Source organism: Hypanus sabinus, chromosome 13 (genome assembly GCF_030144855.1).
Source record: "Hypanus sabinus isolate sHypSab1 chromosome 13, sHypSab1.hap1, whole genome shotgun sequence".
Classification (NCBI taxonomy): domain Eukaryota; kingdom Metazoa; phylum Chordata; class Chondrichthyes; order Myliobatiformes; family Dasyatidae; genus Hypanus; species Hypanus sabinus.
In genome coordinates, this window is record NC_082718.1 from 56021037 (window position 1) to 56297496 (window position 276460).

The 276460-nt window shown below is 41.1% G+C and overlaps 1 protein-coding gene across 1 annotated transcript; it reads right to left on the bottom strand.

The window, feature by feature from the left end:
• Window positions 1–31629: 31629 nt before the first annotated feature.
• Window positions 31630–222611, bottom strand: LOC132403882 (ATP-binding cassette sub-family C member 9-like). The gene is made up of 41 exons (XM_059987658.1): window positions 222392–222611; window positions 191335–191476; window positions 171269–171390; window positions 166446–166612; window positions 156815–157057; window positions 154529–154714; window positions 152859–152918; window positions 150315–150476; window positions 146475–146630; window positions 142470–142604; window positions 139430–139592; window positions 137907–137947; window positions 135203–135345; window positions 128832–128940; window positions 122490–122600; window positions 121676–121748; window positions 119203–119308; window positions 117927–117965; window positions 117088–117126; window positions 115157–115255; window positions 113094–113178; window positions 112562–112642; window positions 103447–103584; window positions 100938–101063; window positions 97716–97815; window positions 94584–94825; window positions 91274–91431; window positions 81311–81380; window positions 78959–79116; window positions 76276–76368; window positions 75857–75959; window positions 75088–75201; window positions 74348–74468; window positions 65170–65300; window positions 59946–60024; window positions 59484–59592; window positions 56159–56262; window positions 46690–46823; window positions 45108–45170; window positions 42534–42653; window positions 31630–39447 (listed from the first exon to the last, which is right to left on the bottom strand). The coding sequence occupies exons 1-41, from the start codon at window positions 222534–222536 to the stop codon at window positions 39310–39312; spliced, it is 4908 nt and encodes a 1635-aa protein (XP_059843641.1). The 5' UTR covers window positions 222537–222611; the 3' UTR covers window positions 31630–39309.
• Between the last annotated feature and the right edge of the window lie 53849 nt (window positions 222612–276460).

Genomic DNA, 276460 nt, shown 5'->3' on the forward strand with positions numbered 1-276460 from the left:
TTAATCTATTCAATATACATATACTGTAATTTATTTATGATTATTATTATTTTCTTTTCTTTTTCCTCTTCTTCTATATTATGTATTGCATTGAACTGCTGCTGCTAAGTTAACAAGTTTCCCAACAAATGCCGGTGATAATAAACCTGATTCTGATTCTGATTCTGAAATCACACAACTCACTAACTCTAACTGTAGATTATTTGGAATGAGGGAGGAAACTGGAGCATCTGAAGGAAGCCCATGTAGTGATGGGAACTTACAGACTCCTTACAGACAGCAATGGGAATTGAGGTTGGGTCGCTGTTGCTGTAAATTGCCATCCCTGTCCTAACACATTGAGTAGTGAATGGTGCTGGACAACAAAGTTGGCAACAGGAGGAAGATCTTTCTTCTTAGTGATGATGGTGGCCAGTATACAAGAGTGTTAAAGAAAAGACAGAGACCTGTGGTTTTCCTTAACTAGATGTGTTGAATAGATGCCCCATCTTCTCTTTTTCCTGAAATCCTTACCAGTGTAGAAGCCATTATCTAGCTAGTTAGATTCACTCTTCAAAACAGTAGGGTCTAATCAGTTTTTCTTCGGACATTATGGTGTTACCATTATTGAGTTCTGCCACATTAATATCTGGAGTCAACATTAACAAGAAGTCCAACAAGAGCAGCCATATAAATACCATATCTCTTATAGCTGGTCAAAGCAAGTATCCTAATGCAAATGACATATCTTCTGACAATCAAAAGTCTTTGACAAGGCAAAAATCTGGAGCTCAATGGATGACTCTTCACAAATCCTGATGTGTGGAGTTCCAACAACTCTCCAGAAACTGAACAACACCAAGGACTGAGTTACCTACTTGATTTACACTGAATCTGACACACTGGAGTGGTGAATCTGTGGAATTCCCTACCACAGAAAGCAGTGGAAGGCAAATTGTTGAATATGTTCTTCAAAGAGGTGACACAATAAATTGATATGGGTAGAGCAGTGGATGTGTTGCATATGGATATGCAAGGCCTTTGACAACTTTCCAATGACTTGACCTCTGTGGCCGTCTATTGAAATAAATTTCACAGATTAACTGCTATTTGGCTAAATAAATTCCTCTTCATTTCTGTTCTAAAGGGACATCCTTGTATTCTGCGACTATGCTGTCTGGTGCTAGACTCCCCTACAAATGGGAATATCCTCTCCACATCCACTCTATTTAGGCCTTTCTCATTCTTACTCACTTTTCAGTATGAACATGCTTGATCTACTTGAAGGCCTTAAACCTTAACTCCTTCTCTATGCCAGATCTCCATAGATTCCAATTCCCTAATCTTTCAGTGATCTTGAGATAATAGTGTCTGGATGGTTCTTCAGAAGTCAAGGATGAGGCACGAATCTTACAGTTATGGCCATTTTATTCAATGTTCATAACAAAGAAATAAGAGTAACTCAATAACCTACTCACTCTTCTGTAAGTATAAAGAACAAATAAAGACAAAGAATCTTGCCTTCTGGTTGATCTATATACTGAAAACTAGCTCAAATTGGACAGATGAGTTTTTTTTAATATAACAACGGCTTATAAGTCTGTTTAATTTAAGTTGGCGCAAAACAGGCTTACCAGAACCAGCTATATCGTAAATGACTGAAAATCTACTGAAAATTTACAGACACGTTGACTATGGAGGAATTAAAATATGGAAAGAAATGCCAAACTTGAATGGTTCATAGTAACTGGAAGCAGACAAACTAATTGTCTTTGTTCTTGCCATGTGTCTGAAGGAGATGGGGGCTGCCATTTTGTGAAGTTGCCCTGTAATCTCCATCTTGCAAACTCTTTGAACTGGTTCTTGCTCTGGGATAATCTAATCAAAGCAATTGAATGTGTGGACTAAGAAGCTTTGCTATGGATCTGCAAAACCTGAGATAATTCTCAGATAAGCTGTCTGTTGTGTTCAATGGTAGCTTGCAAAAGTAATATTGTTATGTTGGCCAGTATCTGAATGATCTGTTTTTATATGTTTGAACCAAAATCAAAAGGGACAAAAAAAGTCACCCAAGATATGAAGTTGTGTAGCCCTTGGGCTACATCCAATGAGAAGATGTTAAAGGTCAGTCAGATAGCTCATAGCCAAAAAAAACTGAAACGTTACGTTTGAACTGGTAAGGAATGAATAGAGAAGTAGAGGTTTTCAAATACAAAATAGTAATAACTCTAAAGATCCACCATTGTGAGGAAGAACCCCCCACATCAGAGGCTGGGAGAAGAAAGGATTGATCATCTGGCCAATGGAGATCCCCTATTTCAGTGTTATAAGTTGGAAAAGTGGTCTCAGTGAGTATTGGTACAAAGGGAACTGTAGAATTCATGTTCTAAGTTGTTGGCCCAGAGTCCGTATAATTATGTTGTTGTTTGTGTAGAGAGAATAAAGTGCAAACTTCGATTAATTAAGAGTCGTGTATTAAGTTTCCTAACCTAGTTGATTTGATGAATGGTCAACATATTTTGGCATTCCAAGGTTTGCTCAAAAACAAAGAATGGAGGGCTGGTACCCTAGTTTCTAGTTGAAATGCCCACAAGGTTAGGGTATTGGAATGGGAAAAAGAGAGGACAAGAAGAGTCCAGGGGGTTTGGGAGATTGGAGAGATTACTTTCTTAAATATATATTAAGAAAATGGCCCAACTATGAGGCGTGGATAGGAAAGATTGAGAGTGGAGAATCAGGGATCCTGGGGGATGCATTGTGAAAAAAAGTCAAAGAAATGATAAGAGATTTAAAATCTGCTATAGTGGGGTGTATATGGGAAGAACTAATTGAATTTGGGAGAGAAAAAACAGAAGTTGGCAGAGGAATTGAGTCCATGTAAGAGAAAGCTGGAGAACGAAAGAGAAAGAAGGGCAGGAAAATGAAATTCTACAGGAACCTGATCTGGTGATCCATGAGTCAGTTTCCAATTCCTGTGAATGTGTAATAAGAGAAAAGGAGAAAACTGAAAAGGAGTGTAAAAAGGTGGATCTAGAATTAGAGAAATGGAAAAATCTGTGTCAGGATTTATGGACTGCTAAGAAAGTGCAGAAGTTGGCGGCTGAGAAGAAAGGCAGTGCCGATCTCACAAACAGTTTAAAACAGGTCGAAAAGCTGCGAAGTCAGCTCAGTTCAAAGTTGAGTGATGAGGGCTGACAATGACGGTGATGTAGATTTAGCATATGAGACGACACTCTATAATAGTGAGGATGACTGGGGAAGTGGCTCATGGCCCTCATGGATTTTTACAAAAGGGAAGTAGAACCTTCAACAACAACTGCACCAAATGACACCTGTGGTAACCAAAAGAGTTTAGGAGACACCAGAGTCAAAGGGACTGGTTGTGACACGGTATTCTATCCTTTTCGATGTGGCCCAATTGAGTGCAAGAGCAGCAAATATACCAAAATGTGGGCTGGGGGACAGTCCTTGGGAACGTTTCCAGTGAATTCAGCAGCATAGAATAATTCAAGGTTTAGATGAAGCAGAGGAATGGAAGTTAATCCTTCTGTGTCTAACTTCAGGATTATTCTCAGCCCTGCCAGAGGAACAGGCACAAGGCCAGATGACACTGGGTGATTTACAGGAGGCTATTTTAGAAGCTTCAGAGGCTAACCGAGGTGACCCTGTGGAGGCTTTGCATAGTGCTGGCAGTAGAAAGGGGAGCACCTCTCTGGATTTGTGATGAGGTTGTGGTTGGTTTTCTCGAGTGTTTGTGGTCCTACTTTGGACATACAAAACTTGACTCAATGACAAAGTAGTAAATGGCTGAGGACCCTGGTATTGCACAGTACAGAGGAGAGCAGAAAAATGTATGAACTGTTTGATCCCTACGAATACTGAGGCATGGGTACGTAGGAAAATAATTATGCTTGGGAGAAGGAAGTGCAGGAGTTAGATTTTAACTTTAGGAATAAGTCAGAGGCAACTAAAGTGTTGTCCCCCTAAGGTATCATGTGGGATAATGCAGGATGGGATAGAAGCCAGCTGAGAGTTTTTAGAAGAGAAGTAACACAGTGATAGAATGCACCTTTACCCAATCAGGGAAGCTGTTGGCAGGGGCATCCATTCCTGTACAGTGCCCAAATCCCTTGTTTCATCTGTGGTAAAGTGGGTCATTATGTCTGGAACTGTACAGCAAACACTTCATATAATCTGTCCTAACAAAAATCAGAGAATGGGGTTACAGAAAAATCTGAATATGTTAATGTGGCGATGTCATGCCTTAAACTTATTGACTGTTGTTTACTTGTGAATGATGAATAACATAGAGCATTTTTGATTCCAAGTCTTAGAAAAACACATTTCCTCAGTTTTGTCAAATTGTAACTGAATGTTTTGATAACAATTTAAACTTCAGGAACAAGAGATTTTCTGAAATGATTTAAAGTGTGAATGATGTAATTGTGTGAAGTGTGGCCAAATGTGAAAGAATCTGCCTGCCTATGTGAGAGAGAGGTCAAAGGCTGTTCTGTGTGTGCTCAATCAATATTGAGGGGAAGTTTCTGACCAAAAGATAATTAATAGGAATATTTTCCTACCCTAGATGGAATTTGCTCTTGTCTGAAGAGGCTGTGCCTTTAAGAGGTTGCATCAATGTGATAGTGTGCTGTGAGCCCCTACCCAGCATTTTTTCCCTCCTTTCCTTGGTTCTTTGAAAAATGTGTGAAAGCTTTTCACGGGGAGAATTACTGTTATGGTGGTAATTGCAGTTACTAGCAAAGATTCTGAAGTACAAACGTGGATTTTTGTTTTGTTTTGTCTGTGTTTTTGGTTTGTACTTCTTTGTCTGTTTCCATGGAATTAATTTTAGAGAAACCCAGCTTCCACACTGGCCATCAGTAACCTAGGTTGAGATGGTTGAGATGTGCATATCTATTCCAGATATGAGATGCCCACATTTCAGAGTGAAGTGAGGACTTGGGAGAAATTGCTCATTGGTAAACAGTTAAATTAGGAATATGAAATTAATTTGGGACGATTGGAATGCTTGTGAAGCAATACAGAATATAAAAGATGTTATTCAAGACTTTTGACATAGATTTTGAGTTTGAGATTGCTTGGAAAATAGTTTTGAAGCAATCAGTATTTTGTGATGTAAATTGCAAATTGACATTCAATTTAAATATTTGGACTGGTCCAAATAGCATTTCAGTATTTTAAAACACACATTTATCTAGCCACTGCTGGATGTTTAAATTAAAATGTCTTGGTCAGTCATCCTTGGCACTGCAGGGTTAAAGAAGATATTAAAGTTTCTACCTTCCTTGCAGATCATCTTCATTATACTGGAATGTCATAATATGATAATAAATTATCCCAAGGAACCATTTGTATCAAAATAATAAGGGGGGGGGAGTGGAAGGAGGTCAGAATACCCAAGAAACAAAGACACAAACAAAGCAAGAAGTTTTATTTTGTTGTAGATGGTTCCTCATATGCACAGGATGGTGAGAGGAGTGCCAATTTTGGGATATATGTGAAGGTAAAAAAAATTATAAATGTGAAAACTCACATCAGCTATTCCTGAGGGAATAATAGTCAATCTTCAGGTCTGGTTACTGAGCAGCCTCTAGCTAACGATGGCTGTGGTAAGATTACAGCTCTGTTGGATCACATGCATGTGAATGTAAGTGGGGATGTGATTCACTTGAGATGTATCTGTTGGGGTGGTTACAGCCAAGTATTTTCCAAAGGATGCTTTGATCATTATTAATGATACACAGGAGAACATTGTACATGGGGCAAGTAGAGCGAAAACGTTCACAGTTTGGGCAAATGTCATGAGACTCCTTGGATATCCTTAAGTTACACACCAGTGCATGCTATTGTTATGAATGGTACTCGGTACAGGATGGATTTATCAAGGTGACATTAAAAGGAAGACCACTGGGCTTGCCCAGAAGGAATGAAAAAACAGAAGGTTGTAAATTATGGTATCAGTACTTATGAAAATTCTTCATTGCCTATGAATAATCAGTTTTTCTTACAGTTTGCATTGCAGGGGCAGACATATTATATAGCAACAGCAACAATGATTTATACCAAGGGATGGAAACAATGCCCTTTGAAAAGTCACAATTTTGCAATTGGAAATGTGATTTTTAGATCTGGGTGTTGGAGGACAGACGTTGTCTCAGCTAGCAGTAAATGCAGTAATGAAGGAAAATCTCACAATCCATTGCAGTGAAACAGCTCAATATTTTTGGGGCTATGTTGTTATTGAGTTGCCACTGATTCCTCACTGCACTGCAGACTGGACATGTGTTGTGAAGGAAGCAAGGGAGATAAGCTATCACTGGACTAAAGACTCTGAAGGAATTAAAACATTGGTGTTTGGAAATGCTTGGTGTAGAAATGCTGCTGATGAGTGGCCTCAAAATGGTCAAAGGTTACATGTATGATGAAAGAAGTTATAAAGAACTGAGATGAAATTCTGTAAAGGAGTATATTGGGTTTGTCTAGAGGATTTAGTTAAGAATGGGTTAATAGATTGTGTGTGTGTTTTTCTTCTGAAAATTATTCACTAATAACAGGACATTCCTGAAATTTGTTTGGCAGATGATACTTATTACATTGTTACTTCAAGAACATTACAAGAAGGGAACTTTAAGCTGAAATTTGCAATTTTCAATGTTTTGAGGGACTTAGTTTTAGCTTGGCCAGTATTACCCAAACCAGTTGCAAACACCACCCATTAAATTGGACATATACACTGCATACTGAGGGCTTACTTAGATATGTACCCACTGCTCATCCACCTGTCATTTATTTTACAGCACATAATGAACTATCATTAGACATGAGTCGAGAGTTAAGGGGCAAAAGTTTAGGGGTAACACGAGGGGGAACTTCTTTACTCAGAGAGTGGTAGCTGTGTGGAACGAGCTTCCAGTAGAAGTGGTAGAGGCAGGTTTGATTTTATCATTTAAAAAAAAATTGGATAAGTACATGGACAGGAAAGGAATGGAGGGTTTTGGGCTGAGTGCAGGTAGGTGGAACTAGGTGAGAGTAAGCGTTCAGCATGGACTAGAAGGGCCGAGATGGCCTGTTTCTGTGCTGTAATTGTTATATGGTTATATGGTAGACAATGGGATAAATTATCCAAGACAATCATGCAGATTTAGCTAATGATGTTTTGCAGAATTCATCCCTTTTGGAGTAAGGTTTGAAAGTGGTATTCAAATGTTAATGTACACTCTTGTATTATTTTACACATTATTATTGTTCTGCTCTTTGTTCCAAAGTAGTTTTGATGGCAAATTAAATAAATTAAGTGTGTGCATGAATACCATTCCAAATCTCTTTTTGTTTTTTTTTTGTTTGATTTCATAGTATGAAATTGTGCTCAAGTGTTAATAATAGCTGTTAACTGCCTTGATATTAGTGCCTTTATAAGTGCCTTGTATGAAATTAGGTACATTTTTATCATGTTTCATTATTCCCTTGTACTGATAATATTATTTTTAAATATGCCAGTATTTTGATATTGTTTTATCTATGTTTACAGTCAATGGTGTTTAGTTAGTATTTTATCAGTATTATTTGTTGAAGTTATGAATGCTGGTGTTCCTTTTGTTCTGTATTCTCACAGACATATAAACAGTAGTGTGATCCCCAGAATTTTCTGTAGATCAGAAGGGGGAGATGTTGATCATGTTGTAATTAGAATATGGAAGAAAACACCAAACTCGAATGGTTCAAGTCCAGTGGAAGCAGTCAAACTAGTTATCTTTGTTCTTGCTATGTGCCTGAAGAAGGAGGATGCCATTTTGTGAAACTGCTCTGTAACTTCCATCTTGCAAACTGTTTGAACTGATTCTTGCTCTGGGATAATCTAGTCAGAGCAACTGAATGTGGTGCCAATGAGTTTTTGCTATGGATCTGCCAAACCTAGATCATTCTCAGATAAACTGTGTATTGTGCACAATGGTGGTTCGCAGAAGAACTATCATTATGTTGGCCAGCGTCTGGGTGACCTGTTTGTCTGGTGTGAACCAAAATCAAAAGGAACACAAGAAGACACCTAGGCAAGAAGTTGTGTCGCCCTTGGACTGCATCCAATGAGAAGGTGTTATAGGTCAGTCGGATGACTCATAGCCATTAATGCTAAATGCAACATTTGAACTGGTAGGAAATGAATATAAAAGCAGAGGTTTTTGAATACAGCAAGTATAACTCCAGAGATTCACCATCACAAGGAAGAACTCCCATGCAAGGGGCTGGGAGAAGAATGAACTGATTGTCTAGCCAACAGAGATCCCTATTTCAGCATTATAAATTGAAAAAGTGGTCTGAATAAGTATTGGCACAAAGGGAACAGTAGGATTCATGTTCTAAGTTGTTGGCCCAGGGTCAACATAATAACGTTATTGTTCGTACAGAGACAATAAAGTGCGAGCTTCAATTACTTAAGAGTTTTGTAGTAAATTTCTTAACCTAATTCTGTTGATGAGTGGTCAATAGACAATAAGGTGATTATACAAACAGATAAACAAACATTACAAACTACAAGAAAATGACAATTTAGTCTCGAATCCAGCAGATGCATCTTCCTACATTTTAAGTACTTCCAACATCCTCTGACAGAAAAAGACTTCTACGTACCTCAGTTTTAAATGACTGATCCCTTACCCTGAACCTATGTCCCCTCATTTGAGGCTCTCTCACTAGTGAAAACATCACAATATATATTCTGCAGTATCCCTGTGGCAACTTATATGTTTCAAAATCAATATCAAATTTATTGTCATGCAAAAATACATGTATGAACTTGAGCAAAGAAAAACTTACTTGTGGCAACATCATAGGCATATACGATTATGTAAGCAGGGTTCACTCAAAAATGCATAAATTAAACATAAGTTATCCACAAAGTCTATTTTAGTGCAAATTAAAAGAAACTGGTCACAACATTGCTATACTGATGTGATGTTTAGGGTTGTGCTGGGTGGTTCAAGAATTGAATGGCTGAAGGGAAGTAACTGTTATTGAACCCAGTGTTGTGGGACGTTAGGTTTCTGGTCTGCTTGCCTGATGGTAGCTGTGACTTCTTTTGTTCCCTTTGTTTTTGGTTCAAACCAGTCAGCCCAGTCACCCAGACACTGGCTGACATAACGAGATTACTTGTGCGAACCTGCCAATGTACACAATACACAGCTTGGCTCAGGGGAGACGTAATAGAGGGGCCAGACACTGAGTGAATTTAGGTGGACAGGATTAGGAAGGGTGCAATCACACTGGTGGGATTGAACTGCAAACCCTCTAATAACCACCAGGACATTGAGGAACAGATATGTAATCAGGTTAAGGAAATGTGTAAAAACAATAGCTTGTTGTCATGAGGAATTTCAAAATCCCTAATAGAAACTGGGACCTTCTTAGTGTAAGGGGTTTAGATGGGACAGAATTTGTGAAGTGTTTCAAAGAAGGTTTCTTAAAGTAATATGTGGACAGTCCAATGAGAAGAGGGTCAGTACTGGACCTGGTGTTAAGTAAGGTGATTGACCTTACAGTGTGTTGACAGTTACCACATCTCATTAATTTTCAATGTAGTCATTGATAAGGATAGCTATGGTCCTTGTGGGAGAGTTTTAAATTGGAGTGAGGCAAATTATGAGGGCATTAGGCAGGAACTAATTAGGAACACCTTTTTTTTCTGGTGAATCCACATCAGACATGTGGAGGGTGTTTAAAGATCAATTGCACAGAGTGCAGGAAGGGTATGTTCCAGTTAGAAGGAAGGATGGGGATGGAGAGATAAGAAAGCTTTAGATGTCCAGAGAGCTGATGAATTTAGTCAAAAAGAAAAAGGGAAAATATGTAAATTTTTGGAAGTCAGGATCAACCGAAGCACATGAGCAGTATAAAGAAGACAGAAAGGAACTAAAGAAAGGAATTAGGGAAGCCAGGTGGGGCCATGAAAAGTCCTTGGCAAGTGGGATCAAGGTGAATCACAGGGCATTCTATACATACCTCAGAAACAAGAGGATAACTAGGGAATGGGTAGGACCACTCACAAATAAAGGGTAGAATATTTGCTTGAATGCAGAGAATGTGAACAAGGTATTTAATGAGTAAATTGCTTCAGTATTTACCAAGGAAAAGCATATGAAAGACCAGGAGATCAGTGTTGAGTGTATAAATATGTTTAGAGGTGAAGGAGGAGGAAGTGTTGGGCCTCCTAATGAGTATTATTGTGGATGTCCCTAGGGCCTGATGGGACTTACCCCAGGTTATTGAAGGAGGCAAGAGATGAGATTGATGGGCCCTTGACCAGTATCTTTGTGTATTCTCTAGCCACAGGCAAGGTCCTGGAGGACTGGTGAATGGCTAATATTTTACCTTTATTTAAGAAGGGAACAAGGGAAAAGCCTGGGAACGATAGTCTGGTCAATCTCATGTCAGTTGTAGGAAAATGGCTGGAGAAAATTCTTAGAGATAACATATATGACCATTTGGAAACCCATGGCCTAATTAGGGAGACCCAGCATGGCTTTGTTCGGGATAAGTCATGTCTTACCAACTTGATTGAGTTTATTGACAAGTTGATGAGAGAGATTGATGAGGTTTAGGGCAGTGAATGTTATCTACATGGATTTTAGTAAGGTGTTTGACAGTCCCTCATGGAAGACTAATCCAGAAGGTTAAGATGTATGAGGTCAGCAGTGAATTGGATGTCTGAATTCAGAACTGGCTTGTGCTCAGAAGATGGGGGGTAGTGATTGAAGGGACTTATTCAAGCTAGAGATCTGCAATTAGTGGTGTTCCACAGGAATCTGTGCTGGGACCTCTGCTGTTCATGATGTATATAAATGACCTGGATGAAAATGTAGATGGCTGAGTTAGTATGTTTGAAGATTGGTGAATTTGTGGGTAGTGTAGAAGACTGACAAAGAATACAATGTGATATAGATCAGTTGTAGATGTCGGCAGAGAAATGGCGGATGGAGTTTAACCAAGATAAATGTGAGGTGTTGCACTTTGGTAAGGCAAATGCAAGGAAATAGTACACTGTTAAGCATTGTTAAGATCCATAGAAGCATTGCTGAGCAGATAGATCATAGCTTTATTTAGGTGCTTGAGAAGGCTTATGGAATGCTTGATTTACTAAGCCAGGCATTGAATTCGAAAGTCAAGACGTTATGTTGCAACTTTATAAAACTTTGGAGTATTGCATACAGTTCTGGTTGCCCTACTATAGGAAGGATGTTGAGGCTTCAGAGAGTGATGAAGAGATTTACCAGGATGCTTCCTTGTTTAGAGGGCATGAGCTATTACAACAGGCTGGATAAACTTGGGCTGTTTTCTCTGTAGTGCTAGAGGGTGAGTGGAAAATTGATAGAGTTTACAAGACAATGAGAGGCATAGACAGAATGGACAGGGAGTATCTGTTTCCCAGGTTTGAAATGTCTAATACCAGGGGGCATGCATCAAAGGTGAAAGGGGTAGGTTTGAGGGGGATGTGAGGAATTTGTTTGGATAGGCATTTAGACATAAGGAAGATGGAGGGATACGGACATTGTGTAGGTTGGAGGCATTAGTGTTTGTGTGTTTTAATTTGCTTTTTAACTGGTTTGGCATAATATTGTGGGCCGAATGGCCTGTTCCCGTGCTGTTCTGTTCTATGTTCTATGTTCCAAGATGCCATGGGTGAGATGATGGAGATATTTGATGCTGGATATTGCAGCACCTCCTATAGATATCACAAGTGGTGGGGAGGGATATACCCATGATGTATTAGGTGAGTCCATTTGAAGTTCTGTACCAGACCAGGACACCAGCAGTCAGGATGCTTTCAACCATACATGTATGAGGGGTGATTGATAAGTTTGTGGCCTAAGGTAGAAGGAGTCCGTTTTAGAAAAACTAGTACATTTTTTTTCAACATTGTTCCTCTCCTACATTTCGGTCGTGGAGCATACAGATCCCTTTGTAGAAGTTGGCGTTTTGGACATCCAGAAGTGGTTGACAGCAGGGGTGATTGATAAGTTCTTGGCCTATGGTAGAAGGAGAAGAATTATGAACTTCAAACTTTCTGCATAATCACTCAAAGAGTTGAACTGCACGTGCATGTAACAGGAGCTGTATAACTCCTACCTTGGGCCAGGAACATACAAATCACCCCTGCTGTCGACCACTTCTGGAGGTCCAAGTCACTGACTTCTACAAAGAAGGGATCCGTATGCTCCACGACCGCTGGACTAAGTGTGTAAATATAGGAGGGGACTATGTTGAAAAATAAATGTGCTAGGTTTTCTAAAATTGACTCCTTCTACCTTAGGCCACTAACTTATCAATCTCCCCTCATATTTATATGCATAACAGTGCATATATGTTTGTTAGAGAAAACAAGCTGAACCTTCTCAGTCTCCCAAGAAAGTAAAGATGCTGCTTATCTTCCTTGTGAGTGCATCTATGTGCTGGGACACGACATCGATACATTAACACCCATGAATTAAAAGCTGCTGACTCTCCCAGATGACTATTTCCACAGTATCACCCCTCATTCGTCTAAATTCCCAAGAAAACAAACCCAGACATACTTAGCCTTTTATGATAGGACAATCTTCTATCCCAGCAATTAGCCTTGTGAATCCCCTTTGGTAAGGAGTACGAAACTGTGCACAGTACTGTGGTGAACTCTGTGCCTGTCTGGACACGCCCCCTGCTGACTGCTCCTGTGGCTCTTCCCACAGACCCCTGTATAAAGGCGAACAAGGCCTGGGCCCGGCCTCTCAGTCTCCAGGATGTAGTATGGTGGTCACTCACTGCTGGTTCCTTCTTCCAGTCAATAAAAGCCGATATCTCGCCTTTACGTCTCAGAGTGAGTTATTGATGGTGCATCAAGTACTCTAGGTACGAACTCTCCAGTACTTGATACTTTTGCAACAAAACTTCGCTATTTCTAAACTCCTGCAATAAAAAAGGCATGGAATAAACAAACACACTGTTCACATGAGTCTTGCCCATACCTCTGTGCTAATTTTCCTTTGATTACACTTTTGTGAAGTCCCGGGGGATGTCTTGCTGCAAGTAAACAATGAGTAGCCAATGCGATTGTTTGCTATTATTTGAAGTGATTACAGATGATATTTCACTGCTTTAACCAATCAGTGCTGAATTTCAGCAAGGTTTCTCGGATTTTACGTTCTGTCATTTGAGTTTTCAAGCAGGAGCCTAATTGGTCAGTTCTATTTCCAGTAAATTTGGAATGTGCAGTGGGAAAGTGACACAGTAAGCCAGACTCTCATTATGGAGACAATTAAAGCTAATTTTCTGCCTGAATTGAAACTCCTAGGAAATCATCAATGCATTAACCCTTTGATTTAATGTAAAATCACCCTTAAGTTAAATGAATCGAACTCAAAATGTTTCAAATTTTAGCATTGTAGAATTTTTAGGATATTGTTTGTAAGCAATAATTGTTACTCTCAGACTGCCCATGAGTAACTGCTCTCTTGGCTGCAGTGATATTTTCCAGGGCAGTCTCTGAAGTTCCCTTAAATAAGTTCACATTTTCCCGTAGTGTTGCTTTTGTTAGTACATTTCCTTTTTAAGAATTTGGTGCCTAATTCCTTTTTAATGCTCTGTATGACTCTAAGCATGTCCAATATCTTGTATGTGGTAATAAAGCAAGGAACTATTAAAGCAGATTGTTTGGCGATGAGCTAGCTTAATTAATTATATACGTCAAAGACTTACTGGTCGCAGTTGATAGTAGCAGTGTGGGTGAGGTAACTAGTTCATTTTGCTCAATTAGTTTGTGCAATCCAGTGTTTGCTGTGCTGTCTGTAACTGAGTGAAGAGCTAGTTAACCCATTGTGAGAAGCTGGTGAATTCTAACACCTGATCCAAATAATTAGAGTCTGTGTAAGACAATCAATATTGAAAATACATCTTTAAATAAACAGCATGTTTAAATGGTGAGGGAAGGCCCTGCTACACCAGTCTTCGTGCATTCTGAGTCCAATGGAGCTTCTCAGGTTTGAAGGAACAATGAAGAATTGTGTGCAGAAGATGCTCTTCTATTATATAATAGTGAAGCACCTAAATCTGCTAACTCAGTGTGATAAAAGACTGGGAGGCTGAGGATGATTATTTTAATAAACATGGGGAGAAAGTGGTGCTGTTATTATGTTTAGAGTCATGGTGCTCCACAGCACAGAAATAGGCCCTTCAGCCCATCTTGTCCATGCTGAACTATTATTCTGCTTAGTCCTGTCGACATGTACCTGGACCATAGCCCTCCTTGCCCCTCCCATTCATTTACTTATCCAATTTTCTCTTATACATTGAAATTAAACCCACATCCACTACTTCTGCTAGCACCTTCTTCCACACTCACCACCCTCCAAGTGAAGAAGTTTCCCTCATATTCCTCTTAAACATTTCACTCTTAATCATGACCTCTAGTTCTCATCTCTCTCAACCTCAGGAGAAAAGTCCTGCTTGCATTTAACCTATGGATGCCCTTCATAATGTTATACACCTCTGTCAAATCTCCCCTCACTCTCCTATGCTCCAGGGAATAAAGTCCTAACCTATTCAGCCCTTCCCTATAACTCAGGTCCTCAAGTCCTGGCAACATTGTAAATTTTCTCTGTGCTCTTTACAATGTTATTGATAACTTCTCAGAAGGATGATGACCAGAATTGCACACAATGCTACTAATTAGGCTTCAGCAATATCTTATACAATTTCAACATAACATCATAAAATACCTGTACTTGATGCTTAGATTCATGAAGGACAATGTGCCAAAATCTCTCTTTACCACCTTAACTACCTGTGATGCCACTTTCAAGGTATTATGGATCTGTAGAACAATCATGGTCATGGATAGAGAAAAGAATAAAAATGACAGATGAAGGACAGATGGAAGACCATGATCACCCATGTCATATGACAAGTCACATTATGATGATGGTGATGATGATTCCCAGATCCCTCTGCTCTACCAGACCCCTCAGTGCCCTACCATTTACCAATGGTAGGGCACCAATGTCCTACCCTTCTTTTTTGTCCCAAAGTGCAACATCTCACACTTGCCTGCATTAAATTCAATCTGTCATTTTTCAGCCCATTTCTTCAGTTGGTCTAGAACTTGCTGCTAGTTTTAAAAGCTTTCCACACTATTCAATATGCCCCCAAATTTGGCAGCATTTGCAAATTTGCTAATCCATTTTACTACATTATCATCATATTATCATTATAGAGCCACAGCACAGATCCTTGCATCACACCACCTCCATTCGGGGAACAACTACCTGCTACCAACCTCTGGCTTCACCCATGAATTCAATGTTGAATCCAATTTACTACCTCAACTTGAATGCCAGGTGATTGAATCTTCTTGACCAACCTATCTGGGGGACCTTGTCAAAAGTCTTGCTAAAGTTCATGTAAACTAAATTCACTGCTGTTTCTTCATCGATTGTCCTGATAACCTCCTTGAAAATCACTGCAAGAGTGGTTAGACATAACCTAGCATGCAGAGAGTTACATAGACTATCCCTAACCAATCCCTGTCTATCCAAATACTTATACATTTTGTAGTATAAGTATTTATTAGGTACACCTGTTCATTATTGCAGGTAGCTAATCAACCAATCATGTGACGGCAACTCAGTCCTAACTTCCCACATGCCTGTCCATTTTTCAATCATTCATGTGGCTATGTAAGAGTTTGTTAAATGCCCCTAATTCATTTGCTTCTACCACCATCCCAGAAAGGGCATTCCATGCACCCACCACTCTCTGTGGTCACCCTAAGTCATTGCCCAATATTTTGGATCTAGTAATAAAGAAGACAGCCATTGTTGTGTGATTTGCTGTAGTGAGTTTGTCTAATTAACCACACAGATTTTGGAGCTCTCAGTCACAGATTACAATATCTGGTTTGGCTCCTTGAGGCTCAGATATACCAGACTTTGCAAAGGGCAATGGATTTTGCTAAAAGTTAAGGAGATAGCACAAACCCTTTGGTACATTTCTTGTGCAAAGGGAATGGATGTGAGCTCTTTCCCAGCCAATAGGAAGGGTGGTTTAGGATTCAAATGATCTGCTTTATCAAGGGTTAGTAAACCCATGTATATGCCAAGTGTGAACTTTTGGGAGGACTCGTGTGTGGTGTATTGTAGGTAAGTACCCTTGCCCCATCTCTTCTTGCAGAAAATTGGTGGTAGATTGTTGTAAGGCAAGTGTGGCATGATAAGGTGCACAGCTACTGTATGTCAATTGGCTATCAATAGGCCTCATTTTTACTGAAGGCAGTGGGACCATGTAAAAACACGTCAGGATGTGAATAAAAACTTGGACTTCAGGAAGCTTTAAAGTCTGTGTGATGCCCAGTCTTTAAGCTACAATTAAGTGATGAAGAAAGTGCTAACTGAGCTTTTGCTTCGGTTAATGTAATTTTAGACACCTCATAATGGGAGAAGGGACAGGTAATTCAGCTGAAAGCAGGAAGGAGCTGATGGCAAAAATGTAAACACAGCAGCGATCTTGACTGAAGCTGGCAGCATGTGGTAGCTGTAAGGTCTTTCAGCAGGTCTACTATAAGAGATGACAGGGGTTAAGTCTCATAACCCTTGCAAATGCATGGAGTGAATGTGATGTGCAATTAACCCATATCCAATGTTTGTGATGTAGATAGTACACCATGTACCAATTGACTACAAGAAGCACACATCATACCTAGAAAGGTCATAAAAGTCCAAGGAACTTGCGTATAAGCAGTTTATGATCCTTTTACACTTAGTGGCCACTTTATTAGGAATAGGAGAGGAATCTGGTGTGGTCTTTTGCTGCTGTAGCCCATCCACTTCAAGGTTTGACATGTTGTGCATTCAGAGATGCAATTCTGCACAGCACTGTTGTAATGGGTGGTTACTTGTGTTACTGTCACCTTCCTGACAGCTTGAACCAGTCTGGCCATTCTCCTCTGATCTCTCTCATTAACAAGACCTTTCACCCACAGAACTGCTGCTCACTGGATGTTTTTTGCACCATTCTCTGTAAACTCTAGAGACTGTTGTGCCTGAAAATCCCAGGGGATCAGCAGGTTCTGAAATACTCAATTCGCCCCATCTAGCACCAATGATGATTCCACGATCAAAGTCACTTGGGTCATTTTTCTTCCCCATTCCAACGTTTGGTCTGAACGATATCTGAACTTCTTGATTATGTCCGCATGCTTTTATGCATTGAGTTGCTGCCACACCATTGGCTGATTAGATATTTACATTAATCAGCAGGTGTACAGGTGTACCTAATAAAGTGGCTTCTGAATGTATAAGTACTTAGGTAGACGGGGACTGATTAGGGATAGTCAACATGGCTCTATGCATACTAGGTCATGTCTAACCATCACCTATCTAGGAAATGCCCTCATTGTGTTCTATCATCAGGGAAGAGGTACAGGGGCCTGAAGACACACACTCAATGTTTTAGGAACAACTTCTTCCCATCAGCTGTTGGATTTCTGAATGGTCCATGAACCCATGGTCACTATCTTACTCACTTGTTTGTACTTACTTTTTAAAACTTATAGTAATTGGTTATGTTTTGCACTGCAATGCTGCCACAAAACAACAAATTTAATGGCATGCATCAGTGAGAATAAACCTGATTCTGATTCTACTTCTGATTCTGACATATTACTGGGTTTAGTTGTGTGGAACAAGGCATAGCATAGAAGGAGATATTTCTTAATGCAGGCAAGTGGGATATGCAAGGATGGGCAGAAAGGTTGGTCTCAACATGGTTGGCCAAAGGAGCATTTCTGTGCTTTACAACAATGTTTGACTCTAAACTGGGCCTAGCCTCCCTGTGAGAAGAACACTTGGCAAATAGTGATTGAGGCTCGGATTGGTAATGGGCCAGTGCTCTCTGAAAGAGAATTTGTTAATTGTACATGGGCTGAATTCAATAGGGTATGAAGTGATTCGACCAAGATTACATGAAACCGAAGCTCAGCAACTAGAGCTATTGTGAAACAAGTAAACAGCAGAAGCCTTAGATACAAGTTTGTTCCACTTGCATGAGGGGGACAAGTATACTGTCAGTGTTCAAATTCAAAATTAAAACAAAACTTTGTGTTTTTACAATAAATTAGTGGTAGCTGGTATTGTGAGACTGTATATGAAAGTGATCAATTATACTGCAGTTGGTCAATGTTCTTTTTTTCAAGATTCAAGATAGTTTACTGTCATTCTTCAGCACACAAGTGTAAAGGAGAATGAAATGATTGTTACATTGGATCGGATGCAGCATAAAAATACACAATAAGCAAAAATAACACAGTAAAACACAATAAATATAAATACATAAACAGTTTATACACATGGACTGATTGTAAGTACAGGAAAGTAAGGTACTCACATCTGTAAGTGAGGAGACTACAGGAAATGATAAAGTAGTGATAGTGAGGAGTGTGGTGACTGCTTTTGAGTCAGGTGGTCATGGCATGGTTGCTACACAGCTTCTTCCCTGATTGGAGGTGAGGCAAGTAGTCCATAAGCAGTGTGGGTTGAAGCCTTCACATTATTGTTGGTGTTTTTCATGCACCATTCTGTGTGCATGTCCTTAACGTCAGCCAGCTTGGAGCTGGTGATACGTTGGGCAGTCTACTGTGGAACCTTCCTGTCTGCCACAGAGCAGTTACCATACTACACAGTGGTGCAGTGTGTTAGGATGCTCTCAATCTCTCTTCAGCCTACTCAGAAATTAAAGGCTTTGGTGAGGTTTCTTGGCTCTGGAGGCCGTGTTCTGGGATGATGAGAGGTTGTGCGAGATATGCATTCCCAGGAGTTTGAAACTCCTTGCAGAATCCACTGCTGTATAGAGGAGTGAGACCGGTGTGAGCTCTCCAGAAGTCAGTAACCACTCCCAAATTGATATTCACATTGAGGAAGTGCTTATTTGCCTGGAACCAGCTCTTGAGCTCTGTCACCTCCTCTCTGTAGGTCATCTCATCATTGTTGGTGTTGCACCCTACCACTGCCGTCATCAACTAACTTGACAATGTGATTGCTCAGGGTGTTTGGCTAAACAGTTAATTGTGAGCATAGTGTACAGCAAAGGGCTCAGCACACTGCCCCAGGGGGCTCCCATATTGTGGATAACGGAGAAGGAGGAGCAGTTGACTGTTTGATGTCTGTTGTTTCAGAAATCCAACAACCAGTTGCACAGTTGAATATTCAGACCAAGGAGTAGGAGATTTTATAATCCAATGTCTGTGGGACAATAGTGTTGAATGCCGAACTGAAATCCAGCAACAGCGTTCTGATATGAGTGTCCTTGTTTTTTAGGTGTGTCATGGCCAGGTGAATGACAGGTGCAGTTTTGTTGGTAAGCATATTGATGAGTGTCCAGTTATGGCAGTAATAGACTTTTAGATAAGTACCATCACCAGCCATTCAAAGCACTTCATGACCAATGTTGTCAGCATCTCTGGACAGTAGTCATTTTTTTCTGAAGGTGTAAAGTTCTCAGGCATAGGGATGGTGGTGGCCGATTTGAAGCAAATGGTGACAGCGGCCTTAATGAATGAATTTAATTATATGCACTAAATATTAATGAAGTTGTGGTTTAAAAAACATTGCATTTTGTCCTGTTCTACTAATTCAACTGTGAAACCAGTCTTTCCAAAATGATGTCAGCTAAGTTGTTTTTCCTTTACACTGAATGGTTCACTAACATAACTTTTGCGGAGCCAAGTTCTCATTTGATTTAATCAAAGCATTTACCGGTGTCAGGAATCAGAGCAGGCTTGACCCAGATGTACAGCAGTGGTGCCAATTTAGTGGTGAGTGATCACTTTAATAATAAACTACAAAATAACAAGCTACGAGGGACCACGAAACAGAAGAGAATGGATACTTAACCCCGACAGGGCAACAAGGCAACTGGTTGAGGCTGGCTGGTGCAATGGATGAAGAAGGACTGAGGATGAGAGCTGGCTGCAGGTGATGAGAGGCAGGTGATGCCTGTTAGCTGGGTGGAGACTGGGATATGCCTGGGAATTAGCACCAGGGTGATCCGGATGAGACCAGTGGAACTTCTCAATGAGCAATGAATCCAAAATGAAACTGGATGGCACCCTGTTTCATCTCTCCTCTACGCCGTACTCTTCCCTTTTGACCAGGTACTGTACACCACCGGTCACGATGACATGAGTCCGTCAACTGGCAAACCGTGGACATGGGACCATCTTCCACCATCCTAGGTTCTGAAGGTGCAGGCCAGGTGAATTGAGTGGTCAACAGGCATGAGGCAGGACACAAGGAAGGCTAGTGTGATCCTGAGGGGCAGTGGCAGCTGGAGATAGTAAGTGATGCGACAGGTGATCTTGAAGGGACTGGTGAATCAGGGCAAGAGCTTGGAGGAGTCGGTACACAGGGGCAGATCTCAGGTCTAGACTCCTTCAGGGTGGAGTATTCTGGCTGAGAGCCATCTGTGGTTGGCCAGGTGATAGTGGACGTGGGTTGGTAGCGAGCATGGCCTTCCTTGCCCTTTTCCAAGCATTCCAGCAGTGGCGGACAAATGCCTGGAGTTTTAGACCTCCATCGTTGGCTCATCCTCAGGGAACAACATGGGCTGGTAGCCATGAAGCATTTCAAAAGGTGACATACCTGTGGCAGAGGAGGTGCGTAGATTGTGAGATAGTTTGGTCCAGAGCAGATTCTTCTTCCATATGGAAAGGTTAGAGGTGGTGAAGCATCATAGAAACTTCTCCACTTGATGACTGAGCCCTTCTAACTGACCACTGGTCTGCTGATGATAGCCAGTGGAAGAGGGAGCAGAAGGCTTGCTAGAGGCATGAAATGAATTGTGTGCCTCTATCTAACACAACATCCTGAGGGAAAGCGTAGAGGCGAACTATATTTTGGAGAACGAAATCCACTGTCTCAGTAGCTGATGGAAGTATGGAAAGGGCAATGAAGAGGGCTGCCCTTGAAAAACTGGCCCACCTCTGTTATGGCCCCACCAGAAGGTGGCAAACCATGATGAAATCCATGGTGATGTGGGAACATAGATGGTGGGGCCACAGGAGCCTAGAGAGCTGCTGGTTGGGGGAATTAGACTCTGCACATTGAGTGCAGGCAGTGATGAACTGATGTACATCTGTGATCATGGTGTGCTGCCAGAACTGGAGTTGTAGAAGATCCAGGTCCGTCTTGCAGCTAGTTGGCCGGAGAGGAGTAAGAAGTGCTTCCACTGGAGTACCTCAGAGTGCACAGGCAGCAGCACATACATACAGTTGTTGGGTGTGTCAGCCACGAAAGGCTCATACTGTAGGGCCTGGTGAAACAGGTTCTCAAGATCCCAGACGACTGGGGCAAGGATCTGTAATGATGAAGTGATGGGCTGAGGGTCAATCTCCATTTCATCTGGTCAAACTGGTGGGATAGGGAATTCACCTTAGTGTTCTTGGAACCAAGCCAGTTGGAGATCAAGTTGAAATGCACTAAGAAGAGGGCCCAGTGAGCCTGGTGTGGGTTAAATTGATGGATTTGCGTTTAACTTGTGTGAGTAAAAGGCAGAAGGTTGTGTCTTCCCATTCAGTCCTCAGTGGGAGAAGATGGCCATGGCACCCACATCCAATGCATTCACCTCTATCAAAAAATGGTCTGAAGGGGTTTGAATGGCAGAGAATTAGAGTCGTGGTAAAGTGTGATCCATGGTAGCAGACCAGGCTATCTGTGAGGTAGGTGATATGGTGAGGGAGGTGCGAGGATGAAACAGCAATGGTTGGAGAAACCCAAGAAGTGCTATATCTGTTTGAGGGGCCATGCAACGATGGCGTACATTTTCACTGGGTCCATGGTTACACCTTTGGTTGAAAGGACATAACTCTGGAAGGAAATAACTGGGCTGTGGAAATGGCATTTCTCTAATTTGGAATACCATTGGTTTTTGAAGAGATGCTGAATGAATGTGACAGACATGGTCTGGGGCTCCAAGGAAGGAGATGACTGGTGCAGGGTTGCTGTAATGAGATGGAGAGTTGGTTGAGCGTGGTCAGCAAACTCTGCTGGCTCAGATGGTGGTTCACCCATCTTGTCAGGAGATATGGAGGAGGTTTAAACCAAACAAAGCAGCAGAGACAATTTAGCAGGAAGAATCACTTTAATAATAAAAGCAAAATAACCAAGCCATGAGGAGCCTCGAAACAAGAGAGAATAGATAGATAACATGACAAGGTAACCGAAGGCCATCTAGCTGGCCTCCAACCTGATGGCATGAACGTTGATTTCTTGAACTTCAGGTAATGCCCCCCCTCTCTATTCCACATCTCTTTTTCCCTCTCGCACCTTATCTCCTTGCCTGCCCATCTGCCCTCTGTTTGATGCTCCTCCCCTTTTTCTTTCTTCCATGCTTTTCTGTCCTCTTCTATCACATTCCCCTTTTCCCAGCCCTGTATCTCTTTCACCAATCAACTTCCCAGCACCCCCGCTCCTGTTTTCACCAATCACCTTGTGTTTCTTCCTCCCCTTGCCCCTCCTTCTAACTCTGACTCCTCATCTTTTTTTTTTCCTGTCCTGCTGAAAGGTCTCAGCCTGAAGCATCAACTGTACCCTTTTCTATAGATGCTGTCTGGCCTCCTGAGCTCTGTGTGTTGCTTGCATTTCCAGCAGCTGCAGATTTTCTCTTGTTTGTGGTAGGAACACTCAGCAGGTCAGGCAACATCAGTGTTAATATTTTAAGTTAGAACATTAACTCTATTTCTCTCTCCATAGATGTTGTCTGCCCTCCTTAGTGTTTCTCCGATTTCCTGTTTTTATTTCTGATTTTATCAAAGAACATAGGACACAGCACGGGTCCTTCAGCCCATGATATTGTGCCAATCTATATAAACCTACTCCATAATCCATCAAACCCTTCCCTCCAATTTGATGCATTACAGCTTGGGAAGTTGGTGCTTGGAGTTCAATTCTGGCATCCTCTGTTAGAAGGTAGTACGTCCTTCCTGTGAGCATGAGGGTTTCCTCTGGTGCTCTAGTTTCCTCCAACAGTCCAAAGATGTACCAGTTATTAAGTTTGCAGACACAAAGAAATCTGCAGATGCTGGAAATTCAAGCAACACACACAAAATGCCAGTGGAACGCAACAGGCCAGGCAACATCTATAGGAAGAAGTACAGTCGACGTTACGGCCTGAGACCCATCATCAGGACTAACTGAAAGAAAAGACATTAAGAGATTTGAAAGTAGGAGGGGAAGGGGAGGGGGAAATCTGAAATGATAGGTGAAGACAGGAGGGGGAGGGATAAAGCTAAGAGCTGGAAAGGTGATTGGCAAAAGGGTTACACAGCCGGAGAAGGGAGAGGATCATGGGACAGGAGGCCTAGGGAGAAAGAAAGGGGGAGGGGAGCACCAGAGGGAGATGGAGAGCAGGCAAGGAGTGATTGTGAGAGGGATAGAAAGAGAAAAAAAAGGGGAGAAAAAAAAGGGGGGGAATAATAAATAAATAAGGGATAGGGTAAGAAGTGGAGGAGGGGCATTAACAGAAGTTAGAGAAATCAATGTTCATGCCATCACGTTGGAGGCTACCCAGACGGTATATAAGGTGTTGTTCCCACAACCTGAGTGTGGCTTCATCTTGACAATAGAGGAGGCCATGGATAGACATATCAGAATGGGAATGGGATGTGGAATTAAAATGTGTGGCCACTGGGAGATCCTGCTTTCTCTGGCGGACCGAACGTAGGTGTTCAGCAAAACGGTCTCCCAGTCTACGTCGGGTCTCACCAATATATAAAAGGCCACACCGGGAGCATCGGATGCAGTATACCACACCAGCCAACTCACAGGTGAAGTGTTGCCTCACCTGGAAGGACCGTCTGGGGCCCTGAATGGTGGTGAGGGAGGAAGTGTAAGGGCAGGTGTAGCACTTGTTCCACTTACAAGGGTAAGTGCCAGGAGGGAGTTCGGTGGGAAGGGATGGCACGGGGGTGGATGAATGGACAAGGGAGTCGTGTTGGGAGTGATCCCTACAGAAAGGGGAGGGGTGGAGGGAAAGAAGTACTTGGTAGTGGGATCCTGTTGGAGGTGGTGGAAGTTACAGAGAATTATATGTTGGACCCAGAGGCTGGTGGGGTGTTAAGTGAGGACAAGGGGAACCCTATCCCTAGTGGGGTGGCGGGTGGATGGGATGAGAGCAGATGTGCGTGAAATGGGAGAGATGTGTTTGAGAGCAGAGTTGCTGGTGGAGGAAGGGAAGCCCCTTTCATTAACTTTGCCTCCAACTTTCACCCTGCCCTCAAATTTACCTGATCCATTTCCGACACCTCCCTCCCCTTTCTTGATCTTTCTGTTTCCATCTCTGGAGACAGCCTATCTACTGATATCTACTATAAACCTACAGACTCTCACAGCTACCTGGACTATTCCTCTTCCCACTATATCTCTTGCAAAAATGCTATCCCCTTCTCACAATTCCTCCGTCTCGACTGCATCTGCTCTCAGGATGAGGCTTTCCATTCCAGGATGAAGGAGATGTCTTCCTTTTTTAAAGGGGCTTCCCTTCCTTCACCATCAACTCTGCTCTCAAACGCATCTCCCGCACATCTGATCTCACCCCATCCTCCCGCCACCCCACTTGGGATAGGGTTCCCCTTGCCCTCTCAGCCCGAAACATTGACTATACTTCTCCCTAAAGATGCTGCCTGGCCTGCTGCGTTCCACCAGCATTTCGTGTGTGTTGCACTTATTTAGTTAATTGGTCATTGTAATTGTCCGGTGATTGGGCTGGGGGGGTGGGGGTGTTGCTGGGCAGTGTGGCTCATTGGGACGGAAGGGGCAGCTCTGCACTGTATCTCTACATAAAATAAAAATAAGTATTTCTCTTAAATCCATGTGCCTATCCAAGAGACTCTTAAATGTTCCTTTTGTATCTGGCTCTACCATCAACCCTGGCTGTGTGTTCCAGGCACCCACCACTTCCTGTGTATAATAAAAACCTACCTTTGATATCTGCCCTGAGCTTTCCTCCACTCACCTGAAGGGGATATGCTCTGATATTGGCCATTGGTGCCTTGTTGCCCCTGCCCATTCTGAGTCTCAGCTTCACAGTTACTGAGATGCTACAGGGATAATAAGAGTATTCAAATCATTTGAATTGATCAGCCTCAGAATATTTACGTCTGCATTATGGACTGCAAGTTCTAATTCATTTATTCATGGTGAAAAGTTAACTTCTAAAAATTGTTGTAGTTCATTTGTCTATTATTTGTTATTCAGTGAACTCGTGGTCTTATCTGTGCCTTAGTCCTGTTTGCCTGTCTCATCTGAAGAGTCAAAAGTCTTCGATGCCCTTAAACCGAAGTGCATTGATAGTCTGAATAAATGTGTCCGCAAGTTAAAGAGGACAACATTGCTCAGGGTTTTTTATTTCACAATGTTCACGCATTTCTAACAGCTGTATTAAATACATCAGAACAAGCCTGCAGAAAAGCTAAAAGCTGCAACAATGGAGCTATGCATTCCCATCTCTCCACTAGGGCTTCACCTTCTGACTTTTCTACGAATTTAACCTTCATGACTGTATGCTCCCACTGGAACTCAGAAGCTGGAATGGAAATATGCTTTCCAGCATTTCATGTGACCAGAAGACCATAAGGCCTAGGGGCAGAATTAGGCCATTTGGCCCATTGAGTCTGCTCTGCATTTGGTACAGATAGATAAAACTATAATTCAGCAGCATGAAGTCATTTAACTTAATTCTCCCAACTAATCCCATTCTCCTCAATCCTGGATCTCCACAGAACACTATTCCCCTCAGATCTAGGTCTCTCCTCGGTCCCGGATGCCTCTACCAATCCTGCTCTCCACGTTCTTTTAAATCCTAGCAACTCCAAAATGCTAAAACTTCCAGAATCATTATTAAAGTAGTAGCAACAGGGCACTTAGGAAAAATGATGGGTAGTGTCATGATAAAAATGAACTTTTGAAAGACTATTTGTGGTTGAAAAATCTATTGGAGGCTTTTGACTATGTAACTATCAGACTAGAAAATTGATGTGGTGGAATTTCAGAAGCCACGAAACAGGATTATTAAAGAAAACCACAGCACATAGGGTTGTGTCATCACAGTTTGTTGAACGGTAAATGGAATAAAAACTGAAAGCTGAAATAACTGGCCCATTTTGTTTTTAGAAGGCTGTGAGTGGGGTATCAGAGAGGAAAGAGTTGTAGGGGAATAGAGAGAGATGGCATTGAAACTGGCCTTTCGGCCCACTAAGTCCATGCCAGCCATCAACCACCCATCTACACCAAGGCCACATTTTATTCTCCCTACATACTCCCCAGATTCTACCACTCACGCACACAGGTAGAGAGGATGGTGAAAAAGATATTTACTATGTTGACCTTTGTGGGTCAGGGTCTTTGAGTTGGGACAATATGTTGCAGTTGTATAAGTCATTAGTCAGGCCTCACTTGGAGTATTGGTCACCCTCTTGTAGGAAAGACATTGCCAAGCTGAAGAGTGTATAGAAGAGAGTTACAAGACACCGCTTGGCCTGAGTTATAGGCAGAGAATGGCTATGCTGGATCTTTGGAATACAGATGAATGAGGGATGACTCATAGAATTTTATAAAATCACGAGAGGTATGGATCAGGTGGACGGCCACAGTCTTTACCCTGTGGTTGGGCAATCCGAAACGAGATACAATATTAAAGGAGAGAGATTTAAAAGAGAACAGTGAGGTAACTTCTTTACACAGAGAGCAGTGATTACCTGGAATGAGCAGCCTGAGGAAGTACTCAAGGCGAGTACAATTGCAAAATTTAAGAAGCATTTGGATAGGTACATATAATGGGTTCTGGCCAAACGCAGGCAACTGGATCTAGCAGAGAGGATGCTGTGTCAGCATGTACCATTTGGGCTGAAGGGCCTGCTATATTAATCAATGACTATGACACGGCCCTTGCCATTTATTTCTCAAGAGGCACTGCACTTTCTCAGTAACATCAACACTACTCTCAGTGGCCACATTATTAGATACACCTTACACCTGCTCATTAATGTGAATATCTAATCAGCCAATCATGTGGCTGAAAACTCAATGTGTAAAAGCATGCAGACATGGTCATAAGGTTTTGCTGTTGTCAGACCGAAGATCAGAAAGTGATCTAAGTGACTTCGACTGTGGAAAGATTGGTGGTGCCAGACAGGATGGTTTGAGTATCTCAGAAACTGCTGATCTCCTGGGATTTTCACACACAACAGTCTCTAGAGTTTACAGGGAATGGAGCAAAAAAGCAAAGAAAAACATCCAGTGCATGGCAGTTCTGTGGTTGAAAAGGCCTTGTTAATCAGATGTCAGGGTAGAATGGCCAGACTGGTTCAAGCTGACAGGAAAGTGATAGCATCTCAAAAATCCATGCGTTACAACAGAGGTGTGCAGAAGAGCATCTCTGCACACACATGTTGTACCTTGAAGTGGGTGGGTTACAGCAGTAGAAGACTACAAACATTTAATTAGTGGTCACTTCATTAGGTAGAGGAGATATTGAATAAAGTGGCCATTAAGAGTATATTCTCATTCTGTTATTGCTTTGACCTCATATTACCTTAAAACGCTGTTGTGAAATGATCCGTATAGATGGCATGCAAAATAAATTTTTTTCACTGAACGTTGGCACATGTGACAATAATTACCCGATTACCAAACTGGCAGTGAATCATTAAGGAAAGTTATTCCATTTTTAGTTTATTTCATTTCCAGATCCAGTAAGATGGTGGCATGCTCAGGTGCAGTGACCTCTCTAGGGCCAATGAATGATGTTTCTGTCTTTTTTTAAATGTCTTTTTTATGATCGCAAGGCAATGTTGGACATTAAGAACTTGAAATGATACAGGTCTATCCCATCCGTGAGTTTCTCATTGCTGGAGGAGCTGGGCTTGCTCCGGACTGTTTTGCTGCCTGCTACAGAAAGGCATCAGAATTGCTGTGTGAAGGCAGTATGGACTCTAACAACAAGTGATTGTCTTGGATGTTTTTCTTGCGATCGCAGGACTCTCTTGGACGTTGGTACTGCAAGTCTGGATCACTGGTTTACTGGCACGGGAGCTGTGTGGCCTCGACTGCAGTGAAAGCTATGCCTTATGCCACAGGCTTGCCTGTTGCAGCAATGCAGGAAGGGAGTCCAGAAGTGATGTCCATACTGGATTAGGGCTGGCCCCATCCATTGGTGCTGCCCTCCAGTGTTCAACTGGTGAAGGATAACTGCATTCCACATGTGTGTGTGTGTACATTTGTCTGCGGACTGCTGAGAACTGCTTATTCTTGCTGACAACATCCATGTCATCCTTGTACCATCAATTTATAGGACATACCAGTTGGGACTTGGTATACAAACACACACACACACACACACACACACACACACACACACACACATCTGTGTGACTGTATGTTTATTGTTATCTTAAATGAGCTATATGTGCCTTGTGCTATGTATGACTGATGGTACTGTGTTTAGCACCACGGCCCTGCAGGAACACTGTTTAGTTTGGCTGTGTTCACAGGTATTTATGCATGGTTAAACGATAATTAAACTAGAACTTGATTACTTGGGAGAATTCAAATGCCTCATCAAGGAGACCATGAGTATGAAGTAAATGCTGCCCAGCAGCATGGAGAGATCTGCAATTGTGGGAAAGTTGTACGCTTCCTCCAATTGCTTTAATCAATTGCAAGAGAGAATGCAATATAGTTCGCTTTAATTGAACAGGGAGCATCATTGCCCTTCATTACCATCAGATGGTAAATTTTAATATGTTGCAAAAACTATCCACTCTGGCCAGTAAATCTAGATACATAAAAGGTCAGCACCATTGTCAGATTCATAGGAACTGGTAATAAGGTCCTTGCCCTGCTCCAGATGTTGGTTTCACCAAACTTGGAGTATCCTTTTGTGCATTGCACTGTACTGCTGCAGCAAAACATCAAATTTCATGACATTTGTCAGTGATGATAAAAATTATTCTGATGCTGAATCTGTGCAGTTGCGGTTTTCCATTTACAGCAGGGGTTCCCAACCTTGTTTATGCCTTGGACCCTTACCAAGGACACCAGGTTGGGTAGTCCTAATCTAGGGGAAGGATTTCATTGAACTAGAAAGGGGGGCAGAAATGATTTGTAAGGCTGTTATTAGGACTGGTGGGTTTGAGTTAAAAGATGAAACTGGATAGGCTAGGATTATTTTCCATGGAGCTTAGAAGCTAAGAGGTGACCTTATATTGTAGAGTTTTATAAAATCATGAGAGACGTAGGTGGGTAGTCACAGTCTTTTCTTCAGGATAATTGAGCTCAAAACTAGGGCGCATAGTTTTAAAGAGAGAGGGAAGATTAAAAAGGAATCCGAGGGGCAACTTTTTCACACAGAGGGTGTTGGACATATGGAACAAGCTCCCAGTGGAAGTCACCAAGTTGGGTACAGTTATGACATTTAAGTGGCAGTTTGAGAGAAAAGGGGGAGGAAAGGTTTAGAAGGCTATGGGCCAAACAGAGGCTCCTTTCCACGGAACGCACTAGACGGTAGCGCGATATTAATACGCAGCAGCCTCTCCGGACTCTGGATTGGGGATTGCCAAACGTTATGTGGATTTTCTGGTGTAGTCTGTTTTGTCATATGCTTTTGTGATATCATTCTGGAGGAACGTTGTCTCATTTTTTAACCGCATTGCATTTGTGGTTTCTAAATGACAATAAACTGAATCTGAAATGAGACTAGCCCAGTTAGGCAACTTGATTAGCATGAAATATTAAGCCAAAGTGCTCTTTCCATGTTGTATAACTCAATGGCTCTAAGAGTAGAAAGTATGTTTCAGGAAGAATGTCCTAATTGGAGCATATTTACCTCACACACAAATAATTCATCCATATGTTTAATATAATCATGTCATCTAAACTCATCATCAAACTTCAAGACCTGAGCCTCTGGATTTCCCTCTGCAACTGGATACTTGGTCTCCTTATAAGCACACTGTAATCCACGGGGACCTGCTCCTTGCTGGCCATCTACGCTGGTGCACCTCAAGGCTGTGTACTTAGCCCTATGCCCTGCTCTCTATGTACACGTGACAGTGTGGCTAAGCACAGCTCTAATGCCAAAGGCAAAATCGCTGATGACACTATTATTGTTGGACGAGTTACAGGTGGCAATGAGTCAGGATGCCAGAGCAAGATGGTTGGATGTTTCCACAACAACAACTGGAGGTGTTTTGCTCTGGGGTTGTCTGTGTGAGGGGGTGCATGGGTGGTATGAGTGGGAAAGGTGTGTTCTGTTGTTCTTGTCTTGTTTTATTCCATTGCTGATGATGCTGCTGCTTATGTTGTCCTGCTGAACATTGTGGACGTGCTATTTTGGTGTCAACACTTGGAACTGTCCAAGAACATCCTTATGTGTGTAGGTTATTAATGCAAATAATACATTTCACAGTATGTTTAAATGTACATGTGATGAATAAGTTGGAACCTGAACCTGAAAAACCTCTCACTCAACATCAGCAAAACTAAAGATCTGATTTTAGACTTCAGAAAGGGGAAGGAACACCAGTTTGCATGGGGGGGGAGAGAGTCTGTAGCTTTAATTGCTGGATGTTAATATATTGGGGGACCAGTCCTGGGCCCAGTTCTTCGACTCAATTAGAAGAAAAGTACACCAGTGTTTTTAACTGTTTTAGGAGGTTTGGTTTGTCACTGAGATTTGTCACTTCTCATTGTATATCAAACTTCTGCAGGTGTACTGTTGAAAGTATTCTGGCTAGTTGCATCATGGTCTGGTACGGCAACCTGACAGTACAGGAATAGAAGTAGTTGTAGAGGCTAGTGGAATCTGCCCGGTACATCACAAGCATATTCTTCCCCACCATTGGTAGCATCTACAGGAGGCATTGCCACTAAAAGGCAAGATACATAATCAAAGATCTCCATCATCTGGGCCATGCCATCTTCTTGCAGCCACCATTGGGCAGCAGGTGCAGAAGCCTGAAGACCCACAACTCCATGTTCAGCAAAGTACATCTTTTCAACCAGTCAGGTTTGAATCAACTCACAAAACCAAAATTACTACTGCTTATCTGAACTAAAATAGATGTTTTTTTTTCTATTTGTGTATCTTTCTTGTAAAAATTGTATATACTTTGGTTTCACTTATGTTTTGTGAATGCTGCTTGTCTGACGCTCTGTGCCTGTGATGCTTCTGCAGGCGAGTTTTTCACAGCGCTTGTGCACACATGTACTTATGCATATGACAATAACCTCAACTTTGATTTAATCCTATTCTATCAGTGTGTCCTACTTTGTATGCTCATCTTCTCAGTCTGATTGAATTTTGGGGCAATATATATTAATGCACCCATGACTGAAAACAACAGCAAAGCCCTTTCACACCTGCTGCATCATATCCTGCATCTTAGTTGCTGGGTGCCCCTGAATATGTATTTCAATTGAACTAGGCACACCTGATATATGAAATGAGATGATACTTTAGTGCCTGTTTAGTGTTAACACCTAATTTGTCCCATTTTCCCTTTCAACTCTAAAGCATATTCATTTGTAATGCGGTTACTGCTCATGTCAATAGACCACACTGTTTGAACGTGTAAAATCTCCATTTTATTGATAAGGAAGTGTAAAGCAAACATTCGAGGAAACTTGAATTACGTATTTACAATAGTGCAATAGTGGCTGGTGTAGAGCCTTAAAGAAACCAATACCAATCTGAATGCATTCATTCATCCCAAGTCTGCCATGGAGGCCTATTCACTATTTTCATCTTGTACCATTTCAACAAGTGAAACAAGTCTTTCCAAACTAATTTCAGTTACTTTGTATTTTCTACCATTCTTAAAATTCCTTTTGTCATACCTAGACACCTGCTTCTCATTTGATTTTACTTTAAGATACAGTACTCATTAATTTCCAAAGTAACAATATCCAAACATTAAATACAAGTCTCTCAACATTTTACAATCACCAAAGGGGTAAAGAAAAGGCAGATTGATCAGTAATAACTGACAAATATAAGGAGTGTATGTATAGCATAATTATTACAGGTGTTTTTCCATTGTGTTTTGCACTGCAGAACAAGAACACGTTTGATATTTCAAGGCAATTTGTTCTTTCTTAATTGTTAGCAATGATAATATTAAGATCTTTCTTAAATCAGTATTTATACCAATAAGCACAAATTGTGGAAAATTATCTTCCAACTACTATGCTAGAAAGGGATTAAAAGAAAGAGGTCAGTAAAAAAGCAAGTTTTCAAACTCTCCATTACATCCTCCAAGTATTTTACAGCCCATGAATTATTTGTGAGGGCTGTCACTCTTATCGAATATGTTATAGGTTAATTCTAGATTAACAATGTCCATGTCTTATTTCAATATTGTTGGCCTCTGTGACAACATGCAAATGATGAGGTTTACTTCAAAGTCAACCAATCTGAAACCTCAGTTGCAGATATGTACCTCAGTGCAACCAGTCTGCTGCTTAAGTATTTATTGCAGCATTCAGTAATAATTCTATAGGCTTTTACAAACATACACATTTTTCTACCCCACAGGGAAGTTTTATGTTTGTGAGATGCATTAACAACTTGGATACAAATGGAAAAATGATCATTAAGTTTGCAAATGATATGAAGATTGGTGGCACAGTTGATAACAAGGATAGCTGTCCAAGTCCACAGCACAATATAGCTCAGCTGGAAGCTGGTAAATGGATTTTAATCCTGACAAGTGAGAGGTGGTGCTTTCTGGGAGGACAAACAAGAGTTGCATATACACAGTTATTGGGTAGAGCCCTAGCGAGTGTTCATGAACAGAGGGACTTTGGGCTACATCTCCACAAACCCCTGAAATGGCAGCACAGTAGATAAAGTGGTAAAGAAGGCATACGGAATAGTTGCCTTCAACGATAGTGCATAGAGTATAACAGCTGCGACGTCATTTATAAAACATTGGTTGGCTACATCAGGAATATTGTGTGCAGTTCTAGTTGCTACTGAATAGGATAGATATGATTACACTGGAAAGGTTGAGAGGGATCCACCTGCAAATTGTCTGGATGGGACCATTTTGTTATGAGGAGTCTGTGCTGTGGCTCAAGAGAGGGGAGCCATGGTGTCATAAGTAGCTAGCCATCTGGACACAAGCTGGGGTCTGATCAGCCCCGGCTGGATCACCTGGAGAAGGGTGGATGATGTTGAAAGATCCGAAACACCTGATGATTCCAGGAACATCACTGATGGTGTGTCCAGAAGCATCAGTAGATGTATGCACACAGCTATGGTTTGGGTTTGCTTCTGCTGGAATAGGGGAGCCTGAAGGGTGTCCTGATAGAGGTGTATACAATGATGAGGAAAAAGTAGAGTGCAGAGTGAATATCTTTTCCTCATGGTGGGGGGAGTCTAAGACTAGAGGGCATAGATCCAGGCTGAGGTGCAGAAGGTTTGGAATGGATCTGAGAGGGAGTTCTTTTTTAATCCAGAGGGGGCTGAAATCTGGAACATATCCTCTGAGAGGATGCAGAAGGGTGATGCTCTCACAACATTTAAAATGCATCTAAACAAGTACATAAATGATCAAGGCATAGAATAGTGTATACTTAATGCAGGTAAATAGGATCAGCATGCTGAAGTACAATGGTCAGCAAGGGCATGATATGCCAATTACTGCACTCAACAATATTATAACTCCATGAAAAATGTCTCAAATATTTTTCATAAGCAAAATAGAGAGGCATACTTGGGTGACAATGAGTGGTTGGGATCTATGAGTATGGAGAATGAGGAGAGAAGATATCCCTGAGATCCACAAGCAACCCTTTCCAATTGCTTATCCTTTCAATTTTGTTTCCCATTCCCAACCTGACGTCCACCTCCAGCCTCTGATTACTTCATTAGAATTCGAGGCTGGTTCAACAACCTTTTGTCACAAAGCTTCCCCGACATCCTCACCACCCAATAAACCCCCCCCCCCACACACACCCCACTGTGACATAAAGCTGATCTTCAGCTTTTACCACTTATGACCGCACTTGCAGTATCATCTCTCATTTATTTTTGGGGAAAAAAAATAATTAAAAAAATCACTTGCCTCATTTCAAAGGTGCCTTGGAGATTTGCCAGAATGCTGTCTGGATTAGAGAACAGGAGGTTAGGAACAGGAAGGGGTCAATAATTTTACTGGGTGTTTTTTATAGGCTGTCTAATAGTAACAGGGATATTGAGGATATTAGATATTGTGTTCAGGAAGGTTTCTTGACACAGTATGTAGATAAGCCAACAAGAGGAGAGGCTGTACTTGATCTGGTATTGGGAAATGAACCTGGTCAGGTGTCAGATCTCTCAGTGGGAGAGCATTTTGGAGATAGTGATCATAATTCTATCTCCTTTACAATAGCATTGGAGAGAGATAAGAAGAGACAAGTTAGAAATGTGTTTAATTGGAGTAAGGGGAATTATGAGGCTTTCAGGCAGGAAATTGGAGACTTAAATTGAAACCAGATGTTCTCAGGGAAAAGTATGGAAGAAATGTGGCAGATATTCAGGGGATATTTGTGTAAAGCTCTGTATAGGTATTTTCCAATGAGACAGGGAAGTTATGGTAGGGTACAGACACCGTGGTGTACAAAGGTTGTAATAAATCTAGTCAAGAAGAAAAGCTTACAAAAGGTTCAGAGAGCTAGGTAATGTTAGAGATCTAGAAGATTATAAGTCTACTAGGAAGGAGCTTGAGAAGGAAACTGGAGAGCCAGAAGGGGCCATGAGAAAGCCTTGGCCGGCAGAATTAAGGAAAACCCCAAGGCATTCTACAAGTATGTCAAGAGCAAGAGGATAAGATGTGAAAGAATAGGATCTATCAAATGTGACAGTGGGAAAGTGTGTATGGAACTGGAGGAGATAACAGAGGTACTTAATGAATACTTTGCTTCAGTATTCACTATGGAAAAGGATCTTGGTGATTGTGGTGATCACTTGCAGCAGACTGAAAAGCTTGAGCATGTAGATATTAAGAAAGAGGATGTGCTGGAGCTTTTGGAAAGCATCAAGTTGGGTAAGTCGCTGGGACTGTATGAGATGTACCCCAGGCTACTGTGGGAGGTGAGGGAGGAGATTGCTGAGCCTCTGGCGATGATCTTTGCATCATCAATGGGGATGGGAGAGGTTCCCAAGGATTGGAGGGTTGCGGATGTTGTTCCTTTATTCAAGAAAGGGAGTAGAGATAGCCCAGGAATTATAGACCAGTGAGTCTTACCTCTGTGGCTGGTAAGTTGATGCAGAAGACCCTGAGAGGCAGGATTTATGAGCATTTGGAGAGGTATAATATGATTAGGAGTATTCAGCCTGGCTTTGTAAAGGGCAGATCGTGCCTTTTGAGCTTAATTAAATTTTTTGAGGATGTGACTAAACACAGTGATGAAGGAAGAGCAGTAGATTTCAGCAAGGCATTTGATAAGGGACCCCTTTCAAGGCTTATTGAGAAAGTAAGGAGACATAGGATCCAAGGGGACATTGCATTGTGAATCCAGAACTGGCTTCCCTAGTTCCCTAGTGGTTGTAGACAGGGTCATATTCTGCATGGAGGTCAGTCACCAGTGGTGTGCCTCAGGGATCTGTTCTGGGACTCTTACTCATTGTGATTTTTATAAATGACCTGGATGAGGAAGTGGAGGGATGGGTTAGTATGTTTGCTAATGACACAATGGTTGGAGGTGTTGTAGATAGTGTGGAGGGCTGTCAGAGGTTACAGCTGGACATTGATAGGATGCAAAACTGGGCTGAGAAGTGGCAGATGGAGTTCAACCCAGGTAAGTGTGAAGTGGTTCATTTTGGTAGGCCAAATGTGATGGCAGAATATAGTATTAATGGTAAGACTCTTGGCAGTGTGGAGGATCAGAGGGATCTTGGGGTCCGAGTCCATAGGCTGCTCAAAGCAGTTGCGTAGGTTGACTTTGTGGTTAAGAAGGCGTATGGTGTATTGGCCTTCATCTATCGTAGAATTGAATTTAGGAGCTGAGAGGTAATGTTGGAGCTATATAGGACCCTGGTCAGTCTCCACTTGGAGTACTGTGCTCAGTTCTGGTCGCCTCACTACAGGAAGGATGTGGAAGCCATAGAAAGGGTGTAGAGGAGATTTACAAGAATGTTGCCTGGACTGGGGAGCATGCCTTATGAGAATAGGTTGAGTGAAGTCAGCCCTTTCTCCTTGGAGTGAAGGAGGATGAGAGATGACCTGATAGAGGTGTATAAGATGATGAGAGGCATTGATCATGCAGATAGTCAGAGGTTTTTTCCCAAGGCTGAAATGGTTGCCACAAGAGGACACAGGTTTAAGGGGCTGGGGAGTAGGTACAGAGGAGATGTCAGGGGTAAGTTTTTACTCAGAGAGTGGTGAGTGCATGGAATGGGCTGCCGGCAACAGTGGTGGAGGTGGATATGATAGGGTCTTTTAAGAGGCTTTTAGATAGGTAGATGGAACTTAGTAAAATAGAGGGCTATTAGTAAGCCTGGCAATTTCTAAGGTAATGACGTGTTTGGCACAACTTTCTGTGCCGAAGGGCCTGTATTGTGCTGTAGGCTTTCTATGTTTCTATGTTTTAACAAGCCTTACGGAAAAGTTTCAGTGAGCTAGGGCTTTAGAGTGACAAAGGACGGGAGGCAACTTGATAGACATACATAAAGTTATACGATTGAGAGAGTGGACAGACTTTCTCCCCAGGCAGCAATGTTCAGTAGCAGAACACATCCTTTTCAAGCAGGGGTTCCCAACCATTTTATGCCCCTCCCTTTAATAGAGGGGCCTGAGGACCATAGATTATGAGCCCCTGTTTTAAAGTGAGTAGAGGAAAGTTTGAGGGAGATGTCAAAATAGCTTTTTTTTACATAGAGAATGGCAAGCTCCTGGAAATTCCTGCCGGCTATGGTGGTAGAGGCTGGTACATTGGGGATAGTTAAGAGACTCTTAGATGGGAACATGGATGAAAGAAAAGTGGAGGGGTGTGAGCTATATGGGAGGGGAGGGTTAGTTTGATTGTGAAGTAGGTTAAAAGGTCACCACAATATCCAGGGGGGGGGGGGGCATTGCTGTGTAGTTCTGTGATGCTCTCAATTCTGATGCTACCTGTCTAGTTATTTTCTTCCAGCATTTTGTGCATATGGGGCATTGTTATTGTTTGGATATCAGCTGGAAGAGCTCTTCCACCATGAGGTTTAAAGCCCACAAAGTCTGGGTACAGTCAAGGGCAAGGAAAGGAAGTGTGATATGACAGAGACAGAAGGCTGTGAATCTCAAGAAGGTCACTATCAGGGACGGCTGACATCACACCTGAGAGCCATGTATCTTGAGCTGGTACGCAACAATCATTTGTCCTCTCCACTGCTGTTCTCCCTCTACACCAATGACTGCACCTCCTCCAACCCTTATGTGAAGCTTTTGAAGTTTTCAGATGACACCACCATCATCGGACTCATCCAGAACAGTGATGAGTCTGCATATCAACAGCAGGTGGACCAACTGGCGCTCTGGTGCAGTCGGAACAATCTGGAGCGGAACACGCTCAAGACAAAGGAGATGATAGTGGATTTCAGGAGACATCCCCCTGTTATGTCCCCCCTCACAGTCCTCGGCAGCCCTGTGTCCACCGTGGAGAACTTCAGGTTCCTGGGAACCACCATCTCTCAGGATCTGAAGTGGGAGCTCCATCCTGAAGAAGGCCCAGCAGCGGATGTACTTCCTGTTGCTCTTGAGGAAATATGGTCTGCCTCAGGAATTGCTGCCGCAGTTCTACACTGCAGTCATTGAGTCTGTCCTGTGCACCCCCATCACTGTGTGGTTTGGAGCCGCCACCAAGCAGGATAGAACCAGACTACAGCGCACAGTGAGGACTGCCGAGCGCATCATTGGAGCCTCCCTGCCCTCTATTGTGGACCTGTGCTCTTCCAGGTTGAAGAAGAGGGTGGGGAACATCATAAAGGACTCCTTCCATCCTGCACATGGACTGTTTGAACTGCTTCCGTCTGGTAGGCGCTTCAGATCCCTCCAGACTAAGATTAATAGGCACTGGAGAAGTTTTTTTCCTACTGCAGTCACTTTGCTGAACAGTTAACTGCCGGTTAACAGTCGGCTAACTATTACTTGGATTGCACTACCTGTATGGATAATCTATATTTTCATTTATATTTATCATTATTACTGTTATGAGCAGAGAGACAACATCTGCCGGAAGTAAATTCCTTGTATGTGCACAGGTACTTGGCGATTAAAGTCTGATTCTGATTCTGATTTGCTTGGACTGTAGTAAATCTGTTTGCCTCTTCTGCATGGATATCCTGGTAGCTGAAAGTGGAACTGTTGGATGTGAATACCTCCAAATACAACAATGGAGATGAAGAAATGCATACATCAGCCAAAGCATTTCCTCTATCCTACTTCTGATCATCACCTTTTGCTAAGTACAATGGCTTTGTCTGCTGGGTTACTTTATTTACTTGACCTGAGGCTAGAGTGGCTCCATTGCGTAATGGTTGTAGTTACTGACTGGTCTAAACCCAACATTCTCCAACGAGTATACCTATATAAATACAAACATCTTACCCTTCTATATATATAGATATATATATATATATATATATCTCTGTAGCCAACGTGCATCTCCAAACACGAGCAATTCATCTTTCGCAACATACACAAAATACTGAGGAACTCAGCAGGTCAGACTGCATCTGTGGAAATGAATAGATAATCGACTTCTGCCTGACCTGCTGAGATACTCCAGCATTTTATGGGTGTTGCTCTGGGTTTCCAGCATCTGTCGACTTCCTCATGTTAATAATTTATCTATAAGTTGAATAACTAAATATTTGAAACAATGCAAACCGTAATAAGTAAGGGGATGTATTGGTATTAATCCCAGTTGAATTGCAACACTTTTACCACAAAAAAACTTACTTATGATTACAATTCAACACGTAATTCTGAGAAGTTAGAATAAATCCATTCAGTCTCGTACAATGACATTTCTCTAGCACTGCGGTGCATTCTGTGGTTCATTAAGGTGAAAAATCAATCATTTTAAGGCTAATGCTTGCATAGTCTAGTTGGATGTGACATGTTATACTGACAGACATTGATTAAAGCAAAGACGGTCTTGGAGAGAAGGTATGAAAGTATGTTTTTTGACTTAAAGAAGATTGCATAACTTTAGATAATAAAAAGCAAAAAAAAACATTGTTGTTGAGTGAAAGAAGATTAACATGGAATACCAGGATTCACATATCAGCCTTTACAAAGGATGCAAAGATGCCTCCCTCATGTGCCAGGAGACTTTCAGGTTTATCATATTCAAGGATGTTGCCTCGTTTCATCACAATAACCAGGTCTGCAGTAAGGATGGTATGCACTCGGTGCTGTGGGGAGAGGAGGAACAATTAGAACGCAGCCCGCATCCACTGAAATGGTCGAACTTAAATACTTATTTGTGGATCACAAGTTTTAAGTCTCTTACACATTCTGAGGAGGAAGAGATCCAGGCCATTTAGCTCATCAAGTCTATTCTAGTATTAACCAATCCTGTTTACCCTTCTCAGTTGTTGAGACTTAAACCATTGATACACTATAATGACATTATGAAAAATGCTTGGATGATCCAACTAACACTAGATGCAGTTTAAAGGAAGAGAACACAGAAATATTTGTTTTACAACAATCAGAGATTTAAAACACTTGTGTGAAGATTAGACAAAAGATGCACAGCAAGCTCACACCAGCACTCACAGATGCAGAGAAGCTGAACTCAAGTCAGACAGATAATTGCCTTTGTGACAATGTAAAGGCTACTTTCTTCAACATGCTCTCTTGGCAAGTAGTCTCATCCAGCAGCAACTCATATTGGGAAAACTGTGAGCGAGTTCTCCACCCACTATGAAAAGGGAAGTCCCACCTGAAATTTATTGACATGAGTCCTTGTGTAGTGAGGCTGGGAGCCAAGAGGAACAGAGGGAAAGCTGATGCTTCAATGCAGTTATCCTGCATTTTGTTAGTTTCATACCAAGTGAATGCACAAATATCTTCACCCCTATCTACAACAGCAAGAAAAAATTACCAACTGCTAAATGCTCAAATTTCATCACATTAGCAGGTGGAACCAGGTGACTGAAGTTCTTCTCGTTTTCACAAGTTTATTTGCATTAGGTAGAAATCGAGAGGCAGTGCACCTGTGATTCCCTGATAAACCTTCCAATAGGTAATTGGAGAATTAGCTCTTACTGAAATTTAGAGTTTATTGGTTATACTTTCTTCATCGGCCTTAAGGGAAGTTAACTCACTTTCTTTCATGGAATGCCTGACAATCAGTCGAGTAGGGGTCCTGAAATTAATTTAGATAATCGGAGGTGATCCAACCCAGACAAAACAAAGCGATGGCATTTATCACTGAGACAACAAAGACCCAATCACAGAGTGTGAGACTATTGTCATGTGCAGGTAAATGGGGTGAGATCCCTCTTCCATTTTTAATTACAAATATGTTTGTGCGGCTTTATAATGATCTGGTTACAAACTGCAAGATTTGTTCAATTCAATGTTTTGGTCTGCTACAGTGGAACTATTATATCGGCTGCTAGCCCAGCAACGAAGCCAGCAACATTGAACCATTTACTCAGTTTCTCTCCCCATTAAATACTGTATGTCTTCAGTATCTTCTAATTTTATTCCAGATTTTCAGCAACTGCAGGTCTTTAAAAAAATTTTAACTGAAGCCTCTCAGTTAGTCTGCTCGCTGTGGTTCTGAAATAACACTTCTGATTTTTCAGTCATGTCTGGTAGCAGAGCTACAGAGCTCATCTGAATTAGGCCATGAGAAGTGTTTTTAAAGTATGATGGATTTTCCTGGTTGGCTTTGCAATCTGCTATCTCCATGTGAATATTCCTTTGTACTCTTGATTACCCAGCTGTCTTTGTGTTCACTTAAAGCTCTGTTGCCCAAACCATAACTTACTCTCAATACTGTTCACTCATCGTATCAGTGTCTTCTGGATAATTTAAAAATCCTCACACGTATTTTCAAAGCCCGTCATGATCTTGCCCCCTCACTTTCTTTTCCAGCCTTACTGGCCTTTGCACTGTTGAAATGCAGACATCTTGCACATTCCAGATTAATAATCATTCCATCCTTAGCAGCTTTGATTCTAATTGCCTTGGCTCTCGACTTCAAAATTCCCTCCTCAAATCTCCCTGCCACTCCCTTTGCTTTCTTAAGATGGTTACTTAATCAGCTTCTTTAGCCAAGCTTTCTCCTTCTAACCCTCTGTCAAGAATGTTTTTATTGATATCTCTTGTAAAATGACTCGGGCCATTTGTAGTGTTAAAGACATTTTATACATTCAAGTTATAGATATTCACTGAGTTGTGTGCTTATCTTTAAGTTATATATCTTAAACAAATACCTTCATTATTTATCAAAAAATTGCTGTTGAAAAAAGCTGATTTTCAGCTGTAGGCTCATTTAGTTGAGCTGGGTGAGAGAAATTAATCAGGGTTGTTACTGTGAGTAGAATTGGGTCGAGGGTTTAGAACCTAGATCCCACTTGAAGCTCTCGAAGATTATTTCTTCACCTACTTCAGAACAACAAATTGAGAATTCAGGATTCATTCCCTTAGGCAGTTGCACAATAGTCTGTTTCAGATTGGCCTCTTTTGTAAGTTTCACAATATTTGATGAATGTTTTTAAATTGGCAGTACAATATAGACAGTGCCATATCTAAGAGTTTTGGCCCATATCCATCCAGTACTTGTCTTGATTACTCATTAAAACACATATGGCATGATTTGGGGGAAGAAATCAGTTATGAGGTTGATACTGTCATTGTGAATACATAAAAATTTTAGTACTGTTTGTTAGCAGAAATTAGTTTGCAATCAGCAAGCACAGTTCATCAATTTGTCATGTTCCAACTACCCATCAAGTTCACAATTCGATTAAGAAATCAAAAAAAAAACTGCCAATCTCCTCAAGGATTTTTTTTGTCATTACACAGTCAATATTTACTTTCAGTACAGCTTTTAAGGCAAAGATGAATAACAAGCTAATCTATTACACTTGACAGCTGCTTGAGAGCCAAATACAATATCCAAATGCTTTCTCTGAATGTCAGAGAAATGCCAAATTAATCTGAATTTGAGGATTTGTAGAATTAGGGGTTAGCAAATCACATCTTCAGGATAAAATTATGTGAAAGTCAAAGGACATTTTGTTTTTTTATAAACCTACAGTATGTCTTGAATACAAAAGTTCCAGAACAGTCACACTATAAAAAATGTGCAACAGCAGTACAGAAACTATGGTAAAGTGCAGTAAGCTAGTGTGTTAACACAAAGATTCTAGCAAAACAACAAGACCGTCAAAGCTGCCATTGCCAGTGCCAATATCCATCAAATCTACAAACCCAGGAGCTAGACTCTGTGCAATGGATTCCTCTACTTGCTGGAGTTCACCAGAGAGGTAAAGGGGCTTTCCTCTTGAGAGAGCAATTGTGAGGAATTGCCACACTCCACTAAAATACCTTTGCAAAAGACTAACACTAGGTCTGTATCCAGAATGGAAGTCACGCGATGCTGGAAGGAAAAAACAGCAGAGAGAAAAAAAAACACGAAAATGAATGGCCAAGATGGTGAAAGAGAGAGATGAATAACAACATGAACTGAACAGAAAATTGTTAAAACTTGGGAGAAGCATGAAGATGCTGAACACAAATCATAGAATCTGCGCCAACCATTAAACACCCATATACTGTACATAAATTCTAGTTGCTTTTCCCCACATTCTCATTAACTCCCCCTCAAAACTCTACCCCTTCCTTAACACCAGGGGCAAATTACCAGAGTCAATCGACCTAACAACCTGCATAAATTTGGAATGTGGGAGGAAAGCAGAGCTCCCAGAGGAAACCTGTGTGATCAAAGGGTGAAGGTGCAAACGCCACGGCGACAACGCTTACAGCGGCCGCACCACTGAGCTTCCCAAGTAATGAGGTACCGTAAGAACCCACCTGTTTCAGAGGGACATTACTTGAGAGCCATTGGCTAATAAACTGAGCTGACACAACTAGCTTATTAATGAACATATCTTCCCGAGGAAAATACTGCTTCCCAACTTGGTCCTTGTTTAAATTACTTGTTTAAACTCTTTGATCATGTGTTATTAACTGCCACATTTATTCAAAGCATTTACTTCATTAACCATACTTCTTTTTCCTCTTTCAACCTTGGCAGAAGTTAACAGTTAAAACAGTGAACTGGGTGCCTGCTTTATATCTTGCCTAATTGCTTAGTTGTTAGGATACACACTATGTTAGCACATTAAGTTTAAATCTACCCCATTACCTTCAGTGATGCCAATTCATTCTAACTACCGGGCATAAAGGTTGCTTACATTTGTAAAGCCACTGAAAGGACAGCTTCCTATGATTGTGGAGTACACCGGAAGTTTGTTAGTTTTAAAAAGATTTCATATCGGGTATGTCCTTTCTCTGGGACAAAACTGATCATTAAAATCATACCTCTTAGGTTTGTACCATAATGGATCTTTCAAGTCTGACATCACTGGGAAATGATGCTGTCTGCAACTAATTTTCTTGGCCTTAATATTTATTCATGTAATTGCACTAAAACAGCAGACAGATCTGTAACATTTTATACTTAGACACTTTAAAACATAAAGGATGAGAGTAAGCCATTCAGTCCCTCATATATGCTGTACCATTTAGTAAGATCGAAGTTGAACTCTTGGTGACAACTTCCTGCACAAACCCCTTGATTCTATCAATAACTAAAAAAAAGTATACTCAGTGACTGAGCCTCTACATCTCCCTTAAGTCGAGAATTCCATTGATTCACTATCCTAAGATGATTTTTTCCCCTCATCTCACTCCTGAATGGCTGACTTTTTACTTGAGCCCTAGCTTGAAGAAACAACAATGCTGTATCTATCCTTTGAAGCCTCATAAGGATATTGACTGTAATTGTTTGAGGCCTCAGCAACATTCTATGAATCTTACCCATCTATTCCTGTTTCCTGTCCTTTAACCAATCCTCAGTTCAAACCAATAAATTACTCCAATTTAATTTAGCAACCTTACTGAAGCAATGTACCAAAATGCTGGAGGAACTCAGCAGGCTAGGCAGCATCTATGGAAAAGAATAAATGGTTGAGACCCTTCGTCATTGTCCATCCTAATGAAGGGTTTTGTCCTGAAATGCAAACTGTTCACTCTTTTCCATAGATGCTGCCTGACCTGCTGAGTTCCACCAGGATTTTGTATGTGTGACTTTGACTTCCAGCATCTGCAGGTTCTCTTGTATTTGTTTAACCTTACTGAAGATCTTTTGAAAGTCTAAATACAGCACATTCACCAGCTTCCCCTTTTCTATTCTGCTTATTACAACCACAAAACTCCTACAGGTATGCCAAATATGTTATCTCTTTCATAAGAGAATCTGCCTAATCCACTTAATATGTATTGTAAGTGTCCCATTATTACTTAGAATAATATCCAACATTTATCCTACAATTATTACCTAGTTTGTGGCAGTATTTTTCTTCGCTCTTTTCTTTCTCAAAAAGTGGGTTACATTTCCCACCATCCAGTCTGCGGCGGTCATTCCAGAAGTTATTCATCAGATCCAGGGTTTTATTAATTCACAGTCCCATAAACTTCTCCAGTCTTCTAGTGTTACTAATGTTAATTTATTTCAGTCCCTCATTTGCTCCCAACCTGCAGCTCACCACTATTTTACCTCTGAGATTTCAGCAAAATAACATTTAATGCCTTTGCCTCACTGACTGACTTAACAGCTGTGATCATCATTTCACTTATATCAACTATTCCAAAGTAGAAGGGAAAATCAAAATAATACAATAACAAAGACAATAATGCAATACTCCAACATCGATCAGAACAAATGTCAATGCATGATAAGAAGGGGAAAAAGGATGGATTAAAAAGTCGATTCATTACTAAAAGAAAGCCATATGGACACTACAATACACAGTATAGCCCTTGTACTTACTGCTATTGTCACCACAGTCCGATCGGCAAAGGCTGTCATCACTACTTTCTGCAAAATGCTCTCCTATTAAACAATAACAGATTTATACATCATAACGTAACTCAGAAAGAATGTCTTCACTATAAAGTTGTGAGAAATAATTTTTTAAAGGAATTTCAATTTTCTCTGTGGCAGAACTCCTCCGTAGGCTCGTTTAAAAAAAAATGCAGGAAGCTTGTCTTCAAAACATGTCTGAGCCAGCTCAGCCTACTAAGCTATGGTAGATGTAGAATGGAAGCTTGACACAGAAGAATTGGTACATTGTGTTACAACAGTACAAGACGTTGGTGAGATCAAACTTGTTTGCAGTTCTCATCAGCAACAAAAAGGATGTCATTAAGATGGAAAATGAGTTGAACAGATTTACAAGGATGTTACTGGATCTGGAGTGCTTAAGTTAAAAGAAAACACTGGGCAACAAACATTTTGCTGGAAGACCTCAATGGGTTAAGCAGTGTCAATGGGAGAAAAGGATTTGTTGGCTCCTCAGGTCAAGACCTTGTGCCAGGATTGAGAGCAGAGAGGCAAGACGGCTGGTATAAAGAGGTGAGGGGGAGTGGCAAGAAAGGACTCTGGGGTGATGGTGGATTGAGGAGGGGTGTAAGATGACAGGCAAGTTGCGACAGGTAGGGGGGGGCGATCTGGGATAGAATTGGAAGACAGTAGCACTCTCAGAGGACATGCAGTTTTTCAAAGGAAATGCAGTTTCTGTTAACAAGGGAACATTTTTAACAACCAATCCCTATCAAGGTTCAAGTTTATTTATCACATGTACAGTGAAATGTGTCATTTGTATCAAAAACCAACACAACCAAGGTTGTGCCGGGGCAGCCGCAGGCATCGCCACACATTCCAGTGCCAACCATCCCAAAACTGGCTTCAGAAAGATCAAGTAGTTCAGAGACCTTTGATACTTTATCAAGAGATTATTTCTCTGCTTTTGCTTAGAGCAGGTTCCAAGCTACATTGACACCAACCTAGGAGTGGCCATGACCTTGCCTCCCCCCCCCACCCCCAACACTGAACCCGAGGATGAACAGGATCGTGCTAAGTTGATCCAGTTAGGTCATGAGGAGGCAACAAGCTGACTGCGAGTGCCACTGGTGGGCCAGGTCAATAGAAGTTGTGAAAGGAGAGGAATTACTAAAGGCATAGTGGATATTTAATCTTTGTTTTCCATGGTACCTGGAACAGAAAGCAGGAGGTAAGAGGTAGGAGGTTTAAGGGGATCCTCAGGGTAAGTTTTGTTTTACACAAAGAGTGGCTGATATCTGGGACATGAGAAAATAGTAGAATCAGATATAATTACTATACTTAAGGGTATTTATACAAGCCAGTGGATCAGTGTACATGTGGTAGGCCAAAAGACCTGTTCCTATGTTGTACTTTTCTATGACTCTGCTCCCTCTTTTTTTCCAATGAAGATACATTTTGCCACATTAGATAAAAGTAAGTGAAATATTTCATTCTGTATATCCCTCAAAGGTTTATGCTTTGTAATGCCATGAGAAACAGCTGGGTTCTCATCCAATGCTTAACTTACTGTTGCCATGTCAATGGAAGCTGTAGCCTCATCCATAATGAGAATGCTGCTCTTTCGTACAAAGGCCCTGGCCAAGCTGAAGAGTTGTCTCTGTCCAACACTGAAGTTCTCTCCACCTTCAGTAACCATGGCATCTGTGAAGAAAGCAGCCAGTCGGCAAAGGATGGAAGCACAGCACTCAATTGTTGGTCATTTTTTGGCCATTATTACCCAAGAAAAACACATCAATCAACCTATTCACAGCAAGTTCTGACAGCTAGAAAGTGAAAGAAATGATCAGTTTGGTAACTATTGGCCAGGACCTCAGGAGATGGCCATGGTGTGTCTTTGGACTCACCATCCACATCCACTTGAACAAGCAAAATGGACCTCATCTTATCGAACAAGACAGCATTCCTAACCGTGCAGTACGTCTTCAGAGCTGTACTGGAGCACCAGGGTAGAGTTAATGCTCAACCTTAAAGTTGATAGATTTTGTATTCAAAGTCAAGTTAAAATGCTATTCTCTCTGAATAATATTCAGTTATATAATTAGAATCATATTCTTTGACAATTGCAACTTTGACATTTTTCATTTTGGATAAATAAATATTTAAAATGACAGATTTAGAATGAGCTCAGCGGTCTGCTAAGTTCAATATAAACATATGAATTAGAAGCAGGAGTACACTACTTGGTCCCTTAGGCCTGCATTTAATAAGGTCATGGCTGAGCAAATATTAACTACAATTTCATGTTGCTGCCTTTCCTTGGTAACCTTTCAATCCCTTCATTATCAAATATCTATCTCCCCCTGCCTTAAAAATTTTCAGACTGCCTCCAACATGTTGTGCAGGAAGGGAGTTTCAGCCTCCTTCTGCAAGAAAACATTAATCTCATCTGTCTTAAATGAGCAATATGTAAATTGAAATAGTAAACCCTAATTCTAGATTTCCCCAACAATCAAAATCCTGCCTCTACATCCATCCAGTAGTGTTTCATTGGTGTAAGTGGATGTAATTGGCACAAAACTGATGGGCCAAAAGGCCTGTTTCTCACTGTATTTTTTATGACTCTACAAACCCTCAAGATCTTACATATATCAATCAAGTCACCCTTTTTTCTTTTGAACTCCAGCAGTTACAAGCCTAATCTGACCAATATTTCCTCATAATACAACCTGCCTATTGCAGGTGTTAGAATATTGAATGGTACAGCACTGAACAGGCCATTCGGCCCTCAATGGTTTAGAAACCTTCTAACCTAACTGGTGCTGTAGTGGCACAGTACCATGGAAGTTAGCACCGGCTGTAAGATCAAAGTTCAATTTCACTGCTGTCTGTAAGAAGTCTGCAAATTCTCCTTGTGAGCTCAGGGATTTCCTGCAGGTGCTCCAGTTTTCTCTCACATTCCAAAGATATACAGTTAGGGTTAGCATGTTGTAGGCATGCTATGTTGGAGAAAGAAACACAGCTACTACACTTGTAGGATGCAAGTATATTTCATTTACCAGATCTCTGCCTCCTCATTTCTGCTATCTACATCTTTTGTGGCCTCCACAAATTGCTTTTGATCACAAAAACTTCGTGATCAGTAAACTTAGTAATCACACTTACAGTGCCAACATCCAAATCATTTATATAAATTGTAAAGAGTTGGGGGCCCTGGCAGCAATCCTTATAGCAGACTCACTACAGCTTACTTGCTAACTAAAAAAAAGGTCTATATATTCCCAACACTGTTTCTTGTGAACCAGCCAATCTTCCATGCATGCCAATGTTAACTCCCACACTGTGAGCCCTGACTTTCTACAATAACCTTTGATGTAACACCTTCATCAAATGCCTTCCAGAAATCTTAGCTTAGTACATTCAAAGATATCCCTGTATCCACTAAACCATTCTGACGATGCCAGATTAACTTAAGTTTTTCTAATTTATTCCGCCATAGTAACGGCTTGTACCATATTTCACTAGATAAGTGTTAAGAGAACCGATCAGTAGATTCCTGCTTTTTGCCTCCATCTGATTGAAACGTTTAAGATAATTAAAGGATTTGATAGGATTGAGGCAGGAAATATGTTCCAGATGTTGGGAGAGTCCAGTACCAGAGGGCATGGATTGAGAATAAGAGGTCAGTTGTTTAAAACAGAGTTGAGGAAGAGCTTCTTCTCCCAGAGAGTTGTGCAGGTGTGGAATGCACTGCCTCGGAAGACGGTGGAGGCCAATTCTCTGGATGCTTTCAAGAAGGAGCTAGATAGATATCTGATGGATAGGGGAATCAAGGGATATGGGGACAAGGTAGGGATTGGGTATTGATAGTGAATGATCAGCCATGATCTCAGAATGGCGGTGCAGACTCGAGGGGCCGAATGGTCTACTTCTGCACCTATTGTCTATTGTCTATCTCTTTGTCAGTAAAGAGGTTTCACCATTTTCCAATCTAATCAAAATTTTCCAAGATCTGGGAAATTACAGGAAAAATCAGTCCAATACACTGCCTTCAGAAGAAATAATGTTTGACAAAGGGCTTCAGACCGAAAATATTGACTGTTTTGCTTTCCACTGATGCTGTTTGAGCTGCTAAGTTTTTCAAGCATTTTCTGTTTTTCATTTCAGATTCCCAAAATCTGATATCATTTTGATATACATCAGCTATCTTTTTATCTACTTCCAAGATCCATCAGGACCCACAAAGTAATGTAGGGGCACCACTAACAGAGTTGCTTCCAGTGACCTGGGGTCAATCCTGGTCCCAGTGATGTCTCCATAGAGTTTGCATGTTCTTCCTGTCGCCATTGTGTTTCCTCAGGGAGTGCCTGTTTCCTCCCACATTCCCAAAGAAATGTGGATTGGTAGCTTCATTGGCCACTGTATATTGCTCCAGTGTATAGCTGGATGGTAGGATACTGATGCACCATCAATAACTCTCGGAGACATGAGGCAAGATATAAGCTTTTATTCGCTAGAAGAGAGCAGTCAACAGCAAGTGATCACCATACGACATCCTGGAGACTGAGGGAGGAGCAGTGCCTCCAATCACCTTTATACAGGGGTCTGTGGGAGGAGGCACAGGAGCAGTCAGCAGAGGGGCTTGTCCAGACAGGTATATGTAGTTCACCACAGATACAGGGAGAATTGATGAGAACAGATTATAGGGAAATGGAATGGAATTGCTCTGAGTGTTGTCACTGACTGGATGGGCTGAATAGTCTCCTCTATGCTGCCAGCAAACATGGGATCTAGTCAAACTGTAGCACCAATAATTTGCGCAGTACCACTTTCCTTGTAATTTTCCCGAATTCCTTCCTCTCATTCCAATTAAGAGCATTTCTATGATGTTTACTTGTATCCTCTTTAATAAAAACTGATGTTAAATATCTGTCTAATTCACCTGGCACAATCTTGTTTTCCTCCATAAATTTCCCAAGCTCAATTTTTAAGACCAACACTCACTTTGTGAATTCCATTCTTTTCAAGACATCAATAGAAACTCTTACTATATTTTTATATTTCTGTCTAGCTCGATCTTGTACTTACTTATTCATCACTCTGTCATTCATTGCTTTTTTAATATACTGTACTATATTCTGTACTGCCAAAAGAAAAAAATTATTTCCTGGTGCCAAAAAGGATCGTCAATTCTGTGAATTCTTTGCAAATGAATGGAAGAGGGTAGGCTCCTCACAAGATGTACACATGAAGAAAGGTTCCACAGGGGTCTAGATGGAACTGTAAAAAAAAAACTGAATCATCATTTCACTGGAAAACTCAAGCACAGTCCATATCAGTCTTCGGTCAGTTACATGCAGCAGCCAACAACGTAACTTCAGCCAAACTCAGAATACAGTCACAGAGTTAGAGGACATAGAAACAGGCCATTCAGCCTACTGTGCCTATCAGTGGGCACCAACTTATTTTAATGCAAGTTACAGCACTTGGCACATACCCTTCAATGATGTAAGTGTTTGTCGGGCACTTCATAACTGTTGTCAGTGACTCTCTTTCCACCACTCTCTCTGGGTGGAAAAAGACACCCCCCCCCCCTTCCCTCAGATCAAACAAACAACCTGCTGGATAAACTCAACCATTCAAACAGCATCTGTGGGAAAAGAGGGGGGATGTTAAGAGCAACTGTTGATATTCAGAATTGAAACCTTGCATCAAGACTACAGGGTTTCCACCTGAATTGTCAGCAATTCCTTTTCCTCTCACTCTGCCAACACTCCACCCCCACCACAGATATTGCTTGGCCCACTGAGTTCCTACAGCACACTATTTATTGCTCCAGATTCCAAAATTTGCACTCTTGTGGCTCCTTCTCAGATCTCCTCTAAATCTCTTATTCCTTCTCCAACATGCATGTCCTCTTATTGTTTCCTGCAGACTACGCTATCTATACCAATTTGCACCTCTGATTTTTGAATTTTCTGCCCTACCCTTCTTCTACTACCCTCCCTTCTTAAAGAGTGGATGGACATTTACAATTTTCCTAGAAACTAATGATTCTTGAAGGATCATTCCTCATACCACAATCTTTTCAGCTGCCTCTTTCAGAACCCTAGGCTGTAGTCCATCTGGTCCAGGTGTCTTATAAAGTCTCAGCATGATATCCTTGCTTTTATATTCTAGTTCTCTCAACATGATTGCTAACATTGCATTTGCCTTGAAAAAAGGGCCCAAACTGCTCACAGTGTTCCAAGTGAGGTATGACCAATGCTTTCTTTACCACCAACTCAACCTGCAAGTTAACCATTATGGAATCCTGCATGATTCTTGAAGGATCATTTCTCATGCCTCCACAATCTCTTCAGTTACCTCTTTCAGAAGAGGCTGTAGTCCATTTGGTCCAGGTGTCTTATCTACCTTCAGACCTTACAGCTTTCTCCTTAGTCATAGCAACTACACACACTTCTACCCCCTGACACTCTCAAATTTCTGGCATACTGTTAGTGTCTTTCACAGTGAAAACTAACGCAAAATACTTCTTAAGTTTCTCTGCCATTTCTACCTCTGCATAATAATTTTCCAATGGTCTAATATCCACTCTCATTTTTCCTTTACTCTTTATATAAATGAAAAAACCTTGGGTACACTCTTTTATATTATTGTCTAGGTTACCTTCATAGTTTTTTTGCCTTCCGTTGTTTTTAAGAGTTTCCTAATCATCTAACTTCCCACTAAATTTTGCAATATTGTATATCCTCTCTTATATTTTTATGCTGTCTTTGACTTACTTTGTCAGCCATCACTGTGCCTTCCCCCTTTTAGAATAATTCTTCATTTTTGGAATGTATCTATCCTGCACGTTCCAAATTTCCTCCCAGAACCTCCAGCTATCCCTGCTAGTGTCCCCTTCCAAACAATTTTGACCAGCTCCTCTCAGACATCTATAATTTCCTCTGATACTGATTCATCTGACTTCAGCTTCTTCTTCTCAAACAGCAGGGTGAGTTCTATCTTATTATGATCACTGTCTAAGAGTTCCTTCAGCTTAAGCTCCCTAATCAAATCTAGTTCATTACACCACACCCAGTCTAGAATTGCCTTTCCCCAAGTGGACTCAATCACAAGCTGCTCTAAAAAGGTACCTCATAGACATTGTGCAAATTCCCTCTCTTGATTTTCCCAATCTACCTGCATATTAAAATCCCCCATGACGATTATAACATTGCCCTTTCTATATGCCTTTTCTGTCTCCCATTATAATTTGTATCCTACATCCTGGCTTCTGTTCAGAGGCCTGTATATAACTCCTGCCAGGATCCCTTTACACTATCTTAACTCTATTCTCAGGGATTCTACCTCTTCTGATCCAATGTCACCCCTTTCTAAGGATTTGATTTCACATTTTACCAACAGAGCCACCCCTACCCCTCTTCCCACCTGCTTTCCAGCTTAATACAAGGTATATCCCTGGATTTTTAGTTCCCATCTATGATCTTCTTTCAGCCCCGTCTCAGTGATGCTCACAACATCAGACCTGCCAATCTCTAACTGTTCTACAAGATCATCTACCTTATTCTGTATACTGTGTGCATTACAATATAACACTTTCTGTCCTGTATTCATCACTCTTTTCAATGTTCCCTCATGTTACACTTCAATTCATCCCACTGACTGCAATTATGCCCCTTCATCTGTGTGTGCTTTCTGACAGTCTCTCTACACACAGCATCCACTTGTATACCAGCTGCCTCTTCCTCAGCCCTATCACTCTTTCCCACTCGTTCCCGCTCCTCTGCCAAACTGGTTTAAACTCTGTCCAACAGCTCTAGCAAACCCGTCCACAAGGATATTGGTTCCCCCTTGATGTTTAGGTGTAATCCGTCCTTTTTGTAAAGGTCATCCTTTCCTCAGAAGAGATCCCAATCGTCTAGTAAAGTGAAACCTGGCTGCCTACACCAATTTCTCAACGACGCATTCACCTGCCAAAGCATCTGATTCTTCCCCTCACTGACATTTGGCACAGGCAGCAATCCAGAGATTGCTATCCTGGAGGGCCTGCTTTTCAGCTTCTTATCTCACTCCCTATATTCTCTCTTTAGGACCTCTTCCCTTTTCCTACCTATGCTGTTGGTATCTATATACCTACTTTTAAATCATCTCTAGATTACTTATAGTACCTAATACAATGTAAATGTATGTAAATAGTTGTTATACTATATCGTTTAGGGAATAATGACAAGAAAAAATAGTCTGTACATGCTCAAATAATGAGTGCTGGAGGGAGAACTTCTGGGTTTTCCTGATCCGCGGTTGGTTGAATCTCTGCATATGGAATCCGCAGATAAGGAGGGCTGACTGTATACCACAACTTCCATCTGATCATTCTCTCCTGTTAGAATGCTTTGGATCCGATCTGAGCGACATTCTCGACCCTATATATTTCTTATTGTAATTTATAGTACATTTTATGTATTCACTGTACTGCTGCCACAAAACACCATGTTACGTGACAGATGTTACAGTTACAAATGTCATGAAACTGATTCTAATTCTGATCCTCCCATGACAAGCTCCCATTGTTGTCCAACACTACAGCACTGAAGTATCTTGGGATAATTTACTATGCTGCCAGTAGTCTAGAGTAATGCAAGGTCCCTAAATGCATAATAAATTACTTGGTTGTAATAATTTATGTATTTTTAATTTTTTTCATCAGAGGTGAGATTAAACAAAAAGATAAAACCCTTCTCAAATAATGGTTTGTCACAGGCTGGATGGACTGAAAGACCTGTTTCTGTGCTGTATTTTTCTGAGACTCTAACACTAATGTTAGTAGTCACTATCTATCAATTCATTTGACTCTATAATAATAAAGCAATGAGGTTCATTAGGACCACCTAACTGTGCAAACTGGGCCTCTTACTTAGCATTCTATTTAAAATCCTGCTTTGCACAGTCCAACATTGTCGTGTCAGCCAAGATGATTATTGTTTGTCTCCAGAGTGGGGCTTGAACCCATGACTGACAAAGTCTGAGACAAGAGTGCATTCCGCTGAGGTACAGATGAAACTTAACTATACACCATTACACAAAATATCGGAGGAACTCAGTAGGCTAAGCAGCAACTATTACCATAGGTGCTGCCTGGCCTGTTGAGTTCCTCCAGCATTTTGTGTGTGTTGCTCGGATTTCCAGCATCTATGAATTGTCTCTTGCTATACAGCATTAGCTTAGTTGGGCAAGCTTCCTTGTTTGGGTGCCCGACACTGAGGGTGCCAGAGTGATGTACTGGTAGAGCCACTGCTGCACAGAGCCAGTCACCCAGGGTCAGTCATGCCTCCGGTCCAGTCTAGGTAGAATTTGCACATATTTCTAGGATTGGGTTTCTTCTGCATTTTCCGATTTCCTCCCACATTCCAAAGGCATGGGGTCAGTAGTTTAATGGGCCATTTAATTTGTCCCTGGTGTGTAGGTGTGTGGGAGTATCAGAGAGATTTGATGGGAATATTAGAGAAATAGGATTAATGTAAATAAATGCCTGATAGTCAGTAGATTGTTCCCATGCCACATAGCTTTCTGTCACTCTATTCTGAGCTCTTTCATGGGACAGAGTCAAAAAACAAGAATGCACTTAAAGCCTTTTCAATAAAATATAATAACCCCACTGATCCTAGGGAATCTCTGAGCTATGAAGAAGCAGCATTCAAGATGGTCACGACAACCTTGAGTTCTTGTATTGGGAGCAAGCAGAAGACCAGTATGATGGTGGAAAGCGCTCACCATCTCACAAATTATCCAAACAGATATCCTATCAAGTGCTTCCTGCCCAGTCTGTGGAAGAGTCTGCAGTTCCCACAACAGTTAGCTTCAAACTACAATCAGATTTTGAGTTGATCCAAAGCAATAATGAGTCTCGAGGAATATGGAGAAAGATCAGGAAGATAATGTGAAGTTGATGACTGGCTATGATCTTGATAGATAATGGAGCAGGCTCAAAGGGATGACTAGCTGACCCCTATTCCAGTTTCCCATGTTCTTACAAAACCAGGGAGGAAGCAAGCTATTCTCAAACCTAAGTGGACTGCTTATGAAATAAGATGATATCAAAGAGATTAAGTGAAGCAACCAAGAGTTGGACATATTGTACTACACTTCCATTGGAAGGACCTGTTTCCCAAAACTATAAAATAAATGATCTAGTTCACCAAAATCTTTTGGGAGCTATCGTGTACATTGGAGGAAAGTACCAGTGGTAGTGGGTTTTTTTACACAGTAAGGGGTGGGGAAGAGGTGGATACATTAAGGAAATTTAAGAAACTATTAGATAGACACATGGAAAAAAGAAAAATGGAGGGCTATGTTGGAGGGAAGGGTGAGTAGGCTGAAAGGTCAGCACAACATCATGGGCCTGTACTCTATGTTAACTACTCTTCAATCTGAGTAACAGAGATGTCATGAGATGGTTTGTGAGAAATCAGCCTGGATCAGTGGCAAGAGTATATCCTGGTGAAGGTTTATTATTATCACATGTAGCATGATATGTTCCATGCTCAGATCTAGAGCGATACACAGTAAATTGTCTTATGAGAGAAGATTAGTCAGGCTGGGTAGGAATCTGCTGGAGTCTGGAAGAGTAAGAGGGGACTTGATTGAAACATACAAGATCCTGAGGTGCTTTGGAAGGGTAGATGAGGAGAGAGTTTTCCTCTTTGGACAGAATCTAAAACTAGGAGTCACTGTGTAATAAATAAGTGCCAACCTTTTCATACAAGATAAATTAATTATTTTTCTCTTGAAGGTTATTATTTTGGAAATTCTCTTCCTTGAAGTGCAATGGAAGAAAAATCATTGAATATTTTAAGACTGTTTGAAAGATAGCTAATAAATGGATATGGAGAATTGAGCTTGTAATCGGATCAATCAGTGTCTTAGTAAATGGGGGCTGAGTGGACTACTCCTGCAGCTAACTGCATGTTCATATATAATCTTCATATTGCAATTACTAGCACATGAAAAAGAGAGAGATGGAACTTGCCACATACTTAATCCACCCGGCAGCGACTTGACCACGTTCTTTAGCTGAGCTATCTCCAGTGCCTCCCACAGCATGTCATCAGTGCACTTGCACTCAGGATCCAAGTTAAAACTGAAAGGAAAGGAAAAGCTCACAAAGATACCACTTTATTTCAGTTTTACATTTTTTTCATGCTGTTTTTGTGATTTGTTTTGACCATGTTCATTGCAAAATCCTGGGGAAGCCAAATGCTCGTGTAACGCCCTGGTTAACATTTCTACTGCTCTGCTGAGAGGTAATTTATTTTAGCTGTTGTCTGTAAATGTAGCATGCCTTGCTGAGAAGTGTGTTTTGGCTTCGGCTAATGATAAGGAACCATGTTGTCCAACCTAGGAATGTTGCGTCTGCTAGTCAGGATTGTGGGATGTGAGATAAGATTCTGGAGCGGAGCAGAGCTTTTTGGAAGGACAGTAGCCTGGCTTGGGCGTTTTGGTGGGAGATGCGGAGGGAAGAGCATCAGGGAAGACGCCTGGAGGATTTCAAGAAGTTCTACCTGCTGTTGGTGATGAGAATTCAGCACCATGAGTAAAGAGATACACTGCTGAATTAGCTGCAATGTTTATGCACACATTTGACTGGTTTAACTGTGATGGACGTTTTTATTTTTCTTTCCTGTACCTATTAACTGTTTGCTAAAGCTGAAATTGGTAAATATTTATAATTTTATGCCGTGTATGATTTGTTAGTTATTGGTGACTGATAATTGTGTATGAGCAGTATCTACACAGCATTCACGCGAATTGAGGTTCCTTTAATCAGAACATCACGACATTCCTGTTTGGTTGAACTCCAAATCATAGCGACCCTAGACACGTATTGCTTATGTAAGGCAGCCTTCTCACCGCTGAGTCGCATGGATGTTAGCAGGGTTAGCTAGCGAGCCAAGTTGGTGTACGAGCCTCGATGAGAGGGCTGCACTAGCATCAAATGGAGAAACCAGGGTTTGCACATATCTCCTGTTGGATGGGATCTAGCTTGAATTGGCCCTATGTTTAGCTGAGAGTCTTAATCAAGTAAACTTTAAAAAAATACAATCACCAATGCAAGTTAGCAGTGACATCCCCCTACTCCCAGCAGGGCTGATGGTAAATGAGTCTAGAGTAAATTAGCAAATTGTAGAACAGTGGGGCAGGTGCCTGTTCTACTTCAAGGTTGTTAACAATTTGGCTAATGTGTTTGGGATGCCATTTCACAGATCGTTCATTTAGTAAAATCAAAACCATGTAAACAAGCCAAAAGATTATTGAAACCCCCAGAACATAATATAACCATTTTAGGTGATTATTAATTAAAATCGTATTTATCACTCAAGAGACCACAAAATCTCATAAGGTGAAGTGAAAGGGAGATGAAAGAGCGGCACAGGTCACACCTCCAAAAGCCCAGGTTAGATTCTGCCTGTGGTGCTGTCTGTGTGGAGTTTGCATATGCTTCCTGTAATCATGTAGGATTCCTTCAGGAACTCAGATTTCTTCCCATATCCGAAAACACTTACAAGTTGGTAGGTTGGTTGGTAGGCCCCTAGTGTGTAATGAGTGGCAGTATCTGCGGCAGTAACTGTGGGAAGAATAACTGTGGGATTAATGTAGGATCAGTACAAATGGGTGGCTGATGGCCGATGGGGCCTCAGTGGGCTAAAAACTGCTTCTGTGATGTCTCTCTCTAATATTCAAGAAGTCAGAGTAGCCCTCAAAGAAATAGGGAAAGCAGTTAAGATTGGCAGGAAAGACCCGAGCAGCTCTGTTGGAATTTCATTACCCTGCCTGGGGTAGCACATCTGGTCCAAGGCAGGTGCCACCAAATCAGCAGGCAGGGAACACCCCATCTAATGTTTTCTTTTCCCTGCAGAGTTTAATGATATAGAGTGTTAAACTGGACGATGCCTGTGAAACCATCAATGCCATGGCAATAGAGGAGAAAAGGCATGAGAGAAATTCTGAATGGAAACTACCACAGTCTAGTTCCTTCTCCCCATTCCAATCTGATCATGCTTTGCATCATATTGGTAATGCAACTTCAGGATCAGGAATTCCGTTTCCTATAAAACATCAACCCTTGGTTAGGAAAATCTATTTATTTATTTATTACTTTTCAATTTTATCGGAAGTTCTCCTGCAGTAGGAATACTGCAAGTACATTTAAAAACAATTTGCCATCCTTGAGAAGACAACCAATCATTTCAGGGTAATGTTGCTAACATTGTCTAAAATAGAGGCATAGGAATTGCTGAATGAAAACCCTAACTTCCATCTGATCTACCTTCCTAATGGTTGTGTAGTTCAGCAATGGTGGAGTTATTGAGTAATTATGCCAAATAATCCAGTTACAAGCACTAGGGGTGGAGAGATTTGGGAGCCATTGGTCCATGATTATCTGTTCCTTCCACACAGGATCAACTTCATATTTTGTTTCACACAGGAGATCAAGTTTTCTCCAAAATATCAGTTGTAAGATGACAGGCAAGATATACAAAGTTCACTGAGAGCAACAAGAAATCAAACAGCATCTGTGGGGTGGGGGGGGGGTAAAAAAACTGTCAACATTTCAGGAAGAAACCCTACATCAAGACTAGCAGGACTCGGATCCAGGGTTTCATTCCAAATCTCCTCTCCTCTCCTCCCCCCACTCCCACACACACACTCACAGATGCTGCTTGGCTCACTGAGTACCTCCAGCAGATTGTTTCTTGTTTCAGATTCCAGCATCTACATCCTTTTTGACATTCAGTTTACAAGAAATTAATCAAATGGGCAACTGAACAAACAGCTAATCAGAAGTTGCTTTGTTTTGCATGGACCGTTTTTTATTATTAGGTTAGTTCTACTCTGAATTTTTGGTTTTAAAAAAGTCATGTTGCATTTATGTCTACTCCTTATAGTTCAAAAATTCAGTTGAATATGTATTTTCATTTCTATCTTATTTCTTATCTATTTCTACAGACAATATCCATGTGTTTACCTTGTATTCCAATAGTAATTTTGAGAGACAACAAGGTAACAAAGATTTTAAGACCTACAGATCTGACAATTAGGTGTAAGATTGAAAAGTACTGGGAACTAAAAACTCACTTAATTCACTGTCTACCTTTCTTTCTCCCCCACACCCTAATTCTTCTGATGCTTGGTCTTCATTACATTGAGGCTCTATGTTTAATGCAGGCTGCAAATTTCGAGTTGACATCTGATAGCAAAGCGATCCAACATTCTTATTTACAGTAGTCTGGGATGCTTTCCAAGTTCAAGAAATGAATTCCTTTGGACGTGGGGTGTGCAGTGGTTGTAAGTAATGCTTACCGAATGGATCCACTGAACAGCACAGGATCTTGCAAAATGATGGAAAGTCTGGAGCGGAGAGTATGAAGAGGGAGTTTACTGATGTCTATTCCATCGATGACAATTTTGCCTATTGTATTAACATAGAACAATTATATAAAACACAATAAGGATTATGATTCAAGCTAAAACCTTTCCCTAAATTTATTGTTATTCAAATCATTTGTTATTTCACCATTTAAAGAAACTATGTTTACAGTTTGATGAAATCCATATGCTCTTTCATTGTGAGCCCAAACCAGAAGCAGACAGTGGAAAAAGATTGTTTAACCATCATATAGCAACTAAGTGACTCCCGTCTGTAGAAAATACGCTGTAAATTAGTTACTGAGATAATGTTTTGCAGTGATTAAATAAGAAGGTTGCCATGTATTTGAGAGTCTTATACCACTAACAAAGTGCCCAGTGTATTCAAAATCTGACCTTCAAATATATCCACCATTCTGAAAAAAGCCAGAGACAGGGATGACTTCCCACTGCCAGTGCGACCACAGATCCCTACCTGGAAAACAAATGTAGCAGATTATCTGGTACTGCACGTTGTTTCAACATCAAATGGGCTTTAATGCAGTAAATGGCGAATGGGAAGGAGAGTAAACAAGCCCGCAAATTAGAGAAGGAGTAAAGGATGAGGGATGCCTTAAAAGGGTAAAAAAAAATGGGTAATCATTGGTATAAGGTTTAGATATGGTTACCTGGTTAACAAGTGAATTAAGCAGGCAGGGAGGCAGGGAATGAGAACATAAAGAACATAGACAAATGCAGCTCATAAAATATTTTTAATAGCTAGTGGTGGATAGGTTGGACATATGATGCCACCAACTACATCCACAAATTTACCTTGATGCAAGTAAAACCACAAAGGTTGCCAATCCAGCTATATCGCCATCTCATTTTCCAGCTGTTATTCCTTTGACCTTGCCTTTCTACAATGAAATCCTGACACCAGGTGCTTTAAAAGCAAACCTCAGATAAAGAAGCAAGTAATTGCTTTGGATTGTGCAAAGACTGCATGCTGCAAGAGATGAGGCTTGCTTCAGCATTAGTTAAAGGGGCCACCCTTCCCTCACCTCCATCTGTGTATACTGACTTGCACATATTTATTCCTGAAAGTTTCTTCCTTTGGGATTGCATCCTTTTTGTATTTCATGACTAATATGTATTGGATGCAAAACTGGGCTGAGAAATGGCAGATGGAGTTCAACCCAGGTAAGTGTGAAGTGGTTCATTTTGGTAGGTCAAATATGATGGCAGAATATAGTATTAATGGTAAGACTCTTGGCAGTGTGGAGGATCAGAGGGATCTTGGGGACCGAGTCCATAAGATGCTCAAAGCAGCTGCGCAGGTTGACTGTGTGGTTAAAAAGGCATATGGTGTATTGGCCTTTGTTATTTGTGGAATTGAATTTAGGAGCCAAGAGGTAATGTTGCAGCTATATAGTACCCTGGTCAGACCCCACTCAGAGTACTGTGCTCAGTTCTGGTTGCCCTGCTACAGGAAGAATGTGGAAACTATAGAAAGGGTGCAGAGGAGATTACAAGGATGTTGCCTAGATTGGGGAGCATGCCTTATGAGAATAGGTTGAGTGAACTCGGCCTTGTCTCCTTGGAGCAACAAAGGATGAAGGGTGACCTGATAGAGGTGTATAAGATGATGATGGGCATTGATCGTGTGGATAGCCAGAGGCTTATTCCTAGTGCTGAGATGGCTAACACAAGGGGGCATAGTTTTAAAGGGCTTGGAAACATGTACCAGGGCTGAAATGGTTGCCACAAGAGGACACAGGTTTTAGGTGCTGGGGAGTAGGTATGTATCTGTATGTAGGCCTCCGTTAGTCTCGATAGACCATGGATTTGCACCTTGGAAAGTTTCCAGGGCACAAGCCTGGGCAAGGTTTTTTATATATGGAAGACATGCAGTTGCCTGAGCTGCAAGTCTCCCCTCTCCACGCCACCGATGTTGTCCAAGAGAAGGGCATTAGGACCCATACAGCTTGGAACCAGGGTCGTCGCAGAGCAATGTGTGGTCAAGTGCCTTGCTCAAGGACACAACACACAGCCTCAGCCAAGGCTCGAACTAGCAACCTCCAGATCACCAGATGAACACCTTAACAACTTGGCCACGCGCCAACAGGGGAGTAGGCAGGGAGTAGGTACAGAGGAGATGTCAGGGGTAAGTTTTTTTACTCAGAGTGCGTGCGTGGAATGGGCATTTTAACATACACCTGTTTGCATTGTTCAATGCCCTTATCTCCAGACCCCTCTTTCTCACCCAATGAAGCACACAACTCCAGTCCTGAGCCTACCCCAGATCGTCTCCCACCCACATCTAAGGCTTCCCCTCTCTTTCCCTGGTAACTCTTTTTTTTTTTGTTTTTACTCATTTTTACGGGATCTGACAAGGCCAGTAATGGTCACTGATATGTATTCGATGCCTTGAAGAGCTGCTATCCTGCTGGTGGAGATATTTTCACAATACTGCTGGGCACAGCATTCCACAAGTTAGACCATATGATGAAGTACTGCTGTCAAAAACAAACACAGCCGATACAAACTTAGCTGAGGTTCACTTTCCTACCTATTTCCCTACAAACTAGAAATGTACACATCCACTGTTCTCCAAAGTAGAAAATGCCGAAGCTTCACAATGCTTCCAGTGAAGACTTGCCTCCTCTTCTCTGTCTTAAAAGGTGGAACATTATCCTTTATGCCCAAAATCTGTGTGGAAAATTTATTCATCAGACAGTTCCTCATAATTCTTCAATTTTTTGCACTAAAATTACTGGAAACTTTGCCCGATAAAGGTGAGTCAAGGGACAATGGGACAGCACAAGACAAAAACATATTGCAGCTTTCACACAAAGCTCCGACTTAGAAGAAAGAGAATTAACATATTAATCTTTGAATGCTAGATCACTTCAGGTTTCAATTTCCAAGTTTACATAGCTCATTATTTTTTTCTCCCCTTCTTTATCACATTGGCCTTGTTTGTCTGTTATTGTTTCTTCTATTTGTGTAGATTGGCCTGCTGGACCTGTCACACAGCCTTGCTCTAAGCAACATTTCCTGAAAAGATACTCAATTTAATCTTAACTGCTGCTTAATTGCTTCTTTAAATCATTTAGTCTCAACCTACCAGGGATGTTCACTTTCTTTCTACCCATTCCTTTCCCACCTCTTCTGGTACTGAAAATTAACTTTTTTTCCACTTACCTAGTTCTAATGGAACGACCAAGCCTGAAACATTAATTCGGTTTCTTTCCACAGACACTACCTAACCCGCTGTGTGTTTTCAGCATTTTCAGTGTTTGTTTCAGATATCTAATGTCTGCTGTTTTCTTTCTAAATTTTCTTTTAAACTCTTCTCTCTCAGTGGGCTGAGGAAGTTAGCAGTACTATAAAATCACCAGTATCACTACACTGCTCAGCTTATCACCAAAACAACCAGGAAAAAATATATTTAAATACTCCAGAATACAAATAGAAAAATAGATTACCTCAGCATATACCTTCGTATAGCAATGCTATGACCACTTTACAATACAATGGACTTTGCTTTTAATTTTGTTCTAATTGTGTTCTCTCTTATTAAAGTTGTGTATAATTTATGTTTTTTCTCTGTGAATGTCGTGTATCTGATGTTATGTACTGTGATGCTGCTGCAGGTAAGTTTCTCATTGAATATGTATATGAGAATAAACTTGACTTTGACTCTAGCCTCAAATCGAGTTTTGCAAACAGTACTGAATGGCTAAGTCCTAATTTGAATGCTTGCATGTTTGTATGCTCTTTGAGCATTTTATCCTGTGGGCTCTTCTCCCCGGCAATGATGCCTTTCAAATACTCTCCAGACCTAGATGCCTTCATTTAGTGGAAGTGGTAGATACCGGTGGGGTTTCAACACTTAAGAGCAATTTGGATGAGCAGATGGTCGGGAAGGTATGGAGAGCTCCGTTCAATGTGCAGATCATGGGGCTAGGCAGAATAACAGTTTGGCATGGACCAGATGGGCCAAAGGGCTTGCTTCTGCACTGTAGTGCTCTATATCTCCACGTCTTCATTTGCAATTTGGCTTTTTCCATTACATCTAAACACAGAGATCAAATTACCTTCTAAGTTGTTTGCTTTGGCAAAGCGTCTGCAGCAGCTTTCTTGCAGATCATTTTACTGAACAATCTCTTTGCTTCCCATCATCTTCTGGAGCTTTAACCAAATGCGATGATAGGTGAGAACAAACTTAAGCCTCCGTTTAGCACCCTGCCTGCAGAGTCTGGCCAATTTCACACAGTACTATAGCGCTTGGCCTCATCAGCAACAACGACCAGTCAGCATACAGAGAGGAGGTAGAGAGTCTTGTGAAATGGTGCGAGAACAACAACCCTAGTCTCAACATGGACAAGACAAAAGAGATAATGGTGGACTTCAGGAAGGCGCAGGTCGACCACTCTCTATTGCACATCAACGGCTCTGCCGTGGAGAAAGTGAATAGCACAAAGTTCCTTGGTGTGCACATAATGGATAATCTAACCTGGACAGCAACACCTCTTCACTAGTCAAGAAGGCACACAGTGGTTACGTTTCCTTAGAAGACAGAGGTGTGTAAGGATCCCTGCCCCCATTCTAGCAACTTTCTACAGGAACACATCCTGTCTGGATGCATCATTGTGTGGTACGGAAGCTGCAAGGCATTGGATCTGAAGACTCTAGAGAGGATCAATGGGGTCTACCTCTCCCTATTTGTGACATTTATTGGAAGTGTTGCAGACAAAGGGCCTGAAGCACAGCTGAGGATCCCTACCACCCATACCACAACCTCTTTGACTCACTACTATCAGGAAGGAGGTACAGAAGCATCAGGACTACGGCTGCCAGACTGGGTAACAGCTCTTTCCTCAGGCTGTGAGACTAATGAATGCCACTATTACGGTCATGTCCCTAGGACAGTAAGCTGTTTACTTTTTACTACATGTTTTACCTGTGCTGTTGACTAATTGAATATTGAATTCTATTTTATTAATGTATTTATGATAATATTCGGTTTTCTGTGCTGTGTGTGAAACATGTTTTGTGGGTGCACCGTTGTCCAGAGGAACGTTGTTTAGTTTGGTTGTATATATGTACAGTCAGGTGACAATGAACTTGAACTACAGTGGGAGGGCACAGTGAACAAATCCCAAAGAGAGGAAAACATGAGACAATGAAATGCTTGCATATATTTTCTACTGCTTCTTCTGCTAAATAAAATTGCAAAATCCATAGCATTGTTTACACGTTATTTCTTTGTCACCTTAAGGCAATGAAATTAAACAGCGAAAGTGAAAGCATTCCATTGGCCGAGACAAATTAACCAGACACCAGATGTGTTTACTGTGGGTCTAACACAGTATAATACATATTAATAAAAGGGCAGAACAAATAAAATTCTACTACTATTGAGATCCATACAAATAATCTTGCTGTTTGATGCATACTTCCAGTCAATAAAATTCAAGCCGCGTCTTTACTTTGAATTTGAAATTTCTCATATCGGTTGACTTGCATTCTTCTGTATCTGCATTTCTCCCTGATGTGTTCACTTGCCCCAATGCTATTGCAAAATTCTTATCTGTAAGGACAGTAAGTCAGCAAGATTTGTGCAGTTTCTCACCTTCTGACCAGGTGTGATGTAGGCTTTGACATGTTTAAGCACCGGTTTGAGAGATGAGTCATATCGAACACAGAGGTCCTGAATTTTTATCTCTCCTTGCTGCGGCCAGTCTTCCGGGACCTGGGATGGCTCTAAATAGAATACAGATATCCTGATTGAATACAGAACCTCAAGCAGACATTTTTAATTCAAAAGAAAAATGAAAACTGCAGATGCTGGAAATCTGAGATAAAGACAGAAAATGCTGCTCAGGCAGCATCTGCAGAAAAAGGAACAGAGTTAATATGTCAGGTTAATGAACCTGACTATTGTACCATAGTGCCATAGTGGTTAACAAATGTGATTACAGCTTGAGATGATGAAGTTCAGAGTTCAATTCCAATGTCATCTGTAAGGAGTCTGTATGTCCTCCCTGTGGAACGCACGGGTTTCCTCCCACAGAATCAAGGTATACTGGTTAGAAGGTTAATTGATTATTGTAAATTGTCCCATGATTAGGCTTGGGTTAAAGCAGGGATGCTGGCTGCATGGCTCATAGGGTCAGAAGTGTCTGTTCCATGCTCTAGCCCAAAAAATAAGTAATAAATAAACCTGGAGCGGAATTCTGATGAAGGGTCTTCAATCAGTTCAGGTTCATTTAACGGACTCTGATTCAATTAGTTGCTTCAAACTTAGAGCAGATCATTCTAAATATCTCCCTTCATACAAGGTAACTCCAGGCTCTACTGTAGATTGAGACAATGGAGAACTCTACATGTAGAGAGTCATAGGTCATATAGATTGTACCTTAATTTGTGCATGTTCCAATGCTCCAAAGTTGAGCACATCCAGAGAAACTTCAGAAATAAAAGTTAATTGGCGTATTGCACCCCATTTGGAAAGAGAGGGAGCAGGTATAGCTCCTTGTACCTGTTTCAGCATTCAAGCAAATCATAACTCATAGAAATCAATTGGAATTAACATGGGGGGGGGGGGAAGAGCAGGAAAATTAGTTGCAGGAATGAGCCACCTGACTCACTTGTTCATCAAGATCACAGCCAATATACCTCCCAAACATCATTTTCCTTTTCCAAACCCACATTTCTTGGTTCCCTCAATCTCTAAAAATCTATCCAAGTTAATTTGAATGAACCCATTGCCTAGGTCTCTACAGCCTTTTGGAGGTCAGAATTCTAAAGATACACCATTGAATTTCTCCTCATCTCATCCTTAAGTAGTCTATCCCTTATACTGAGAGTGGAATGGGAGCAAAGGGAGACATCCTCTCTGCAATGAACTTTTTCAGCCCTGTAGGAATTTTATAAATGTCAGTGAGATTTCATTCTTCTAAACTCTAGAGAACACAGGCCTGGTTGACACAATCTTTCCCTAAACAGCAAACTTTCCATTCTTGGAGTCTCTCCAATAAAATTGCAAAAGTCCCTCCACTCTTTAAGAAAGGAGGAAGGCAGCAGAAAGGAAATTATAGACCAGTTACCCTGACCTCAGTAGTTGGGAAGATGTTGGAGTCAATTGTTAAGGATGAGGTGATGAAGTACTTGGTGAAACAGGACAAGATAGGACAAAGTCAGCATGGCTTCCTTAAAGGAAAATCCTGCTAGCCGAACTTGTTGAAATTCTTTGAGGAGATTACAAGTAGGGTAGATAAAGGATGCAGTGGATGTTCTATATTTGGATTTTCAGAAGGCCTTTGACAAGGTGCCACACATGAAACTGCTTACCAATTTAAGAGCCATGGTATTACAGGAAAGTTACTGGCATGGTTAAAGCATTGGCTGGTAGCAGCAGGCACGAATGGGAATAAAAGGATCCTTTTGTGGTTAGCTGCCAGTGATCACTGGTGTTCTGCAGGTGGGACCACTTCTTTTTGTGCTGTATTTGAATCGAAGCAAGAGGCAGAAAGGGAAGAGGTAAAAGAAGCTCGGAGAGAAGCTGTTTTTTCTAAACTGATCGAGGCAAAGAGGCTAGACTGTGCAGGCGCGTGATGTAGCGTCTCAAAGGTTTAAAAGAAAGACCACCATATACAGCGGCCATCACCGTAGCAGCCATCATCGGAGTGGACTGAGTCGGAGTGGGATGGCTTTGGCTCAATCAGGCTTCAGCGAGAACAGGCAGTGGCGAGGTTTGAACGGGGCACAACTGTGCAAGCACGTGAAAGTCAGCCTCTAAGATCAGTGGGGGAATTTTAAAAAGCAAACAGAGGCTGAGTACGAGCTTCACCCCAGGTGAAGTAAGGCCGAGTAAACTCCTTTAATTAATCTAATTAGCTTAGGAGTAGGTAATGGAGGCAGCAGTTAGGGCAGTTGAGTGCTCTGTTTGCAGTATGTGGGAAGTCAGGGCGAGCACAGCTGTCCCTGATGACTACACCTGCAAAAGGTGCATCCAGCTGCAGCTCCTGACAAACCGTGTTAGGGAACTGGAGCTGGAACTGGATGAACTTTGGATCATTCGGGAGGCAGAGACAGAAATAGACAGGAGTTTCAGGGAGATAGTCACCCCCAAGAGTCAGGAGGCAGGTAGCTGGGTGACTGTCAGGAGAGGGAAGGGGAATAGACAGGAAGAGCAGAGCACCCCTGTGGCTGTTCCCATTAACAATAATATACTGTTTTGGATACCATTGGTGGGGACAACCTACCAGTGACAAGTTGCAGTGGTTGCATCTCTGGCACCGAGACTGGACCCTCAGCTCAGAAGGGAAGGAGGGAAAAAAGGAGAGCAGTAGTGATAGGGGATTCAATAGTTAGGGGGACAGATAGGAGGTTCTGTGAAAGAGATCGAGAATCCCGGATGGTCTGTTGCCTCCCTGGTGCCAAGGTCTGTGATATCTCGGATCGAGTTCTCAGTATTCTCAAGAGGGAGGGTGAGCAGCCAGATGTTGTGGTCCATGTAGGGACCAATGACGTGGGTAGGAAGAGTGAGGAGGTTCTGAAAGGTGAGTTTAGGGAGCTAGATGTCAAGTTAAAGGGAAGGAACTCCAGGATAGCAATCTCAGGATTGTTACTAGTGCCACGTGCAGGTGGGTTTAGAAATAGTAAGATAGTGCGGCTGAAGACGTGGTGCAGGAGAGTGGGCTTCAGATTTATAGATAATTGGGCAGTTTTCCAGGGAAGGTGGGACTTGTTCCAGTGGGACGGTTTACATCTAAACTGGAGGGGGACAAATATTCTTGCAGGTAGGTTTGCTAGAGAGGCTCCAGTGGATTTAATAAAAGGATCCTTTTGTTTATTTATTTAGATATGAGGGGGGAATGGAACCAGAGTGTAGGAACAGATTTATGGGAGAAGGAAGAAAAAGACAGTAAAGTTCTTCGTACTATTAGAGATAAACAGAGAGGAAGACGTGGAGAATTTCTTAAATGCATTTATTTTAATGCTAGGAGCATTGTAAGAAAGGTGGATGAGACAGCATGGATTGATATCTGGAAATATGATGTTGTAGCTATTAGTGAAACATGGTTGCAGGAAGGGTGTGATTGGCAACTAAATATTCCTGGATTTCGTTGCTTCAGGTGTGATAGAATTGGAGGGACAAGAGGAGGAGGTGTTGCGTTGCTTGTCAGAGAAAGTATTACAGCGGTGCTCTGCCAGGATAGATTAGGGGGCTCGTCCAGGGATGCTACTTGGGTGGAATTGAGGAATGGGAAAGATGCAGTAACACTTATAGGGGTGTATTATAGACTACCTAATGGGGAGCGAGAATTAGAGGAGCAAATTTGCAAGGAGATAGAAGATATTTGTAGTAAGCACAGGGTGGTGATTGTGGGACATTTTAATTTTCAACACTTAGACTGGGAAGCCCATACTATAAAAGGGATGGATGGTTTGGAGTTTGTAAAATGTGCGCAGGGTAGTTTTTTGCAGCAATACATAGAGGTACCGACTAGAGAAGGGGCAGTGTTGGATCTTCTGTTAGGGAATGAAATAGGTCAGGTGACGGAGGTATGTGTTGGGGAGCACTTCGGGTCCAGTGATCACAATGCCATTATTTTCAATATAATTATGGAGAAGGATAGGACTGGACTAAGGGTTAAGATTTTTGATTGGAGAAAGGCTAACTTTGAGGCAATGCGAAAGGATTTAGAAGGAGTGGATTGGGAAAATTTGTTTAATGGGAAGGATGTAATAGAGAAATGGAGGTCATTTAAAGGTGAAATTTTGAGGGTACAGAATCTTTATGTTCCTGTTAGGTTGGAAGGAAAGGTTAAAAGTTTGAGAGAGCCATGGTTTTCAAGGGATATTGGAAACTTGGTTAGGAAAAAGAGAGATATCTACAATAAATATAGGCAGCATGGAGTAAATGAGGTGCTCGAGGAATATAAAGAATGTAAGAAGAATCATAAGAAAGAAATTAGAAAAGCTAAAAGAAGATACGAGGTTGCTTTGGCAAGTAAGGTGAAAATAAATCCAAAGGGTTTCTACAGTTATATTAATAGCAAAAGGATAGTCAGGGATGAAATTGGTCCCTTAGAGAATCAGAGTGGACAGCTATGTATGGAGCCGAAAGAGATGGGGAGATTTTGAACAATTTCTTTTCTTCGGTATTCACAAGGAGAAGGATATTGAATTGTGTAAGTTAAGGGAAACAAGTAGGGAAGTTATGGAAACTATGACGATTAAAGAGGAGGAAGTACTGGTGCTTTTAAAGAATATAAAAGTGGATAAATCTCCGGGTCCTGACAAGATATTCCCTAGGACCTTGAGGGATGTTAGTATAGAAATAGCAGGGGCTCTGACAGAAATATTTCAAATGTCATTAGAAATGGGGATGGTGCCAGAGGATTGGCATATTGCTCATGTGGTTCCATTGTTTAAAAAGGGTTCTAAGAGTAAACCTAGCAATTATAGGCCTGTCAGTTTGACATCAGTGGTGGGTAAATTAATGGAAAGTTTTCTTAAAGATGGTGTATATATAATTATCTGGATAGACATGGTCTGATTAGGAACAGTCAGCATGGATTTGTGCGTGGAAGGTCATGTTTGATAAATCTTATTGAATTTTTTGAAGAGGTTATGAGGAAAGTTGACGAGCGTAAAACAGTGGATGTTGTCTATATGGACTTCAGTAAGGCCTTTGACAAGGTTCTACATGGAAGGTTAGTTAGGAAGGTTCAATCGTTAGGTATTAATATTGAAGGAGTAAAATGGATTCAACAGTGGCTGGATGGGAGATACCAGAGAGTAGTAGTGGACAACTGTTTGTCAGGTTGGAGGCCGGTGACTAGTGGTGTGCCTTGGGGATCTGTACTGGGTCCAATGTTGTTTGTCATATACGTTAATGATCTAGATGATGGGGTGGTAAATTGGATTAGGAAGTATGCAGATGATACTAAGGTAGGTGGCATTGTGGATAATGAAGTAGGTTTTCAAAGCTTGCAGAGAGATTTAGGCCATTTAGAAGACTGGGCTGAATGATGGCAGATGTAGTTTAATGCTGATAAGTGTGAAGTGCTACATTTTGGTTGGAATAATCCAAATAAGACATACATGGTAAATGGTAGGGCATTGAGGAATGCAGTAAAACAGAGTGATCCAGGAATAATGGTGCATAGTTCCCTGAAGGTGGAATCTCATGTGGATAGGGTGGTGAAGAAAGCTTTTGGTATGCTGACCTTTATAAATCAGAGCATTGAGTATCGGAGTTGGGATGTAATGTTAAGATTGTACAAGGCATTGGTAAGGCCGAATTTGGAGTATTGTGTACAGTTTTGGTCACCAAATTACAGGAAAGATGTCAACAAAATAGAGAGAGTACAGAGAAGATTTACTGGAATGTTACCTGGGTTTCAGCGCCTAAGTTACAGGGAAAGGTTGAACAAGTTAGGTCTTCATTCTTTGGAGTGTAGCAGGTTGAGGTGGGACTTGATAGAGGTATTTAAAATTATGAAGGGGATAGAATTGACATAGTTAGGCTTTATCCAATGAGAGTAGGGGAGATTCAAACAAGAGGACATGAGTTGAGAGTTAGGGGCAAAAGTTTAAGGGTAACAGAAGGGGGAATTTCTTTACTTAGTAGCTGCGTGGAATGAGCTTCCCGTAGAAGTGGTAGAGGCAGGTTCAGTATTGTCATTTAAAGTAAAATTGGATAGGTATATGGACAGGAAAGGAATGGAGGGTTATGGGCTGAGTGTGGGCCAGTGGGACTAGGTGAGAGTAAGCGTCGGCATGGAGTAGAAGGGCCGAGATGGCTTGTTTCCGTGCTGTAATTGTTATATGGTTATATCAATGGTTCAGATGATGGAATAGATGGCTTCGTTGCCAAGTTTGCAGATGATATGAAAATTGGTGGAGGCACAGGTAGTGTTGAGGAAACAGGTAAGCTGCGGAAGGACCTAGACAGATTAGCAGAATGAGCAAGAAAGTCGCAAATTAAATACAATTTTGGAGAATACATGGTCATGCACTTTGGTGGAAGAAATAAATGTGCAGATTATTTTCTAATTGTGGAGAAAATCCAAAAATCTGAGATGCAAAGGGACTTGGGAGACTTTATGCAGAACACCCTAAAGGTTAACTTGCAGGTTGAATCAGTGGTGAGGGAGGCAAATGTAATGTTATTTCAAAGGGTCTAGAATGCAAGATCAGGGATGTGATGCTGAGGCTTTATAAGGCACTGGTAAGACCTCACCTTGAGTATTGTGAACACCTCAACTTGAGTATTCAAGGCTCCTCATCTGAGGGGAGATGTGCTGGCATTGGGGAGGGTTCAGAGGAGGTTCATAAGGATGATTCCGGGAATGAAAGGGTTATCGTATGAGCAATGTTTGATAGCTTTGGGTCTACATTCATTAGAATTTTGAAGGATGAGGGGAGATCTCATTGAAACCTTTTGAATGCTGAAAAGCCTAGGCAAAGTGGATATGGAAAGGATGTTTCCCATGCTGGGGTAGTCTGCGACAAGACAGCACTGCCTCAGGATAGAGGGGCATCCATTTAAAACAGAGATGTGGAGAAACTTCTTTAGCCAGAGGGTGGAAAATTTGTGGAATTTATTACCACAGGCAGCTGTGGAGGCCAAGTCATCAGGTGTATTTAAGGCGTAGAACTTGATAGGTTCTTAATTGGTCGTGGCATCAAAGGTTATGGGGAGAAGGCTGGGGAGTGAGGCTGAGGAGGGGGAGAAAAAAAAGAGGATCAGCCACGACTGAATGTTGGGGCAGATTCGATGGGCCAAATGGACTATTTCTACTCCTATGTCTTATGGTCTAAAACTTTGCTGCACTCTGTCTGGGGGCAAATACTGTGCATTCTCCTATTTTTAGCTAGGAGACCACTATATTTCAAGTGCTGCCTCACTAAGGCCAAAAATAATTGCAGTAGATGATCTATATTCATAAATTAAAATACATGGTAAAGATCATACTTTTTCCCCTTTTCCCTTCCTAATCGGTTGCTGCTCCTCCATGAGTGAATTTTGTTAGTTTGTGTACAAGGTTATCTAGTTATATAGTCTAGGGATTATATATACCCAGTTGCCACATTATTAGGTCCATCAGGACACCTGCTTATTAATGCAAATATCTAATCAGCCAATCATGTGGCAGCAACACAATGCATAGAGACATGCAGACATGGTCAAACAGTTTTGTTGCTGTTCAGACCAAATATTAGAATAGGGAAGAAAATGTTATCTAAGTGACTTTGACCATGGAATAATTGTTGGTGCCAGAAAAACTGGATTCAATTTCATAGAAACTGTTCACCTCTGGGGCTTTCACACACAACAGTTTCTAGACTTTCCAAAGAATGGTGGTGAAGAACAAATAAAAAATCCAGTGAGTGGCAGTTCTGTGGGCAAAGTCACCTTTTAATGAGAGAGGTTAGAGGAGAATGGCCAGATTGTGTCATCATGTGTATACAGATGACCTGGATAAAAATGTAGATGGGTGGTTTAGTAAGTTTGTGGATGATACCAAGATTGGTGGAGTTGTGGACAGTGTAGAAGACTGGCAAAGAATACAGTGCGATATTGATATACATTGCAAATATGAGCAGAGAAATGGCAAATGGAGTTGAACCCAGATAAATGTGAGTTGTTGAACCTTGATAGGGCAAATGTAAGGAGACAGAACACTGTTAAGGGCAAGATCCTTAACAGAGTTGATGAGCACAGAGATCTCAGGATCCAAGCTCATAACTTCCTTAAAGGAACTGCCCAGGTCGATAAGGTGGTTAAAAAGGCTTATGGAATGCTTGATTTTATTAGTTGAGGGATTGAGTTCAAACGTCAAGAGGTTGTGTCACAAGTTTATAAAACTCTGGTTAGGCCACATCTGGAGTATTGCATACAGTTCTGGTCAACCCCCCCCCCCCCACCCCATAAGAAGGATGTTGAAGCTTTGGAGAGTGTTATCAGGATGCTGCCTGGTTTGGAGTGCGTGTGCTATCACGAGAGGCTCGATAAACTTGGGTTGTTTTCCCTGGAGCAGTGGAGGCTGAGGGAAGACCTGATGGAGGTTTACACAATTATGAGAGGCATAGATAGAGTGGACTGGGAGTATCTGCTCACCAGGGCTGAAATGTCTAATACAGGCTAATACAGAGGGCATAAGTTGAAGGTGAGATGGGTTAGGTTCAAAAGGGATGTGAGGGGTGAGTTTTTACTCAGAGAGTGGTGGATGCCTGAAATGCACTGCCTGGTATGGTGGTGGAGACAAATACATTAGAGGCTTTTATGAGACTTTTATATAGGTACATGAATGTGAAGAAGATGGAGGGATAAGGATATTGTGTAGGTCGGAGGGATTAGAGTTTGGGTGTTTTTGATTTGTTTTTTAGCTGGTTTGGTACAACATTGTGGGCTGAAGGGCTTATCCCTCTGCTATACTGTTCTATGTAAGCTGAAGTAACCCAAGTAACCAGATGTTACAACAGTGGTGTACAGAAGAGCATCTCAAAATGTCAACACATCGGACCTTGAAGCGGATGGGCTACAGCAGCAGAAGACCACAAACATACAAGAGGTACCTTATAAAGTGGCCACTGAGTGTGTGTATTTATACAAATGTAGAATGGCATACCAGAGCTGGTCATGCTTGATGGCCATGCATGAAATATAGAACAAAGACTTCGTTACACTTGAAAGGCACACATTAATACAGTTATCCTTTAACAAGAACACCAAAAATATCGCTGTTTCTAGGTGTGAGTTCAGGGGAACATGTTACTTTTCTGAATCCTACCCATGGTTCCTTCATAATTTTCACTCTCAATGTTCAGGAAACTGTTGACCTTCTTCACAGCTCCCATCTGCACCTCCAGGTCAGCAAGATTTCTTACCACCCAGTTGAGGTAATTACAAACCTGTATTTTTAAAAAAAATCATTTAAATAGTTCTTTCCAAGATGCTTCAAGAGCTTCAGACCTAATTAACTTTATTATTGAAAAACAGTTGTTGATATATTGTAAAGACAAGCAAAGAAGTATCTGTTTTGTGGATAAGTTTTGACCATGGCAAAAGGGACCTCCCAACTCTTCATTGAATCAGTGCTATCAGATTACTGTCCAAAGCACTATTTCAAAAAACCAAAGGATATTGCTTCAACAACCCATGCAAGATCAAGTCAAACATAAGGGAATTCTCACACCATATAGGACCCACTTTATAAAATAAATGTATGTTGCAGTTTTGTATACAGTCTTTTACAACATATACTTTACTGAGGTTTAATAAAGCTTTAAAGTTTTTACATTAACTTTTAATCTACTGGCATGTACTTAATAGAAACCAAGTTAAGACCTGGACAAGACTTAACCGAGAGAATAAACTCAAGAAAATCACGCAGCACTGGTGGTGTACAACCTAATTCAAACACTTTAGAAATGTTCAGTGTAATTCTGGAATGTGGTGAACTCAAGGCATGCTTTGTGTGACTGTCAAGGGTTTGTCGCACTACTGTTTTTGACAAAAAGCTCAGCTTACCGTTAATGCATAGGTAAGACCAAATCCTACACGACCAGATGAAAGTCCAGAGTAAGGGGCATACATTATGGAGGCCAAAGCTGCGGTAAGTACAATATAGGCACCAAGATAATCCTGTTTATTTCAATAGGAAGAATCAGTCAGTTTACATTAACATTATAAGCCACCGTCGTAAACTATAAAAAAGATTAAGCTTGACAGACTAAAACGTTGGCAGGTTATTGCCTAACCTGCCAATAATTCTTTTTGGATTCTTTTGACCAATAAAATATGATGAGAAACGCAGATTGTGGCTGTTCATTGTAACCACAATAGAGCAGCGAAGCTGCCAGTTTTTCATCTAAAGATTCTGCCAATGTGTCATTGCGAGCAGGGACAAGTATTTTTGATGTCTCTCCCTTCACAGATGTACGATACACACATATACTACATAACAGTCTGGTAAACTTATTTTTGAACTGAACCATATATAGGAAAGACACACTCTAAAATGGGAGGGTTTGAATCTATGGAAGGAGGAAATATATCATTCAAGCAAAATAGCAGTTTACCTTAGCGATATAAAGAGAAAACAATTTAATTGTTCATAACCAAGGGAAGCTTTAGATTGGCAGAGTCCTGTTACTCGGGCTTGAAAAGCAGCCCGTGCTATAAAAAGATGCTGTAGTATTGAAACATATTTATTCTCCTTTATTACAACTTGTGACAGCAATGGCCTGATTGCTTGCGACTATAAACACAGATTGAGTATAAATCTGTTCCCTCGTACCGTTCTAACTTCCAGCCATCTGTTGGCAGCTGACAGGAACAAGTAGGCAATATTGTTGGCGTCAGTGAGCTCCAGCATACGCTGTTTAAATCTCGATTCATGTCTGCAATAGAACAGGTTCCTCCCTTCAGATTAATCCATTATTTCAAAGCTCCATAACAGAACCCTATTTCATATATTTTATTACACTTCAAGTTAGGATTTGCACAAGTCATTTATCTGTTTTGTGTGTGAGACTGCATAAGATACCTAACAATCTTCAGAGTTTCCAGCAGGACCCTGTCCCGATCAGAATGCTCCTCTGCACGGTAAGTGCTGAGCAAAGTCTACAGCCTTCTTAACCCACCCCGGAGAATTTATTCAGTTCCCTTGTTCCAACAGGCTAGAGATCGAATGGGACTTTGCAACCACTGTCTTACCGGAATGCTCGGATCGTTGTGAGCCCTTCAGCGGTTTCCGAGAAATGGCACAATAGAGGTAACTGTGTACTGTCATCCAGCTCCTGGAGATCCCTTTATAAGTGAAATAAAGAGTCAGGATGGGTTAAGACAGATGTGTCTAGACAGTATATTCCCACACTATGGACAGCATACATTCTGAGAAGCTCATCCATAATCATTATTTTCCACAATGCAAACTCTTAACAAAAATTGAAAAAAATGGTTGCATCTTTCCATTCCTGTGTTTCTTCAGCTTCTCTCCCTCACATAACTTCTGCAGGAGTTCATCATTAGGAGTTGGTGTCGGGACTCCTTTTCACATTATATGCCAATTATGTGGATGGTTGATGGCTTTGTGGGCAAACTTGTGGATGAGATGAAGATAGATGGAGGAGCAGGTTGTGTTGAGGAAGCAGTGAGTTTGCAGAAGAACTTTGATAAAATGGGACAATGGGCAAAGAAGTGGCATATGGAATATAGAGTTGGGAAGTGTATGATAGTGCACTTTGGAAGAAGGAATAAAGGCTAAATGGGGAGGAAAAATCAGAAATCGAAGTTGCAAAGAGAATGGGGAGTACTTGAGCAGGATTCCCCAAAGGTTGACTTGCAAGTTGAGTCACTAGTAAGGAAGGCAAATTCAGTGCTAGCATTCATTTCAAGAGGGCTGGGATATAAAAGCAAGGATGTAATCCTGAGGTTTTATAAGGGATTGATCAGAACATACTTACAAGCAGTGTTGGGTTCATTATCGAAGAAACGATGTGCTGACATTGGAGAGGGTCCAGAGGAGGTACATGAGAATGATCCCATAATGTAAAAATGTGTGAGGAACATTTGATGACTCTGGTCCTGTACTCATTAGAGTTTAGAAGAATGAGAGGGGATCTCACAGAAACCTATTGAAAGGCACAGATAGAATGGATGTGAAGAGGATGTTTCCTATAGTGGATGTGTCTAGGACCAGAAGGCATAGCATCAGAATGGGGGTGAATCTGTGCAATTCATTGCCACAGATGGCTGTAATGGCCAAATTATTGTGTATATTTAAAGCAGAGATTTACAGGTCTTTGATTAGTAAGGGGGTCAAAGGTTTCGGGAAGAAGGCAGGAGAATGAGATTGAGAGAGATATTAAATCAGCCACAATGGAATGGTAGAGCAGAACTGATGGGCCATATAGCATAACTCATGTCTGAGGTATGCAGAAACCAGTGTGTGTATTCACAAATGGGGCTCAGCTTCTAAAGTTCACAGCAGCCATTGTATGTGCATGCTGTCTTCTCTGAAGCAACAGTCATGCAGTTGAGAAGACAAAGGGGAAAGTGTTAAATGGTGGGACATTTAGGTATTATGGTGGTGCATGATGGGGTAGGGTTCTCCCATGTAGCCACAGATTGCTACATCTCATACTGACACCCACACATCCTAAAACAGTTATCAGTGCTGCTGTGCGTAAAAGAGGAACACAGAGAAACCAATGTGGAGGAATTAGTGTTATAGAATCAATATTGCAATGAGGCCCTGTGAATCACCTTTGGTTCTCATAGGTTTCCTAGTTTCCCAACAATCTCAAATATCATCGGTTATGACCGTCTGGGCCAATTCCTGTCAGTGAGTCAGAAACAGTGACGCAAAACCCAAGGTGACTTCATCACATCAACAAAATATTACAACAGGGTTAAAAGTGCGGCTAGAGGAGAGGTTAGACAAACTTGGGTTGTTTTCTCTGGAGCCTTGGATTCTGAGGGGAGTCTGACAGACGTTTATAAGAAAGATGGGAGGTATAGATAAGGTAAAAAGAATCATCTTCCCGGGGAAAAAAATGCCAAATGCTAGAGGACATGCGTTAGTGTTGGGGGGAAAGGTTAAGGGAGATGTACAAGGCAAGTTTATTTGTAGAGAGAACAGAGGATGCCGGTGGGGGTGGTAGAGGCAGATACTGTACCATAGTGGAGTAGTAAAGGTTGTTACACAGACACAAGATTATGCATGGAGTGCAGGCAGAAGAGATTGAGATTATTTCAGCATCGTGCTCAGCACAGATTTCACAGCCTGAAGGTCCTGCTCCTGTGGTGTATGCTTCATGTTTTATGAATCGCCAAGTCCTGTTTCCAATGCGTGACAATCCTATCATAGTCAACACTTTAAACATGCATAAGATGTCTTTCATATTAAGTTGTTGCATAAAATGAGGCACAGAAGAATGTTATTTTCTCCTAATCAAATCTCCACTCTCATGTCTTGAGTAAAGATCAAAGTTCGTCAAAATTTTTGAGCCAGGGATAGGGTAATTTTATTGGTGAGATGAAACAGAGTGGTGGAGAGTGGAGCCCCAAATTGTGAATATTTTGGATCTCATTTTTATAAATAGTAGTATAGAAAACTTAGAGAATAAAAATAGATAGTAGATGGTTTGTAAAAATAAGCCAAGTGATTTGATTTTTTATTCCATTGTGCCATTTTCTTCAGTGTTCAAAGTTACAAAATTATGCTTTAAGTTCAGTCAACCGTGAATTGTTACATCCTGTCCACAAAATGGAAAAGGTCAGGTGGACAAAAGTGAAATCTAAGCAAGATGCCCAATATTTTTGAAGGAAGATTAGCATCCATCATTTGCGGTTTTATTCCCTCCATGCAAACTAAGACATGTTGATTCTTACTCACTTTGAAGCAACCCGGAAGTATTTCTGTATAAAGTAGAAAGCAATGCCAAAAGGCAATAAAGCCACGAGGAAGATTGGCGTGACGTACAAAAGAACACCTATTGCTGACAGACAGAGGAAGATCGATCTGGTCAAGGACTCCAGTGTCGGGGGAATATGCTGTACAGAAAGAGGAAACAGTTATAATTCATCTCTATCTTAACACTTCCGGCCATAAAATCACAAGATGCTAATTATGTATCAACAGTAGTACCTGTCGAATTCCTCCTTGCTCTGGCAAGGTCAACGTTCTTCCTAAAGGACTGCGAACTGCAGTGGAAGAATACAAAATGACCTCTTCTGCAGTAATATTTGGCTCACTCTACTGAGAGGGAATCAGCAATAACAGAATAGTCTTGTTTTTGTTGGAATCAAGATACTGCAACATCATGTGGTCAGGAACACTGCTTTCGGTCAGACAAGCACGAGGTTTGCATGTCCTCATACCCTACATTCTTACTGGATGCCATTTCACATACTGTTTCAGGCTGTATCACGTCCCATCAGCCATTTGTGTTCCCACAATGCACTGCCCTATACAGGACTGTGCAGCTGAGTGTGTCAAAGAGATGGCCATGGGACTGATGACTTATGGGGTGCCAAATGGATATCCTATTTCTGTTCAGTTCTGATCACCTTATTATAGGAAAGATGTGGAAGCTTCAGAGAGGGTGCAGAGGAGATTTACCAGGATTCTGCCCAGATTAGAGAGCATAAAGATAGGTTGAGTGGGCTAAGGTTTTGCTCTTTGGAGTGAAGGAGGACAGAGGTGACTTGACGGAGATGCACACAATGATAGGAGGTATTGATCAAATGGATAGCCAGACACCATTTTCCCCCAACAAAAATGGCTAATACCATAATTTTAAGGTGATGGAGGAAAGTATAGGGGGAGAAAAGAATCCATTTATTTATTTATTTATTTACACAGTGAGTGGTGAGTATGTGGAACACCCTGCCAAGGCTGGTGACAGAAGCGGATACATTAGGGTTACTTAAGAAACTCATAAATAGGCACAAGGATAACAGAAAAATGGAGGGTTATGTAGGAGGGAAGGGTTAGATTCATATTACAGTGGCTAAGAGGTCGACAGAAGGCCCTGTCCTGTGCTGTGATGTTCTATGTTCAACGTTCTCTCCCAGCTGACCATAAAACATCCTATCCGGACGCATCACTGCTTGGTATTGATGCAGCTCTTCCCAAGGTTGCAAGTAAGTGCGATTGTTTTCATCTGCTGGATTTATTGTCCAAATGTTTTCATACCAAATTCTCTTGCTGAGTCTAAATTTGGAAATGCAGTTCCATCTGTTTTATTTCCAAATCACAGTTGTACAGTTATCCTGCCTTGAAATATGATTTAATTTTAAGTTGAGCAAACGTGTTAGTGATGTGTGAACACTTTTCCTTCATCTTAAGTGCAAGGTTAAGTTTCAGAATTTATTCAGGACTGTGCACATATTCCTGTTTCAAGCCGACATCGAACATTCAGAAGCTGAGGCACGTTGGCCGGAGCCCCAGCTCTGTGCAAATCTCTGCAGGTCCCCTGGGGCAGTCGAAGGCCCAGTTTCTATGTGTCCGTGTCGGAATCCATGTCCAAGTCTGAAGCCGGAGGCTGGAGGCCAAAGAATATGGACTGCCTTGGAGTTAGAGGGCTGTATGTGCGTGACTGTGAGGAAGGAATGGGGACTGTTTTGCTGTTGTCCTTTTGATGCTTTTTGTGCTCTGCTTCGTTCTGCCAACCACTGCAGGTATGCACCAGAATGTGAAGCGACACTTGTGGACTGCCCCCAGCACACCCTGGGTGTGTAGGGTTTTAACACAACTGACACATTTCACTGTATGCTTCTATGTGCAAATGATAAATAAACTTTAATCTTGAATTCTGACCCAAATACGATAACACACTTCAGCAGTTTGGACTTGACTAATGAATAGTCATCGTACAAAAAACAAAACACATTCAGTACAGCCTAGCTCAACATATCAGATGAAGGTTTAAGCCAAATTTCCTCATTTCGTAGAGGATTCCCCAGTTCAGATTTGATGCCCTACTTTACCAAGTGGATCCAGATATATAGGAATTGTGAAATATTCAGTCCTTCAGTCATTTGCACGTTCAGATCAATATCACAACTCATTTGTTTATCTACTTTGGTTAAGCTGCTTGTTCTGGCTCCACTGGCAGTGAAAATAGTTTCAATTTGTCTACACCATTAAATTCTTTAATGTTCTCAATCACTTAAGTTACCTTAAACCTCTGCACTCAAATGTGTGCAAGTCAATCCAACCTGCTGCAACGGCAAACATTCATACCTGATCTATTATGTTTGTGTCAGCAGAAAAGCGGTTGAGGATTTGGCCCAGTGGTGTCAGGTCAAAGAATCTAAAGGATCAGAAAACAAGGACAATAAATCAATTAAAGCTGACAATGAACCCCAAATATATAGCACAGAACTTTCGCACTGGGTTAAAACAGTCATGTCATGACATAAATAATTATGGCATTAACATCGAAACTCCTTCAGAAGTTGAGTTGATGCATTCTGATAGAGGTTTCGGAATTTCTTAAAGTAGCAAAGATGTTAAAAATGTTAAATCAAAGTTTACAGCCAATTGAGTTGTTCCAGTTTAAACATTTATATTCTATTTCATTTCAGGAGTTCTGTTCCACCTTGAATCATTTTAAACATGAAGAATATATAGGCAGGCTTTGCGCTCTCCTGGCACTATGTGGCAGTTCAGGAGCACACAGGTAGCTTTTGCTGGTGTGAAATAGGTAACCATAAGTTTTATAAGTTTCCCAAACATTACTGCCATTGACTTCAATGAGAGAGGTAGAATAATGTGCTGGCTTGCCATCTTTAGTACTTAATACAATACAGAAAGAGATCATTTGGTTCATCGTTCCTAGAAGAGCAATCTATCAGTTCCATTCCCCTCTTCCTGTAACACTGCCGCTTAATGCCTCTCACATATCTCATCTGGACTTGCTTTGTTGGTGCCAGGATCTGCATGACACTTCCAGGCTGTCCCCAGCACACTCTTGGGTGTGTTGGTCATTGAGACAATTGCCATATCTCACTGTATGTTTCAATGTACACATGATAAATAAACTTGAAACTGAGATCTACTTCACTTTTCTGATTCTTTTCGCCATTTTACCTCACTGCGGGTTAGCCAATTAACTGACCAGCACAACTTTGAGAGGACCTAGAGCACCCAGAGGAAGCCCACACAACCTCTGGAAGAATATGTAAATACAGTACAGACAGTATTTGAGATCAAGAGCAAACCCAGGCCACTGGTACAGCGAGGCAACTGTTGTGCTCATTCTGAAGACTCGCTGCAAAGCAATTAAACTTTGTCACCCTTTCTGATCATTGCATTCTTCTCCAGTTGTTGTTCATGGTCTGTGGAGCTAGATGCATATTCAATGCTGTGGAATTAGGATGCATTCTCCTCTTCAATAAAACAGGTCAAAAGTAGCTGTGCTCAATTTGAAAATATCATTGTACTACTGTGTCCAATTTGTAAATAGCTTTGGACCACTGCTAGGTACCCTTGAGCTAAATAAAATATTGGCTTCCCCCATAATGGACACTTTTTAACCCATGCAAAATCCCAGGTCAATTCTGAGCTCAGTAACTCTAAAGCATCTATTGTCTTTAGACACAGTGACCTGGAACTTTGCAGCCTAGGTTCAAACATGCAGAAAAAAGCTGAATTTCATGTGGGTGTCACAGCCCAAAATATCAAACTTTTGACCAGTTGCAGCACTCAAAAACCCTATTAGATTGAAGTTGTAATAATAATATGTGCTTTGATGGTTGTAGCAGAGGAAGTCTGTGATGGCTGGGTACTAATTATGTTGGTCTGGTCTTCCCTGCAGTAGTTCCTGGGGATTCACATTGATAATGGGATGGTCAAACAATACACACAAAATGCTGGTGGAACACAGCAGGCCAGGCAGCATCTATAAGGAGAAGCACTGTCAACGTTTCGGGCCGAGACCCTTCGTCAGGACTGATAATGGGATGGTTCTCAGATTTGATTATAACCTCTTAGGCAATGAAGCAGAACATGTGGGGGGGGAACAAGTCACAGACAACATTCTGACACAAATTGAAAAAGCCAAATGGCACGTGTGCCACACAAGTATCAGGAAATGTCAGTTAGCATAACAGCTTTACAGTGCCAGCCAGCTCTGGGTTCAATTCCTGCTGCTCTGTGTAAGAAGTTTGTACGCTCTTCCCATGATCACATGTGTCTCCTTTGGGTGCACCAGCTTCCTCCCATGTTCCGAAGATGTACAGGTTAAGTAAATTAATTGGTCAAATGGGTGTAATTGGGTGGTGTGGGCTTGTTGGGCTGCAGGGCCTACTACAGTGTCATATCTCTAAATAAAAAAATAAAATAAACCTCCTCTTGACATTTAGTAGTATAACCATGGTGTAATTCACCAGCTTCAAGAGACTCATAGACAGGATTGGTCACTTTAATTATCTGGTTCCAAGAGAGAACCAGTGCTGTGTATTCTGGAATGCACGAATTGCTGCAGGATCCCTCAAAGCCTCCACAACACCTACAAGACCAGGAGTGCAATTAAGCATCCTCCATTTGCCTAGATGAATGCAATACTCAAGGAGCAAAGCAGTCCACTTGTCTCACCACCTTCATTGTCCATTCTGCCCATCACCAGCAAAATATCCTTTCAATATGTACAAGATGCATTGCAATATCTCACCACAACTTTTCAATGCCCCATCCAAAAACTGTGAGCTTTACCACCTGCAGGGCAACATAAATAATAACATGGACCATGTCACAGATCATCCTGACTAGATAGTCACTCACATCTCCTCTATCATTGCTAGATCGAAGGTCCAGAGTTACTCTATCACATTCACTACATGAGCTGTACCAGTTTGCCACCACTTACTCAAGGGGAATTAAGGGTGAACAATGGCAGCAATACCCACTGAACTTAACTAAGTGAAAAGTAATATTATTTTAAAGAAAAAAAAAGTGAATTAGTGGAGATTCTGAGATTATAGACAAGTTCATAGAATATGCTTAAGTGCAAAGTGGATGGAAAATTGCTTTCACTGAAGAGATGGTGATGTAATTTCTATTTTTAAATTGTTTTAAGGGTTTACAAAACTGACAGTTTCTTGGATGTGAGTCTAAACTTTGTACTGGATCTGCTGATGGTGGCTGATTTTGATAATTAGTCCAGCGTGTTCTGCAAAATCAGCAACTGAACCGAGCAAGAGGTTCAATTTTGTTAACTCACTGCAAATGCTCTAGATTATTAGAGGAAATACTCACTTTAGCAGAGATGTAAACATAGAAACAGAGAGAACAGGAGATCTACCTAACCGGTTCCATTATGTTGGCACAACATTGCGGACCAAAGGGCATGCTTCTGGGGTGAACTGTTCTGTCCACTTCACTGCCCCATTCCTGCCTTCCCCTCACCTCATGATTCATTAAGCTTTAAGATATGCAAATTATATTGATTTAAATTTACGGTTTAACCTCGACTTCCGTCAGTAGTAGAGAATTCCAGAGTTCACCACCCACCGACACAGATACTTCACTGTTCTAAATAGCATGCCAGCCTTCCTAAAGCTCTGAACCATGGTTTTGAAACTCCAGCCACCAGGAACATCTTTCCTGCATCATCATCAATCAGTTAGAATTTGATAGGTCTCTGGGACCTCCTCTCAGTGAACCCCATTCAGAGAATTGACTTAATCTCTCCTCACATTTTCAGCCCTCCCTTCCCAGGAAACCGGATCTAATGAACCTTCTCAGTTCTCCCTCCAAAATTCAAAGTATATTTATATATATATCTCACCAAATACTGCCCTGGGATTCTTTTTCTTGCAGGCATTCACAGTAGAACAAAGAATGCAATAGAGTCAATGAAAAACTACATACAAGTAAGGACAAACAACCAATGTGCAAAAGAAAACTAACTGTACAGATACAAAAATGAAGCAAATAAATAATACTGAGAACATGAGTTGTAGAGTCCATAAGTTGTGGAATTAATTTAGTGTTGATAAGTTCAATGTTCATGCCAACAACATCCTTTCTCAGACAATGAGAGTCCATATGGGATCTCAACAAAGTCCTGTAATTCCTGGTAATCCTTTCAAAGTGTTTTTTAAAATTCACTTACAGGACGTGGGCCTCGCCAGCCAAGCTAGCATTTATTGCCCATCCCTAGTTGCCTTTGAGAAGGTGGGGATGAGCTGCATTTTTGAACCGCTGCGGACCCTGAGGTATAGGTACTCCCGCAGTGTTGTTAGGGAGGGAAGTCCATGATTTTGACCCAATAACAATGAAGGTACAGCAATATGTTGCTAAGTCAGGATGGTGAGTGACTTGGAGGGGGATTTCCAAGAGGTGGTGTTTCCAGGTATCTGCTGTTCTCATCCTAGTGGCTGTGGGTCTGGAAGGTGCTGCCTTAGGAACTTTGGTGTGTTGTTGCAGTGCATCTTGTCGATAGTACACACTGCTGCAACTGTTCGTCGATGGTGGAGGGACTGGATGCTTGTGGAAGGGGTACTAATCAAGTGGGCTTCCTTGTACTGGATGGTGTCAAGCTTCTTGAGTGTTGGTGGAGCTGAGCCTTGTAGATGGTGGAGAGGCTTGGGGAGTCAGGAGGTGAGTTACACACCGCAGGATTCCTAGCCTTTGACCTGCTCAGGTAGCCATGATTTTTATATGGCTAGACCAGTTCAGTTTCCCCTCAATGGTAACCACCAGGATGTTGCTAGTAGGGGATTCAGTGATGGCAATGCCACTGAATGTAAAGGGATGATGGTTAGAGCCTCTCTTGTTGGAGATGGTCATTGCCTGGCACTTGCATGGCTCGAATGTTACTTGTCACTTGTCAGCCCGAGCCTGGATATTGTCCAGGTCCTGTTGCATTTGGGAATGAACTGCTTCACTATCTGAGGAGTCACGAACGGTGCAGAACATTCTGCAGTCATCTGTGAACATCCCTACTTCTGACCTTATGACGGAAGGAAGGATTTGATAAAGCAGCTGAAGATGGTTGGTCCTAGGACACTTCCCTGAGGAACTTCTGCAGTGATGTCCTGAGGTGGAGATGATCGACTTCCAACCACCACAACCATCGTCCTTAGTATGAGCTTTTTAAAAAATGTAAGCACATCATTAAGAATTCAACACAGTACCGAGGTTAGGTTCACTAGTTTGTAACTCCCGGTACTTTTTCTTCCGTTTTCCACTTGGAAATAGTGGGTTTACATTTGTCACCCTTCAATCTATGAGTCATGCTTCAGAATCCTAAGAATTCTGGACAATAACCGCAATACAATGACCTCCTGTTGCAGATTATTGGGCCCTGTGGATTTGTCAGCCAAATCTGTTCAGAGTCTATTTTGTTTAATTCGCCCTGTGTGTTTCAATGTGCATGTGATGAATAGAGCTAATCTTCTTTAGTCTTTAAAACTTGACTGTAGTGCCACACACCAGGATAGTGTGTAACCTCAGTCAGCAGAAAATCTGTGTGGTGGTCTCCTCTGTTGATACTGTCATTGACAGATGCAACTGCTGCAGGTGGATTGGCAAGGTTGACATGAGTGACAAGGTCACTCTGTCTCAGATCTGATGTGGTAGTTCTCAGGTCTCAACCAGCTCACTCATTGGTTCTGCTATCATGCTTGGTGATGGGCAATGAAATCCTCTACACCTAGTAGATTCTGTGCCTCTGCTACTTTCAGCACTGCTTCCAAATGTTTTAAAACAGAGGAGTGTTGCTTCATTGGCTAGCGGAAGAGTGTGTGAGATGAATATAAAGGCTCCTTGGCCCACACCTTTCTGCCTGTACACCACTGTCCTGTCACTGTAGGTGGACTAGTTCTGTTGGTGGGACAGACCGTGCCCAGGGATTGCGACAGAGGAGGTTGGTACCCTGTTTGCAAGAAAAGATTTTGCAAGAATGCCAGCCTCCTAACTTAAGCAAAAGTCCCCAGATCTTTGGGAGGAGGATTTTGTGAGATCAACAGAACTGGGCACAACTTCAACAATTTTGCATTTTGAAGTCATGTCTCTTTCTGTTTTTAGGCATTTTCTGTTTAATCATAGAGATAATGGTACAATTGAATTGTTTGCTAATTCTTTATGGAAAGTATTTAAGGGTCAATGAAATGGGATATGCGTGAAGCCATAAACAGATCGGACTATTCAGGAATGGCAAAATTTCTCCCAGGAATAACGTCTGTGGACCAGATGATTTTTCATGCCAATTTAAGAAGTTATTTTTCTCTGAAATTCTAGCTTATTCCTTTTAGTTAAATACCACAGCTGTCTTGATGTATTGACATTTGGGTCATTTGATTGTTAGTCCAAGATTGCTAAAATGCTACATTAACATTATTTTGTGATTTAGCGAATAAGACAGAGAATACAGACATAATTGGGCCAAGTGGTCAAAGTCCAGTACAGTTTCCCTTCATTAGAGGAGCTCAAGTACAGTACTATATGTGAAAGTTGTAAATCTGAAGATTGAACAGAGGGATCTCCCATTTTCCTCACCCCCATTCCTTCCCTATATGGAATCACCTCACAAACTTGCTTTCATTTTTTTTTTCTCGTCATTTAAGATTGTGCGAGTTGCTAACAGGGATCTAAATTTGGTGTGGTCGCAAATGATAGTGGCAGAGGTGTGTTCTTTTGATTGGAGGTCTCTGACACCAGTGGTGTTCTGCTGGGATATCTGTTATTTGCAATATATATTAATATATTCACTTGAATCAAAATTATCTGATCAGTAAGTTTGCAGATGACATGAAAAATAGTGGAGTTGAGGATAGTGACGAAGGTTGCCGATGTTACTGATGGATACTGAGCAGCTGAAAATAAGAGTGGAAGAGAGGCAAATGGTGTTCAATCCAAATAAATGTGAGCTGTTACAATTTGGAGGGTCAAACCTATGAGGAAAATACACAGCAAAATGGCAGGACTTTGGGCCACTGACATACAGTGGGATTTAGAAGTGCATGAAAATGGCAACACAGGGTTAAGAAGACATATACATTATTTGCCTTCATTATTGGGGCATTGAGTAAAATGTTGGAAGGTCATATTGCAGCTGTATAAAACGTCAATTAGGCCACATTGGTCATATTGTATGCAATTTTGATGTGAAGGCATTGGAGAGGTTACAGAAGAGATTTCCTTGGATCTCTCCTGGATTAGAGGTGACTAGCTGTAATGAGACATTGGCGAACCTTAAACTGTCTTTGGAGTTCTGGGGTGTGGGGAGGTGGATGAACTGATAGAATAGTGCTGCATTGTGAAGCAAGTTTTTCTTTTAAACAAAGTGGTTGCTTCCTGTAATGTGTTGCTACAGAAGGCTGTAGATGGCAATATTTAAGAGGCATTAAGAGAGACAAATGAACAGACAGGGATCAGAGGGATACAGACCACTTGCAGGCAGATGGGATTAGTTCAGGTGGGCATAATGGTTAGCACAGATGTGGCGGGCTGAATAGCCTTCTTCTTGGTTGTACTGTTCAGTGTTTTATGTTCTAAAGCAAACTGATGTATGTGAAGCTCTTTGATTCATTTCTCAGGGATCGTTAGAAAAAATTTTCAGACCATACCAGACCAGTCTCATTCACATTCACCCATCCTGGGAAGTAACGCTGGGACCAGAGACGGAAATGCAGCACCTTATTTCTTCAGTTAACCCTGTCAGTATAGTGTCCGTGTGCCATGCTACACACTCTCCCACCGTTGGTGGGCTGGGCCTATATGTACAACCAGGAAATCTTTGGCCAATTTGATTAGGAAGGAATTAGCAGATTCTGAGGTAGAAATGAGTAAGGTCTGGTAAAAATTCCAATCCCCGATCTCCTTATAATTACAAAATGGAGCACAAAATTTTAAAGGTGGTAACACATTAATAAATGTGATAACAATGAACCAGACTCTACTCAGTTTAGCTACCTGGTCACCTTTTGTACTTTACTGCATTTAGAGAGCCCACATGTTAATAGGCCCTTCTGGTCCAACAAGCCCAAACCACCCAATTACACCTATATGACAAATTAACCTACAAATCCATACATCTTGGGGATGTGGGTGGGGGGGGGAATAGGAGCACCTGGAGGAAACCCACATGTCATGGGGAGAACATACAAGCTCCTTACAGACAGCTTGAAGGGTCTGGGTGATGGTGTAGTGGCATCAGCACTGCGCTTCAAGACAGATGGTCCTGAGTTCAAACCTAGCCGGGTCCCAACCTGGGCAGCAGCTGAAAGGCCTGGCAATCTACTTCCATATCTTGCTATGAAAACCCTATGGATCCTATGAGTCGAACAACAACAAATACATTGAAGGTGGAAGGAAAAAGGTTAAAAGGAGCCTTGCGAGGCATAGAATGTGGTCTGCACCTGGATTGTGCCTGGAACAACAGTGATGCCAAGGTGGGCACATGAAGATATAGAGAACGGAGGGATACGGATCATGTGCAGGCTGAGTGCATTTAGGATTAGGTTAATTAGTGAGGGACAACATTGTGGGCTGATGGGCCTGCCAGAGGTCAGAAGGACGTACACTGGAGCAAGGAGTTAGAAGCCTAGCCCTGAACAATGCTGTGGACCTGAGTATTGGGTGTAGACCAAGCAGATTGCTGACAGAACCACTAAATTCAGGGAATGTATGGCAGAAAGGAAGTCACTGGACCCACCACAGTCCATGCTGTGAAGAAGAAAGTTATCCTGGATACTCCAGCTCTCTATCTGTACCTTATGGGCTATGGCACTTTAAGAACCAAGTGCTTTTTAAATGTGGTAAAGGTGTCTACTTCTACCACTCTCGGGACTCCACCATACTGTGGCGATACATGTTCACCCAATTCACCTCTAATTGTTCTTCGACTGACTTTTCATTCTAAACCACCTGGTCATTAAGGTTCCTTGTGTCAACCTTATTCAGACCCCTCTGGATTGCACACACCTCAGCTGAAGCTCTCCTCTGCCCCTCTGATCTTCAACTGTACATTTCCTTCGTAAGTTTCTCTGCATCCACTCGGGTTTTATCAAGTATTTCCTGTAATATGGTAACCAGAACTATATTCTATATCCAGTTGCACCTTGACCAGTGGTTTATACCATTCTGGTTTTATACCCTGTGCTCTAACCAACACAGTTATTGGTCCCATCACCACAAGAAACTTGAAGATAAACATTGTAAGATACATGGTTAATGCATACTTCAAATTTATCATGTATTCCCTTGTCTTGAATACCCCATTCTTCTGACAAGATAATTTTATTTATCAATTCTCCATACTGAACCTCTTCCTATTTAAGGATATTCTTTTATCCCTATCAACTGCAAGGCAATATTTATATAATTTGCAAACTTCTTAATCGTGTTCTGTCTGTTCAAATCTAAATGGTTGATACCACCACATTCTCATTACTGCCATCAGAGAGGTAGTACAACAGCTTGAAGACACAACACTCAATGTTTTAGGAACAGCTTCTTACAATATTACTGATTATAATTTATAATTTTATGTCTTGCACTGTACTGCTGCCACAAAACAACATATGCCAGTGATGATAAACCTGATTGATTCATAAATAATAAACCTACTTCAGTTTAGAACATAGAACACTGTACAAGCCCTGTGCCCAGTGTTGTTCTGACCTCTTAACATACTCTAAGATCAAAATAACCCTTCCCTCCTATATAGCCCTCCATTTTTCTATTTTTCTATCACCCATGTGCTTATCTAAAAGTCTCCGAAATGCCCCTAATCTTTCTGCCTCTACCTCCACCTTTGTCAGCATTTTTGCACCCAATACTTTTTGTTTAAAAAACAATTACCTCTGACATCCCACTATACTTCTCACCTCAAAATTATGTTCCCTCATATTAGACAAACTTCTCTGTGTCCTTTGAATTCTGGTCTATTGTACATCCCTTATTTCTTTTAACAACTGCCTCTAAACACCCAATCCCTAATCTCTGAAATTCATTCTTTAAATATCTGTTCCTCTCTCTCCCTCTCTCTTCCACTAACACACTTAAAGCCAACCTCTTTGATCTGCCTTAACATTTCCTTATATGGCATGGAGACATTTGAATAAATGTTGCTAGATAATAGTCCCCTGAAGTGCTTGAGACATCTCACTACACTAAGGTGCCAAAACGTATGTTATTTTTATTAATGCTCCATTAATTCTCTTCCATTAATATAATTCAAGACTTTTTGCAGCTTACCTCACTGGTGCTAAAATGATCTTGTTTAGGAGATTACGGTGGAGATTTTTGGCTGCTGTTAGGCCCATCCACTCCACAGTCAGAGATGTAATGAGGCACAACACGATCCCCACACTACACAGGATGCTATACCATACTTTGTAGTAATTTTGTTCAGCCTAAGAAGCATAGAGAAAGAGCGTCAACATCCTGAAAGAGATCACCCACACAGTTATTTGGACTCTTTGGGATCTAATCTGATTAGATAACCATTACCCAGCAAAAGGGCTAAATTTCACATCACTGCATCAAAATTGAGAAGTTCTAGAGTGTTCAGAGGATATTTAAAGAATTCATAATATTTTTGACAAAACTGAAGATATAATCTGTACTGAGTAATTAATCATACACAGTAATATGCATCAAAAAGGACTTTTAAAATGAGTTTATTAAATCAAGTTTCATTTTCTTAATCTATCATAAAGTTTTTTAAATGAGTCTCAAAAGCTTATAATCAAAAACTCACCCAGTGATAAAATGACAACTAAATAAATCAATTTTTCCCGCCCCCTTTTTAAAAGAAAATACTACAGGCATTAAACTTTCTTTGTAAATTATATTGCACTTACACATTACAATCAGAATCACCATACTGATTTCTCCGAGGTAGAATTGATGTAACAAAATATAGACTAATTGTGCTTACAGTCACTGGAGTTTTGAGGAATGAAAGTAGATCTCATAGAAACCTCCAAAACTCTAACTGGACAAGGCAGATTAGATGCAGGGAGGATGTTCCAGATTGCCAAAAAGTCATAAAACGCAGGGACTGAATCAGGCCATTTGGCCCTATGAGTCTGCTACACCATTCCATAATGACTGACTTATTATTCCTCTAAATGGAAAAGGATTTCAAAACCGGGGCAATAATCTAAGGACAAAGGGTAAGCCATTTAGGATTGAGTTGAAGGGAAGTGCCTTCTCTCAGAGAGTGGTGAACCAGTGGAGTTCACTACCACAAAAAAGGAGCTGAAACCAAATCAATAAACATTTTCAAGAAAGTATTAGCTATGTTTATGATCCAGGGACACGGGGAGGCAGCTGAAACTGGATATGGAATTTGGATGATTAGCCATGATCAAATTGAATGTGGAACAGGCTCAAAAGGCCAAACAACCACGTTCTGCTCCGATGCTCTGTGTTACCATGCAGACACAAGCCATTCAACCCAACAAACCAATGACAGTATGCACTTTCCAGGAGAAAACTCCCATCCCAGCCACACAGCCTGCTGGTTGGAACATAGAACTCAGAATACTACAACACAGTACAGATCCTTCAACTCATGATATTGAGCCAATCTTTTAACCTCCTCCAAGATCAATCTAACCCTTCCTTCCTGCATTGCCCTTTATTTTTCTATCGTCCATGTGCCTACCTGTGGTGAACTACGTGGGCCTGTCTGGACACGCCCCCTGCTGACTGCTCCTCCCACAGGCCCCTGTATAAAGGCGATTGAGGCCTGATGCTCGGCCTCAGTCTCCAGGATGTAGTATGATGGTCACTCACATGGTTCCTTCTTCCAGTCAATAAAAGCCGATATCTCGCCTTTACGTCTCAGGGTGAGTTATTGATGGTGCATCAATTTTATTGACTGGAAGAAGGAACCAGCAGTGAGTGACCATTATACTACATCCTGGAGACTGAGACCGAGCATCTGGCCTCGATCGCCTTTATACAGGGGCCTGTGGGAGGAGCCACAGGAGCAGTCAGCAGGGGGCGTGTCCAGACAGGCACACGTAGTTCACCACACTACCTACGAGTTTTTAAATGTTCATAATGTATCTGCCTCTACCACCACTCTGGCAGAGCGTTCCACACACCCACCACTCTCCGTAAAAACCTTTCCTCCAATCACCTTAAAATTATGCCTCCTGGTATTAGCCATTACTACCCTGGGGAAAAGCCTCCAGTGGTTTCACGATATATTCTTCTTATCATCTTGTACACCTGATACATTTGCATCTTTTCATCATGTACTTTTATGTTTTGTACATATCTTACACTTCTAACTTATCGTTACCTAACTTATCGTGACTGGTTACCTCTGCAACTCCTTGTGGACATGAATTCCACATTCTCACCACTCTCTGAACTCATTTTACTCAATCGGATTTTGGTGCTTCGCTTTGGTTCCTCCACCACATGGAGGAAGACAAAAATGTTATCCCAATCATTTTCAGAAACTTAAGCAGAACCTGACATCATGTGGGAACTTCATCATGATTAAATGGAAACAAGCTGTCCATTTATTAAAAACATACAGAAGGGTTTGAAAAGTGCAATTGGTCTATCAGTCAAGTTCATCTGGACATTGATGCAACCTCCACAGATCTCATCATCCCACTCGCACAGTCCAATGGGTCAATGTAATTTATCCCTGGTATCATTCTTGTAAATTCACCCACCAAGACCTTGCCATCAACCCTATCGTACAATTCTTGGAATTGAATGCTTCCTCTGAAGGCTAGCAAGTAATTTATGAAACTGTCAAAAACTTCCTTACTTTCTAATCTATTGCTTTTCAATTGAGACAAAATAAGGATCCCAACATCCTCCTGCTACTTTTAGTAACTTACATATATGAGGCACTGGCTTCTCCAAGCCCTGCATCTTTACCTAACCTTCGTTTCACCTCTTCCCATTCATCCTATTAAATAATTCTCTGTTAAGAGCTTCCAAATTTGTGGCTTATGAACATTCTCATTTGAAGGAAGAATAACAACATCATTAATCTCAAACATTCATCAGAAAAGCCACCTCTTGGATTAAGCTTTTGCTTCTTCTCTGGCACAGTGTCCACATCTCCCTGCTGTGTATTATGTACTGTATCAGGATGCTTTTCTCTATGTAAGGCACAGGTTAGTTTTTTATCATGTTGCCTCTTATGGAACAGTCACCCAACAGGTTGAGAAACTACTCAAGCCGTATTATGTCCTGAAGTTAGGGAGCTTTGCATTATACAATACTAGCTTTATGCCTGCATAGCAAGTTGGACATCAACCCAAATATGTAAGGTCACAAGAAAAAGCATCATCAGAATTATTCTATTGTTCAATGTTAATGGGTGAAACTCTGCACCAGTTCCAGTTACTTGACCTATCTCCATACTGTTCCCCCTACCTCCTCCAATTACTGTAATATCAACTAAGTGCAAGGGGTTGTCATTTCAGGTGAATACCAAATTGGGTTGATGTTAACAATTTGTTTCCCAAGTAGTACACTCCTCCTGAGTCCCTCTGTATCAACCACTGAGAGAGGAAGTTCCTACCTTGTCCATTGATTCATCATTCTCTGATGATGGCTGGCTCGCACGGACAGATGTCCACTCTGCCAGCCAAAAGTCAATGGCCACCATGACAGAATGCTTCAGTAACTTAGAGATTACAAGCAAGAAGAGCAGAAGGAACCCTCCTGAGGTCAGATATCTCCAGAAAGCTCGCCAAGGCATTTTTGTCCGAAGTCTCATCACTGTAGACATGTTATCTTCTTCATCATCTTCTTCATCTTCTTCTACCCTCAGAGTATGAAAGAAACATTTATTTTGACTGATACTATACCTTGACTATAAAAGAATAGTACCTTGCATGAAGTACCTATTGCAGAAGTGAAGAAGTGCCTCCAACAAGCTGAAAATGAAAACTGATACATTGATTGTTTTATTTATAATGGATTTCATTTATGATAATGCAAAAAGAGAATTCAGCATGGTTTTAAAGTAGCATGCACATAAAATAATACACAATAACCTCTTCAAAAACCAATTAACATGTGAATGTCTTTTATATCAAAGTGTAGAAAGAAAAGCCATTTGAATCTGTTCTAGATTGAAGTGGGTTGCGGCTGAGCTGACTGCTACTCTGTGACTGACTTCTGTTCGTGACCTTTGAAGCAACTATTCTCCTAACTCCTATTAGATTTGGTTTTAAAGATTGCAGCTGACAACTATTCCCCTCCCCAACTCCAAACACACCAGGTGACCCACAGCTTCTTGGAAGAAAGAGAGTTTTATTTTAAGTTTTCACTTCTTACAGCCCATTTCTCTTTAAGCATACAAAGCTATATGCCATTGTCTACTCAAGAGAACACCAGCTAGCAGAAGACATACTTTAAAGCTCATAGATTCTGCAGATGCTGGAAATCAAGAGCGACACACATAAACCGCTGGGCTAACTATCAGGTCAGGCAGCATCTAAGGAGAGAAATAAACTGTTGAAGTTTTTGGCTGAGGCTCTTCACCAGGACTGGCAAAGAAAGGGGAAAAACACAGAATAAGAAGGTGGGGGGAGGAGAAGCAGTTCAGTCTGGCTGGTGACAGGTGAAACCAGGTGAGGGGGAAGATGGGTGGGTGGGGGAGAGACAATGTAGTGAATAGCTGGGAGGGGTTAAGTGGAAAAGGTAAAGGGCTGAAGAACAAGGAATCTGATAGGAGAGGAGAGTGAGCCATGTGAGAGATGATAGGATGAGGGACACCAGAGGGAAGTGATGGATAGGTGAGGAGAACAGCTTCTTCTTCAGCCCTTTAATCTTTCCTCCTATCATCACCAAACTTCTTACTTTTTATCCCCTCACCCACCCACCTTCCCCTATATATTTATGCCTAAAACTTTGGCACAGTACTGTATATCCACATTCCTTGTACCCCAACATGCTTTGCAGCTGAATATACTTCAGAAGATTGGTGTCTGAACAAATGATCAATCTTTGTTAAAGTTTGGCAACGATTGTCAATTAACTGATATGTTTGGCAATGAGGAAAGCCCAAACAAAAGAACACTTTGCTTATATATCATCAGTGATATCCATTTGAAATGTTAGCTTTCCATTGGATTAACACCAGCAATCTAATCATGGATTTATGATTAATCAAGGATATGTATCTTTATTTATTCATTTATTTATTTATTTACAAAGACAAAATAAGGGGCCAATTATGTGTGTAGACATTTCTTCTCCCAGAAGGTGCTGAATCTATGGAATTCTCTGCCCCTGAGTGGAGGCCTGATCATTAGATATATGTGAGGAGGGGAAGGATAAACAATTGACACATTGAGGAATTGACGACTATAGGGAAGAAGAAGAGGAAGAAGCAAAGAGGAGTTGAGGCCAGCTTGAATCAGTAATGACCATATTGAATGGTAGGGCAGGGTTGAAGGTCCGTGTGGCCTAATCCTACAATTGTCTTGTGTTTTGTGCACTCTTGGATTGCTTACTTTTGGTTATGAAAGATTTGGGGCTTATATTGGGACCTCTACGGAATTTTCACTAACTCTCTAGTTCTGGTCACCTATCTACAGGAAGGATATGGATACTATAGAGAGAGTGCAGAGGAGATTTACAAGGATGTTGCCTGGATTGGAGAGCATACCTTATGAAAATAGGTTGAGTGTACTTGACCTTTTCTCCTTGGAGCAACGGGGGATGAAATGTGACCTGATCGAGGTGTATAAGATGATGATGGGCATTGATCGTGTGGATAGCCAGAGGCTTTTTCCCAGTGCTGAATTGGCTAACACAAGAGGGCATAGTTTTAAAGTGCTTGGAAATAGGTACCGAGGGGATGTCTGGAGTAAGTTTTTCCACACAGAGAGTGGTGGGTGCGTGGAATGCACTGCTGGCGACAGTGGTGGAAGCAGATACATTAGGGTCTTTTAAGAGCCTCTTAGATAGGTACATGGAGCTTAGAAAAATAGAGGGCTACGCATTTTCTAGGCAGTCTCTAGAGCCAGTTACATGATCGACACAACATTGTGGGCCGAAGGGCCTGTAATGTGCTGTAAATTTCTATGTTCTACGTTCTTTACCAGTAAAAGTCCTGTTATAGCTTTACAACATCATCCTAGTTGGAACTGCTTTGGCATTCCTGTATCTCCTAAAGAAACATGACCCTAGCATGTGGTGAGATGGAGTTGGTGGGGTCATTGATGGTGGTGACATCCACTTCTCACCAAACTGGCAAATGGTTGCTGGTAAGAAATGTACTGAAGTTTTAGTACATCTTGTTTCTACTCAACTTCTGGACACTATAAGTGTCTATCATTTACCTCATCCAGAGGTACAGATGAGACATGGGACAGTGAGAATGCTGGAGAATCTCCTCTCTGATCTCTGTCTACGTTTTGTCAAAACTGGTTTGCATAAGACTAGACCAGGGTACACAAGAACTGGAGTTTGAGTTGGTGAAGGTGGTGGAGATAGGGCTGGTGGTCATTTTAATCGCCTTTATCTCAGGGCCAACCCACCCAAATAATTGCCAAGGTAGGTCAAATGGTGCCCACCTCATGAGATGTCATTGATTAAATGACCCCACAGCTATTTTAACCCTCCTTTTCTAATAGTTCTTGACCAGAAAGGAGTGGCACTATTCAGTAGCAAGCAACCAGTAAGGACCAAAAAATCCAACCTTCATCTTCATCATCCATTTGACCTTTGGGTTCTCGAGAATACATCGCTCTGCGCAAGGTTTTCCTTTCAAGAATTGTCTGACTTTCACCTTCAGTTTCCTGAAGCAGCACAGAAAGGGTCTTGTTAAATTCAATTAAAATAATGTCACATTACGTGTCATGGTTCACACTAAAGCTTCTTGAATTTAAAGGCAGTGGGTATTTGTGCATGTATGATTAAATTATCCAATGATACCTTACAGCTATCTTCACTTTTACTTCCAAACATTACATTTTTTTGGGAGGATACTTCTTAAAACTAAGCTATACTGTTAGAAAAACATCATATCGAGCACTTACTCTACACTTCTCTGCATTTACATTTCCATAGCAGTCTGACGATTAGATGAGAATCCCAAGACCTGGAGACAAAAGCTTGACTCTCACCACAGAAGAGCATGAATGATTTAAAACTATATTCTATACAGCCAAACAAGTCAATGAGTTCAAATGTAAATTAGAGACCAAAGAGAGCTGTGATTTGGAAATCAAATGAAAGAGCTGCTGGAGGCACTCAGCAGGTCAGGCAGCGCCTGTCGAGAGAGATAAACAGATTGCACTTTGGGTTAGCTCATTTGCCTAGACTGATTTCTGGGGCATCTAGTGATGGTTAATCAAATTTTAACTTGCCTACAATATCTACGTCTCATAAACAAATGAGAAATGTCAGTGCAGAGGCATCCTTAGGCTCAGAATGATCAGGTGCAGAAAGGATGTTATTTTACAATAGGTCAGTAGCGATGACAAAACAAAACTTAAATGCTAAGGTAGATTTTGCTTTTGCTCACTAATCTAACTAGATACTGTAATATCAACTGTTTATTGAACTCCAATCCTGATATTCCATTCTGAAGTAACCACTGGAACTGAATATCTGGAAGCAGTCAAGGGAGTACCAAGTGAGCTAATGCTTTGCTGCCCACTCAACACCAACAAATAGTATATCAGGTTAGGGCATAAATATTCCCAAAAACATTGCACAGACTAGACAAGATCAGATCATTGGTGTTGTATTCGCTCGTGTATAATCACAGATGAGACTTGAAGCCAGGAGACAGAACAAAGCCAGAAGTTGAATAAACCTTTATTCAGTAAAACAACTTAATTACAAAAATCTCAAAACTCAACAGTACATCCCAAAGTATGACTATTTAAATATTTTACCCAAGAACATGTGAGATGTTGATACGAACAATGACCAATCGGAGAAAGTCAGCCTGGGATTGTTTTCCGCTGACCAATGAGAGTTGGTGGTTTCAGCTTGTTGTAACAACTCTCTCATGAAAATGATTATCTGCAGGATTTCAGACTAGGGTTGATTTGGATTGGAACAAGCTGCTTCCGTTGGTGACCAGTCCTTCTTAGTAGTAGCAGGCTGTCACTTTCTTGTCGCGATGTTGCTTGTGACTGTGCTGGTCTGGGGGTTAGTTCGGTCAGGGTAAATCAAACACTTCCAGTAAGCGATGAAAGGTCTAGCTCTGTGTCTGATGATCTGTCTGACAAATTTGTGCCTTTGGAAGCACGTAGCCGCAACTGGTTGATGCAGTGACGCAAGCGATATCTATCTACGATAACTTTGTAGACCACTTTCCCCATTTGTTTGACAATCTGGCCTGGTATCCAGGGGTCTTGCCCAGTTTGATACTGTCAGGCCCACATTGCAGATCCAGACATGAATGATTTCACCCATCAGCCAAGGTCAGTATGGCTTCCTTTGAGCACCTGACCATCTGCTGTCTTGGATTTGGACGCTATGGTAACACATCCATACTGTGCAGAGTCTTCTTCACAAAAGCACTTCAGCTGCAGACTTCCTCTCGAGGCTTGGATGCTATGTCAGCAGAAATGTGTAAAGAGACTCAGCCAATGCTCCTTCCCCTCTTGATTTCAGAAGTGATTGTTTGAAGGTATCCACTGTTGGGCAGTGGATAATAAGAGGTGAGCAGATGTGGTTAATTTCACCATTCTGGCAGAATACAGCACACTGCCGTGAACTGAATTGGGTACCATTGTCAGAAACAAGCATTTCTGGCATCCCAAATGGGCTGAAGACTTCCAGCAGATGTTGAATGGTAGGATCTGTCTTTGTTGACCTTTGGCTATTTGGAATAGGCGTCAGTCAGGGCTATGCCACTGTAACACCCACGGTTCTTGATTTCAAAATCATATCTGTAGATGTCAAAATCATAGGCTAATAACATCATTGTCCACTTTTGAAGATATTTAGCACTATACATTAGGATGCCTTTCCCGAAGATAGACAGCAGGGTTATATCTCCTGGTAAAGTCAACTTTGAATGTGACCATTAAACTCCTTGTAGATTTTGATGGCTTTTGAAACTGCTTGCCCTTGTGTTTCACTGGCATTGAAGACAGTGAAGAATAGCAAAAGCCTTCTTTGTGACCATGGCATGGACATTTGCTGTCAATGTGGTTCTTTTATTGGCAGTTTCATGGATTGTTAGCCTGGACCACAATTGCAAAGCCAGACTCTGCTACAAATAAAGAAACCTAATTTGATTATAAAGTGTAGCAGTTAGTGCAATATGTTATTGAGTAAGACAGTGGTTCAATTTACACTGCCATCTGTAAGGTGTTTATACATTCTCCCGTAATGGTCTGGGTTTCCTCCAGGTGCTCCGGTTTCCTCCCACATTCCAAAAGAAAAACATTAGGATCAGTGGATTGAAAACGTGTACGTTGGCACTGGAAGTGTGCCAACATACACTGACTTGATTTGATGCAAACGACGCATATCGCTGTATGTTTCAAAATAAACTAATCTTTAACTCCCACATAATGTAATCTAGTCTCACCCTAACAGGGGAATTTCCTTTGCTCCTCCAATACCTTCTCTCACCTTGTCATCTAAACTAACTTCTTTTTCCTGAACGGTCTTAAACTTCAAACATTATTTCTGTTTATCTCTCCACAGAAGTTATTTGCAGCATTTTCTGTTTCTATTACACATTCACCTTGCCTTGCTGCTTTGCCTGAGCTTATGAAGGGCTGTTGGGCCTTGAGAAGGAGAGGAGTTAAATCCAGAAATGAGAGGCATGCTGCTGCCTTGTATTTTTCTCTCAGTTACAGTTAACAGAAAATAAATCTTAGCAATCAAACTTAGAAGTTGTTCATCCGAGAGGCTGGTTGCATGTGGTGCTTCCCGGAGGCTCACATATTACCTTCTCAAATTCCTGATCCTGCCGATTCATAAGGGTTTTCCATTGCTCATACAGTTCTACGTCATGGTGCTGAAAATCCTTCAAGGTGCCTTCTCTAATGATGGTTCCATCTTTCATAGCAATTATCTGGATGATAAAAGAAATGCAGCCTCTTAGCCAAGCTGAAATTCATCTACTGTTCTTTGAGAGGCTTGAAAGATAGTTTACATCATGCTGTGAATGTTATGTCATATGTACCAAGATACAGTGAAGTGTCTTTGAAAATCTGCTGTATGTGTCGGTAGACCTACCCCAAGAGGGTGATGCTGAAAGTGATTTGTAATGCACAAAGCTGTAAACAGTTCACAAAGGCAAATAGGGATGAGCAATAAATGCTGGTCTTCCAAGTGAAACTAGAACCCCAGAGACATATTTTTAAAAAGCCATTGAAATTTCATAGATAGGTACAGAAAATAAATCAGAAAGGCCTCTGGAATGCTAAGTTTTATTTCTAGAGGTCAAGAAGATTCAAATTGTGAAAATGGTGGGTTACAAACTCATTCAATGAATTGTGCAGGGATAAACCTGGTGAATACAGACTAGTCAATTTAGCCTTAATAGTGGGGAGATTTCAAAACAACAATCAAAGTCAGAAATAGCAGTCTTCTGGATTCATGGATTGGTTAGAGAAAGCTAATGTGAATTTGATGAAAGCTAGTGTGGACTGATGAAGGGTCTTGGGCCAAAACGTGGACTGTACTCTTTGCCATAGATGCTGCCTGGCCTGCTGAATTCTGAAGATCTGGAATGTGTGCATCACGGTGACATATACAAATTTGATCATAAATTTAATTTGAACATTTACTACATCAGAGCTCTTACGCATGATATGAACTGCCTGAGGGACACACAAACAGAAGATGTTCACTGTAAGACAGTACATTTGACAATAGTAAGACAATTTCAATTTTGATCAAGTACCAAGGTTGTATATTTGGGTACTTGAAGAAGCGTCAAATGTAATAATCACCACCATCATCAAATTTGGAACAAATGGTATAAAAGAGAAAATTAGATAAGTAAGAATATTAATGTTGCAAGATTGTTTATTACACTGGGAAAACAAACTCTGGCAAGTAAAGGAGATACAGGAAACTGGCCTAATGAGTAACTAGAATGTGATTTAAACAGATCAAGGCCATTACAAGTTCCTGCAGGTTAACTCAAGTAACCTCCTGTGCAATGAGTGAACTTCAGGCCACTTTCTGTGTCTTGGACAACCAAAGGTGCAGAAAGTGTCATCAGCTGGAGGAGTTCTAAGCTTTGGAACTTGAGTAACAGTTGACGTCACCCCAGTATATCCATGAAGTGAGTGTTTTATGGATAGTACATTTCAGGACACAGTGCAAAAAAAATGCAGGCAGAGGGGCAATGGGGGACTGGAACACAGACAAGAAAAAGGAGCAGGCAGGCAGTACAGGAGACTCCCCGGGGCATTCTGTGCTTAAACCAGTGTTGAGTTCTAGGCACAGCTAGCAGAGAGATTTTTCCAGGGAGAGATTCTCCCTTGTGTGCAATTCTATTGTGTCATTCATGCTCAGCTTGAAAGTGTGACAGGATAATGATAGACAGAACACTGAAACCACATTCTTGAACTCTTGATTTTGTCTCTTCTATTTCTTTTCAAGGATCAACTTTATTTATCATATACATTTACATGTATTCAAAATTTGCTGTGGTGTGTTGGTCAGGATGCAAAATGCAACAAAATAACAGCACCATTCATCAATTAAAAAGAATTATGTAAAAAGTATAGCATTACGTATAAATAAATATAGAAAAAAGGCTAATAAATTTAGAGGTTGAAGGACAAATATGGAATAAATGAGCATAAATAAATAAATGCCAGCATGTATTTACAATGTAAACTGTATTATAATAAGTGGTTTAAATTGTCTACAATGCAGTACAGTTACAGGGTTAGAGATAGATGGGGACGGGCAAGGGGATATTTGCTCTATAATACTTTGCAACTTTCCATTGTCTTTTGCAATTGTCACTGAATTTCCTGTATTTATAATCACCACGTAGATGATTTACTCTGTGAACATCCTGCAAACAAGGAATTTCATTACAGCATGGTGTATACAAGATTAAACTAACGTAAATCTGAATCAGACATGTTTCCAGGATGCTGTTTGGCAGGATCAGGATCCTGGCTCCAAGATCCCTGTGTCAGGGTTAAGGGTATCATTGAGTATTTGGCAAAATGTTCTGGGCCAGGATGGGGTGGATGTAAATTGTTAGAGGACGTGGTCCATGCAGTATTGTTGTCAGTGATATAAAGACAACAAGAAGCTCCACAGGCAGATTTGAAGGAATTAAGATAGAAATTAAGGAAGACCTGTAATAAAATGCATGCAGGCTGCAGCTTGCTGACGTCACACTACATGGATGATACAAAATCAAGATCTACATCAAGGTGTCAACTGCATGACATGAGTCTGAATTGCTCAGTGTTCTTGCTTACCCAGTCAGCATGTGTCAGATACTGCAGCTTATGTGTCACCAGAGCTACAGTCCGCTTGTCTTCTCGGAGGAACTTGACGATTCCTTCCTGCATCAGGTGATCACTGAGGTGAATATCCAGGGCAGAGAATGGATCGTCCTGGTGGAGGTGAAACAATGGGACACTTGTGCATTTACAGAAATAAACCAGTGCTTTAGCCCTACGTTCAAACGTTCCTTAATTAGTGACTGCAGTGTGAAAGCATTTCATTTAGTTGTTCAAGGGTCGATAACTCTGATGTGACATAAGCTAGAAAATTCACCCCATGATCTCCTGTACCTAACTCTTCTGCTGCCATATCTTTGCCATTGATCTCCCGACCCCTCAGAGCCATATCTTCATCAAAACCCACTGAATAACTGTGAAACAAAACCCACTGAATAGCTGTGAAACAAAATTTTCTTCCCCCATCTCCAGTTACTGTACATTTTATATTTCCTCATGGTCTGTGCCATAGGCAATGTCAAGGAGAGTTACCTTTGATTCCTAAAGGCATAAGTGCATAGAATATAGAACAGGAATAGTTAGTTCAGCCGACAATGTCTAAGCCAACCATAATGCCAATTTGAACTAAATCCAGCTACCTGCACATGGTCTGTATCCCTCCAATCTCTGCCTGTTAATGCTTCTCAGGTATTGCTACCATATCTGCTTCACTGCCTCACCTGTAGGTATTCCAGATGCCTACTAATCTCTGCTTCGCAAATCTTCCATAAACTTACCTCCCCATCTTAAATCTACCCCATCCCAAATATCTGACATTGTCACCTTGCGAAAAAGACACCATCTACCCTATCAATGCCCCTCATAATTACATATATTTCTCAGGTGTTCCCTCACCCTCTGATGCTCCAGAGAAAACAATCCTGATTTATCCAAATTTTCCTTATAGCTAATACTCTCTAATCCAGACAACATCCTGGTGAATCTCTATTCCACCCTCTCCAAAGCCTTCACATTCTATAATTCGGTGACCAGAAATGCACACTTTACTCCTGACCAAAGTTTTAAAGTTTCCAACTATTATAGTCAATTCCCTGACCAATAAATGCAAGTATACTGCATGCTTTCTTTACTGGAACTCCTTGTGTTGTCTCTTTCAGATAGGTATGGACTTTCAACCCAAGATCCCTCTCACTGCACATCACTAAGAGTACTGCCACTTACTGTCTACTTTCTTCTTACATTTGATCTCCTAAAGCATAACACCTCACACTTGTCCAGATTAAATTCCATCTGCCATTTCTCCACCCATCTCCAACCAATCTATTACTTCTGTGCTCTTTGACAATGTTCCTCGCCATCCACAACTCCACCAAATCTTACGCCAGCTGCAAACTTGCAGATCAGACTATCGCTATTTTTGATTGGGGTGAGGTTGACACAATAGCGTAGCCATTAGTGCAATGCTTCATAGCACCAGCGATCATGATTGGGGTTCAATTCCCAATGCTGTCTTTAAAGAGTTTGTATGTTCTTCCTGTGCCGTGTGGATCTCCTCCAGGTCCTTCTGTTTCTTCCTACATTCCAAATACATACAGGTTAGGGTTATCAAGTAGAGGGCATGCTACTTTAGGGCAGGAAGCATGGTGACACCTGCAGGCTCTCCACAGACTGTGCTGACTGCTGATACAAACAATGCACCAAAGGGTCTCGGCCTGAAACATTGACTGTACTTTTTCCATAGATGCTGCCTGCCTACTGAGTTCCTTCAGCATTTTGTGTGTGTTGCATGCATTTCACTGTGTTTCGATTTTTTGTTTTACAAGTCACAAACTTTAAAAAAAAAATCTAATTCCTGGTCACAGACCTCCAGTCAGAATAACAACATTCTGGAACGACCCTCTATCTTCTACGGCCAAGCTAATTTGAATCCAATTTACCAACTCTCCATGGATCCCGGGCACTTTAATTTTCTGGATCAGCTGACTATGAGGAACTTTATCAAATGCTTTACTCAAGTCCATATAGACAACAACCATTGCACTACCCTGATCAATGTACTGGATTGGGTGGAGAGGAGGATGTTATCAGGACTATAAATGAACAGCTCTAAGGTTGGAAACTTTGAGATTGTTTTCCCTTGGACAAGGACTAGTGGAGAGATGTCTGACTTATGTGAAGTTTTAAGGATCAAGACAGAATAGATATGAAGTACCGATTTTCATGAGCAGAAGCCAAAACAAGGGGCCATAGATTTAAAATAATAGTAAAGATTAGAGAGGGAATGAGGGTAAAGGGTGGGAGAGGTCTGGTATTCAGTGCCTGAAAGAGTGGTACTGGCTCACACATAACATTTAAATAGTATTTCATGTGTACTTGAAGAACAATGGCTTGCACAGATCTGGACCAAGTGTTGGAAGGAACGATTTAGATGAAGGTTTCTTTTGTAACCAGCATGAACGTCACAGATTGAAGGGATTCCTTCCATATCCAGGATGGTTTAGGAGAGCTGGCTTACTTAAATACTCAAAGGCACAAGAACTGAGAGGCAACACAAGGTAAATGTGTGGATTCAATCCAGAATGGGGAGGATTAATCACTCAGGTTGATTTTAGCTATTCTGCATTTTAACCCCCATTTATCCACAGGCTGTGGCTGCTTACTTTGGAACTGAAATGATTGCAGGACAACATGTGAGGCCTAGAAGAGCATAAATAGAGTGGATTAATTTCTCTTAGTAGCTGGGTCAAAAAGCCAAGAAGTCTAAAGTACTCCATTGAAGGATTAGAAGGGAGAAGAAAGAACAACTGTCTCCTCCTTCCCTGTGAGTAGCGTCGTCTAGAACTTATGGCCTCACGGAGCAGCAAAGGCAGAGTCTCATCATATTTATCAAGTGTTTAGATATACACTCAGTGGCCACTTTATTAGGTATGCCTGCTCGTTAATGCAAATATACATTCAGCCAATCATGTGGCAGCAAGTCAATGCATAAAAGCATGCAGATATGGTCAAGAGGTTCAGTTGTTGTTCAAACCAATCATCAGAATGGATAAGAAGTCATAGAAACAAAGTTGGTGCCAGATGGGGTGGTTTGAGTATCTCAGATTCCTACTGATTTTCACGCACAACAGTGTCTAGAGTTTACAGAGAATGGTGTGCTAATCATATGGATATAGTGAATGGCAGTTCTGTGGGCAAAAACACCTTGTCAATGAGAGAGCGCAGAGGAAATGGCCAGCTGGTTCAAGCTGACAGGAAGGTGACAGTAACTTAAATAACCACACATAACAACAGTGGTGTGCAGAAGGGCATCTCTGAATGCACAGCATGTCAAATCTTGAAGTGGATGGGCTACAGCAGGTGGCACCTAATAAAGTGCCACTGAGCTGAATACTTGAGGGGCCATGATCAAGAGTATACTGAGTGGCCACTTAATTAGGTAGCAGCTACTGTAGCCCATCCACCAAGATCCGACACGTTATGCATTCATTGATGCCAGGTGTGGTGTTGGAAGGTAAGCTTAAACTGGCAATGCCTTTCTTTTAACTGACACAGGTGGTGGGCTGAATGACCTCCTATCATGTCATAAATCTTCAGTGGTTCTTTGATCCCAAACTGAAGGAAAATCTATTGATCTTTATCCTGCTTAACTCAAAATCCACAACCTGTTTGGTGGGGGTGGGGGAAGGCAGAGTACAGACTTCCACAAGCCTTTAAGTAATAACATCTACCAACATGTCCTGAAGTATAGAGATTGCCTCATTGTACCATAAAAAATGGTTCTCTTGACTGGTTTCTGCATTTACAGCAGCAGTCGGTATGCTGGGATTAACAGTATGGACATGTGGTCAGAAACGGCAAGATAAGGGCGTGGGATGGCTTTGTAAGTACCGTGTCAGTTTGTATAAACATTGTCCAGTCTGTCTGTCTTCCTTCATGGACATGGTGACGAGTTGGTGGAATTTGGGTAAAATGTCCTGCAGGTTAACATGATTGGAGTCTTCCACAATTATCAACGAGACAGTCCGGATGCTTGTTTTGTAGAGAGCTGATGATACTGTAAAGCTCTCCTTTGGCAGTTGTGCTCGGATCAGAGGGGATGGAGACACACTGATGAACACAACAGGAAACTCTGAGCAGGTAATGTGGCCGGCATTTAATGGTAAGATGTTCAGTTGCCCCAGAACTGTGATGCTAACTACAGATGTTACTACACGGTAAGATTCCACCACAAGTGAATACAAACCAAGTAAATTCAGCCCATTAGCTCAATATCATTGTGGTAGCAAACCCACTACTACAGCAATCTTGTTCTTCAGTTAATTCAAGAATCCAGTGAAGATCAGCAGTTTAGAAATAGAAGTGTTGTTAGTTAGCAAAGGAACACCACTAACAAATTTCATTTCATTTTAAATGCTTGTAAAATACTCATTAAGTACAGTTAGTTTACATAACATAAGACATCAAACAGAAATACAACTACAGGAAATGTTCACTATTCATTAACTTGGAATTGTGGAGAGGATGTTTCCAGTAGCATTGTAGTCAAGGACCAGAGGGCATAGCCTCAGGAAATCCCTTTAGCACAGAGTTGAGGAGGAATTTCTTTATAGCAAGAGAATGGTGAATCTGTGGAATTTATTGCCACAGATGGCTGTGGAGACCAAGTCATTGGTATATTTAAAGCAGAGGTTAACAGGTTCTTAATTAAGCACACATGATTCTGCAGATGCTGGAAGTCCAAAGTAACACATACAAAATGCTGCCGACCTGCTGACCTCCTTCAGCATTTTGTATGTGCTTTGTTTAGTGAGGGCATCAAAGGCTACGGGGAGAAGTTAGGAGAATGGGGTTGAGAGGGATAATAAATCAGCCATGGTGGAATGATAGAACAGACTCAGTGGGCCAAATAGCCCACTTCTGCTGCAATGTTGGGGGATTGTAATATACAGCTAAATGTGGAAAATCAAGTTGGTGCTGGATTCCAGGAGAATGAACTTGGAGAACACCTACAAGATGGCTTGTGGTTGAGCTCACTAGGAAAAGGCAATTCTGGATTGGATATTGTGAAATGAAGCAGATTTTATCAGGGAGCTTAAGGAAAAGTAACCTTTAGGAGTCAAAAATAATATGGCAGGTTTTACCCTGCAGTTTGAGATGAAGCTAAAATCAGATGTACTACTATTACAGTGGAGTAAAAGGAACTACAGAGTCTTGAGGGAAGAGCTGACCAAAGTTGATCAGAAAGTTGATTTGCAGGGACGACTAGAGCAGCACTGGCTGGTGTTTCTGGAAGAACTTCAGAAGACACAGGACTGATTCATCCCAAAGAAGAAGCACGCTAAAGGGATGATGAGGCAACCGAGACTCATGAGGGTAATCAAAGACAGCATAAAAGCAAAAGAGAGGGCATACAATATAGCAAAAATTAGTTGGAAGCTAGAGGATTGGGAACCTTGAAAACCAACAGAAGGAAATTACAACTGCAATAAGGAGAGAAAAGTTGAAATATTAAGGTTAGCTGACCAATAACATAAAAGAGGACACCAAAATCTTTTTCAGATATATAAAAAGTAAAGGAGAGGTAAGAGTACATATCAGAACACTGGAAAATAATGGTGGAGAAGTAGTAATGGAATGAAGAAATGGCAGACAACTGACTAAATATTAAGCATCACTCTTCACTGTGGAAGCGAGCAACAGTATGTCAGAACTTTGAGAGTGTCAGGACAGAGTGCAGTTACTATTATTAAGGAGAAGATGCTTGGAAAGTTTAAAGATCTGAAGGTAGACAAGTCACCTCAACCAGATGGGCTATACCCTGGGGGTATATGAAATATTCATTTTAGGAGGAATAGAATAGAATATAAAATTCTGAGGCTTTATAAGGCATTGAGAAATCCACATATGGAGTATTGTGAGCAGTACTGTGAATTTGTGGAATTCACTGCTAAAGACTGCTGTGGAGGCCAAGTCATTGGGTACATTCAAAGCAGTGGCTGATAGGTTCTTGATTAGCAAGGTTGTCAATGGTTACAGGGAGAAAGCATGAAAATGGGGCTGGGAGGGAAAATAAATCAGCCATGGAACGGTGGAGCAGTTTTGATGAACTGAACGGCCTAAGTCTGCTCCTACATCTTATGGTCTAAAAAAATATCACTGTTGCCTGTACCAGTTCTTCTTTTTCTCTGCAATGCTCCAAGATTTGCCTTTCTAATATCCAATTCCTTTTTCCAATGCTCTTGGCGCATTCAAGATCATAACGGTTTTTCTTAAAAATAAATATTAAAGAATTCATTTCTGGATCTTGATCAGGTAAAATATTCCATTGTTCAAAGTGAGACAAGAACTTTTCTCCCTGGAGAACTGCTCAACTCTCATCTCTTAAGCTGCATAACTGATGATCCCAAGTTCCTATTCTCTCAGCTGTGGCATAAAGATATTCCAGCAGTTATAAATGTTGATCAAAAAGCATAATGGTTAATAATAGCACTGAAATGGCCACAAATAATTTAAAAAGTAGGTTTCTGGAAACTTGCTCTATTTACATTGGTGTAAATTAAGTATAATTAAGTGGAACTGGGACAATAACTGGTAGCAGGGAGGAACAATACATAGGCTTTTACAGGCTGTGTCTGATACTCCTAGTGGTGCATTGCTGAAAAGACAAGAATCATTACAATATTGATTCAACAGCAAACATTTTCAATCATTATGAAGCACTTCGAGTTTATAAAAAGTTTTGTCCAAGTACAATTTATTGTTCTCATAGGAATACACAAGCAGGATGTAAATTTCATGAAAATTAACTTTTTGCAGTGGTATCACAGTACAGGATGAAGACAAGCATAACATACATCTGTGCAAAATTTTCAATAAAGTAAACAATGACAGTAGAGATTGAGACAAAGAACAGAAATATTGTTTACTATACAATTTTAGCTACTTCAGGGGATGGCAGTAAGATGTGACTTCATCGCATACAACCCACTTCAGGAAAATTCTTTGTATCCTTTGTCCCAGCACAATCTCAAACCAATCAGAGCAATCAAGAGAATAACAACACAACCAATACCAGGAAGTGCTGGCAATGGATTAAACATGAAGAAATGGTGGAACCCAATTCTTTCACCACAACGCTATTATGATGAACAACCTGATGACAAGCAGAAGTGAGGCAGCAGAAATAACAGCTGAAAGTCCTCGGAGGCACAGCTGTGAAAAGAGTTGCCAGAGACAGAGACATTGCTCTCTCAAACAGAGTTGTGCTCGGTAGCTTTCCATCCCATCTTTCCCAGGAGGGAGTGCTAGGTATTACTGAGAAAGGACTCAGAGGTCCTTCCTTAGAGGATAATGCTTATACGGAATGAGCAGCCAGAGGAAGTGGTACAATGACATCTGTCTTTTAAAAGGAATTTGGCAGGCCATTGACTCATAAAACAATGCAGCGTGGATACAGGACCTTCAGTTCAACCTGTCCACCTAGCTAGTCCCAATTTCCTGCATTTAGCTCATACCCCCTAATCCTCACCCCTCCACATATCCATCTAAGTGCTTCTTAAATTGTACTATTATGCCTGCCTCAATCATTTCCTCTGACAGCTCATTCTATATACTCACCGCCCACTGGGTGAAAAATGTCTCCCAGGTTCCTTTTAAACCTTTTCCCTTTCACCCTAAACATATGTCCCCTTACTGTTGGGACTCCCCAACCCTGGGGAAAAGTCCATTACTGTCCACCTTATCTATACCTCTCATAATTTTAAACTCCTCTATGCGGTCACCCCTCATTCTCCATGTCAGGAAAAGTAGAGGAAGCTTGACCCAAATGGAGAGCAGCAGAGATGATTCAGTAGTGTGCAATCACTTTACTAATAAACTGCAAAATAGCAATTCATGAAGACAAAACAAGAGAGAGTGAATACTTGACATGACAAGGCTAGACACAACTGGTTGAGGCTGGCTGGTTCAATGAGTGAACAACAATCGTGGATGAGAGCTGGGTTTAAATAGGCTGCAGGTGATGCGTTAGAAACAAGTGGCAGGTGACTCCTGTTAACTGGGTGGAGACTGGGAAGTGCCTGCCAGCTGGTGTTCCAAAGACCTAGCCTTGCCAACCTCTCTCCACAACTCTGGCCCTCTAGTTCTGACAATATCCTGATAAATCTTTTTTGCACTCTTTCAGGTTATCCACATTTTCCCTATAACACAGTGACCAAAACTGCACACAATACTCCAATTGTGGCCTCACCAACAACTTATACAACTGCAATATATTGCTCTAGCTCCTATAGTCAATGCCCTGACTAATGAAGGCCAAAGTGCTTCACCACTCCGCATAGTCGTGCTGCTGCTTTCAACAAGCTGGGCACTCCTCTCCTAGTTCCCTCTGTTCCACTGCATCCCCAATCCCAATCATTCATATTGCAAGCCTTAAGCTTACTGACTTCCTTACATTCACCTGTTTGATATCTATTTGCCACTCTTTGACCTACTTCTCAGTAATCAAGATAAAGATCCCCTGCAATCTACGATAAACATCTTCACTACCTCTGCCTCGTCTGAAAACTTACTGGCTAAGTCTCTACATTCTCATCCAAATCACTTATAACAACTCATGAGGATCCCAACACCAATCCCGGCAGCATATCACTAGTCATTGACTTCAATTCCGAGAAAGAACCTTCAACCACCACTCTCTGCTGTCTACCTCTGAGCCAATTTTGAATCCACATAACTAGCACTATGGGACCTAACCTTCCAGACCAGCCTGACACAAGGGACCATCTTAAAAGCTTTGCTAAAGTCTGTATAAACAACATCACTTCCTTAGGTACATGGATCTGAATGGTTTAGAAGGCTTCGAAGGATATGGATCAACCAGAAGAAAATGGGATTAGCTTGGATGGGCATCTGGTTGGCAAAGGCAGGTGGAATTAAAGGGTTTGTTTCCATGCTGTATGACTGAATACCCCATCCATTACGAACAACACAGTTGACATATTAAAGTGTTAAGCAGATGTTAATAAGGATGGAGCAGTGAACATTCTGGTTCATTTTATTCTCATCAACAAAGCAGCTGCAATTGGCTATGAACAGATAATGCTCATTGCAAGATGTGTTGGATTCTTACCAGGAACACTGTACCAGTGTCTTGATACAAAGCTCGAGCTACAGAGATTCTCTGCCTCTGACCTCCGCTCAGGTTAATCCCCTAGAGTAATAAGTTGACATGATTAGCAGACATGTAATTTTAAAAATCCTTCATACACTAACCAGTCCATAGCAACCATAGTGCCCACCCAGCCAGTCACAACTTTAAAAAAATCTTCTCATATAACCATGTAACAATTACAGCAGGGAAACAGGCCCACTCAGCCCTTCTAGTCCATGCCGAACGCTTACTCTCACCTAGTCCCACCAACCTGCACTCAGCCCATAACCCTCCATTCCTTTCCTTCTCACCTCAACAATGCAGCTTGGATGATAAGGCAGAAACTCAGTGGTGTGACAATAGGTCACCCTGCACCACTTGATTTATGATGGCCATAACATTCCACCCACATGTGAAATCAGAACTGCACTGAGTGAGAAAAGCATTCCAGTCTGAATCAAATTTACAAGGTGAACAGCATGGTGAAGTTCATACATTTCCCTATATTTACCCTCTCTCCAATTTCAGTTTGGTCTCCAAATGGCAATAGATCAATGTCAGGCTGAAGTGAACAGGCATCAATGACCGCTTTGTACCTGAGAGGGTGAGAAATGAGAGGTGTGACTGCATTAAGACATTAAGACAATTCAGCAGCAATAGTGCCTGCCACTGTTCAAGGGACATACAGGTTCAAAGGGGGCTGGAAAACTTGGCTCTTACAAACTTTATGCTAGGATGGCAAAATACTATCATCACAGCAGGAAATAGAAAAAGTAAATAGTTAATGAAACAGGAAGGTGTCATAACATTAGCAAAGCTAGATGTACAATACTGTGCAAAAGTCTTCAGCACATGTAAAAAAAACTCTGTAAAGAGAAGATGCTTTCAAGATAATGAAACAAATATCAAAATATCAAAAATTCACTATAAAGAGAAGTAAACAGTAAAAATTAAATCAAATCAATATTTAGTGTGACCACCCTTTGTCTTTGAAACTGTATTAATACTCTTAAGTGCACTATCGTGCAGTTTTATAAGGAAAACCTGTTAGTAGGATCTCCCAAGCATCTTGGAGAACTTGCCACCATTCTTCTGCAGACTTTGACCATCTCGCTTGCTTCTGTCTCTCCAGGTACTCCCAGACAGCCCTGATGAAGTTGAGATCAGGGGTCTGTGGAGGCCACACCATCTGAAACCAAAATAACCTAGGGTGCACAGTACTGTCGCTTGTAATATCAACATTGGAATTGGTTTATTACTGCCATGTCTCAAGGTATAGTGAAAAATTTTCCTTGCATATTGTTTATAAAGATCAGATCATTATTCAGTGAGGTAGAACCGGATAAAACAATAACAGAATGCCAAATAAATTGCAGCGTAGATAACAATAAGGTACAAGATCATAATTAGGCAGATTGAGGGATCAAGATTTAAGAGTCCATCTTCCCTCAATTAATGTTTATAAGTCCCTTAACAGTGACAGATTACCCAAAACTATCAAGATGTACAAGGCAAGCTCAATGGACCATGGTCTTTGTCAATCTAGGAATCCTAGGTTCCTTGTGAAAATAATTCTATGATCTATGATGATGATCCCAGGAAAGCAGCCAACATAATCAGGACCATTCCCAACCTGGTCATTCTCACTCCTCCCTTCTCCATTCAGACAAAAGATACGAAGGTTTCACAACAAGTATCACCATGCTCAAGGACAGCTTCTACCCTGCTGTTATCAGACTCCTGATTCAATCTCTCGTACGATAAACATAAACCCTTGATCTCAGCTTACATCACCTTACTTGTCTACCAGTACTGCCTTTTCTCTATAACTATTGCTATATCCTACATTGTCTTTTTTTCTTTTACTTCCTCAAAGTACTAATGTTTGGAATGATCTGTTTGGATGGTATGCAAAGAAAAAAAATTCACTGGATCTCAGTACGTATGACAATAATAAACCAATTTCCAAAACAGTTGGTCCATTAGTTCCGGTGAATCTTTACCTAATACCTTGTTAAGGCTCAGACACCATTAATTTACATCAACCAATCCCTCTTTGCAGTTTACATTAATCATTAGATAACTTCACATTTTCTCTCTGTTTTCTTTATTTTTCTTGAAATTAATTTGATGCTAATAGATCCTATTCACTTGCCCATCATTCCTCTTGTTCATTGATTAAGGAGAATGATGACTGGGCAGACCTGACTGAAATACAATGAGATATGAACAGCGAGTTATAAAGTACAATTCTTGTTGGTTGTTATAAGATTCAAGATGGTTTACTGTCATTCTTCAGGAAAATAATTGTTACTCCGGATCTGATTCAGCATAAAAAACACAATAAGCATAAAAACACAAATATAAATATGTACGATTAGCTGATATACAGTATATAGACAGATTGTATGTATATAAAGTGCTGCTAGGTACAGGAGTGTCTGTACATTAGATGTCTCTGACAGGGAATAATAAAGTCGTGGTGGTGGGGGGGGTTAACGGGTGGATGTGTTGGAGTTTAAAGGAACCCACTGTAAGAGTTTCAGTTCCATTTCTATGAACAGGAACAATTACCTTTGTTTAATAAAAGGACTCCCAAACGTAATGTTTTCTTCCACCGTTGTATTTAATAGCCAAGGCTTCTGAGCAGAGTAAGCAACAGAATTTCGTGTTCTGCTTGAGGTAAAGTTAAAGGCAGTTAAAGAGATGAATTTCACCTTTATTGAAAACAGAAAACATTAAGCATTTAGGAGCTCAGGGCCTTGATTCAGAGCAATCATGAGCAAGACACACTCTTTTCTGACACAAAATACTTAGTTCACATTGTACAGCATACTCAAATGCTAAAGGACAGACACAGCAATTTAAAAAAAAAGAGCCAAGCACAGCACCTTTCTTGGTGTTTCCTTTCTTGGGTTCTATTCTTTACTGTTAATATTCCCCCTTTGTTGTTCACCCAAGTCAGATTTTCCTTTCTCTAAATGATTCTGTTTGTTCATCGTTCATTTCCTTGCTTTATGTGTGGCAAACCCGGGAGTAAAAAAATGTATCCTGTTAGCAAAGCTCACTGGTTTTTCTGTCAATGAAAGTTGCAATGTAGGCTAACAAGACCAGAAATAATGAATTAAAAGCATGGATAGCTTCTGAAGGAATAAATTGAAAACTGGAAGTGATAAATTGGTCAGAAACTTATCGACAATATTGTATACATTTCTAAACTCCAGTTATAATGCTATGGAATCAAGTGCAACAGAAATTTATGCAAAGAGGTTGAAACATACAACTATGATTGATGAATTGTGTCTCTTTAGTCTGGCACAGGGGTTCCCAAACTTTTTAAGCCATGGATCAATACCATTAAGCAAGGGGTCAATGGACTGCAGGTTGGGAACCACTGAATAGGACAAAGCTAACCTATTGGAACATTTATGAAGGTGTTAGTCACTAGCCTAATGAATGACAGTGGGCCCTGCACAGCTTCTGGTTTGTAATGTTATAGGAAAGTTAAGTGTTGGCTGGTAATGGGCATCTAATACTTGGAGAAAGACGAAATTGATCAGACTTAAATTAGCTTTATTTGTCACATGAACTTCAAAATACACAGTGAAATGTGCAATTTGCATTAATTCAAATCAACAAGGATTGTGCTGGGCAGCCCACACTCGAATATCCTCACTCGGAAGTATCTACAAGATGTGTGTCTGCCACTCGATGAGCTACAGATTATTCATCCCCTTGATTATGAAGTGTTGCTATGTGCCCTTCAGGGCTAGCCCGCCTGTTACCTACTGATATTCAAACATTTGCACTGGGAATTTTGATGGACATTTTAATTGTGAACCCAATCCCTGACAAAGTGGAGTCCTGACTCTTGGGAGATAACAGGCATAGAATTCTCTCAAAGCACACCATCCATTGTATAAACACAAGAGATTCTGCAGATGCTGGAAATCCAGAGTAACACACACAAAATGCTGGAGGAGCTCAGTGTGTCAGGCAGCATCTATGAAGAGGAATAAGGGTCTCCACCCGAAACTTCGACCATCCATTGTATTCTAGGTTCGAAGCTCACATTTGTCCGAAATATGACATTCGCTTGAGCATACCATTAGTTCTGTGGATTAGCCTCTCATCATCTATGCCCTTTGTGCTTGACCTTAAGGATTTGTACTGCCAAGCCACGAACAGGAAGAGCCCAACATCATTGCTATTATTTCAGATAGGACCAAGTGTGACTACAAATGACCAGCATCACATGCAGTGAGAATGGACGGAGCCCTCCCATTGGAGCCATTGGCAGGAGCTTTGACAGAATTAAGGAAATATCAGCTAAGCAGGAGAAAGCAATGCTGAGGAGACTAGAGAAGAACCAATACATGGAATAGGATTGTTTAGTTCCAAGTGTAAAAAGCATTACCACTGGTGTGATGGTTATCAGGATGAAGTATCACTAGAAAAATAATACAGCACACAATTAGTTATGGGTAAAGAATAAGAAAGAGTACCTCCCAGTCGCCTCCAACACAGGCTCAACCTCATGTGCACTGCAATTTACGGTAAAACCAAGTTAGCAACAAAAATGTGTTTGAGGCAATAGGTTACTCACTTAGAATTTATTTCACAGCCCAGAGCTTTTTTTTTAAATTTTGCAGATAGATCTTATTTTCTTCCCATTACCCAAAAGCTGCTCAATAGTTAATCAGGGAACAAAAGAGAAGGACAGGGAAAAAAAAACAAATTCTTCTGTAGTGAGCTATAATGCTTTGTGAATAGTTAATCCAGAGTTTATCAGCAAGAGGATGCTATGTCCTTGTATGGAGGAATCTAACAAACTATGAGCTTGCTTATTCAGAAGTAATGTTAGGAAACTCATGAAAAGATTTGTGCAAACTTGAAACTTCCTTGTCTGATGGAGCTGGTGCCCGATTGAAATTGGATTGATACACTTTTGCAGGATGGAATTTGAACCACAATAGGTAAATGAAGCCTCACAAGGGAGGAGCTGCAGTTTTAACCTCAGAAGGGAAGTCTGTAATCACCTCCCTTACACAAATGGGTGCAAAATCCTAAAGGGGTGAAGATGAAGGTCAAGAAGACCAATATATTTTGATCTGGGTCAGAATTTTAGATATCTATGGAGATAAGGCTAAGGTACGAAGGGATCAGGAAGGGGCAGAGTTATAGAACACAACAGATGAGAAAAGAAAACATCCAAAGGGAAAAATAAATTCCTAATATGGCAGTGTGCATTCCTCTTCCTCAAAGCAGAAAATTTCAACCCCAAAAACAAAGATTCCACTCATAGATACAGACCGAAACACACATATAAAGTACTTCAAAATACCTCCATGATGTTTCCTGGTTCATCTCATTTTCAGGTTCCCTAAAGTTTGTGCCAAAAAAAAATCACCATTGTCAGGATTAGTGAGCATTACAAACTGCAGGTTCCATCGTATCAGCTATCACTTAACACAAGAATAGTGTTCATTTACCAATACAGCTTCTGTAGAGTTCGTCTGTAAGATGGTCAGGAAGGAAATCAGCACAACCATACCAGAATTAGGTCAATATCAAAGGATTTTTTTTCCAAGTACATTTATATCACCATATACTACCCTGAGATTCATCTTCTTGCAACCATTTACAGGAAAGTAAAGAAATTCAATAGAATTTATGAAAAAAACTATGCATGAACTAAGACTGGTGAACACAATGTGCAAAAGAAAGCACATCATGCAAATAAAAAAATAAAACTGAGAATATTAGAATAATATAGAATTCAAAAGGCTAAATTATAGTGTTAACTACCTTCATGGATGTGACAACATAGCCATTCATATCTATCACTTTCTCTTTATGTCACTGGTAATCATGTATGATAATTCATTAAGCCTCCACTTCAAAAAAAAGACTTCACTTCTCAGAATAAATATGACTTAAATTTATATGGTGTCTGTGACTAAGTAAAAAAATCACAAGGAACTATAAAGAATGTGATTCAGATGGAAATGAACATTTAGTCAGAGAAGATTAAGTCTGGTAATGATCAAATGTTTGGTCGGGAAGATAGGTTTCAAAATACAACTCCTCTGACATGTTATTTTGTATCCCTCATCAGTTCAGGCATCCAATTAATAATAGTGTGGGACAGCTTACAGGCCAGATCAGGTGGGTGAGCTGGATAGTTTCCCTGAACTAGCATAGTTATGGCATTGCTGGCTGTTTTCAATGGTCATTATCTCAGGCACTAGACCATAAATCAAAAACATTGTCTAGTTCACTTTCAGAACGTGGGACTGGACTCATGACGCACGAGTTTCAAAGTCACCAGCTGTACCCCATCAAGGTTGGATCAGATGAACAAGTTTATCCTCAATAGTTCCACAAAACGTGCACAGAGAGTAGCATATGTGAACAGTATTCTGTTTCCGAAATATGGCCCTGTACATGCTATTAAATTGAATTTAAGAATTTGATGTAGCTAAATGGGTGTCTTTTACTGAGCACTAATAACAAAGGATTTCTAACTAAAAATTTGGCACATAGGGTTCCGTATCTCTTTATTTCACTGCAATAAATTTTAACAATATATTTTCCTTCAACATTACATTTTTACTTACTTGCTCCAGTATACACTGCCAGAAACTTTCTGCATCTCTCCAAGTGTTGCCAGGAGAAGGGAAGATTTCCCACATCCCACCTGCCCTACTATCATTGTCAGCTGGCCTGGAAATAAACACCAAATACAGATCAATATTTTGTCAGTTTGATATCAGGTAATCTCTTGACTAAATTTCCTAGTAATTTTTTTCACTACTTCAGTTTAGACAATGTGAGAATGTGATCAAAAATAATCAAAAATCACAACTTCCAGTCAAGATGGCAATGCTCCCATGGTTGACATCTTCTGGATATACCACAAAACTATATATTTCACTTCTTTTATGTCTTCTACGTCTGTTTTTCATCTTGAACATGTTTCTGAAACTGATTTGTAGCTTGGTGATTGTTTGGGTGACCCAGTGCTTTGCTGTTTCTGGGAGGATTCCAGCAGGCAGGGAGTGTGAGCCTCATGCTGGGGATGCATAAGCTAATGTTTGACTACATTTTGCCAATTAAAGTTTCCATTGTTTGCTGATTAAAGCAATGAGGGAGATTGAAATATTGGGGTGAATGCAGAAGGTGACCTTTCTGATCACTGGTGGGATCGCTCTGCTGCTGGAAAGGGGAGCCTATGTGGCCTTCAGCTGTGCCCAAGCTTTTCTGCATTTTTGATATGGATATGGATTATGGAATTTTTTTCAATCTAACAGTTTTTTTCCTATTCTGTGTTCTCGCCCATTCTTTCTCTTTTTTGTGCGGGGAGGGGGGATTTGGGGGTTGATGTTCTTGTGTTATTTTATGAGGGGGAGGGGGTTCTGTGGGGTTCGATGTTCTTGTTGCATTTTTTTGTTGGTTTTTCTGTGCTGGGAGAGGTAAGTTTGGAGGCCAATGTTCTCTTTGCATTTTATGCAGAGAGGAGCAGGCTTAGGGGGAGTGCCGATGATCTTATTGAGTTTTTGATTGATTTTTTGAGCAGGGAGGGGGTATTTGTGGGCAGATGTTCATTTGCATTTCACGTGGGGGTCCAGTTTGAGGGTGGATGATCGTATGGCCATTCATTTTTTCTTGGTTTCATGGCTATCCAGAGAAGAAAAATCTCAGAGTTGTATACTTTGCTAATAAATGAACATTTCAACCAAAATGATTTCCTTATATACTGTTGCTGAGACTGGAACCACAAAATCTAAGGAGAGAAGGTGGCTGCTTCATCCATCCTAGTTGATCCACGATTCAAAGTGCTAATGGATGATCCGTATGCCAAATTCTACTTCCTTCTTATCAAGTTATCAAATACGTATCAGCCTCAGGTTTACTATTGACAAGTGATTTTATTTACCATTTGTGTAACTGAGTTCCGAAGAGTTTTCATTTTCTGTTCATACAGCTTGTTCCTAACTTTACTTCTGAAAGTCTCGTCAAGATTAGTTTGTTATGCACCGAACCAGATTAAAAAGATTAAGGCGTCAAAGCCAAAAGGTGGAAGGTGAACCGGTGTTCAGCTCACTGCTCCAGGTCAGGCAGGATCCCCCAGCTGAGACTGTCCTGCCTGCCTGCATCTGATCCATCTCCCTCTTTTCTCATTATTATCAATGGATGTGAGGTGCAGGATTCTTTCCTGGCTGCACTCAGCTCAGTGCTGAACTGGCTCTGTGGCTGTCCACTCACTTTCAGGGACTCTGTAGTCCATGTTCTCTATATTAGTTATTTACTTTTTATTGTTTGCATGATTTGTTCTTTTTTCCTGCAAATTTGGCATTTGACTGTTTTTGTTCTGTAGGGTTTTTCACGGATTCTATTGTTTCTTTGTTTTGTGGCTGCCTGCAGGAAGATGTATCTCAAGGTTGTATATGGTATACATACTTCGACAATAAATGTACTTTGAAATTTGAAGTTAGAGATTAATCGATATTCGTGCCATCAGGTTGAAGGCTACCAAGGTGGCATGCTATCCAGTTGGAGTGGCCAATAAAAATTCGGTTCATTCCACACCCTTGGTGAAGTAGGAATCAAAGTAGGGCATGGTGATCCCAGGTTTTACAAGTCGTCTAAATCAGCCCGCAGTAGATTTTAAACAGTAGGATTCAATCAACAAAATTGGCCCATTCACATCCTTGTATGTTCTAATACAGGTTCTCCCCCTCTTACAAACAGATGATTTATACAGTTTGAGCAACTGAGGGACTGGTGAGAGGGATTTGCCAGCTGTCGTGTGCCTGCCAGCATGTTCTACCATATATGAACTTGATTCTGAAAGACTCAAGAGAAATTTGAATGGCTGAGTTAAATATCCTGGTTTAGTGACACACTGCCTTTGGTTTACCTATGATTTTATTTAAATATATTGCTGGGTTACTATATCTCTGACTTGCAAGCTATTTGGATTTTGAACAGTTCTCTGTTGTAAAATAGGGAGGACCTATAAATTCATTCAGTTGTTAGTAATTTGAATATTTTACCAAAGGTTCAATAAATGTGAATTACATGTATTACCTGTTGGAATTCTTATACTGATATCTGAAAGAGTTACCACACCACTGCTCCAAGAAAAGAATCCACGGGTGACCTGTAATTTTAAAATTAAATTAGAGTGAGATATTATTTCACATTGGAAGCAGCAACTAAATTTTTGCATTTTAAAATCTAACAGATTTAGTTTAGGAAATATAGAATCAAAGAATGTTGCAACACAAAGGTCATCATCTTTGGTGGAAATTCTCAACTAATCCCCCTCCCTAATACTTTTGACATTGGTCAATTTATCCAACTCTTTTTAGAATATCGTGACTGCCCTTGTTTGTACACCATTTCAAAAAGCAATCCAGTGGTTCTGCAAATATAGCCTAGTCTGTGTAAAAAAAAATGGTTATTTTGACAATCCACTAATGCCTTTTTTCCTCCATTAAAGACACCTCTACCAAATCTCCATTCAGCCTGTGTTGTAGATTGCTTCTCTAGTCTAGGCGTGCAACTGAGATCCCTTGTTGATGGTGCAATTAGTAGCTATTGAAAAATCAGGATTTCTTTGTTTGGTATGCAATTTAAAATTAACAAAGCAAATAGCACTGAATGTACATTACATCCAAGAATTTTACATTTTTTTGAATTAAAATTTTATTATTGCGATTAAAGGCCGGATATGAATGCCTCTGTCCTAATTGTGGGAAAGACATGTCCTGCCTCCCTTATAATTCCCGAGGCACAGTGGGGACTGCCCATGCATTTTTATTCCTGTCTGCACAGATAAGCAGTGATTAGTTGCGTGAGAACCATTGATTTAAAGATAGGAAACAATTATGTTAATCACCTTGACCAACACATCTTCAGTATCCCTGGACCGAAAGTATCTCCCCTGTGGCTGCTCATATCCTTCCAGATTCCCTTTCAGGGCCTGTCTTCTGTGAAAAGCCTTGGTGTGCTGTAACAAAAGAAAACTTTTACAATCTAACCCACTCAATGCTGACTGAGTTCAACTTTTACTTGCATCCCATTGTGGAATCTCCAACTTTATCTCAATTATTGTCTCCTTCCCAGTCACCACAAACACGCAGTATCAATCCAAATCCTTGTCATATCTATGCAACCCTATTTTCTTTGGGAGGAGATTGTGAGCACAAGGGGGATTTGGGTAAAGTGGGAAATACAAATATTAACGCTCTGGTTACTTAGTTCCAACTTAATGAACCTGAGATGGGGAGTTGAGCATCAGCAGAACAGAATTTTAAATACAACAGGCTTATCCATCATGTTTAAGCATCTTGGTTCACATTCCTCTATTAGCCCTTGGAAAGAATCAGCCTAGCTTCCTGAGTTATTTTTTCCCCAGGTTTCTGGCTTACAAGATTTCCAGCTTCTGCATTTTATTTTTGATTTTCATCCTTCGGTATCTCCTCCACTGAACTCTATCCCTCCTCAGAACAACCTTTCTGATCTTTCCTCATCTATGCATCCTTCCATCAGTGTAGATTGGCTAATCCATTCTCCATCACTCTGGCAATGAGAGTCTCACTCGACTGTCGCTGCTTTCTGAAGAGAGAACATGGTGGGAGAACTATCTGTTTCTGCTGGGTAGATGCCAGTGGTGTGCAACAGTTTGGCTGGAGTTGTGGCCAATGCTTCCAGCATAATATCTGCAATATCGTTAGGCCCATCTCTTTTGCTTCGTCCAATGGGCATAAGACTAATAGTAAATAAAAGTTTGCTTGGCCTTTCAAAGATCCAAAATTTGCACTTCTCCACTTTGGAATTCATCTAACTCAGATTTACTGACTTCCTCTATTCAGCACAGACCATTTTTGCTGTCTTCCATTCCAACCACACTACTTACTGCACCACCTAACTTAGAATCAGCAAACTTGGAAATGTATGGGTCTTTTATAAACAACATGAAAAGCTGTGGCCCAAGAACCAATCCCTGAGGGGGGCGGGGGGGACCATTAGTCATCACTGTTATGTTTTGTAATTCCAGAAATCAATCAAAAGAAAAACACAAGAACCGGGAGATGGATGTCTAATTACTTTTAGTTTAGTGAGACATGCACTTGTGATGTGGTGGCTTAATGACATATGCCATTCATGTACTTTTACATATAACACATAATGAATTATGTAAATGAACAATGTTTAATCAAAAATATGTAATATTACTCAAATATTAAATGCATTACCCTGCTTGGCCATAAACCCCAACTCAATATAGAATGTATCTCAATTATATACACAAAATAATAGGAAATACACCTACAATATAGACGTCCATAGCATAGTAAATTTTAAATTGTCCCATTCAGGCCAAAAGGTTTAATTGCTTTGGAGGATTTCTTACTCTTCTGGGATAATGTCTTTCCTGACAAGGTGGGGAGGGAAGTCACTCTGCTTGGCAGGTGAGACTTGTGACTGTGAAACTATCTTAGGATCTGAGGCCCCGTCCATGCTGGTTGCAGGATTTGACTCTGGGACTGCAGGAAGTGGTTCTAACAGCTCTGGGCTCCTTTCTTCTCTAACAACTAACTCTGCTCTCCTCAACTGATCATTGCGTCATCTTCAGATGGTATCAGACACTACCTCCACTGCGTAGGAGAGTGATCCAGTTCTGTCCTGAATTAGTCCAAGTACGACTGCTTGTCCAGAAGTGACACATTGAACCTCCTTGTTTGAGGAGCCCTCAATTTGTCTCAGCTGTTTGTCCTGCGCACGCCCTCTGAATTGGGTTTGAGGAGATCCAAGTGCAAAGGTTGACCTAGAAACAGCATAGCTGGTGAGTTGTTGGTTGTGGAGTGTGCTGCATTACGAGGTGCAAAGAGGAAACTGGTGAGCTTCTGATTCAGTGTCAGTGTAGTGATTCTGCTGACAGTGCTCACTGTGCACTCTTTAGACTCCGGACAAATCTTTCTGCCAAACCATTTGTAGCTGGGTGGTTTAGTGCTGATGCAGCATGTCTTATTCCATTCATTTTCACAAGAATGACTGAAACTGTTCCACTACAAACTGTGGCCCATTGTCACTGACTAAGTGTCCTAGAACACCAGTCCGTAGAAGATGCTTCTCAAAGCATCAACAATGTGTGAGGCTCTAGTGGAGGCTACTGGAAACTCTTCGGCCCACTTTGCAGCTGCGCCCACTACTACTTACGAATGATCTGGCAGGATCCATATGAATCCTTAGTCAGGGCAATGCAGGGGAATCTCGGATGGAGAGGCACTGCTTTTGGCATCTTCTGCACGTGTTAGTATCCCAGACAGTGCATAGCAAGCTGCTTGATCTACTGATCTATCCCAGGCCACCAGACAAATCTTCCAGCCAATGCTTTCATTGCAACCAGCATGTATTTTCTTAAACACTTTATCCCTCAGCTTAGATGGTACAACATCTTTCAATCCCCACCTAAGGCAACCCCCTTCAAGTTCACCCTGGCACTGGTAAAATTGGGGGAAACTGGAATTTCTCTTGCACATTCCATCCATATTTTGGTGGGCCACGTAGACCTCAGACACTATGGGGTCATTTCTGGTTTCCCTTCGGATCTTCCCTGCCGTAATAGGCTGACTTTCAATTTGCACTACACAGAATACGTCAAGAGGAGTGTATCTTTAGTAAATTTCACAAGTATTCCCTTTTTCAAGGGTAAACGGGACAATCCATCAGCATTTCCATGATTAGTTGTCCTCTTGAATTCGATCTTATAATTGTGTCCACAAAGAAACAGAGCCCAATTCTGCATTTGTGCTGCTGCTGTTAGTGGAACACCCTTCTGTGGATTGAAAATGGACACCAGTGGTTGATGATCAGTAATGAGGGTAAACCCTTTCTCATAGAAGTACTGGTTGAAATGTTTTACACCCCAGACCAGATGCAAGGCCTCTGGTACAATCTGTGCATAATTTTTCTCTGCAGCAGGAAGGGGATGTGATGCAAAGGCTATGGGCATTCACTTCCGTCAATCATAACATGTAGCCTGACTGCACCTACGCCACAAGGTGAGGTGTCACACTCAAGCTTCACAGGATGATGTGGATAGTAATGTGTGAGTATAGTGTCTAACATCACATTTTCTTTTGGAAAGCCAACTCACACTGCTTTGTCTATTGCCATTTCTTCCCAATCTGTACTAATGAGTTCAAGGGGTGTAGCACAGCAGCCAGGATCGTCAGGAATCTGTTACAGTAATTGACCAATCCTAAGAAGGACTGCAAATGTGACATGGCCTTTGACCTTGGGGCATCCACCACTGCTGGAATTTTCTCAGTACACTTGTGTCATCCTTGTGCATCAATGGTGTGACCACAGTAAGTGATGCTTGGTTTAAAGAATTCACACTTGTCGCGTCATGCTCTGAGCCCATAACCTTTTAATCTTTTTAGCTCCTTCTTGAGATTTTAGAGATGTTCCTTGATATCCTCGGTGTTAACAATGTCATCTGGGTAACACTGACTGCCTGGGCAACCTTCCAGCTTTCTGTCAGAATGCAGGTGCGGATGCTACTCCAAAAATAAGCCTATTATAGTGGAAGAAACCCTTTGTGAGTGCTTATGGCGAGAAACACTTTGGACTTGCATCCCCATCTGTAGGTATGCCTTAGCTATGTCCTCTTTGCTGATGTCTTTTCTTCCAGAAAGGTTTACAAAGATATCCTCTATCCTGGGCAGAGGGCATGAACCTACTTTAGGTACTGGGCTGACGGTGACCTTAAAATCAACACAGATCCTTACAGATTCGTCCTTATTGGCTACTGGGATGACTTGGATTGGCAATGGGCTCCCATCAACCTTGGAAAGAATTCCTTCACCCTCCATGTGATCTGCCTCACAGCTACTTTATCACAGATGCTATAAGGAGCCAGACAGGCTTTGCAAACCCGGGGTGTGGCATTTTCATTTAACACAATTTTATCCTTGATATGTTTGAGCTTTCCAATGCCATCCTTAAATGCTGCTGTGTCATCATCCAGTACCTTTCTGAAATCAATTCGGTTGATTCTATTGTAGGATATGAGATATGCAAATGCTGGATGTATCTTTGAAATGCTGTTCAAACTCATTATGGAATGATTGAAACAGCTGAGCCAATGTCCAATTCCATTTTAATTAATTTGCCATTCACTACTGTTACAAGCCATATTGCATGTCTATTTAGATTTCACATTTTAAATCTCAAGGCTACTCAGTCCTGTGTCACTCTCATCACTATAATATTTTTCATCAACAGCATGTACATTGGTGCTCTTTTTGAAACTGCAACTTGACTTGGTATATTTTTCTTTTCTCTGTGCAGTCCATTTATTTTTGTCTGTCAGACTTGTTCTTTGTATGTGTCCTACTTTGTGCATTTTCTGCAAGCTTCACCTTTAAACCTGCATTGGTCTGGTGTATGTAAGCCCCTGCCACAATGGTAACACAATTGGTTTGGCCAGACAGGCTTCTGTTTAGACAGTGCAATTTTGTTCAGGCTCACCTTCATTCCCGATTGCAACTCAATTGCATCTCTGGCTGCTGTTTCCATTAATACAGCAATTTGAACTGCTCTTTTAAATGTGAATTGTACTTCATTTAGGAGCCATCTTTGAATGTTTTCTTGTAAGGTTCCACAAACTAAATGATTACAGTGCATCATTAAGCCCTTCACTGAACTGGAAATGCTCAGGCAATTTCTTCAATTCTGCCACATAATCTAAAATGGAACCCCCTATCTTTTGATTATGCTTATGAAACATTGTGTTCTACAATTAACAGTGGCTTTGGTTCTAAATGTTCCTGCATTGTGTTGATGATATCAGCAAAGCTAATTTTGGCTGAAAAACTGTCAAACTTCTAAGCAAACTGTATGATCTTCCACCAATTGAAATCAGCGAATCTGACAATTGTTTCACATCGGCTATTCCATTTGCTTTAAAATACTGCTCAATTCATTCAATATATATAATCAAGTTATCTGTTGTGCAATTGAACACATCTATCTTTCTGATGTAGCCAGCCATTTCTACACTAATTCTTTATTTATAGTTATCATCTGCTACTCTCTATTTATGAACCTGTGACTTTCATTCATTTTCTGCCATTTTACTTTACAGTCTCTCTCACCCACTTCCAAAGAGAAAAAAAATTTGCTGTATTTTTTTTTAAATGGAACGTCTCTCTCCTCCCTTCCAACATAAAAAGAAAAACCATGCTGCACTTCAACAAGTACGTAGTCATCCTGGGAACATTTTCACAACTTCCTCATTGCCACTGTTATGTTTTGTAACTCCACAAATTAATCAAAAGAATAACACAGGAACCTGAGATGCATGTCTACTTACATCTACTTTAGTGAGGTGCATACTTGGGACGTGGTGGCATTATGACGCATGCAATTGACGTATTTTTACATAAAGCCCATAATGAATTATGTAAGCAACAAAGAATGCTTAATCAAACACAATATTTACAATATTATTCAAATATTACTGAAATTTCAAATACACAACAATGCCCTGCCAAATGGACCTTATTGCCATTATTCTTGATCTACCTCTCAGATCTTAAATTAAATTTCCACCATGAAAATCCATTTCCAAACTCTTCTATTTTATATTTTAAAAAATATCTTTCAAATGAAACATTTAACTAAATATCACATGAGTCAACTGTTACCTAACATTGAAATACAGCAACCAGAACGATGATTGTCAAGCAGGGTGCCAGATTTTTGATAAGTCACATGAATAACATTTGGATGACCTCACTGTTTCAGATTTAGTGAAAATTAAATTTATAGCTTCATAGTTTATCATTCTTCAACATTGGGCTAATATATTTTAGACAGTTAAGTCACTTAATACTGTAGTAGCAAAGCTCAAGAAGAACTAAAGGGCTCTCTGATATGTAATCAACAGAAGATTTATGTTTGACTGAGAAACTGCATGAAACAATTGTCCTTGTATTGCAAACTCAGAGTCTTGTCTTCTAAGCCAGAGCAAAGTATGTTTAAGTGCAAGGCAATTTGTCTGATGTTATCTTTGTTTTATATGGCTCTGTATAAATTCCAGTTTTTCATCTTAAACACAGCAGTTTATCCAGCATTGGTCACATCAGTATTGAACATGTTTATTTTGCTGACACTGGTTTCTGGAAAAACTCATCCATACATCAGCTCAGTTTAACCTGTTACTTACAACTCCTGAGTGCTTCTTGCAGGTCTCTACATTCAGTGAAGTCTCGCCACCCCGAAATCCATCATTTGAAATCTCATCACTGGTCAGAAACTCATTCAACTTCTGTTCACTGATGGAAATGTGCCAAAGGAAAACTAGTTTCAGCATTGAATGAGTGAGACAAAGAATCATACACAAAGAGTCAAGACTCAGGGAAAAAAATAGGAGGTTAATTTGTCGATACCGTGTGCACTTTGTAATCAGCAAAAAGCTTTACAAAACATAGAACACAGAACATTACATCAGCATACAGGCCCTTCAGCCACGATGCTGTGCAGACCTTTTAACCCACTCTAAGATCAATCATACCCTGCCCTCCTACATAGCCCTCCATTTCTCTATCATCCATGTGCCTAGGAGTTTCTTAAATGCCCCTTAATGTATTTAACTCTACCACCACCCCTGTCAAGGCGTTCCATGCACCAACCACTTGGTGTAAAACAACCTACTTCTGGCCAACCCCTACACTTTCAACCAATCATCTGAAAATTACGGACCCTGTATTAGATATTCCTCCTCTGGAAAAATGTCTCTGGTTATCCACTCTACCTATTCCCCTTATCATCTGGTACACCTCTATCAAGTCACCTCTCATCCTCATTCACTCTAAAATGAAAAGCCCAAGCTCGCTCAACCTATTGTCATAAGACAAGGTAGTCCAGGTAGCATCCTGGTACATCTCCTCTGAGCCTTCTCTAAAGCTTCCACATCCTTCCTATAATGAGGCAACCAGAAATAAACACAATTTTCCAAGTGTGATCTAATGCAGGCTTCATAAATTTGCAACATTACCTATTGGCGCTTGAACTCAGTTCTCCAACTAACAAAGGCCAACACTCCACCTTCTTAACAAAGCATCAAGCAACATCTTAGAGGCCAGCAATGATTCCCTTTGTGATCAGGATCACACAAATGTTCCTTAATGTTGGCACATCATGATGTATTTATATTGATATCCCTAGTGATATTGATTAGTTTTAATGACCATAAAATTAATCAATTGATATCACAGATATCAACTTATTTTATTCAAGTTTTTAAAATCAGCTCTGTTCAACATTAACTGATTAATTTTATGGTAATTATTAACCATAGTCACACAGCCCACAAGACTCTGCCAACCATTAAGCATCCACTTAGATGAATCCTCCACTAATCCCATTATATTCTCCCTGTATTCCTATCAGCTGCCCCCAGCTCACTTGTATTCTTGGGCAATTGACAGGGGCCAATTGACTCAGTCACCTGCACTTCTTTGGGATGAGAGAGCAAACTGGAACACCTAGAGAAAACTCACACAGTCACAGGGGAACATGCAAACTCCATGCAGACTGCACTGGAGGTCAGGATCAAACCCAAGTCATTGTGAAGCAGCATCCGTGCCTCCCTGAGATTAGCATTTTACTGCTGGTTGTTTTAATCGTCATAATTCATATTCTAGGATACTATGATGAGATTTGAACAAAGCCACTCAGATTACTAGTCCATCCTTAGTCTTGTAATCTGACCCCAGTACTATATTCATGCCTGTACAATTAGATAAGAACCTGTAAAAGTTCTTATTTCTTTGCTGCTCATTGAGCTAAATATGTGAAAGGGGCACGGATTCAAATTCTTTGACATTTATCCAACTGAAATTTCAAGCAAGATACAAGATTAGAGTGGTTAGTCCTGCCGAAGGGTTTCAGCCTGAAGCTTCGACTGTTTATTCTTTCCCATAGATGCTGCCTGGCCTGCTGAGTTCCTCCAGCATTTGGTGATTTCCAACATCTGCAGATTTTTTCTTGTCACAAGTACCTTTATGACTGTGCTTTTGGAAATCAGAGGCCCAGATTCAATGGAGATAGACCAGCAATTACCCCCCATTACAGCTGCTATTTCCTCAGGTATCTTCACAACACATTAATACAAGCTTCAAAAGATTAAGATTAGCTTTATTTGTTGCATGTGTATTGAAACAGACAGCGAAATGCATCGTTCGCATCAAATCAAATCAGTAAAGATTGTGCTGGGCAATCCACAACTGATGCCTTGCCTCCAGAGACAACAAAGAATGCCCACAGCTCACTAACCAAACTGTACATCTTTGGAATATGGGAAGAAAGCACAGAGGAAGCCCACACAGTCATTGGAAAAACATACAAACTCTTTACAGGCAGTGAAAGGAATTAAAACCCAATTGGTGATTACTGGTGCTGTAAGAGTATTTACACTAACTGCTACGCTACTGCGCTACCACTGTTGTTCTCAGCCGTTCGCGGTATTTTTCATGAGCACTCTGATGTTCGATTCCTGGAAGGAGCATGAAATTTTGAATACTCCACATCAGACAAGCTAGGAGAACTCTATAATTTCCATCAGGTTAGAGGTTAACATTTTTGAATGGTTTAGTTTTTCCTAATCATAATTGATTTAAGATTTTAAGATGTAAATTAGTTTTGACAGTCTCTCAATAACTTGAGTGGTTTTAAATATCAAAACATTTGGACTTTGAAAACTTTCGAAGTAACGGGTTGTCAAATAATAATAACAGCAACGACTTATTTATAGAGCACTTTCCATAAAAATTAAGTAGTTCAATTCTAATTTTCAAAATAGTTATTACAGGAATGATATGCTTCTTCACCCTGGCTTTAGTTAAAAGTCTAGCAGCGGCGTTCTGAATGAGAAAGTTTGTCAATAGATTGCTTCTGAAGGCCAGTAAAAACTGCATTTCAGTCATCTTGTCTACTCGACATAAAGGCACCAACGTCATGATGTAAGCTTTGGCCAAATGTTAAAATTAATTAGCATTTTGTACGATGGGCTTATTGCCTCATAGTCAGTGTTGATGGCAGCTTCTCTCTGCATCTTATCACTGAATGGAAATTCTGGGAATAACGCCTGAGAAGAATTGAAGTGGGAAAAGCAGAAGGATTCAGTGGGACGTAAATGCAAAAGATCCTGCACATGCTGGAAATCCAGTGTAACACACACAAAATGCTAAATGAACTCAGCAGATCAGGCAACATCTATGAAAAGGAATAAATAGTTGATGGTTTGGGCTGAGACCCTTCATCAGGATTTAGTGAGATCTCTTAAGATATTTTCCTCTCCTCTCTTCTTACACCTCATGAACCCATGCCATGACTCACTGGCAGGTCTCGAGCAGACCATAAATGCCATCTAGGGTAGGTCTTCTCAAGATGAAGGCATGTAGTCACTATGAAACTGTCAGGCGATATCAGAGGCTTGAATTCTCTGTTTTCAATAGAAGCATCAGATTACAATAAGACATTCATTAAGGACAGTTATTCTACCTTCACTGTCAGAATGAGACATCAATTAACTCACCACAGATTGGGTACCAAAACTGAACATCTCCTTGTTTGTATGGCTTAACGTGATAGTTCATTAACCCAAGTAGGTGCATAAGAAGGGGAAAGAACAAATCTAACAACTCACAAATCTGTTTTACTGTTCATGATGATCATAGAAGCACTTTTACACTAACCTACTTTCCAACTCTGTCCTCATCTTTCATTGCTTCTCCTGGTGAATAAAATCCAAGAATTACTATGATTAATATGCCCATGGTTGAATATCTGTCAATGCTTGGGGTTGAGAATACTAACCATTTGCACCCTTTTTAAACCCCCACATCTTAACTTAAATGTCTGCCCATAACCCTGGAATCTCTAACTGAAAATTGCCTTTCATCAACCCACTTATCAAGCATTATACATTTCAAATTAAGGAATACGGGTTCACTCACTTAATTTCTACATGAAGGGCTGCTCCAAGGTTCTAAAGTTCAGTGGGGCCATAACCCCTGTATTGCAGGTCTTTGGCAGTGAAGGCAAACAGATTATTTTCCATCTTAATTACCTGTCATATATGCAAAACAGCTTCCTGTATTTTGGATGCAAGATCCACTCAACTCCTTTTGAATCATGATTTCTCAAAATAATTCTGCTTTTTTATTCTTCCTACCAAAGAGAATAACCTTTTAACTCACATAGCTATTTGACCAAATGGTGCCTCTTCCCAGGTTATCGCTAGTTCCTACAGAGCTAATAAGGTTTTGTACTATAGAAACCAATAACACCAAATTTTTCACAGCAATATCCTACAAAGAATAAATAACTAGCTGATTATTACAGTTTGCAACTTCAGATGGACCAAATATTGGAAGACCCACACAAAATGTTCTTCATCAAATTGGCAGCATTAGATACTCACATCCATTCATGAGGCAATTGGAGCCAACATTCAATGTCCCAACTAAAGGATAATGACTACAACAATACAGAAAATCCCAAGACAACAATTAAGCAGCAACCTGAATTCAATGGGCAAATCTCCCAACTGGGATTTCAATCATTAACTTCTAGCTCCCACCAGGGCAAAAATGGCACCAATTGAACAATAGCTAACAAACTATTGGAATATTGTCACAGTGGACTGAAATCCTCATTATTTATATCTCAGGCTGAATCTGACTCAGGCTTGAGCTGCCATTTTCTTTCTCTCCCAAAAACTCTTCAAGAGAATTAAAATATAAAAACAATTATGTAGTGCTGAGGCTTTATAAGGCATTGGTCAGACAGCATTTGGGGTATTGTGAGTAATTTTGGGCCCCTTATCTAAGAAAGGATGCTCTGGCATTGGAGAGGGTCCAGAGGAGGTTCACAAGAATGATGCCAGAAATTAAGGAATTAACAAATGAAGAGCATCTTATGGCTTTGGGCTTATGCCTACTGGAGTTTAGAAGATGAGGGAGAATCTCATTGAAACCAATCAAATATTGAAAAGCCTAGATAGAGTGGATATGAAGAGGATTCTCCCTATAGTGGGGGAGTCTAGGACCAGAGGACACAACCTTCAGAACAGAGATGGGAAGGAATTTCTTTAGCATGGGATTTCTATGGGTGCCTTGGTTTCCGCCCACATTCCAAAGATGTATAGGTTAGAAGTTAATTGGTCATGAGTGTAATGAGGCATCGCAGGCCCCTTAGGACGGAAGGGCCTGTTACCGTACTGCATCTCTAAGATATAAAAAGATATGGTGTAGCACAATGTTTATGTTCACAAAATGTTACAATTTTGTCTGATGCCTTTTGTCTGGCAATATCTAGACTTATTAGTAAAGTTGTGATATTCATTCCAGTTTCTCTGCACATCTGAAGCAAAGCACTGGTGCAGGAAGGCAAGCTCGCACCTCTGCCACATACATGCTCGGTAGCATCCAGTACCTGCCAAGCCAGAACATCCCATATTTGGATGGTATGTGTGGCCTCACAATTAGTGCAGATACAGGCCTTCAAAACATCAGTTCAGCTGGCTTCGTTGCTACTTGAAAGACAGATTAGCTTTAGTTGTCACCTGCATATTGAATCATGAAAACATACAGTGAAATGCACTGTTTTGTATCATATCAATTCAGTGAGGATTGTGCTGGGCAGCCCACAAATGTCATCACACTTCCAACGCCAACACAGCATGCTCACAGCTCACTAACAGTAACCGTACATCTGTGGAGCGTGGGATGTGGTGATGGGGAGAACGTGCAAACTCCTCACAGACAATGACGGGAATTAAATCCTGATTGTTCACCGCTGGCACTGTAAAGTGATGTGCTAACTGCAATGCTACCATGACGCAGAAACTTAAATGAGAATTAACCAAGCTGATGTTGCAAGTCCATGTCAGTGAGGTCTGCTACAGGTACCCCTCAGACCAGTGTGTCTTTGCATCTCCCAGCACAACGTTCCCACACCCTTCCCAAATGCTGGCTGCAAAACCAGCATCCCTCAAGCCTATGCCAAACCTAACATCCAACTGTTCACCACTCAACACCACACACAAATGTTCAGAGCTGGTCCCTGCGATCCCTCTTCAGAAACATGAACCACTTTTTCCTTTGCATGTCCCTCATGTGCAATGGGCATTCTGCAGCACTGTGCCCTCAACATAAAAATGTTCACCGATCTGAGGGGATCAACCACACCTAATAAACCTTTCCAGGTACCAAAGAACTTCGACATCACTAATCTTTTTTTTACTGAGTGTATCCAGTATTTTCTTATTGTTATTAAATTGAGTAGGATCGTTTGCTGTTTAAAATTGAGGTTGCCTATTTAACAATTAGTTATTTAAAAATTAATGAAATTAATGTTGAAATGTGGCCATTAACACTTGCATCTTCTATTGTTTTATACAGTTCTGGAAGTAGCAGTCAGCTTCCATTTAAGCTTCCACACATTAGAGTTCAATTGTTTGTTGGCAAAGTGTGTTTTCCAAGCTGGTGAAATAGGAATGGCAATTGTAAAAGTTACAAATGAGTACTGTACCTGACTAAAGCTTTAACTGTGAATCTGACCACAGTGGACAGCAGAAATAGGGGGGTCACCAAGATGTTGAAAAGGGACAAAGAGGCAAAGGCTACAGCAGAGGACAGATCCGATGAGTGGAAGTGTGTGTACGCCACAAAGGTCTGGAAAACAGAATAAAGTTCTAATTATTGACACACTAAAAGTTACGATCTTCAACATTTCTCACCTGATCACTGCACCATTAACTCATTCTCCAATAGAAAAAGGAAGCACAATGGCTTTGTTGGGTAGTTTTATTTGAATTAAAGGACAGTGTCTGGACAGTCACTAAGGCTACATCCACACTAGACCGGATAATTTTGAAAATGCCAGTTTTGCATAAAAACAATAGGCATCCATATTATGCATTTTTAAAAATATCTCTGTCCACATTAAAACGGATATTTTGGTGAATCTCCTCCTACTGTGCAAGCGCAGGACACATCTACCAAAAACAACGACGTGTTTGGTGTCGAATCTAGTCATGAGAGTGCGCGTTTGTGCAGTTACAGACTAGAAAAACTTAAGCAACAGACAGCTGTTGGCTGTCACGCAGCAGGATTTAAAAGTTTTAAAAAAACTAATACTGGAGCATATGGAGGCAACTGAAATGGAGTTCACGGACACTATAACCCGGCTGATAACAAACATTGAATAACTGACGAACTCTGTTGCATCAATACAGCCCCTTGTTAAATGTATAAAACATGTCAGCATCAGTGTTATCTTGTATTTCCATAAAATGTTACATCTATTGTCAGAGAAGTACTTTCATAAATAGGTAAAACACCTGCATATGAGCAAGGGCAGAAAACAGGGCAAAGTGAGTATACTTATTTATTCAGTAAGTCAAGGGTCAAAGTATTTGGTGAGTACATTTCTAACTCTTCTGGCTTCAGTCTTGTTGCCGTCTGTTCTGAAATAGTTAGGTTGTGTTCAATAAAACAATGAAATGGCATGCTGCCATCACCATCTGTTCTAGCACGTCATCACAGCATTTTTAGATTTCTCTGGTTACCCTGTCCACACTGCTCCAGCCAATCTGGCATTTTCAAAATTACACACTCTGGAGAGCGTTTCTGAAAAGCTCTATTTTGGGGGGATGAAAACACCGTTTTATTGTGGATGGAGGTTAAAAACGAAGAGAAAAAGCTTCGGTTACAGATTTATCTGGTATAGTGTGGACATAGCCTAAAACTCTGATGTTTTTGCTTTTGATCCAGTTTAGGTTTCAGTGAATGGCTTGTGCATTGACAACCAATTGAAAACTATTAAAATCATTACAATGATTTCAGAAAGATTTCTTCAAACCATGTTCCTATACTATTAGTGATGTTACAGCAATGCTGACTTCTGATTAGCAAGGTGTCATATCACTATTAACTTGTCTTAGTTTCTCTGCACTGACAAAACTTCCAGTTCTGCTCAGAGCCATAACCTGCTGTTAATGGTTCTCCTTTCAGATCACTGTCCAGCACAATGTAGATGAAATGAGTAGGTTTAATTGGATAATACCAACAAAAATTTTTAGCTCTATAGAAAGTCTAGGATGAGCTGCTGATCTGTTACTGGATGTTTGGTATATCACATCAATACCATTGACCCAGACCTTACTTAGTCAACAAGTCCAACACTAGCGGATCTGTGGCCAGTAAGGTGATAGAAGTGAACTGGCTGGACCTTCACACTTAATATCTACCTGCACTGGCGAATAGATCATATCCAACCACTGATTAGGTACAAAACATTGATTGTAATCCAGATTCCTGCACTTTCACATTGCAACCATTAACAGTAGAGGATTGGCAGAAGGGCAGAAGTTCCTGTTCCTTCCCACTTGCTCTATCCCTGGACAATCCACTGAGCCCAGGAATATTCTGTAACATACCAGGGTGAGGAACTACATACACCTCACATCAGGTCATTCATGTTAATTCACACCTACAATTTTAATTCACACCTAGTATGGCTCCATTCATTTGAATGAAATCACTGGCCTTATTTAAAATAAAAGTCAAAATAGCTAACTTCAGCTTCATTTTCCACTGTTTCTCTTCATAATTTGTTTAAACCAATCAACAACATGTTGATGTGTTTTTTTAAAAATATCAATTATGGTTAATATTTAATTTTTAAACATTTTAGATGTGTTAATTGTTTAAATCAATTTTATCTACTATTAAAGCCCAATTATCAGAGAAATCTATCATTTATCAGATAACCCAGGTACAGTGAAATGGGTCAGGGGCGACGAGAACTAAGCTGTGCCCATGTTTTATGATGTATCACTGAGAAACCTGGTTGTCACCTTCAGGACAGTTGCAAAATGGTGGCTGCCCTGTGGCAATAAACCATTAGTACAGTCACAGAAGCAATGTGGGCAGCAGGTAGGGTCAAAAACAATCTACTGGATGCTGGAGAGAACTACACAAGTCAACTTTTTACCTCAATGTGTCCAGTGAACTAATGTGTTACCTGACAATTCCAATTTTGCATTTTCTTATGGAATTTCAAGACTTCAATTATCATATTATTTTAGCTACTTATAACAACAATGGTAGAATATAAACTATCTGTTAACTTACGTTTGCAAACCTACAGAGCAAAACTCAAAATGATGAAACTTTGTTCAAACTCAGGAAGACAGAAGAAAATACCAAGTTTTGATAACATTTTAACTTACCACCAATACTGCCGCAATGGGTATTGCTGCATTCATAAACACTGGAGAAGGGAAAAAACATAGGGTTGAGTGAGAGGTGACCAAAAAGCAACTGGATTAGTCACTTTGGCATATATGTTATTGGAAAGAATTCTGATCTTTTAGGAATACCAGTCTCCTGTCCCTTCAAGATTCTTCAGACAAGTACCGTAACAGTAGGTCCAATTATAGATGTACGAAAATAAAAATGCTTGAAAAAGAAATTGATGATTTACATAGTTCAGTCCCTGACTTCAGGACCTCTAAAGGAGTTTTACAACAAATGAGTCTCTTCAAAAGTGCAGCTGCTATTATATTGTGGGAAACCACGCATAACAATCTCCCATAAACAGCAAGACCATTGAGCTTAGATATTGGCTAATAATGACCAGATTAATGGAAATTTTCTAGTACAATGGGATCTTTCATATCTGCCTGAGGGCAGATGGGACCTCAACTTAGGTCCATATCCAACTGTCAGTAGCTCTATCAATATCATGCACCCTCAGTATCAAACTGCTGTATCAGCTTAGAACTTGATTCCATGTCTTTGGAGTCTAGCTTGATCAGGTTCTTCTGATCGAGATGCAAAAGTGTTTACCCAAACCATAACTGAGACCATCTTAAAGAAAGTACCAGCAATACACTGCACTTCTGATGCCAAGTAACCTTGTTCCAAGGATCATCAAAGTCTTCCTGTAGGCCTGTGTTGCAGGGCACCATGACTGTAAAATGTTTCGAGTGGGTGCTGATCTGCTCAATGCACGTGACACGATCAGTTTTTCTTTCCTTTCTATCTATGGCAATGACCCTTGTTGCATTGTTGTAAGGCATGCCAGTAGCTCTACTTCAGTAAGACTTTGAGATTTGGTATGTCACAAAAGACAAATTTCTGAAGATATACCCTAGAGAGCATTCTGGCTGGTTACTGTGCTGCCTGCTATGGAGCCTCCAATGCAAGGGATTACAAGAGGCTGCAGAGAGCGAGAGACTCAGCCAGTTCTATTATGGGCACAAACCTCTCAACCATCAACACATCAGTGCCTCAAGAAGGCAGCATCCATCATTATCACATCCAAGATGTGTCCTCTTCGCATTACCACCACCAGGGATGTGGTACAGGAGCCTAAAGTCCTGCACTCTACATTTTAGAAACAGCTTCTTCCCTTCCACCACCAGTTTTCTGAACAGCTACGAACCCATGAGCTATGGGTCATAGTCACTATTTGACCTTACACTGGTTTTCTTTAAATGTGTACTTATAGAGCTTTTTTTTAATATCTTGCACTGTACTGCTGCAGCAAAGCAATCAATTTCACAACACATCAGCAATAATAAACCTGATTCTGATTTGTTAACACATTAACGTTAACATAGTAAAGCGGGATTGGTGAATTAGGGAGCTGCATCGCAACCTGCTCAATGTCCTCCAGCCTGCCCACCAAACTTTTGTCTTAAAATGTTAATGATATCTGCAGCGAGAGGAAATTGTGGTCAATGCATACTGGATAAGGATGTGTAGAGTGCAAAGCTCTTGAGACTGGTTAGCTCTTGCATTCGTGTTTTTTCCACATTGTTACAAAATATGTGCTCCCAGGCATAGAGCTTCAGAAGTTTGATGCCCTTCAAAATCTCGTTGGTATTCTTCAGTCTTTCTGTGGAGTAGTCCTGTGGATAAATAGAAGCCGAACAAAAATATCAAAACACTGTGATGTATGGATCCACTTCAACTCTAAATGTTAAGTATATTGTCTTTGTGCACATCCAGTGCACCATGTTTCACTGCTGCAGTTAAGTAGACACAAGAGGCCGCAGACACTGGAATCTGGATCAACAAACAATTTACTGGAGGAACTTGGCAAGTTGGGTTGCATCGTTGGGCGTGGGGTGGGGGGAAGGAATTATTGACATTTTGTGTTGAAATGCTGCAACAGGACTGCATCAGGCAGTTAGTGAAAATGCTCAGCAGAGTTGGTCTATTCAAATGAACAACAGAGATTTCTTTCAATGGAATGTCCTATTCTACTAGGCAGCTTACACAACGTGTCTGAGTTGGAGCGGTGGATGCGGTGTGTCCCCGGAGGCCAAGAGCTACATGTACAGCATGTTTTTTTGTGAGGCGGTCATCCGGTAACTTGAGAGCATTCAGGCAGAGAGGGAATGGGTGGTCGCCATGCAGGAGAGGAGGGCAGGGAGGAAGTTTGGGCCCTTGAACTCATCATGCAATTTGCACATTGGCCAGTATCCTGAACTGGGAGGTCAGGTGGGGCAAATGGTCAGTTCAGAGATGCAGTGGAGAGGAGGGATAGTCAGCTTGAAGGTGAGGGCGACGGGCAACCAGCAAATGTCTGATTAATTTGAATTTGGTTAATAATTTAGAGTTTGGAGACTAGTAATTGTTGGTAATCCATGAAGTTAACCACCTGAGCAAATCCCCCACCCTGCTGATGAGACATTTACTGGAGCGAGACAGGACACCTGCCTGAGTGGTGCCACAGCAATAAAGTCTCTCTCAACGCCAGTAAAACTAAAAGAGACTTGTTGATTTAGGAAAGGGTGATATGCCTCTCCACATTGGAGGATTGGCTGTGGACAGAATCAGCAAATTTAAATTCCTGGAGATTAACATACCGGATGACCTGTGCTAGGCCCAGTATCATAAGGAATGTGTGCTTGTGTCTCACCCTTCTCAGATGGTTATGGAGGTTCACTTGACCCCAAACTTGAACAAACACCTACAGATGTACTGTTGGAAGTATCCTGACTGGTTGCATTATAATCTGGTGCGGCAGTTCAAATGTACAAGCACACGAGAAGCTGCAAAGAACAGCTTACACAGCACAATACGTAACGGGCATGTTCTCGGCACCATTCGTGTACCTATACACATCACTGCCTCAGGAAAGTAACACTTCTGGTCGAAGATCATCACCCGGGCCGTGAAATCTTTTCACAGCGACCATCAGGCAGGAGGCACAGAAGCTTCAAATTCCATAGTACTAGGTTCAACTACAGCTACTTTCCCTTCAGCTATCCAGTTGTTGAACAAACTGGCAAAATCCTAGTCAACACAGTTTAGCAACTTTTAACAACTTTGATCACTTTGCACCAGAATGGACTTTGTTTTTTTTTTATTCTAATTGTTTCCTTCTTGTAAAAAATAGTATTATTTGTAATTGCCATTTTATTAATCGCTATTTAATTAATTATACATCATTAATAATCCATTGATGCTGCTCTCACCCGCATCTGCTCCATTTCCTGGATATCCACTCTCATTCATTTTCCTCTATCACTCTAGCAGAGATAGAGTTCCTTTTATGTACCATCCCATGAGCCTTCACATCCAGCACATCATTCTCTACAACTTCCACCATGTTCAGTAGGACACTGCTTACCTCCCCCACTCCCTGCTTTAAGCAGGGAACTCTCCATGATTCCCCTGACCATTTGTCCCAGCCCAATGATCACCCTCCTGGCACTAATCTCTCCAAGCAAAACAAACGTTATACCTGTCCATTCATCTGGTCTCTCACCACCAATCAGGGACCCAAGCAGTCCTTCCAGATGAGGTGAAACTTTACCTGTGAGTCTTTCTGGGCTGTCTGCTGTCTCCAGCGTTCCCGCTGTTGCCTCTTCGTCGGTGAGACCCGATATAGAATGGGGGACATTTTTGTCCAGCCCCTTTGCTCAGTCCACAACAGGGAGGATCTCCCAGTGGCCGACCATTTTAATTCCACACCCCATTCCCATTCTGACATTGCTCCACAAGGTCCTCTACTGGTAAGGTGAAGCCAGCAACATCTCATATTCCATTTGGGTAGCCTCCAACCCGACAGCATTAACATTGAATTCTCCAACTTCCAGTAAATTACTCCCTCACCCCTTCTCTCCAATTCCAAGCCCCATTCTGGTTCTTCTCTCACCTCTTCTCTTCCCCTCACTTGCTTATCACCCCCTCTTCCTTCCCTTTCTCCCATGGTCCACTCTCCTCCTCCGTCAGATTCCTTCTTCCACCTATCACTTCCCAGCTTCTCAATTCATCCACCCTCTCCCACCCACCTACCACCCCCCTCACTTGGCTTCACCTATCACTTGCCAGCTTGTAGTCCTTCTCCTCCCCACCTTCTTAATCTGGTTTCTTCCCATTTCCTTTCCAGTCCTGATGAAATGTATCACCCGAGACATCAACTCTTTATCCCTCTCCATAGATTCTGCCTGGTCTGCTGAAATCATCCAACATTTTGTGAGCATTACTAAACATATTTATTCTATGTTTTTCTTGTGATACTGCTTAAATTATGCTATGTAACCGTGATGCTGCTACAAGCAAGATTTTCGTTGCACTTATGCATGCATGTACTTGTGCAAATAACAATAAACTCCACTTTGACTTTGACCCAAACCTATCACTGGTAAAGAAATCCCGCTCTTCACTTCAAGTGCCTCTTCTAGCCAATCAATAAGTGGAAGCCCTCATGGAGCAAGTGAATATTGTGCAGGGTGAAGCCACATTGTCTTCCAGGTTATGAATGTGGTACTTACCAACGTGCTCTTCTGTGCATCTGCAAGCTTGGTTGCTATGAAGTACTGCATGGGAGCCAGCAGCGCTATGACAGATGCACCAATCAGAGCGCTGAATCCCAGCATGTAATACAACAAGATCACACCCATGATGATCTGTGAATAAGAGCAAACACCACACTATAAGATCATGACTGCAGACCTTTGATCTTGCAGTATTTCTGAATCCCTTCACAGGCACCCTTGAGAGACGTGTCAATCCCTGAATACTCCACTGGCACTCACTGCCTACTCCCCTCTGAAGGTATTGGGGCATTAAAGCACAACTTAATACAAACAGGAAATGCTGGAAGCATGCAGCAGGTCAGGTGGCATCAATGAAGAAAGAAAGAGTTCAAATTTCAGGTAATTTAACAATCAAAAACACTCAACAGATGCACCTGTTATGTTTCCAGCATTTTTTGTTTCTATTTCAGATTTCCAGTAGTCTCTTATTTTATTTTCACTTCTACATGCTGTCTACTTGCACAATATTTTAGAAAGTGAACAGATTTCAAAATGTTACCTGGTTTAGTTAAAAAAGGAGAACATAAGGGAATAATTTTCAAGCCTGGCAGACCAGGATAGAAACCCTTTCTACGTGACCACTTACTGTTTGTCAAAGTGAATACGTAATCTCTGAAGACTAGGGTTCAGAGTGGCTAGTGTGCTGGTGATGGTGGGGAAAGGTTCTGCTCTTGCCAGAATTTGACAGCATTTGTTGGTTTTCTACCTGGTAAATTAGCACGTTGGGTGCATGGACCCCCACACTTTTAGAAACACAATCAAGACCCACCTCATGATTGGAATGGGCAAATCCTGAAGCTTTAACCAAAGTGATAACAGGACAGCAAAAAAAGTGATCCTGATGCATAAGAATTCTCTTTTCTTTTACTTCATTGTAAAACTGTTGCCAAAAGCTGAAGCCATAGTTAGTCTCAATAGACATAACATCTGCTTAACTCAGAGGACAAGAATTACCAGGCAGCCCAGGAAGACCTGAATCTCTACCTCAAAAATTATTAATGGATCGCTACAGTAATATTCTCAAGAGGACCATCTGCTTTGTCCCACTCCCATTCACCCCCTACCTGAGGTGAGTTCACCTTCACATTGCCAGCTTCCTCTCTCCCCTCTAACATGTTCGGCCTTTCTGCCATTTGACTGTCCCAATTAGTTTAGCTCTGCTGAGGTGGAGTCAGTCCTCCAGTTCTTGCAATCTCACCGCACACTTCAAAATCAAACACAACCACGCCCGTCGATATCAACAGTACATTGCTATGGAAATTGGCTTTTAAGGTTAGGTTGACACTAACTGCCCAATTTTGATTCTACAACTGAAAGGCTTGCCTACCGATGGTCAATAAGAATGTAGACTGTTGGTGGAGACTGCAGTCACAGTTAGGCTTGTACAGCTGAGGATCATGGACATTATCCTGCTCTCCATTGAGGTCATCTTCTAAAGGTATTACCTCAAAAAAGTGGCACCCGTCATTGTACCCTCACCACCAGGGCATGCCTCTACTCATTACTACCATCAGGAGGATGTACAGGAGCCTGAACATACTCAAAATTTAGGAATGGTATCTTCCCCTCCCTCATCAGATTTTGAGAGGACAATGAACCCATGAGCACTGTTTTTCCTCATTTTGTATATCTTATTTACACTCAGTGGCCATTTATTAGGTACCTCATGTAACTAATAAAGTGGCCACTGAGTATTTTTGTGGTCTTCTGTTGCTGTAGCTCATCCACTTCAAAGTTCAACATGTTCTGCATTCAGAGATGTTCTTCTGTACACCACCATTGTAATGCCTGGTTGTTTAAGCTACTGTCGCCTTCCTGTCAGCTTGAAATGGTCTGGCCATTCTCCTCGGACTTCTCTCATTAACAAGGTGTTTTCACACACAGAACTTGCACTCACTGGATGTTTTTTGTTTGTCGCACCATCCTTTGTAAATTGTAGAGACTGCTTGCATGAAAATCCCGGAAGATCAGCAGTTTCTGAGATACTCAAACCATCCCATCTGGCATCAACTATGATTCCATGATCAAAGCCATTTAGATCACACTTCTTCCCCATTCTAATGTTCGTTCAGAACAACAACTGAACCTTTTGACCATGACTGCATGCTTTAATACATTGAACTGCTGCCATATCATTGGCTGATTCTATATTTACATTAACAAGACTGTGTATAGGTGTACCTAATAAAGTGGCCACTGTATGCACACCTTTTATTGTATTTTATGTAGTGTTCTGCAGCACTGTTGTGAAACAACAAATTACATGACGTGTCAATTATAATAAACCTGATTCCGCTCGCAGGTTTCCTTCCTGAGGGAAGTAGAGAACTGATTAGACTTTGAGAACTCAGCAACCTCACCTTTACTGATTCTCGATTTTCTCAGGCCTTTACAAAATAAAAGTAATAGTTTGAACTTTATAGAATTTGAGCATGTATCCTATGAGATTCAATTAGTCCAGCAAGACTGGCACTATGCTATTTTACCCAGTCAGCCGAGCTGTACATTTTAAAGTCTTCCTGCACCTTTGTCTCAAACAAAAGGAAAATCTGCTGATGCTGATAACACACACAAAATGCTGGAGGAGCTCGTCAGGCCAGGCAGCATCTAAGGAAAAGAGTACAGTTGACACTTCGGGCCGAGACCCTTCAGCAGGACACACTGAAGGGTCTCGACCCTAAACATTGACTGTACTCCTTTCCACAGATGCTGCCTGGCCTGCTGAGCTCCTCCAGCATTTTGTGTGTGTGTTTCCTGCACCTTTGTCTTGTGGGTTTGTGCCCCGGTGTTCCATTCTTTAGTTCTCCACATCATCTGGATATTGAAGGCAAGTCAATAACCCATGTACAATGCACCTCATTCCTGGTTCAGTGCACCACATTAACTTTGACTCAAAGAACAGCTTACCCTGAACTGGTAAACCTCCCATTGTACAGCCCCATACACTGAACTAATTCCTTCCAGATATGTAGAACAAATTCTTAATTTCTGCACCATCTAAAACACATTACTTTCACTACAACACAAAAATTATTCTACAGGACCACTGAAAACATAATTGGTGAACTACACACTTAGCTAACAGCTCCTATATTCCATCAGCTAGCTACTTCCAGTGGAGGGGAAACTAGCTACATCACCTATTGGTCTGCGCAGGAGTTCATCAGTCATCAAGAGGAAGGGGGGCAGGCTATAAGTGCTGCCTCTCATGACTGGCTAAAGACTGCCCTTGAAGTTCCCAACAGTTAGACTTTAGGTGTAGGGAGAGCCAACATGGGAACTCCATTGGAGATCATGGAGTGTTGGGTGGGGTGGGGGGGGGTAAGAGAGTGTCACCTCCCCATCTGTTGAAGCTCAGCTTCTGCTTTCCTGAAAAAGGCAGCATGAAAGTGTTCAATGACAGAGGTTGGGTCCCATTGCTCTCCCACTATCAGATCAATAAAGTTCAGATCATTTGACCATACGATATAGGAGCAGAATTAGGCCATTTAGCCCATTCAGTCTGCTCTGCCTTTCCATCAAAGCCAATTTATTATTCTTCTCAACCCCATTCTGCTGCCTTCTCCTTGTAACCTTTGATGCCCTTACTAATCGCGAACCTATCAAATACTGCTTTAAATATACCCAATGAATTTGCCTCTACAGACACCTGTAGCAATGTCTTCACAGAATCACCACCCTCTGACTAAAGAAATATCTCCTCATCTCTGCTGTTCTGCAACAATAACAATCAAGTACCTCTTGAAGCCTGAGACTGAGACAGAGACAGTTGTAAAGTATCAACACAAAAGCAGAAATTTAACTAGTCTGCTCAAAGGCTGCATTGCACTACAATGCCAAGACAACAAGATAACTTAACCAACTCTCTACTGAACTAAGTGCATTTACCTGATGATTTCCTACTCTATGCTTTTTTTAAAGTACCTAGATGGTTAGTAACATCTTATGAGAGTGCTTTACCTGAACTGGCATGGCCCACAGATTAGGACAGAGAAAGAGGAACCACATCAGCTGGTTTGTTTCGATGGCAACAAGATTATTGATTTGTCCCAAAGTCATTTCTCCCATCGACATATTGGAGGTGGATAGACAGAGGATCTTGTTGTAGATCATGGCCTAAAGAAGGAAAACAAGCTGTGATTTTTGAAGTCTATAGAGTACTCATGAGGAGAAAATGTAAAATTTAGGTACAAGTAGGAGCAATAATTAACATGTAAATCAAATAAGCATAAACAGCTTAATGGGCATTAATGATTCTGTACATGGCTGATCTATTTTAAATTGAACATATTGTAATTTTCCTAAACTATTTTCTTGTAATGTTACGCCAAAGCCTGGCCAATTTAAACACTGATCTTGCCTAAACCAAGCTTCCCGGCAATAAACCAGAAGGTGGATCAGGCAGCATCTGTGGAATGAAATAGACAGTCAATGATTGGGGTTAAGATCCCTTTCTCTGAACTGCATTTAGCATCTGCAGTCTCATATGTCTCAAGTTACCTTGCAATTGATAGCACAGTAGATCTCACGCCTCACAGCTCCAAAACCCTGGTACAATCCTGACCCCAGGGCTATCCATGTGAGCTTTACATGTTCTTGCTGAGACCAGGTAGATTTCCTTGGTTCAAAGTCATGACTGATAATTAATTAACTATGTAAATTACACCTTAATGTAGATAAGTGGCAAAAGGAATTAATGGCGAGAGATTAAACTGCAGGTTCAAAGATAAATAACAAGGGGTCAAAGCGGCTGCTCAGAGGTAGCAGTAATGTTAATGAACCAACTGGCCTCCTGGGTCATAATAATCATATCTATTATTGGCAGGAGAGTTAAAATCATGATAAACAGGCAGAAATTTGATGGATAAGGTAGGTCCATCGAAGGCTGTAAATCCTTCTTCACTAAAAAATTTCATTTCAACAACTCTTAGTGATTAAGAAAATTTACATCTCTCCAACTAGTGACAATGAAAGTTATTTATTTTTCAAAGAAACATTTCTGATGCATTCAAATATACTAAAAGCATAAAATAAAGCTTTTAAATAATCATTCAGAACCTTAAGAGAAGGAAGCTGAGTCAGCACAAGGTTTGTTGATGGCTATCAGAATTTCAATGGTGGTAAGTAATCAACAATTTCACCACTTATGCAAAGTTTCCATCCCGTACAAGCAAGAAAATTTAGAGTGTAAAGTACAATATTTTTGCCATACAAAAGCATTCCTCTTCATAAATGCAGGGCTTCAGAAAATTGCAATGTCCTAAGATTTGGCAGAGTATTAAAAGTAGCAAAAACCCAAGCATCTTCAACGAAAGATGATGAATCCATGGAATTCATTGCCACAGACAACTGTGGAGGTCAAGTCATTGGGCGTATGTAAACCGGAGCTTCATAGGTTCTTGATTAGACAGGGCATCAAAGATTATGGGGAGAAGGCAGGAGAATGGGGTTGAGTGATAATAAATCAACTGTGATAGAATGGCAAAGCCAAATGACCCAATTCTGCTCCTAAGTTTTATGGTCTAACATAGGAAGATATCCTAAGGCCCTTTCCTAGAGCATAATCAGACCAACACAGATTAGGAGAAGATATGAAAGTGGATAAATAAAAGATTGAACAGACATAGAATGGTATTTCTCAACAGATAAGCAGTTATTATCACAATACCTTTTGCATGATCAGACTGCGTGCATCTTGACTCTTCCACTTCCCATATTCCGAGAGCGGTTATATTTCAACAGAATCTCATTAATACTCAAGTGCTTTGGCCATAGAAAGCACTGCATATTTTCAAGCTCATTTGTTAAAGAAAGTAAGAGAGCTAGAGCAGACAGAGGTTTGTTAAAGAGACAGCGTATGTGGATCTCAAGCCTGGAGTTCATGCCCGAGTCACCAGCTAGTCAGAGGGGTCGGTATCAAAGTCCAAAGATCAATCTGAAGTCAGGGCGTTGAAGCCTGGAGGCTGGTCCTGGGTTTGGGTGACTGTCCATGTGAGTGGGTGGGTGGGAGTGCAGAAAGGGGCTTGTTTTACTGCTTGTTGCATTCCGTGTCATTCTGCTGAACATAGATGTGCTGGTTGTTAATGCAAATGACAATTTTCACTGTATGTTAACATGTACATGTGATAAAAATCAATCTGAATCTGAAACCAGTATTGGGTCCTAAACATCTAAATACAATCACCAATAATGGCAGGGAAGAATGAGCACACACAGACCGAGAAGACTGGTTAGAAGTATTTATGTAATCATACAAGGATTAAAATATCAATTAGGAGAAAACAAATGTTCACAGACATACACTACCATGAATGTTTCTAAACATTTGGTGTAATGTCTAATGCAATTTGTAAACTGTTAAAAATTATTTACAAGCATTAGTGCCTTGTAATAGAAACTTATTATAATAATAAAGCATTAAAGTGAATTGGAAACATAACATCATCAAGTGTAGCTTTTGAAGGCATTAGATTTAATGAAATGGACACACTCAGAGACATCTCAAAACGTCTGGGAACATCCTTAGACTGGAAAACAACCCCTATTTGGGGGAGTCTATTGGATGAAGTGCAATATAATTCATTGTACAATCTTTGCAATCAAGTGCAGACTGGAACTGCTTTAAAATACTCATCTCTCCACATCAAATGGGGCAAAGGGAAGAACCTATCTAAATGCTAGAAAACAGAGCTCTTAGTGTGCATTTTTGTATGTGAATGTTATTTAAAATGTCAACTGTACACAAGGGCCAATGTATCATGTATAATAAGTTTTACACAACCAATTATGCCCACAAGTACATTGAGTCATCCATTCATACCCTTGACATCAATGGAATGAATTTTGGACGAAACCTGCAAAAACGTGTTGTTTTTAACTATTGACTGAGGAGCAAATTACAGGTAATCATGAAAATCACAGAAAATCACCAAGTTTATACTGGTAACCTTGGAATACTTAACATTCAACCAATAACAAAAGCATAATCATCTTCAGTGTGCTGTTTTCAAGTTGGTGACTGACACAAAAGTGATTGGATTTTCAATAGTGCTTGATTGACTGTGAGGCACAAGAGGGCAACCCAAGGAGGCCATCTGAACTCTGAAGGATCATGAATCAAGGATCAACTTTATTCACCACGTGCATTTACATATATTAAGAATTTGATGTGATGTGTTGCCATATCATGCAATACAAACAAAAAAATCAATTATAAAGAATAATTTATATATAAAGTTATAGATTAAAGCATGGATTTAGAATAAAATGTGCATAAATACCAGCATGCATTTGTAATGTAAACAGCATTATAAGAAGTAGTTAAAACTGCTTACATGGGAGTACAACGACTGGGGTAACAGATTGAGGGGGTGGGGTGGGACTAACTAGAATGGTTGATCAGATTAATTTTCTGGGAGAATAAACTTTTAAGATGGTGTTAAGTTTTGTTTTAATAGTCCTGTGGTGCTTTCCAGAAGAGATCTTTGGAAAAGGCCATTTGCCAGGTGGCTAGTATCTGCAATGATTATTACTGTCCGCTTCTTTGTCCTGGACACTTTCAGGTGTAATATAAAAACATCAGGACAATTATAAGAGCATTATATTTGCAGATATCTGCTGGTCAAAAAAGCCAGTTAACTATCTGTAAGGTTCTATTGCAATCTTACTTGAAACATTTCTTATTGAGTCCTCTAAATTGAGCTGCAGACTTTTACCAAAATGATCAGCCTTAAGATAAAGCAGAATTATCACATGACAGTAAACAAGGAACAACAAAGTCTAGTTTGCTTTCTTACGCACCAGTAAGGCTCCACGCAAATTGATTCCTGTTTCAATGGCCACATAGTAGGAGGCTTGTAAGAATGTCCTCTGCAGAATGAGTGCGAGAAACAACAACACTGCCAGAACATAAGCGTTCTCCAAGAATTCCTTCGATGACAGAAAATAGACTCCCAGAAATTCCTATAAAAGGGAAAATCTTAGCCGACAGTACAAAAGTTAGCCATTACCTTACAGCCTGATGTGTGGTGGACATGTGCAAATATTAGATGGATCCTCTGCCAGTGATTAAGTCCAATTTATTTATTTTAATAAAGGTCAGCTTTTAAACAGGAAATATTAACTATGCAAGTCATGTACTATTTTCAAAGCTTGGTTTGTTGTCTATGTGAGGATGACAAAGGAAGGCAACTTTAATTAATCCAATCCAAATGCATTTGCCTGTGCACCTGGACCAAAGTTTATGTTCTCCTGCAGGCACTTCCTCTTTTGACTTAGGCTTCAGATAAAACAACATTTCTAAACAAGACTTTGGCCAGATAAATTAATTTACTAAGACTTGAAAGGCAATATCTGATGGTGACCTAGACTGCTCCTGAAACCAAACACTGGAAACACTCAGCAGTCAGCTAGCTGCTGTGGAAAGAACAAAGAATACATTTCTAGTCCATGATAAAATAGATCCTGGATGTGAAACATTAATTCCGTTTCTTCTTCCACAGATGCTTCCTGACCTACTGAGTGTTTTTTTTTTATCTTCAAATTTGGGAGTGAGTGAGTTTGGAATTTTCATGACTCATTCTGCCTGTTCAATTTAATGAAGCCAATTATCATTACAACTTTATTTCAAAGAGTTGCTCACAGAACCCATTCAGACCATTTAGAATCTTCCATCTGACCACTATCAATTTCAGAAGCAGCAATTCACTACAAATCACATCTGGCTGTAAAAGTCTCTGAACAGAGGGCAATGTATTGCAACTGCTAAAAGGGAAGATGGGCTCGTCAATGACAAATACAGAAGGGTTTCCTTGTTAATCTAGTTGTTAGAAACAAAAGTGGGCAGAAACCAAATAGATATATTGAATCACTTTATTATCCTTTTCCTAAAGTGTTGAGGATAGAAGGTTACAATGGGACATTAATAGGATGCAGAGCTGGGCTGAGAAGTGGCAGATGCAGTTCAATCCAGAAAGGGGTGAAGTGATACACTTTGGAAGGTCAAACTTGAAGGCAGGGTACAGGATTAATGGCAGGATTCTTACTAGTGTGGAAGAACAGGGGGATCTTGGACACGATGAACATATATTCTTCAAAGTTGCCACACAAATTGATTGGCAGTTTACATATGGTAGCTGGCCTTCATTAGTCAAGCAATTCATTTTAAGAGTTGCAACATAATAATGCATCTCTATAAAACTCTGATTAGACTATACTTGGACAATCTTGTTCAGTTCTGGGTGCCTCATTACAGGAAGGATGTGGAAGAGAGAGAGAGGGGGGGAGAGAGAGAGGGAGAGAGAGAGAGAGATAAGGAAATGGACCCGGACACTGCCTGGATCAGGAATCATATCTCATGAGGAAAGATTGAATGATCTAGGGGTTCTCTCTTTGGTGTGATGGAAGACGAAAGCTGGCTTGATAGAGGTATACAAGATGAGAAGAGGCATAGATACTGATCGACAGTGTGCACATTTTCCCAGGTAATATGAATCTACATAATTTTAAAGTGAGTGGAGAAAATGCAGAGAGTTTTTTTAAATAAGCACTGAGAGTGTGTTAATTGCATAGAGCACACTGCCAGGGGTGGTGGTAGAGGCAGATACATTATGAGCATTTAGGGAGAGGAGGGGAATGGGGAGGGAGGCAGTGTGGTGGAGGGGAGGGGGGGGAGGGCAGGTGGAGAGGAGGGGGAGACCCCTATATAATGGAGAGATTGTATTCCTAATAAAACTTCTAACAATATATTGCCATTTTCCATAACACAAACTCTTTTCTCCAATTGAATTCCTTGTTATAAATGGATATATGTCCAAAGGGAACTTTTTCTCAGAATGTTAATGCCCGTGATCAACAGGCAGGAGAATACTGATTGCATTGTATGCAGAAATGGATGCTAAATTGTTTAATAAATTATCATTGTACAGCTTAATTTTAATTTAATAAATTATCATCGAAGAGATTGCCTTGTCTGTTTTCACGCAAATCTCTTCAGTGACTTCCCACTACACCAACAGCCTGTAATTGCTACCCTTGGTAAACTAAATCAGTTCTCGAAATACTTTTTGTATTTATTAACTTTTTCACATAAATTTAGTAAAATGAATTTTTATCCAACTTTTCAAATGTTTTGGTATATTTTATGAATTCCGAGAGGGAAAATTTCCTTTACCCAAAGCGACAATAGCTGGTTCCATACATAAACATGTCTTCATACATTTGTTCAGGCATTGCCTTTGCTGAACTCATGAAGTGTAATGGACTGGAATTTGCTCATTTTCCCACAAGATGTGAATCTCCTAAAATACATCATGGACTGAGAGGAAAGGGATTATTTTTACTTACTTTGTCTGTCTGATTTTCTACAATGCCAAAATCTCCCTGAATGTTGCTCGTTCCATTGACCTGAGGAAAATCAAATTTTAAATGGTCCATTTCTACGAGCTATGGAGTGTATTATTAAAAAGATACATGAGACCCAAATGTCAAGAGTTGTAATTTGTACTTGATTGCTAATATGCTGATTTTATGGACATGAAAACATTTACAAAAAAACTCAACTTTGCATCACAGAATCAATGTTACATTTCAGAAGTTTCACTTAAATTGATTCATCATCATAACAGGCAGGTGGCCATTTGTGAGAGTGGGAACACTGATGCTTGGTGGGGGGGGGGGAGAAAGTATTATTTAATAGCAGCCTGCAGTACCTTGCAGGGGAAATGCTTTTCCATGGAGGCTAATTGAAAATGGGATTCTAAATCAACAGCGATCTCAACTTTCTGCAGGCTCCCAGATTCCTGACTATAAACATGAAAATGCAAAGAACATTCCAGGAAAAGTCAAAGGGTTACCACACTTTCACGTGGGAAGCAGATTTTTAGATGAATAAACTCCCTTAATTGCAAGAGGCATCCTCACAACATTTGGTGAGCATTCGGGTAAGCAGCCAGAATGTCACAATGTAGAAGACTGCAGACCAAGTGCTGGAAAACGGAATTGGTACAGGTACCCAATGGGGAGCATGATCTCAATGGGCTGAAGAGCCTGTCATCATGCTCTCAGGCTCTATAGCTGTAACTGACAGAACCTCTCAATGACACCGATTCACATTTTATATCCAAAACCAAGCACACTTAAAGCCTGGCAGATCTTAAGGTCCAATCAAGTCAAATTTATTGTTACGCGCCCTAGTACAGTGATGTACAGGTGCAATGAAGAACTTACTTGTGACAGCATTACAGGCGCACAGGTACAGTCAACACAAATAAGATAGATCATAAATAAAGTATAGAAATATTTACACCAGTAATAAAAAGCACTACATAAAAGCAGGCCACAAGTGCAAGCAAAATCAAAGGCACAGAGTCAAGGCACTTGTGCTAGTTCTACTAGACACCGTACACAGTAAGGCTGCCTTTGACTTGAAAGGTTAATCTTCTCTCTACCCCTCTGTATTGTGGTAAATTTGCCTTGGCCTTCCTTTTCACAAGCAGAATTTTTAGACAATGCAGTGACGGAGGCTGAACTATTCTCCTTGTGCACAAGCAAATAAAGTGTGATTGATAAAATGAGTGCAAGTTGTCAGAGTTCAATTACTTGGCAACAAGAAGACTATCTCACCAGTGGGAGTCACATCGTCCGATAACCCCATCACGTTGGGACATAAGGGGACTAAAAATGGCAAGTACCTAGCTGAATCATCCAAGCAACGTGAGCGAATGCAGGTGACAAACCTACTCAATACTATTGGTTCATTTCATAACTAAAACGGTCATCTGGGATAAAAGAACCAATTTTCAACTGCATGTTGCAGCAAAAACATCATTCAACCAAATTTCTAAGGAAGGTCACTTTTTCAGCAAACTACTTCCAAGATAATATATTAAGTCTTCAAAACAGGCTTACAGTTCATGGAAAGGGTCAAATGAGTTTGTTTTGTTTGGATGATCCAAGTACCATGGTCATGCTAGTAACAAGGGCACAATTGGCAAGATATCAAACTGCAGACTCACTGTGCTATTCAACCCGTTTGTCTTGCTACGATTGTCGACAATTTTATAGATGCAGAGAGGTCCAGCGAAACCCAAGAGGTCAGCAAGGTAGCGGAATGTGCTGCTGAGGAGGATAGGTCGGCCGTACGCCCTGTACATGGATCGCCAAATGGACAGAGGTCGACCCTCTGGTACACCCTCATTCTTCTGCAGGAAAGAATTGATTTCAAATACTGTATATTTCAAGAGAAAATAGAGGTGGGGGAGGGAGAAAAGAGGGCTAAATACTGGTTTGAGTAAAAGCCTTAGGGTTAGAGAGAGAGATAAATCAAGAAGCTGGCCATGCAGCCCACTGAGTACATGCCAAAATCATTTTACTCTGCCCATCAACACCTCCCCAAATTCTACTTCTCCTACACAGAAGGGGCAATTTACAGTGGCAAATTAACCTACCAACCTAACACATCTTTGGGAAATGGGAGGAAATCAGTGCACCTGGAAGAAAGACATGTGACAGACAGAATGAGCAAACTCCATGTGAAAGCACAGGAGGCCAGGATTGAACCCAGACTGCCAGAGCTGTGAGGTAGAGACTCTGCTGGCTGCACCAAGTTACTGTTCCGTTCCAAGTCCAATTTCATTAACTTCCATTCATTAATAAGAGATTAAAATGATTGGCACTCTCCAAGAGTGCTTGTTCATCAGGTATTTACTATATTTTCAAACTATTTGATGATAGTTTGAAAATATGTAATTTGGACACCAACTCCAAAAGCACAAGGGTTTCAGAATTATTTATCGCAAGTACATCGAAGCTTACAGTGACGTACATTTACATTAACAACCAGCAACCCAAGAAAGTGCTGGGGGCAACCCACAAATGTTGCCATGCATTTTAGCAACAACGAGCTGCAGCATGCCCAGTGTGTTTAACATGTCAAGTACTGCAGGACTATCCTGAGAGCAAATTACTTGATAGCAATGGGAGCTGAAATTATTGCATACCATTGGTATGTCATCACCTGGACATGTTAGGTACCATTATGACATAATGGTGTGCAGTGTGAGTGACTGTCCTAAACATTTTTAATGGGTAATGTAGAATACTTGTAAGTCTGGTTTATTGGGGAGACTGATGGCAGGGTTGCTGAGTTCCATCAGTTGTGGTGAGGACGAGGCCCAAGCCGCGGGCTCGCCTGTTACAGTCATCCAGGGAGGAGATGCCAAAACGAGGTGGTCGAGCCTCAGTGGGGTGCTTTGAAATTGGTACTGGTTTGGGGCCTGGCCCCTCCCATCAGTGTTGCCGTCCAGCATTTGCTTGGTGCAAGAACAAGCTGAACCAGAACTATAGCCAGTCACTCAGAGACTTGGGCTCCATATATTTTTTCTTCGTGACTCTGCGTTTTCTATCAGTTATGTGTGTTGCACTTTGGTCCAGGAGAAACACTGTTTCATTTGGCTGTTTTTGTGAGTAGTTAAATGATATTTAAACTTCAACTTGAACAACACACAACATAAAATGACACAAACTGCAACTATAACAACAGAACGAAACAAGTCAACAACAAAAAAACAAGCCCTTTTCCCATCTATCCTCTAATCTCTGGCCTGGACTCCCAAACCTGCAGAAATCAGGCCTCTATCCTCCAGTCTCTGACCTGGACTCCCACACCTACAGAAATTGGGTCTCCATCCTCCAGTCTCTGACCCAGACTCCTAAACCTGAAGAAATCAGGCCTCTATCCTCCAGCCTCTGGCCCAGACTCAGCCTTCGGGCCTCTACTTCCAGGCTTTCTAACTTCGATCTTCAGCCTTTTGGGCTTCCTTCCTCTGATTGTGCTGAACTCTGGACTTCAGTCTTTGGCTTTGCCCTCCAGGCTTCATCAACCTTTGACCAGAATTCACCTTAAGGCCTCATTCGAGGGACTTATCAATCACAGGTTTGACCTTACAATAGTCAATGACTTACAACAGACAATTAGCCTATCAGGCAGCACATCTTCAGGTTGTAGAGGAACACAGGAGAAACCACATGGTCACAGAGAAGCCATGCAAACTTCACATTGACAACACTGGAGGTGAGAATTAACTTGGGTCACTGAAGCTGTGCAATAACAGCTGCCCCACTGTATTATACTTAGATAATATTATAATGTATTACTAAACCATTTTTTGACATGAAGTCACATGATTTCTGGTGATAAAGTAAATGGAGAGACAGATAACAATATATTTTTGACAGACAAAAAATACACTACAGGAGATACATTTTTATCATCAATGTCGATATTTCATTGTGATTCTTACCTTCTGCTCTTCATAGGCTTCCTTCAGTAACATGTAGTTGGTGAGAGCCCGCGTGGCTATGGGGAGCTTGCCAATGGTCTTTAGGTCTATGGGTCTCTTGTGGGCTGAAATAATGAGGGTGTTCATCCACCAGTAGGTAGCCTTGGACAGCAAGTTGACAAACGGCTGTAGGAATCTCACTCCCAGATCTTGCAAATCTTCGGGAGGTTTCACTTTCTTCGGGTTGTTAAAGAACACGTATTTCTATCAGGAGTGAAAATAAGATGGATTCAGCGAGTGTTGCTTGATTGATAGACTTGAGTTTCAAAGCAAGAGCAGCTGTAAAATATTGATCAGATCCTGGTTGGGGAATTGCTGCCACAGTTGTGACCAACATCTGTCAGGGATTATACTGCAGTTACAAAATTACCTCTCATCATCTTATACACCTCTATCAGGTCACCCCTCATCCTCCATTGTTCCAAGGAGAAAAGGCTGAGTTCACTCAACCTATTGTCATAAGGCATGCTTCCCAACCCAGGCAACATCCTTGTAAATCTCCTCTGCACCCTTTCTGTGGTTTTCACATCCTTCCTGTAGTGAGGTGACCAGAACTGAACACAGTACTCCAAGTGGGGTCTGACCAGGGTCCTATACAGCTGCAACATTACCTCTCGGCTCCCAAGTTCAATTCCACGATTGATGAAGGTCAATGCAACATACGCCTTCTTAACCACAGAATCAATCTGCGCAGCTGCTTTGAGTGTCCTATGGACTTGGACCCCAAGATCCCTCTGATCCTCCACACTGCCAAGAGTCTTACCATTAATACTATATTCTGCCATCATATTTGACCTACCAAAATGAACCACTTCACACTTATCTGGGTTGAACCCCATCTGCCACTTCTCAGCCCAGTTTTGCATCCTATCAATGTCCCACTGTAACCTCTGACAGCCCTCCACACTATCCACAATACCTCCAACCTTTGTGTCATCAGCAAACTTACTAACCCATCCCTCCACTTCCTCATCGAGGTCATTTATAAAAATCACGAACAGTAAGGGTCCCAGAACAGATCCCTCAGGCACTCCACTGGTCACCGACCTCCATGCAGAATATGACCCATTTACAACCACTCTTTGCCTTCTGTGGGCAAGACAGTTCTGGATCCACAAAGCAATAACTCCTTGGATCCCATGCCTCCTTACTTTCTCAATAAGCCTTGCATGGGGTACCTTATCAAATGTCTTGCTGAATTCCATATACACAACATCTACATGGGGAGAACATATAGACTCCCTCCAGGCAACAGTGGGAATTGAACCCTGACGGGTGAAAGCTGACACAGTAACACAGTGCACTAACCACTACACTACTGAGTCACCCAACCACTTGCACCATTGTGACTAAGTTCAAGGAAGCTTGCAGACCAGATTGATGTCACTTAGCACAGCAAACGTGGTCACAGGCAGATTTGAGCTATTAATAGTTGGCACTTCATGTTCACAGAGAGTCAGCCCTCACAGTAACTGTCATTAGGAATTGAGGACCAGTTCTCAATTGAATTAGTATCTGCTATTTTCACATAATTTCATAACTCCCAAATAATCCCTAACACCATCCTTCAGAAAAGATGCCAAGCACTTGGAGGCAGTCCTATACTGGTCCCAGGGATAAGGGTCAACGTAAATGAGGAGAGATTCTAGAAACAGGTTAAATTCCCCTTAAGCAGCATGGTTTGAGACAAAGCAAGTGCTCTAAGTTATGAAGCTTTGCACAATTAAGAGAAAGAGACTGATCCTCTATCCAGAGGGTGTATAGATTCAAAGTAATTGGCAAAAGACATTAGCTATGCTTGACCCTGATCTCCTCTAAACCAAGAAAGTGCAGGGGAATGAGCCCTGCATAAAAACGAAGTCACACGCCAAACTGCATTAGGTAAGATGCAAGGGAACACTAGGTGAACTGTTTGAACAGCTTTACTCCTCTGAATCATGCACAGCTATGGTGTGATTTTAACAGTATGGTTACCTAACAAAGGTGGCAGCTGACTCTCCATCTCTTCTCTGCCGTATACAAGGAGCACGCCTGCACTTGCCTTTATGAAGGCAGCTCTAATGGCATAAAGAAACACAACACAATTCCGGATCATCGGCACTGTTGGCACCCTCTCCACTGTACTAAACACTTACTCCTTCTGCCATGACACATCATGTCCCCTGCAAACCCTACAATTTTTATTGCTATGCCACAGGCAGTATCCTATCAGGCTGCATGAAAGCTTGGTATGACAACTGCCCTGCACAAAACCACAAGAAGCTGCAAAGTTGTTGGCACAACTCATGGAAACCTGCTTCCCCTCAATGGCCTGTCTCTATTTCCCACTGCATCAGTTAAATGACCGGCATAATTAAAGACCCCACCCATCTCTCTTCTCTAGTGAATAGATACAAAACCCTGAAAGCACATACCACTAGTCTAAAGGCAGTTTCTACTCTGCTATTATAAGTTCATTGGTACAATAAATTGGACTCTCAGCCTTACAATCGACCTCATTGTGATCTTGTTTTCTTGCACTGCATTTTTTCCTGTAGCTTTATCATGCATCGTTATTGGATTCCCTTTTCTCCTCAGTTCACCTGAGGTGTATGAATAACATGCAAGACAAGCGTTTCCACTTTATCTCGGGTACATGTGATAATAATAAACCAATTTCAATTCATAGATGCAGAGTGTAGCATCTCCAAAACAGACTGCAGCATTCACCCTCAGCATCTTCCAAACCAATCACCACCCAAACCAAGGGCAGCACATACACAGGAAGGTTGCCATGAGCAACTTGCCCTTCTGGTCTCAACCCCCATAGAACTGGACATACAACAGTGTTCCTTTACCTTTTACCTAGCAACACTCTAGAGTAATCTTCACCATACAGACAATATCAATGCAAGAATAACCACTCTCTCGGGGGCAATAAATGTTGTGACTCTAATGAACCAAGCAATTGACGTCTGAACTATAAAGATAGCTCTTGGTACAAACAATTGGTGATGCAGCTGACTCAGTGTGGTGTTGTTCAAAGAGATAACCACATTTATTCTTTCATATCAGGACTCTTTACCAGCTGGAAAGGGTGGCTGACAACCCAGAGGGAAAACCTATTCATTCCTTGCCCTACTTCTCAACCTATTATCTGATGTCTCCTGATATGATATCACCTGAAAATCAAGCTGCAAACATGAGTGGTGATCATTGAAGTCCAATTAAAAAGCTGGCATTAATGTTACTATTTCGTGGATCGCCACTCAGCTTTGCAAGTTGTCAATGTGCTAAACAAAAGCATGGCTCAAAGCTGGGGGAATGATCAGAGATTGGTGGTGGAGAGAGGGGGACAAAAAAGTGGTTAGAGTCATGGTGTCACAGAATCACAGAACACAGAAAAGGGCCCTTCAGCCCATCATATCTATGCTATTTTACAAACCAATAACAATTTAAGTTGTAGGAGTGTCAACAAAAATCAATGAGTGTAATTACTTTTAACGTACGTTTTATTCTCCCCGCAAACAAAATAGTGATGTATATCTATCAGAAAAAAGCCCAAACTGTAATAACAAACAACATAACACATAACATACACGGTAAACTTGACCCTTCACACTCTGCCTCATGAAATTATGGCGTCTCTATAAAGTGCTCACATTATGCTTCTGAATCTTTTGAGAGTACCTGTCCTCACTGCTTTATCAGGTAGCATGTTCCAGATTGGATCCATCCACAGGATTCAGTGGACACCCAGAGACTTTTCTCCCCCAAAGTTGAAACAGCTAATGGGGGTGGCATAATTTAATGGTGATTGGAGGGAAGTGTAGAGGGGGAATTCAGAACTAATTTCATTTTTTTTCACACTAAGAGTGGTAGGTGCTAGGAATGGTAGTAGAGGTAGATACCCATACATTAGGGGTATTTAAGAGACAATTGATACTTTAGATAGGCACATGAGTGAAAGAAATGGAGGGCTACATGGGAGGGTAGAGTTAAATGGATCTTAGAATAGGATAAAGAGTCAGCACAACATTGTGGGCCAAAGGGCCTGTATTGTGCTATAATGTTCTAAGTTCTATTGTCCATGAGGTGGAATCTGTCACTGCCTATGTTCTCTCTTTCCACATTTCAAATCTTAATCCCTCTGGTGTCAGATACCAGGGAAGTGTTTCTTATGATTACACATCTCTGAGACCCCCTTTTGCCTCCTCTGCTTCAGAGCAAACAAACCTACATTATCCAGAACTCCAGGATAAGGAGCATGGAAACAAGACTCTGAGGTCCATGCACAACTGTCCATCACTCATGTATACCAATTCCATTTATTTTCTACACATTGTCATCAACTCCTCCCTGGATTTCTCCAGTCACCTATACACAAGGGGCATACCAACTGGCATGGTTTTGGGTTGTGGGAAGAAACTGGAGCAGCCAGAGGAAGCCCGCAAAGTCACTGGGAGTACATGCAAGCTCCACACAGAATACCGAAGGTCAGGATTGTGTTACGCCTGTGCACCTCCCCCCCCCCCCCCTTTTTGAGAATCGCAAGATCGCTATTAAGTCAGGTCAGGAGACCAGGAAACGAGAGAAAGACATGCAGAATCCACAAAGAGTTTGGAATGTGTCCTTGCCTCCGAAAGGCGGAACCATTGATAACGGCTATTGTCTCTTGGAGACGGAATTGTGTTTTGAGCACTGTGCTATTCATCGATGCCCTCAAGGAATCAGGCAACGTGGGCTGGTTGGGGGATGGCATCCTCCCAACCTGATTGACATCTGAGACCCCGTGAGTGGGGATAAAAGAGGGTCTGTGGGAACAGCCCCTCAGACGCACCAGAAGAAACGCTCGAAATCCTGTAACAGCGTAATAGCGAAAGCCGGTGGAAAGCCACGTGCGTCCTTTTCCATTTGCCTTGGAATTGGTGGGCCTTGCCACAGAAGTACGGCTTTAGCTAACAACAAAGGGGAAATCAGCCCCCAACGACTCTCAAAGGATTGACATCATTAAAGGAATGGGCAAGTTAAACATCTGTCTTTCTCTCCAACCAAAAAGCTGCAGCTTGAATGAACTAAAGTGATTTTTATATTTCCATTGGACAATACATTATCCCCTAGACAACGATAGAGCTATTTCTTATTGATTATTATTATACCTGCACTTTTAGATTTAGTATTGACAACGTATATTATCTGTATGTTTGCATTATCAATAAATACTGTTAAAAATAGTACCATCAGACTTCAACGGACCTCTCTATCTTTGCTGGTAAGTCACCCAGTTACGGGGTACGTAACAATTGGGGTTCTCATCTCAAGATTTGACACCAAATTGGGAGGCCAATCAATCGGGCTTGTAAGTCCAAACTTGGATCTGGTTACGCGGGTAGCCAGACGGGAAACCAGCAAAGATGGACGTGGATGAATTTATAGAAAACCCAACTCTAGAGGCGCTAGAGGCGGCCACCAAATCAGACTTGATAAATCTGGCAAAGGGCTAGACCTCGCAGAGGTGAGGTCGTCCATGAAAAAGCGGGAGGTGCGAAGGGCAATAACTCAGTATTATATTGGGAAGAATGTGTTTGCAGCTGAGGTATTGGAAAATATCCCTGAAAAGGTACCAGCTAGTGGGATGGCTCAGTTAGTGTTGGAGAAATTAAGGTTGGAACATGCAATTAAGTTAAAGCAGCTGGAAGCAGCTGAGAAGGAGAAAGAAAGAGCCGAGAAAGAGAAAGAAAGAGAGAAAGAAAGGGCCGACAAACAAAGGGAGCATGCGCTCCAGCTTAAGGAGTTAGAGGTGAAACGGGAGCATGAGCTCCAGCTAAAGGCGTTAGAGGTGAAAAGGGAGCAGGACAGGGCTGAGAAACAAAGGGAGCATGAAATTCAGTTAAAACAGCTGGAAACAGCCGAGAAGGAGAGAGAGTATGGGGAGGCAGAGAAACAGAGGAAACATGACTTGGAGATGGAGAAGTTAAGGCAAGAGCGAAGAGATCAAGGGTCAGACCAAGAGGAGCGGTTTAATGTTAGTCGGGAGTTGAGGTTAGTACCTCCGTTCGAGGAGACGGATGTTGATAGTCATTTCTTGCTTTTTGAAAAGGTGGCAGTGAATCAGAAGTGGCCCAGAGCACAGTGGGTGGCGTTGTTACAAAGTGTGTTAAGAGGGAAGGCACAACGAGCATATACGGCATTGTCCATGGAGGAGGAAGAGGCGGAGAGTTATGACAAAGTACGAGGGGCCATTCTTCAAACTTATGAATTAGTACCTGAAGCGTATAGACAAAAGTTCAGAAATTTAAAGAAAGGGGGGACATATTGCATCTAGGTGCTTTGCTCCGAGGAAGGAGACAGGAAAAAGGAAAGCAGCAGTCCCTATCGGATGTGCCGTGGTAATCAGTAAATCAACAAGAAAGCCCCGGGTAGACAGAGTACGAGAAGGGTCTGAGACTTGTATGTCAAACGGAACTGTGTCTGTGAGGGAGGGAGACACACCAGTTCCAGTACAGATCTGGAGAGACACGGGGGCTGAACTATCATTGATCAGCCGTAAGGTACTATATTTTGGTCGCCAGATGGGAATGGTAGCTGTGAAAGGAATAGGAAAAGGGATGGAAATGGTGCCCTTGCATAGGGTCATTATGAATTGTGAGCTAGTCTCTGGACCAGTTGAAATGGGGGTGCGATCAGAATTCCCGAGAACTGAAGCGGACGTCCTTCTGGGTAGTGGTTTAGCCGGTGGCAAGGTTTGGGCAGCAATGACGCTGACAAGAGGGTTGAGGCTCCGCCCCTAGATTCCAAGATCTATCCCGTATGCGCGGTCACTCACAGCATGTCGAGAAAGGCAGCTGAGACAGAGAGCAGTTTAAATCAGGCCAGTATCGATTTGGCCGAGACGTTTTTACCAACCCTGTACCAGGAGGGTGGGAAAACGGAGAATAGGAAAGTGAAAGAGAGTAAGGGAGAGGGGGTAGACCTGCCCTTAGCGAGGAGAAAAGTTCTAGAGGCACAAAATAAAGATGAGAAACAGATAGAGCTGTTAAAAGGTCCAGAGTTGGACATGGATGATCTGTCTGGTTTGGCAGAACTGTTTGAAGAAGTTGAAAATTCTAAAGGTGTTCCCGATAATGAAATGAGGGCAGTCCTAGATGAAAAGGGTGCCCTTACCTTAAAGAAGCCTGCTGGGTTGGCAGATGAGGTTGTTTCAGCCTGCAGGGTTGAGTTTACTCCGGAAGGGAGTTGCCCAGAGAGTAGCTGGGAGAATCAGGGGAATTTAGAATTTGGTCCTGGTACGGGTATTGAAAGCCTGGAAGAGGCAAATGTCCCATTTGAGTGTGTCCAAGATGTGGATGCACGTGGTACTGAACCTAGTAATGGAGCTCAGAAAAAGTCTAAGGTATTTGATTCAGTTGAAAAGGAATGCAGTCCTTGTGGGTCAGATAGACTTGGTTCAGTGAAGAAAGGGTTAACCTTGGTAATAGTGGGAAGTGAGAGTTCCCAGGTGTTTGTGCTCGAAGGTGTGTAAAAAGTTGGTGGGGAGATGAATATTATTATTGAAGGAAAAGGGAAATATGTAGTTCCCAAATTGAATGAAGAAAATTTAAAGGCTGGACTGATATCAAAGGCAGCAACCAGGCTACAGAGACAATGGCGTGGTACCACAAAGCCTGTGAATCAATTACAGGTTGAGTTGGAAGGTAACGGGGCTTCACACGCTATTGTTATTCCAGAATGTGGTGTGAAAAGGCAGAATTTGAAATGCTGTTTGAACAAAGGGTTTGAACTGAAAACTAATAGCCTGAAGGGTCCTGAAGAGAAAACTAGCAACTTGCATTAAATTAAAGAATTGGGTGGAAATTCAGAAGATTGTCTAAGTTTGGGACATATTGTTGATAAAATAACTCCTATGGAAGGAGCGGACGAAAGCCTATTTCTTCAGGGTGCACAAGCTCCCCATATGGGAATTAACCGGAAAAGAGGTGAGGGTTAATGGAGACGCCATTTTTAAATAGCAAAAACCGGTTTTACAGGATTTTGACAAAACATGTGAATAATAAAGACAACCCCATGGAAGTCTGCCTATTAAGTTTGAAAGCAACATAAAGATTAGTATTTGCATGAATTTTTGTAGTATACCTGTAAGCTAAGATCACAACTCTTTAGTTTTTGTTTGCTAAAGAAAAATAAGACCTACAAATAGGTGGTTATTAAATTGGAGTCTGATGCTACAAGACTTTAGTAAGGTACAAAATGTTAAGATATTAAAGGAAGTGACAATGTAATCGGTAACCATCTAGATACTGAATTGAATGTATTACCCTGTTAAAAAAAAACTTTTGTATGGTGTTAGATTCTAAAATCCTGTAAGACTCTGTATTACTTCGTTTTTTTCCGATGGTAAAAAACGCGTTGAAGAAAGGGGGCGTTACGCCTGTGCTCCCCCCCCCCCACAATTTTGAGAATCGCAAGATCGCTATTAAGTCAGGTCAGGAGACCCAGGAAACGAGAGAAAGACATGCAGAATCCACAAAGAGTTTGGAATGTGTCCTGGCCTCCAAAAGGCGGAACCATTGATAATGGCTATTGTCTCTTGGAGACGGAATTGTGTTTTGAGCGCTGTGCTATTCATCGATGCCCTCAAGGAATCAGGCAACGTGGGCTGGTTGGGGGATTGCATCCTCCCCAACCTGATTGACATCTGAGACCCCGTGAGTGGGGATAAAAGAGGGTCTGTGGGAACAGCCCCTCAGACGCACCAGAAGAAACGCTCGAAATCCTGTAACAGCATAATAGCGAAAGCCGGTGGAAAGCCACGTGCGTCCTTTTCCATTTGCCTCAGAATTGGTGGGCCTTGCCACAGAAGAACGACTTTAGCTAACAACAAAGGGGAAATCAGCCCCCAACGACTCTCGAAGGATTGACATCATTAAAGGAATGGGCAAGTTAAACATCCGTCTTTCTCTCCAACCAAAAGCTGCAGTTTGAATGAACTTGAGTTACTTTTATATTTCCATCGGACAATACATTATCCCCTAGACAACGATAGAGCTATTTCTTATTGATTATTATTATACCCGCGCTTTTAGATTTAGTATTGACGACGTACATTATCTGTATGTTTGCATTGATATTATTTTTGTGTCTTTTTATCAACAAATACTGTTAAAAATAGTACCATCAGACTTCAACGGACCTCTCTATCTTTCCTGGTAAGTGACCCAGTTACGGGGTTTGTAACAAATGAACCTGGCTCACAGAAGCTGTGAGGGCAGCTCTACTAGCTGCACCACGGTGCAGTCTCAGTTCACCAAGCTTAAGGATAACTTCTACCCTGCTAATATAAGACTATTTACAATAAGTTTGACTCTTAACCACACAATTTACGATCTTTACAATTTATGATCTTGCACCTTATAGTTTATGTACACTACATTTTCTCTGAAGCTTTATTCTACACTGTTATTGTTTTACTCAATGTGCCATGTAATAATCTGATCTGTATGAAGAGCATGCAAGGTAAACTTTTCATTATATCTTGGTACATGTTATATTAATAAATCAATTCCAATTTATTCCAGTTCCTGGTAAACACTGAAAATTCCACCTGCATACATACCCTGAAAATGATGACGTTGATCTCTACAGCCATGAGAGACCCATAGAGGAAGACCAGGATGAGTGTTATACAGAAGCGCAGCTGGGACATGGTGATGCCATGATCACAGTACTTCACCAGTTTAATGGACTTCGTGATGAAAGCCAGGACCCAGTAGATAAAAAGGGCTGTGGAAAGAAATACAATCAACAGCAAAAACTTGCACTTTACATCAGCAAAATAGCCCAAGGTGCAACCATCTAGGTCATACTCTCTTCTCACTACTACCATCAAGCAGGAGGTTCAGGAGCCTTAGATCCCACACCAGCAGTTTAGAGATTACAGTCGGCCCTCCTTATCCGTGGATCGGGAAAACCCAGACCTTCTCTCTCCAGCACTCATTGTTTGAGCATGTACAGACTTTATTTCTTGTCATTATTCTCTAAACAATACAGTATAACTATTTACATAGCATTTACATTGTATTAGGGTATTATAAGTAATCTAGAGATGATTTAAAGTATACGGGAGGGTGTGCCTAGGTTACTGTGGATCGGGATTGAAAAAAAACCCCGGAAGTTCTCTCTCCAGCACTCAATGTTTGAGCATGTACATAGTTTTTTTTCTTGTCATTATTCCCTAAACAATATAGAATGAAACTATTTACATACATTTACATTGTATAAGGTACTATAAGTAACCTAGAGATGATTTAAAGTACAGGCAGTCTTTAAGTCGGATTTGTAAGTAAGTCAGAACAAGTACATCCAGTACGTATTATTTAGTGTCAGTTAGTCAAATGTTTGTCTTAGTATATAGTATATATTTTACCTTTCTATGCATATAAAACACTTAAGAAACATAAGTATTTCAATAAATAAACCACTGTGTTGCTTAGTAATAACTGTAGCTTTCATTGGGGCAGGGTATTTCACATGCTGCATTATTCTCACTTTATCATTTAAAATTGTTCTGATCGTTAACCGACTGTAACCTAATGTTTTTCCAATGACCGATGGCATTTCACCTCTTTCTGATTGCTTTATTATTTCCACTTTATTTTCAATCGTGATCATTTTCCGTCAACGGAACAGAAACACTGCGGATTCAGCAGCAGCCATGGGCGGTGGGTCCAGAGCTCCCCCCAGTCCTAAAGACCACTGCACTGAGACAGGTTAAATAAGGGACTTGAGCATCCGTGTTTTTTCGTATCTGTGGGTGGTCCCGCAACCAATCCCCCGCAGATAAGGAGGGCCGACTGTAGTTATCACCCTACAAGCATTATGATACAGTGTGGATAACTCCACTCACCTCAACAATGATTCCACAACCGATGGACTCATTTTCAAGGACTCTACAACTCATGTCTCAGCATTATCTATTTGTTTGTTTTTAGTAAATACTTTCTTTTCTTCTTTAGCAGTTTGGTTGCTTGTCAGTCTTTGTTATTTATAATTTTTCATAAATTCCATTATATTTCTTTATTTTTCTGTTAATATTTGCAAGAAAATTACTCTCAAGGTCGTATATAGTGTCATATACACACTTTGTTAATATATTTACTTTGACTTTGGCATGGTTTTATGTGAAACCACATGAGGAAATAATGCATCAACTTGGCCAAAGATGGTTTGGAAGGTGATTCTAAAAATGGAAAGAGTGGCAGGGAGCTTGGGATGTAAATTTCCTGGCTGAAGGTCTGTTGAGTGAATGTTCAGTACTGGGATGCTGGAAGCCCAGGCTCAGCACTCTTCGAGGCAGACATCATTAAAGATTCACAGGAAAAGCCCTCCCAACCATTTGCAACCATAAACATCTGCAAGGAGCACTGTCACGAGAAAGCAGCATCCACTGTCAAGGAGTCCACCATCCAGGCCAGGCTCTCTGCTCACTGGTGCCATCAGGAAGGAGATACAGATACCTTGGTGGCAACACCACCAGGTTCAGGAACAGTTATTACCCTTCAACCATCAGGCTCCTGAACCAACGTGGATAACTTCACTCACCCCAACTCTAAAGTGATTACTAGCTCATTTTCAAGGACTCAATAACTCATGTTCTCAATATTATTCATTAATATATTTTTGTTTTTGTTGTATTTACAGTTTGTCTTCTTTTGCACAATGGTTGCTTGTCAGCCTTAGTTTTCTTACTGATTCTATGTACTGTGAATACCTGTAAGAAATGAATCTCAAGGTAGAATATACATACTTTGACAATAAATTTATTTTAAATTTGATTCCCTTTGCACAAGTGTCACAGTTATTCTAGAAAGGAGTGATTGAGAGATTTGCTGAGGTCTGAGGTGCCCTTCAAACTGCCTGTACCTATTTAGGTCGTTATGAATACTTTGGCAATGTAAATCTCCTTCACCAGCTGATACCCTTGCATCAAATTGGGGGAGGGGTGTTTAAACAAAGAGAATTAGCAACACATCTCCATACAGCAACTTTCAGTCTGCATCTCCCTGTCCACCCAACCACTGTAAGGACGATGCCCTGTACAACTCCCACACCATCCACACTGTTTTCACAGCCTGTGCTCCCCTCGAATCCCGTCTGGAATCGGCCATAGCCAGAGTACAATGAACCATGGGAGAAAAAGGAGGAGGAGGGGCACTCAAAGAAATGGATGGGCAGGTGAGAAGAGAAGGGGGTAAGAGGAGCCAGAATGGGGAATGAAGAAAGGGAAAAGGGGGAGTTGGAGAATTTACTGGAATTAGTGAAATCATGTTCATACTATCAGGTTGGAGGCGATCCAGATCTCACCCAGCCTGGTGAAGTCTCTGAACAGTGACCTCATTTGCTGGTGTGGGACGAGCTCATATGCAGGGCATTACATCAGTCAGCTAATCAGAGAATCACAGGAACGTGCAATGGAGAAAGCTGGTATGATCTGCCTCCTCCAAACGGCAGCTATATCCGTCCACACAGCACTGCTTTCTGATCCTAACCCTGGCCATACGTCATCCGCTAAAGTCAATGGAAACACACTCCATTATCTCTTCAGTGGGTGACAGGAACAACCCTGATAAAAGTTATCGTCATCTCCAGTCTAGATCTTTGACCAATTAAATTTAGTGAGTGACCCACCCAGCAGAGGGAGCAGTTTTTCTATCTCAGCTCTGACAATTCCCTTTTATAAATCCCTCCAAGTCAATCCCTACAGTTACATCACAGCTTTCAACACAATTTCATTTCTGTCCATGGCCTGATAAAAACCTCCTCCTTCCCTGAGCAACTTACAATGTGGTGGCTGATGTTGTCCAGGTAACGTCCTAACCCATAATCAAGGATCAAGGACCAACTTTCATCACCATATACATTTACATGTACTGTATTAGGAATTAGTTGTGGTGTGTTAGTCAGAGCATGAAATGCAACAAAAAACAGCAACATTTAATAACTATAATAAAGAATTATATTAAAATTACAGTATATATAAATAATAAATAACTTTCAACATACCTTGCTTTTTTAAAATCAAGCCATCTATATCATTATTTCCTTTCATAACATGTGAGTTTATTCACATCAAGCTGTCTCTGTTTAACTACACTAGGTAAACCTACCAATTATTGAAAATGCTGTTTTTCCATTAGTTAACCCCAGGTGTGGCAAAGCACAACTGTCCACGTTGAACTCTTATTTCCTAAACTTCAGCCCATTAAACCCTTCTGTTGCCAAACCAGTCTCCAACTGTCCTCACTACTAATCAGAACTCAACCAAAGGTTGAGTGCAGGATGAGACCCTGCTTAACAGTCGCTACAGACCTGACAAGAGTCTTGTGTCTGTGCAGTGTGTCTCTTTGGTTCTAGGATGTATGGGACAGAACCAGGGCACCCTGGGGAATCCTACACAGTCACAGAGAGAACGTACAGACTCCACACAGACAACACTCAAGGTTAGACTGAATTTTGACACTGTGAGGCAGCAACTTTACGAGTTGTGCCACTGTTCTGCCCCAATCTGTAGTTTGCATTGTCTGTGACTGTGTAGCACAGCTCTCAATCCCTTCTAATGACTGAATGACACGGTGACTCAACAAGTGCAGCTGCAGCCTCACAGTCTCAGAGAACACAATTCGATCCTGACTGCTGGTGTGGAGACTCCACATTCTCCTGCTGACTCAACGTGTGCTCCCATTTTCTCCCACATCCCAAAAGCATTTGGGTTGGCTGGTTGATTGGCTACCATGGTAAATGGGATAATGTAGGATCAGTGTAAAAATGAAAGCTTGACGATCAGTGCCGACTTGACAAGGTGAAAAGCCTTTATCTGTGCAGCAGTTCTCCATGAATGATGTGAATAATGGGATCTGCCAACCACCTCTAACTCAGAGAGAAATCCATTCAATCACCAACGCCCTCTGTTATCATTACCCCATGCCTCTAAAACAACAGACTCTCAATGCAGGGGTCAGGCCTGTCCTGGTCTTGAGCTTACTGTGAGAAATTCCACAGAGAACTCAGGACCCATATTCCTTTTCAGCATTAACAGTCACATTTCTTCAGCTTGTCCAGAGAACCATATCAATGTTCAAAGTAAATTTATTATCAAAATATTTACAGTATACGTCACCCTGAGATTCACTTTCTTGCAGGCATTCACAGTGGGACAGGATCACTGAACAACAAGCTTTGTGAGGTGGTTTGCAGATCCCATTACTTCCATCAGTCATAGAGAGATATGACATAGACACAGACCATTTGGCCAGTCAGGTTGGCACTGGCCATCAGACATTCATTTTACACTGATATTAATACAAAAAGATTGATAGCACTGTAAAAGAAGGACTATTGAGAGATCATTTTGTAGATGGGAAAGCAGAAATTCAAACTCACCTAATAACAGCTTTGGAAAGTTGGAAGTTTCTATATTGTGATAATAAACAATAGATGTGGTTGCCGCTATAAATCCCATTGTTGCAGGCATGAAGAGGTGCAGGTGCCGCGTGTTCATCTTCCTGTTTCAGCAAAAGAAATTGTAAGAAACACATGGAACTATATTGTGATATCTTACAGATAACTGCAGAAATGATATACAAATTATGGAAATATATGGCACAGAGGTTCATGGACAAGTGCTGCTTCTTTCAAGAAGTTCACAACTAGACTATATCTCAAAGTCAAAGTAAATTTATGTACAATCAGTGGCCACTTCACTAGGTACCTCCTGTATGTAACAAAGTAGTCACTGAGTGTATGTTTGCCATCTTCTGCTGCTTTAGCCCATCAACGTTTGACTTGTTATGCATTCAGTGATGCTCTTCTGGACACTACTTTTGTGACACGTGGTTATTTCAGTTACTCTCACCTTCCAGCCAGCTTGAACCAATTTGGCCGTTCTCCCCTGACTTTTTCCATCAACAAGGTGTTTTTGTTCACAGAACCACTACTCACTGGATTTGTTTTGTTTTTGCACTGGTCTCTGTAAGTGCTAGATATTGCTGTGTGAGAAAATCTCAGGAGATCAGCAGTTTCTGAGATACTCAAACCACCCCACCTGGCACCAGCAATCATTCCATGGTCAAAGTCACTTAGATCACATCTCTTCGCATTCTGATGATTGGTCTGACCAACAACTGAAACTCCTGACCATGTCTGCATGCATTTTTGTATTGAGTTGCTGCCACATGATTGGCTAAACAGATAATTGCATTAACGAGCAGATGTACAACTTCATAAAGTTGCCACTCTGTGCATATATTACTTTGAGATTCATTTTCTTACAGATCTTTACAGGAAAATAAAGACATACAATTAAATTTCTGAAAATTATACATAAAGGCTGATAACCAATGTGTAAAGGAAAAAAAAAACATGCAAATATAAAAGTAAATAATACTGTGAACTTAAGTTGTAGATTCCTGAAAGTGAGTCTGTAGGTTGTGGAATCAGTTCAGAGTTATAGTGACAGAAGTTATCCATGTTGGGTCAGTAATAACGTCTTGCTCTTTTGTCATAATCAAGCAATTTAAATAGCAACATGTATACAGCTCCCTTCTGATTCTGTTCCCTGGCCATCCCTGAAGTTAAGGCTGCAGGACCATCTTCAACACCTCCAGATCTCATGCAGGTACAAAAGCTCCCTTAACCACCCAACAGCATGAGTGTTGGAGAAGAAACAACTTGTGTGCTTGCTGCAGAGCTACTGATCACCTGTGTATCAAACGCCCACTGTTTCTGGGAAAGGTCGAGTAGAGGGGCTTTGTATCTGGTAAGGCCTCATTCCAGCACCAGAGCCCAACTTGCTATCTCTGTCCTCCTTCACACACCAACAGCTCTATGCACACAGGAGGCTTTGGTGAATACTGATGCAGCAGGCAACCTTCTAGACCGGACTCTGTATGTGTAGCTTGGACTCCCTACCAAGCCTATCTCTCACCCCCTCTACATCACGGACACTGATGGACATCTCTTGGGGTCTGGGATGGGCAGAGTATGCACACAGTCTGTGCACCGTGCGTTCATTCAGTTCCTCAGTATCAACTTGCTCAACTCTCTTTTCATCCTGGGTTACCCGTAGCTCTTCACTCACGACCCTCACTTCACCTGGACATCTAGTTCACTGAGTGAGGTACACACCTGTCCACACCCTCAACTGACTTCACCCCATAGATCTGTGGAGACAAAGGAAATCCTCGGGCTCACCAAACTCTCGCAGAATTACCATGACTTAGCCATCACCTTCAATGAAGCCAAAACCCTACCACCTCACATACTGCATGATCGCACGATTGCCCTCCTCCAGTCACCACTGCTCACTGAGGTCATCTGTTCTCCCTGACCCTCAAGCCATGAATGACTATTGCTGAAGCACTACAGCACAGCTTCATTCAACCATCCCAGTCCCCTTCTTTGTCAGCAAGAAAGATGGATGTCTTCATCCCTGCATTGACTACCATGGACTCAACAAAATCACGATTAAGACCTACTATCCACTCTTCTTGATGGATAGCAAATCTAAAACACTCTGCTCTGGACACAGATTTTTATTAAACTGGATCTATGGAGTGCAAACAATCTGATCTGCATCCACTGGGGATAGGTGGAAGATGTATTCATTGTGCTCACAGGCCACTAGGAGTACTTGGAGATTCATTTCAGACTTTCCAACAGTCCAGCTGTTTTCTAAGCCTTCATCCATGAGATTTTCCGAGACATGCCATACAGGTAATGTTTGTCTATCTCAATGACATCCTCATCTTCTCTAAGGGCTCTCAAGATGTCTGTCACATCTGTACAGTCTTTCAGTGTCTCCTCAAAAATACCTGTACTGCAATTTAGAAAAATGCCAGTTCCACACATTGCCTTCTTGGGTTACGTCCTTTCACATCACGGCACACCCATGAGCCCAGAGAAAGTGTGCGCTGTAGTTGTATGGCCTGACCACACTCCCTCAAACAGCTATAGTGCTTCTGGGACCTCTCCAAGTTCTACTGCCAATTCATCAGGAACTACAGCCAATTGATTGTTCCTCTCACCTCCCTCACCACATCACCTACCTTACAGATAACCAGGTCTGCTGCCATGAAGCACTCTTTCAAGGAGCCCAAGAAATGCTTCATTGTTCCTGTTCTCCACCATCTGAACTCCTTTGGACCCCTTGTGGTAGATGTGGACGTATCTGTTATGGGCGCCAGGGCCATCCTCTCCTAGCGAGGAGACTGGACAGGAAGACACACCTTTGTGCCACCTTCTCACACAAGTTCAACTTTACACTGCACTGTTATGGAATAGGAGACAGGGAACTACTCATCATTAAATGGGCTTTGGAGGAATGGAGACATTGTCTGATGGGAAACACCAAGCCCTTCCTAATCTGATCTGACCACCAGAACCTCATCCATTTAGCAGACCCAACACCCAAACCAAGTTAGGCTCAGTGGTACGTCCTCTTCAACCATCTCAACATCTCCAACTAACCGGGATCCAAAAACACTAAGGCAGTATCATGACTGTTCGACCCAGCTAAAACAGAGATTGACTCTCACTCCATCACTCCATCCTCCCAGATATTCTGGGACCTTGAAAAACAGATCTGCCAGGCCCTACAGCATGAGCCTACTCTGGCTGACACACCTGACAATGGCATGTATGTGCTGAGAGCCATGCACTCTGAGGCACTCCAGTGGGCCCACTCCACTCTCCAGCCATCCAGGTGCATAATGGATTTTCTCTGTTGCTGGTTCTAATGGCCCAACATGATTGTAGATGTAATCAGTTTGTTGCTACCTACACTTAATGTACCCAGTCTAATTCCTTCAACCAACAGCCCTCTGTGCTCCTGTAGCCCCTGTAGGTCCCGCGATGCTCATGGTCCCACATCACCATGGACTTCAACACTGGTTTGCCACCTTCCGAAGGGGCCGCGATGATCATGGTGGTAATGGGCCAGTTCTTTCTCTTTTACTTGCCTAAATGAATGCAAATTCCACAATGGACATGAAACTCTGCACAACAGCCCAACTGACCATTATCAGCATGACCATTCACTCCCATGCACAACACATCTAGGCTTTTCTGACCGGTCCCCAGAAACCACTGCCTGCCATCTTCTCCCAGGGTTAAGAGCAACAAATACCTGACCCCACTCACCCTCAAGTATACAATGATTTTCACCCATTTCTAAAGATCCCTACCTAATGTCAAGGTAGGAGCACAGACACCATGTAGAATGCAGAGACTCAAAAGGGCAGCTCACCACCAACCTCTCAAATCTAGTACGTGAAGCTATTACAAACTGGGATCTCCAGTGATACCACAAATCGAGTGAGTACGAAAAGAGCATGCTTAACAAAGGTGTTATCATGTCAAGCAGCATAGAAATAGGCCCTTTGCCTCATTGTGTCTGTCCCACCTTAGCACCTTACTATTCTACCCCATCTAGCCACATCGATTTGTGCTTCACCCCACAGTTTTTGTACCCTTCTCACATTTTCCACATTTTTACAGTCCACCCTGCTCTATCTGCTTCATGCTGCAGCTGATTACCGTCAGACAGTCCTTGACTGTTTACCCTCTTTACTCACCCTACACAATCTGCTGGAGCCCTCAAACTTCCATCTTCCTTTCAGGACCACCTAAGTCACACCCTACCTTCTCCATTTCACTTTCACTTGAGCTCCACTCTGTCAAGTCCACTCTCTTATCAAGGGTACCAGCTCATCACACAACACTTCTATAGTTGTGCCGTGGAGAGCATTCTGACAGGCTGTATCACTGTCTGGTACAGAGGGGCTACTGCACATGAGCGAAAGAAGCTGCAGAAGGTTGTAAATCTAGTCAGCTCCATCTTGGGCACTAGCCCACGAAGTACCCAGAGTGTCTTTAGGGAGCGGTGTCTCAGAAAGGCAGCATCCATTATTAAGGACCTCCAGCACCCAGGGCATGCCCTTTTCTCACTGTTACCATCAGGTAGGAGGTACAGAAGCCTGAAGGCACACTCTCAGCAATTCAGGAACATCTTCTTCCCCTCTGCCATCTGATTCCTAAATGGACTTTGAAGCTTTGGACACTATCTCACTTTTGTTAATATACAGTATTTCTGTTTTTGCGCATTTTTAAAAATCTATACAATATACGTAATTGATTTACTTGTTTATTTATTATCATGTTTTATTTTATATATTTTTTCTCTCTCTGCTAGAATATATATTGCATATAGATAAGTTAACAAATTTCATGTCACATGCCGGTGATAATAAACCTGATTCTGATTCTCGCCATGATACACTTCTCATCACTTTGTGCCCAATTACTTCTACACATTTATTGCTTAGTTAACCCCTCTTTCTGTTCCCAAAGACCATAAGACATAGGAGCAGAATTGGACCACTTGCCCCATCGAGTCTGCTCTGCCATTTAATCATAGCTGACTTATTTTCCCTGTCAAATCCATTTCCCTGCCTTCTCCCCGTAACCATTACTAATCAAGAACCTTTCAACCTCCACTTTAAATATACCCACTGACTTGGCCTCCACAGCTGCCTGTAGCAATGAATTCCACAGACTTATCTCCATCTAGCCCTCCCTGCTCCAGGTTCACTCTACATCATCTGTCAGAGCTATACCCTCATTTCTCCTTTAAGGTCAGCAGCCAAATTGCCACTGTGTGGGGAGTTTTGTTTCATATTGGACTCTGTAACCACATATAACATTTCAGAAAAAATATTAATTATTTTTGGAGTGACGGAAGAAGCAAAGAACCAATATGTTCCAATTGCTCTTACAAGACATAGTCTCTGTCATTTTTGACAGGGTTTTCACTTCAATGGTTCCCACTCAATGCTCACTACCATTCAGAGCAACTACATGTTCCAGCAACTTAATTCAGGACTAGTATGTTGTCATTCTCTTTGGCTGCCTTTCAATTTTAAAAGAAATGCTTAAATCCCAGGAATTGCTCATGGCTCACTAGTTTATAAAAGTATTACAAACTGGTTAGCTTCTTTTCTTCAGATACTCAGCGAAGTTGTTTCAACATATAATCATTTAATAATTTGTTAACCTTGGTTAATGAGAGGCCAATAAACTTGGGTGACCATTCAGTACTTTACACCAGCTCAATAATACAAAGGTGTAAGCAGCCAATCATGTGCCAGCAACTCAATGCATTAAAGCATGCACACATAGTTACCAGGTCCGGCTGTTGCTTTGTCCAAACATCAGAATGGGAAAGAAATGTGATCTAAGCAACTTGGACCATGGCATGGCAAATCACACAAAATGCTGGAGGAGTTCAGCAGATCAGGCAGCATCTAGGGAAATGAATAACAGTTGATTCCTTCTCGTTCTGACTTCTCATCTTTTTGTCCCCAGTCCTGAAGAAGGGTCTCAGCCCGAAATGTCGACTGTTTATTCATTTCCAGAGATTCCTCCAGCATTTTGAATATTTTGCTTTGGATTTCTAACATCTGCAGATTTTCTCATGTTTGTGATTGACCATAGAGTGATAGCTGGTCCAGACAGGGTTTCATTTATTTTTTTGAATATCAGAAACTGCTAATCTCCTGGGATTTTTCCACAAACCAGTCTCTAGAGTTTACACAGAATGCTGTGAAAAGCAGACAAAAACTTCAGGCGAGCAGCAGTTCCGTGGACGAAAACACCTCGTTTATGAGAAAGGTCACACTGATTCAAGCTGACAGGAGTAATTCAAATAACTACACATCCAACATCAGTGTGCTGAAGAATATTTCTGAATGCACAGCATGTCGAACCTTGAAGTGGATGGGCTACGTCAGAAGACCACAAAGTGGAAATCCAAAGCAACACACACAAAAATGCTGCAGGAACACAGCAGGTCAGGCAGCATCCATGGAAAGAGTTGATGTTTCGGACTGAGACAATCTTCAGAGCAAACACTGCTGGACCTAATAAGGTGGCCAGAGAGTGTATTTTTCATGTTTCTGTTTTCCTTCCGAGCAATGGCTGTGTACTCTTAACTTCCTTTCATATAGTTAGTTATCTTCAGACAATATGATGGGGTCAGGGCAAAGAGATGAGGAACTGAACAGCCTGTACCAGGACAGATAGCATCACCTAGATGGACTGACTAACTGGAAGGGATTGATAAACTGAGATGCACATCATCATTTATTTTAATTGAAACATTTCTGGCAATTTTACATTACTTCTTACTTTTTTCCTTGATGTGTGTTTTCTGCGTTCTGATTTCTCATTACTACCTCGCTGTACTGACCTGTTGGATAGCATGCATTCAAAACTTCTTTACTTCATCTCAGGCCACGTGACAATAATAGACCAATGTCAATATCATTCTGAAAGAGTAAACTTGACTCCTTGGAGGTAGAAGGACACGGTGTGCTGCATGCCAAAATGTCATCTAAACAACAGACACAAAATGCTGAAGGAAATCAGCAAGTCAGGCAGCACCTATGGAAATGAATTAACAGTCAGCATTTTGGGCTGAGACCCTTCTTCAGGACTGAAATGGAAGGGGCAAGACAGCTGAATAACAAGGTGGTGGGGGATAGGAGGCTAGCAGGATGTTGACTGGAGATAAACAACAGGTTCCCATCTCATTGTGTGACTTTGCCCTGCTGATATGGGCAGGGAATTGGTTAATAACTGGGAGACTGACATGGAGATAGTAAGTGTTTATTTAAACTGTTAGAACATGACCAGTGATTACTCCCAAGTATCTGTATATGGTCTCAGCTTTCCACAGTGTTTATTACAGACGAAGTAAGAGTTTGGATTTTTACAAAGCAGAATAGCTCTGCTCAAAGATGACAGCATTATTCACCATGCATTTGATGGCTTTCCCACTCCAAGTTCAGAAGATTTGGTGGTTGTGACCTTGCAGGCTGCTGTTTGTCAGCTATTTCCCAGCTACCCCTTGGATGAAACCAATGAGGCTGTGGCAACTGCCAGCACTAGTGAATCAATCCAAAGCAAAAAGCGCACCAGGAACGGCATTTCCATTCACGGAGAGCAATGATCAGAATAGAGAAAGATATTAAATAATCTGCATTGAGTTTAGTTAGATTGTTGATGTTTCTAATCCTTTACCTACTTTTTACTTAAAATAATAGTTTTTGAATGGTTTCACTTCAAAAGATATTCAGAAATATTTAAAGCCTTTGACAACTTGCTAATCTGTTTGGCTTCAATTAATGTTTTTTTTTCCCCTAGTGTTTTCATAGCTGGTGATCCAAAAGGTTGCAAGTGATGGCTGGTTCAAGCCTTCATCACAACAAAGGGTTTGGATACTTTAGTCAAAACAGAGTGACAAGCTTTAATTGAGTTCATGGACAAAGTTAAACCATGGTCCAGCAGAAGAGCTGAGAAAGCTGAGGGCTGAATGGCCTCCTTTCAGAGAGTTGTCAAAGTAAACGTATTATCAAAGTACATTTATGTCACCATACACTACCTTGAGATTCATTTTCTTGCAGGCATTTACAGCAAAATAAAGTAAATAACTGAATTTATGAAAAACTATACACAAACAGGTGGTCTTAAACAAAGATTGGCAAATAACCAATGTGCAAAAGACAGTTTTAAACACTGTCCATCATAAACAGAATGTACCAGTGAGAAATTACTCAAAGCAAATTTCTACAATAAAGAAACTCACAATCAAATCTAATTTAATATTTGGTACTTATGTTTGAATCCTAAAACCTGTAAGGAAATAGTTGTATTTGATAACAAATACAACTATTTCCAGTAAGCAACAGTTACCAGCAAGTTGCAGTTTTTTCTCAACAAGTTGCTGAGTCAATAGTTGCAACCTGGCACTTGATCAAAGTTCCAAAACAAATTTGATGGACAAGAGGAAACAAAGAAGAGAGAAATTGAGGGAATACACTAAAATAGGACAAATAAGAGTTGTGACTCCACTGATTGTAGCTAATACCGGTGCATACTTAGAGTTATTAATGACATCTGCCTAAAAGAGGCTCAAAATTGGGCATTAAATTTACCAGGTTATTAGAGCTACAGAAAAGGTAGTGAAGATGACAGAAAGGGGAAAGGCGGTGTTATGTTTTGTAACTCCAGAAACTGAAAGAAAAACACTGGAGCATGGGACGTGTGTACTTAATTTTTTTAAATCTAGTGAAGGCACTCACATATGATGTGGTGGTGTTACGACGTATGCCATTCACATACTTTTACATATAACCTATAATGAATCATGCAAAGAAACAAAGAATTCTTACTGAAACAATATTTTACTCAAATAATACCTAAGTGTTAAATTCACAAAAAGTAGTGATTGTGTTTGATGATGAAATCACTTCAATGATAATGTACCATTCTTTTTTTTTTTATTACGAACTCCATGGAGCATGTGGAGATCTTCCAACCACCAGGCATTCTTTCTTTCTTTCTTTCTTTCTTTTTTTTTTTCTATGGGGCAGTTAGGGGGGAGGGGTTAAGGGGAGGGGGTATGGGTTATATACATTGTTTTTTCATACTTTGTAATCATTTAAAAATGCAATAAAAAATTATAAAAAAAAAAAAAAAAGATAATGTACCATTCTTGAAGTAAGCAGTGATGAAAGGTTGTGTTTCGGTCATCTAGAAGCAGCTTTGAAATAGTAAGCTATATAAACAAAGAGATCTGACAAACAATAACAGCAGAACAAGCCCCTTTCTTCCTTCCCACCCACCCACACACATATACAGTCTCTAACACAAGAGCAGGCGTCCTTCATCTTCAGAGGACTCATGGAGTCACACCACCAACATTTAAAAAAACCCTGACTCTGAAAATGGTCACTGGATAAAAAGTAAATGATGAGATGTTACTTAGTTTAGCTTTCTGTCCTCTGGAATTTAGAAGACTAAAGTGTGATTTGATCAAAATTTTCAAAATGTTAAGGAAAACTGAAAGGGTAAATAGAGAGAAAATATTTCTTCAAATTGGTGTCTTGGAGTGGGGGTATGTATAGATCAAAAATTTGAAACAAAACTTTTAGAAGTGAAGTTAAGACCTGGGTACTCATCATCAAGGAAGTAATTTTTGGTCAAAATTGAATTTTAACTCTGAGATTGATAAATCCTTGATTCCCCAGGGAAAGGGACAAAAACAGGAAGACAGAGTCATGAATCTCCCATGATCTCAGTGAAGGGGGAAGAGCTCACTAGGAGGCAAGTAGTTCACCCGGTTGCTATGAACCTGATCTCCTCTCGAAATCCTTTGTATGGGTAACTACTAAGAACGGAAGGTGCCAGTTATAAAAGGACTTAATGGTGAATGCAGATTATGCTGCATTTTATGTACGTTTGGGCTGGCAGAGCTGTAAGAGGACAAGGTCAGGGTGAGAGAATTATTTGAACTTCATGGCTGAAGTTTAAATTAGTAATGATGCTCTCACACGGTGTGACCATTAGGTAGAGTATGTGTCAATGGCTGTGGAATTGAGTGGTACCTTCTAGGTTGCAGTGACCCCTCCAAACAAGAGGTGATGTGGTGGTGCAGTAGTTAACCCCTCCTGCGTTACAGCTCCAGCAGCTCAGGTTCAGTCCCGACTTCACATTCAGCCTGCATTCTTCCTGCAGCCCTATGGGTTTCCCCAGGGTGCTTCACTTTCCTCCCACATCCCATCATGACACTGGGAGGTTTATTGACTCTTAACAAAAGTAAAAGGCAAAAGGATCAAAAGGGAATTGATGACTGTGAGAGAGACAAGGTTGCAATGGTAAAGGGAAGAGGTGTAGGCCTGATGGGACCAGCTCAGCTGGCAGACAATATGAACAAGTATGGCTTCCTTTTCTGCCTTTTTGCATATGTAAGTGTAAGAGTGGATTATAGATATTCACATCATCACACTTCCTCAAACATGGGTTGGACAAATAGTCTTCTCAGTAGGTCTAGTGTTTTCCCTACACATTTAAAGCCAGTTTCAAGTGTAACTGGAAGGCCTGAAATGAACATTTCCTCTATTATCTGGGTGTGAGGGCCTTATCTGGATATTCTACAGAGCCAATGCTAATTACAGATCTTTCACTGAGTGCACGGGAAGTTCATCCCTCTCTAGAAAAAACTATGGCATGTTTTAGGGAACAGATTAAAAAGAGACACAAAAATACAACTGCAGATGCTGTGGATCTCTTTTCTCATGGATGCTGCCTGACCTGCTGAGTTCTTGCAACGTTGTGTACAGATTAAAAAGGCAGTTAGTCTACAACCGGCTATACATTACAAGAATGCTGGCCCTGATAAAGGGCCCCTGGGAATTGCAGAAGTCCTTTCCTAAACTTTATGTTAAGATCCATTTCACTGCACTGAACACAAAACCTGGCATGAAACTTCTCAGCGGTGTTGCAGTACTGTTGGAATTACTCTTTTTAATGATTAAACCACATTTACAGTTCTTTATTTCAGAGATACATGTAACATCAGTCAAACAATAACCACTCTGCCCGTTCAAATGGGCGTTGGGGTTTTCCACTGTATTACCCGCAGAAGACCAGAGAGTGGACCTTGCCAATCGGGAACAATAACATAGAATACTAGCAGGAAAGTAATAGAGGAATACAGGTCCTAATGTGGGCAAATGGGATTACCATAGACAGGCATCATGGACACATGGGTGGGCTGTTTCTGTGTTGTATGTCTCTATGTTGTATTCTGTTGTCTCATTACAGGAAGGTTAAGAGTGCTCTGAAAGTCATTTCAAGTCAAGTCAAGCCAACTTTTATTGTCATTTCGACCATAACTGCTGGTACAGTGCATAGTAAAAATGAGACAACATTGTTCAGGACCATGGTGTTACATGACACAGTACAAAAACTAGACTGAACTACGTAGTAAAAAAAAACAGGGAGAAAGCTACACTAGACTACAGACCTACACTGGACTGCATAAGGTGCACAATAACAGTGCAGGCATTACAGTAAATAATAAACAGGACAGTAGGGCAAGGTGTCAGTCCAGGCTTCGGGTATTGAGGAGTCTGATAGCTTGGGGGAAGAAACTGTTATATAGTCTGGTCGTGAGAGCCCGAATGCTTCGGAGCCTTTTCCCAGATGGCAGGAGGGAGAAGAGTTTGTATGAGGGGTGCATGGGGTTCTTCATAATGCTGTTTCCTTTGCGGATGCAGCGTGTAGTGTAAATGACGGTGATGGCGGGAAGAGAGACCCCGATGATCTTCTCAGCTGACCTCACTATCCGCTGCAAAGTTTTGCGATCTGAGATGATGCAATTTCCGAACCAGGCAGTAATGCAGCTGCTCAGGATGCTCTCAATACAACCCCTGTAGAATGTGATGAGGATGGGGGGGGGGGGAGGTGGGAGATGGACTTTCCTTAGCCTTCGCAGAAAGTAGAGATGCTGCTGGGCTTTCTTTGCTATGGAGCTGGTGTTGAGGGATCAGGTGAGATTCTCTGTCAGTTGAACACCAAGAAATTTGGTGCTCCTTACGATCTCTACCGAGGAGCCGTCAATGTTCAGCGGGGAGTGGTCACTCCGTGCACTCCTGAAGTCAACAACCATCTCTTTTGTTTTGTTCACATTCAGAGACAGGTTGTTGGCTCTGCACCAGTCCGTTAGTCACTGCACCTCCTCTCTGTAAGCTGACTTGTTGTTCTTGCTGATGAGACCCACCATGGTCGTGTCATCGGCGAACTTGATGATATGGTTCGAGCTGTATGTTGCAGCACAGTCATGGGTCAGCAGAGTGAACAGCAGTGGACTGAGCACACAGGCCTGGGGGCCCCCGTGCTCAGTGTGATGGTGTTGGAGATGCTGCTCCCGATCCGTACTGACTGGGATCTCCCAGTCAGGAAGTCTAGGATCCAGTTGCAGAGGGAGGTGTTCAGACCCAGTAGGCTCAGCTTTCCAATCAGTTTCTGAGGGATGATTGTGTTGAATGCTGAACTGAAGTCTATGAACAGCGTCCAAACGTATGTGTCTTTTTTGTCCAGGTGGGCTAGGGCCAGGTGGAAGGTGGTGGCAATGGTATCATTTGTTGAGCAGTTGGGACAGTACGCAAACTGCAGGGGGTCCAGTGAGGGGGGTAGCAGGGTCTTGATATGCCTTATGACGAGCCTCTCGAAACACTTCATGATGATGGATGTGAGTGCAACGGGACGGTAGTCATTTAGGCAGGACACTGAAGACTTCTTCGGCGCAGGGACGATGGTGGCGGCCTTGAAGCATGTTGGAACGATGTCGCTGTTCAGGGAGATGTTGAAGATGTCAGTGAGAACATCTACTAGCTGGTCTGCACATCCTCTGAGCACTCTACCAGGGATGTTGTGTGGACCAACAGCCTTCTGTGGGTTGACCCTGCACAGGGTTCTTATCACATTGGCCATGGAGAGACACAGCACCTGGTCATTCATAGGAGGGATGGACTTCCTCACCGCTACGTCATTTTCCACCTCAAACCGGGCGTAGAATTTATTCAGCGCATCTGGGAGGGAGGCATCACCTGCACAGTCAGGTGATGTCCTGGATGCCCTTCCACAGCCGCGCGGATGCAGCAGAGGTTTACCAGAATGATGCCTGGATTAGGGAGGATAAACTATAAGCAGGAGTTGAGCAAAGTTCATCTGTTTTCTCTGGAAGTATGAAAGGCATAGATAGGGGAGATGGTCAGAATCTTTTCCCCAGGGTAGAAATGTGAAGCTCAAGAGGATGTGCATTTCAGTACATCATCCCATCCAAACTCATTATCGAGCTTCAAGAACTGGGCCTCTGTTCCTCTCTCTGCAACAGGATGCTCAACCTCCTCACTGACAGACCTCAATCAGTGGTGATCGGTAACATCTCCTCCTTGCCGACCAGCAAGGCCGCAGGCTCAGGCCCCTGCTTGACTCTATACACATAACTATTTCATGTCACATAAATGGCATTAAACATTTGCTGATGATACCACACTTGTTGGACCAGCGGTGGTGATGGCATACAGGAATGAGATATGATACCTGGTTGAGTCATGTCATAACCTCTCACTCAACATCAGCAAAACTAAAAAGCTAATTATTGATTTCAGGAAGGAAATAAGAGGGTATGAGCTCCCGTCTGCAGTGGGGGGAAATTGACAGAGATGAGAGACAACAGCTTTAAATTCCAGGGTGTTAACATAGCAGACGACCTGGCATTGGACAGCACATAGGTTAGGTTAAGGAGATTCAGCTTGTCACTAAACACTAACAACCTCTACATTTATACTGTTGAGAGTATTTTGACTGGTTGCATCATGGTCTGTCCAGAAACACAAGGAGCCGCAGAGCGTAGTAAACTCAGGCCAATACATCAGGGGCACATCCCTCCCAACCATCAGTAGTACCTACCGAAGGAACTGCCGTCCAGCATCCCAACTACCGTCGGGAGGGCAACATCCAGCTTGGAAGGTGCCCATCATCCAGGCTACGCCATCTTCTTGGAGCTACCATTGGACAGGATTTACAGAAGCTAGAAGTCCCACACCTCCAATTTTTCATGAACCAACCTACACAACCCTTATCACTGTGACCACTTTGATCACTTTGCACTAAAATGGACATCATGTGTGTTCTTTAAATTCCAGTTGTGTTTTCTCTTGTAAAAGTGAGATATAATTTACTATTTTTATATGAATGCCAAGTCTGAAGCTATGTGCCTTTGATGCTGCTGGAAGGTTTTCATTGCACCTGTGTATACCTGTACTTGTACATATGACAAACAACATGACTTTTGATTCAAGATGAGAAGAGGAAAGTTTAAGGAGATGTGCTGGTTGCGTTTTTATTAACACAAGAAGTGGTGGGGGCCTGGGACATGGTGCCAGAGTAGGGGTGTGTAGTGGAAAGCAGATGCAACAGTGACATTTAAGAGACTGTTAGAAAGCAGGGAAGGGTAGGAGACAGGGTACAGGTCATGCATTGATGGAAAAGAATTGGGTATCATGTACAAGGTGGGCTGGAGGGCTGGTTCCTGCACCGTACTGTTCTGTGTTCTCTAATTCTTGTGCTTTATCTGAAATGCTGTTTTCCTGAAACCTTGTGTGCAAATTAGCTGACACAATTCCCAAAGTCACTCTTAAAAATTGGCACCAAGACATTATATAATCTACAGAGGTCACAAAAAATATTATATAAATGCAAGTTTCTTTTGGATAGCTATAGAAACCAAGAACATTACGGATGCAGATGAGCAAATACACTGGAATGTTACAAATGTTCCAAGTGCTTATAAAATAAAAGAACTGAAACACAATAAGATGGTTGTATAGAGATACATGGAATACCTCCTTATTTAGTGAAAAAGTCCACTTCTACTGGAATAAATTCTGCTCGAGTATCTGGCTGACAGAGAGAGCCAGCCAGAGATGTTGCCTAATGACTCGACATGACATGAAAATATTTACTCATGAGTCTGGCATACACACTTAGTTTTACTTTAGACTTTTTTTCCACTATTATCCTTGGCAATATCTAGACGGCTATTCAAATTTAATGCCAGAATTTAGCCTTAAATTATGATTCAATAAACAATTCTGTGTATTATTTATAATTTGTCAAATTATGCACTTCTGATCATTAGTGTGTAACATTGTTTTCCAAAATAAGTTTCAGATCTATAAATAGTGTTGCAGCCACTTTTAGTAATTCAGTCATTGGTTTCACTCATTTATGTTAGAAAGAATTTTTGTTGTTTGTCTTGGAGGCTAATTTTTTAAGAGAAACAATGTACCATTTGGTGTTGCTCAAGGAAGCTGTCTTGGTCCCCTATTCTTCTCCTTATAAGTGCTCCACTTAGCAGACACCGTTTGGGAGCATAAACTTGATTTCAACAGTTCTGCAGTTGTCACGCAGTTGTACATCTCAGTTGAGCCTGGGAATAACACCCTACTTCTCTGATTTCCAGTATGACTGCAATAAACAACTTGATGAGCAATAATTTCCTTAAACTAAATGAAGATAAAACTGAAACACCTTTGGTTGGTCCTAAAGCCAAAATATATAAATTTATTGATAAATTATTGTAAAATCAGAAGCAACTATCTTGAGTGTTTATCCTTGATTCAGCATTAAGTTTTAAATCCTACATAAAAGTGACCAGAGCAACATTTCTTCACTTAAGAAATATTTCAACAGTACGTCTGTTTCTGTCATGTAATGATGCTGAGAAACTAATTCAAGCCTTTATATTGAGTAGACTAGATAACCACAATGCGCTTTATACTGGCCTTCCGAAGCAATGTATTGACAAACTTCAACTCATTCAGAATGTTACTGCCAGACTGATGAGGAAGTATATCACTCTTGTCCTAGCTACTCTGAATTAGCTTCCTGTATCTTTTAGAATTGATTTTAAAGCTCTCAATAGTCTGGGACCAGAGAATATCACAGAATCGCTCTTGTTTTATAACCCTGCTCAAGCTCTAGGTCTTCTTCACCTGTCTCTTACATTTAAAGGTCAAATGGTAATTGGCTGGTCAGCTTATTTTGAACTACTCCTGAACTGTGAGATTCAATACCCAAAACTATCATGGATGCAGAGGAAGTTTTAAAATTTTGAAAAGTTAGTTCTAAACCTATTTGTTTAACGTTGATTTTAACTAACATCTTTTTACTTTTCATTTTCACATTTGCATTTTATCCCATTATAAAGCACTTAGGACTACATTGCCTGCATGAAAAGTGCTCTATAAATAAATTATTATTATTATTATTATTATTGGCCGTTAAGATACTAATATAGGCTAATTTTATACAAAATACTTAACGAAACTCAAAGCAGTTTGTGGGCTCCGCACCTGCACCAGACTCTGCTTTTGTAGTTTAGGTCAGCAATAAGTGCTCAAAGTGGTTGAAGTTTGCATGGATGGACTGTGTGCGCGCAAAGGATGAGATAACTGGCCCAATGATAGTTTCTTTCGCTCATTCATTACTTAATGATGAGGGCCACAATCAGCCACATCTGGTTTCTAAATTAGTTTCATATGCTGATTACCAAAAACTGAATGTCAATTCAAAACAAGTAGTAAATTTCATGCAATAGATTTCACACATGGGAGGGAGATGTCATTAGGATTGATTTCACTGTCCAATAATCAGTGATCAGTTAATAGCCAGTGCCACAATATCCCAATGGTAATCTAGTAAATTGTATTTCATGATGCAATATCTTCACTATTGCCTTAATCAATTACCTTCTTCTACCACACATCATTTCTGTTCAGAGCGCAGGAAAAAGTGGTTTTGCGACAAATCTGTTTACAATTGCGATCACCTTTGCACCGTGCACAACAAGCATGATTTTCTGGTTGCCAGCCATTTTAATTCCAGTCCCCATTCACATTCCAATATGCCCATAAAACCCCAAGGCATCAGAGCAGAATTAGCCCATTTGGCCCATCGAGTCTGCTCCACCATTTCATCATGGCAGATCCATTTTCCCTCAGCCTCAATCTCCTGCCGTCTCCCCATATCCCTTCATGCCTTGACTAATCAAAAATCTATCAACTTCTGCCTTAAATATACCCAGTGACTTGGCCTCCACAGCAGTCTGTGGCAATGAATTAGACAGATTCATAACCCTCCTCATCTCTGTTCCACATGGAAGTCCTTCTGGTCTTAGACACCCCTACCACTAGAAATATTCTCTCCACATTCACTCTATCGAAGCCTTTGAATATTCAACATTCTTCTGACTTCCAATGGTTATAAGCCCAGTGGCATCAAATGCTTCTCATATGATAGGCCTTTCAATCTGAGAATAATTTTCATGAACCTCCTTTCAACTCTTTCCAATGACAGCACATCCGTTCTTAGAAAAGGGGCCCAAAACTGCTCACAAAAGTGAGGCCTCACCAGTGCCTTAAATAGCCTCAGCATTTCATCCTTGTTTTAATATTCTAGTCCTCTTGAAATGAATGCTAACATTGCAGAACCAATTCAATGTGTAAATTAACCTTTAGGGAATTCTGCATGTGGACTCCCAAATTCCTTTGCACCTCCGATTCTTGAATTTTCTCTCCATTTAAAAAAAACTTCTTTTATTTCTTCTAGCAAAGTGCATGACCATACACTTACCAACTCTGTATTTCATCAGCCACTTCTTTGCCCATTCTTCTAATCTGCCCAAGTCCTTCTATAACCTCTCTGCTTTCTCACACTACCAGCCCCTCCACCTGTCTTTATAATGAACCACGAAGTTGGCCACAAAGCCATCAATTCTGTCATCCAAATCATTTAAATATAACTTAAAAAGAATCAGTTGCAACATAATTCCCTTTACTCTACTGTAATCCTGAAACATTAGTTTAGCTTCTCCTTCTCAAATTGCAGGGTAAATTCCTTTCCATAGAAGCTGCCTGACCAGCTGATGTCATCCAGCATTGTTTACAATAAATTGGTACAGTGGTACAAAACTCCAGACACCCAGATTTAATCCTGTTCTCTGTCACTGCCCTCAGCACCTAGGCCATGCTCTGTTCTTGCAACTACCTTTGGACAGGAGGTACAGGTCCCACACCACTGGGTTCAGGAACAGTTATTACCTTACAATCATCAGACTGTTAAATCAGTGTGGACAATTTCACTCACCTCAGCTCTGAACTGATTTCACAACCTATTGACTCATTTTCAAAGACTCTACAACTTGTGTTCTCAGTATCATTTTTGTTGCGCAATTTGTCTTCTTTTGCACATTAATTATTTGTTAGTCTTTGTTTATGTATATTTTTTCATAAAGAAATAAAATAGAATTTATTTTTCTGTCAATACCTGCAAAAAACTGAATCTCAGGGTAGTATAGCATGACATATTTTGATAATAAATTCACTTTGACTTTTGAACGGGCACAGTTAAAGTACAATGGCACAGTGACAGAAAAACACAGCCTAAATCATATTCTTGCTTCAAACTAGCAGCTTAGTACTCATATTTTCAGATTAACAAGACAAAGGAGCAGAATTAAGGCACTTGGCCTATCAATTTCTGCTCTACCATTCCACCATGGCTGAGTGCTTATCCCTCTCAAACCCATTCTCCAGCCTTTCATCGTAATAGAAACATAGAAACCTAGGGCACAATACAGGCCCTTTGGCCCACAAAGCTGTGCCGAACATTTCCTTACCTTAGAAATTACCTAGGGTTACTTGTAGCCCTCTATTTTTCTGAGCTCCATGCACCTGTCCAGGAGTCTCTTAAAAGACATTGTATCTGCCTCAACCACCATTGCCGGCAGCCCATTCCACACACTCACCACTCCTTACCACTGATATCTCTTCTGTACGTACTTCCAAGCACCTTAAAACTGTGCCCTCTCGTGCTAGCCATTTCAGCCCTGGAAAAAAGCCTCTGACTACCTAAACGATCAATGCTTCTCATCATCTTATACACCTCTATTGATGATCAAAAATCTATCCGCTTTAAATATACACAATAACTTGGCCTTTACAGCCATCTGTGGCAACAAATTCACCACTCTCTGATTAAATAAGTTCTTCCTCATCTCTATATTCTGGGGTATGGCACCTGCTCTGAGTTTCTCCCACTATAGGAAACATCCTCTCCGGTCCCAGTCCATCTTGTGCTTTAATATTCTATAGGTTTTAATGAGTCACCCCAACCACCACATTCTTTTAAATGCCCGAACTCCAGTAGGTACGGGCCAAAACGATCAAATGCTCCTCATTCATTAACCCCTTCATTCCCTAGATCATTCTCACAAGCCTCCTCTGGACTCTCTCCAACATCAACACATGCTTTCTCAGGTAAGAGACCCAAATCTGCTCATAATATTCCAAGTGCGGTTCGACCAATGTATTATAAATACTCAGCATTGCATCCTTGCTTTTATATTCTAGGCCTCTCATATTAATGCTAACATTGCATTTGCCTTTCTTACTGCTGACTCACCCTGTAAAATTTAGGACAAAGAGAATGGGGATTGGGAGGCTGTCTTGCTCATGAGGGTCACTTTTAGTAGATCATTATATAGGACAAAGAGGATGAAGAAGAATGGATTGGGAGGCTGTCTTGCTCATGAGGGGCACTTCTAGCAGCAGAAGGAGAATAGGAAAGCAGTGTGCTATAGGTTATAGATGGTGAAGGAGCATTTTGGAGAGTGAAGAATATTTCTCAATGAGTGATTATCAACAGAAGAGGTAAGAACAGAAGTAAGTGTTAAACAATTGTAGGGAATGGACAGTGAGGAACACCTATAGTATACATAAAAAAATAGGGAGAAATGAGATTATTGAAAAACTACATCAGGATTAACAATATTACTGATTCCCCAATACTTAATTTCACACAACTGTTTTTTTTCAAAAATATACTAAAGGCTGGAAATTCGACCTCCAAAAACACCTCCTCACTCACTCTGACATCAGTGTACTCAAAATAAGCTCTAGTTGTAGTCAAATGATCACATTTCAATTTGCTAAAAATAGAAAATTTTAAAAAATTAACAATGTAAGAAATCTAAGCCATACCTGTCTGAAACCATTCCCTCTGCGATTTCACAGACAAGTACAAAGAGTAGTATAAAAGTGAGGATCCACCGGAAACTGTGCCCTGGGAAGTGTAACCATGTGTTGTGGTGGATTTGAACCTTTGAACTTTGGCTTCCCCAACCTGAAATTCAAAATATAATTTTCCTTTAATAATTGCCAATAATGGAATACAATGTTAAAGACTAAAAGAAAATAATTGTGCATACTTATATTATTTGCAACCTGGGCAGCCTCTGCATCTTATCACAGACATTTCCTCTGATCTAGAGATAAAAGATGGCAGATGCTGGAATCTGGAGCAAAACTATAAACCACCAGAAAAACTTAGCAGGTCAAGCAGCATCTGTGAATGCAAAGGGACGACTGATGTTTTGGACTGATACCCAGCATGAGTGAAGAGGGAAGGTAGCTGGTATACAGAGGTGAGAGGGAGAGGTGAGACAGGGACTGGACAATGATCAGTGGAACCAGATGAGGGGGAGATTGAGCCAGGCAGAGAAGGGAGGGAAGTGTTGAGACAGAGACAGGTGGGTGATAGATGGAAACAGAAGCACATTTCAGGTAGATAGAGTGGGGAGGGGAGGGAGGAGGTAAAGTGAGAAGCTGGAAAGTGATAGGTGGAAATAGATAAGGGAAGAATGATGGGAAGATGGCACCGGATAGGGAGGGTGATAAATCTAGATGACAAAACAGAGGGTGGGGGAGAGGTGGCTGGTGGTGGACAGAGAAGAAGACATGTTTCCTGAAGGTCCTAGAGTAGAAAGCCTCATCTTAAGAACAGAAGAGGTGGAGACAGATGAACTGAGAGAAGGCAATAGCATCCTTACAGAGATAGGGTGGAAGAAGGTATAGTTGAGATAGCTGTGGGTGTTAATTGGTTTATAGTAGAAAATTGTGGACAGTCTGGCTCCCGAGATGGAGGCAGAGATACAAAGAAAATGGAGAGAAGTGTCAGAGCTAGTCCAGGTGAATTTGAGGGCAGAGTGGAAGTTGGTGGTGAAGATGATGCTCTGCTCAAATTTTCTTTGTTCACTCTACCCTTCTGCCCTGCAAATTCAAACACTTGTATCTTCAATGAATGGTTCTGAAGAAGGGGCCTTGACCCAAAACATCAGCTTTATCATTTTCCCTGCTGATACTGCCTGACCTGCTGAGTGCTTCCAACATTCTTTGCTTTAGTTTCAATCCATCAATGTTGCCCTTTGAAAACCAAACATACCTTTGTTCTATTCCTTCTGGGTGTGATTTTCATTTACCCATTTTGAAAATCATAACACAGATCCAATTGCTTACACTAACTGCAAATCCACATACAAGATGTGCAATGATATTAATCTAGCTGTTACCGTGACATCTTCCAATTAACAACAGATAAAGTGAAATGGAGCTTGAAACTCATGTTGATATAATTCATTTACTTTGGGCTAATTCTGAAGTATTTATCTCTTACATTGCATGGACTCACATTATTATTATTAATACACATAATTATTTTAATCATTTATGGCGTGTAGGTGCCCATGAGAACAAGATCATAAGATATAGGAGCAGAATTAAGACATTTGGCCCATCAAGTCTGCTCTGACATTCAACTACAGCTGATTTATTGTTTAATCCCATTCTCACACTTTCTCCCTTAATCCTTAACCCAATTCCATACAAGAACCTGATAATTCTTGCCATAAGTATAACAATGGCTTGCATGACACATTCCTCTGTGGCAATGATTTACCACCCTCTGGCAGAAGTAGCTTATCCTCATCTCAGTTTTAAACAGATGCCACTTTATTCTGAGGCTGTGCCCTTGGATTATGGACTCTCCCACTAATGCCAAGACACTCATCACATCCACTTTTCAGTATCCAGCAGATTTCAATGAGATCTTACCTCAAACTTCTGAACTCCAAGTGTCATCAAACACCGTTAGTACTCCTATTATCAAGTCTCCATCACCAGCAGAACAATGACAAAGATACACAGTGAATTCACCACTACTGTGGTTTCTCAACCAGCTTGCTCACCTCAGTAACATCATCCCACTTTGAGTTTCTTTCATCCATATTCATTCATAGGTCCATGAAAGACATCTGTGTGGCTAGGCATAGCTCAAATACCATCGATAAATTTGTTGATGATGCAACCATTGTTGGTAGAATCTTAGAAGAAGGTGAAAGGGCGTACAGGAATGAGATATACCAGCCAGATGAAAGAGCTGATTATAGAATTCAGGAAGGGCAAGGCAAGCAAACATGAACCAATCCTCACTGAGGGATCATAAATGAGGGAGTGAGCAATTTCAGGTCCCTGGGTGTCAACATCTCTGAGGATCTAACCTGGTCCCAACATATCAATGCATCTATAAAGAAGGCAGGACTGCAGCTATATGCATGGTCATGCACTTTGGTAGTAGAAATAAATGTTTGGACTATTTTCTAAATGGAGAGAAAATCCAGGAATCTGAGATGCAGAGAGACTTGGGAGTCCTTGTGCAGAGCACCCTGAAGGCTATCTTGCAGGTTGAGTCAGTGGTGAGGAAGGCAAATGCAATGTTAGCATTAATTTCAAGAGGTCTAGAATACAAGAGCAAGGATGTGATGCTGAGGCTTTATAAGGCACTGGTGAGGCCTCACCTTGAGTATAGTGTACAGTTTTGGGCTCCTTATCTTAGAAACGATGTGCTGGCATTGGAGAGGGTCCAGAAGAGGTTCACAAGGATGATTCCAGGAATGAAAGGGTTATTATACGAGGAACATTTAATGGCTCTGGGTCTGTACTCACTGGAATTCAGAAGGATGAGGGGAGATCTCAATGACCCCTTTGAATGTTGAAAGACCTCAACAGAGTGGATGTGAAAAGGATGGCCTAATTCTATTCCTATATCTTATGGTCTATATTCCATTAGGAGTTTGAAGAGATTCGGTTTGTCAACTAAAACACTCAAAAACTTCTATAGATGTACCATGGAGAGCATTCTGACAGGCTGCATCACTGACTGGTATGGGGGGAGGGGGTGCTACTGCACAGGGCTGAAAGAAGCTAAAGAAAGTTGTAAAATTAGTCAGCTGCACCTTAGGTATAAGCCTCTAGAGTATCCAAGACATCTTTGAGGAGTGAAGCCTCGAAGTCAATGTCTGTCATTAGGACCTCCATCACCTAGGGCGTGCCCTCTTCTCATTGTTACTGTCAGGAAGGAGGTACAGAAGCCTGAAGGCACACACTCAGTGACTCAGCAACAGCTTCTGCCATCCGATTCCTAAATGGACATTAAACCCACAAAAACTACCTCACTTTTAAAAAAATATATATTATTTCTGGGTTTGCGCTAGTTTTAATCTACACAATATACATATATACACATACTGTAATTGCTTTACTTTTTTTTCTATATTATTGTGTGTTGCATTGAACTGCTACTGCTAAGTTAACAAATTTCACATCACATGTCAGTGATAATAAGCCTGATTCTGGTTCTGAAATATGCATAAACTAGTGCAAACATCCTCTGAGACCTTCTGGATCTTGTCCAAACTACATATCAGTTGCAGGAGCAAGTCCAGCCATAACTTGGAGATAATGCTGACCTCAAGTTTATTTACACAAGATATTGTACTAAAACTCCCACAATCCAAATAACAGACTGCATCTCTGCAGGAAATTGCCTTCGCTGATCCAGTTGAGAGTGAATATGACAAGGCAGAATGAAGAGGTAAGCTTTATTTGTCACATGCACATCAGAACATGTAGTGAAATCTGTGAAACAGAACATCAAATCAAATCAGCATGAACTGTGCTGGGCAACCTGCAAGTGTTGCCATGCTTCCAGCATCAACTTGCATGCCCACAACTTACTAACCCTAACCGGACGTCTTTTCAGTGTGGGAGGAAACGGAAGCCAATGCGGTCATGGGGAGAACGTATACAGTAAATTCCTTACAGACTTCAAGAATCAGACCCTGATCTTACAGTGGATGCTGTAAAGCAACTGTGCTGCCATACAAAGTGCTTAAAGGAGAGTTTTATATTTACTTCATTAAAAGTGCCTGTCAGAAAGGAAACAAGAGCAATGCTCTCCACAACCAAACAGATCACATCCTGCTTTTGACTTCAGCATTGCTCTAGATGAAGGCAGCCAACGAAGTCTCTGTGGGGAAGGACTATAGTCCAGGGTCCTGCCATGACTAAACACTGTGTAACAGCCTCTTTAATGTTTTACAGGGGTATTGTTTAAGAAAGAAGCTTTCATGATATGAACGCACTGTAAGGGAATGTATTGGTATGATGGACATCGACAATGACATGTCTTGGTTGCATTTTCTATATTTATTATGAATCACCACATCACCAGCATGAGCCAACCCACCAAAGACATATTGTATATCAGAAAGGTGCCAGAAAAGGGGCAGTAACACCATGAAAGATCCCATACACTCTGCTCATGGACTGTCCATCTAACTCCCATCAGGGAGGAGGCTACATAGTATTCACACTAGGACCACCAGACACAAAAATAGTTACCTTCCCCAGACAGTAAGACAGATCCACACCTCCACCTGCTATACCACCCCTCCAAACCCCCAACCACCTCTGCTCTATCATTTCCTGTCCCCTTACGTACAGACATTCCTATGCCTAGTGTCACTTTTGGATGTACAATGGATATATGTATATGAACCATCATATGTATTTATATTTATTGTGTTTTTTAATTATTGTGTTCCTTTTCTTAGTTTTTTGTGCTGCATTGGATCTGAAGTAACACACCATTACAGCACAATACAAGCCACTTAGCCCAGAATGTTGTGCCAACCTTCTAACCAACTCAAAGATCAATCTATCTCTACCCTCCTACATAGCTCTCTATTTTTCCATCATCGATGCAACTAAGAATTTCTTAAATGCCCCTAATGTATCTGCCTTTGCCTTCCCCAGCAGGATGTTCCACACTCACTGTCCACATAAGAAACTTACTGCTGACATATCCCAGCCCTCATACTTTCCTCGAAACGCTTTCAACTTCTGCACCCTTGTATTAGCCATTTCTACTCTATCTACGTCTCTTATCATCTTGTCACCTCTATAGAATCACTTCTCATCCTCCTTTGCTCCAAAGAGAAAAGCTCCAGCTCATTCAACTTGTACTGATAAGACACTAATTATTTCATTCTCCATTACACTTGTGCACTAGAAATTTTAGGGGAAACTTGAGGGGAACTCTCTGAGATTACAGAGACATTTGGTTGTGGAGTTTAAGCACCAAATTTAAAAAGTCAGTGGAGCCTGTCGGAACATTTGGTGCAATTAAGATCACAGAGATAATTGTTTATGGAATTTAAGTGCCAAATTTAAAAAGCCAGCAGGGCCTTTCAGGATTTTCTGTGGAGATGGAGACTGTTTCGGTTAATAGGCACTTAGCAAGTGCCAAAGATAAGAAGTTAGGTTTAGGCAAGCTGGGCATTGTGTGAGTGGGACAGAGTTAGAGTGGGAATCAGAGACTTTGGCTTAAGAGGCTTCAACAAGGAAAGGCAGAAGCTAGCTTGTGGTTACTGTCAGGTTTCTTTATCTTCATCTATCAGTGCCTATGTAGTGAGCATGGATCTCAGCACAGAGGCATGCTCCTCATCCAACATCACTGATCTACCCGATTGCTTCATCCGGATGCAGCTCCAGACAAACCATGTTAGGGAACTTGATCTGGAACTGGATGACCACTGGCTTTTTCACTCCTAAATTGTTGGAAGCTGGTAGCGTCTGACTGTCAGAAGAGGGAAAGGAATAGGCAGAGCACCTGGGCGACCATTCTCCCCAATAACCACTTTGGATACTATTAAGGATACATTGGACGACCTACCAGGTAAAAGCTATAGCAACCAAATCTCTGTGTCTGAATCTGGCTCTGTGGCTCAGAAGGGAACTGGGGAGAAGAAGAGGGTGGTGGTGCTAGCAGATTCAATAGTTAGGGGAAAAGACAGAAGATTTTATGGATGTGCACGAGACTCCCAGATAGGTGCCAGAATCAGATTGGGAGGATGAGCAACCAAAAGTTGTGGTAAATTTTGGTGTCAATGACATAGGTAATAAAAGAGAGAAGGGAGAATATAGGGAGCTAGATAGGAAGCTGAAAAGCAGAACATCAAAGGTAATAATCTCTGGCTTGCTAACTGTGCCATGCACTAAAGAGTCTAAGAATCAGATGATTTAGCAGATGAATGGGTGGCTGATGAATTGATGTACGGGGTAGGCTTTCCAATTTGTGAATCATTGGGATTTCTTCTGGGAATGAATGGACTGTACAAAAGGGATGGATTGACCTGAACTTGAGGGGGACCAATATCCTTTTGAACAGGTTTTCTAGAGCTGTTACGGAGGGTTTAAACTAGTTTGGCATGGGATTAGGAACCAGAGTGATAGGTCAGGTGATGGGGAGCAGTTAGGGTAGAGGTTGATTGTAGCATATAGAGCAGGGGTACCCAACCTGAGGTCAATGGACCTCTTGTTTAATGGTATTGTTCCATGGCATAAAAAAGATTGAGAACCCCTCACAGTGTGATGGAGAGGATGGATGGTTAGTGAACAGAATGGGTTGGATTGGTTGCAATGTGTCTATTTTAGTGCGAGAAGTATCAGGATCATGGGTGTTGAACTTAAAACATGGGTGACTACATGGGACTATGGTGTTGCGGCCATTACAGAGACTTGGCTGTCACAAGGGCAGGAATGGCTACTGGATATTCCAGGGTTCAGATGCTTCGAAAGTGACAATGAATGAGGTAAAAGAGGTGGGAAGTGGTATTGCCAATCAGGGATAGTATCATGGCTCCAGAAAAAGAGAATATTGTGGAGGAATCATCTACTTAGTCAGGGTGGGTGGAAATCAAAAGCAGGAAGGGAGCAAGCACTCTATTGGGAGAACTCTATAGACAGCCCAGTAGCAACAGAGACAATGAGGTGCAGCTTGAGAGGCAAACTTTGAAAAGATGTAAAAATAACAGGGTAGTTGTCATGGGTGACTTCAGATTCCTTAATATTAATTGGCACCTCCTTAGTTCAGAACGTAGATGGGACACAATTTATTAGGTGTATCCAGGAAGGATTCCTGATAATATATGTACTGTAGATAAGCTAACTAGAGGATAGAGCATACTGGATCTGAGACTCCGTAATGAGCCTGGTCAAGTGACAGACCACTCAATTGGTGAGCATTTCAGAGACATTGGCTACAACTCCCTGCTTTTTACCATAGCCTTGGACAGGGGTAGGAGCAGACGGTATGGAAAAGTATTGAATTGGGGAAGGGGAAATATGGAGGAAATTGAGAGTGTAAATTGGACACGGATATACTTAGGGAAATGCACAACAGAAATGTGGAGGTTGTTCAGGGAGCACTTGCATAAGGTTCTGGAAAGGTTTATCCCATTGAGGCAAGGAAAAAGGTAATAAAGTGAAGTAACCATGGAACATCTACTCAAGAGGAAGAAAGATGAATACTCATGGTTTTGAAAGCAAGGATCAAACAGGGATCTAGACTGTTACAAGGAAGCCAGGAAGGAGCTTACGAGTTGAATAAGGAAATCTAGAAGAGGACATGACAAGGCTTTGGCAAGCAGGATTAAGAGAAACTCCCAAAGCAGTCCACATGAAGAACAGGAAAATAACTAGAGTGAGACTAGGACTCTTTACAAGTTAAAAAAAAAGAAACATGTGAATCTAATCAGAAGTAGGGAGGTCCTTAAGAAGTACTTTGTTTCAGTATTCATCAATGAGAAGGATCTTGAAAGATGTTAGGTCAGTGTAGAACAGGTTGATATTCTGGAATATGTTGACTTTACAAGGATGTGCTGCAGTTTTTGAAGAACAATAGGATAGATAAGTCTCTGAGGCTGGACAGCATATACCCCAAGTTACTGTAGGAAGTGAGGGAAGAGATTGCTATACCTTTGGGGATTATCTGTCTCCTCACGAAGCACAGGAGTACTACCAGAATATTGGAGGGTGGTAAATGTTATTCCTTTGTTCAAGAAAAGGAAGAGGGATACCCTGGGAATTATAGGTCACTGAGTCTTAATCAGTAGTGGGAAAACTACTGAAGTGGATATTTAGAGATAGCATTGATGAGCGTTTGGAAAAGAATAGTCTGATTATGGATAGTCAACACGGCTTTGTGAGGGACAACTCATGCCTGACGAGCCTAATTGAATTATTTGAGGAAGTGACAATATAAATTGATGAAGGTAGAGCAGTAGAAGTAGTGAAAATGAATTTTAGTAAGGTGTTTGAGAAGGTTCCCCATGAAAACCTCATTCAGAAAGTTAGAGGGCATAGGATCCATGTAAACTTGGCTGCATGGGTTCAGAACTGGATTACTCACAGAAGGCAGATGGAGTGTATTCTGCCTGGAGGTCAGTCTGGAACACCAAAGGTGTTCCACAAGGATCTCTTCTGCAACCCCTACTCTTTGTGATTTGTATAAATGACTTGGATGAGGAAATGGAAAGGTGAGTTTGCAGATGTCGTGAATGTTGATGGTGTTGTGTAGAAGTTTGTCGTAAGTTACAATGGGCATTGATAGGATGCAGGGGAAGTGAGAAGTAACTCCCCTTTGAAGGTCGGACTCGAAGGCAGAATACAGTGTTATTGGCAGGGCTCTTAACAGTGTGGAGGAACAGAGAGATCTTGGGGTCCAGCAATCCCTCAAAGTTGGAGCACAAGTTGATATTTAAGAATATTTCATGATGTGTTGGCCTTCATTAGTTGGGGGATTGAGTTCAAGAGCTGCAAGATAATGTTGTAGCTCTATAAAACCTGGTTAGACCACACTTGGAGTATTGCTTCAGTCTGCTTGCCTCATTATTGGAAGAACATGAAGCTTTAGAGAGGGTGCAGAGGATATTTGCCAGGATGTTGCCTGGATTAGAGAACGTATCTTATGAAGATAGGTTGTGTGAGCTAAGGTTATTCTCCTTGGAGTGAAGGAGGATGAGAGATATCTTGATAGAGTTGTACAGGATGATAAGAGGCACGGAGTGACAGATGGATACTTTCTCGCAGGGCAGAAATGGCTAATCCGAAGGGCATCACTTGAAGGTGATTGAGGAATGTATAGGGGAGATGTTAGAGGTTGGTTTTATTACAGTGACAGGTTAGTGGTAAAATAGATACATTAGAGGCATTCAAGAAACTCAGGCACATAGATGAATGAAAAATAGAAGGCTATGTGGGAGGGAAGGATTAGATTGATCTTAGAGTAGGTTAAAAGGTCAGCACAATGGTGGTCAAAGAGCCTGTACTATGTTGTACTATTCTATGTATAAAGTTGTGAATAATTATGACATTTTTTAAACAAATTTAGGGATAAGATATGCTCTTCAAGAGTCCAGGGATCATCTGTTAGTCACAGAAAGGTGAAGCTACACTGAATCATTCAGGTCAGGCTCAGGAATTTGTAATAGACCTGCTTTTGGAGGGATGTGTGCACACATTATTAGCATTCCAAGGGGAATACGTATATTCAAATCTAGGTTTCCTCATGGCTTCACTTCTCAAGTGATCCACCATTGGGATACTAATAAATGTCTTGTCTTAGAGATTCTTAGAGAAAGCCCATCAGTGTATCTTCATACACTTGCAATCCCTACAAAGGGAATTGGGAAAAGGAGTAGGAAGCCAGGGAAATAATTTTCCACCCCCAATAAAATGCACGCTGTGTTGGCTTCTGTCACAGTTCAAGTCCCATCTATAGGGAGAGTCTCAGAGATAGACAAGACTAAGCAGAAGCTTAAAATCTCTTTTCCCTTCTTCATTTCACTGCCTTGAGTATGGTTTGCTCTTCTAATGCCATGAGGGGAATGATTTCTTATAGCAATTGATCCCAATGAACAGAACTTCAAAATTAATTATTTTCTCAACATGCAATTTCTTTAATAGTAAGTGTACCTTTAAGAACTGTGTGTACTATGGAATATACCTACTAGTGCATTGTTGGACCAGCCACCAAACCTCACTGACAAAAACTATGCAGAATGAAGAAAAGGTTTGGATACTTTCTTGATTCCAAAGGAACTTACAGTGTTACAGCAGCATAACAAGTGTACAAATACGTAGGCCTCCATTAGTCTCGATAGACCATGGATTTGCGCCTTGGAAAGTTTCCAGGGCACAAGCCTGAGCAAGCTTGTTTTTTTTTTAATTATGGAAGACTGGCAGTTGCCCAAGCTGCAAGTCTCCCCTCTCCATGCCACCGATGTTGTCCAAGGAAAGGGCATTAGGACTCATACAGTTTGGCACGGGTGTCGTCGCAGACCAATGTCTGGTTAAGTGCCTTGCTCAAGGACATACACGCAGCCTCAGCCAAGGCTCAAACTAGTGACGTTCAGATCACTAGATGAACACCTTAACCACTTGGCCACACACCAACACTGTACAGATATAAATATTAGAAGTAGAAAGAATAAAAAATGAGTTACCTCAAACTGTCCAACAGGAAGGAGTCATCACTTCCCCAGCTATAAGTTGACTCATTATAGAGCCTAACGATCAAGGGTAAGAATTACCTCAGAATGCTCTTTGGAGTCTATTACTATAAGTGCTCCTCTGTTCAGCCAAGGTGACATGCAGAGGGTGAGAAACATTGTCCAGAACAGCCAAGATTTTCCATAGGGTCCTTTGTCCTACCACAGCCTCCAGTGGGTCCAGTTTGACTTCTATAACAAAGCCAGCCTTTCTAATCAGTTTATTGAGCCTGTTGGCATCACCCATGTTGATGCCATTGCCCCAGCACACCGCCCCATAGAAGACAGTACTGGTGACAACATACTGGTAGTGCATGTGAAGGAGGGGCCTGCATACTCCAAAGGACCTCAGTCTCCTCAGGAAGTAGAGGTGACATTGGCCCCTTTTGTACACAGCCTCTGTGTTGGTACTCCACTCAAGTTTGTCATCCAGGCACACCCCTAGTACTTTAGGTCCTCACTACATTCACATCCCCACCATCAATAGTAACGGAGCAGCGCAGGCATAGCTTTCCTAAAGTCCATCACCATCTCCTTTGTCTTACTGATGATTCATCTTGCACCATTTGACAAAGTCCTCCACCAAGGCCCTGTATTCATCCTCCCATTATACACCCAGATATTGCTGAGACAGAGTATTTCTGCTGATGACATAACTCAATTTTGTACCCAAGGTATACAGGGTAAACAGGATGGAAGCCAGTACAGTCCCATGTGGGGCCTCAGAGCTGCTTATAGCCTTGTCTGACACAGCTCTGAAGCTGCACAAACTGTGGTCTGCCATTCAGGTAGTCCATTATCCAGGATACAATGGAAGTGTCAACCTGCATTGAAAGGAGCTTTTCTCCCAGCAAAGAGGGCTGTATGGTATTGAAGGCAATTGACAAATCAAAAAACATGATCCACACATTGCTTCCTTGCTTATCCAAATGGAAGTAGGCTCTGTTCAGCAGGTCGATGACACTATCATCGACGACAATCAACCTGGTTGGCAAACTGCAGGGGATCAAGGGCTGATCTGACCAGGGGTAGAAGGTAAGCCAGGACCAGCCTCTCTCAGTTCTTCATGGTGTGTGAGGTCAGGGCCACTGTATAGTAGTCATTTAAGACTTTCAGTTGGCCCTTCTTGGATACTGAGACCACACATGATGTTTTCTACACAGTTGGGACCCTTTCCAGGCTGAGACTTGTATTGAAGATGGGCTGCAGAACTCCACACAGCTGCTCAGAACGCTCCTTCAGGACCTTGGGATTCACACCATCCATTCCCAATGCTTTGCCATGTCTGAATTTCCCCAGAGCCCTTCTCACCTGCTCAGTAGTGATGATGGAGAGTTGAAGATTGGGGAGTTGGTGGAAGGTGGGAGTTAGGGGAGGTGAAGATCAGGATGATAGCAGTTGGTATGTGGAAGTGTTGATGGTAGGTGCAGAGTATTTTGGACATGTTTGAAGTTCTCTACGCTGACATTTCCAGGTAACATGCATTTTATTCTGCTCACAGACCAGAAAATGACCATAAAATGCTTCAATCAGCTATCAGAGAGACACACCATTCAGCACATTTACAAGGAGCACTGCTACAAGAAAGCAGCATCCATAACCAAAGACCCGCACCATCCAAGCTTTCTTCTCACTACCACCATCAGGAAGAAGGTGCAGGAGCCTTAAGTCTCACACCATCAGGTTCAGGAACAGTGATTGCCCTACAAATAGGAGCTTCCTAAACCAGCGTGGATAACTTCACTCACTACAACTCTGATTCCACAACCTACAGACTTAATTTTAAAGTCTGTACAATAGATGTTCTCAATACTTTTTTTATTTGCACAATTTATCTTCCTTTGTACATTGGTAGTTATCTATAAATTATGTTGTATTTATTTTCCTGTAAATGCCTGCAAGAAAATGGATCTCAAGGTTGTATATGGTGGCATATACATACATGATGCAAGGAATAGAGGAATACGGATCAAAAAGGATTTAGTCTAATTTGGCATTGCGGACTGAAGGGTCTGCTCCTCTGCTCTACTGTTCTGTGTTCTATGTTCTGGAAACCGTCAGTGGTGATACGTTAAACAAAAATCAATCCTGGTGGAGGTAGAATTGTAACTGTTAGTGTATCTGGCCCGCTCTGTTGAGTACTACACTTGGAAGCAGTACAGTACAGTTGGATTGCTGTCGCAGCTCTTGAACTCCCTTTGGAATACATTTCTCAAATTCAGTTATCTGTGGAAATTCACCCTCACGCCACACCTGTTTCATGTTGGCAATGTGAGCCATGCTCTTCACAACAGAGACAATTTCTGTGTAGACTCACTTCTTCGACACAAAACATTTTCCAAGCTTTCTCACTGCACTCCTGCATCTCACCTCTGACAAGCTTCCCATTAGAATGCAGTTAATCCATAGGACAAATGGGAAATGAAATGGCTCAGCCCACGTCCCCTTGTACTTATGGATGTTCAGACTTTGGGTTCCAAGTCATCATTACGTCAGAGCAGCACATTGACACGGCTAGTAGAGCAGCTCCCTTGCATCAGAGATACAGTCCTGACCTCAGGTGCTGTCTGTGCGGAGTTTGCTTGTTCTCCTTGTGTCAATAGGGATTTCCTCGCACATCCCAAGGAACCGAAAGTTGATAGGTTATTTGGCACCGTATATTGTTCTGAGTGCCCAATCACTTGGCAGAATCTCAAGGAAGCTGATGAGAGTATGATATGAGACATTGTTGTAGCAGACACTTGCACTCCACTACCTATTGGCAGTGCTGTTACTCACTTTCATAAGCAGCTGCAAAGCACAGACATTGCACAAAGGATGACAAGAGATAAATTAGTAAAATTGATGTAAACCCTCTCCAGCTCATGACTGGAGAAGCTATGAGGACACTAGAAAGTCAGGTCCAGGGCCTCCAATGTTTTCTTCTTAATTTATTCCTAATAACTTTGTTTGTTGCTCTTATATTTAGACTTTTTGCAATAATCCAACTGCTATACGGCCAAGCAAATTTAAATTTCCACAGATGTACCATGGAGAGAATTCTGATTGGTTGCATCACCATCTGGCCTGGAGGTGCCGATGGACAAAATTATAGGAGGCATCAAAGGCGTGTAGACTCAGCCAGTTCCATCACAAGCACAAGCCTCCACACAGTCAAGAGCATCTTCAAAAGCCAGTGCTTCAAGAACTTGGCATCCTTCATTAAGGACCCTTACACTCTGGTACATGCTCTTTTCTCATTACTAACATCAGAGAGGAGGTGCAGGAGCCTGACGACCCATGGTCAATATTCTAGGAACAGCTTTTTCCCCCTTCAAGAACAGGCAGGGTTTTGGGAGCAAGATCCTAGGAGAAGAGCTGACATGTCAAGTTTAGATAGGGAAACTCTAGAGATGTGGTTCACATGAGCAGATCATTCAAGAACAGAATATACAGATTCAACATGATAGGCAACAGTTAGCAGGGAGTCTCAACCGTTTTATGCTGTGCAGCCAGGTTGGGAACCCCTGACTTAAAGGCAGGTTTTGAGAAAAAGGGGGTCTTATGTAGAAAATTACCTATAACCTGTAATGTCACTGCCTTGGGGCTTTCAAAGGATTTTGGATTTACACTTGAGTGAGGGCTATGGAGAAAGAGCAAAGGGAATGTAACTAGCAGGATTGCACTGCAAGGAACAGTGCAAACTTGTTGGGCTGAATGGCCTCTGTCTGCACTGTAAGAGTTCTATGGCTGTCTTTAGGAACAAATGAGCAAAAACCAAGTCACTGCACATGAACTAAAATTAAATCTGCAATACTTCTTCACGTTAGAATTTAAAATGATATTGAAATATTCTGTGTCATTCTATTCATAGAACTTTCCTGGACTGACAGTGGCAAAATACAGGATTTTTTCTGTATGTTGCTATGGACATGAGGAACTTCCCGGCAGAATGAGTGTAAAGCACTTTATAGATTTGCCTATTCAGATTCCCATATTTTTTATTATTTACTGACTATAATATCTTGACTTTAAAGATTATCATCTCAGTCCTAAAATAAAAAAAACTGCTGTAAAAATAACATATGTTTCCAATCCACTCTGTGGGAAAATTATTTGGTTCACTATCAAAAAAATTTGAACAATATATTACAGCAGCCTTTCACTTGTTTGACAGCTACATCTCCACAGGTGTTTAAACACCTACCTCATATTCAAGGAACTAATAGAGTTCTCTCTCACTACAACAGTGAAGGATCATTAAATAAACTTGAAAATAACTAATGAATCATTGTTTGAATGTATAAAAGCTATCTGCAGTGATATATTTTTGAAGTAGGCATAATCTTTGGAATCTCTTGAGATCACCATCATCTTTCTTCTAATAATCTGGGACAATTATTTGTTGACTCAGAGCAATTGAGAAGGATCAAAGCAAGAGGCAAATTTTGTCTAGTAAACAAGGTCAAACCACATGTTCTAGACAACATTGCTTTCTCTTATGTAGTCTGCCTCCTGATGGTTCTCTCTCAATCTTAACAAAGATTAATTTTCAAAATTTTCCTCTGTTTAACAGATACCAAGGAGGATATACCATTAGCTTTAAAATTGACTCGGGGCCATAATCTCATGAGCTGGCTAGTCTGGAGGTCAATACCAAAGACCAGAGCTTGAAGGTCATTCGGAGGTATGGAAGTCGAATCCCAATTGTTGAAGTCTGGAGACTGAGGCCTGTCCTGGACTTGTAGGACTGCCCGTGTACGGATGGATAGGAGGGAGGAAAGGGCCTTGTTCTGTTGTTGTTTAGTTACTCGTTGTGTTCTGTGTTTTTCTGCCAAGCACTGTGAGGATTCTATGTTGGCACCGCAATGTGTGGCCATTCTTGCAGGCTGCCCCAAGCACATCCCTAGGAGTGTTGGTTGTTAACACAAATAACACATTTCACTAAAAACACAAAATGCTGGCAGAACTCAGCAGGCCAGACAGCATCTATGGGAGAAGGTAGTGACAACGTTTCAGGCCGAAACCCTTCATCTTAATGCCAGCATTTTATGTTTTTATTTATTTCCAGCTCTGCAGATTCACTTGTGTTAACACATTTCACTGTACATTTCGATATACATGTGATAAATAAATCTGAATCTGACCCGATATGCCATACATCAAGCAATATTTAAACATCTGTATCATATGCCTTGCTGCTGTGATGCCAGATGACATAGAACATAACAGAGCAGGTTAGGTGATCAAGTATATCTTGACCTTAAATTTAAGGACGTGACTGATTACTGCCAAAAGATTCAGGGAGTTCACCACTTCCGTGGTTGATAAAAAATTAAGTGAAAATGTTTTCTAAATTGCCACACAAACACACGCATCCCCAACAAAGCAAAACAAGAGAGGGAAATATTTAACACTTAAGAAGTCCTCGATAAAGGCGAAGTTATTATGCACTTAATTTCCGCTGCTGCTACAGAATGGTGAACTGGGTTCAGATGGTCTGTGCAAAGGAATTTCAGACTCACCATTCTGACTGCCCTGTGCTGTTGGGTATTGAAGAGTGCCGTGGGCTACATGATTGGTATCTGTTCTGGGCACACAGTTTGTAGAGTTTGAATGACTGGGATGGTTCTTTCTTATCCCACTTTGATCGCTCTCTTCCCCCAATCCTCCGATCTTCCCCTGTCCGATGGCCAACCCAATCTCCTAACAACTAGCTTGTTGATTTAAAATTAAACACAGTCTTAACAGGGATAACAAGTGCCTCCAGCAAAAGGTACCAATTAAGTGTATACACAGTAGGTAATGGCAGGGGAATGACGGGGCTCATTTAGTGAGGGCACGAACAGAACAGGTCCCTGCTTAAAACTTCAGCCACAAACAATTCATGAGGGGACCTGCAACATCTGATTTCTGGAAATATACAGCAGGTCAAACGTCAAGGCAAAAGGTACAAGTAGGCATTTCAGGGCAAGACCCCTGCAACAGGACTGAGAGGGAAGAGGAAACTTTACAAGTTCAGAAAAGTACGAGACATTTTAGACTGTAGGAACAGAATTAGGCCGTTAGACCAGAGGGGTGGGTGAGGCTGAGGGTGGTGGGTGACAGGTAGTTTGAGCTGGGGAGGGGGTGGGTGGCAAATGGAAACTGGGGAGGAAGAGGAAAAGGATAGGAAAGGTGAAAAGAGAGAGAAGAAAACCATGTGGACAGGTGTGTGTGGGAGGAGTACACCAGGAGTGTGAGTTACCTGTAAACTTCCCAAGTGGAATGTGAGACATTGTTCTTCCAATTTGCATTTGGCCTCTCTACAGCAAGGGAGAAGACTGAGGGCAGACCATTTGGTGTGGGTGTGGGAAGCAGAGTTAACATGTGCAGCTGGAGCTCATGATTGCAGACAAAGCGTGGGTCTCCACAGATCAGTCAGCCTAGTCTACAACTGGTGTTATCAGTCTATAGGAGGCCACATATGAGCAGCAAATACAGTAGAGAAGGTTGGAGCAGGTCAGATAAATCTCTGTCCTGGTTAGAAGGAGTGTTTTAGTCCCAGGATAGAAGTAAGTGAGAAGGTTGAAGAGATTAGAGAGACTGGCTTTATTTGTCACATGTACATTGAAACATACAGATAAATGTATAGTTTTGCATCAAATCAAATCAGCGAGGATCGTACTGGGCAGACCACAAGTGTATCCACACTTCCAGCACCAATGTAGCATGCCCACACCTACTAACTCAAATCATATATGTTTGGGATGTGGGAGGAACTTTGTTAATTAGTTATTTGCTGATTAAATTCTTTATTGTACATAATGACATATTGACTTAATGTATCTTTTTTTGTTAATCTTCAATAATAATTAATAAAAAAGATTTAAAATGGGATGTGGGAGGAAACCTGAACATCCAGAGGAAACCTACACGATCATAGGGAGAATGTACAAACTCGTTACAGGCTGTGGCGGGAGAGAAATCTTTTAGGAAACACCAAGTTTATTGAGATTTGAACTTTGAGATGTTTCCTCACTTTGAACTTTGTATTCTAAGTAACACTCAAAGTGCTGGAGGAACTCAACTGGTGAGGCAGATTCTATGGAGAGGAATAAAGAATTAACATTTCAGGCCAAGTCCTTTCTCAGCACTAGAAGGGAAGGGGGAAGAAGTCAGACTGAGAAGGTAGGGGGGGAGTGGAAGGAGCACAAGCTAGGTGAGACCATGTGAGGGGGGAAGGTAAGTCAATATGAGATTACAAAGTTTTTTTGTTTTGCTGAGGCTTAATTTAGGTTTTGCTGATGATAATGGGCTTCAAGTTTGTCAGTGATTTTAATCTGTCTTGATCATGATAAACACCAGTGCCCATTTATCTCAGTTAGTCCCAAGGCAGGGTACAGTAATCCCAAAAAAACAGCTTCCCAAGGCTCATCCCCACAGCTGAGCCACTGCAGATGCTGGAGTTGAACTGAGCTCTGTAAGAACTCAACAGGGTCAAGCTCATCTCTTCCTAATGTCCCGGTCTGCTCATCACTCCCCACTCCATGGGACGTACCCCACAACCACAGGAGTTGTAACATCTGTCTCATCACCTTATATGAATGTAACGGTTAGCGTAACCATTATAATTCCAGCTCTAAGATCAGGATTCAATTCCTGCCGCAGTCTGTAAGGAATTCGTACACTCCCCCATGACTGTCTGGGTTTCCACTGGCTGCTCCAGGTTCCTCCCGCATTCACGGGACACACGGCTTAAGATCAGTGTTGTGCACATGCCATGTTGACATCGGAAGCATGGCAGCTCGTGAAGGCTACCCAGCAGAATCGTCATGGATTTGATTTGATGCAGACAATGCACTTCACTGCATGTTTCGATATATGAATAACAAGTAAAGCTAATCTTTTTAAAAATCTTTTAATAAAAAGAACCCAAGAAACAATAGGGTTTGAGAATAAGCATAGAGTTGGCGACATGATAGTGGTATGCGAACTGCCAAGCTATTACAGTGCCAGTGATCAGAAGATCAGGGTTCAATTCTCACCCCTGTCCTTAGCAGGCTTGTTCATTCGCCCAATGACCATGTGGGTTTCCTCTGGATGCCCAGGTACCATATGTCATGAAATTTATTGTTATGCAGCAGTACATTGCAATGCACAATAATGAAACTAAATTAAAGCAAGAAATATATATACAGTTAAATTAACAAAGTAGTGTAAAAAAGAGAAATAAAAATGTAGTGAGGTAGCATTCATGGATTCATTATCCATTCAGAAATCTGATGGCAGAGGGGAAGAAGCTATTCCTGAGTGATAGGGATCCTTAATCATGGACGCTACCTGTTTTGAGGCATCGCTCCTTGAAAGGGATGTCCCGGATGCTATTGAGGTTAGTGTCCATGATGGAGCTCACTGAGTTCATAACTTTCTGCAGTTTACTTCGACCTTGTGTAGTGCAGATGGTGATACAGTCAATGCTCTCCATGGTACTTTTGTAGCTATTACAACACAGCAACAAGCCCCTCTGTCCACCTTGTCCATACCAACTGATTGCCCATCAACATTGCCCACATTATCTTTCTACAGCTTGCCTATTCCCATGCCTGTCTAAAAAGGCATTTAAACATGGTGAGTGCACCCAACTCCACCACCTCTTCTGATGTCGACCATTCACTTACTATCCAAAATCCACCCCTCAGATCCCCTTTAGAAATACTTTCTCTTATCTTAAAACTCTGCTCTCTTGTTTTTTTACCCTGATTTTGATTATTGAAACTATTTAATTATGCCCAGCAAGTCACCCTTCACCCTCCTTCACTTGAGAGAAATAAACTCAGACTATCTGATCCCTCTCCATAATTAAACTCCTCCAATCCAGGCACCATCTTGGTGAATCATTTCTGAGCACTCTCCAGCTCCATTCCTCTTGCATTTGTTCTTGAATTCTCCCACCAAACCACATTGCCTCTCCATCTCCTCCTTCTCCAGAACCCTCCATACAAACCCCCGATGACTAAATCCCAATAGAGTGAACTTGCGTTAACTGAGACACGTCGTGACTAGAACATTTTGACCCAATTAAGTGGCTGCCCCAATTAGCTGAAGTTTCATGGAAATAATTAAAAGGCATAGCAAAGACAAACCACCATTTAACTGAGTAACAAATTATGCATTTAAGTGAAATACAGAACGTTACAAAACTGTATTTATTCAAAATAATTATCAACAGATGAAATTCATCACTGCTATCTTCTTTTGATTGACTGGAAATAAGCAAAATCAGCACAAAAACCAAGTGCAGACGATAGCTTACCTTCATTGCATTCCTGCAAAATTCAAAAGAAAAAACAAAACAATCAAAAATCACTGCTTTTTGAATAGGTGTCCATCAGCCCAAATGGATAACGTAACACAAGCCCACACAACTAACTGATGCTATTTAAAAACTGTTGGCTCTGTAATGTCTAACGGCCGTTTCTGGCATCTCCAAGCCTGAATGCTTGAAACCACAATGAGCAAAGTAGTTCTGAATTCTCGTAGTGCTTATTTCTCACCAACTATCCGTGCTAAAAATCACTGCTTTTTGAACACAAACACATGCAACTGATACTATTAACAAGCTGTTCACTCGAAGCACAGTGAGCGTCTAACGGCCAGGCAACTGCATGTGACTGATGATAGTTAGAAACTGTCCAAGTTCAGCAGCAGAGTCTCCCAAATAAACAAAGGGAATCAGGGCTATTGTCTCAATTAGTTCTTTGTTCTTTAAGAATTGTCCCAAATAAGTGGCTGGTCCAATTAACTGGAATCCACTGTATATTTTTTTCAGTTGGTGCTAACTCTTAGCCTGGTCATGCTTCTGTGAACTGCCTAGTGATATCTAGCACTCCAAAGCACTAACTTTTTATTTTTTGAAAACTTTTTTATTGTGTTTTTAAGTGATTACAGAGTAAAGTATGGAAAAAAATGTATATAACCCTTCTCCACTCCCCTTAACCCCTCCCCACTAACTTCCCTATAGAAAAAAAGAGAAAGAAAGAAAGAAAAAAAAGAAAGTGCCTGGTTGTTGGAAGAACTCCACATGCTCCATGGAGTTCATAATAACTTTAGTATCTATATTTATTTCTTTCCCCAAATAACCAATTGTTTCATCTTCAGAGCACCTATATATTTAATCCTGTCTTTTGTAAATAGGCACCAAATTTTCAAAAATGTTTCATATTTATCTCTTAAATTATAAGTAATTTTTTCTAGTGGAATACAGCCATAAATTTCTTTCTTCCAACAATCTATACTTAAATATGTATCCGATTTCCAAGTAACTGCAATAGCCTTTTTGGCTACTGCGAGTGCAATTTTTATGAATTCTTTCTGATATTTATTTAGTTTGGGTTTCGGTTTTATCCCTTCAATATCACCTAGTAAGAGTAATATTGGATTATGAGAAAGTTGTGTTCCTGTAATTTGTTCCAGTAAAAGTCTTAAATTTGTCCAAAAAGGTTGAATTTTTGAACAAGACCATGTAGAATGTAAAAAAGTACCAGTTTCTTGGTTACATCGGAAACACCGATCAGATAAATTTGGATTTTATTTATTTATTTTTTTGTGGTGTAATATATAATTGATGTAGAAAATTATATTGCACTAATCTTAACCGAACATTTATTGTATTTGTCATACTATCAAGACATAGTCTTGACCAATTTGTTTCTTCAATTTTAATATTCAAATCACTTTCCCATTTTTGTCTTGACTTATGGACTCCGTGTTTAATTGCCTGTTTTTGAATCAAATTATACATACAAGATATAAATTTTTTAATCTTTCCTTTTTGAATTAAAATTTCTATTTCATTAGATTTCGGCAATAACATTGTTTGACCTAATTTTTCTCTTAAATAAGCCCTTAGTTGAAAGTAACAAAAACAAGTGTTATTTGATACTTTATATTTATTCTTTAATTGATCAAATGACATTAATATACCTCCTTCAAAACAATCTCCTATATATTTAATCCCTTTTTGAAACCAATTATATAAAAGTTGATTGTCCATTGTAAAAGGAATTAAAGATCTCTTTGCTAGTAAAGATTTTTTTGTCTCAGCATCAACATTTAACTTATTCCATGTCAATCAAATGTTTTAATATCGGAGATTCTTTCTTTTCCCATATCCATTTAGATTCCCATTTATATATAAAATCTTTTGGTACGTTTTCTCCTATTTTATCTAGTTCTATTCTAATCCATGCCAGTTTATCTTTCTTGAAAAAAGATGCAATAAATCTAAGTTGATTTGCTTTATAATAATTCTTAAAATTTGGAAGTTGTAACCCTCCCAGATCAAGCTTCCATGTCAATTTTTCCAACGATATTCTTGACATCTTACCTTTCCAGAGAAACTTCCTCACATATTTGTTTAACTCTTGAAAAAACTTCTGGGGTAATTGTATTGGTAATGATTGAAATAAATATTGTAGTCTAGGGAATATATTCGTTTTTATAGTATTTACTCTACCTACTAATGTTATTGGTAATACCATCCATTTATCAAGATCTTCCTGAATTTTTTTCAAAAGTGGTAAATAATTTAATTTGTATAAGTTTTTTATGTCATTATCAACTCTTATATCTAAATATTTTATACCATTTGCCAGCCATCTAAATTGAGTTATTAATCGACATTGACTATAGTCTCCATTAGTAAGAGGTAAAATTTCACTTTTATCCCAATTTATTTTATAACCTGATATTTTCCCATATTCTTTTAATCTATAAGATAACTTGCGTAATGAATGTAATAGATCTGTTAAATAAAATAGAACATCATCAGCAAATAAGTTAATCTTGTATTCTTCCTGATTAATTCTGAAACCCTTAATATCTGGGTCCATTCTAATTAATTCAGCTAATGGCTCTATTGCCAACACAAATAAAGCAGGTGATAATGGACAACCTTGCCTAGTTGATCTTGTTAACTGAAATTTGTCACTACTTTAGCTTTGGGATTAGTATTTAAGGTTTTAATCCATTTTATAAATGATGTTCCTAATCCATATTTTTCCAATACCTTAAATAAAAAATCCCATTCCAATCTACCAAATGCTTTTTCTGCATCCAAAGCACTAACTAACTGCACATTGTTGTTATTGCTGTAGATGTTGCTGCATTTCAAGGTTTTCACTGTGCAGTTAAATCTCTACTGTCTGCATATGTTCACTCAGAAAGGATCTATCATTAGAAAGAGAAATTGCTATTTCCACAGCAAACTTTAACCAATGTTCTTACTTCCCTTTCTAGTGCAGTAAATAATCTGCTCTTTTCAGACAGGCACATGGATTCCCTTCAAAACTATATACGTTGATCTAAGGTTGAGTGTTTCCACAATCTACAAAATTGCAAATGGGAATGAATCCCAGACTTAATGAACATAATCCCCATGTAATAAACAATTCTCTCCTCTTACAACAAATCCTGGCATTTCAAGTTCACTTTAAAATTAAGACTCTCACACACATCAGTCTGGTTTTCCTACTCTTTTGTGAAGATGGTGGCCTCAAGCTTTGACCTTCATGGACTTCAGAGGAGAAAGAAGGTTAGATTCAGACTTCAAACATTTTGTCACTTTTTGCCACCGGTGATTATTATACTCCTGATGGCTCCCCATTAGGGTGACAATATCAGCAGGGCAATACATTTAATCAAGATATTCAAACCGGCTATGAAAACATTGAAGCCCACAAGAATTGCCTGCTTTTGGTTTACAATCCCAACAAACAATTCTCTATAAGCCTCTTCGCTCTTTGGAAGCTGTTGATCAGATACAATCTCAGTTATTACTAAGGTGCCAACCTTTGTAACTTAGAACATGATGCTACAAGAAAATACTCCACAAGGGTACCAACTTATGTGCCATACAGAATGTTCTATCCATATTTTACATGAATATTCCTTGCTGGGACAAATGTAAACCTATCACATCCCATGTGGATGAAATCCTGTGGGATTGTGCCTGTTCTTCACTGAAGAATGTCGACTGAGGTGCTCATCTGAGAGTGGCAATATTAATGCTAAATGTATTGTCTAATACGAGGGGTGATTGATAAGTTCGTGGCCTAAGGTAGAAGGCGTCAATTTTAGAAAACCTAGCACATTTATTTTTCCAACATTTACACACTTAGCCCAGCGGTCATGGAGCATACGGATCCCTTCTTTGTAGAAGTTGGCGTCTTGGACCTCCAGAAGTGGTCCACAACATGGGGTGATTGATAAGTTTGTGGCCTAAGCTAGGAGATGAGTTATTGACTTCAAATTTTCTGCATTTTCACTCAGAGTTGAATTGCATGTGCATGTAATGAGAGCTGTATAACTCGTGTCCTTCTACCTTAGGCCACGAACTTATCAATCACCCCTGCTGTGGACTACCTGGAGGTCCAAGACGCTCTTGTTACTTGCAAATGCAGGTCAACTGTTTGAGTGATAATGCAGAAAGTTTGAAGTTAATAACTCATCTCCTTCTACCTTAGGCCATGAACTTATCAATCACCCCTGCTGTTGATCACTTCTACAAAGAAGGGATCTGTATGCTTCACAACAACTGGACTAAGTGTGTAAATGTAGGAGGGGACTATGTTGAAAAATAATTGTGCTAGGTCTAAAATTGATTCCTTCTACCTTAGGCCACAAATTTATCAATCACTCCTCATATTTCAACAGAACTCTAATTGGATTTTAGCTTTGGCATAAAGTCTCTACAAGCTTCTGGGCAAGATGAAGCAGGTTGGCAGTCTCATTATGGAGGTAAAGATATCCTGATGATAAGTCACAGCTATCAGAAATGTTATAGCCTGCAAACACCAATGTCCTTGAACAGAAAAGCCTATAAGCAATAGTGGATACAGCCCTGTCCATCAGAGGCAAAACCTTCCCCATCACTGAGCACGTTTACAAGGAGCACTGCCTCAAGAAAGCATCATAAGACCCCCATCATCCAGGACATATTCTCTTCTCACTACTATCATCAGGCAGAAGGTACAGGAGCATTAAGTCCCATACCATTAGGTTCAGGAACAGTTGTTCCCCTACAACCATCAAGCTCCTGAACCAGCAAAATTTCACTCCAGTGCTAAACCAATTCCATAACCAAGGACTCACTTTCAAAGTCTCTACAATTCATGTTCCTAGTATTATTTAATGTTATTATTCACACAATTTGTCTTATTTTACATATTGGTAGTTTGTCAGTCTTTGTTATGTATCATTTTACATAAATCTTTTTGTATTTCTTTATTTTCCTGTAAATAAGACCATAAGACATAGGAGCAGAATTCGACCATTTAGCCCATTAAGTCTGCTCCACCATTTGATCATGACTGATCTTTCCCCCCAACCCTCTCTTCAGCCCCACTCCCCGGCCTTCTCCCCGTAACCTCTGGTGCCATGACCAATCAAGAACCTATCAAGTTCTCCTTTAAAACACCGAAATACCTGGACTCCACAGCTGCCAGAAGTAACAAACCCCACAAGTTTACCACCCTCTGGCTATAGAAATTTCTCAGCATCTCTTTTTTAAATGGTTGCCCCTCTATCTGGAGGTTGTGCCCTCTTGTCCTAGACTCCCACATCATGGGAAATATAATTTCTATATCTACTCTATGTAGGCCTCAACATTTGAAAGGTTTCAGTGAGAGCCCCCTCATCCTTTAAATTCCAGTGAGTACAGACACGGAGCCATCAAGTGTTCCTCAAATGATAACCCTTTCATTCGCGGAACCATTCTTGTTAACCTGCTCTGAACCCTTTCTAACGCCAGCACATTTTTTCTTAGATTAAACTGTTCACAATACTGAAGGTGAGGCCTCACAAGTACCTTATAAAGCCTCAGCATCACATCCCTGCTCTTATATTCTCTTGAAATGAATGCTAACATGGCATTTGCCTTCCTCACCACTGACTCTACCTGTGAGTTAACTTTTAGGGTGTTCTGCACAAGGACTCCCGAGTCCCACTACATCTCAGATTTTGGATTTTCTCCTCATTTAGAAAAAGGTCTGCACATTTATTTCTACTACCAAAGTGAATGACCATATATTTTCCAACATTGTATTTCATTTGCCACTTTTCTGCCCATTCTCCTAATCTGTCTAAGTCTTTCTGCAGCCTACCCATTTCTTCAACACTACCTGCCGCTCCACTGATCTTTGTATCATCTGAAAACTTAGCAACAAAGCCATCTATTTCATCATCTAAATCATTGACATACACCATACAAAAGCAGTCCTAAAACTGACCACTACTCACCAGCAGCCAACCAGAAAATGATCCTTTTATTCCCACTCGCTGCTTCCTACCAATCAGCCAATGTCCTAACCATGTCCGGAACTTTCCTGTAATACCATGGGACCTTAACATGGATGCAGTTTCATGTGTGGCACCTTGTCAAAGGCCTTCTGAAAATCCAAATATACAACATTCACTTTATCTATCCTATTTGTAATCTCCTCAAGGAATTCCAACAAGGTTATCAGGCAAGATTTTCCCTTAAAGAAATCATGCTGACTGTGTCGTATCTTGACCTGTGTCTATACCTACTCCATAGCCTTATCCTTAACAATTGTCTCGAACATCTTCTCAACCACTGAGGTCAGGCTAACTGGCCTATAATTTTCTTTCTGCTGCCTTCCTCCTTTCTTAAAAAATGGAGTGACATTTGCAGTTTTCCAGTCCTCCGGAACCATGCAGAGTCATTGGACTCTGTCCAATGATTCATGAAAAATCATTAATCATGGACCAATAATCTCTACCGCTACCTCTTTCAGAACCCTAGGGTGCAGTTTATCCGGTCTGGGTGACTCATGTACCTTTAGTTTCTTTCAGCTTTTGGAGCATCTTCTTCCTTGTAATAGTAACAGCACTCACTTCACTTCCTTCATACCCTTCAACATCTGGCACACTCAGTGGGCACTGATGCAGAATAATTATTTAGTTCTTCTGCCATCTCCTTGTCCCCCTTTTTTACTTTTTCAGCCTCATTTTCTAGTGGTCCTATATCCACTCTCATCTCTTATTTTTTAATACTTGAAAAAGCTTTTCTATCCACCTTGATATTGTTTTCAAGCTTGCTTTCATATTTCATCTTTTCCTTAGGATTGATTCGTTCAGTTGTTTTCTGTAGGTTTTTAAAGGTATCCCAATCCACTATCTTCCTGATAATTTCTGCATGGTTGTATGCCCTCTCTTTTGGTTTTACATTAGCTTTGACTTCCCTTGACAGCCATGGTTGTACTATTTTGCCATTTGAGTATTTCTACCTATCCTGCACATCAATCCTGCACCTTCCTCATTTTTCCCCAGAGAATCAAGCCATTTCTGCTCTGCTGTCATCCCTGTCAGCATCTCCTTCCAATTTATTTTGGCCAGCTCCCTTCTCATAATACTGCAATTTCCTTTACTCTGCTGAAATACTGCTACATCTGATTTTATTTTCTTCCTATCAAATTTCAAGTTGAACTCAAATCATATTGTGATCACCATCTCTCAAATGTTCCTTTACCTTAAGCTCCCTAATCACCTCCAGTTCATTACATTACACTCAATCCAGTATAGTTGATCCCTTAGTAGGCTCAATGACAAAGTGCTCTAAAAGCCATCTTGTAGGCATTCAAATAAATTCACTCTCCTGGGATCCAATACCAACCTGATTTTCCTAATCCACCTCCATATTAAAATCTACTATGCCTATCAGAACACAGTCCTCTTGACACGCTTTTTCTATTTCTTGTTGTAATCTGTAGTCCACATTCCAATACTGTTTGGAATGCCTGCAAGAATGAATCTCAAGGTAGTATATGATGACACATATGTAATTTGGTACTAAATTTACTTTTAACTTTAAATTGAATTCAGCCTCTAACGAACAAATTGTGACATTCACCGAACAGCTGACTGTCCAGGGTGTAGGTCCAGGGTTTAAAGTATCCCACCTAGGAAGCCTGGACTGTCAAATTGATTTCCCACTTACTCTTCTCCCACAACCTGCTTAAAACTCACTAAGGATAAATATCTTCTACCATGTTACAACAACTCTCAACAATGTAAACAAGTCTAGGAGGAACCCTCCTTTCTGCCATTTCACATCTCCTATTGCTGTGGACTACATTAATCTAATAATGACTACCCCTCTAGAAATTAAGGAGCTTTATCTTATCCATCAATAGAATTACTTGTGGTTTATCTAAGAGTCCTGGCCAGAAGACAAATACTCAGTGCACTCATCAACTAAACACTGCTTCTCTGGTCTGTTTCCTGTCATGCGATTTTGATGTTGTTATTGCTGTTGTTGATGCCTTCAGCTAACGGTCCTTTTATTTCCTCAAGGTGTTCCTTCATCTTTGCAGATTTCCTTGCAGAAGCAAGTAAGCAAGGAATGAAGCGGACAACATCATGTTCTGAGATGAGGCCCAAACAGATAGCTCCACCATCTGGCTACCTAATTCCTTCAATATTAAAGTATTACAGTATCTAGTCCATGCCCAGATTTCTTACCTATAATGTTCCTCAACCATTGATGCTGTTCTTACATACATCTTCTCCATTTCCTGGACATCAGCACTCAACCCAGCTTCACGCTGCCTGAAAAGACTACCACCTCCATGAGCCTCTGCATTCAACACACCATTCTTCACAACTTTCACCATTTTCAATGGGATCCTACCACCAAAATTATCTTTACCACACTCCCCCCATACCCCCACCATTCTCCATTTTTTGCTTGGGTCGTTCCCTCAGTGCTCCCTCCACACCAATCTCTGTCCTAGCACATATCCCTGCAAGAGGCAGAAGCTACACCTGCCCATTCACCTTTCCCCTCACCTTCATTCAGGGCCCCAAACAGTTCTTCCAGGTGAGGCAACACTTCACGCAAATCTGTTGGGGGTCATCTATTGTATCTGGAGCTCCTGATGTGGCCTCTTCTACACTGTGAGACCATACATAAATTGGGGGGCTGCTTTGTTGAGCACCTCTACTCCATCTACAAAAGCAGAATTCCCCGGTGCACAAACATTTTAATTCCTATCCTCCATTAAAACACACAACATGCTGGAAGAACGCAGGTCAGGGAGTGTCCATGAAAATTGATGTTTCAGGCCAAGGCTTTTCATCAGGACTGGAAAAGAAGGGAGGAGATGCCACAATAAAAAGGTGGGCAGAGTGGAAAAAGGACAACCTGTAAGGTGATAGGTGAAGCCAGATGTGTGGGAAAGGTAAAGGGCTGGAGGAAGATGAATCTTATAGGAGACTACCTAGATGAAATATGAAGTGCTGCTTCTCCATCCTGAGAGTGGCCTCACTGTGACAGAATAGGATCCTATTCCCATTCTCATTGCAACATGTTGGTTCATGGCCTCCTCTTCTGCCATGATGAGCCTACTCTCAGGGTAGAGAAGCAACATCTCATTCAGTCTAGGTAACCTCCAACCTGATGGCACGAACATTGATTTTTCTTTCGCTAATCTATTCCCCACTCTCATATCTCTTACCTCTTCTCCCACATGTCTATCACCTCCACCTGGTGTCTCTCCTCCTTCCTTTTCTCCCATGTTCCACTGCCCTCTCCTATCAGATTCCTTCTTCTCCAGCCCTTTGCAATTTCCACTTATCACCTCCCAGTTTCTTGCTTCATACCCACACCTAGCTTCACCTATCACTTTCTAGCTTGTTCCTTCTTCCCTTCCCTCCACCTTTTTATTCTGGCATCTTCTCCCTTCCTTTCCTGTCCTGATGAAGGATCTCGATCTGAAACATCAACTCTTCATTCACTTTCACAGATGCTGCCTGACATGCCAAGTTTCTCCAACATTTTCTGTGTTGTATGTCTCAAACTGCCTTCTTTATAAGTTTACTATTGTTCTGACAGCTTGCACTTTTTCTGCTCATCACCTACATCTGCCTGCCAACGAAATCACCATGAATAAATCACACCATTTTCCAGTTATCACTTATGTGTTCTAAATTGCAATTATTTTGCTTTTGTTAACTGTGAAGTTTTTGCAGCACATCTTTCACAAGTATGTGGCTTTCTTAATAAACAGCCATACCTTATTTGTGCAAATGTAGGGCAGTATGTTCACCTGGATTTATGCCAACTCACTAGCACAACTCCAAGATGTTGGGCAATCTTTGCCAGCTTTCCACTCGACCATTCATTTTCAGGATGCTCAATCAGAAGTGAGAAGGATGAACAAGGTGCTGGATACCTTCCCCATAATTTATGCATAGCAATTAATGCAGGAATAGCCTTTTATTTTTAAAAACACTGCGTAATATGTACACTTAAGCATTGAGAACCACTGCTTCTAAAAACAAAATTGGTCTTGTTTGCTCTATCCAACTAGGCTGAAACTGCCTGATGCACTGATCTGTGCCGAATGCCACCCCATTCATATTCCACCTGCTTCCAAATCTGCTCTTTCGAACGAGCCCCTCCAAATATATACCCTATTTCCAGATTTCTCAAAGATCCCAAGATTAAAATGGAGACTTAATAGTATCTTGGCAAGATTCCACCAAAGCATCACACCCAAAATAGATCAACCCAGGTGAATCAGTCAAATTGTTAATTGCATTTAAGAATTCGGTTTTTAATCACTAGACGGAAACAAACCGTTATACTGTAATATACTTCCACTACATTGAAATATTGTATTTATGAACAGCAGTTTATTTTTCTCATATTCTCCAACAGAAACGCTATTAAATTTCATTCATCTAAATGTACAAAAACATTTGAGCCCTCAAAGTGTTCCAACAGACCCGAAGTGACTGTTACTAAAAAAAACACACTTCTGTTCTGCGACATTGTCTTTCTGAAAATCAATCAGGAAAACTACTGCTGATCAATACGATTATCGAATCGCACAGCAGGTATATTTAATCTGGTTGCAATTAAACAAATTGCTTAGTCTGTGCACTAGGAAATCTCTCGGTAGATAAAACAAGAACTGTGCCTGGAAGCAATAGACCTGGCCTGAAAAATCTAATTACAATTGAGATCATGTTATATAATCGTTTTCTCATACACCGTGATGCAAATGAGGAGTGTTTAGAGAAGCACTTGAACCTACACTGAAGGCCTAACTATCACGGTCGCTTTTTCCACTGGTCCCACTATAATCTCCGTGTTTAGACCACGTAACGGGTTTATTTCGCTAAACACTCTCTTTGGTGGAACAGAGGCGGGCTGTGCAGACCGCGTCGATTCCAGCGAGAAGATGCTAGTGTTCCACCAACTGTTCACGCAGCTCGCTACTTGGGAGGAAATTGTCCGTCAAACACACAGGTGGACACGTATCCCGAACAGATAGCTGTGAAGGGAATTGAAGAATCGTTCTCCCGAACCCCAGTTGGGTTAATGTAATCGGACAAAGCTCCGGGAGTAACTGACTTCCCAGAACAGACTGGGACCTTGCTTCTTAAAGAAAGCAGGCAGAGAAAACGGGGATTAGAAATGCACCCAAATCCGCGACCAAATATCTCGTGCTGTGGGTAAACCTTCTCCCATTCCACCTACTCACCGATAAATAATATAGGGAAAGTGATGAAAAGCAGGAAGACGTGGGGGACTAAATTGAGGGCATCCACGAAGCAGCCGTTGTTCAACACGCCGCTGTCGACGTTGTAAGCAGTGTCGTTGTCATTGCCACAGAAAGACAGAGCCATATCTGCGCGCAACTGAACGGGAAAGCGGTCCTACGAACGAGGCGATTCGCAATCCTCATAGTCCAGGCATTGCAAGGCTCTGCAGCCCTGCTATTTATACTCCGATGGTCCAGATGACGTTCAGAGGGGTGCGATTTGGCTGTACCGAGTCCCGCCTCCCTTCGGAGTGAGCGCACATGCACAGAGGCTCCGAGCGAAAAGACCGCAACATGCCGCCTAGTATATGCACCGCTTGTGTGAACTCTCAGAAGACGCCGGAGCCCCACCTATTTCTGAACCGGATCCGTTGGAAAAGTGGCACGTTACTTTCCTTCTCCCCTCTTGAATGGTTTTGAACCGCTCAATAAACTGGACTTCATCGAGTGCACGGAAAGACAGATTCGTTTACTGTCCAGTGAGGCTGCAGAGTGATATATACCATTCTGAAGCTCCCAATTGAGTTGTAAATTCAGTTCTTGGATTGTATTGTTTTATTTCGGCGGCAGAGCGGGGTTGAGCTACGTGGGGAATTTAGTCCTTCACACAATCCAGCTGCAATTGTCTTTGGGTCGGACAAACAAATATCGTCGCAGCATTTCTAAACGTAACTCTGTATATGTCAACTGCAATTTTGAGTCTTCGCCATAAAAATAATCACATATTGTGAAGGGTTTAAGTGAAGTTTATTGACTGATAGTGGTGTTGGTGACGAGAGACTGAGATAAGTCTCAAGGCGGAGAGAGGGATGGCCGTTTCTTATACATTGTGAGGTTTTCAGATTTGGACTCACCTGAGAGAGCGATAACATGTAAAATGGAGCTGTGTACGGTGACTCACAGTGAGGCGGAGAAAGAGCAGTACTTGGAGCTGACTGCCTAGGCCGTCCTGTGCAAGATTAGCCAAAGGCTCTCCTTTCTGCAGCCATAGGCTTCTATGACTCTGTATGTAAATACAAAAGAATTATAAAACAGATCATTATACCTTAACGAAATCATGGGGCACAGCAGAAATATTCATGGAAAGGTTGTCCATTGTCAAGAGTCCCTCTTATCCTGGCCATTCTCTTTTATCACTTCTGATAAAGATTGAGGAGCTTGAAACTAGACACCAAGTGTAAGAACAGCTTTCCCCCCCACTGCAATCAACTTTCATATCCTCTTCCCAGTGGTGCTGCACGCTCTTGGACTCTACTACCTCAGTTATTCCATTATTGTCGCCTTAGTGTTTGCTTTTAAAATGGAAGAGTACAGCACAGGAACAGGTTCTTTTGCCCATAATATCTGCACCAAAGTCAATTCCAATTTAAAATAAATCTCTTCTGTCTGATTCCTTTCTGTCCATTCACTGCATATTCATGCATCTATTTTAAAACATCTTAAAGCACCACCATCATATATACTTTTGCCCGTACTCCTGGCAGCCTGGTCCAGGCACCTACCATTCTTTATGTAAAATAAAGCTGCACCACACACCTCCTTAAATATTCTCCTTCTTGCTTTAAATATGCATGTCTCTAGTATTTGGAATTTTCATACTGGGGAAAGGATAGTGACGATCTACACTATCTATGACTCATAATTCTATGAACATCTATCAGATTTCCCCTCAATGAGAATGTGACTCAAGTTTGTCCAACCTCTTCATATAATTCAGGGGAGTATTCCACCATCATCCTGGTAGTGGTGTACCTTCCATGTCAGGTAGGCATTGAAGAAGCTGTGTACTGTGATCTGCAGCCATGGAATAGCGCACCCTGATGCCTTACCCATCATTGCATTGTATGTCAACCAGACCAGCTTGAAGAAGTCTCTGACAACTACCACCAATATATCACCTCTGGAACCAGAGGACCCAACACATTTGTCCACTGTTAAACCACCATTAAGAATGCTTACCATGCAATTCTACGCCCACACTCAAAGAAGTCCGATCACCTTCTCCTCCCCGGTATACAAGCAGAGACAAAAGACTGGTGAGAACTGAAACAGTATGGTCAAGGAAGGCGGAGGAGTGCCTACAGGACTGCTTTGAGTTGGTAGATGGTACAATATTCAGGGATTTATCTTCGAATCTGAATGAATATGCCACAGTTGCCAACAACTTCTTAAAGACCTGTGTGGTTGAGTGTACAGCTTTGGGAACATACCAGACATGCCCAAACCAAAAGCAGTGGATGAACCAGGAGATTCACAGTCTGCTGAGGGCTAGGTTTATGGCATTCAAAACCAGTGATCCAGAACTATAAAAGACGTGCAGGTATGCCCTATGGAAGGCTATTTTAAGGACAAAAAACAATTCCAATTGAAGTTAGAAATGGAATTGAATGCATGATGCCTGTGGTAGGCTTTGCAGTCTGCTACATGCTACAAGGCGAAACCTAACATCATGAATAGCTGTGATTCTTCATTCCAACATAAGCTTAATGCCTTTTATGCATACATTGAAAGGGAGAATAAAGCTACACCTGTGATCCATGTCTCAGAGGATGACCTTGGAACAATCTTTCAAAAGGATGGAACTGTGATGAAATGCTTTGAGAGGCTGGCCAAGGACAGAATCAACTCTTACCTCAGCGAAGGCCTACACTCTCTGCACTTTGCCAATTGCCACAGTAGGTCTACAATGGATGCAATTTCGCTGGCTCTCCACTTGGCTTGGGATCACCTGGACAATACTAATACCCCATGCCGGGCTGCTGTGTATTGATTGCAGCTTCGCATTCAACACCATCACACACAATCAACAAGCTCCAAAACCTGTGCCTCCATTCCTCCCTGGATCTTCAACTTCCTTATCAGCAGACCACAGTCAGTGTAGATCAGAAAAACATCTTCTTCTCACTGACAGTCAACACTGGAGCACCTCACAGTATGTAATTTGCCCACTGCTCTACTCTCCCTACACCCCTGATAGGCACAGATCAAGCGCCATCAGATCAAATTTGCCACTGACACAACTATTGTTAGCAGTATTTCAGATGGTGACAAGAGGCGTACAAGAATGAGATAGATAAGCTGGTTGATTAGTGTTGCAATGGCAACATTGCAGTTAACATTAACGTCAGACCAAGGAATTGACTGTGGACTTCAAGAAGGTAAGATGAAGGAACACATACTCCTCCTAATCAATGCATTGGAAATGATGAGTAGTTTCAATTTCCTGGGTCTCAACATCTCTGAAGATCTATCCTGGGTCCAACATATTGATGCAGTTACAACGAAGGAATGGCAATGCCTATATTTCATTAGAAGTTTGAGAAAACTTGGTATGTCACCAGATTCTAGCAAATTTCCACAGATTTAACATGGAGAGCATTCTTACTAGCTGTATCACCATCTAGTATGGAAGGGCCATTGCACAGGATTGGAAAAAGCTGTAGAAAGTTATAAACTCAGCCAGTTCCATCATGGGCACCAGCCTTCCCAGCATCCAGGACACTTGCAAAAGGTGATGCCTCAAAAAGGGAGCATCCACCATTAAGGACCCCCTTCACCCAGGACAGGCCCTCATTCCATTGCTACCATCAGGGAGGGGGTACAGGAGCCTGAAGACACACACTCAACATTTTAGGAACAGCTTCTTCCTCTCTGCCATCAGATTTCTGAATAGACAATGAACCCAGGTATACTATTTTTTTCTTTTCTAGCTCTATTTTTGCACTACTAATTTAATTTGCCTATTGCCACAAAGAGTCTACAGCAGACACAATTTCAGTGGCTTGGATCACCTGACAATGCAAATACCTATGTCAGGATACTGTTTATTGATTATAGCTCAGCATTTAACATGATCATTCCTACTGTACTGATTGAAAAGCTACAGAACCTAGCCCTCTGCAACTGGATCCTTGACTTCCTAATCAGAAGACAACAATCTGTACGGACTGGAAATAACATCTCAATCTCGCTAACAATGAACACTGGCACACCAAAGGGATGTGTGCTTATCCCACTGCTCTATTCTTTCTACATCCATGTCTGTGTGGCTAGGCGTAGCTCAAATGCCATCTGTAAATTTGCTGCAGATACAACCATTGTTTCAGAATTTCAGATAGTGATGGAGAGGCGTACTGGAGTGAGATATACCAGTTAGTTGAGTGGTGTCACAGCACCAACCTTGCACTCAACGTCAGCAAGACCATGGAGCTGATTGTGGACTTCAGGAAGGGTAAGACAAGGGAACGCAAACCAATCCTCATAGAGGGGCCAGAAGTGGAGAAAGTGAGCAATTTCAAGTTTCTAGGCGTCAAGATCTCTGAGGAACTAACCTGGATGCAACATATTGAAGCAGCTATAAAGAAGTCAAGGTAGTGGCTATATTTCATTTGGAGTCTGAGGAGAATTGGTTTGTCAACAAAAACACTCGAAAACTTCTACAAATGTATTGTTCTGACTGGCTGCATCACTGTCTGGTATGGGGGAGGGGGCACAGCACAAGATCAAAGTAAGTTGCAGCAAGTTGTAAAATTAGTCAGCTCCATCATGGGTACCAACCTTCGTAGTGTCCCAGACATCTACAAGGACGGTGCTTTAGGAAGGCGACACCCGTCACTAGGAATCCCACCCCCCAGGACAAGGGTGGGAAGGTGGTACAGAAGCCTTAAGGTGCACACTCAGTGATTTTAACTTATTTTAACTTACCTACTTGAATAAATGAATGAAATTAATTTATTTCAGTCAATACAAACATAATAAAAAGCATCATTTACAACGAAGATTTCATCGGACAAAATTACAACAAAAAACATAGATATTCTTTAAAACAGACTGAGGGTGTAGGCTGAAGCTACAGCTTATTACACCTACCCCTCTTACTTATACAACAATATATTTGGCATCAATCATCCAATCAAAATCAAAAAATTTCATAATCTTTTAACACAAAATCCAATTCCAAATATCAGTTATTTACATTACTCCCATTCCTTTTAAATCATGTATTTTATATTTGTTCATTAAATAATTTTTAAAACTGGTAAAGTGTAGTGCATATTTTTAAATTCTTACTGCAACTGTCCCATAGATTCACCCCTCTGACTGAAATACAATGATTTTTTACATTTGTTCTTATCCTTTGTTTTTGAAATATACATGCTCCTCTCAAATCATGTTGACTTTCTCTCATTTTAAACAACCTTTGGATACTTTGTGGTAGCTGTCTATTTTTTACTTTATACATAATTTTTATTATTTAAAAATCTACAAAATCTTTGAATTTTAAAGTATTTAGTTTTGGTCAGTACTTAATAGACATATGTACACATACTTAATGTAACTCAGCTTTATTTTCTCTATATTTATTTATCACGTATTTCATTGTACTGCTGCTGTAAAGTTAACACATTCCACAACGTACACCAGTGGTAGTAAATCTGATTCTGATTATGTTTAACTATAGAAGCTTACTGCAGGAAGGAGTCCCTTTGGCCATTGTGCACATGCCAGCTCTTTGCCAAGCCTATGCAGGCAGTCCCAAATTCTGCTCTCACTCCACCTCACTGTGATTTACAGTATACAACTCAGTTTTAGATGTTACTATTGTTAAAGGTGAGTCCAAATAAGAAAACCTCACAGAGTAAAACAAATCCCACTCCTCTCTCAATCTTTGTCAGTTATCTCAAGTCTCATATCACAGAGCAATTTGCAATTGACATGTACAGAAGCCCTGCTATGTTTGGAAATGCTGCAACAGTGTTTGTCTGTCTGTCTGATCCAAAGATAATTAGAGAAGGTGTTCTATATCAGCAGATGGATTGTGTGAAAGCCTAAAATCTGAAGACTTGAAGTAGCCTTCCAATCCCATTCATCCTCACTCTGCCATTGAAAGAAAGGACTGTGTTGTGCATTCAGAGATGCTCTTCAGCACACTACTGTTGTAAAATGTGGTTATTTGAATTACTGTCGCTTTCCTGTCAGTTTGAACAAGTCCGGCCATTCTCTTCTAACCTCTCTCATTAACAAGACATTTTTGCCCACAAATCTGCCATTCACTGGATGTTATTTTGTTCTTGCACCACTCTCTGTAGAGACTGTTGTGCATGAAAATCCCTGGAGATCAGCAGTTTCTGAGATACTCAATCCAACCAGTCTGGCACCAACAATCATTCCATGGTTAAAGTCACTTAGATCACATTTATTCCCCATTCTGAACAACTGAACCTCTTGACCATGTCTGAATGATTTTATGCATTAAGTTGCTGATTAGATATTTGCATTGATGAGCAGGTGTGCAGGTGTACCTAATAAAGTAGCCTCTAAGTATATATTTCATACATTAATTTTTCCCCATCAGTCCAGATATAGACACTAATATGCTTCAGAATAATTGTTTTCTCTTCACTTAAATAATCAAGATTTTAATGCATCATTTGTAGTTTCTTCCAAGAGAACTTTCTTTTAACCATTTATGGAGAATACCTGTGAAAACTCATCACTGTAACTATGGCCTCATGGTGCATTAGTGCTGCTATTTTTCATTGGGACAATGGTAATTATGATTGATGGGTTGACATAGACTGTGGACATAAGGGAGATAATACCAGAAATACATTTATAAAGTAAAGAATTATTAACATTAAATAAGAACTGAAGGGCAATCGGATGCCATAGTCCAATTTTCCCAAACATTAAGCAGCCCCCAATGGCTGCTCAGTAATGAACAAGCTCATAAGGTACTTAAAATCATAGAACAATGTACATTTCCTTTACCACGTGCCTACTTTTACAGCAATGTGCTCTACATTACATTTGGATTCTCCTTGGCCGAGTTGCAGTGTCAGATAACTCAATAACACCCGGAGAGCAGGGTAGACTATTTTCAGGGGTCAGACAAAAGCTACAACTACAGTACAGCAATGTTTTATCGTTCTTAAAAATCCACTGGTCTGAAAATAATAGGTAGGTGAATGTCGTTACATATCCACATTGTGGCACGTTGGGCTATCAAGGAATCGAACTGCCTCCCCCTCTTCCAAGGTTCGGCAGATGCCCAGGTGTCCTTGAAGAGTCTGCTGGCTCACTAGAGGTGCTCGAGAACTGGTGGGCACTGCAGGGGCTGGAGTGCCCTCAGGCAGTGATGGAAACATATTAGTTTAAGTGTTATATTTGCTTTAAGTAAACTTATTTTAGAACTAAATAAAACCAGGAACAAAATAGTCAAAATGGAGACCTGCTGAAGGCCAAAATATGTATTTATATATAGATGTGATTACAGGTTTAACAGAACTCAGGTTTCCCCACTCTAGACTCTCAGAATGGTACAGATTTCACCTTGCTTCTACCCACCAGCTGTCCCTGGCCCTTCTCTGGGTACTGGGGTCTTGGGAGTTATTTCCCTTTCATCTGTCTGTAATGTCGCTTTGATTTAGCATTCTTGTTCATGGTGACCATTTCCTGCAGATAATTCTGCCGGTGGGCACTTCCATCCTTCCTGGTGATAGAAATGAGAAGAGGGCATGTTCTGAAAAGTTAGAGTTCTTCATGATGGAAGTCATCTTTCTGAAGCACCACCCTTTGAAGATGTCTTTGATGGTGTGGACGGTTGTGTCTGTGATGAAATTGGCTGAGTCTACAATCCTTTGCTAGCTCTATCAATTCTGTCCATTCTAAGTGGTGATGCATCCCGTCACAATGCTCTCCACTGTACATCTGCAGAATTGGAGCAGATCAATGAAGCAGGCTGAAGAAGGCACAAAGCTCTAGAATATTTATTCTCTCTTTCATATTCAGCACTGCTGCCACTATATCTTTTGCTCCTCAGATGGAAACAATCACTGTTTCCCTTTCTACCAGCACTGCCTGAATAAACATTTTCAGTTTCTACTTAGGATTTCCTTTGATTCCCTGACTGATCAGGAAATTATCAACTTCCACCTTAAATATATCCACGGACTTGGCCTTCAGTCCAGTCTGTGGTAGACCATTCTACAAATTTACTACTCTCTGGCTTAAAAAAAAATCCTCCTTACCTCTGTTCTAAAGGGTCGCCCCTCAATTTTGAGACTGTGCCCTCTAGTTCTGGATACCTCCACCATAGAAAACATCCTCTCAACATCTACCCTATCTAGTCCTTTCAACGTTCGGTAGGCTTCAATGTGGAGGCCCAGTGCTGCTGACCACTCTGTCTGACACACAGTGTTGCAAGCGCACGTACTGTGGTCTGCCAGTCAGGTAATCAATAATCCACGACACCAGGGAAGTATCCGCCTGCATCACTGTCAGCTTCTCACCCAGCAGAGCAGGGTGGATGGTGTTGAACGCACTGGAGAAGTCAAAAAACATGACCCTCACAGTGCTCGCCGGCTTGTCCAGGTGGGCGTAGACACGGTTCAGCAGGCAGACGATGGCATCCTCAACTCCTAGTCGGGGCTGGTAGGCAAACTGGAGGGGGTTTAAGTGTGGCCTAAACATAGGCCGAAGCTGCTCTAGAACAAGTCTCTCCAGGGTCTTCATGATGTGGGAGGTCAATGCCACCGGTCTGTAGTCATTGGAGCCACTGGGGCATAGCGTCTTCGGTACAGGGACGAGGCAGGATGTCTTCCACAGCACAGGAACCCTCTGGAGAATCAGGCTCAGGTTAAAGACATGGTGAAGTACTCCACATAGCTGGGGGCATAGGCTTTGAGCACCCTGGGGCTGACACCATCCGGGCCTGCAGCCTTGCTTGGGTGGAGACGTTCTCACCGGTTCAGCTGTGAAGCCCACCGTGGTGGTTTCAGGTGGGGGAGGGGTGTAGTCATGAGAGCAGGGTGGGGGGCTGTGAGGAGGGGTAGGAGTGGAGAGTGGAGTATGTGTTGGTTGGGGGCTGACAACAGATGAATCATGTAGGGGATGGACAGGGGCCACAGTGTCAAATCTCTTGAAGAACAGGTTAAGTTCATTAGCCCTGTCCACACTGCCTTCAGCTCCTCTGTTGCTAGTTTGCCGGAACCCAGTGATGGTCCTCATCCCACTCCAGACCTCTCTCATGTTGTTCTGCTGGAGTTTCCACTCAAGCTTCCTCCTATACCTGTCTTTAGCCTCCCTGATCTTGGCTTTCAGGTCCCTCTGTATTCTCAGCTCCTCCCTATTTCCATCTCTAAACGCCCTCCTTTTAGCGTTCAGGATGTCCTTAATGTCCTTTGTTACCCATGGCTTGTTATTTGAATAACAAAGGACAGTTCTTGCCAGAACATTGCAGTCCATACAGAAGTTGATGTAACCAGTGATGCACTCTGTGAGCCCATCAATGTCCTCTCCTTGTGGCTCACAGAGGGCCTGCCAGTCTGTCACCTCAAAACAACCCTGGAGTGCCTCATAAGCCTCCCCTGACCATTTCCTCACTGTCCAATTCAAATTCAATGAAATCTAGAATTTGTGGAGTCAGATCAGAGGCATTCAAGTCTGGAGATCAAGAATGCTACAAGAGGCGCTGGTATGATCTGCAGAAAACTATCTCTTAAGTGAAGTGGAGATTCCAGACTAGACCAAAAATAAACAAGATATGCTTGACAGCTGTGGCAGGGTTTGAATGCCATAATCTCCAACAAAGCTAAACCGGTGACATAAGGGACAGCAGAGCTTCACTTCCAAATGAGCTTAATGTCTTCTATGCTTGCTTTGACCACCAGAACAGGGAGGAACCATCTTGTCCCCCTATGTCTCCCGATGATACTTTGGTCTCAGTATCTGAAGATGATGTGTGGCCTGCCTTCAAGGGAATAAATCCAAGGAAAGCACCCAGTCTGGATGGGGTACCTGGCTGAGTACTCAAGACCTGTACTGACCGACTGGCTGATGCTTTCATGGATATCTTCAACCTCTTGCTCCGGCAGTGTTCGGTACCCACCTGCTTAAAGCAGACTTCATTCGTACCGGTGCTCAAGAAGAGCACGGCAGCCTGCCCCAATAGCCATTGCCCAGTGACAATTAAATCCACGGTGATGAAGTGTTTTGAGAGGCTGATGTTGAAACCTATCAACTTCCTTCTGAGTGGTGATTTGTGTTGCAAATGTGAAGCAACTCTGAGGGGCGGAAGGGTACAAAGTCGCCCCCTCCTTTTTGAGAATCACAAGATCGCTATTAATTCGGGTCTGGGTCCCAGGAAATGAGAGGGAGACACTCAGAATACACAACCAGGTGGAATGTGTCCTGACCTCAGCGGAACAGAACCACTGATAATGGCCATTGTCTCTTGGAGATGGAATTGTGTATTGAGTACTGTACTATTCATTGAAACCTCTCAGGGGACAACCAGAGTGGTCTGGTTGAGGGATTGCATCATCCCAACCTGATTGACATCTGAGACCCCGTGAGTAAGGATAAAAGAGGGGTTGGGGAATACCCCTTTAGACGCACCAGGAGAAACGCTAGAAATCCCGTGACAGCGTTTAATAGCGAAAGCCGGTGGGGGCTCGTGTGCGTCCTCCCTTTGCCTGGGGTGGCGAGCTCACCACGGAAGAACAGTTTAGCTAAAGGAGAGGCCACAAGTGAACGGCCACAACAACGGGACTCCTGACGGATCGAAATCATAAAGGAAAGCCGGCAAGTTTTTCTCCAAATCTCTCTCTCTCTCCAACCATTGCAACCCAGCGGTCCCCAATGGCTGTAGCCTGCATGAACTGAGTGAACTTTATATTTCCATCGGACAATACATTATCCCCTAGACAACGATAGAGCTTATTTCTTATTGATTATTATTATGCCTGCACTTTTAGATTTAGTATTGACGACGCATATTATCTGTATATTTGCATTGATATTATGTTTGTGTATTTTTACTAATAAATACTGTTAAAAATAGTATCATCAGACTTCAACGGACGTCTCCATCTTTGCTGGTAAGTGACCCAGTTACGGGGTTCGTAACACTTGGATCTTCTCCAATTCTCCTACCAAAGCAACAGGTTTACAGCAGATGCTATCTTATTGGCTCTTCATACAATGCTGGAACACCTGGACTTCAAAGATGCAAACATCGGGATGTTCTATATTGACTACAGCTCAGCATTAAAAGCCATCGTTCCCCTCGAAACTAATCAGTAAACTCCAAGACCTGGACCTCAATAACCCTTTGTTCAATTGGATCCTGGATTGCCTCACCACAGTCAGCTCCAGTTGGCAAAAAAAATCTACAGAATCTCCATCAGCACAGGAGCACTGCCTAGCCCCCTGCTCACTCGCTTTACACCTGTGTGGCTAAGTACAGCTCCAACACCATAGACAAGTTAGAAACAAGAGAAAATCTGCAGAAACTGGAATGGTAGTTTTCCTCCCCCCGCCCCCACTTTCTGTTTCTGCAGGTTCGCTCCCTATGCGACTCTCTCGTCCCTCCTCACTGATCTCCCTCCTGGCACTTATCCTTGCAAACGGAAAAAGTGCTTCACCTGCCCCTACTCACTACCATTCAGGGTCTCAAATAGTCCTTTTAGATGAGGCAACACTTCACCTGTGAGACTGTTGGGGTCATTTACTGTGTCTAATGCTCCCGGTGTGGTCTCCTGTAATTCGGTGAGACCTGACATAGATTTGGAGACCGCTTTGCCGAGCATGTACACTCAGTCTGCAAGAACAAGTGGGATCTCTCAATGGCCACCCATTTTAATTTCACTTCCCTTTCCCATTATGATATGTCCATCCATGGCCTCCTCCGCTGTTGTGATGAGACCACACTTCGGTCGGAGGAACAGCACCTTACATTCCATTTGGGTAGCCTCCAACCTGATGGCATGAACATCGATTTCTCGTAATGCTCCCCACCCCCCCGCCGCCTACTTCACCACTTCCCATCCCCCTTTCCCTCTCTCACCTTATCTCCTTACCTGCCCATCACCTCCCTCTGGTGCTCCTCCCACCTTTTCTTTCTTCCATGGCCTCTATCTCTTTCACCAATCAACTTCCCAGCTCTTTACTTCATCCCTCCCCCTCTAGGTTTCACCTACCACCTGGTGGTTCTCTCTTCCTCCTCCCTCCTCCCTTTTAAATCTACTCTTCAGATTTTTTTCTCCAGTCCTGCTGAAGGGTTTCGGCCCAAAATGTCGACTGTACTTTTTTCCATAGATGTTGCCTGGTCTGCTGAGTTCCTCTAGCATTCTGTGTGACCATATACAAACTTGCTGATGACACCACTGTGGTGGGCTGTATCAAAGGTGGTGAGGAATCAGCATACAGGAGGGAGAATGAAAATTTGGCAGAGTGGTGTAATAACAACAATCTGCCACTCAATATCGGTAAGAGCAAGGAATTGATTGTAGACTTCAGGAGAGGGAAACCAGAGATCATGATATAATAATTATCAAAGGATCAGAGGTGGTGAGGGTCAGTAACTTTAAATTCCTGGGTCACTCTCTCAGAGGACCTGTTCTGGACTCATCATATTACAGAGTATTGTGAAGAAAGCATGACAGCACCTGTTTCCTCAGGAGTCTGTGGAGGTTCAGCATGTCATTGAAAACCTCAGTAAACTTCTATAGATATGTGGTGGAAAGTATGCTGACTGTCTGCATTACAGCCTGACTTGCGAACACCAAGGAATCCTACAAAAGGTAGTGGATTTGCCCCAGTACATCACTGGTGACACCCTCCCAACCACTGAGCATATCTACATGAAACATTGCTGTAGAAAAGCAGCATCCATTATCAAAGATCCTCACCTCCCAGACCATGCACTTTTCTTGCTGCTGCCATCAGGTAGAAGGTACACATCACTAGGTTCAAGAACAGTTGCTACCCTTCAACATCAGGCTCTTGAACAAAAGGAGATAACTACACTCATTTAAGGACTCTGTTACATTGTTAGTTCATGCTCTGTTCTTGAATTAGTTCAGGCTCTGTTATTTATTGCATTTGCAGGTTATTTACCGTTTACAGCTCCTGATGTTTACAGTTTGCAGTTACTGTTCTATAGATTTGAGTATACTCTCAGTAAAAGAATCTCAGGATTGTATGTGGTGTCAAGCGTGTACTCTGATAATAAATTCTACTTTGAACTTTGTGCTTGAGCCTGGTGGTACATGCTTTCAATTTTTTATATCTTCTGCTCATTGAGAGGAGGGACAAAAGAGAATGCCCAAGGTGCATGGGATCTTTGATTATGCTGGCTGTCTTACCAAGGCAATGAGAAGTATAGACAGAATCCTTGGAGGGGAGGATGTTTTCTGAACTGTATCCTCAACTCACAATTACTTCTTGGGGTCTCAGGTATTGTGTATTCAACATTTCAGTAGTATTTGAGTAATATTATAAATATATTGTTCAACTAAGCATTCTTGTTTAGTTAAATAATTCCTTACGGGTTATACGTAAACACTAGTGAATCGCATACCAACCTGGCGCTACCATGTGATACATACACATCTCATGAAAGTGAAGAACAGACCTGGACTCATTCTCCTGAGCTTCCATGTTTTCACTTAAATTAGTTTTAAGTTTTGGAGTTACAAAACATAACTGCGGCAATAATGTATTTTTAATATGAACCCAGGACAACTACCTACCTGTTGAAGTGCAGCAGGACATACAAGTTTTAAAAAGCACAATGAGAAATGGTTGAGTAAAAAATAGTGCAGTACATTTTTTTCTTCAGAGCAGCACATTTTCTTCATAAAAGTAAAGATGATCGAGTATAACAAAAGGCAGAAAATGGACTAAATTCACAGGTTCATAAACAGTGAGTACTGGGAGATAATAATCACAAAACAGAGCAGAAATAGCTGGTTCTATCAAAAAGATTGACACATTTGATTACAGAACATATAACTGTAATTTGTGTATGGAGTTAATCGAGCCCTTGAGAAGAGGATTTTGAACACATCAATTGTGTGCAATGCTGTAGTAGAGGCTATTGGGAAGACTTCTGGCCACTTTCTAGCTGCATCCACTACTACCAAGAAATTTGGAGGTATTCTTTTTCATTCTTACTGATAACAATGATGTAGTCCAGGTAGCAGTGACTACCTGTGCAGTCTTGTAGCACCTGGTCCATGGCTTTCTGCTATTCAAATTTTTTTGTAGAATGATTAAAACATTAAGATTGATTAATCCTCAGGGCTGGATATGATACACCTCAAGTTGTTGTAGGGATTGAGAGAAGAGATCGCAGGAACATTAGCCATGATCTTTGAATCCTCTTTGGCTGCAGGGGAAGTGCCAGAGGGCTGGAGAATGGCAAATGTAGTTCCTTTGTTTAAAAAAGGTAATAGGGAGAAACCTGGGAACTATAAACCGGTTAGTCTTACATCAGTGGTATGCAAACTACTGGAAAGGATTCTTGAGGATAGGATCTATGAGCATTTGGAGAAATACAGTCTACTCATGGATAGTCAACATGGCTTTGTGAAGGGAAGATCATGCCTCATGAGACTGATTGAGTTTTTTGAAGAGGTAACAAAAGAAATTGATGAGGGTAGAGCATTAGATGTTGTCTACATGGACTTTAGCAAAGCATTTGACAAGGTCCCTCATGAGAGACTCATCCAGAAAGTCATGAGGCATGGGATAAGTGGAACCTTGGCTGTTTGGATAAAAAATTGGCTTAAAGGAAGAAAGCAGAGGGTAGTTGTAGAAAGAAAGTATTCTGCCTGGAGGTCAGTGACTAGTGGAGTGCCGCAGGGATCTGTCCTGGGACCCCTGTTATTTGTGATTTTTATAAATGACCTGGATGTAGAGGTGGAAGGATGGGTGAGTAAGTTTGCAGATGACACAAAGATTGGAAGAGTTGTGGATGGAGCTATAGGTGGTCAAAGATTACAAGATCATATAGACCAGCTGCAGAGTCGGGCAGGAAAATAGCAGATGGAGTTCAATCCAGACAAGTGTGAGGTGATGCATTTTGGAAGGACAAACCAGAAGATTGAGTACAGGGTTAATGGTCAGTTACTTAAGACTGTGGATGAACAAAGGGACCTTGGGGTTCAAATCCATACATCCTTCAAGGTCGCTGCACAGGTTGATAGGGTAGTTAAGAAGGCCTATGGGATGCTAGGCTTCTTTAACAGGGGGATTGAGTTCAAGAGTAGAGAGGTCATGTTGCAACTCTACAAATCGCTGGTGAGACCACACTTAGAGTATTGTGTTCAGTTCTGGTCACCTCATTATAGGAAGGATGTGGAAGTTATGGAGAGGGTGCAGAGGAGATTTACCAGGATGTTGCCTGGATTGGAGAACAAGTCTTATGAGGGAAGGTTAGCAGAGCTGGGTCTTTTCTCTTTGGAGCACAGAAGAAGGAGAGGGAACTTGATAGAGGTCTACAAGATTATGAGAGGCATAGATAGGGTGGATAGTCAATACCTGTTTCCTAGGGCACCAATAGGAACCACCAGAAGGTATATGTACAAAATTAAGGGAGGGAAGTTTAGGGGAGATATCAGGGGTAAGTTTTTTACTCAGAGGGTTGAGTGCCTGGAATGACTTGCCAGGGATGGTGGTGGAGGCTAAAACATTAGGGGTGTTTAAGAGCCTCTTGGACAGGCACATGGATGAAAGAAAAATAGAGGGTTATGGGGTAGTGTGGGTTTAGTACTTTTTTTTTAGGGATTATATGGGTCAGCACAACATGGAGGGCTGAAGGGCCTGTACTGTGCTGTAGTGTTCTATGGTTTTATGATTGAAACAGATGAAACAGTGTCCAATACCATTTTAATTAAATTTCTGTTCACTTCTGGTGTAAGCCATATTGCTTGTCTCTTGTGCAGATGCAGATACTGCTCCATAAAATAAAGCAATGAAGATCTTTGTGAGTTGTTGGTTGTGGAATTTGCTGTATTGTGATATGCAAGGAGGAAATTGGCACATCTCTGTTTCATCATCAGTGTTGTGTGTTCTGCTGACAGTGCTCATTGTGCATTCTTTAGATGCTGGACAAACCTTTCCACCAAGCCATTTGTAGTTGGGTGGTACGGTGCAGATGTCTTATGATGGTGAAACATAATTACCTGAGAAAACTGCAACTTGATTGGAGATCTATAATCCATTTGCATGTTTTTTTGTGATGGAATCAACTGAAAGTGAATTAAGATCGGTACTAGATGATGCCACAGCAGTGTTCAAGGATGGCATTGAAAAGTTCAAACATATCAAGGGCAAAATTGTGTTAAATGAAAATACCACACCCAAGTTTTACAAAGCCCACCTAGTTCTTTATACTATTCATGATAAAGTAGCCAGTGAGCTATACCACGTGGGGGCTGAAGGAATTCTTTTCAAAGTTGATTGGAGCCCATGAGCAATGCCAGTGGTCCGACTAGTCAAGCAGAACAGGTCTGTCAGGATCTGTGGTGATTTTAAGGCCACCATCAACCCAGTGCTGAAAATAGATCAATACCCTCTGCCCAGGATAGATGTAAACTTTTCTGAAGGGAAACATTTGAGCACTATGGATTTAATTGAAACCTCCTTACAGATGGAGCTGGAAGAAGAGTCCAAATTGTATCTCACCATAAACACTCACAAACAGTTTTATTGCTTTAATTTATTGAGTAGTATCTGCATCTGCACAAGAGACAAGCAATATGGCTTACACCAGAAGTGAACAGAAAATTAATTAAAATGGTATTGGACATTGCCTCATCTGTTTCTACAAATAAATTTGAATAGCAGAAAGCCATGGACCAGATGCTGCAAGACTGCACAGGTGGTCACTGCTACCTGGACTACATTATTGTTACCAGTAAGAATAAAAAGAACATCTCCAAATTTCTTGGTGGTAGTGGACGCAGCTACAAAGTGGCCAGAAGTCTTCCCAATAGCCTCTACTACAGCATTGTACACTATTGATGTGTTCAAAATTCTCTTCTCAAGAACTGGTGTTCCAGAACATTTAGTCTGTGACAATGGACCGCAGTTCGTTGTAGAACCATTTCAGTCATTGCTGAAAATGAACGGGATAAGACATTTGCACCGTACCACCCAACTACAAATGGCTTGGTGGAAAGGTTTGTCCAGCATCTAAAGAACGCACAATGAGCACTGTCAGCAGAACACACAACACTGATGATGAAACAGAGATGTGCCAATTTCCTCCTTGCATATCACAATACAGCAAATTCCACAACCAAAAGCTCACCAGCGATGCTGTTCCTGGGTTGTCCCCTGCATTCACGCTTGGATCTCCTCAGATCTCCTCAAACCCAAACTCGGAAGGAGTATGCAGGATAGACAATGGTGACAAATTAAGGGTTTCTCAAACAAGGCGGTTTGAAGTTTCACTCCTAGGCAAGCAGTCCTGTCAAGGGACTACAGAGGTGATCAAAAGTGGGTACTTGGAAAGATTAAGGACAGAACCAGACCACTCTTCTGCACAGTGGAGATTGCGTCTGAAGATGACTCACTGATCAGTTGAGGTAAGCAGTCAATTGTTAGAGAAGAATTTTGTCCAGAGCTGTCAGAACAACTTCCTGCAGTCCCAGAGTCAACTCCTACAAGCACCACGGAGGAGGCCCCAGAACCTGAGATTGTTTCATAGCCACAATTCTCACCTGCCAAGCAGGGTCATTCCCTTGTCAGGAAAGATGTTATCCTACAACAGTAAGAAATCCTCCACAGAGATTAAATCTTTAGGCCTGAATGGGACAATTTAAAATTTACTATGCTGTGGATGCCTAGAACAGAAGTTGTTCTATATAGTATATCTAATATATGGTTGAGATGCATTCTTTATTGAATTGGAATTTATAGCTAGCGGGGAGGAGTGCTGTGTATTTAATATTTCAGTAGTATTTGAGTAATATTGTAAATATATTCTATACAAAAATAAGTGAATTGCATGCATCAAGACACCGCCACATGGTACGTGTGTGTCTCACTGAACTAAAGAACAAACTAAGACCTGTTCTTTTCCTATAGATTAGTTGCATGTTTTGGAGTTCCAAAATATAACATCAGGCAGAGCAGTTTGCATACCAAACTGTGATGGATTTGGATAGGATATTCTCAATAGTGCATCTATAAAAATTGCTGAGGTTTAGAGTAGACATACTGAATTCCTTTAGCCTCAGACAAAATGAATAATATCATAACTGGGTCATAGAGAGTGAGAGCCGGGGAAGAAGTAAGACAGAGCAATTTCATTCTGAGCTGGAATAGCTGATAGAAATCAAGCATCCTCACCTGGAGTTAATGGATGATCTTTAAATGCTGGCTGCAACAAGCAGAATTTCTGACTTTCCTACTATGGAATGTATCTTCAGCTCTGAGATGTTAAGAGACAGTACTCGTTAAAGCATGGAATTTCAATATGATGCATTTTGCCAAAACTGTGTCACATTAATTGAAGTTACCATCTACTTCTGCCTTATGTTTCATTTTGGTGTTAGCATTGTATGCCAACTCACTTACAGATATGGTAGCTGGCATGACCCAAAACAACAGACATTTTGGATCTAAATTTTATGGCTACACTGTGTTAAACAACTCACTTCATAAAGTGCTGCCCCTTGACTTTAATGGACAGCTGAACAACAGGGCTCACACTATTGCTATTGCAAGCATTTCTCTTGTCAATCAATTTACAATCCATTTGTCCAGGATTTAATTGGAAAAAAATAATTATGAGATTGAATCAAGATAAACTTATTAGCATACATCATCATTTTTTCACTGGCCTTAAATAAACCAATTGAGTGAGACAAGATTCATGTACAGTGGATTCCAATTAACTGGGCCATCAGTTAATTGAGATAGCACTTAGTTGGGACAACTCTTAAAGAACAAAACCTAAATTGAGAAAATATCCAGATTTTCTTGTGTTTATTTGGGACACGATGCTGCTGAATGGGGGTAGGAAACTGTTGACAAACAGTTTCTAACTATCATCAGTTGTGTACACTTGCATGGCTGTTAGACACTACACCATGCTTAGAATGATCAGTTTTTAAACAGCATGTGTTTGTGTTCAAACAAGAGTGATTTTTGTCACTGATCATTGGTGAGAAATAAGCAGTAAGACAATTCAGAATGGTTTTGTTCACTGTGGTTTCAAGCATTCAGGCTTGCAGATGCCAGAAAGGGCCCAGGTTGAAGATGAAATGCTTTCACGACTTCACCATAGGAATGATGAAGAATTTGAAAGTATCAACAATCACCTTGAACGTTGCAATGCAAATGAAGAATTGGAGGATGCATTCGTATGATGCTTTAGTCTGAGAACTACCACCAAAGTATCATCTGTGGAACAAGAGGAGCCAACCCACTTGACTACTGTTATATCATAATCAAGAACTCTTACCATACTATCCAATGCCCACCATTTGGAAAGTCCGATCATCAGGCTGTACTACTCCCAGCGCACAGGCAGAGATAGTGGTGGCAAGCAAAAAGGTATGGTTAAGAAAGGCGCTTACAGGACTGTGTAGCATCAGTGAACTGGACAATATTCAGAGATTCATCTTCAAGTCTGAATGAATACACTACAGTTGTCACCGACTTCATCAAGACTTGTATGGATGAGTGAGTGCTTTCAAGAACATACCAGACATACCCAAACCATTACTTCCTACAAAGCAAAACCTAACATTGTGTTGTTTGATTCCCAGATGAGCTCAATGCCTTTTATGCATGCTTTGAATGGGAAAGTAAAAGTACACCTGTGTGAGTCCCTACAGTATCTTGTGAACCTGTGAACTCTGTCTCAGAGGCCACATCAGAACATCTTTCAAGAAGGTGTACCCTCACAAGGCATGGTGGTGAACCTAGGAGGGTTCTAGAAACCTGTGTCAACCAACTAGTGGGAGTGTTCAAGAATATCTCAACCTTGCACTGCTGCAGTAACTAGTTCCATCTGCTTCTAAAGGGCAACAATCATTAGAGTGCCCAAGAATAGTAGAGTGAGCTGCCTCAACAACAATTGCTCAGTGGCGCTCACATCTACTGTGATGAAGCGCTTTGCGAGCTTGGTTATGGCAAGATTCAACTCCGGCAAAAGCAAGGACCTGGACCTGCAATTTGCCCATCATGAAGATTAAATAGGTCTACAGCAGATGCATCTCACTGGTTCTCCACTCCACCTTGGATCACCTGGAGATCACCTATACCTATATTAGGCTGTTGTTCATTGACTGCAACGTTATATTCAACACCATCATACCCTCAGCTCTAATCAACAAGCTCCAAAACCTGGGCCTTTGCACCTCCCTCTGCAACTGGATCCTTGACTTCCTCACCAACAGACCACAGTGTCTGTAAATCAGAAATGACATCTTCTCCTCACTGTCAGTCGACACTAGTGCACCTCAGGGAAGTGTGCTTAGCCCACTGCTCTACTCTCTCTACACCCATGATTGTATAGTTAGACACTCAAATGTCATCCATAAATTTATCAATGACACAACTGTTGTTGACAGATTTTCAGATGGTAATGTGAAGGTGTACAGGAGCAAGATAGATCAGCTGATTGAGTGGTGTCACATCAACAACCTTGCACTCGATGTCAGTAAGACTGAGGGATTGATTGTTGATTTCAGGAAGGAAAGTTGAGGGAACACACACCAGTCCTCATTGAGGCATCAAAAGTGGAAAAGGTCAGCAGTTTCAAGTTCCTGGGTGTTAGGGTTTCTGAGGATCTATCCTCGATCCAGCATATTGATGCAATTACAAAGAAGGCAGGACAGTGGCTATACTTCATAAGGAGTTTGAGAAGAATTGGAACGTCATCAAAGACACTTGCAAATTTCTACAGATATACTGTGGCAAGCATTCTAACTAGTTGCATTGCCATCTAGTATGGAGGAGCCACTGCACAAGATCAGAAAAAGCTGCAGGAAGTTGTAACTCAACCAGCCGCATCATAGGCACTAGCCTTCTCAGCATCCAGCACACGTTCAAAAGGCAATATCTCAAAAATGCAGCATCCAACATTAAGGACCCCCATCACCCAACATATGCCCTCTCCTCACTGCTACCATCAAGGTACAGAAGCTTGAAGACCCACGCTCAACATTTTAGGAACAGCTTCTTCCCCTCTGGCGTCAAATTTCTGAATGGACAATGAACCCATGAACAGTAAACCCGTATTTCTATTCCACTCTTTTTAACTTAAATTTCTTTTTTTAATATATACTTAATTTATAGCTTTATTATTATGTATTGCAATGTACTGTTGGCTCAAAACAACAGATTTCATGACATACAGTTGCCAGTGATATGAAACCTGATTCTGATTCTCAAGTCAGTCCATTATCCACACTAGATGTCTGTGCTGATTTTGTTCATTGACAGACAATCAAAAGAACATGGCAGATAAATTCCTCTGTTGATAACTATTAGGAACTAATGCGCAGTTTTATAGTACTGTAGAGGCATTGGTAGTGTTCTAATTTGTTTTGTATTTCACTTAAATAAATTATTACTCAGTTAAATGGTAGTTTGTCTTTTTATATCCTTTAACTATTTCCCTGAAAGTTTGACTAATTAGGACAGCTGCTTAATTCGGCCAAAATATATTGGCCCTGATAGGTCCCAATTCACTGGAATCCACTGTATTCACAAGATTCAAGATTCACAATTGTTTAATATGATTTCCAGTATGCAAACATAAAGGAAAATGAAATAATTGTTAGTTCTAATCCATTGCAACACAAAAGGGAAATACAATAATATAAAAAACACAATAATAAAAACCAAAATAAATATAAACACATAAGATAGCTAATATACATAGATAAATTATAACGGTAGCTCTGAAGAAATTTCTCTGGACAGAAACTGTCACATAATGTAGTCAGTCAAATTATTTGTTAACATCTGGGGATGTGCCCGAATCATTCTGATGTGCCATAGGGCAGTAAAGCAATGGCCTGAAGAAACCACACTCACAGAACAAGGTATTGCAACCCATCCCTCTGACTCCACCTTTGAACATGGCATTATCCAGCAGGACAGACCCACCATAGATGAACATAAATGCATATGGAGCAGGAAGGCCATTCAGCCCCTTGATCCTCCTCCTCCATCATTCTAAAGGATCATGGTTAATCTTCTACGTTATTTTGATTTTTCTTCATATTCCTTAATTCCTTTAATACAGTATCCACTGTTAATGAACAGGTTTCACTTTTACAGACATCCAAAAGTCAATGTTGACCATAAAGCAGAAAATATACAAAAATCACTCAATATGGTAACTATAGCTCCAAAGTATGATCATGAATGGCACCAAATCCATGTAAGATTGGTAACAATGACTACAAGTGGAGAGAGTGAGAGGAAAGTAGCTCTGCCATTCATAGGAACAAGTGTACACTCAGTATTAGATACTTTCTGTACATAGTAAACTATCCACTGAGTGTATGTTCATGATAGTCTACTGCTGTAGCCTATCTACTTCAAGGTTTGAGATATTGTGCATTCAGAGATGCTCCTCTGCATGCTACTGTTGTAATGCATGGTCACTTAGGTTACTGTCACCTTCCTGTCATCTTGAACCAGTTTGGCCATTCATCTCTGACCTCTCTCATCAATAAGCTGTTTTCACCCACAGAAAGCTGCTCATTGGATGCTTTTCGTTTCTCGCTCGATTCTCTGTAAACTCTAGGTGCTGGTGTGCATGAAAGTCCCAGGAGATCCATGGTATCTGAAATTCTATAACCACCCCATCTGGCACCAACAATCATTCCAGGGTCAAAGTCACTTAGATCACATTTCTTCCCCATTCTGAAGTTTGGCCTGAACAACAACTGAACACTTTGACCACGTGTGCATGCTTTTGAGCACTGAGCTGCTGCCACTTGATTAGATATCTGCATTAACCAGCAAATAATAAACTGGCCACCGAGTATATGTGCATACATTGGACTTTTGAATTTAATAAGATCATGGGAACTCATTTGTAGGCAGGGTGCTTGTAACCTGGAGTCTGTATCAAAAAATCTGTTGATTTCTATTTTAAATTCAATTAAATTACCTGTTATTATTTGCCTTTTGTACTATCTTCTGTAATGTACAGAATGATCCATCTGGACGGTCTATAAAGACATGTTGTTTTTCACTGTATCTTGGTACATGTGACAATAATAAACCAGTTACCAATTTAGTCTCTGGGTCAGCCAGAGAAGAGATGTCTAAGGATTCTCCTTACTTTGTATGAAGGAATTTCTCCTTACTTCAACTCTAAGTGACTTACCCCTTATTTTTTGAGATTAGGATCCAATCAAGAAACCTTGGCAATGGAAAACGTTTGCCCCTCGACCACCCTTGTAAAGCACCAGCCCTGTTATGTTTCAATGATGCCCCCTCATTTTCATTTACAGATCCAAGATATATGTGGTGTAGATAGGTATCCAAGTATAAAGCATAATGCAATACCACATTTGTTTCTTGTATTTTATATTCCTTAAAGTATATTTTGTAGTATAGGCTAGTCTTTGCATAATTTTGTCACTAACAAAAAATTAAAATATACAGAAATCATATTGAGGTATTTGATGGTTGCTGTTTTTTTTTCCTTCACATTATTTGCAGAACATCAATTTCAATTGAAGTTCCTGAAACTTATTCAAAATCAGAAACTGGTTTGTAATCACTGAAATATGATTTGAAATGCATTATTTTGCAGCAGTTCTGTGCAAGGCATAAAAATGACTGTAAGTTACAATAGATAGCGAGATGAATATATAGATAGATACTAGATAAAAAGAGGATTAGTGAGGCAGTATTCATGGACCATTTGGAAGTCTGATGGTGGAGAAGAAGAAGCTGTCACTAAAACATTAAGTGTGGATTTTCCAGGTTCCTGTACCTCCTCCCAGGTGCTAGTAATGAGAAGAGGGCTGGTCCTGGATGGTGAAGGTCCTTAATGATAACGAGAAAGAACAACCAATTTTTTAGTTAGTTCCCAGTTGCTGCATGCTAATTGCTTTATTCCAGACCCTGCAAGTTAGAGTCATAAAGTTGTACAATTCAGAAACAGCCTCTTCACCCTTTTCGGCTATCCATACATTTTCAACTATCTACATTATTAGTACCTGACTGCACAAGGACCATATCATTCAATTCTTTTCCTGTTTAATTGTTTGCTAAATGTCTATTAAATATAGTAAACATATCTGATTCTTCCACTTCCTCAGGCAGCACATTCCAGATATCAACTGCTTTCTGTGTAAAATATTACCTACCAGTTTCTCTTTAAAGTTTCTTTCACCTTAAACCCCCTATGCCCTCTTTCATACTACTAGGATGAGAAATTTGTAATGCTATTCCTCTTTTATAAATATTGAATTTAGTACAACTGAATGCAAAGAGATTCTGGACCAAGAGTAGAAGGAATGCAGAGTAAGTTGAATATTCTCTACCCTGAGGGCTAAATCCAAATCCAAGAAATTGTCAAGTTGGAAGGGTGGAATAAGAATTTTTAAAATGTGAAAGGAACATTATTCCTGAGCCATATTCTGAATCCACAAAGAGATTACTAGGTGTAAGGGGGGGGGGGGGAGGATAAGGTCAAAATCTCCTTAAGTTAATGCATCATCCTGGTGACTTCTGGGAATCTCTGACCCTTGACTACACATAGTAGAGAAGCATATTCTGGATGGGATGGAGAGCCTCAAATCCATAGCTGGGTTATAAAGAGAGATTGAACAGGCTAGAACTTTATTCCTAGGAGTGTAGAATGATTTCATGGAGGTATGAGGGAAAGAGATAGGGTAAGTGAAGCAGGCCTTTTTCCACTGAGTGAGACTAAAACTAGAGGTCATGGGTTTAGGGTGAAAGGTGAAATGTGTAAGAAGAACATGAGGAAAAATTTCTTCACTTAGAAGTTTCGATTTCAGCATTTCAGAGGAATTTGGATGAGTACCTGGATGGGGAGGGTATGGAGGGCTATGTTCTGGGTGCAGATCAGTGGGACTAGGCAGTCCAAGCATGGGCTAGATGGGCTGAATGGCCTGTTTCATTGCTGTAATACTCCTTGACTGCATGCATAGGGTGCGCACAGAAGCAACACTCAAGCCACACATCCACAAACCAGCTTCTACCCATCAGTGGCAGAGTTCCCTCCTTTCTCTCTTCAGCCATGTCAAAACCCACAGAAACAGGGTGAAAGTCAGTTGCACCTGATCCTAAGTGATTGCCCCAGAAAAAATCTGCAGTGAACATCTCATATCGTAACATAAGCTCTGCCTGGTTCACCAACAGCTATTTTCCTGCAAACATCAGTTCTTTGAGCCAACTTGCACAAACCTAATACTATGTCAGCAACGAACCATCTCTTGTAATACCATGGGCCTGTTTCTAATTGTGAATTTTGCACTACTGTATAGTTCTACCCAGTCATTTTCTTCACTGCCTGTATAATTTATACACTCCTTGCTGTCTGTACCAATGTGCCTGTGATACTATTGTAAGCAAGTTTTTAATTGAATTTGTTCTGCTCCGCACTAGTGCACAAGGCAATAAACCAGACTCTACTTATATTTGAAAACTTTCATACAGTATTTTGCAAAACAAATCCTGCTCACCATTTTTAATGCTACAGTAGTGATATGAAGAGTCAAAGCCAAAGGGGGCAGTGAATTTACAGAATTGCTTGTGGTTCAGAAGGAGAACAAATGCTCCCTCTAGGCCAGGGGTCAGCAACCTTTACCACTGAAAGAGCCACTTGGACCCGTTTCCCACAGAAAAGAAAACACTGGGAGCCGCAAAACCCGTTTGACATTTAAAATGAAATAACACTGCATACAACGTTTTGTTTTGCCTTTATGCTATGTATAAATAAACTATAATGTGTTGCATTTATGAAATTGATGAACTCCTGCAGAGAAAACGAAATTACATTTCTGCATGCAACAAAAACATTTTGAACTCCGAAAAAAAGACGTTGGGTTGAAGGTTACTTTTAAGTAAAATACTCAACGTCTATTTGAGTCCTTCTTGTATTTATGAAAAACGCCAAACTTAAATTTGCCGCCAGCAGCAAACCAAAAATAACGTCAGCCAGCTGTCAACCTGAAAAATAAAAGGACTATTTCACTGAAACAATGAAAACATATGAATATACGTAAAATAATACGCAATTAAAATATTTATCATACTTCTTCAGGTTGACTCACACCTGACAATGCAGTCGTATTCAGTAGGGATGGATCGATGCTTAGGGGAGTGACCGGGAAGGATAATGTGTTTTTTTCCTTTCTGAACTCACAGAAGCGTTTCCCAAACGATGTTTGCATTGCGATGATTGCAGAATGTAAATACTCCGAATTTATCATGTCGTGACATTGTTTGAACTCTCTCAAATTGGGGAAGTGAGACAATGTGCCTTTCTGTAAATCTCTGGCAAGCAACGTCAACTTGCGCTCGAATGCAAAACATCCTCCAACATGTGCAGGGCTGTACGTCCTTACCCCGTTGAAGAGCTGTGTTCAGCGTGTTCAGGTGCGCTGTCATGTCTACCATGAAGTGTAGCTTTTCCAGCCACTCTGGCTGTTCCAGCTCAGGAAAGTTGAGCCCTTTGCTGCCCAGGAAAATTTTCACTTCTTCCAGACGCGCGACAAAGCGTTTCAGCACCTCCCCTCTGGACAGCCAGCGATAAAAACACGTTGTAGCGGTGTGCTACACGCAGTCAGTAAACTGCAGTCAAAGATAGCTTTATTCGAACTAAACAGCCTTGCTTTTAAGCCTCCCTCAACCCGCCCCCCATGGGCGCGGATGCTGCAAAAGACACGTACTCACAAACCCCCGTAGGCTATCTCCCTTAGCCTGAACGCTGGCTAATTGTGAGCCGGTTCGGATGTGTCAGGAAATGGGTCGCCACAACGTCTTATTTAGATTGTACAAGATCACCATAATCTTCAAATTTAGATTTACATTTCAAAAACTAACAAACTAACATAAAATACATATTAATTAAATACTGACCATGTAGCGATGTGCTACACGCAGCGCTAAAATTACGACACGGAGTCGGTAACTGCAGTCGAAGGAAAAAAACTTTATTCGAAATCTTCAGCCTCACTTTTAAGCCTCCCTCAACCTGCCCCCCCCCCCCCATGGCGCAGAGGCTCCAAAGCTCTGTGCTCGCAAACCCCCATAGGCTATCTTATTGTGAGTCGGTTCGGATGTGCCAGGAAAAGGGTCGCCACAACCAATTATTTCCCAAAGCAACAGGGAGCCGCAGCACAGACGTAAAAGAGCCACATGTGGCTCCGGAGCCACGGGTTGCCGACCCCCGCTCTAGGCTAACAGGTTCCCAATAAGCTTGTTCAATAACCCTCACGTGCAGTCTGCTCCCTGTAGCTACAATCAACCACCCCCGCTCTCATTTTCTGAAGACAACCCTTCCTGACCACCACAGGAGGTCTAGTGACCACTATCTAACTACCAAACTTGCTTCCAAGTTACTCGTGAACTGGACCCACTCCCAACTAAGACTAGTTGCTTTCCTTTCTGAGGTTATGTACTCCTACAGGTTTCCTATTTCATAACCGTCTGACTCATGGACAGAAAACCAGATGGAAATAATTTAAATGTTCTTTGGGACTGCGAGGCAATCAGAAAAGTCCATCCCTTAAGCTACCCATTCTTGCAACAGCTCCTGCTACAGGAGGCCTGGGCTACAATCCAAGTCATAGGAATTGCTAGATACAAAAAAATTTCTTCACATTCAGCCATCCAGCTAGTCACCAGGAATAAATCTGTCGACTAATTATAGCTATCAGTCTCTATCGGTTAACTATTTATATTGTTTATTTACAGATGCAGCCCAATTACTCACATGTGATCAATCAACCTACTAACCCCAACATCTTTGGGGGTGGAAGTAAACTGGAGCACTGGGAAGAAACCCACATAGTCGCAGGAAAAATGTACGAATTCCGTACAGAGGTGGCAGAAATGAACCCAGGTCGCTGGCATTGAACGAGTGTTACACTACCCCACTAATCTCTAGCAAGGTGTCATAGAAGGAATCATGAAGAGTTCCAGCTTGCAAGCAGACCCTTCAATCTACCCCAACTATCAAACACTTATTTACACTAATTCCATAAGTTTCTTTTCTCATTATGTTCTCATCATCTCTCCCCGGATTCTGCCGCTCACATTCGCATGGGAGAAATTTACACTGGCTGATTAAGCTGCACACTTTTGGGATGTGAGAGGAAACCGAAGTTCCCTGAGGAAACCAGCACATTCATAGAGAAAATGTACAAACTCCACATACGTAGAAATTCGAAGAACAGATATAACCAGTAGATAGAAAGCCTGATACCGTAACCTGTCCAGATCTGTGTGTGGTACAAGGGGAATGACGCATTGCTAGATCTGTCTCCTCCTGAATTCAACAGTTGCCAAGCCAAACCTAGAATGTCTTTTACTTCAATTGCTTGCTGCCAGTAAGTTTGCCAATATACATATACAGAGTGGGCTCTGGTTGGGGCATCAATTAATAGGGGCAGCCACTTATTTGGGACAATTCATAAAGAACAAAAACTAATCCAGAAAATAAATGGGACTATGCAACGTAACTGGGACAGGGGACTGTTAGCAAATATTTTCTAATACCTAACGATTGAACGTTCCTAACTAACCTTCCATGTGGAAACTTGTCAAAGGCCTTACTGAAGTCCATATAGACAAAATCCACTGCTTTACCCTCGTCAACTTTCCTAGTAACCTCTTCAAAAAATTCAATAAGATTTGTCGAACATGACCTTCCACGCACAAATCCATGTTGACTGTTCCTAATTAGACCCTGTCTATCCAGATAATTATATATACCATTGCTAAGAATATTCTCCATTAATTTACCCACCACTGACGTCAAACTTACAGGCCTATAATTGCTAGGTAGTATAATGCTCATTCCAACTAGAAAAGATAGTACCAGAATCCTCACGAAACCAAGGGTTGCCAGTCCGCCAGTCTGAGTGCATTCATCAGACATCCGCCAGGTTCTGGGAGTTAAGCTTCCTGTCTCAGGAAAACTTACATAATTAAAATGCACATTGGGGTTTCTAACTGAATGTTCTACTGTCTCTAAATTTCCACATTTCCACACTTTCTCAGTGAAGGTCAGACTAAAATTAGAGTGTTTGGATAATGAGGAAAGACAGCTCTTTAAGATAGTCCATGGCTAGCTCTGAAATATCTGCAATCCAAATGAAACACAATTAGTTTCTGTAGGTGAAGCTCTTAGTGAATCATAGATTCTCCTAGAGGGGAAGGTTCAAAGCCTTGACTTAAAATCTCAGTAATTCCCCAGAACATCATTGCCTTAATCTTCCTTCCTTTCCCTGAGGTACGTGCAGACTGAAGCAGCCACAAGCCAGTCATCATCAGAGAACAGCTGCCTCCAAGCAGTGACCTTAGCAACATGATGTAAAACATCCATCGCTGTGAAAGACACTTGCTTCTCATGGGGGGTGAGAGTGCAGGGAACTTTCCATAGCAAAGCAGATGACAAATCTTATACAAGGCAGATAGCACAAATGCTAAAAGAATTCCCATTTGAGACTTCATGGCAACAGTTCGAATGATGATGTACAACTTGAACTCTCTGTGGCCTACTGTGTTTCCCATCCTTAACGCTACTGCGGCTGTCGAACTGAAGAAAGAGTACATTTTCCAAAGGACTGATATTAGAATAAGACCACAGAACAATGTCCACAGACATTGCTCTGGAGTTATATGTGTTATTTTAGAACAACTTCGGACTGCTTTCAACTGGTATAAAGATCCAGAAACTTAGTTTATTTTGAATATTACCAGTTGAAAGACCACTTATAAAAGAACAACAATGAATCAGAATTAAGAAATATTTAAAAGGCAAAAAATATTGTAATTTATGTTTAAATATTAGCTCTTTAAAAATCATTAACTCTTACAAAATATACCTTTACTCTCATTTGCTCCAGTTATAATCTTATGCAGATCACTAATCCTGAGCCAATATTATTGCAAGTTGCCTACAAAATCACTGTAAAATATTGCAGAAGACCATTTTCCATCGTCCATGTTTGTTTTCCTAACAGCAATTTGGAATTTGCCTTAAGCACTTCCAATCAATTACCATTAACTCTACCATATGACATTGGCAGAAGCTTTGTCTGCTGATTCGGGGCAAAGATGGTCTCCTAAACCTCAAATTGCCTTCTTCCTATCTGTATTCTCGGTCTGCTGGGGCCTAGAAAAATGCAGAAGTTTGGAAAATTAAGAAGCGTGCTTTGCAAGCAAGCTTGTTACAGCCAGTAGATCACTGATCAATCTGGACACTTTGGACTCCGGACTAGTAGGATTGTTTCTTAAACACTGAGCAGACTATCCTGCTATGCAGGAGGAGCATAGAACATAGAACAGGACAACATAGGAATAGGCCCTTCAGCCTACAATGTCTGTACTGAACACATGTAAAATTAAACTAAATCCTTGTTGCCTGCACATGTTCCATATCCCTCCATTCCCTACATGTTTTTATCTCTATCTAAAAGATTAATTAATGACACTATTGTATCTCCATCTATCGCTATTCCTGCTGGCCTGTTCCAAGCATCTACCAATCTCTGAGTAAAAATATTTGCCCCATTCATCTCCTTTAAACTTATCCCCACCTCTCTCACCTTAAATACGTGTCCTCCTAGAATTTAAGATCCCTGGTCTAGGGGAAAGAGTCTGACTATCAATCCTACTTAAGTCTCTCCGAATTTTATAAGCTGCTATCAGATCTCCATTCAGCCTCCAGCACTCCAGAGAAAACTATCAAACTGCTTCTTATAGCTCATAACCTCTAATCCAGGCAGCACCTGGTAATCCTCTTTGCTACCCTTTTCAAAGTCACCACATCCTTGCTATACTGTAATGGGACAACCACACTGTAATTGTACATAGTATTCCAAATGGAGTCTTGTCGGAGTTTACCTAGCTGCACCCTAACTTCCTGATTCTGATACTCAATGCCCTGATCAATGAAGGTAAGCATGCCATATGCCATCTTTACCACCCTGTCTTCTACCATGGATATCTTCAAGAAGATTTGAACTCAGACCAGAGAAACAGAGATTTCTTCTCTAATTAGCTAGCCCTCACCCTGGCATTGGGGAAAAGTTTTTTCCAACTGAAAGCAGCTGACACAGATACTAGCCAGTGCACTTCAGGAAACGTGTTCCCTTCACAATCCCTAGATATTCTTATATTATTATTTAGCACTATAACCCACTCTTTTAAGCTTTAAGTTTTCAGTTAGTATTGCCTTTCAAAAATGTATTTAGCTTCTTCCTTAAAATTTTGCATATTTTATCATTTAACTTTTATTCATCATTTCCTTAAAAATTCTGCAGATCTTGAAGATTTGTTTACATGCAGCCATGTTCAAAGGCAAAGGCAAATTTGAGAAATAGCCTCAGGACTACTCCCCAACTCTCAGCCATCAGGCTCTTGAACCAAAATGGATGAATTCACTCAACTTCGCTTGTCCCATCACTGAAATGTTCCCACAATCTGTACACTCACTTGCAAGGATTCTTCATCTCATATTCTCAATACTTATTGTTTGTTTATTTATTTACTATTTATTATTTATTTTCATATTTACAGTTTGTTGTGTTCTGACATTGATTGTATACCCAGTTTATGTGGTCTTTCAATAATTCTATTATGGTTATTGGATTTATTGAGTATGAAAATTAATCTGAAGATTGTATATGGTGCATATGTATATATACTTTGATAGTAAATTTACTTTGAAACTTGAACTTTGAACACTTGATTACAGTTAATTCAATGAAATTGATCCCACTATAGAGCTGTCATATATTAGAAGGCAAGCTTTGTTAATTGAGTTTGCTTTTGATTTGCTATATACAGTCAATAGAGTTTTCCACTTCATATTCTAACACTGATAAACTGCTGCACAGTGTGGGAACTGCAAAGCTCTGCCTTGAGTCCAGCACTTCAGGTTTTACTTACATTTATTAGCCTGAGTTACAATGGACTGGGAAAAATATGACCCGGCTGGTCAAAGTCATTAAAGTACATAATGCTTCTGACAGAAAACAGGGGTGTTGAGATCTCTCATTTAATGGACAGCTGCTTACTTCACTAGTGCTCTGCTGTTGATGGACACAGTACACCAGATTAGAATCCGGGCCCCTTCCGCAGGGGAATGGAGAGAAACCAGAGCAGCCAATTTATTTCAAATATAACTGTTTGTATTGTAGAATAAGCATTTAAGATTTTTTTCCCAAATGTTAAGTGTGTATTCTGCTCATTTTGTTTTCCTTTATTCTCTGACAGTATACAGGTCCTCTCTAGACTATGGCAGGGTTTCACTCCTGTAAATTGCCCACAATCTAAACAGTTTGCAAGTCAGAAATGAGACCTCTAACCGAGTTCCCACAGGGCAGATGCCTGCAGCTCCACTGCGAATATCAATCCATCTCACTTGTTTCCCAAACAACCCCCACATGTGTGTGGACTGTACCCAAGCAGAGGCATTTGTGAGGACCTGTGTGTGAATGCAAATCTCTGGTGTGCCCAGTGTAAAGTGGTACAAATCAGGAAATGTCACAAACCTCTAGTTACATTTCAATTCTGGAAACATTTGTTCATGTAACTTGATATACTTATAGAGCAGAAGTTAGTGCTAAAGTAGATTGTAGCCAATAATTGAGACACTTAACTCTAAGAAGGAAATCTGATTAAGCTGGTAATGCAAATGGCACACTTCACGGCATGTTTCCATGTACACGTAATAAATAAATCTGAATTTGAATCTGATCTGATATTAAGAGTTTTTAGCTGCCTTCACTGATAGTCTTTAGTCTTTGTCACACCTTAAAATTTTCTCAAAATCATGTTTAACTATGCTTTCAAAACTTCTCTATTCTCTATCTCATTCATTTTTACCTTCTTGCACTCTCTCTTCACTGCTGATGCCCTAAATAACTGCAGGTAAATGTTGTTTGAACCCCAGCCTGTGCTTATGCTGTTTCTATGTTATCCATGTTGCTGGAATGGAATGGTTATCAATGGGAAAAGAGGCCAGAATAACCAAGAAGTAATCAAAAGAAGTTGTATAACAGTAACTAGGGAACATGATGTAAGCAGGGGTGGACCCAATGCTGTATGCAGAGCAATTACATTGAATGCCCATTCACATCCATACTATGTGTATAGTCTTTACCTTAACATTTAAGTAGAGTTGTTGAATATGTAAGTTTGATGCATGCAATTGCTTTTACTTAACAAATACAATATCCAGTAACTATAAATCAGAATCAGGTTTACATCACCAGCAAATGTCATGAAATTTGTTAACTTTACAGCAGCAGTACAATGAGATGCATGATAAATAATTATAGAGAAACAACTTACTTACTGTAAGTATATATGTCTCTTAAATAGTTAAGTTAAAATAAGTAGTACAAAAAAAAGAAATTAAGAAGAAGTGTGGTAGTATTCATGGGTTCAATGTCCATTTAGAAATCAGGCCGCAAAGAGGAAGAAGCTGTTCCTGAATCACCGAGTGTGTGCCTTCAGGATTCTGTACCTCTTTCCCCATGGTAACAATGAGAATAGGGTATACCCTTGGTGGTGGCAATCCTCAATGATGGATGCTGCCATCCTAAGGCACTGCTCCTTGAAGATATCTTCAATTCCTCAGAGGCTAGTACCCGTGATAGAGCTGACTAATTTTACAGCTTACTTCAATCTTGTGCAGTAGACTCCTCCCATACCATACGATGCAGCCAGTCAAAAAGCTCTCCATGGTACATTTGTAGAAGTTTTCAAGTGTTTTAGTTGACAAACCAAATCTCTTCAAACTCCCAATGAAATATAACTGCTGTGCCCAGTGCTCTCTGTGAGGCCTGTATATCGATGAGACCCAATATAGATTGGGAGAGAGCTTCGCCGAGCACCTAAAAAGCTAGAAAAGATGGGATCTCCTGCTGTCTACCCACTTCATTTCTACTTCCCATTCCCATTCCAACATGAAGGTCCACAGTCTCCTCCACTGCCGTGATGAGGACACAGTCAGGCAACAGCTTATATTCCATTTGGGTAGTCTCCAATCTGATGGCATGAACATTGATTTCTCAGACTTCTGGTAATTGCCCCCCCACCTTCATCATTCCCATTCCTGTTTCACTCTGTCTGGTGTTCCTGCCCCTTCCCTTTCTTCCGGTCTTCTACCCTCTCCTATCAGATTCCACCTTCTCCAGCCCTTTATCTCTTTCACCAATTAGCTTCCCAGCTTTTTACTTCACTCCTCCCCCTCTCTCATTTTCACCTATCACCTCTCACCTTGTACTTCTTCCTACCCTCCCCCACCCCGCCTTCATGGCCTAACTTCTCAGTTTTTTCTCCTATCCTGATGAAGGGTCCTGGCCCAAAATGTCAATTGTTTATTGTTTCCCATAGATGTTGCCTGGTCTGTTGAGTTCCTCCAGCATTTTGAAGGCTAGTCAGAGAGTGCAGAATATCAGGTGTTTTATGAAATAAATATTTCACTTACTGTATGCAACACATTTAATAAATGATGCACAAAACAAAATATCCTACAATAAATCACAATCATTAGTTAAAGTATGACCCTGTACATTAGAAACAAACATTAGGTCAAAATGTTTATGGACCACCTTAAAAGAAGAATGAGCTCAAGGAGAGAACTCCAGACTTTTTTACTTAAACAAATGAAAGAAGGACTACTGACTTTGGAGTGGTTAATACTGGCGATATAATCAGTTAAAATAATGTGGAGATCTTGTTGTTTGTAAGGATGAGGAGGTCAAAGCAATTGTAAATGAACGAGGATTTGAAACTAAGGGTGAGAGTTTCGAAATAGAGATCGCAGCTGAGTTAGGATGCAAGGAGTAGAGTTTTGGAGAAGGAGCTGGCTTATGATGGATTGATAGGGAGACAATTTGCAACACGTGTCTATGAATAGCAAAAGAATTCCATAAGGATTTTCACTGACGAGAAGCTGAAAAGGGGGCAAAGTCAAGCAATATTAGAGACACTGAAGGAAGCCGATTTTATGGGAGCCTCTATGTGAGGTCACCTCAGGTTCAATCTTAGGTAGCTGTCAAGACAAAAGATGAAATTAACAGCCTGGAAACAGGGTTTTTTGGTAAGAACAAAAAGCAATAGCTTCAGTATTGGCAGTATTTAGATGAAGGAAATTTTTGCTCATACTGTAATAGATAATGAATAATGGATACCAGGTTGAATACATTTTATGGAAAAACTCTGGATGGGAGTTGCTCACCATCTATTACTCCTTGGATGTAAAATCTGAGAGCATGGATTTGGAAACTGAAAGCATACATTATTTCTGAATAATGTTACAAGTTACAGAAGTGGCCAAACAGCCTCGAGGCATCTCAGAAATAGCAATGTGGGTACAAGAACCAAACCACCATGGAATTTGCTGACTGCATTTGAGGAGAAAAGGGAGGCAGCTCAGTGCAGCCCCACTGGGTGACAGAGAAGGAGAAGTGATCAGTTATGTTGGAGGGAGACACCTTGAGAGTTCTATCCTTTGTTACTTCAATAAGGGATTTTCCAGCCTTTTGTTACTAGCAGAAATCTGATCAGAAACAACAAGGTTTTGGAGGTGACAGTGTATCTGAGTGCTTTGGAAAAAGAAGGGAAAGTGGAGATGTGGTGGTGTCTTTAAAGGATAATATTTCCAAGGGCTGTGTTTATCAGGACAGAACTAATGGCCACAAATTTAATGGAGACAGGTCAATGCTTGAGGAAAGCAACTCTTATAGAGACTAGGATGCAAGTTCAGTAGCCAGTTACTTAGATAGATAGATAGATAGATAGATAGATAGATAGATAGATAGATAGATAGATAGATAGATAGATACTTTATTGATTCCAAAGGAAATTACAGTATCACAGTAACATTACAAGTACACAGATATAAATATTAGAAGAAAAGCAGAAAGAATAAAAAATTAATTACCTTAAACATTCTAACAGGAGGGTTCCTTCACTTCACTGTCTATACAGTAGGTTGACTCATTATAGAGCCTAATGGTCAAGGGTAGAAGGACCTCATACAGTGCTCTTTGGAGTAGCACAGTTGTCTTAGTCTATTACTAAAAGTACTCCACTGTTCAGCCAAGGTGGTATGCAGAAGGTGAGAAACATTGTCCAGAACTGCCAGGATTTTCCATAGGGTCCTTTGTCCTACCACAGCCTCCAGTGGGTCCAGTTTGACTTCTATAACAAAGCCAGCCTTTCTAATCAGTCATTGAGCCTGTTGGCACCACCCATGTTGATGCCATTGCCCCAGCACACCGCTCCATAGAAAATTGTACTGGTGACAACAGACTGGTTGAACATGTGAAGGAGGAGCCTACATACTCCAAAGGACCTCGATCTCCTCAGAAAAGTAGAGATGACTCTGACCCACCTTGTACACAGCCTCTGTGTTGGTGCTCCATTCAAACCATCCAGATGCACCCCCAAGTACTTGTGGGTCCTCACCACATTCATGTCATCGCCATCAATAGTAACAGGGAGCAGTGCAGGCTCAGTCTTCCTAAAGTCCATCACCAGCTCCTTTGTCTTACTGATGTTGAGCTGCAGATGATTCATCTTGCACCATTTGACTAAGTCCTCAACCAGGGCCCTGTATTCATCCTCACTTTATACACCCAACTATTGCTGAGTCATCAGAGAATTTCTGCAGATTACATGACTCTGTGTTGTATCTAAAATCTGAGGTATACAGGGTAAACAGGGAAAAAGCCAATATAGTCCACAGTGGGCCCCAAGTGCCGCTTATAGCCATGTATGACACACAGCACTGAAACTGCACAAACAGGTCTGCCAGTCAGGTAGTCCATTTTCCAATACAATGGAAGTGCCAGTCTGCACTGAATGGAGCTCTTCTCCCAGAAATGAGGGCTGTATAGTATTGAGGGCACTTGAGAAATCAAAAAACTTGATCTCATAGTGCTGCCCTGCTCATCCAAATGGGAGTAGGCTCTGTTCAGCAGGTAGACGTGTGTAGTGTAGGCCTCCATTAGTCTTGATAGACCATGGATTTGCACCTTGGAAAGTTTCCAGGGCACAAGCCTAGGCAAGGTTTTTTTTTATATATGGAAGACCGGCAGTTGCCCAAGCTACAAGTCTCCCCTCTCCATGCCACCGATTTTGTCCAAGGAAAGGGCATTAGGACTCATACAGCTTGGCACTGGTGTCATCGCAGAGCAATGTGTGTTTAAGAGCCTTGCTCAAGGACACACACGCAGCTTCAGCCAAGTGTTGGCGCGTGGCCAAGTGGCTAAGGCGCTCGTCTAGTGATCTGAAGGTCACTAGCAGGTAGATGACAGCATTGTCAACTCCAACGTGCTCCTGGTAGACAAACTGCAGGGCATGGAGGGCGAATCTGACCAGAGCTCAGAGGTGTGCCACAACCAGCTGATAGAGTCTCCATGATGTGTGAGATCAGGGCCACTGGACAACTGTCATTCAAGACTTTCGGTTGGCCCTTCTTGGGTATCGGGACCACACATGATATTTTCCACCCTTTCCAAGCTGAGACTCAGAGTGAAAATGCACTGGAGAAACCACACAACTGCTCAGCACACTCCTCCAGGACCCTGGGGTTCACACAACCCAATCCCAATGCTTTACCTTATCTGAGTTTCCCCAGAGCCCTTCTCACCTGCTCAGTAGTGAAGGTGAGTCCATGATGACTGGGGAGTTGATGGAAGGTGAGGGAGGGGGGAGGTGAAGATTGGGATGATAGCTGTTGGTATGTGGAGGTGTGGATGGTAGGTGCAGGGCAAGGAGGGGATGTAGATAATCTACCTATTGAACTGTAGGTGGGGGGGGGGAAGAAGGAGAAGGATAGGACTGATGAGAAAAGCAGGAACTGGGTCTCATGGACAAAGTCAACCCAAAGAGGAAATTCAAAGCATAAGCCAAGGCTCGGGCAGAAGAGAAATATGAGGGAAATTTGTTCCATTTCAACAGTGGGAGGAAGGGAAGAGCAGACTCCGTCTAATGGATGGTCTCGATACTTCTGGGTAATACTAGGAAGAGCTTTGACTTCCGTTAATGCCCCTCCTCCCCTTCTTACCCCAACCCTGATATATTTAGTTTCTTTTCCCCCCCCTCCCCCTTTTTCTTCTTTCTCTCTCTGCCCATCACTCTGCCTGTTCTCCATCTCCCTCTGGTGCTCCCCTCCCCCCTTATTTCTCCCTAGGCCTCCCGTCCCATGATCCTTTCCCTTCTCTAGCTCTGTGTCCCTTTTGCCAATGACCTTTCTGGCTCTCAACTTCACCCCACCCCCTCCAGTCTTCTCCTATCATTTCGCATTTCCCCCTTCCCCTCCTACTTTAAAATCTGTTACTATATTTCCTTTCAGTTAGTCCTGACGAAGGGTCTCGGCCCGAAACGTCGACAGTGCTTCTCCCTGTAGATGCTGCCTGACCTGAGTTACTCCAGCAGTTCGTGTGTTTTGCTTTTGAGAATTCATTGCTGATTTTTTAAATCATGCTAGTTTAGAACTGTTAATTGATAATTCATTATAGATGAACAAAAAACTGAAGCAACAAAGGATTTCTCCAGCAGCAACTACTGATAAGGGAAGCACTTAGCAGCAGGACGGCTAGACTCTGGGACTATGTTCATTTAGTAGCAATCCCTGCTCCCCCAATCTTGGACATGAAAAGTGTTGACAATAATCTAAAGAGGAATATCACTGGGGATGTGTAGATAAACACAAGCAGTTCCATGATTTAAAATGTTATGAAGTCTCTTCTAATTCCAAAAACAAAGTCAGAACAGAAGACAAGTTAAAAATTACAAAAAAAATTCAAAACATAAACATACTAAGTACAGGCCAGAAAACCATGTCTTAACAGTGCTCAAATATTAAACATTTGGGACACTTAGTTGACAGCAGTGGACATAGAATGGTTAAAGGAAAACACAGAGCAGACAAAAGGAACACTCCAGTCTGAAATATGCTGAACCCAGAGTTGACAACCAGAGAAAGTGAACAGGCCAACCCTAAGCATCTTAAGACAAATTCTGCAACATATTTATCATATATATTCGTACAATGTAAAAGTTCAATATTTGGCTCATTGAATCTCTGCCAGCTCACAGAGCAATCAGCTAGTCTCAACTTCCTGCTGACTTCCTTGTAATCTATTCTCTCTCAAACACCCATGAACCTCACCCCGATTTTCCCAAATCCCCTGGAATAGGGACAATTTAAAAGAATTTGACATACCAGTACAAACTAATCTTTAAACAGACCAAAGGCATTCAAATGGCTTAAGTTAGCAAGTTAGACCATTCCAAGTTCAGAGCAAAATGGTTTGACTGAGGACAATCAAATCCAAGGCATTTGAAAGACAGGTCACGATAAGAAGCAAATGACATTCATATCTTAGATCTTCCAAAACCAGTGATTGACCAATATCTTTCATGTTCCAAACATTCAGAACACACAACAAAAGACAAGGACACTCAACTCCTAAACATTCTGCAACCAGAACACAAAACAAGAGCTTTTAATTCCTTAACATAAAGAAGAATTAAGTATATGTGGGCGTAGCCCATCGTATCCTTATGATCACTCTAGCATTCAAGCTCATAGCCGATCTTTGCATCAACACTATTTTCCTCCCTTGTCCCCACTTCCTCTTGATTTTCTAATATCCTGAAATTCATTGATTTCAGCTTTGGGTGTAATTGATAACTGAGCCTCCATAGTCTTACAGGTTAGAGAATTATTTGTGAAGAAATATCTCCTGATTTGAGTCTGTCTTGAATCCTCTGTTCTCTTGAAACACCCACCCCTTACTGTGAGACTATGACATCTAGTTCAGGACGCTGTGGCCAGAGGAAACATCTAGATTGTCAAGCTCTCAGTTGCATGTTTTAATGCCAACACCTGTCATTCTTCTAAACTCTGAATAGGAGCCCAACCTATTCAGTCTTTCCTCACAGCCCAGGAACCAGACAGTTAAATTTTCACTGTACTTCAAGAGCAGGAGCAGCTGCACACAGTATCTGTATGATCCTACCCAATATTGTATAATTTCAGTAAGATATCTTTACCGTCTGAAACTGAAACCCTCGAGCAATTAACCCAAAATTCCATTGCCTTCGTACACTGTCCCCACCTCCCCCATGCCGCACTCTGTAGAGGTGCATTTGGATTTCTTTGGTGTACAAGGGCACCCACGTCCCTCTGAATATCAACATTTTACAACCATTCTATTCAGTATTTCTTTTTCTGTAGTGCATAACCTCCCGTTTTACCAGAGTGCATGTGCTATATTACAGTCATGCACCCACCCCAGCTTCCTTCTTGGCACCCTCTTTACCGTCCATGTCTCCTAGCTAGTTTCTAGTCATCAGCTAACTTGGAAATACTACTTTTGATTCCCTCGCCCAGATGTTGGTGTCAACTTTTAACAAACTGGAATCCAATCATATCCTACCAGTCAGAATCTACCAGATGGAGAAGGATCTGTTTATTCCTAATCTGTTTTGCATCTGTTAGCATACTCCCAATCCCCACTAGATTATTACCCCAACGCTATGTGCTCTCCCTTTTCTCAATAACCTCCTCTGTGGGACTTAATGTAAAAAAAATGACGGGAGGAAGGAATAGGTGAAAAGGAATTGGATTTACTAAGGAGGGTGGAATGGTGTCGAGGGACCAACAAGGCTTTCATGACATCAGGAATGAAATCCCTGGCACTTGTAACAGCTGCCTGTATGCCAAGTCATCCATGGACGACTGAAGGTCCTCTTTTGGAGTTTGTCTGAGCCCCAGCAGGACCCACGGGAGACAATCATGCCAATGCTCATCCGTCAGGAAAGCCCTTAGAGCAGCTTTCAAGGAGTGGTAAAACCGCTCGCACAGGCCATTGGACTGCAGGTGAGATGTTGTCATGTGACACAGTCTAACAACGAAGTTCTGGGCCATTGTCTGGTGTGAATTAGGGACTGCGGTCAGAGGAATTATCAAATGGGGTGCCAAACCGAGCAGCCCAGGTGCTCATGGCACCCCTACCTATAGAATTTTGTTGAACCTTCTGAAACAAAGCCCAAAGCAAAGCAACAGGAAAAGCCCCTTCTGCCTGTTCTACTATTCAATGATCATGGCTGATCTTTTACCTCCAGGCCATATCCCTCAACTAATCCTTTATCCCTTGATTCTCCTGACATCTACAAGTCTACTGATTCTGCTTTAGATATATTCGATACATTCCCTCCACAATTCTGTTTGGTAGGGAATTCCAAAGATTCTCTCCATGCTAGGTAAAGATATTTTTTCACATCTTTGCACTGAGTAGTTGGTGACTTCTTTTGTAACGGTAACCCTGGTCAACGTAGTCAGTGATGCATAAACTCCACATCTACCATGTCAAGCCTGTTACAATGTTCCTACTTTTCCAACAATGTCACCTCTTGTTCTTCTGGATGCAGGAGATCATAAACACAATCTGCTTAACTTATCCACTTTCCACAAATCTTCCATCCCAGCAATTAACCTGGTGAACTTTCTCGCACATTCTCAATTGCAGGAATTTCTTTTCTTATGGAGAGGGCCAAGGTACAGTGCTTTTAAATGGATGAAAGTCCATTGTCATGGTCAGAAGTGAGGTGGGGGGGAGTCCAAGCCAGGCTGAAACACAGAGGGATGAGGTCCCCTCGACCCAACATCTTGTTAGAAAATGGGCTGAGGAGCAAAATTATGAACCGGGGGGAAATATTATTGTATTCTATGTCTGAGTGAGACTTGGCTCCAGCATGCCAGATACAGCGATCAAACAAGGAGGCTTCTCAATTTACTGGATGAATCGAACTGCTGATTCGGAAAAAGCAAAAGCTGGAGGATGGTGTTTCATGATAAACCCTTGGTAGTGCTCCGATGTGGTGGTTTGTCAAACCTGTGTTCCCCTGATCTTGAATACATAACAATCAAATACCATCCATTCTATTTACCAAGGGAGTGCTCCTCCAAAGTCCTGACCACAGTTACCATACCACCAGCGCCTGACTATAATCAAGTGCTTAAGATAATACATGATGCCTTCTCCAAACAAGAAACAATCCATCCCCATGCATTTCAAATCATAGTCGGGGACTTCAACCAGGCTTGACTGAAGAAAACTCAGCCCAGTTACCATCAACATGTAACCTGTAGCACCGGAGCCCCCAATATATTAGACCACAGTGAAGTTAAGGAACGCTACCGTTCCATGCCCAGACTGCATTTTAGGAAATTGGATTACTTGACTGTCCTTCTACCTGCATACAGGCAGAGGGTAAAGAGCAAAACTGCAGAGGTGTGGCCAACAAAGAGGTGGTCACTGTAGACAGAGGAGCGACTATGGGATTGCTTTGAGTTGGTGCTCAAGGACTCATCCGTGGCTCTGAAGGAATCCACCATGGTTGTCACAGACTTTATTAAAACAGTTGTAGATGAGTATGTCCCCACAAAATCATTTGGCATCTTCCCAAATTAGAAGCCCTGGATAAACCAAAAGAGCAATTATCTAATAAATATAATTTGTCTAGATTTCATTTTTTTTAGATATTTACAGATTAGGAATTTCTTAAATACTGTACTTCCTACTTTTCCAAATTTTGTGTCTTCAGGTATTTTGGAGAATTTGTTTGAACTAAACCCTTTTCAGAAAGGGCTAATATCAAAACTTTACAATATAATTATGAAGATATGTTCAGAGCCCTTTTATAAGACTAAAAATGATTGGGAAAGAGAACTTAACCTTACTATCCCTATTGAGAATTGGGATAAAATTCTTCAATTAGTTAATACATTATCTATATGTGCTAAACATTCATTAATACAGTTTAAAGTTGTGCACAGGGCTCATATGTCCAAAGATAAATTGGCTCATTTTTATTCCTATATAAATCCTATTTGTGACAGATGTCATTCTGAGATAGTGTCTTTAACTCATATGTTCTGGTCGCGTCCACTTTTGAAAAAATATTGGAAAGATATTTTTGATATTATTTCTGCGGTATTGAACATTGATTTACAACCTCATCCTGTTACTGCAATTTTTAGTTTACTAATGATGGACTCAATCCATTTATCATCTTCTGCTTGTCGAATATTTGCATTTCTTACACTAATGGCTAGAAGATCTATTTTGTTGAATTGGAAAGAAATTAATCCTCCTACTGTATTTCATTGGTTTTCTCAAACTATGTTATGTCTAAATTTAGAAAAAATTAAAAGTGGTGTATTTGATTCTTCTATTAAATTTGAAAAGATATGGAGACCATTTATTCAATATTTTAATATGATGTAATATGACCCTGTTCCAAGCCTATTTGATTTTCCAGTTTCGATTTTATATATGTTGAGAGGATCGGAGTTGACGACACTGATGATTTTGTATTTTTGTGAGATATTATAAACAGCCCTTTTTTTTCTTTTTCCATTTTTGCTTTTTTCTCTTTTTCTTTTTTGTTTTTTTTCCTTATTAGTTACTAGATTATTAGATTAGTTTTTTTGCATTTTTTTTTCTTTTTCTTTTTTCTGTTTTTTATTATATATTATGATATACCTAGGTTTGCCTTGTTTATTTGTATATTGTATCGTTCATGATTTGGGAATACTCATTTATACTGCAATCATTGCTTATGTATTCTTTCATGTTCAGTTGAAATGTGTATGTTTGTAATCCCATTATCTATGTATCAATTTTATTTTGTTGATATTAATAACAATAATAAATTGAAAAAGAAAGGATAAACCAAAAGATTCGCAATCTGCTGAGGGCCAGATCAAAGGTGTCACTTCCAGATAAACTCAATGCTTTCTATGCTCACTTTCTCCACAAAAACATGGAGGAGCCATCACAAACTCCAACAGCTCCCAATGATTCAGTGATTTCAGTCTTTGATTCCCACGTATGAGCAGGCTTCAGGAGGGTGAACCCACAAGAAGCATCTGGCCCAGACTAGTTGGCTGGACAAGCACTAAAGACCTGTGCCAATCAACTGGCTAGACTGTTCACTGAGATATTTAACCTCTCGCTTTGGCAGTCTGAGATCCCCATATGCTTCAAGCAGACTTCAATTATACTGGCGCCTAACACGAAGGTGGTGACCTGCTTCAATGATTATCGTACAGTAGCACTTCCATCCACAGTGATGAAGTGTTTTGAGAGGCTGGTGGTGAAACATATCAACTCCTGCCTGATTAGTGACTTGGATCTACTCCAGTGTTTCTACCGGAGCAGTAGATCCACCACAGATGCCATCTCATTGGCTCTTCACTCAATTCTAGAACATCTGGACAGCAAAGGTGCATACAACAGGATGCTCTTTATCAACTACAGCTCAGCATTCCTCAAAATGTATTAATAAGCTCCACGACCTTGGCCTCAATACCTCATTCTGCAATTGGATCCTGAATTTTCTTATTTGCAGACCCCAGTCAGTTCAGATTGGCAACAACATCTCCTCTACAATCTCCATCAACACAGGAGCACCACAATGCTGTGTGCTTAGCCCCTGCTCTACTCATTTTACACTTATGACTGTGTGGCTAAGCACAGCTCCAATGCCATTTTCAAGTTTACTGATGAGCCACTGTCATAGGCTGAATCAGAAGTGGTGATGAATCAACATATAGGAGGAATATTTAAAGTGGTGCCATAACAACAACCTCTCAATGTCAGCAAGACCAAGGAGCTGATTATTGACTTCAGGAGAAGGAAACCAGACATCCATGAGCCAGTCCTCATGGGAGAATCAAGTGGAGAGGGGCAACAACTTTAAATTTCCGTGTTATTGTTATGAGGAAAGCATGGCAGCACCTCTACTTCATTAGGAGTTTGTAAATATTTGGTATGACATCTAAAATTTTAACAAACTTCTATAGATGAGTAGTTTAGAGTATATTGACTGGTTGGATCACCAATGCCCTTGAATGGAAAATTCTCCAAAAAGTAGTGGATATGGCCCAGTCCTTCACTGGTAAACCTCCTCCCCACCATTGAGCACATCTACATGAAATGCTGTTATAAGAAAATAGCATCCATCATCAGGGACCCACACTACCCAGAACAAGCACTCTTCTCGCTGCTGCCATCAAGAAGAAGCTACTAGAGCCTCAGGACTCACAGCACCAGGTTCAGGACCAGTTATTACTCCTCCGCCATCAGGCTCCTGAACACAAGGAGGTATCGTCACTCAGATTCATTTGCGCCAACCTATGAACTCAGCTTCAAGGACTCTTCATCTCATGCTCACAATGTTTATTATTATTATTTCTTTCTGTATTTGCACAGTTTGTTATATTTTGCTGACAGGTTGGTGTGGTCTTTCAATGATTCTGTTATGGTTATTATTCAATAGATTTATTGAGTATGCCCCTAAGACAGTGAATCTCAGCATAGTATATGGTGATATATAAACTTGATAATACATTTACTTTGAACTTCAAAAGTTCTGTATACAATAGCACAAAACCTAGGCATTGAGTCCAGAGCCTACAACCAGGGATGCAGGATGTTGAAATCCTAAGAATATTAAAAACAAAGCTTTAATGATTGAAGAAGAGATTAGTCTGTTCTCAGATATTTCTGCTGCATCGTGTTGCATTTTTAGTTAATCCTGAACTAATTTTTAATCAGCAAGTGACAAATGATTTTTTTTGCCTGTACTCATATGCAATGAATCTTCATTATATATACAGTATTTCTTCTGTTTATCTGAAGTAAAACTGTACATAAATAATAGAGTCTACTAATGGGAGTGACGTGTGAGGGATTGAAAGTAACAATGGGAATATATTTTCATTTTTGCTGTTTGTTGCCAGTAATAAATGTGAGAACTAGATTCTGTAAGAAACAAGTTTTTGCTCTTCTGTCCTTGCAAATGTCAATTTACTGATAGCACTATACACACTATATGCCACTATTTACATCTCCTAGTCTATTCAGGATTCAGCTTCAATGTGGATAAACAAACCAGATTACAGAAGCAGAGTAGAACCCATGGTTACAACATGTTTACTGCTGTTAATCAGACCAGATCTTCATCCATTCTGAAACATGACAACTTTGGGTTCATTCATAGCACCAATCAACATGGCACAGCAATGTAGCACCTACACAGGGGTCAGCAACCTTTACCACTGAAAGAGCCACTTGGACCCGTTTCCCACAGAAAAGAAAACACTAGGAGCCGCAAAACCCGTTTGACATTTAAAATGAAATAACACTGCATACAACGTTTTGTTTTGCCTTTATGCTATGTATAAACAAACTATAATGTGTTGCATTTATGAAATTGATGAACTCCTGCAGAGAAAACGAAATTACATTTCTGCATGCAACAAAAACATTTTGAACTCTGAAAAAAAGACGTTGGGTTGAAGGTTACTTTTAAGTAAAATACTCAACGTCTATTTGAGTCCTTCTTGTATTTATGAAAAACGCCAAACTTAAATTTGCCGCCAGCAGCAAACCAAAAATAACGTCAGCCAGCTGTCAACCTGAAAAATAAAAGGACTATTTCACTGAACAATGAAAACATATGAATATACGTAAAATAATAGGCAATTAAAATATTTATCATACTTGTTCAGGTTGACTCACACCTGACAATACAGTCGTATTCAGTAGGGATGGATCGATGCTTAGGGGAGTGACCGGGAAGGATAATGTGTTTTTTCCCTCTCTGAACTCACAGAAGCGTTTCCCAAACGATGTTTGCATTGCGATGATTGCAGAATGTAAATACTCCGAATTTATCATGTCGTGACCTTGTTTGAACTCTCTCAAATTGGGGAAGTGAGACAATGTGCCTTTCTGTAAATCTCTGGCAAGCAACGTCAACTTGCGCTCGAATGCCAAAACATCCTCCAACATGTGCAGGGCTGTACGTCCTTACCCCGTTGAAGAGCTGTGTTCAGCGTGTTCAGGTGCGCTGTCATGTCTACCATGAAGTGTAGCTTTTCCAGCCACTCTGGCTGTTCCAGCTCAGGAAAGGTGAGCCCTTTGCTGCCCAGGAAAGTTTTCACTTCTTCCAGACACGCGACAAAGCGTTTCAGCACCTCCCCTCTGGACAGCCAGCGATAAAAACACGTTGTAGCGGTGTGCTACACGCAGTCAGTAAACTGCAGTCAAAGATAGCTTTATTCGAACTAAACAGCCTTGCTTTTAAGCCTCCCTCAACCCGCCCCCCCATGGACGCGGATGCTGCAAAAGACACGTACTCACAAACCCCCGTAGGCTATCTCCCTTAGCCTGAACGCTGGCTAATTGTGAGCCGGTTCGGATGTGTCAGGAAATGGGTCGCCACAACGTCTTATTTAGATTGTACAAGATCACCATAATCTTCAAATTTAGATTTACATTTCAAAAACTAACAAACTAACATAAAATACATTTTAATTAAATACTGACCAATTATTTCCCAAAGCAACAGGGAGCCGCAGCACAGACGTAAAAGAGCCACATGTGGCTCCGGAGCCGCGGGTTGCCGACCCCCGACCTAGCATAACATTATTATAGCTCCAGCGATCACCAATCAGAGATCAATGCTTGCTGCTACCGCAAGGAGCTTGTATGTGCTTCCAAAGAATACATGGGTTTCTGCGGCATGCTCTGGTTTCCTCTCACTTTCCAAAGACGTATAGTTAGGATTAAGATTAGTGAGTTGTGGGCATGTTATGTTGGCGCTGGAAGCATAGCAATACTTGTCGGCTATCTTGCACAATTCTCATTGGTTTGATTTGACACATTTTACTGTAAGTTTCAAAGTACATGTGACCAATCAAACTAATCTTTAAATCTCTGCATTTTTTAAAAACTTAGTTATGACATCCAATTCAGTGTAATTTGCTCCAAATTATGGGTAACTTCCTTCTGATAGAGTGAATCCAAAGCCATTGTATATCAGTCCATAAACATAATGCAGCAAATCCAAAACAGATGGAAAATAATGGAAACATTCAATGGAGCAAGCAGCATCTATAGTGAGATAAATGGAGTTAACCTTGAAGATTAGTGATGTATCCTCTGAACTAGTTTCAATGGCAGTTCACCAAACTGAAAAATTAACTACATTCTTTATTACAGATACTGCCTGACATTCAGAACATTTTCAAAATTACAAAATATGGATTCATTTGGTTTTGGATTTTAATCACCTCAGTTTATCGTTCATAAGCAAAAAGTCATTCTGCTTGCCTACTGGTGTGGGGCTCAGGAAATAAAAGGAATTTTAAAAGACAGACATGCTGTGAGCCTGCAGACCTGAATCACTAGGCAGTTCTCAGACAAAGCAGTTCCTTTCATTACTCTTTCCAGAGAGTGGAAATGGACTACTTATGAACAATTCTTAATATTAAAGAGAATTGCAGCAAATTATCCTCATGATGTAGAACTGCTTTAAGTGGTGTCTTTATATTCTCCCATGACATTAGCCGGATTGTAAATCTCTCTCACTGATGATCATTCCCTTTACTGCTCAGTGGGTTCATTTGAAAGGTATTTCTCCATCTCTAAAAGTCTGTTATATGCTTTTTAAGTTCTATTTTCTCTTAATATTTTCCATTATTTCATTGTTGATTAATTGCACAGATTACCCCAATTCTCCAAATAACCCCATCATTCTACCCTTGATTGATGTACGTGTGGCTGTTTCTCTGCAACTTGCTCTATTCAGTTTTCTTCATTGACCTTATTCTATTTTTCTTCATCTATTGACTATCCATCTCCTCTTATTTGCCCATTACAAAATTAAATCTGCTTGTGAATTTGACTTTACTGAATTCAACACAATTATTTAGTACAGGTCAGTAATTTCTCATTTAGGACAATCTCTTTCCAGCTTAAATGAATTAGGTGATTAAATTTCAAAGTAATTATTTAATTACTCTCATTCAATTCAATTATCTCACCTTATTCCAACAACAAATAATGTGAATGCAAGAGATTCTGCAGATGCTGAAATCCCAAGTAACACATACAAAATGTTGCAGAAACTCAGCAGATCAAAGGTATCTATGGAAAGAGATAGACAGTTGACATTTTGAGTCAAGTTCCTTCATTGGAATGCTACCTGACCTGCAGAGTTCCTCTAGTATTTTCTGTGTGTTACAACAAATAGTCAGTCTGCTGTATATGTTTCAAATGTGTACACTGTTCTTTGGATTTTGATTAAAATTCCACCCAAAACGCAAGTCAAGACAGGAGTAGAATTGTAGAGTCTCACAGCTAAATTCTCACAAAACCTGGTAGTCCAATCCTCATTAAATAAAATAAAAATTTCAATTTAATGTTTGAATTTGCGCCAAGTGCTTGCATGTGTTTAAGGTCATTTACATCATTGGCTCACACCGTGAGAAAGTTGTATTGGTTATATTGTCCTGAAGAAAGGAGCTGTCCCTGAGCCACAGCTGTGTATGTTTAGATTTCCCAATGGATTATCAGCTCAACCTCAAATTGTTCCTCTAATCTTATCCCATAACTGGAACCAGACCAATGACTTTCCCTCTAAAAGCCACAGCATAAAGCACTATTTCAAAATTATATAGCCATGAAAAGGGAATGAAGAAGTGCTTCTGGGAAAAACTGAGGCAACTTCAGCATGACCCTGCCTGTAGCCTCAGATCCATGGACAACTCAGCTCCCACAATATCTGAACATCTGAAATCAGTAAAAAATCAATTAAAATATGATGCACTGGGAATAAATAAAACAATTGAGGATTTGTTGATTCAAGTAACATGTGAATTGCAGCATAAAATAAGAAGATGGTTGTTAAGGAACATGATACATGCTCACTTAGACAGGCCATTTGGCCCATTGTGTCCATGCAATCCCTTTCAGAGCAATTCCATCTGACCCACTCCACCTTGTCTTATTCCCTGTTGCCACGGCAAACTCTCTTTCACGACCCATTTTCAATTGATTTACCACTGACCACTAAGGAACAATTTGCAGGTATCGCAAGCAGATGAATTCAAAGTTACCTCCTCCCTATAACTTACCTTTGTTACAAGTTAGTGCACAAACCCAGGTGATACATGCATCACATTCAAAGCAGTGTTTCCTTCCCACATGACCATTCTCTACCGTGCATTGGCTCAGTTGTTGCACTTAAACCAGTCACAAACTTTATTCATCAAGATCAAGGAATTCACGATGATTTAAATGGTGATGACCTACAGTCAATTGCCACTTTATTAGGTACACCTGTACACCTGCTCGTGAATGCAAATATCTAATCAGCCAATCATGTAGCAACAGCTCAATGTATAAAGCATGCAGACATAGTCAAGAGGTTCAGTTGTTGTTCAGAATAAACAACAGAATGGGGAAAGAGGTGATCTAAGTGACTTTGATCATGGAATGATTGTTGGTGTCAGATGGGGTGGATACAGTATCTCAGATACTACTGATGTCCTGAGATTTTCATGCACAATCTCTAGACTTGGTGATTTGAGTATCTCAGATGCTGATCTGGGATCTTGACATGCAACAGTCTCTAGAATTGTTTTCTTAAGGTTGTTATAACAGGCTCCCACTACCTAGTAAATGCTCCCAATGGCGTGCACTTCAAATGGCCTCTGACAACCAAGTCAGCTCCTGGCCTTCATGTGTGGCTCAGCCACTAAGCCCAGCAGAACCACTCTACTGAGTGGAGAAGGGGCAGAGTCAGGTTACTGCCACCTTAAAACCACTCGCTTCGGGCAGCTGGGGCTCGTCAGCCGTGATTCGCAGCTCATCTAGGTGAAGGAAAACTCTGATCTCAGACCTCCACTGCCTTGCGGCTATACCCACTCATGGGGTAAGCTTCCGAAGTACACTCCAAGGGAAGAATCCAGAGTGGAGTCCCTAAGGCCATCCTACGTTGAAGGGCATTCATGGTTTCCAAATAAACATGAGGTCAAAATTACAGTTTCATATTCTACATTTCATTATTGTCACATTTCTGTTTGTAGGACACAGTCTACAACTTCATCTACAGTTTTTGATATGACAACCTTTTCTGCACTTCAAGTGTAATTCAATGGATGCAATTTGCTTTGGTACATCTGAGGTCTCAAAATGTGTCTCTACCTTGTCAGATTTACAACTCTTGCTAATGCTGGGGTGAGATATCAAGGCATCACTTAAAGCAGCTCTACATGGTGAGATGAACTCTCTGGATGCCAGGAAGGCCTTTTCCATTCTCTGAACTGACTAATGAAATGAATCGCTCTGTCAGACAACAACCCAGTGATTGCCGCCAGCATGTTCACAGTACGTCTTTCTTTCCCTTTAAAGCTCTTCTTATTCCCTGATGCTTAGTCAAAATACACATCCAATGCCACCAGGTATTATATAACCCAACATTTTAGTTTGGAATCCTTGTCAAGCTCACCACTCCCACTTCGAAGAGATTAAATAATGAACAGCCAGTTTAATAGTCAAAACCAAGAGATACATCCATTATTTTCAGTGGAGAGTGAACCCTCGTCACACAATAGCAAATGTTTCCTGAACAATCCCAAGGTGATTTGTCACTTACATAGGGAGCCCTGTTATGCATTGCAAAACTTCAATATTTATGGTCAATGCATTCAAAGAGTGGTAAATTTAAAAGAATTCATCATTCCCCATAATTTGTCATGCATTGTCTCAAGCAGGGAAAACTATTCCTTACATAATTCAAGAATAGTATCAGCAAATTTTGACACTGCCCCGTTTCGTCTCAAAAGACCACTACATTCTAAAATTTCAATTCCCTTTTGTAAGTTTCCGTTGAAGTCGTCCAACATCCTATCAGACAGTGTGCACTGGATTCAAGTTGCTAGATAGAAAAAGTCCTCGTTTACATGTGGTGTAGTCAACTTCTAAAATATTTCTGGCACGATAATCACTTGATATTATGAGGAAAGTAATTGAAAGACATCATCAACTTTCTGATTTTGAATGTACACATTAAGCATATTAGCACCTTTATTTAAAAAAGTAGGATTCCTAACAGTAAGCTTTTAGCTGCAGTATTTATTCTATGCTGATTGTACCAACTACTTCAACGCTAAGTACACTTCAGTATTATAGTGACACCATGTGGAGAATTCTAATTGGAAGTCCTGGTTCATTTATGCAGTACAGGCCCTTCCACCTCAACGAGCTGCACCACCCTGCATTTCAACTATTTAACCGCAGCCCAAACAAAGTACAATCATACAAAAACTAATTACAAACCCCATTTCCAGAAAAATTGGGATATTTTCCAAAATGCAATAAAAACAAAAATCTGTGATATGTTAATTCATGTGAACCTTTATTTAACTGCCAAAAGATTTTCAATAGTTTTACTGACCAAATTAATTGTATTTTGTAAATATACACAGCTTTACAATTTGATGGCTGCAACACACTCAACAAAAGTTGGGACAGAGGCATGTTTACCATTGTGTTACATCACCTTTCCTTTTAATAGCACTTTTTAATTGTTTTGGAACTGAGGATACTAATTGTAATAGATTTGCAATTGGAGATTTTGTCCGTTCTTGCTTGACATAAAACTTCAGCTGCTGAACAGTCCGTGGTCTCTGTTGTCTGATCTGGCAGCAGGCCAGTCAAACACACGCACTCTGTGTCCACAAAGCCACACTGTTGTACCCCATGCAGAATGTGGTTTGGTATTGTCCTGCTGAAATAAGCATGGATGTCCCAGAAAGAGACGTCGCCTTGATGGCAACATATGTCTCTCTAAAATCCTAATATACGCCTCAGAGTCAATGGTACCTTCACATACATGCAACTCACCTGATGCACCACCAATAACTCTTGGAGACGTGAGGTGAGAAATAGGCTTTTATTGGCTGGAAGAAACATGCCGTGGGCACTGATGCACCCCCATACCATCACAGATGCTGGCTTTTGCACCTTTCGCTGATAACAATCAGGATGGTCGTTTTCATCATGGCACGGAGAACTCGACGCCCGTTTTTTCCAAAAACTAGCTGAAAAGTGGACTCATTTGACCACAGCGCGTGGTTCCACAGTCTTTCGGTCCATCTGAGATGAACTCAGGTCCAGAGAACTCACCAGCGTTTCTGTATACGGTTGATGTATGGCTTCCTCCTTGCGTAATACAGTTTCAAGTTGCATTTCTGGATGCAGCGACGGACTGTATTAAGTGACAATGGTTTTCCGAAGTACTCCTGAGCCCAGGTGGCTATAATTGTCACAGTAGCATGACGGTTTCTTAGGCAGTGCCGCCTGAGGGCTCGAAGATTACACACATTCAACAGTGGTTTCCGACCTTGCCCTTTACACACTGAGGTCCCTGAATTCTCTGAATCTTTTCACAATATTATATACTGTAGTTGTCGAAAGACCTAAATTCTCTGCAATCTTGCGTTGGGAAATGTTCCTTTTGAACTGACTAACAATTCTCTCATGAATTTTGGCACAAAGGGGTGAGCCACGACCCATCCTTGCTTGCAAAGACTGAGCCTTTGATGGACGCTACTTTTATACCCAGTCATGATACCTCACCTGCTACGAATTACCCTGCTTAATGTGGAGTCTTCCAAACCGGTGTTACTTGAATATTCTGTGCACTTTTCATTTTTATTTTAACTCTGTCCCAAATTTTGTTGAGTGTGTTGCAGCCATCAAATTCTAAATTTGTGTATATTTACAAAATACAATTAAGTTGATCAGTAAAACTATTGAAAATCTTTTCTTTGTACTTTTGTCAGTTAAATAAGGGTTCATGTGAATTAACATATCACAGATTTTTGTTTTTATTGCATTTTAGAAAATATCCCAACTTTTCTGGAAATGGGGTTTGTACAATGATTCAACAGTGGCTAGCCTCACCAGTGACAACGATGCATACAGAGAGGTTCATCAATTGGTGAGTGAACAACAGCCTGCATCTCAACATGGACAAGACAAAAGAGATGATTGTGGACTTCAGGATGGCACAGGTTGACCACTCTCTGTTGCACATCTGTTGAGAGAGTGAGGAGCACAAAGTTCATTGGTATGCACATAATGA

Excerpts from the sequence above, each read along its gene's own strand:
- LOC132403882 (XM_059987658.1), bottom strand. The coding sequence starts at position 222,536 with ATGGCTCTGTCTTTCTGTGGCAATGACAACGACACTGCTTACAACGTC. Across the intron at positions 135,346-137,906 it reads CCATTGCGGCAGTATTGGTG|ACCTTTGTGGCGTACACACA; the intron begins GTAAGTTAAAAT and ends TCTGTTTTCCAG. Across the intron at positions 112,643-113,093 it reads AAACTGAAATTGGAGAGAGG|GGGATTAACCTGAGCGGAGG; the intron begins GTAAATATAGGG and ends TTATTACTCTAG.